Below are 217,281 nucleotides of genomic sequence, written 5' to 3'. Positions count from 1 at the left end.
AATACTGTGTTGTTACATGAATGATCCACAGCTGTATTTTTTTGTCTTGTTAGACAAAACTGCCTGCTGTTCTTCACAAAAATCCTTCAGGTCCCACAGATTCTTTGTTTTTTCAACATCTTTGTGCATTTATACCCTTTCCAACAATGACTGTATGATTTTGAGATCCATCTTTTCACACTGAGGACAACTGAGGGACTCATATGCAACTATTACAGAAGATTCACACACTCACTGATGCTGCAGAAGGAAACATGATGCATTAAAGGAGAAATCCACATCCAAAACAAAGATTCACATATGATGTACTCACCCCCTTGTCATCCAAGACGTTCATGTCTTTCTTTCTTCAGTCGTAAAGAAATAGTTTTTTTGAGGAAAACATTTTAGCATTTTTCTCCATATAATGGACTGATATGGTGCCCCGATTTTGAACTTCCAAAATGCAGTTTAAATGAGGTTGTAAACGATCCCAAATGCGGTTGTAAACGATCCCAGCTGAGAAAGAAGGATCTTATCTAGCATAACAATAGGTTATTTTCACAAAAATAATACAATTAATATACTTTTTAATGTCAAATGCTTGTCTTGTCTTACTCTGCCTGGACTGTTTTTTTCCGGTTCATGACAGTTAGGGTATGTCGAAACACTCCCATCTCATGTTCTCCCTCAACTTCAAAATCATCCTATATCGCTGTTTTACATTTTTTTTGTTAAGGGTGTTTGATCTTCTTTGCATGTTCACTTTGCAAGGACTGTGTCGGTACTTCTGCAGCAATGTAGGATGATCTTGAAATGATTTTTGAAGCTGAGGGAGAAAATACCATTCAAGTTTTTCGACATACCCTAACTGTCTTGAGCCAGAATACACAGGGTTCAGGGAGAGCAAGGCAAGACAAGCATTTGAGAATAAAAAGTATTTAAATTGCATTTTTTTTAATGAAAATAACCGATCGTTTTGCTAGATAAGACCGTTCTTCCTCGGCTGGGATCGTTTACAACCGCATTTGGGATCATTTGAAGCCGCATTTAAACTGCATTTTGGAAGTTCAAAATCGGGGCACCATATCAGTCCATTATATGGAGAAAAATCCTGAAATGTTTTCCTCAAAAAACATAATTTCTTTATGACTGAAGAAAGAAAGACACGGACATTTTGGATGACAAGGGGGTGAGTACATTATATGCAAAACTTTGTTTTGGAAGTAAACTTCTCCTTTAAGAGCCCGGGGTGTAAACTTTTGAACAGAATGAAGATGTGTACATTTTTCTTATTTTGCCAAAATATCAAACTTTTTCATTTAGTACTGCCCTTCAGAAGCTACAGAAGATACTTACATGTTTCCCAGAAGACAAAATAAGTTAAATTTACCCTGATCTTTTAAAAACATCTGTAAACTAGGCAGAACTTCTACTGATTTAGCCACTCCCCCTTTTTCAGCAAACCCCCCACTTTAGCGTATTTTTACCTGTTCGCGAAGCTTCGCAGGCTTTAAACGTCCCTCCAGCGATGAAAAGTTGTTATCGATGTTCACTCTCGTCTTGCGTCTTTGTTTGGTTCTGTGAGTTTTAGTTTGTTCATGTTATCCCAATCCTTTTTAGGACGTTTTGCTTTTGCAAACTCACGAAAAACTATTCCAAGTTTATCTAAAGGCTCAGCTTCCAGCTTACCATATATGGACTTCCCTCTGAGAACGTGCAAAATGATTGACGTGCAGAAAGCGCTTTGTGATTGGCTAAGAATGATATCTCAGGACAGTTATGTTCACAGTATAATAATTTTTTATTTATTTATTTTTCGCGGAGTGGGGTACTTTTATGCATATCATTCTATAAAAAATATATTTATCTCTATTCTATCAAACCTTTAAAACAACACTGAAATAAGAGCGTTCGGCTTTCCATCAAACAGATGTGTTTGAAAACGTTCGAAAAAATTTGGATTTTATTTAAAATAAAAAATAATATAAATATTTTACTGAGCAAAGAAAGGGTAATTTAGCAGTGTAGCTGCTGTATAAAATTAACCACAAAGAAAACAAAATTATTAACATGTAAGGAACAGTTCTGCAAGTACATGTGGGTCTGCTCTTTTCAGAGGAAGAATGTGACTCTTCAAGCCCCTGCACACCTGCACATCAGATCCGGCTCTACTGAGAAGAATTTTATGCTTGATAGACCAGAATGGGCCATTGTCAAAGGGACAATAAGGAGTCTATTCTGTCTCCAGGTAGAGACGTAAGTTGCTTCCTTAGAAGTAAGAAGTAAATCAAGTTTGAGAAAAAGCCAACAAGGTCAAGACATTAGAAACTTAACTTTTAAAAAAACTGAAAGGTGATTTTTATTTAATTTTTTAAGCTTACATAAAACATGGACCTTCTTTTCAAAAAGAAAAAAAGCATGCTGTTTTATTTCGTTCTTAAATGCATAGCTTTGCCCCCTAGTGTTCATTATATAGTCAAGCTCCTTTTAAAGCAGGTCAGAGGTCATCTAACTTAGTGTGCAAACATAGGAGGGTCTCAGTTTCATTCAAGAAACAGTTGTTTTCATGGAAACTCTGGCCAAACAGACGTCTCCTTCAGGCAAAAACCTGTAAAGTTTTAACACAGGTTTGTGAGGTTTAGAGTGAGACCCTTAATGGGAAGAAACATTAACTTTAATAATTAAAGCTAAAAAAAAAAAAGCTTTAATAGTACCAAGGAAATATATATATATGGGCCATTCTACAGAATTAGTGCAAACTGCTGTCCCACAACCAAAAAACACATTTAAAAAGCATTTAAGAATTCAAATATTAGATGTTTACTAAGATCCTTTTATTATCTATTGGAACCCACAATAATATTTAAAATATCAGTAAGCTTAATATATATATAAAATCATCATTTAGTGGGTACTTGCAATTGGGAGATGGCCATTGTTGTTTTTAAAAATATCTTTTTTGATTTTTTTTTTAAGTGAAGTTAAAAAAAGTTTTTCTTTTCTTCTTTTTCTTTGTAAATTATGAAACTTTATGTAATAAAAAAAGAGTGTCGCATTTTCATGTTACTATCAAAACAGTGTATGTTTTAGTCCATTGGCTGAGACTGATTTTAAGGTAAATGTGTTCAAAAGTATGAAAAATCTGTGTAACTTTAAAAAATGTCACTACCAAACACCATTTTTCTATAATTAAACACTTTTTAGGGACTTTTTTTTTTTTTTAATATTTAGTTTTTATGTGTGTACAACTGTTTTGATTAACCATGTGCTGATTAGCATCTTTGAGCTAGGTTCAAAAATATCTCAAATTGTCAAATTATGTTTTGGTAGTAAAAAATTTGGGGAGAGGACACATATTCCAAAACTTTCTGAAAATACAATATGAGAATTAGCTGCACAATTACTACAAATGTGTACCTTGGATATTATACAATTTGAATACGTACAAAATTTGACATTTTTTTTTTCCCAAGAAGTTTCTGATTTATATATAGCACCATTGTGTCAGTTTGAGTGCTTACAGCTTCCCAGTGAACTGAGGTTTCCCTCTTGTGGGAGTAAAGGGTCAACATCTCATGTAAACTATTTTGCTTACTATTGTTTTCAGTAGTTTCAGTACTGATGGATTTTTTATGTCAACATAATTTCAAAACAGCAAAGATGATGTTCTAAATCATTTACAATTTACAACACAATACCATTCAAAAGTTTGCGGTTGGTAAGATTTTTATTTTTTTGAAAGAAGTCTCTTATGTTCACCAAGACTTAATTTGATCAAAAATAATGTAAAAAAAGGAAATATTGTGAAATAGTATTAGAATTTAAAATAAAGTTGAAGTCAAAAGTTTACATACACCTTGCAGAATCTGCAAAAAGAGGGAATTAAAATGAGGGATCATACAAAATGCAAATCGTTTTCCTTCTCGAGCATCAGTGAGCATTTGAACCTTTTGTAATAGTTGCATATGTGTCCCTCAGTTGTGTGAAAAAATGGATCTCAAAATCATACAGTCACTGTTGGAAAGGGTTCAAATACACAAAAATGCTGAAAACCCAAAGAATCTGTGGGACCTGAAGGAGATTTCTGAAGAACAGCAGACAGTTTAACTGTTCAAGGCAAACAAGGGACTCATAAACAACTATCACTAAACGAAAAAACACAGTTGTGGATCATTCAGGTAACAACACAGTATTAAGAATCAAGAGTATGTAAACTTTTGAACAGGGTCATTTTTTATAAATTCAGCTATTATTTTCTCTTGTGGACTATATGTAAATGTATTTTATGTGAAATATCTTACTCAGGTCAGTACTAAATTAAAAAATAACATGTCTTTTAAATGATTTCTCTTATTTTGGTAATATAATTAACATTGTGCAGATTCTACAAGGTGTATGTAAACTTTTGACTTCAACTCGGTTTTCAATCCATATACTTTAAAATGTAATTTTTTTCCAGTGATTCATAGCTGACTTTTCAGCAAAAGTTACTCCAGTTTTTAGCGTTTATTATTATCAGTACTGTAAAAGCAGATAATACAGATAAACAGGAAAATAACAGCATATATTTAAAATAGCAATCTTTTGTAAAAATAAATAAATAAATAAATAATTAACATCTTTACTGTCATCTTTGGAAGCACTGAAACTGCATGCATAATATTGCATGGTAGAAAATATTTTGAGGTACTTCACTTCACACCATTTTCAACACTTTTAAACTCTAAAAACACATTTAAAAACACCTTTTGTAGAGAGAATTGGGTGTGTAGAGGCAGAAATCAAACTCAAAAGTTGAGTATAAATCTTTTTATTATTCAGATGCAAGTATAATAAACATATTGTACTGTTAGAAGATAAATATTTACAATAGTTGCCTTGCAGTCGTTAGTAGAGAAAGCAGAGTCATTACTCAATCACTGAATGAAAACTAAAACAAAAAAGCACGTCCTTAAACTCATGTTATAACTCACAGTACTCTGCTTTGATCTTACAAATTTCCGGGAGGTAATAAATGATTGTCTACTAAAAGAAAAAACAGACAACGTTTATTATCAGCACATGTCAGTGGCCGCACAGCACTCCTACACACCTCTTGATGGCTGAAGAAGACAGCTTTTGCCTTGAGCAAAAAATAAAAGAAAAATCAGACATCATTCGCTAAAGAACATAGCTGTGCTGGTACATGCCCGACCTTCGAGAATGTCAAAGAACACTGGTAAAGGTTTTCTCTCTCTGGGTCTCAGGTCTGGATCACATCTGTCAGAAAAGCTTGTGGCGGGAGTTTCATTTTCATTCAATCACTGCAAAAGGGCAATTTACAAACCACACATTCCGCTTCGGCATGCACATTTCGAGATATCAATTCCTAAATTGGAACGGAACAATTAGCAGTTACATCGTGTTAAAGCCAGGGAGAACATCCTGAGGGATAAAAGATTATTCCAACGTCTCCCTTCACCTATACAGACATAAACAGAGTGAGCTTTACAATAAAGGATTATGGGAAACACCTGGAAACTCTCATCTTGATGGGGAACATTAAAACACAGTCAGTCTACCATCAACTGTACATTAATGGGCATATAGTTTCAGTACATTACGCTGGCAAAGGTTGAACCGCTAATGCAACTGTCTGCAGAGGACGCATTTCTCCAAATCAACGCGTAGACCCGTTTTGATTATGTAAGCGGAGAAGCCTGGAGCTGCTACAGCAAAATCCAGTCAACTCTGTGATAAAACAATTTGTGTGCATTTAAATACATTACATATGTAATTATACTAATGAAAAGTTATACCATCACAAATCACTGCTGTATATTAATTCAACTTTTTTTTTAAAAGTACACAGAGAAAGACGCATGGCTTGGACAAAGAGGTTTTCTCAGACATCAGACCGGCGCGAGGAACAAGACCACAATCTGCACAAACAAATCCTCCGATTTTGGATGAATATTCACACTGATGCATTAATCAAAACGCCATTCGTTCCAATTCAACCTTTATTATATTGGAAAGAGAGACGTGATTCATTTCTAACCAACAGGCACCCGTCCACCAGTCTTTAATATACATACTGAAAAGCCATTTCTATCATGTACACGTGCAAAGAATCCCGGTTCGTCTATTTAAATGTGATCTCAAAACTGTGGATATATTCTTGCAAGAAGTCACCCACACAGATGCATCACACCCATTCGCTTAATAAAAGTCACAAAGAAAGAAAAAGAGAGGCGTTATACCATGGAAACTTAAAAATACTCTGCAATTAAAACAAATGGAGAGGAAGTGAAACGCGCACACACAGACGTACTCGTAAAAGCCCGTTTATACTAGGCTGTGTTAACAAATGAATGATCCGCAGAGATCGTTTTCCTCGTTAGGTACACTTACTGACTCGGGTTCTACAGGTATGTTGCCGTGGCCACCGGCCTCTGTAAACTAAAAGCTTTGGAGAGGGAGGTGGCGTTGCGGGGGAGAAGCCGCCACAGGAGGCTTGTCATGCCTGTGAATGAGGATCATTCAAAAAGCGGCTCCAAGAGGCCTTCGACACGACATTCAGCTGCGCTCCAACAAAAGACATCAGAAGAAGATCTGTTTGGCATCTGAGGGATTCTGCTCCATTGGACAATATGGGCATTTAAGCCTGAGGAGAGAGAGTTTAAAACACTGTAAGCAGAGAATGTCAGCATCGATACTGGATAAAAGATTCATTTTCATAAATGTATTTTGGTAAAGTATGCATAATTGCAAGTAACCCTAAAACAAGCCCCAACCCTAAAGGAAACACATGTAGTTAAAGGAATAGTTAATGCAAAAATGAAAATTCTGTCATTAATTACTCACCCTCTTGTTGTTTGAAACCAGTAAAATCTTTGTTCATCTTCAGAACACAAATTAAGATATTTCTGATGAAATCTGAGAGCTTTCTGACCCTGAATAGACAGCAACGCAACTAACACGTTCAAGGCCCGGAACCAGGGCCATTTTGTCGCCCTAGGCAAGATTTTACCTGGTGCCCCTTGCCTCACAGCCCATTCCACTAGGGGTGTAAGAAAATATCGATACACGTGTGTATTGCGATATTTTGTTTGGCGATAATGTATAGATTCTTAAAAACGGAATATCGATATTTAAAAAAAAAAAAAAATTCATACAAGATTCGTGACAGTTGCTTCGTTTTGAGCTTATATCCTGACTGCTAGACTGCAGTCTTCTTATCTCTGAACTTAAACAGTGACAGGAAATACTAGCATATGGGCACGCCACTAATGTTAGTGTTAACTGAGGATGAAAGAATAGTTCCTGCTCCCGCCTCAGTGTAAAGTGTGGCGTCATTTCAAATTTTGAGGACGTAGCAAGCAGCGCCCCGCACCGTGGTTCCGCTGCTTGCCACATCCCGCGAAAGGGTCTTTGTGCCGAGCACGGTGGGGTAGCCGCGCGACTGCTAGCCGCTTTCTCTTGTGGTGGAGCGGTTTTGTGCATTTGAGGCGATCGCGTCGCGGTCTCTGCGATTCCACACAGAGCATAATAACAAACTGAAAAACTTGCGAAATTCTCAGAACAAAAAGGTTCTTAGAATGTCCAATATCTGTATTTATTTTATTGTTTTACAATTCTTTTGTTTTCTTTAGGAATCCTGTAAGAACTTTATTTTTTATAGATATTAAGCAGATGTAATTTTTAAGTTCAGACCAAAATGATCTGACATGGTTACAATTGTAAACTTTAATTGTGAAGCAGGTCTGTTTATAAAAGCTTACATTTTATACATTTAATAACTAAAGAATTTTGCAAGCACTTTTCCCCCCTTTACTCGTACTGCACAAAAAGTGATTCAATAACACTGAATGGTTTGCATATGGTGGTGTGTTCTTAATTACAGCTTTCCTAAAATTATGTCCTATTCATAAAATAAGAAATATCCCAATATATCGCCTTGTTTACAGTATCGCAATGTATCGCAACACATCATATCGCAACCCCTGCATCGTGATGCGTATTGTCCTGCCAGATTTTTGGCACAGCCCTACATTCCACCAATAATCATTTTGTTCAAACATTCACACAGACACGGCATAGCTAGATATTTCAAAAGTGCATCTGAAGAGCAAAAAGTAGGAGTATGTGTGACTACTGGGTGTTACATTTTGTTATTTTAAAAAAAAGCTGAAACGGTAACACTTACAATAAGGTATGTATTTGCTAACTAAATGCACATTTAAAACAGGTATATAATTTAATTTCAGTTACATGTGTTTCATAAACACACAATTCTTTCTGGATTACAATTCACCATCAAAATGATAAATTTAATTATTCCAGCTGCTGTGAGAAATGGCTATAAACGATCCGGAACCTGCGGCATCCTCGCATGTGATATAGCCTACTAGCCTCGGACGCCGGCTGTATGTTTACAGACTTTACGTAATGACACGGCAGCATGCTAAAACTTCCAATGAATTCCTACCAGTACCACTCAAATTATAAAACATTATTACAAGCTTACCGTTATGAATCGGGCTAAAGTAAGGATACAGTTCTGAACACTTGCTGGCTATGTACTTGCTCAAGAATTGATTTTGGATCATTTTTAACCAAAAAAGTTACAGATGGCTTTAATGACAGAATTTTCATTATTGGGTAAACTATCCCTCTAATTAATATAACTCAGTACTTGTTTGTGTAATTGTGTATGAAACCATCAATTGTGTTTGTGTATGAAACCATCAAATTGTCTCTGTACATTAAACTGACACTTTTTTAAGATTTATATTTGGAGTTTTACGCCTTTATTTGTTAGGACAGCAAGTTGACAGGAAGCGAAGTGGGAAAGAGAGACAGGGATAGGATCGGGAAAGGTCCACGAACAATTTTTACCTCCAGTGGAATTCTGCCAGTGTCAGAAGTTTTGAGGTTTTCTCATATGATGACCATGAAATCAAGACCCATAAGGAGCAAAGCATGTGATGATGCAATTAGTGCGACAACAAACCACCAACTGCTCCACACACCGTCTTCGTTGTATTTTTCCTTTCAAGATAAGCCATGACCAAAGTTGACAGTAGAGATTGTTTTTGTTTGCTAGCGCCAATTTTAATTATGCATGTGAATGTGGCTCAATGTCACCGACAGTGTCATAGATTGGTGACGTAAAACTTTGGCTCTTGCTTATGTAAGTTTTTACATACATTGACATTAATGACAGATCTCAGTGTGACATGGCATATAGCCGGGATAAGGTTGTGAACAACTATTCCAAGTCATATGGTCGATGGCGCCAATAGCCTTGTGGACAGCGTGACGACATATAGCGCCACTGTCCCAGCTCGCTGACCTTTCCTGATCCCTTTCCCTCTCACTCCCACTTAACTTCCTGTCTCATATACTGTCCTGTCCTAACAAAAAGGCAAAAATGGCTAAATAAATCTTTAAAAAATATATCATACAGTGTGTACCTGTCTTAAGAATGAATCAAGTTAAAAAAAATATTCAGTCAACTATTGCTAGTACTGCTACTGCTGGTAGCAACAACTGCAGACTGCACTTTAATCCTTGTTAAATAATCACCACTCATCAAGTCTGGGGGTCTGTTTGCCATCACTGATTAAACTTTAAACATGATGTAGAATGTGTTGCATATGTCAGAGTCTTACTTTCCAGCATTGGTGAGTTTGTTAAGCGCGTCTCTGGATATGACATGGCCACAGATGAGCTTCATAGGTGGATTGCTCTCTGATGTCTGCTGCCTCAGGATAGGACAGGCAAACACAGAGTGATACCAGCACTTCTTCCCCAGATCTATTTCAATCTAAACACACACACAGAGCAGGGATGAACAGATAAAGCATTAATGTGTTTGAAATGACCACAGTTATTCATTAATAACTATAAGTAGTTTTATCCGCCAGTTCTTGGCCAATAAAATTAAGTATCTTGCACCTATCAGACACAGAGCAATTATTCAAACCAGCTATAATCAAAATCTTGATTGATTTGTTTTTCAGTGTTCTCTTTATAATAATTGGGAATAGTCTGAAGAGTGAGATAAACAGAAAGAGTAATATATCATTTCTAATTTTGGTTATCCATTGGTTTAAATTTGTCTGTCATTGACAAATGAAAGGCACTTTATTTTCCATATCTTAGATGGTCTTGAATTTTAATGAAAACATGTTATAGATATACTTCAGCTTATTTTGTTGTGTAATTAAATATTTGCATTCCATAGTTGTGACCCTGGACCACAAAACCAGTCGCACGTAGCACTGGTATATTTGTAGCAATAGCCAACAATACACTGTATGAGTCAAAATTATCAATTTTTCTTTTACGCCAAAAATCATTAGCTTATTAAGCAAAGATCACGTTCAAAGATATTTTGTAAATTTCCTACAGTAAATAAATAAAAACTTAATTTTTGGTTAGTAATATGTATTGCTAAGACCTTAATTTGAACAACTTTAAAGGTGATTTTCTCAATATTTCGATTTTTTGCACCCTCAGATTTTCAAATAGGTGTATTTCAGCCTAACAAACCATACATCAGTGGAAAGCTTATTTATTTCAAAAATATTTCTACAAATTGACCCTCATGACTGGTTTTGTGGTCCAGGGTCACAATTAATTACCAGAGTTTAAAGCTCTAGTAAGTATTTGGTGCATCCCTTAATATAATGCACATGTAAAAACAATTCATGTAAGTAACAGATTTCAACAAAACCTTTTAGACTTTTGAAACCTTCAGAAAAAAGGAATATCACTGTATAAATGCATTAAAGGAAAAGAGAGAGACCTACTGGCAGCTCATCCTTATGTGTCCAAACACCACTGCACTGTCTCTGTTCAATAACCTGTTTGATGTTCATAAGCACAGGCAACGCCATACAACCAGACGCAAAACTGATGGAGAGTCAAAGAATCAAAACAGGATTTAGTAATAAAACATGAATCATTCATGCCATGTTTTAACAGCACATTATGCAGATGAGTAAAGCACTGAATAGGCATTACAAAAAAGTGGCATTTCATGTTAAAACTTTAAAACATTAATAAATTCAGCAGTTCCTAAAATAGAGCTGACATTTATTTAATTATTAGTTAGGGACCAAATTCTACAGGATGAGTAGAAATTTTAGGACTTGTAAAAGCAGACTGACTATTTTTTCTTCTGACCTGACACTTAGTGGGGACTCCACAGAGAGTCCAAGCAGGGCGCAAGCATCCCGTGTGAAGATGTTACAGATCTCTGCCCACTGATCCGTCTCCAGCAGACTGCGGTACGGAGAGTTTTCGATCCCATGGCGCAGGTACACTAGACTACCCATTAAGATCTGAATATCTAGAAAGCACACACAAACAAGGCTCAGATGCCATTTTAGACTTTGATCCTAACACTGACTCAGGCAGTGTAATACAGAACTAAATAATTGCATCAGTGACGTTATTGGTAGAACAGCCTCAATGGTTCTTCAGTTCCACCCATGTGTTTACAAAACTAAAGCCTAATGGTGGTTCAAGAGTGTTTTTTTCCATGAATTCTGGACTGAACCTTTCCTCACCTCTCTGATGTTGTGAGGCAAACGGTTGGAAATGCCGTGCGTACTGTAAAGCTTCCTGCTGTTTGCTGATGCCCCCATTGAGCAGGCTGATAAAATAGAGTCTGTGAAGCTTGAACTCAAGAGTGCTGTTCAGATCCAGCAGCCGCTGACGGTTTGTCACCGCCCACCTACCACAGCAATCATACAACCAAACGAACAATTACTAGTAATCTTAAATCTGCAGTCCACCTATTCAAGCCACACCCAATCCAATTCATTGTTCTAAAAGAATCCAGGGTATGTTTAAAGACTGAGAGGATAGATACACTACCATCCAAAGATTTAGGGTCAGTATGATTTTTAATGTTTATGAATAAAGTCTATTATGTTCACCAAGGCTGTATTTATTTGAAATATTTTGTTTTGGAGTAAATAATGAAGGCAGTGAAGGCAGGAATAAATTATTGAATTTTCAGTAGCCATTACTCTAGTCTTCAGTGGCGCATGATCCTTTATAAATTATTCTAATTTACTGATTTGGAGCTCAAGAACCATTTCTTTTTATCAATGTTGAAAACAGTTATGCTGATTATTATTATTATTATTATTATTATTATTATTATTATTATTATTACAGAAATATTTTGTAACATTACAAATGCAGTTATACACTACCAGTCAAAAATGTTTTAATGTTTTTCAAAGAAGTCTCTACTGCTCACCAAGCCTGCATTTATTTGATTCAAATTACAGAAAAAACAGTAAAATATTGTGATATTTTTACTATTTAAAATAATTGTTTTCTATTTGAATATATTTTAAAATGTAATTTATTTCTGTGATTTCAAAGCTGAATTTTTTTGCATCATTACTCCAGTCACATGATCCTTCATGATCCTCATTCTAATATTCTGATTTGCTTTATCATCACTTTTGATCAATTTAAAGCATCCTTGCTAAATAAAAGCATAAAAATAAATAAATAAAAAAAAAACTTTTACTGACCCCACACTTTCGAAAGGCAGTGTACATGAGGACAAATATAAAAAATAATAGTGGGAAGTAGAAAGCAGAAGGATGCGACACATACTCTAAAGCTGGTCTGAGATCTTGCGTTCTTAAAGCCTCTAAAATGCGGTTGAGCTCCAGAAACGGCTGTTTCATGCTCATGTCGATTACTACACCAGACTCCTGTAAGGTCAGATTAAAACACTAAATGTCAGTGCTGGGATCAAATTGTCAGCAAAATACAAGAGCTGAAAAAGTTTAACATAGACGTAAAAAAAAAAATAACATAAATGTAAATTACAGCAATGTTTACAGAAATGCACACTCATTTTTACAGTATTTAATAATAATACAAAAGAAAACCGTACCTGGCAGAGGTCCTCTGCAACACTCAACATGCCTTGTCGATACAGATGTTCTACGATGGTTTCACTGAGGTATTTCTGCCTCTCTGGAGAGTCCCAGACATTCTCAGCTACAACTGCACTCACCTCTGCATCAAAATTCTGCATAAGAGAAGAGCATTTAAAAGAAACATATTAAACCACATAACACAACACTTGTTACTTATAGACAGTTGAAGTCAAAAGTTTACATACACCTTGAAGAATCTGAACAAAGTTAATTTTACCAAAATAAAAGGGATCATACAAAATGCATGTTATTTATTATTTAGTACTGACCTGAATAAGATATTTCACATAGAAGACATCTACATATAGTCCACAAGAGAAAATAATAGCTGAATTTATAAAAATGACCCTGTTCAAAAGTTTACATACACTTGATTCTTTATACTGTGTTGTTCCCTGAATGATCCACAGCTGTGTGTGTGTTTTTTTTTTGTTTGTTTGGTGATAGTTGTTCATGAGTCCCATGTTTTTCCTGGACAGTTAAACTGCCCGCTGTTTCTCAGAAAAATTCTTCAGGTCCCACAAATTCTTTGGGTTTTCAGCATATCTGTGTATTTGAACCCTTTCCAAGAATGACTGTATGGTTTTGAGATCCATCTTTTCACACTGAGGACAACTGAGGGACTCATATGCAACTATTACAGAAGCTTCAAACGCTCACTGATGCTCCAGAAGGAAAAAACATGTATGGAGAGCCAGAGGGTGACTATATGTAGACGTGTTTTATGTGAAATATCTTATTTAGATCAGTATTTAAAAAAAAAAAACATGCATTTTGTATGATCCCTCTTATTTTGGTCAAATATTTAACATTTTCCACCTTTGATAAAACTACAAATCCAATTTTATCATTAAATAGGTATAGATTTTTCATTTTTAACAGACAGAAAATGTAGAAAGCAAACATAAACTACTGGGAAAAGAGAGGAAGAACAAGATTGGGAATGCCACCAGTAATTATTTGTGAGGGTCGACTGCAATATATATTATATACCATAATATATTTTTCTTTAGTATTTATTTGTATTTTGCAATTCCATAATTTAAATATTTATTAATTTCATAAACAACTCCCAGTTTGGGAGACCCTGGACTGAGATAAAATGTTGTTAAATTTAATGTCCATTTAATATTTGAGTAAAATAAATTGAACAACAGCATATACAATTAAGACTGCAAATTCTTACTCGGTCAATTGCTTTCCCCACTTTCGACACACTGCCATGGATGTCTTTGTGCCTTGAGGCAAGCATCTGCACAGTTTCTTTGATTTCCTTGCAGCACTGGGCCATTGTTTGATGGAGCACTGACAAATCTGCATCTTGAACACCTAGAGTTAAAACGGAGTATGATGAAACATAACTCACTGAACTTTGATCTAAACAGACATATGCTACTGTGACTCATCTCTGTAACAGAGTTCTGCTTATATAACCATCTACAAATCTACCGTGTGGGCTAGAGGTTATACAGCTAAATGCAGTTTTTCCTGTGTTTTTGTATGTTTGTTTGCACTGCAGGCTATTATTTATGCAGGCATCTAAAGTACACCTATTGTTCATGATTAATGTCACTGAATTGGCTTTTTTCAAAGCTGTAAAAGCACTTCCTCATCCTCCTCCTCATTAGACTTGTTTTCATGTACAAGCACTGACATATGAATCACTCTCTCTCATAAGTTGATAATTTTTTTTTAATGCAACTTTCCATCTCAGAATTCTGACTTGCAAGTACAGTTCTGAGAAGAAATGTCTGAACTGAGACATAAACTCAGAACTGAAAGAAAAAAAGTCAAAATTGTGAGATAAAAACAATTCATATTATCTAGTGCCTTTATTCAAATATTCTGCCATACGTGTCATTCAAATAAATCACCAAACCTTCGTTTCATCAGTTACCCATGGCTGTTTTATTGCCTTTATCGGTACAGAAACTGAACTACCAGATATTCATATTGTACCAAAGCGGATTCTGAGCTCACCATAGGCAACCAGTCGACTCCTGAGTTCACAGACGTTCCTCAAGAGTTCATCCAGCCTTTCTTCTGACTGATGTCCATATGTGACAAACCTATGTAGCACCTTCTCAAGCTCCCGTTCCACACATGCACACTGCTCCATCAGCACAGCGTTACAGCTTACACAAACACACGTCCTGTAAAATATTTAAAAAATAAAAATCATATACAGATTACAAAACTACTAAATTATAAAGCCTGCATAGACCTTATGATTTTCAGTTTGAAAAAAAAAAATAAAAAAAAAATTAAATGTGTCAAATCATGCAAATGTTGTCATTTTGGTATGGTTTGGTGAATCATGACACTAATTAATTGCAAAAGAACAATAGTTTAATTATGTTATTATAAATGGCTAGATTTGATCAAACTCTTCAGAAAGCACAACTGTCAAATTGATTTGTTAATGACATATGTTTAAATCATTTCTAAATAGTCTTCACAGCTACTTGCAACTTGTTTGCACGCCTGAGTGCTGATTAAATCAAGCCAATGGGTCAGTAAATGCTTTCCAGGGAAACCAAGATCTGACCAAAAATCTGGGCCAAAAGTCAAACCCAAACACTGGCTCAAAAAAATAAAGAGTTCACACAATTTAGTTTAGGATTCCTAGATTTTAGACGTACAATACCCATGAATATATCATTTTAAAGAAAGCAGATCACTTTGGATATAATTCCAAAGGATTTAGGTTAACAGGCCTGTTGTCATAAAAATAAACAGCCTAAAAATACTGAAATGCTTTGTACCCAACCAACCTTAACTGGAATGAAATGTCACTCTAAAAAGCAATACTGTATAAACGCATAATTAATTAGTCATAAAGAAGTCTGAATGAAAATAAACATAAATAAACATCTTTGAATTTTTCAGATTAAAACAAATATATAAAAAGCCTCTGCCAGGGTCAAAGCTATGCAGCCCAAACAGAGCAAAATTATGAGCTAAAATAGTCAACAGCTCTTATTCTCAATTTGTTTCAACTGTTTAAATAATATACAGTAATGACATTCATGTCTGATTAAAGAAAATAGTAAAAATAACTAAAATTCTGCGTTGAAATGAGAAACTGTGTGATCAAAACAATCAGTTAGCTTGTTAGCATAACCGGGAATACATCTAGCTATAAGAACGAGTCCAAAACTCGCAAATTCAATACGTACTTTGACACTAACGGTGCTATTAAAGTCATGTCAGTCTAGTATTGACATCGAACGAATTTAAGAAGGTTATATGAAACGCGTAAATTAAATAATACATGATGTTCTTGCCTGTTTTGACACCACTTCACCAGCAGACGTCCCTGAAGCGATGCAGTGAATCTGTTCTTCTGGAGTGACGTGTGTGTTTTGACGCTCTACTGCCACTTGCGGGGGGGAGGTGTAAATGGTTTTACCTCAATGATAAGGTAAACAAAGCACAAACACTTAAGATTCCTAAGTACAAATGACACGTGGGCCAGTTTTAATGCTCTTAGCTGGTTTCAAGTCTCTATAAAACCAGTCAACAGGCTGTGAACCAGCAAACTAGACGAGTTGTAGATATATAAACACAGGGGAACGAACTAGTATAGAGGTTTATGCAGGATTCACAGCAAAATATTGAACCGTATAAACGTTTTTAAAACTATGTAACACGTTTTAAGGTGGTTTCCAAAAACATGTCACGATGAAAACTATGGAAATGACTAAGATAGCACTCATACACAAATATTTAATGCTCTAATTTTTTTGGTTAAAGAAACATTAAAGGTATAGTTCACCAAAAATGGAAAATTCCGTCATTAATTGCTCACCCTCCTATCGTTCCAGACCTTGTTCATCTTCAAAACACAAATTAAGATATTTTTGATAAAATCCAAAAGCTTTTTGACCCTACAGAGACAGCAACACAACTACCACATTCAAGGCCCAGAAAATAAGTAAGGATATTATTATAATAGTCCATGTTACAGCAACGGTTCGACTGTCATGTTATGAAGATACAGGAATACTTTTTGTGTGCAAAGAAAACCAAAATAATGACTTTATTTAACAATTTCTTCTCTTCCGTGTCAGTTTTTGACGTGCGTTCATGAGAGCCTGTCATGATTACCTTTCTGGGCCTTAAATGTGTCAGTTGCGTTGCTGTCTATGGAGGATCAGAAAGCTCTCAGATTTCATCAAATATATCTTTGTGTTCTGAAGATTAATTGGAATGACATGAGGCTGAGTAATTAATGATAGAATTTTTATTTTTGGGGTGAACTAACCCTTTGTCAGCTATTGTTGTGCATTTTAAATTACAAAAGCTCAGCATTTATTAACTAGATCTGGTTTGATTCACATATACCTCATAAGGACAGCTGATTAAAAAAAATAAAATAAAAACAGAAGACTGCTGTCTATTGTAAAATTTTACTTAGAATATTTATTATGCACAAGGTACAGTACAAAATCATGTCTCTAACATGGCAGCAAACTTTTTGCCCAAATGTCCTCAGGAAACTGTCATCTGCATTTCGTCCTGTTCATGGTGTCATGGGGCCATAGCGCTGAAACACAGCAGCAGATTTAACAAACATACAAGAAACAGGGAACACAAAAACGAGTGAAAAAGATTATACAATGACCATAAATACAAAGAGACAAAAAGCATGACTTTTAAAGAAACAGAGAGCTAAGAAAAGAAAGTACAAAGGTTGATGATGATAAAGAAAAAAAAAGCTTTTTAAAAAAGCATCAGTGTGATAAGGTTGCAAAGAGTTACAGAACCAGAAATAATGGGTGTAAGGCCTAAAGGCATTGAAAACATTGTACAATATCAGTGATGGAAAACAGGTTCTGTGAATATGAACGTTACTTCATTACATGAGGCAGTTTTTCAGTCAGGGATTGTACCTGGTGCACAATGATGTTGCAAAACAAAAGGTGCTTTCATAAGTGACGGTGAGAGAAATTTTAATATAGAATCGTAAGTCATAATGTTGCTAAATTAAGCCACAATATGACTACTGGAAACAAAAATGTACTCCAGTATGATATTTGTAGCGAAAATACAAATCATTCAGGGCAAGACCGCATTTGTTCAAATATGCATTTTTAAGGGGTCATAAATGCAAATATGATTGCTTGAATCTTAATGGTGGTTGACAAAGCATCCACAATGAACTGCCATAGGTTTTATCAGGCAGTATGTTAAATAAACAGTTTGGAATCATGAATATAAAAGACGCTTTGAAATTTCTCCTGATCTCTGAAAGAGTGCAAAACATTCAGAGGCACCTTTTTAAGTTAACCTGCTCATAAACATACAGACAGAGATAGCAGGAAAACATAACCCGCAGATTTATAGAGGGAGAACTTCTCTGACATTCCGAATAGTTATTGCAATGAGGCATCTGGAAATTTCTGAACAATATTTTGAGACGGGAATTTAAGTAACTATCGAAAAGTACAAACAGGCCTTATCTAAGAAGCACAAACTCATCTTTCCTAAAAGACTCAAAGGCCACAAAGCATGGACAATAAAAGATGATACAATCACTCCTCTAGACTTTACAAAAACTTAACCACTAAGTTTCTGTGTCTCGACACACTGTGTTTGCTGAGAAGTGGCGTAAAATGACAAAGACAAATGCAACACAAAGTGCATGTTTGAAATCAAGCAGGATGATGCTGGGAATGTCATACTTCCTTAACTTTTTTTTGACAGTAGCACTCTTTTTTTATTCACAAATCATCTGAAAAGGTATACCAGGACTCCTATTATTCATTCTCATGTAGCCACTCTTTGATACTAACAGACATACCTGAAGAAATCATTTCAAGTACCGTGACCCGTGGAGCTTAAAGCCATTTTTGGCCTAATGTTGAGGCTATGTCATTGTAATAACCCGGTGAAGGGACTAAACATTAGTTATCTGCTGCTTTGTTGCTTTCTCTTTTCTCTATCAGTGTATTTGTTAGCAAAATCTATGTAGATTTTGTAAGTAAGACACAACTGTATGGTTTGTGGTGCCCCATTTCAACCCTCCGTGAGGTCATCCTTCTGTTCAGATCAGAGAATGTAAACAAGTTGAGGAGGAGAATGTAAAAAAAAAGCACAAAAGAGCACCAGACACTAATTATATACCAACAAAAGGACTGAAAGAAAAAAAATAATCACAGTCCTACAGCACCAGGTCCAACCCTCTTTATGGACTTTTCCAAGAGGACTTGGGTTGAGAAGGCAAGCTGATTCCGACATCAACTTAAGAGTGTTGCACATGTTCATCATTCTCAACAGCTGCTTTGCATTCAGCTGGGCACTGACCGGAAAAAACGGCAGTTGACTTTACCTACAGGTCACCTGCTGTACCCATTAGAGAGAGAATTTGTGTGCGAGAGAGCTCACTTTTCTCCTTCGACAAACTCATCCCATGATGATTCCTGGTCATCCCCCTCCACTTCCCCTAAGTCCTCAGGGTCTTCGAAGTCGTCATCTTCTCCCCAGTCCTCCTCAGACTCGCCTCGGTCCACCTTTTCCTCATCCTCGTCTTCGAATCCTATCCCTTCGCAGTCCATTTCATCATCATCATCATCCACAACCTCGAGACCTTCGTCTTCCCCTTCATCTTCCCCTTCATCTCCAATCACCCCTTCAAACACCTCACCTTCATCGCTCATATCTTCCTCCTTGATGTCCTTAGAAGGAGAAGAGGGTGGCAAAACCACGTTGTCCACCACCTCGTCTGCATATGGGTCTCTTTGGGCTTGGAACGCGGGTCTGTTAGGGGCAGGAATGAAGAGCGGAGCGGCAGGCGGTAGGGCAGGCAGGGGTATCCTGCCTGACACTGCCATATTGGGCGGAGGGGGTAGGATAGGCGTACCGGGCACATACTCTCGAATTTCTCCCGGTTCTAGAGGATCGGGGCCGCACGGGTCGTGATCGCTGCAGGACAGCTTGCCGTCAAGTTTGGATATAAACAGCATTCCCTCGCGGTGCTGTTTGCAGTAGGAGTTGGGACACATCTCGCAGTAGGACGCCGCCTCCCTACTACACACATTACACTGATGCCACGGACACTCCCAGCGGCCTGAAAAACACATGCAAGGTAGACTGAGTCATGATTCAGCTTGAATAAATTCCTGAGTTGACCAAACAGCCAATAGTGGGAAGGTTTTTCTATTATTTAACATTACAAAAGCAAGAAAAGTGCTGAAATCGGAATATTTTAAGAGAAGAAATTGTTGAATAAATTTATTTTTGTTTTCTTTCCACACAAAAAGCATTCATAATGAATGAAAAGTGAACCACTGATGTCACATGGACTATTTTAACAATGTCCTTACTACCTTTCTGGGCCTTGTCAGTTGTGTTGCCGTCTATGTAGGGTCAGAAAGCTCTTGGATTTAATCAAAAATATCTTAATTTGTGTTTTAAAGATGAACGAAAGTCTTACGGGTTTGGAACAGCATTAGGGTGAGTAATTATTGAGAGAATTTTTATTTTGGGGTGAACTAACGCTTTAACGTTTCAATATATATCAATATATTTTAGTAAAGTTTTATATTACCGTTTAATGTTGCCTTCTATAAACAGACCAGAAATCAGTAGATAAATTGTGATGGTCCTCTATTGATAGCCATAGTTTTAACCAGAAAGAAAAATAACAAATATGCATAATATTTCCTGTCACTGGTAATAGCAAGTTTTGAAGTCATTAAGAAATTTTTACTTCTATTCAGCAAAATATTTGTTAAAATGTATCTTACATAAGATTCTGTTTCAAACAAATGTTGTTCATTTGAACTTTCTTTTGAACTTTCTATTTCCATAAAAATATTAAGCAAAACAACACTGATGGTAATAACAATAAATGTTTCATCATCACCAAATCAGCATATTAGAATGATTTCTAAAAGATCGTGTGACTGGAGTAATGGCTTTTGAAAATTCAACTTTGTCATCACAGGAATAAATAAATCTTGAAAAAATGAAAAAATATTTTAAACAGTTTTAAATTGTAACAGTGCTTTACAATTTTTATAACTAGGTACTAACCCTGAACTACCCCTAAACTTAACCCTACCACCCCATGTAGTTACCTTATATTACAGAACTTTCTTAGATAGGTACACTCTAAGTACACTGTAAGTACATGTACTGTAACATAAAGTGCAACCTAAATGCTTAAACATTATTGTAAACTAAACGTTTTTATCTTTTCTTTTTTCTTTCTGTTTTTAAAAAAAGTACAGCTCAACTTCCTGTTTTAATACAAAATACATAAACAAAATTAACAAAATAGATTATTATAGAATAGAATATTATTATTAGTAATAGAATATTAATTAACGAACAACAACAAGAAAAAAAAATGAACAATACATTTACTACACTATTTATTAGGGCTGCCCCATAATAGTCGACTAACCGTTAACGAGAAGAGGCTTGGTCGACCAAAATTGTATTAGTCGCTTAGTTGCAGAAAAAAATCTGCAGGAAGCGGCAACGTCACACACTCCGTTACTGGCTGATCATTAACGGCTAGTCTATGTGGTAATACAGTACATCAGGCCGGACATGCATACGCTCACCTATCATTCATCGACCTCAAATATGGCTTTTCACCTGAAATATGTAAGTAGTAGCAACTTTACATGCCATTTAAGTGTCTGTGGAAGTTTACTGCATGGCAGATGGAGGCTCCGGTGCGTTTTTTTGCTCATACATTTAAAAGTAATACATATTTCGAATCTGTAAAGACTCTACGTTCAATTGTGTGCACTTAGAATAACAACAAAAAGTTGCGCTTTTGTAAAATTCTCAGTCTCTTGAGGGCAAAACTCTGTGTAAACTTGCCTTACAGGTATGAAAAATCTGTAGATATCTATAGTGAGCAAATAGCTCTATCTACAGAGAGTGAAATGTCTACTTTTAAATTAACCAATTCAAATAGAAAACAAATATTCACAGATTATGGCATCCGTATGAAACACGCATACAGGCGCATCACTACTGCGGAGATAACGAGTCAGTGTTTCCAACTTCATCTCTTAAGATGAAAACAAAGAAAGCACTAGTTTACCAATAAATTATTAAAATGTTATTGCAGCCTCCTTACTGTTTTTCCCTGACACATACATAATCATTACTTCAGCCAGTGCCCTGTGGCAAGCTTTTTTTGTACGCCTGTGTGCTTGTGTAGGCAATTAAAGGCTCATTATTATGATTTACATGGTTTATTAGTAAACGTGCGACTAATAGTCGACTAATGCTTAAAATACACAACTATTAGTCGACCAGAAAAATCTTTAGTCAAGGGCAGCCCTAATATTTAACAATCTTTGTTAAATTAATTAAAAATACAGTCGTTCCTTGTTTGTTCATGTTAGTTCACAGTGCATTAACTAATGTTAACAAACACGACTTGTGATTTTAATAATGCATTAGTAAATGCTGACCATTACATTAATAAATGCAGTAGTTCATATTAGCTAATGTCATTAATTAATGTTAACTAATGAACCTTACTGTAAAGTACTACCAAAAGCATCATAATCAAATTTCAGCGCAAGTTAAAATAGCTTAAGACAATGAAACATGTTAAAACAAATCAGATACAAGAGACACGTTCTTGAGTCACTCACCTGCAGGTCTCTTAGACAGATTCAGACAGTCAGCATGGTAGACCTTGGGGCAGCCAGGCTTCTTACAAGACACAATCTGCCCTCCATCACCACAGAAGAAACATTCATCCTCCCGCTCCTTGGTGACCTCCAACTGGCTCTTACGCTTCCCCGCAACCTTTTTCTTCAGTTTCCGCACCTTGTCGTCAGATGAGGGCTGATTCTAAAGAAAAAGTTTTGTCATGTATAACAACATATAACAACTCTAAACATTCCTTTAAAAACAACTCATGCCATACCTTTGGTCTGACACCAAGGAATCCACTGCAGTTGGACGCTCCACATTTACACACCGTCTTCCCATTACCAAGACACTCCAAGTTATAGTTAAAAGTGAGTTCAACACCTGAGAACAGCCAACAAAACTATTAAACAAACATTCACCAGCTTTCTAGTAGCATATCATCTGGTTCAGAGACAAACTCACCTGTAGGAATGTCTTCTAACGCAAACAGCCCAACTCTGGTGTCTCCATTCACCGTCCACTTCTGTGTCTCACAGTTTGGCTGGCAGCTGTGGTTCATAAAACGTGATTGGTTTCCCTTCGGCCCGGCATCTATAATCCGATCCTGCACATACACCGAAAACAGAGCCCAGTGTCAAGGTAAGTGGAGAACATACTATGAGGATAATCTGGATTGAGAATCGCATCAGGTAACTGACCTTATCCAGTGTGAGCATGTAGAAGTTACAGATGTTGTTTTCCTGTGCATGTTTGATCCTGGCTCGACACTCCTCTTCGTCAATGACCTCTCCAACGTACTCGTTGACAAAAGCTCCCTATGGTGGAGTAATGTAATGTAATTATATGGGAAAGAGAGACGTAATATGTCTAATATGTGTGTATGTTATACCTCTCCAATAAATCATCAACCCACCTTCTTGATGTCAGAAATACTGCGTAAACCCCAACCCCGTGACAGCGTCCTGAAGATCTCCACCTCGGTGTACTGGCGTTTGGTGAAGGATTGGTTCTGACAGCTGTCCCCTGCTGGACACACTTGAGGATGACACTCGTACATTAGCATGCGGTTGATGCACTCCGAGTCAATGCCGCACGGGTTCTCGTCTGTCTTTTTGCAATTGCAGCGTGGGATCTCAGACAGATCTGCTGTGATGATTTGCACCTTTCCTATCGGTTTGTTCACCTGAGTGAAAATCGATCAGTGTACATGAGTGATATCAACATTAGATCAGCATCACTATCTGAGAAGCAAGCATTAGGTCAGTTTTAAGAATGGGAGATAAATCAACACAACACTGAAGCTTTGTGATGATAAAAAGTGTTGAGTAATATAATGAGGATTTTTTTTTAAGGAAAAGAGTGGCATCAAGGTCCATCAAAAGTTTGATTTTGTATTCCAATGACAATATTAAAATGACATACGAGTAAATAATCAAATATTGCAAATCTTTTGGTATTATTACTTTAATGTGTTTGTATGGCGGAGGTTTCTTGTCATTCTTCCGGTCTTCTTGAAGCTGTCTCATCTCCTTCTCTGCCTGCAGTTCCCTGAATCTTTCAGCTGCTTCATTTAAAGCTGAGAAAAAGAAAAATTATTCCTTAAAACAATTTGCTCTCAATATTGAAAGAATCCACACCATTTAAAAGTTTGGGATCAGTAAGATTTTTAATATTTTGTATGCTTTAAACTTTCTTATGCTCAACAAGGCTGTTTTTATTTGATTAAAAATACAGAAAAAACCCTGTAATTTTGTAACATATTATTGCAATTTAAAATATAATTTATTCCTGTAGAACAAAGCTGAATTTTCACCAGCCATTACTCCAGTCTTAAGTGTCACATGATCCTTCAAAAATCATTCTAATATGCATTTTTTTTAAATCAGTGTTGGAAACAATTGCGCTGCTTCATATGTTTTTGGAACCTGTGATACTTTTTTCAAGATTCTTTTATGAATTAAAAATTGAAAAAGAAATGCATTTATACAAAATTAAAATCTTGTTACAATATACACTACAGTTAAAAAGTTTGGGCTCAGTACTTTTTTTTTTTTAAAGAATGAATATTTTTATTCAGCAAGGATGTGTTAAATAGATAAAAAGTGATACTAAATACTTGTATTGTTAGAAAAGATGTCTATTTTAAATAAATGCTGTTCTTTTAAACTTTTGATTCAAAGAATCCTGAAAAAAAAAAAGAATCACAGGTTCCAAAAAAAAAATATTAAGCAGCCCAACTGTTTCCAACATTGATAACAAAAGTAATAAAGCAGCAAATTAAAATGATTTCTGAAGGATCATGTGACACTGAAGACTGGCGTAATGGCTGATAAAATTTCAGCTTTGCATCACAGAAATAAATTATATTTTAAAGTATAATAAACCAGAAAACCAATATTAGAATTTAAAATAATATTTCACAATATTACTGTTTTTTTCTGTATTTTTGATCAAATAAATGCAGCCTTGAAGAGCATAAGAGACTCCATTAAAAAAAAAAAAAAAAAACATTAAAAATGTTACTAATTCCAAACTTTTGATCAATATACATCTATTAATACCTCACAAGTTTTAGGTAAAAAAAAATCTTTTATTTTCTAATACACCAGATTAATCAGATTCCTCAATGTTAAAAAGCCCATGTCAAGTTTGTCCAAATCATCTTCAAAATTTCATATATGATTTATTTGTCCTAAATCCCACTCCACATAGCTATTTTTTAGATAGCAAATATGTTTTGATATTCAGTGTGAATAGACAAATCGCTTGTTAGTATATTTGTTTTGAATTGTGGTCATTAACTATTTTAAATAACTGCTAGGATGTAATACTACCTTTCTTATAGACGGCATCTGCACCCTTTCCCATTTTTTCCTTATTGTTGGCATCCCCTTCCATGTAGGGAAAACAGCGAGCCTGATATGTCCACACGTAGTCTTTGGAGCCAAAGAAGTGCACAGGAAACTCTCCCACCTCATGCCTCATGCGGTAGATGTTCTCAGGAACGTTTTTTGGTTGAGTCACTTCAGCGGGCCACCACCTGCCACAAAAGGTCAGTGGAAATGCATCAGTAAACATCAACAATATTGCACTGTAATTTTCAGGAGAAAACGGTATTAGCGAAACAACACACAAACCTGTAGCGGCCCACTTTGACCCACAGGATGTCCTTGTAGTGGGGTTTCTTTCCCGCTCGACAGTCGTTACAGAACCAGCTTCCCTGGGGCATGTCAATGTTCAGACACTCACGGTGAAAGGCAGCAGGGCAAGATTCACAGCAGAGCAGACTTCCTCCTATAGGGAGAGACAGAAAACAAATGTAATTTGTAATAAACAACCACAGTAAAATGTTTACTACGTTCTCACTACAATTACAGTTACTACATAACTAAATACCTTCCGAACACACAAAACACCAGCTGACGTTGATGTGCTCATGGTTTTTGCAACCTTTGCGTGGCGTGAAGTGGTTGGGGCACAGAAAGCTGTTATTGGCCAATGGGACGCTGCCGGCAGCCATACAGTAGTCATTGGCGTGGTAGGCCACAGGGCAACGGACACAGCGGGTCAAACGGCCTGTGAGGTCAACAAGTTGCGATTACAAACAAAAAATCATGCTTTTTAATACGTTGAAACAACCGATTCGCAAATGTAATATTTCATCACCTTTGGAGATACCAGGGTTGGCGGGGTTGGTGATGAAGCAGGCCAGACAGACGTGGAGGGAGCAGCGGAAGCCACGATTCTGAGCGACGGTGGGGGAATGTTTCAGTATGCACTCCATGTGATAAAACTTCCCACAAACAGGGATCATACACCTCCTGACCTCCTTGTCAGGCTTTTTACACACAAAACATGTATGTACACCTATAGGAAGGAAGAACAGGAAACACACACAAATAAATTAAAGTGTTCACTTGTGTATCTTGGACTATACAGTTAAAGTGAAAAGTTTATATACATAGTCAAAAGTTTATATATATAGTCCACAAGAGAAAATAATAATTGAATTTATAAAAATAACCCAGTTCGAAATTTTACATACACATGATTGTAAATAATGTGTTGTTACCTGAATAATCCACAGCTGTGTTTTTTTTTTTTTTTTTTTGTTTAGTTTTGTTTAGTTCATGTATTTGAACCCTTTCCAAAAATGACTGTTTGATTTTGAGACCCATCTTTTTACACTGAGGACAACTGAGGAACTCATATGCAACTATTACAGAAGGTTCAAACGCTCACTGATGCTCCAGAAGGAAACATGACGCATTAAGGGGGGTGAAAACTTTTTGAATTTGATGATCAGGGTAAATTGAACTTATTTTGTCTTCTGGGGAATATGTAAGTATCTTCTGTAGCTTCTGAAGGGCAGTACTAAATGAAAAAAAAAATATGATATTTAGGCAAAATAACAAAAATGTACACATCTTCATTCTGTTCAAAAGTTTTCACCCCTGGCTCTTAATGGATCGTTTTTCCTTCTGGAGCATCAGTGAGCGTTTGAACTTTCTGTAATAGTCGCATATGAGTCTGTGGGACCTAAATGATTTTTCTGAAGATCAGCGAGCAGTTTAGCACTTCAGGACAAAGTCATAAACAACTATAACTAAAACAAAAAAATACATAAAACACAGCTGTGGATCATTCAGGTAACAACACAGAAACAAGTGTAAGTAAACTTTTGAACAGTAATTTTTATAAATTCAACTATTATTTACTCTTGTGGACTATATGTAAATGTCTTATGTGAAATATCTTATTCAGGCCAGTACTAAATAAAAAAATAACATGCATTTTGTATGATCCCTCTTATTTTGATAAAATAATTCACATTTTGCAGATTCCACAAGGTGTTCTTCAGCTGTATATACTTAGAATCACAATTAAGAATAAAATGAACAAATTGCTAAAATGAAATTAGTTTTTATTTACACAAACTTCAGTAGAATATTCTAAAAACAGAAAACTATTTTAATCACTTGCATTGCCGTCAGCAGTTTTTCTGTTACTGTTATCAACCAATCCTGACAGTTTCAAAATGGCCAAATATGGGCCAATTAACCAGCCTGGCTGATATACTGGTTATGGACTGGTTACTCACCTGTCTTACACTCTTGGCAGATAAACCGGCCTTTAGGGGTCTCAGTGAGGCCGATGCACTGCAGATGGAAGGCACCACAGCACTGCCCCTCACAGAGGAGCAGTTCACCTGTTTTCTCACACACCTACAACACATAATCCCAAAACAGTTATACACTGAACACTATGATAATTTTCAGGACTAACACTATCATCCAAAAGTTCAGGGTTGGTAAGATTTTTTTAATTCAGCATCATTACTCCAGTCTTCATAATAATAATAAACGTTTTTGAGCAGCAAATCAGAATATTAGAATAATTTCTGAAAGATCATGTGACTGGAGTAATGATGCTAAAAATTCTGCTTTGAAATCACAGGAATAAATTACATTTTAAAATATATTCAAATACAAAACAGTTATTTTAAATAGTAAAATATTTCAAAATCGTACAGTTTTTGCTATACTTCAGATCGAATAAATGCTGGCTTGGTGAGTAAAAGAGACTTCCTGTTAAAAAAGATTTTTACCTGGCAAACATTCTCCTTCAACGACGCACCTCCACCTTTTTCCCCTGATTTTCTATTGGTTGAGAGTCCTGATAAGTCACCTGATAAAGAATCTCTGCTTGAAAAAGCACTGTCATTGAGTCCTGCACCAAAAACCTGAAAATTAAACACAAAAAACAGTTATACAACATAAACAGCGATATATTAGCATGATGAATCAATGAATCACAACACTCAAGAAGTTATATCTTAGGGTCTGAATCACGAGGGTGAGTCAGTGATGTCGTCATATTAATTTTAGGCTGATGAAAAATGTGCAGCTAATAATAATGACCTCAGAGATCAGAGAGTCCTCGCCATTTGCGTCTGACTCCTTTGCCTCAGGCTTTGACGGGCTACCCTGTTCTCCTTCAAGCTGGATCTGGCAGACGCTGGGTGTGTCCTGGTGGATTGGGGATGATGTTCTTATTTCATCCTCACTTTGTGCTGCTGCTATGGATGATAGAAATAAATATCATTGTAAATTTTTGGAGGTGGATCGATTTCAATATTCTCAATGAAATACAACAAAAACATAATATAATGACAAGAGTCACACGTGAGAAAACAAACCTGATGGAGCACATGGGCTTGAAGGCTTAGGTTCAGGCTCTTCCTGTTTCTGGTTAAAATAAACAAAAAAAAGATATATAAATTACTGTATACTTATTATAAAGTGTTACCGATTTATTAAATTACTAAAAATAAATTTAATATAAAACACACCCCAAAACATTACCTGCAAATCTTTGACATCTGATTCATCTGGACTGTTTTCTTGTTTACTCTCCTGATTCTCTTGTTTACTCTGCTGCTTTAACAGAGGTAAAAAGAAAACAAACCAGTAAAAACAAATATAAAAGACCCCAAAACACTTTATAATTTTTTAGAAATCATATGAAGACAAATTCAACACTAACCTCTTTCTTCGGGATCTTCGCAGAATCCCCCTCGGTGGTGCCGTCTAGAATTTTATGCACAGTCTTACGTAGTCTCTTTCTATCTGAGGGTGCTGCAACAGCAATACAAAAAATATTTATACCAACGGCTGACATTTACAAGCAAAGTAAAGTGCTTTCAACTACACATTCTTACCGGATTTCTTCTCGCATGACTCTTTGTTTGGCGATGGGTCTCCACAGGATGGTGATAACGGTGTTGAAGTGTTTTGTGATCCGAGACCATCTGCTGGTTCTTTCTGCTCCTCTGGTGTGGCCTGCTCAGAGGGTTTTTCAGGTGAAGAGCTTAAAGCATCAGGTACGATTTGTTCAGGTGCCGGCCGGTCAGCGTTAGTGTTGGCTATCAGAGAAGCCTCCAGGAAAGGCATGAAATAACATTATTCACATATAGCAATACAGTTTGCACAAGTTATGAATACCTCGCTGAATTATGACATCATTTGTGACCCTGGACCACAAAACCAGTCTTAAGTAGCAGGGGTATATTTGTAGCAATAGCCAAAAATACATTGTATGGGTCAAATTTATAATTTTTTCTTTTATGCCAAAAATCATTAGGATATGAAGTCATTTTGTAAATTTTTGTAAAAAAAAAATATATATATATATATATCAAAACTTTATTTTTGATTAGTAATATGGACTGCTAAGAACTCAATTTGGACAACTTTAAAGGAGATTTTCTCAAAATTTTTATTTTTTTGCACCCTCAGATTACAGATTTTCAAATAGTTGTATCTCATTATGCCAAATATTGTCTTTATTTATACAGCTTTCAGATTATGTATAAATCTCATTTTTAAAAAATGGACCCTTATGACTGGTTTTGTGGTCCAGGGTCACATTTTAGTACTTTTTTGTAAGGAAAATTGCACCCTTAGACTATGGCCAATACTCTCAAATCTCATTTGTATATTCAAATATGGCACTTCATGTTGTATGTTATGCCACAAGTCAATGTCAGTGACACCAAACATCATTGGTTCTTGCATGCATTTTAATGTTTTGAATCAAATGCAAGCATAAATGAGACTACGAAAGAAACTGCAACTTATATAGGGTTTTTTAGTAAATATTTGGTAAATGGCAAATAGACCAATTCAGTGTTTGCAAACAGTGATGCTTTTTTTTATTTTTTTATTTTTTTTTTTTGGGGGGCTTTTTATGCCTTTTATTGTGATAAGACAGTAGAGAGATGACAAGAAAGAGCTGGGAGGAGAGAGGGGAGCGGGATCGGCAAAGGACCTCGAGACGGGAATCGAACTTGGGTCACTGTGAGTGCAGCTGCACCATATGTCGACGCACTAACCATGAGGCTATTGGCGCTGACATGAAGTTTTTTTTGTGGCAGAAAACAACAGTTCTCATGTAGCAGTCTATAAAAGCCATGGAATAAAAGAACCAAAAGGAAAAATTGAGTTTATATTTAAAAATTCTGACTTTATTCTCACAATTCCAAGGTTATATGTCACAATTCTGATAAGAAAAATCAACTCGTCATTCTCTCTTTTCCCCTCAGCTCAGAATCAATAGTTTATATCCCACATTTTTTTTTTCCCCTCAGAATTGGCAAACTTGCTATTGTTGAGATAAATCAAGTCATAAAGTCTGAAATACGATATATAAACTTGCATTTGCACAAAAAAATTCAGAATTGTAACATAAAATAGGTAAATGTAAAATGTTATAGGTTTAAATAGCATTTCATGCTGTAACTACATAAATGTAACAAATTATTATTATAATTATTATTATGAACTGCATATGTGAATATTACGCAGACCTAATGTTTAAATCAAATCACCATTAATTTGTCTATTTAAATGTCTACATTTAGCTTCAAATGCGTCTTTGGCAACAGTATTCTATAAAAATGTTTTGCATTCCAATTCTGACATCCAAAGGCACAATAATACATTTTTTTCTTTTATTCCACGGATTTTACCCGTTTTCCTCCACTTGTTTATTTTGCCACCACAATGCGCACACAGCTGCAAGTACTGAAACTGTCACGTCTACTTTAAACTGGTCTAAAGTATCCACTTTGTTGTATGGAAAAGAGCAAAATATTATAATAACTAAAAATCTGCTTGTGTCTATGGAAGAAAGTAAAATGCTTTAACTGACATGAGGGTAAGTATAATGAAGAACGTTTATTTTTCTGTGAAGAACTGAACATTAATTAATTACTAAAAAAAAATACATTTCTGTAGGTTAAAGTCCATTGGTTCAACAGAAACAGTGTAAATTGTTGCAGAATTAGCTTACTGTTTTACAGGACTCAGGAGTTTTCTTTGTTTTCTTCTTGATGGAGAATATTTGCTCATATTCTTCACTGCATTCAATCAGCCTCTTGCTTGGTTTTCTGAGCCTTTTGTTTTCTGAGAACAGATCATTCAAAATTCAATGAATTTAGCACAAAACATTTATGAGGTTTTTAACTTTTGAGACTTAAAGGGATAGTACACTCAAAAATGAAAATTCTGTCACTCTCTCTCATCACCATGTTGTTCCAAACCCGTAAGACCTTCGTTCATCTTCGGAAAAAAGCTATTTTTGATCAAATCCGAGAGCTTTCTGACCCTGCATAGACAGCAACAAAACTGACATGTTCAAGGCTCAGAATGGTAGTAAGGACATCATAAAATAGTCCAAGTGACAGCAGTGGTTCAACCTTAATTTTATGAAGCTACGAGAAAACTTTCTGAAAAAATAACTGCTTTATTTAATCATTTCTTCTCTTTCGTGTCAGCCTTCGACGCACATTCACGACAGTACCACAGCCTGCATGCATCATGAATCTTTATTTTAGTTTTCTTTGCACACAAAAAGTATTCTCATAGCTTCATAAAATTACGCTTGAACCACTGCTGTCACTATGACTATTTTAATGATGTTTTTACTACCTTTCTGGGTTTTGAATGTGTCAGTTGTGTTCTGAAGATGAATAAAGGTCTCACGGGTTTGAAATGACATGAGGGTGATTAATCAATGACAGAAGTGTAAATTTTGGGTGAACTATCTCTTTAATTGAACATTTCCTGAAGTTACCTGAAGCATCTTTTTTATCGGGGATGTCCGAAGGAGCCGTTTCTTCAAGACTGTCTTTGAATACTCCATTTAGCTCTGTGGACTCCTTCGCTACATCTTGATTCAAACCAACCGGATCGCTCTTTGGCTTGGTGCTTTTCCCAATGCCAGACTGAAATGTTTGCCATCGCTTTTTAGGAGCAACCTTGGAGATGGTGCCTTTGCTACAGACATCAGGAACAGGATCATGGTGAGAGTTGGAAAGTTCCCCTAACAAAGGCAAACTCTTTTCAAGTGCATCCAAACCTTCTGATGAGTTCTGGTTTTTCAGTGGTGAAGCTAAATTGTTCCCACCATCGTGTTTTTGCGTCTCCTTTTTCACCGATGATTTTGGCTTGGCCTTGCTCTGTTTTGAGCTGTTTGGCGTTGATGTTTTTCCCTGCCGACTGTTCTGATCCGCAACTGCCTTCCAGTCCTTTTCGCAAAGCACCTCATTTGTCATTTCTTCTCCAGGTGGGATAAGAGAAGGTTCTTCCCTGATGAGAGAGGATGGAGATGTGGGAGGAAGGGTTAATGGCTTTCCTTCCTTCTCCCGGCTGTCGTGCAGATCCTTCAGGAGCATTAGGAAAGTGCTGAATTTGTAGTTTGAATCTGCACGGAGCGAAGGTTCTCCTGAGCTGCATTCCTCTTTGACAAGAGACCTGAAAGAAAGCTCCTTCACATCCTGGAAAGCATCCATGGGAGAGATCGAGGGAGACGGGAAGGACGAAGACGAAGCGTCTGAGATCATGCTCTCGTTTTTGTTTTTAACGGAATTGAGGGAGGATTCAGTCACATCTGACTTGGAACCTTTATGTCGAGGTCCATTATGAACGCCATTTTTTTCATTTCGGACTCTTGTGAACTTAAGAGTTGGGTTTGGGGGTGTGTGGGAGATAGAGGCATCTGTAGACTCTTCACTGGCCTCTGTTTTTACCTGCCATTGTTGTTTTGACAACTCCGAACGCTCTGTGGGGGATGAGGACTTCTTGTAAAACTCTGAGTGTTCATCGCCAGCACATGGTGAGGGAGATTTTGGCTCCTGACTTGAATCTTTCTCCTTGGTTTCTTCTCTGGCGGCAAGGGCTCTTGACATTAAGCCACTGCTGGCAGGCAAATAGAAAGAGTGCATGGCAAAAGACCCATCAGAGGACCCTGGGGAACTGCTTTCCTTCTGTCTGGAGTTCGTAGCCCTAAGTGTTTTTTCTTTGGGCGTTGACTTTTTTAGCTTACTGTTTGTTGTGCATTTTGAACCAGCCTCCGTTTTCTTCACTGGCTTATCCACGTTGGCTTTTTTAACCTTTTTACTTGGCTGTACTTTCTTAGGTTTAGTGCTCAATTCTTTTGCCGCCTCCAACTGCGGCAAGTCCCCTGAACGTTTGGGGCACAGTATCCTCGGGACAGAGTCAATATCTGAATACGGACTATCTAGGGGGTCTGGTTTGTGTTTTTCAGGTGCTGTGGAAGATTTGTAGCTGTCTGATGAAGGGTTTGATGAAGGTTTAGATGATAAAGAGTTTTCAGTTAGTTTCACAGGACATTTTACAGTTGAGCCGTTCTTCTTAGTTGCCTTCTTTTTGCTTCCAGTGGCAGGTTTTCCTTTGTTCTTAATGGACGCATCAAGTCCATTGGACAAAAGTGAGCTTGATGATGTGGACTGTGTAGTAGATGTTGGGCAAGCAGGACTTTTTGGTGCCTTTACTTCTGTAATAGGCATGTGCACATCCCGAATTAACGTCAATGGAGGTTCGCTGTTTAACCGTTTGGTCAGTGCTGCCTCTGCCTCCAAGACACTAGCTTTCCATGATGGCATTAGTCGCTTAGGAACCTGAAGAACGAACAAAACTCGTTAACTTTCTCTTAAAGGCATTAAAGGAGAAGTTCACTTCCAGAACAAAAAATTACAGATAATGTACTCACTGTTGTCATCTAAGATGTTCATGCCTTTCTTTCTTCAGTCCTAAAGAAATTATGTTTTTTGAGGAAAACATTTAAGGATTTCTTTCCATATAGTGGACTTCAGTGGCGTACCGCGTCCTTGCAAAATGCAGTTTAAATGCAGCTTCTACGTGCTCTAAATGATCCTAGCCAAGAAATAAGAGTTTTATCTAGCAAAACGATTGGTCATTTTCTAAAAAAATTAAAAATGTATACATTTTTTAACCCCAAATGCTCGCCTTGTCTAGCTCTGCCATGTGCATGCACTCTGTGCATTCCGGGTCAATACAGTTAGGGTATGTCAAAAAACTCCCATCTCATTTTCTCCTCCAACTTTAAAATCATCCTACATTGCTGCAAAAGTACCGACCCAATGTTCACAAAGTGAACATCCAGAGAAGGTCAAACGCCCTTTACAAAAAAGGAATGTAGGACAATTTTAAAGTTGGAGGAGAAAATGAGCTAGGAGTTTTTCAACATACCCTAACTGTATTGACCCGGATTACACAGAGTGCGTATGTGGATTGCAGAGCTAGATAATGTGAGCATTTAAGGTTAAAAAGTATATGAATAAAAAAAGTATAGAAATTTCTTATAAATAAGAAAATTACAGATAGTTTCGCTAGATAAGACCCTTATTCCTCGGCTGGGATTGTTTAAAGCTATTTGAAGCTGCATTTTGGACGTTTAAACTTGTGGCCACCACACAAGCACACTATATGGATTTAGTATTTAGGAGATAATTCCTGAAATGTTTTCCTTAAAAAATATAATTTCATTACGACTGCAAAGAGAAAGGCATGAACAAGATGGCAAGGGGGCGAGTACATTATCTGTACATTTTTGTTCTGAAAGTGAACTTCTCCTTTAAAGTCATTTGATTATAAGCATTTATTTTTAAAAATACAATAACAAAGCAGTTGCAAGTTAGCATTACCGTGTATTTGTAATCTTTGTCTTTCTGTCTTCCTCTCCGTCTAAGTACAGGCAGTTTTTCAAACTGATGACCTCCTTCAAAAGGAAACGTGGCTTTAGCCGGGACCCAAGCTTGGTCTAGGATCTCCCCAAACATCCTGACAAAATAGAGACGGCACGGCCGACGACTGGGATCTGGAAGAAAATGTTACAATATGGCACCAATGGTTTTTAATAAAAGGTTTTACCTCATGAAGTGGTTTCTGTCATACAAAAGGTGACCAAAACAAAAGATATCACCTTTCATTTTGGTGTGGACTTCAATCTGTGGGTCAGTGGTTATATGACAGGGCCACCAGGGTCTGCGGTTGAATTTGGCCCACACGACATCTTCAACAGAGTACTTTATACCTGGGAGCTGCTTTTTCTTTGGGCTGTTGGACTTTGGGGTTAAAATAAAAAGTCAGTTTAATCATCATTCATTAAACATCAATAACATGAGTCAAGACAACTTGTGTTGTTTAGGCTACTCTTTTCAAATACATTTCAGATACTCTCACCTTGCCAAAAGCCATTTGTGGGTAACAATCTAACTACAACCCACCATACTACGGTCCTTACGGTGACAAAGATCGTGGTCAGCTAAGTTTTACAATAAAAGTATTAACCAGCAAGCACTTAGCATACACCTCTGCTCCACTACTTGAAAAAAAAAAACGAAGTCAAGCTCCTGCTCAACGAAGAGGTGTTCAGCTTGAGGGAGGGTAATACAAATGACTTTGCCTATGACAACTTGTAATTTAAAAACTGGGCAACACCAACTATAAATAAACATAACTCAGCCTACAAGTAACAAATATGTTGTTGAAGTCAAGTAGTTAGTAAAGTGTGTAATTTCTACACCACAAATGTCCCATATTGAATTGCAGTGACAGTTTTCAAACCAATTACCCAGACACCCCCCATGCGCTACTTGTCCAAAAAAAATACTGGTTAAGCCAACATTGTTGTGGCAAAGCTATATTTTGATGGTGTCAGTGTTTACATTTTTTAACCAAATCAACTTATGAATGGATCAAGTTTCTGCATATTAATTACACACCTTTAACTAAGGAACCATGCAATTACTATGTTGTCATATAAATACTGTGCTACTTATTAGCACATACGTCAAATACAATGCATATTTTTGCTGCACTGTTTATCGAACTGGTCTTTTACAGTGATAAACCAACATTTCATTTTGATATTATCTACATTAGCCAGTCACTGTGGTCAACTGAGTGACTTATGTCACTCAAGTGATTCTTATGTCAGTTAGCTGCTTGATTTTAAAGTTTTTCTCAGTTGCTTTGGTGCATTTTCAGATGAGAAATGAAATTCTCAACTACTTGTTCAATCTCCACATCAGAAAAGACAACATCTAATCACTTGCGCACATTGTAATAAGTTTCTCATTCTTTTGAACAAGTTATGATTGCTTTAGTACATTCATGCAATTGATTATGTACATTCGTACATCAGTTGCTAATGTCATGTTGCTCAAAATGTATTATATAGTTCTCTGTGCAATTAGTTCATCGTATAAGTCATTAAATGCAAAATGGCTGATCTAGTTGTCAAACTGTCAAGTTTTTTTTTTACACATTTCTATTAGCCTTTTTGTAAATTCGCTAAATTCGGTGAATCTTGACTTTCACTAATATTTCTTAATTTCTGTGTAAAATAAACATGCACTTAAATATTTAAATGAATAATACATACAGTGGGGTCCAAAATTCTGTTAGTGAAAATGCTTATATTTAGCATTTTTCTGATTGCATTTTTTTCCCCAATACAAAACAACTTTACCTTGCTTTAATCAATGAAGCACTTGAGCTGCTCCTTATATGCGTAAAACCTGATCATTCAGTTATCCAGCATAATTTGAAAAGTCCCAAAGAGCACCTTGTGCTTCAGTGGAAACAAAAACGAGTTCACATGATCAACGTCACAAATTTGGTTACCAGATTAGTGACTTAGAAATTGTTCATTCGTAACATTTCTTTCAACTTAACTAAGTTTATTATAAGGTTTGAATCACATATTTTCAATGTGTTTTGAATCTTTGGACCCCGCTGTGTGCGCGCGCGCGCAATTAATACATATACAGTGGTGGACAAAATTATTAGAACACTAGTATTTTCACCAGCTAAACATGGTTTTAAGTCAGTCATTTCTATATTTTGCTGTAGTGTGTCAGTAGGAAATATCAGTTTATATTCTCAAAACATTCATTTTGCCATTAATTGTAGTAATCCAGTGAGGTTTTTGTTTGCTCCACACAGAGATCTGATCTCATTATCCAGTCTGTCTGAAATGACATGAAGAAACAGAACAAACTGAGACAGACTAAATACAGAAGAACTATGGCAATATCTCCAAGATGCTTCAAGAGACAGCTAAAGTACCGTTAAAAGTCTTAGGCCATTGTGTAAAAATACTGTAAAAAGAGGATGCGGTCAAAAATAGATTATATCTATGAACTCAAATCAACATTTGGTGTGACCATCCTTTGCGATTAAAGCTGCCTTTTGCCCTAGGTGCGTTTGCATCATTGGAGATATTGCCACAGTTTTTCTGGATGTAGTCTGTGTCGGTTTGTTGTGTTTTTTCATGTTATTCCAGACAGACTGAATAATGATGAGATCAGATCTCTGTGTGGAGCACTGGCTGTTGTCAGACTCTATGTGCAAACAAAAATATCACTGGACAATTACAATTAATGGCAAAATAAATGTTTGGAAATGTAAACTGATATTTTCTACTGACACACTACAGCAAAAGATAGAAAAAACTGACTTAAAACCATTTTTAGCTGGTGAAAATACGAGCATTCTAATAATTCTGGCCACCACTGTATATGCAGTGTATATGTATAGACCAACTTTAAGTTTGTAAACATTCGGGATGCACGTGCATCATGGTTGCAGTAAACCTCGGAGAGATAGCCTTTACAGCTAGAGAATTACACGGATACGGTACAAAATAGTTCAATTTAAAAAGATTATAGATTATATTGATTAAATGTCATTTTCAAAATGTTCTCTGCATATTACAAAAGCTTGTCATCCAGCGATAAGCACTGTTATTCAACAAAATTGACGTTAGACACTGGGATAGTCTTACAGATCCGAAACGGGGATGACTTTTTTGTGGGCGGAGCCTATCTGGTGGCAGAAAATGACGGTTTTCCAGTGGCAGTCTATGGAGCCATAAAATAAAAGATTTAACCTCACTATTCACTCACTATTTTTGAGTTAAATCGAGTTATAAAGTCCGAATTAGGAGATATAAACTTGCATTTGCGAGAAAAAAGTCAGAATTGTGAAATAAAATAAATGTTGTGTAAAAATGTTAATAGTAACAGGTTTAAATAATATTTCATGCTGTAACTGTAGGGCTAATACAATACTTCCTCTATGAAAAGCGTATGTAAATATTATGTAGACCTATTGTTCAAATCAAATTTATGCTTTAAAAGTAATCATAGCAGTTATCATCCATAGTATGTACGTTTAAATGTATGCGTTTAGCTTTAAATGGCGTCTGATGACAGTATTCCATAAAAATGATTTGCATTTCGATTTTGATATTAGAAGGCGCAAAAATTGTTTTTTCTCTTATTCCATGGATTTCACCCGTTTACCTCCACTTGTTACCAGTTTTCCACAACGGCTATGCGCGTGCAGCTGCAAGTGACGTAACTGTGACGTCTACTCCAAATTGGTCTATATGTACTTTATGTACTATATGTATAGATTTATATACTGCATATAAAAAATAATGGATTTTCCGTCCTGGACAACAGTGCGTTCTTAGGTGGAAACGCTTTAACAATAACTCGTACACCTGTTTGGGGAAAAAACACAACGAAGACAACAAATTATAAATCTAATGAACATAAAAGCCTCTTACAGGATTCGAATGGGAGTCACTGGGTGAATTTGGTCTTTTTGAGAGACCAGCGTTGAATAGTGAAGCACTGTTTTCAGTGCTGGGCAGATCACAGTCACTGTCTGAATAATCATCCATACTGTCAAAATCCTCCATCATGACCTCGACGGGCAAATGTGAGGGACTAGCAGAAGGGTCAGACTTCACTGTATTTTTAGAAACAAGGTTACTACTTCCATGTTTGTTTGTACTTAGGTCCAGCCTGTGGCTGCTAGGAGCCTTTGCATTTGCCAGATTTCGTTTCTGGCATTTCTTTGACGCGTCTTTAAACGGTGGCACCGCATCATGCTCCTCCTCGTCATTATCCTTGCTGTCCCCACTATCAAACAGCGTTGACTCAAAATGCAAAAATCTACTTGGGATGGGTGGAAAATGTTCCAAGCTATCAGAGCTTACTGGTGAGAAGCCATTTTTGTCCAGATCCTGAATAGTAGTCCTGTCAGTGTTTCCTTGCGAACTGGACTGAACTGTGTGATACAGGCTTATTCCGAACTCACTTCCGCCAATGGGATTGTGCATGAGCAATTTACTTCGCCCGTGAAAGTCCTTGTCCTGCAAACTCATGTCGGCATGGTTCACCATAGTGGTCAGGTCCTGAAGCCTCCTCAGCGGGCTGTAGTTGGAGGTGGATTCTCTCTGATTGTACGCGTACGACGATGCGGGGAGTTTGTAGCCAGAGTTTAAGAAATGCATGGCAGACCCCTGGTCCCCCTGTCGCTTTGTGCTCTGGTGTCCACAGGAGCTGATGCGGCTATTAAGCGCCTTGGTCTCCTGTGGATCACCACGATACTCCGAGCCATCCCTGCCAGCCACTTTGTAGGACTGATTCATGTTGTCCTGGCTCCATCCTGCGACAAAATACAGGGAAATGCTTTTAGATTATGTCCTTTCAAGAAGACCTATGGAATTACAACTCTAAAACTAAGGGGTTTGCTGCACAAAACACTAATGAGTTGTGCATCAAACCAAACATTGCAATCTAATTCAAAACAATTATGCAGCAGACAAGATGATTCCACATTAGCATGACATTTTAACAGCAAAACACCAGCATGCACATGCAACATCCATGCTGAAAGCACAGATTAAACCGCTAGCTGGTTTCTGACTGGTGCGAGTTGGATGACCATCTTTGACCAGCTAACCAGATGCCAGCTTAAGGTGGTCATAATGTTTGGAGCATGGAAACCGGTCGACCAGCTAATGACCATCGTAAACCGGCTAGAAACCAGCTACCAGGTTCCAAAACATAGCTAGCATCTTAAACTGGCTTTTGTAACAGGGTGGCTACTCGGGTTTAAGTCGCAACCCTCGTAGGCCGTCTTGTCAAGAATCCATCAAGACAAAGATAAGAGAGCTTGAAAAAGTCAACATGAATCGCTATGTCAAAGACACTTTGATATGCCCCTACTGGACTGTTCAAAGATGACCTCTGCCGCGATTTCAGTGTGAAAACGCTGGTAAAGTATGTTACATTATCATCATGTGCATCAACAGTTCTCATACAGTCGTACAGCAGTAAAGTCAACCACGACGGTGAGATAAAAAAACGCACCAAATACAAAAGGTACAGGAGAGAAATCGCCGGTTTCTTACCATTTACGACTCGGTCACGACAAAACCACCGGAAAGCCCTTCAAATTCGAGCATGTAGCGTTACTTTTTGTCAATTTGTGAAAGCGGATCTGCAAAATCCCAGCAGCATTTGCACCAGTAGGCCCGGCCTCGGCACTCATTTCTCTCTCCAACATCAAAAATGGAGATTAATAAATAAACGAGAATGAAACTGAGCGCCTGTCACTTTCCCCCGAAGCACCACGTCAATGCATCGAAACCACGTTTTTCAGCGGCCACGATTTCTATTGAAATACATGATTGTTTGCCCCGCTTGCCGAGTACCCCTGGTTCTATGTGTGTGTGTGTGTGTGTGTGTGTGTGTGTGTTAAAACAAGCCCTGACTGACTGTCTGTGTGTGTGTGTGCGCTGGTGAGAGCGACCAATCGGCACAGCACACCCAACCCCCAGTCAGTGTAACATTCACATCCACTTAACCCGATTCACTATTTGCCAGGTACATCTCTCACTTGCGCTAAATGCATGTGGACAATGTGCAAGCAAATGCAAGTTTAACTTGTCCCAAACGCGTCGTGCATACAGTCACAGTCGGCGCGTTGGGCGCATGGAACCACTCTATAGTGAGCCTCTGCTTTAAAACCTCACGCCATTTGTTTCCTTGTCCTAACAAAGGCGTAACTTCCTCCATTTTAGAGAGACCGCTCGTGCTTTGCAAGGTAGCCGACCACAGTAACTCATATGGGCAGAAAACACAATTTATTGGTCTCGATCAGCAGACACATGCTCCGGCATGCTTTATTTTCTAAGTTTTCTTTGCGCATTTTGTGAGTGGTTGAAAATTAGGCCATGCCAAGCATAAGTGTAATATGTCAGACAGTTATGGCAAGCTTGTTTAACATTTATACCTTACTTGGAGCTAACTGATATCTTTTATGTTACTACTCACAGTTACTGGTGTTCAACACTAGGTTGTACTCCGGTTGTTACCATTTTTATTCTTACTAGTAAGATTTTTAATTCCTATAAATTCATACCTGTCAACCCTCTGGGATTGTGGCATTTTGCCATCCCGCTATCCTGTTTAAATATTTCCAGTATATCACATATTCTTAATCTTTTATTAAAAAAAATCCAACTGGGCGTATTTAATTACCATACTCTAAGCCAGAGGGCGCACTCATGCAGCAAGTCTAAAACAGTCATAATTTATGACCTACCAAGAAATCTCTAATATGGACAAAGACATCCAGTTATTGCTATTGCTTAAGCTTAATAAATAAAAAAGTGAAGTTTTCAAGTCATCTCCAGGTAATGAACTATCTGGATGATGCAGCACTCACACGGCATTTAATACAGTAGCCTACAGAAATGATCAAATATATAAATGTTAAATAAAATGTGTAGTATATAAAGAAATAATAATATTGCCATGAGGAATATAGGAAATATAGAGTAAAAAATTGCCCAAAATTATTGCAGGGTTTGTATAAATTATGCTTGATGTGACAATTAAAAAGCAACAGTAAGATAAGACATATTACAATTTTGATGGAAACTAGTGTCTCCTAAAAAGGTACTAGTATGTAATAATTAAGTTTATTAATTTTTAAAACTAGAATGGATACCAACAAAATTGTCACTATTGGCGTAGTAGCGGAAAAATAAATGCTAATATCCAGTGGCTAAGTATTATTAACATTAAAATTAAAATAAACCGATTTAAAACGTATAAATAAAAAATAAACAAATACGATATGAATCATTATTGGAATAGTCATTAAAAACCTACTGTGTGTTAATGACAGAAACAGATGGCCGTAAGGTTAAATGTTAAAATGGCTTGCCACAGCCATGCGTCAACGTCCATTGTGTCAAGGGATAAAATGTAACTTGTTTATCGGCCTATCTTAAGACTTCCCGTACGAAATAAATATAGAAGCGGCAATACGTTTGCAATAAAAGCTATTCTAGTCTGTCAACTTTCCTTTTTTGAGAATTGAGTCATGTTATAGCTTAACCGCGTACATTGTTTGTGTATAGAAACTAATTTAAGATAACAACAAAGACAGTATGAGCGGAACTATGAATTGCCCGCTGTTTCTATTAAAATCTTAGTACTTTTGAACCATTCTTTTTTGAAAAGAATGTAAAAATTCTAAATTCTAAAAACTGTAAGTCACATTATTATATTGAATTATGCTTAATAGAGCGCTTTATGTTGCGTTTTATGTGGTTAACGTTCATAGCGCCATGTCTTAATAGATTTTGTTTTAAAATATTGACATATTTACAACATGAAATATAGTATTTCCTATTCAGCCCATGCAAATTAAGTTATTTTAAATATTTTTGGTTTTAAATATTTTTACTAAATGCATTCTATATATTACTACTTCATAATAAAGGTATTTTTATAGCAACATAATGGGAACTAGAATTTTTTTTTATAAATAATTTGTACAAAAAATCATTTCAACAGTTTTTCCACACAACTTACTTTTCTGGAGTGATAACTGTTTATTTTTGTATCAGATCAGGTGTATTCAATTACACAAAACTGAGACTTCTTTTAGTCCAGTGGTTAAAAACAAAAAAAGTAACATGGTATTTTAGAGTGGATCGTCGATCAGCAAAACAATTTTAGGTTGAACAGAACACGCTGGCTGATATAAACTCACAGTTATATTTACAAGAGCATGTGTAAAGATTACACAATTGCTGAAATCTGTGACTTGATGTTTTATCAAAAATGCACATCATCCTGTGTCTGAAAAGGGCACCAGATAATTCATAAATACATCAACAACAAAAAGATAAACATATCATTGGACATTACAAACAGAGCACTTTCACATACACATCAGTGGAACAGAGGAGTTATTACTAGTGATCAGCTTTTTCAAGTCAAATGCAATGTCCTAAAATCTAAACTGTGTGTGATGAAGACAGTTCCCAGCAGTAACTTTACATCAAAAAGTATTAAGTAAAAGGTAAAGGTAAATGTAAAACAACACAACTGCAGTTCTCTCTACATTTCTAAGGGACTGAAAAGATTAATAAGTGTTCAATACTGTAACTTTATTTCACAATACTACCGTCATGCACATCTGTACAATAGATTAACATACGTCATAGAGAGAAAGGTAATGCTAATGGTCTTTGGAAAAAGATACACAAAAGGATAACACTGGCACATACACGTGAGTTGAAGTATCAAAATCCATCTTTTTTTTCCTCCTTGCAAGAGTTTGACATCTCAAACACAATTCACTGTGACTTTGGACATGCACCCACATCCCGAGTCCCCCCTTTGCAATAAATAAAAAACGGTTTTCACTCGGTAGTAGTGTCTTTTTCTTTCACAGTGGCTTCGCACAAGGCCCTCTTCTGCATCATGGTGTAAGGGAACGGTGCACCGTTGCAGGTGCCAAAGTCTAGTTTGTTAAGCCTTGCCAGAGTTTTGATGCTGCCTGGAGGCCTACCTGGGCTTACCTTGTAGCCTGCAGCTTTGGTGGTGCCCAGTGGCCGTCCTGGGCTGGTTTTAAAACCTGCCGCTCTGGTGGTGCCGGGCGGTCGTCCCGTACTTGTCCTGTAGCCTGCAGACTTAGTGGTACCCGAGGGCCTGCCTCGGCGTCCGGACTTTCCGAGGCCCTTCTTTTTCTTGGAGCCCTCTGGAGCATCTGCCGCCCTCATTCGAACGGTTTGCGAGTGAAATTCATTCTGGGAGTCCTGCATCTGGCAGGACATGGGCTTGATCATGCTCTGTGGCAAGGGGGGCAAGTTTGGGAGTGGCAGTTGTAGCGAGGGAGGTGGGGCGGTGGGGTAAAATTTGTTGGATGGTGAACTGCACAACTCAAAGTGACTGGCAGGGTGTTGCCCATCATCCCCAATGCTACCCAGACCATAGTCGTTGCTGTTGCTGGCTACTTGGTGCATCATTTTCTGTTAAAATGAAATAGATTTTAATACATTTGCTGTGTTATAACATAAAGTGGTTAATAAAAAGTACATCGGTATTGTGAAATAACAACTGGAGTGAGACATTGCAATACTTTTCCAACATCGACCGCGTCCATTGAAAGTGATTGATTGACGACGTCAATCAAAAAGAAAACAACAGGCCTGTGCAATTAACCTCTGAAAGTTAATGCAGAAGAAGTCGTAGCTATACAAACTATGGGAATATTCACACTTCAAGTATGTCGCGTCACTTTACAGTTAGATAAACACAATGTCTGGTCACAAAATGTACAACGGCTGCTTGATATCGCTTATGCAAGTCCATCGTTGTCCTGTCATTCTGTATCTTTTTTTCCTGCGCTATTCGATCGTTAATATGGATTATTCTTTTAATTCCTGCAAATCAAATTTAATTTAATATCAAAAGAGATGTAGTTTGGCGTTAAATAATGCAATAAAGAAAGTACTTTACCTCATCTGGAACGCGGATCACGGAATGTAATGGGTTAAATATGAAACAGATCTATCTTCCATTCTTGAAAGCAAAAGCATAATGTTATTTACGCAGGAATATGGACATTCCTATAGCGCAAGATGGTTTCTCCCTAAACGATCGTGCTAATTCTGGTTTATGGGATGGATATTTTTTTCCCGTGAACAGCTGAGCTTTAAAGCTGAAAGGCAGCCATTTTCACTAGAAAAAATAATAAAATAGTAAGAATAGCTAATACGCATGCGTCAGCTGCTGGTGGGAATTTATACTATTCTTTAGCAAATACCAGAAGGCCCTTGTGTCGGCTCACACGCCACTTTTGTCCTCGATATTTATTCTTTTATATTTTTTTATTTGTTGCTGACATTTGAAAATGTCACCATGTCACTGTGTCTATACTCAGTGTGTATTGTTGGGATGTTTTTTATGATTATTAACTTTTCTCTTTATTTAAGTCATATTTCCGAGGAGAGTGTTTAATAAAAGATTACGATGTGTAATGAAGATTATGAGAGCTCACAGGGAAAAATCACTGACATGTTCCCCGTCACCTAGATAAAATAAAGAATAAACTATATGATATTATATATGAACATAAAAACAATGTATGGATAAAAAATATTTAATGTGATATTTATTATTATTATTATTATTATTATTATATATAACATTATTAATATTATTATAATTATTATTTCCCCTGTTTTTTAACATAATAATAATAATAATAATACTTTTATTTTTATTATATATGATTATTAATATTATTATAATTATTATTTCCCCTGTGTTTCTTTAACATAATAATAATAATGATACTTTTATTATTATTATTATTATTATTATTATTATATAACATTGTTATTATTTCCCCTGTGTTTCTTTAACACAATAATAATAATAATAATAACAATTATTATTATTATTATTATTATTATTACTACTATTACTATTATTATGTTTAAGTACTTTACTGTCCAGCTCTGTTACTGGAAGCTTTTCATCGAACACTGTCCCCAAAAATATGACTCTTAATAAATATTAATTGTTATAAAAATATTTAAAATATTTAAAGTATATAAATAATGTTAAATAATGTTAAAGGCCATATGAATGCTGCTCCTTCACATAAGATACACAGAAACACAGGGGAAATAATAATAATAATAATAATAATGAATAATGAATAATAAAAAATATAATTAAATACCAACTCAGGTACCAACTTATTATTAATAATAAAGAACATTATTATTATTATTATTATATACACAGAAACACAGGGGAAATAACAACAACAACAACAACAACAATAATAATAATAATAAATATGCTAATATTATTATTAGTATTATTAAATAACATTATTGTTGTTGTTTTATCATTGTACTTTTACCGTCCAGCTCTGTTGCTGGAAGCTTTTCATTAAAACTCTCCTTGGAAATATGACTTATAGAGAAAAAATAAATAAATAAATAAAAACTTTCCCAACAATAGACACTGAGTACAATGATATAAAGTAGTAACAAAGTAGTAATAGTAATTATCATAATATCATTATTATTATTATTACCTTTTTTTTTTTTGTTTATTAAAACCGAAAAATGTAACGGTTCTCAAATTAAAAGTTATTCCCCTTGTTCATCAGTGGGCGGCGCTAAACGCACAGGAGACAAAGCAATATATCTGCGACAACTGCTACTATGGCGAAGACTTGACTGGTAAATATTAATAAGGTCGTGCTGACGTTCATTGACAGCTGTCCTATTGCGAACGCCTGGCTTCTAAATATTAATTAGATCATAAAGATTCAGTATAGTAATCCACCAATGGAAAAAGCCTGGCTCCTGAATATTAAGAATGACGCCTTCGCAGTAGTAGGATTCGTTATTTTGAATGCGGATTAGGTGACCGTCAACCTACATGAGCGGATTCTTCGTCGGTGCTGCGCATCATAACCAGACTCTGACCGAAATCAAAGGAGCTTTGGGCTGTAGTTTTAATCGTTTACTGCTTACAAAAAACAGCAATTCATCGATTTATTCGTGAGGGAGTATGAACTAACAGCGTTTCGGGTCATTTTGCGGCCTTTAAGTATTTCAAGTTAATCTAGGACTCAACAGCTTTATTTTAAACTGGGATTGATTACGTTGACGCATGACGCCAAACCCAAATAAAGCACTCTGAGTCATTTTACCTTGTTTTTAACAGTACTTGAATGATTTAAGGAATTGTCGAGAATGGACGAGAAGGTTTTCACGAAAGAACTGGACCAATGGATCGAGCAACTGAACGAGTGCAAGCAACTGTCGGAAAACCAAGTGAAAATTTTATGCGAGAAGGTAAGATCCGCATGACCCGTGTCAGTGTTGCATTGTATGTTAAAACACGTGTTATGTCAGGCGGCCCGTGGGCGCAGCAGCAGCAGACTGTCTAAATTTGTTATCGGCTCAGATACAGTTGCAGTGCGCCGTTCCCACTGGCCGCTTATCCGAAGATGGCGGTGCCGAATTATTCTATTATTGGCCGTCTGTGCGCAATGAATCTGACTATTGGTTGATGGCTGTGCAGCGCAGTTAGCAACCAGGTTATGCCCACTTTACTGTTATTAGTTGTCAGGCAGAGTTTTGGCTTTGCCTTTTGCTTACGGGACTGTAAATGTTCAGAACCACCAGCATCTGTTTAAAAACCCTTGAACAACCCAATTTTTAGCGTTATGTATAATCTATGTTCGTTCAATGTGTCAAAAAGGTATTTTTTTTTTATGTAAATCGCTTAGGAATATTAAAACTACCCAGATTAATTCAAGTGGCGCATGCAGAATTAGTCCACCTGCATTAATCACTATGACCTTATTCTGTTAAACCGAAAATATTCAATGTCCTATAACTTTAGCTTCACAATGTAAAAGTGAAAATGTTCTGTTCTTGCCTTAAAATAGTTGACCTAAAAATGAAAATTCTGTCATCATGTACTCACCCACATGTTGTTCCAAACCTGCATGCATGAGCCTGAGTTTGTATTAGGAAAGCTATACATCATTTATAAATAATATAAAAATAATAATTATTATTGTTAATTTATTTTTATTTTATTATGACAGATGTTACCACGTTTTTAGGTAATCTGACACATTTTTTACAAAACATTTCCATTTCCAAGAACAAAGACCCAACTCCTCATGAAATCAGAATTTAAGTTTTTTGGATTTTAGTATGAATATAAACTAGTTAGCTCCAAAACAATGGCTGCATCCGAAAGCTCTAAAATGCTGCCTTCGGAGGCAGCATTCCAAGGCAGGAAGGCATCAAGGCATGTCCGAAAACAAATTTGGTTTCACTTCCTGTCTTCGGAGGTACCTTCTTCTGATCGAATTCTGAAGGCAGCATAGATGTATGCTGCCTTTGATATCCCAAAATGCTGTGCGTTCCATTCCGGGACAGTTAAACTAAAAAAAAGTTTCATGAGGTGCCTTCGTGCAAAAACTCTGCCTGCAAAGGCATTGACTGATTGACAATATTCGCATTTACAAAATATAAGCATTCAAAACTTACAGTCTCTAACTTCCAATATGGATCAATGATTTTGATGACATCACCCTGCACTTCAGCTTCTCATCAAGCTTTCTGTCCAATCAAATGCTCTCTAAAATTCAAAAAGTCCCACCCCCACACTATAAATAGACGCTGAAGCTGCGGTTGAAATCATCACTTGTTTACAGAATTAGTATTGTCTGTACAGAATGAATGGCTTGTAGTGCAGTATATAGTGGATAGGGAACGATTCAGACAGTGTAAATATACTTTCCATTGGGGTGAAAGAAGTCTGGTGTCTTGCAAACCGCCAGAGCACGAGCGGATCATAATTTCACATTGAATTCTACATCAAAAGGTATATTTTATAGCGATATGGATGAGATTGTGGCTGCCATACGCTGTCAAATGCGGCTTAATGGCTCTGCCCAAACTGTTATATAAACTAAACACTATTGGCTATTTAAAAAAAGGAAGTGGGACTGTTTGATTGTGCATCAACACATAGAATAACGCTGTGTGTTTAAAAGCACTTCAGTGGACCTTTAAGCATATGCCATTATAGCAATTTTAAATGCAATTTAGGTTAATAGTAGTTGAGACCATCGTTTGTGTGCTTTTGTTGTCTAACCTGCCTGTTTTATTTATTGTAGGCTAAAGAAATTTTATCGAAAGAGTCAAACGTTCAGGAGGTGCGTTGCCCGGTCACAGTATGCGGAGATGTACATGGCCAATTTCACGATCTTATGGAACTGTTTAAGATCGGGGGTAAATCACCGGATACTAATTACCTATTCATGGGAGACTATGTGGATAGAGGTTACTATTCAGTAGAGACAGTCACACTACTGGTGTCTTTAAAGGTATGCGAATAGATACAGCTTTAATATTTAAGTTGTTAATATGAGAAAATGTTTATTTGCATTGTTAACAGCTTGTTTTGTCCTTGTCTAGGTTCGATATCGAGAGAGAATCACCATCCTTCGTGGAAATCACGAAAGTAGACAGATCACACAAGTTTATGGCTTTTATGACGAGTGCCTGAGAAAATACGGAAATGCGAACGTTTGGAAATATTTCACAGACCTCTTTGACTACCTTCCTCTTACAGCCCTTGTAGACACACAGGTAAACTGTTTTGTGCCTGACAGCATTTTATCTGTCGTAACTGTTCTCGATTCGTTGCATAGTAATTTGAGTGCACGTACAGCTTAAGCTTTGTTCTGTCTGGACAGATTTTCTGTCTCCATGGAGGATTGTCACCTTCAATTGACACGCTGGATCACATTCGCGCGTTGGACCGCATTCAAGAAGTTCCCCATGAGGTATAAACTCCACCTGTGAATATCAGAACGATGTATAGTGTTACTATAATCAAAATCATTAAGAATCTCAGCTGTGAATATTACTCACAGGACCTTATGAAATCTTATTGGCAGGGTCCCATGTGTGATTTGCTGTGGTCAGATCCAGATGACCGCGGAGGCTGGGGGATTTCCCCAAGGGGGGCTGGGTACACATTTGGTCAGGACATCTCAGAAACATTTAACCATGCCAACTGCTTGACTCTGGTCTCACGAGCTCACCAGTTAGTGATGGAGGTAAAAGAAAATGATCATTTATAAATATACGGTTACCATTATAAATATTTATTAATGAGGGATTGTTGGACACATGAATGTTTTTAGATTTTTAGAGTAAAAGTAGGTTTCATTTTTAAAAATAAAAAGCTAAAATTAGCCCCTTGGGGTAAGATGGGCTCCTCAGAATTGGCACAGAAGGCCCCAAGTGCCATGTTGTTATTAGTGATATTACACATTTCACAATATATATTGATAATACTTATTGTAATTAACAGGGTTATTATTATTCCATGAATTAGATCTTTACTTTTCTTTAAAAGCTGTAGGATAAATGAGTAAAATCATTAAAGTTGCATTCATAGTGTTGTTATTATATGACATATCTTCAATTGCAGTAGGGGTAATTAATATGTATACATTCATATGCCTGTATATAAAAGTCATAAATCTCTTTTACTGAGTTTGTCTTGCATTGTTTTCAAGTAGAATAGTTGATTTAGTATTTCACAATAATAATTTAAAGAATATAAAAATATTAGGACTGTCAAGTAATTAATCGTGATTAATCACATACAAAATAACTCAAACTTTTATTTAGTATGCGATTAATTGTTTGACAGCCCTAAAAAATATTAATACAAATTTTTGAATTAAACTTTGAATGAATACATTCGACGTCATTAATTACATAAAAATTGTATTTTGACAGTTTAGTTGAATAATTGTAACTGATGACATTGAATTTACTCATGTAACAAACAACGTTTAATATCTGCAACAAAAATGATATACACGACCAGTCAAAAGTTTTTGAACAGTAAAATTTTTGTAATGTTTTTAAAAGAATTCTCTTCTACTCAGCCTGCTTTAATTTGATCCAAAATACAGCAAAAAAAAATAGTAACACTATGAAATAGTTTTACTATTTAAAATAACTGTTCTCTATTTGAATATATTTTGAAATGTAATTTATTCCTGTGATCAAAACAAAATTTTCAGCATCATTACTCCAGTTATTAGTGTCACATGATCCTTTAGAAATCATTCTAATATGCTGATTTGCTGTTCAAGAAACATTTATTATTATTATTATCATCAGTATTTAAAACAGTCGAGTACATTTTTTCAGGATAGAAATAGAAAGATCCAAAGATCAGCATTTATCTGAAATAAAAAGCTTTTGTAATATTATACGCTATACCATTCAAAAGCTTGATAAATGCTGTTTTTCTGAACTTTCTATTCATCAAAGAAACCTGAAAAAATTGTACTCAGCTGTTTTCAACATAATAATAATAATAAATGTTTTTTGAGAGGCAAATCAGCATATTACAATAATTTCTGAAGGATCGTGTGACTGGAGTAATAGTGCTAAAAATTCTGCTTTGAAATCACTGGAATAAACGGCATTTTCAAAATATATTCAGATAGAAAACAGTTATTTATAAAATATTAAATAGTAAAACTATTTAAAAATTTTACTGTTTTTGCTGTACTTTGGATCAAATAAATGCAGACTTGGTGAGCAGAAGACACTTCTTCAAAAAAACATTGAAAATATTTTGACTGGTAGTGTATATCATTTTTGTTGCAGATATTAAATGTTATTTGTTACATGAGTAAATTCAACTGTAACATGAAAAAAATGCAGCATATTTTAAATAAAAAATTTAACAGAAATATGAAACTGTACAAATTTCTACAAATATTCAAATAACTTTTTTGTTTTGAATTTGTAGCATGTGGATAATAATACACCTACTGACTGGTGATTACTGACTAATATATTTTTAAAACACTCCTACAGGGTTACAACTGGTGTCATGAACGTAATGTTGTAACGATCTTCAGTGCACCTAATTATTGCTACCGATGTGGTAACCAGGCGGCGATCATGGAACTCGATGACACGCTCAAGTACTCCTTGTACGTATATGACATTAAGCGTTGATATTTTCCCTTTCCCTGTGTTATATATTAGTATTTTTTTTGCTGTTGTGAATATTAACAAAATGACTTTTTAGTTTACAGTTTGACCCTGCCCCACGCAGAGGAGAGCCTCACGTCACTCGTCGCACTCCAGATTATTTCCTGTAAGATGGGGAATCTATTTTTTTGTAATTACAGCATTGCAGCACGATCTGGCCAGTGGACAATTATTATTCATAGGAGACATGCTCATCTGTTCAAATTTTCCAACGCAAACCCTTGTCCTTGGACCAAAACATGTGCCATATCTATACTGCAATAAGATAGATGCAGTCAACAAACACACAAATGTAACAGTACTCTCTCATCTGCATCATGTACTTTTCTCTCATCTGTATTGAAAAAGCTGTTGTGTTTTTGATCAGAATAAGGGTTTTTTCCAACTACTGGGTTTATGTGCATTCTTCTGAAACGCTGTGTTTTGGAATATCATTTTGAATATACACTCTAATGCTTATGACTGGATAATGTACAAGTTGTGATGAGCTTAAAATAGTGCTGTGTATTATAGCTGCATTTTCATGCTGCATGGCCTCGGGTACACAATGAGCTGTCATCTGGCAAATTTCCGACTGCTGTTTTAAACGATTGCCTACTGCAGTGTTTGTTACAGGTGGGTATGAGACACTTTAGTTTGAATCCCTTTTTGATGTCTTTTAAGCACTTTTTCAATGCAGTATTTGTTATTGTTCTTAGTTTAAAGAGCAGTGGTTTTGTTTGTTTTCGCTTTTGTATGTTACTGCGTTATTTCCCAATGATTTGTAAATCAGAGCACAATTAAATAGGGATTTGAACGGCAATAAAGACTCATGCTATTTATCTATGTAAAGTCTGTTTCTTTTTAGACAGCAGCTGTACTTCCTCTGCTGTAGGATGCTGCAGAATGTTAGCAGTGTTGCTGATTGATTTTAACTGTCAAATTGGGTCATTGTTGTTATGCAGTAAAATGTCCTGAGCCACTGTAACTAGAAAAACTAAATATGCCTTTATTGGAATTTAAGGAATTATTTCTTAATAGTTACAGTACAGCAGACTTACGGTTTGAAAAATATGATCGGTCAAGTTCAGGCAACTATTTACACTATATATATTAATAGTATATTAATCATTATGCTATTTTCTTTCATTTTATCTAACAATGAAAAGATAATAAAATCCAACGCTTGCTCATGACGTAATGTTTTGTTTTACATTTTTGAATTAGGGAAATAAAATGAAAAGAGGAAATATTTAAAAAAGTTATTTTATTAAAAATATTCCTTAGCAAATGTTAAGGAAACATGTCCAACAACCATTTAAAGGATTTCAGTTCACTGCCAGAATTAAAAAAAAAAAATCTTGATAATTTACTCACCCCCATGTCATCCAAGATGTTCATGTCTTTCTTCAGTTGTAAAGAAATTAAGGTTTTTGAGGAAAACATTCCAGGATTTTTCTCCACATAGTGGACTTCAATGGTGGCCAATGGGTTGAAGGTCCAAATTGCAGTCTCAGTGTAGCCACAAAAGGCTCTACACGATCCTAATTGACGAATAAGGGTCTTGTCTAGCAAAATGATCAATCATTTTCTAAAAAAAAAAAAAAAAATTAAAGAGTATACACTTTTTAAGCACAAATGCTCATCTTGCACTAGCTCTGCGATGCATTAAGTAATCACATTGAAAAAGTCAAACGTGCTTAGTACATCTGTGTACGTCGGTTCAAAAAGGTAGGGTAGGGCTAAAAAACATCATCTCATTTTCTCCTCCAACTTCAAACTTCTGACATCGTTGTTTTACCTTTTTTTGTAAAGAGGACTGACTTTCTTTGCATGTTCACTTGGTAAACACTGGGTCAATACTTTTGCCTACGTCGCACATGCGTGATTACGTAATGTGTGAGGTCGAGCTAGTGCAAGAGTTGCATTTGTTGCATTTGTGTTTTTTTATTTAGAAAATGACCACTTGTTTTGATAGATAAAACCCTTATTTCTCGGCTGGGATCATGTAGAGCCCTTGAAGCTGAATTGAAACGGCAGTCTGAACCTTCAATTCATTGATCCCCACTATATGGAATAAAAAATCCTGAAAGGTTTTTCTCAAAAACCTGAATTTCTGTTCGACTGAAGAAAGAAAGACATGAACATCTCAGATGACATAGGGGTGAGTACATTAACAGGAAATTTTAATTCTGGAACTCATAAGTGTCACTTAAAATTCACTCCTATGTTCACTTGTGATATTAAGTAAAATATGATTGTCATTTTTGGCGAATTATGAGAATATTTTACACATACAAGTGCGGACATAATGTAATGCATAACAGGAATCAGTTGGTCGGTGTTTAAAATATCCACTAGATGGAGCTTTTTGCTTAGACCAGTTACCTAACTGTAATTAATTGTACTTTTGAATACATTTTTAAGCAGCTCTGTGGATGAATCTATCATTAACCCGCTTCAAGTATAAGTTTACTTAGCTTTAAGAAATAGCTATAATAACTATAATATAATATAATAATAACTATAATTATCATAATTAGCAACAACTATAATTAGTATATTCATCTCTTTCTGTAGAGACAAATTAAAATAAAAAAGGTTCACTGCGGATCCTTCTGGCATACAAATGACATTTAAGTTAAGAAAGAAAAAACTCACACAATAAAAAATCACAAAGTTTAAAGCTTCACGTTTCAGGTAGACAATCAACAGTTAAAAATGAATGCCATAAAAACTGACGACTTGGAACGGATTTGCATCTTTAAAGCTCATTAAATTTCATAATCAAAATATTTGCATTCTTTCGATTTCATAATAAAAGTCTTTTGGTTGGTTAGCTAATCTATTTGATCTTACTCGCTGAGCGTACGCAATTAAAATTCGGTTGCTACCTGTTTATAGTTTTTCCAGTATCATTTTCGCAATATAAATCTATTGTTACCATGTTACAAATATTCCTCAAGATATTGAAAACTTTTATTTTGAATTATCAACAGCGTCTCTGGTTGGTTGGGCCAGAGGGTGGGGTTTACTGCAGCTCACTTCACATTCATTCGTAAATACCAAATTAGCCTCAGTGTCCGAGACTGATATCTGCTGCGGAGTGCTGTGATTTGGTCTGACGGCGAGCTTTGCACTGTTGCACTGTAAGTAACGTGACCTATCTTCATAGATTTTCACGGATGCCATTGTCAAGATATGTTCTTTTATACTGGCTGCATTAGAGTGTAAAACCTTATGTTGCCAGTGAGTGGATTTGTGATGTGGCATCCAGAGGTTGATAAAGCGGTGCACAGCTGGAGTTGTACAGATGGTTTTAAAAATTAAAACTAACATTGATTATGATGTTTATCATTTGGAGCATCCCTCCAGTATTTATTTAACATGATATTTAAGCATTATATAATTCATATCTGGATTTATGACATATTGAAAAGCCCAATGGAAGCCACCTAACCGGTACTGACTGGTTTTGAACCATTCTTTGCCATTGGGCTACAATGATGAAATTCTAACAAATGATTTCAAGGAGACACCACATAATTAATGTCATTTATCATACATTCTTTTGCTTTGTGAAAAGCATCGTTTTAACACACAAAATACAGCCTATGAATTAATATGTGTGCATGCATATTGAAGAATACAGATTAATATATATATAGTCATGAATGCATACTATTGGGCAAGAAATGGGCTGTTTGGGGAAAGTGTCATGAACACACGGCGTCTCTGTTCAAAGTTCAGTTCTGATCAAAAGGCCCGTGCATCGGTCAGTATCTTATCACTGCAATCCATACTGTGTAAGCGCTCTTCTAGTGTTTTCATTGTTGGACAACGTAATGTGTAGTTGCTTTGTTGCGATGTCCGAATCGTGAATCAGTTGTTCTTTTGAGTCGGATCTTTGTTTGGCGAACCGGTTGAGCCTTTGCACACATTTTTGTCAGACAGAATCAACAATTGACTCATTAAACCGAGAATCATCTCGTCAAATAAAGCGAAATTAAACTTATTGGCAAATAGAAGAACATGTTACATAATTTTTGTACGTATGCATATAAAGTTGAGTTGATTTTACGGAATTGCTTGTTATAAAAACATTCTGCGATATTTAAATGTATTTAATGTAAATATAAATTGTAAGTTTTAATCATTTTTGGGGTTATGGCTGATCTGGGCACATTAAATTACATAAAGGCCATTATTAATAAAACACAGTCGAAAAGCAATGCCTATATATTGAAACGTTTGTAAGCATTTAATATGATATGCCACAGTGCAGTGTATGAATCCCTGAATTCTTTTCGAACCGGTTCTTTTGAATCGAACTGTTCGAAAGAATCGATCGGACGTCCCATCGCGATTGAAACGTGTTAAAAACGGGACACGATAATAAAGTTGGCTCAGCCAAGGCAAAAAGATACCCCAAAATAATAACCTCATATCATTTTAAAACCCACTTACGTGGAAAAGCAAAATTTGGAGTCTGGTATGATCTTTAGTAATCTTGACTTTCACTGCATGAAAATGATGCAAGGAAAGTGAATGTTGACTAAGACATTCAGTCCTTCATATTCTGTCTAATATCTTTTGTCTTTCACAGAAGAAAGATGAGAATAAATGAGAATGAATAAGTGATAACACACCTACACACTGAAACGTTTCCAAGCATTTAATATGCCACACTGGGATGTATGACTGAATCTCTGAATTCTTTCCGAACCGGTTCTTTGAATCGAACTGTTTGAACGAATCGTTTGGCGCAAGTGTGCCGGATTGAAACGCATTCCAAACAGGATGCAGCTCAAGCTAAAGCATCAAGTGATCTCGTGCAAAACACATGAACATGATTAGATTTAAACAGACAGGGCCCACTTTTGTAGCTGTCAGCAGTGAAACACTTGAATTATTGCTCTCCCTTTAGCCGTCTCGGGTGCATTGTGAGGATAAAATTCCACATTTAAAAGCATGAATGATTTTATTTCTTTAATTCTGCCATTGAGAATGCAAATAAATGGTGTTTATTCTTAAAAGTTTTATCTGAACTCAACCTTGAAAACATTTGATAATGACATTGGCTCACCCATGGCGTGGCTCACCCAAAAATAGTAACCACATATAATTTAAAACCCACACGGCTTTCTTTCTTCAGTGGAAAACAACTCCATAACCTTGACTTTCACTGCATGCGAAATGGTGCAATGAATGTGAATGCTGACTTTAAGTCTGTCACATTTTGAGTAATATCTGTAGTCATCTTTTACAAAGGAAAGACGAGAATTAATGAGAACGAGTGAATGAACCGATGACATTTTTTTGAGATAACTGTCCTCTTAATCAACCCCCCACCCTGAGACTCAATTTCTAATCTGGTGCTTTTCCTGGTTTTATATCCACATTTTTCTTCCTGTAAGAGCATATGAGCGGGCATGGCCATTTGTAAATTTTATGGGTTTGGCTTTTGGTCTCATCCACGTCCAGCTATTTTTAGCTGTACAAAACAGCTTGCTTTGCTGCATAATATTGCAAATTGGTGTGTCCTACCATATTATTTTAATGTACTATTTTCATTATGAGCACACTGGTTTGTAGTGCAACCAGTTTTACCATTTACTGCACATTGTTATCCTTCTTCTTATTTCCCTATAGCTGCTAATGAATAATGCATTAAAAAAAGATGGATAGAAAAACAGATGATGTATACAGAGACACTGCTTTATATGGGAACTAACAGCACCTAATGTCGTTTTCAGTGTGACTGATGTTCAAGCCTTTCTTTGGTTGGCTGGTCAACTGTGTCTTTAGCAGCTACATGCTGATTCAGCGGTGGCTTAATCAGGAGAGGAATGTCATGTGCAAGCATTATTTGGTTTGGTTTCTAGGAATTTTTTTAAAAAAGGATTCACTAGATGATATTTTTACTACATTGTTTTCTCCATAAAGGAAATCTAGTAAAACCTACTGTTCTGTAAAGATAAGGTGTTTTTAACAGTGTAATATTTTCACAGTGTACCATGGCAGCTGAGCTCTCCACCTCCATAAACATTAAAGAGCCACGCTGGGATCAGGGAACATTTGTGGGTCGAGCAAAGCATTTCTTCACTGTCACAGACCCGAGAAACATCCTCCTGTCAAATGAACAATTAGAAAAAGCACGTCAGATTATTCTGGATTACAAGTAAGATTCTACTCTGCATTTACAGTTGAGGTCAAAGGTTTACATACACCTTGCAGAATCTGCAAAATGTTAATTATTTTGCCAAAATAAGAGGGATAATATAAAATGCATGTTATTTTTATTATTTAGAACTGATCTGAATAAAATATTTCACAAGTGTTAACATATTGTCCACAAGAGAAAATAATATCTGAAATGCAACTATTACAGAAGGTTCAGGGGTGTAAACTTTTGAACAGAATGAAGATGAGTACATTTTTCCTCATTTTTCCTATAGATCTTATTTTTTTCATTTAGTATTGCCCTTCAGAAGCTACAGAGGATACTTACATGTTTCCCAGAAGACAAAATAAGTTAAATTTACCCTCATCTTAAAATTCAAAGTTTTCACCCCCGGCTCATAATGCATTGTGTTTCCTTCTGAAGCATTCAATTTGTGGGACCTGAAAGATTTTTCTGAACAGCAGGCAGTTTCTATTCAGAAACTATTCAGGACAAACAAGAGACACAAGAACAACAATCACAAAAAAAAAAAAATCACAGCTATGGATCATTCAGCTAACAACACAGTATTAGGAATCAAGCATAGGTAAACTTTTTCTAGTTCAGGAAGTTGCAATGAAGTGGAAATCAGATACTGTTATCCCCATAAGTCTATGGTTAACGGAGGTTAATAACTGTGTACCCCTGGAAAAATTAACATGCTGGTTAAGAAATAAAAGTAATGTATTTCATAAAATTTGGCAACCCCTTTTCCGTCATACGGAAGAAACCTTAATTAGACCGGATATAGACCGGATGGACTCTCTTTTCGAGTAAGGTTTTGCACTGTAATAACTATGAAATCCTGTATCATTCCATTCTTTTTTTCTTTTTTTTCTTGTATTGTCTTGTCTTGTGTAACAAGTTATGTAAGATTTGTGTTTTGTAATTCTTGTTTATGTTATAGTTCAAAAGCAAAATAAAATATATATAAAAAAAGCATATGTAAACTTGTAAAATGGGTAATTTTTATAAATTCAACTATTATTTTCTCTTGTGGACTGTATGTAAACGTCTTTTATGTGAAATATCTTATTCAGGTCAGTAGTAAATAAAAAATAACATGAATTTAGTTTGATCCCTCTTATTTTGGTAAAATAATTAACATTTTTAATGATTCTGCAAGGTGTATGATAAATTTTGACCTCAACTGTATTTATGTACTTTTGCATTGCATTTCATTCTACGAATGCTTCATAGTTTTTTAGATAACGATTACAGTATCATCAACTTCCATTTTTTTCTCCCTCAAGAAAAGGGGTGGTAACACCAGGTCTGACAGAAGATGAGCTATGGAGGGCAAAATATGTTTTTGACTCAGCATTCCATCCAGACACAGGCGAGAAAATGCTCCTGATTGGTCGCATGTCTGCTCAGGTCCCCATGAACATGACCATCACTGGATGCATGATGACGTTCTACAGGTGAATCACGCTGGTTTATGCTGTTTAATCTTTTTTGTATTGTAGCTGTAGGACTTGGTGGATATTTCTGGATGATGAATACGTACATACAATGCTGAATATTTATATTCTTTCTTGCTTTGTAGAACAACTCCAGCAGTTCTGTTCTGGCAGTGGATCAATCAGTCTTTTAATGCAATAGTCAATTATACCAACAGGAGCGGAGACGCTCCCATCACAGTAAAGTGAGAGGACTTTAGATCATGCATATGAACATTAGTTTCACTTTTTGCATTTAATGGTGTTCTGTTTATATCTCTAAACTCTTGATGTGTGTTCTTGCAGCCAGCTTGGTACAGCATATGTATCTGCCACCACAGGAGCCGTGGCTACTGCTTTAGGATTAAATGCATTAGCAAAGGTAATGGTCTTGCTTTTTTATGTTTAAGGGCTATAACTCTTTCACCGCAAAGTAATAAATATTAGTTTTTACTGCTTAGTGCTCACTCTTTGTGTTTATGTATTAATCAATATTTATGTTTAACTAAAAATGAATTAATTTTACTGTCTTCCAGCATGTGTCTCCACTCATAGGACGCTTTGTTCCTTTCGCTGCTGTAGCTGCTGCTAACTGTATTAATATTCCACTCATGAGACAACGGTAAATAATTATCTAAAACAAGTCTTTTGCATAAAGAGCGTTAAACTAATTGTACTAGGGTTTCTCAGAATTGGTTGTTCGGTACTCATGAAATACTGGAATCACAAACACGGTCTCTCAATGCATTTTATACATACAGGTCAAAAGTTTGGGGTTGGTAAGATTTTTTTTAAAGAAATCTGTTCACCAAGGCTGCATTTATTTGATCAAAAAAACAGTACAACATAATATTGTGAAATATTACTATAATTTAAATAATTATTTTTATTTCAAATACATATTTTAATATAGCTACAAGCAGCAATTATCAAGGTTAAAGTGCTTTTAAAGCCTGTAAATTTAGTGAGGATGTAACCACTTGGATCATAGATAGACAGGACCGTTTACAGCCAATACAGGCTTTGGGCTTTTGGCCCACCAATCTGCCTATGTTAACCTTGTCTAACAGGTGCTCAAAATTCAGTGGCCGATGGCGGCCATATTTTTTTATATACGCAAATGTCCTTACAGGCACTTGCAGCACTTTGGACAACGACACGGCATACCAGGTCAATTGAACTGATGGGCACATAGTTATAGCCATTTTTGTTTTTTATTATTATAAATATTTTTTCCGTTACAGCACCACCAAGTGGCCAATCTCCATGATTTCTTTCTGTGACCTCAGATTGAGCTCTTACATGCATGATCAGAATTTGGGAGAAACTAACCTTTTCGAAACTTCGAATTAATTAAACCAATTGCTTCACAAAAAGATTTACTGTTTCGAAGCGCTCAACACCACAAGCTAGTGATGCCCGCTGGACAAAAACGTGTAAATGCAACAAAAACTCAAGCTAAAACATGCATAATGTTTTACTGCAAATGTTTTATTGAAACTATAATACATTAAATGCAATTAAAATAACAAAATACCACTAAATGTTAAGTGTCTGTATAATATGTTGTTTTTTTAAATATTTTAAATTAATTTGCAGAGCTTGCCTTTTGTTTTATGGACAGCTTCTGTATAAAGGCCAGTAACTATTAACTACTTCTAATTCTTTAATTACACAAATGTCTCCATTAAAAATGTCTACAAATAAGAAACTGATCCGAGATCAGGTAAAAACCATAGACACTGGTTCAATGGTTCGCTGCTGGGAGGCGATCCAAATGAACTCACCGGTTTACAGAGATTGCCCCCCCCAAAGGCAAAGCCTCATTTACTGAAATCACGTGACTTTGGTAGTTTAATACGGGCACCAAACCACTGTTACGAAACAGTTGATTCACAAAAGTTTTGAAGCTTCATGAAGCAGTGCTTCGAAAGCACCCATCACTAGTTTGGCAAAGATATCTCATTCCGTTTAGGAGTTATAGGCATTATAGTATAAGCTGCACTGCCCCTTACAAATGTTTTGGTGACCTGTTGCAACAGTGAGTTGAAAGTTCAACTTTTTTTTTTGATCATTTTTGATATTCACTCTCCACAGAATCTTTCTGTACTGGTTTGGTTCCAATCAGGTGAAAAACCTAGGACTAGTTTGCAAAAGTAGTTATCTAAAAAAAATCCAAAACACCCGAAAATTTTGAGACAATCAAATCCGATTAAACTTTTGGTTTGTTGTAAGGCCAAGGAATCCAGTGATATAAGACACTTGAGCCTGTGACTGATAAATGGTTCAGGAGTTATGAGTGATTTCGTACTTTTGATTGCTGCAGCGCCCGTCAGGCCAACTGGGGTGAGCCTTTGCAATGTTGTAGACCCGGGTAAAGCTGCGTTCACACTAGCAGCGACTTCTGTCGCTGCATGTCGCCAGTGGCTGACGATGAGGTTGCTAGTGGGCGTTCTTACTACTTGTTGCCTTGGCAGCGAATCAGGTTTCTTGCCACTAAATACAAACATTTTGGAGGCAAAAGACTAAATATAATATAAATATAAATTAAATCTGTACATACAAACAAAAACGAATGAGAAGCAGAGCCTACTTTTTTTCTTTGAGTATGTTTATCTATGGCTGAGAGAGGAGAACGATCACATGAGCTCTACAGTCTTCATTCCTATTGGCTGTCGCTCCCGAAAGTCGCTCTTCATTTGCATAAAGTTGAGGGATTCTGAACTTGGTCGCGTCGCTGGACACGCCCCATCCGGTCGCCAACGGTCGCTGTAGCTCGATGTCGCGCTTGTTGCCGGAAATCGCCTGGTCTCCATTGAAATGAATGGGATCGCGTCGCTTTGTTGCTGCGTGTCGCTTGTAGTGTGAACGGGGCTTAAGTCGAACGTACTGTTTTCCTTTTGTTTGGAGTGTTCAGCGAGTTCCGTCACGAAATGTATGTCATTCAACCCGACCAGTCAGGTTGTGAACGTATCACTATGACTTTACGTTCGGTATCTTTAGGCTCGCTGTCAAAAATGCCAGTGTGAATGCTAAGCAGACCCAGACCAAATGTATTATTTTCCTTTTTGGTCCGGACCAAATGAACCAAACAAACCAAACTGCAAGTGTGAACGCACCCTAAGAGAGATGAATGTTCTACATCAGAACGCCGAATTCTGTGTCAACAGAACATTGGTCCTGGAGTGCCAATATCCTGCAGAGTTTCACTCAAACCCTAATCAAACACACCTGAACAATCTAATCAGTGTCTTCAGAATAACTAGGGCTACAGGCAGGTGAGGGTTTTTTTGGAGCTAAACTCTGCAGGACAGTGGCACTCTAGGACCGACGTTGCCTATCCCTGTTGTAAATGGTGTGAGTACTACCATCCCTCCAAGTTTCAAGTCTCTACAACTTACAGTTTGGTCTGAATGATTAGTTTTAGCTGGAGAATGCTGATCCTAGGACACTCTAACAATGACTAGTTTCTTAAACCCATAAAAATGTAAGTTATACTTAAATGGGAAAAAAAAAATCTAAAAAAAAATCTACTGATCCCAAACATTTGACCGCTAGTGTATTTAGTGTGTCGCTGTTCATTTAACAACATGAAGTGATGTGAACTATGTCGCTCCTTTTGTGTTTCAATCAGGGAGCTCAAACACGGCATTCCAATAACAGATGAGAACGACAATCGGTTAGGAGAATCTTCAAGGGCAGCTCAACAGGCCATCACACAAGTGGTGGTTTCCAGAATCCTCATGGCCTCTCCGGGAATGGGTTTGTTTACTCTAAATCTAAATCTAAAGTCTTTTATTAAGCTGATTATATAGAATGAACTTTGCAACTGCGTTTATACAAGTATGCACATACGATGACGTCCAAAACGTCTTAGAGCACACTGAAAATCTGGAATCTTATTTAACCTACAAATCTTAAATCTTCCTATAGCCATCCCTCCATTTTTAATGAACTCTTTGGAAAAGAAGGCCTTTCTCAAGGTAATTTCAAAGTTACATTTTGTCTACATGACTGAAAATCTTAATGAAAACTGTTTAGCACTAGCAGAGCACGTACACACGTACCCTACTACAGTGTCCGGTGTGCTTGAATGCATTAGCCCTTAAAATGGCCCCATAGAATCATGGGCTTTGTCACAAGGTTGATTTTCTCCCCCCCTGTATTTTTTCAGAGGTTTCCATGGATGAGTGCACCCATTCAAGTTGGCTTGGTTGGGTTCTGGTGAGTTGCCAAAGATAGATTGATGGTCTAATAAATGGTTATTTCCTGAAAGGCATTCACAAATTTGTGACCCATTCTTCTTCTTAGCCTCGTGTTTGCAACCCCATTGTGCTGTGCGCTGTTCCCACAGAAGAGGTAAGAATGTTTTCAAAATGTTTTGGATTTACCGATTTTGTAATCTTTTGAATCTTTTTGTTTTATGAATCATTCTACTTTGTCTAATTAAAATCATGCAGCTCTATGGCAGTGAGCCGTTTGGAACCAGAGCTGCAGGAGAAGATTCGAGCCAGTCATCCTGGAGTAGAAACTGTCTACTTTAACAAAGGACTGTAAAGACAAACGTTGGTGAATCTGCTCTCTACTGTAATGGTTTCACGTACCATCTCAAACATCTCTTTGTGTGCCAAAGTTCACCCGTTCCTCTCCAGGACATCCTGACTCAGTCATTTTGTAAGATGTTTTTACATTTTAATTGATTATAAGCTCAATCCTCATTGTCTTTGCTGATCTTTGCCAAACTTTTGTCTGGGATGTGTATGACGGTGCATACTACTCTATTTACATGTAGTATTTTTTTTTTATTTTAATGTCTAAAATTACTTTGTTTGCTGCCAGATTATTCCATGTGCCATTCAATGTCGTTAAGGATCAAACATGGCTGGTGTTGACCTTGTTTTTCTTTTCCGTTGATCTGTATTGCATTGTTGTTGTCAGTGTTTTGTTTTTATCTCTTCATGACGATTGCAGTTTATACGTTACTGCCAAATTTCATTTCAAGACAAATCAAGGGACCTCTTAATGACAATAGTGCAATCCGTTGAAAAAGTTGCCAAATACAAACCTCTGCTGCACATTTCCTTAGATGCAGGTTTAATAAACCGATAAAATACAGCATGGGTTTTAAAAAGAGTTTTATCTATTTTACTATTCTCAGTATTTGAGTTTAACTAGAACGTTGTACAAGAATAGCGCACATGTTCATATAATTTGCCTGTCGACAGTGCATGAACAAACTTTTTTGTAAATGAAATAGTGTGAGTTAAAGTTCAACGTGTTCTCATTGACTGTTCCAAAGTTCAGTCCTCTAGCAGTTCAAGGTAACACATACTGTTTTTCACTACAAACTTATCAAACCTGCATCTGTTTTCTATTTAATGAAAACTCATTTACTTCAGTCCATCACAAAAACTATTTTCATGTGCCATATTTTGTTCCTTTTTAAGGTAACACACAGCGGTCTACAACATTAGACATACCAGAATATCTAGATCTAACAATATAGAGGTTAATGACTAATGGAAGCTAATGTGTCACTTTCTGTATCTTTTAAAGAAAAGACACAGTCCAAATAGTATTTTTTTTATTATAAAATAGTGTGACTTTTCCTTTTATGAAGTGCAACATTGCCTTTTCCCGTTTGCCATCGACACTACATGGCCAAAGTACATGGACAGTTTCTTTGAATTAACAGGTTTGGCTATTTCAGTCGTTTATGATGACAAGTATTAATGCAACTGCATAAAGAGAAAAAAAAACAAAAAAAAACAACAATAATCCATAAGCAATTCACACAACTCCAGTCCATCAATTATTATCTTGTGAAGTGAAAAGCTGTATGTTTGTAAGTAACAAATCCATCTTCAGACAGGACTTTTTCAATGCAATATTATGGATAAAGACATGGAATAACAGCTATTACAAACAGGTTTTTTCTTCACAAGACTGGACTGGAGTCGTGTGGATTACTTGTGAATTATTGTGATGTTTTTATCAGCTGTTTGAACTCTCATTCTGACGGCACCCATTCACTGCAAAGGATTCACTGGTGATCAAGTGAAATAATGCTAAATTTCTCCAAATCTGTACACTGTAAAAAACAATTTGTTGAGTCAACTTAAAATAATTTGTAACCTGGCTGCCTTAAAATTTTAAGTTCAGTCAACTCAAAAAAAGTTTATTCAACTTGAAATGTTAAAATATACAAAGTGACAACTTAGATATCTGAGTTGAATCAACTTAAAATTTTAAGGCAGCTGGGTTACTTACTCATCTGTTAAGTTTAGCAAACACAAATATCTAAGTTGTTACTTAGTACAACTTAACATTTCAAGTTGACTAAACTTATTTTAGTTGACTGAACTTAAAATTTTAAGGCAGCAGGGTAACAAATTATTTTAAGCTGAGTCAACAAAATGTGTTTTTTATTTTTTACAGTGTACTGATGAAAAAACAAAGGTGCCCAAATTTCATTTGAGTGAACTATTCCTTTAATGCAACTGCATATAATGACACTCTATAGAACTGTATGTTAAACTTAATGCCCAAGATCCACAAAGAACTGACTTACCACCTTTTTGAAATGAGATGACTGGTTTACACAAAGCCCTGTCCTTTAGGATGAATTGTAATGCAGACTGTGAACCAGTTCCCATCACTGCAACACTTGTGGAAAGCCTTCCTAGAAGAGTTTGGAGCAAATGAATCAATTAATGCTTACTGTTTCAAATTAGGAGTTCAAAATGAGAACAGTGTTTGGGTGTCCATGTATTTTTGGCTATGTTATGTATTTTTAAATTTAATGATGTTAATCTTGACTAAGTCTCCATGTGTTGAGGTACTTTAGTATGTTTAATGTTTAATATGTAATCTACTAAGAGAGCAAGATAGTTCTCAGTTGTGTGGTGAGCGCTCTGATCTTTGTTGTTGTGAGATGTGCCACATGTATTCAGTTTCTGAATGTAGTGTTGGCAGTAATGAAATCAAACTGAGAGCATGTACATTTCTGTGGATATACTGCTGGTTATGTTGGTAGCCACCCTTTGTTTTTGTTTTAATTGTGATGAAAGCACAACAGTTCTTGTTCTTCAAGATTCCCTGAAGGTTTCTAGCATTATGCATCATGTATCTCTGAAAGATGATGGGTAGGGACTTTTTGGTGTTTATAATTTGTTTAATATTATTTTGTGGCTAGATCAGGGTCGCCAGCGTCACTAATATTCACAGGGCCCGGGACAAAATGTTCAAAATTTATTTTCTTCGTCCCCCCTCAGTGATGGCCCTAGGTGCTCAGATATTTTCTATTCCATTTGAAATATAAATGAAATGAATTCATAACTGCTGCAACCTAACAGCTGCTGGATTGTTCAGGAGAATCACAACAGCATTGTAGCCATGAGGATGTTTCGACAGGAATTTACAGTACACCTGTTCTTTTTGACCTTAACTGTAACTGTATGCTAAGTGAAACGCAGTGTTTTCCTGGACAAGAATACATTCCCTTGTGCACTGTTTGTTTCCTGATCCCATATTATGTATTCAATAACTCAAGACATCTGCATACTTGGAACAAAATGGGAATACTCTGAGGTGACTGGTGTGACTCAATGGTCTGCTCTTAAAATGAACAAGCCGCTCTGATTCGTACAATAATTTGTTTACAGTTAATGAGATGGGAGTACGATTTTCAAGATGAATATTTTAAAAGTGTTTCTTATTTTACAGTAAATGGGGATATTGTACTGTGTAGATTACACTGTACTGTGTGGATTACCTAAATGAAATAAAGAGTATTGAGCAATGGATCGATTTTGTGGCCTGTCCTCTGTTTTTAGTGCACCACAGTAGATTTTAGGGCTGTGCACTTTAATTGAGTTCTTCAGCATGAATGAGCAGAAATTTGTTCAGCATACACTGAATTTGTAATGGTTTTACTGGTTACAGTGGAAACTGTAATGGTCCCTGTTGGTCTAATTTGTCACTTTGTTACTAAATCAGAATGGAATATGTCCCAAAACACCACAGGAAACCATTTTTAATAGTTTTAATGATTAATAGTTGATGGTTTGTAATGTTTGTAATGATATTTGTAGTGGAAACCACTGGAATTCCTGATGGTTTTTATTGTTTTTCTCAGCAGGGTTCACTTACCTTCAAATCGATGTTGTGCTATTCATCAGTATTGTTAAATGAGGGAAACCGACCGCGCCTCTTCTTATTCTCAGACATTTCTGTGAAAAAAACTTAGTTCTGCGAACAGCTATAAAACCATTTATCTGAAGGTGTCTGAAGGAGTCATAATTGTGCCCCAAGTGTCTAAATATGTCTTCTGTTGCTGACTGTAGATAAGGGGTGTAAATAAAACGGGTAAAGGGCGACACATACTGGACATCTCAGTGCGGAACTCAGCATTAGCCTACTGGCGGTTTACTGTAGACACATTACACAATAATACAGAATCTGATCATCTGTAGATAATCATTTTTTGATAAGATTATTTTGTGGCCAGATCAGGGCCGCCATCGTCACTAATATTTACAGGGGCCAGGACAAATTAAAAAAAAAAAAAAAAAAAAAATCCCCCTGATGGCTCTAGGTGTTCAGATCTTTGATATTTCTTATTCCATTTTAAATCTGATACTTAAAAATAAATAAATAACTAAATGAAGAATCACAACAGCATTGTAGCCATGAGGATGTTTCGACAGGAATTTGCAGCATTATTAATTGTATACTAATTGTATTTTAATATTAGTAAATAATTGTATACTAAAGGAAATGCACTGTTTTCCTAGACAAGAATACATTCCCTTGTGCATTAAACACAGCATGTTGTTCATATTATGTAATCAATAACATACATTTTGAAACAGTAAGACAAGAGGTTATATAATAAATAATTACACCAGTTAAAAGAAGTTTTTGAACAGTAAGATTTTTTTTTAAAGAAGATTTTTTTTGTCTCTTTTTAAAGAAGTCTCTTCTGCTCACCAAGCCTGCATTTATTTGATTAAAAAAACTGTGAAATTTTTCACTGTTTAAAATAACTGCTTTCTATTTGAATAGATTTTAAAATGTAATTTATTCCGGTGATCAAAACTAAATTTTCAACATAATTACTTCAGTCTTCAGTGTCACATGATCCTTCAGAAATCATTCTAATATGCTGATTTGCTGTTCAAGAAACATTTATTATTATTATTATTATTATTACTATTATTATCAGTATTTAAAACAGCTAAGTACATTTTTTTAGGATTCTTTGATGAATAGAAAGATCCAAAGATCAGCATTTATCTTAAATAAAAAGCTTTCAGTATATATATACACTACTGTTCAAAAGTTTGGGGTCAGTAAGACTTGTAATAGTGTTTAAAGAAGTCTCTTATGCTCATCAAGGCTGCATTTATTTGATTAAAAATATAGAAAAAAAACAGTAATATTGCAAAATGTTTTTACAATATAAAATAATGTTTTTTATTTTAACACACTTTAAAATAGAATTTATTCCTGTGATGAAAAGCTGAATTTTTATCAGCTGTTACTCCAGTCTTAAGTGTCACATGATCCTTCAGAAATCATTCTAATATGCGGATTTATTATTAGAATGATCAATGTTGGATAATATCAACAGTTGTGCTGCCAAATATTTTTTTTTTTTCAGGATTCTTTCATGAATAACAAGCTTAAAAAGTACAGTGTTTATTCAAAATATAAATATTTTATAACAATGTAAATTATTTATTATTAACTTTTAATAAACTTTTAATTATTAACTTAATACATCCTTGGTGAATAAAAGTATTAATTTCTTAAAAAAAAAAAAAAAAAAGAAACAATAAAAATGTACTGACCACAAACTTTTGAATGGTAGTGTATATATATATATATATATATATATATATATATTTTAACTTTCTATTCATCAAAGAAACCTGAAAAAATCAGAATCAGAATATTAGAATTATTTCTGAAGAATCATGTCACTGAAGTAATGATGCTAAAAATTCAACATTTAAATCACAGGAATAAATTACATTTTAAAATATACTCAAATAGAAAACAATTATTTTAAATACTACATTATTTATTTGACTGTTTTTATTGTACTTTGGATTAAAGAAAGAGACTTTTCTGTTCAAAAACTTTGACTGGTAGTGTATATAATATTTGTGTATTAAAATGAAGAAGCTGTTAGTTTAGTTAACTATATCTGCTGAGAATCTTACCCAGCACTGAGACGTACTTGATTTGACACTACTTGCTTGAGAAAGACACTCAAACCAAATAAACAAGTCTTCTCCAAAACAAGTGCGTCTGTAAGTGCAGTAGGAGGAGTGACCGTGGGCAGCACGGACAGAATTTTAATTCAGCCAGAGGGTGTTTCCATCAAGTGGCCATATTAGAATGGTAGAGAGAGAGAGAGAGAGAGAGAGAGAGAGCGTCAGCGCAATAAATGAAAGCATACTGTCAGTGCTAACGCATTTATCTGCATGGCTGCCACAGATGTAAACATATATCCTGTAAGTTATTTGCCTTTTATATTTACTGCACAATATTAAGTATGCATATTCTTGATAAAGTTGCAATGTGTGCAGCGAGAGTTATCTGGAGTAGTTAAAGATGGTTTAAACTTTTTCATATTTCAAACTTTTCCTGTATTTATGTGCTAATATGTGCAACTAATTTGTTGGTTGCAATGGAGGGAAAAACATTTAGTGTGCTTGACTTTAATTCAAGCAACAAAAGAGTTTAATTTAAGCATTTTATTTAGCTCTGCTGTATATCACTGTTAGTAATGCTTCATAGAAACAATTTCTAGATGTGCTTGTAGTTTATATTTATAGTTTAACATCGGAGTCTTTCTCTGGTTAAATCCACTGTCAAAGTCATTTCAAGCTGATTAGTTCTTGTAAGTAGATCAGCTTTGGTTCTTCTGGTTGCAGCTTCAGCCAACGTGCATTTCAAGTCTGTAACGTTTTTACATTGGTGCAGCAGTATCATCCTAAGTCTGTTCATTTATGATTCTAAAACGCCCTTTAATTTGTTACACTTGAAGGATGTTTCTTAGGGCAAAAGCAGTTACTGAGAAACACAGGCTGCATAAAGAGTCCTTTGTGCCCCAGTGTGTGTGTTAAGAATACTGGGGCAGTGGAACAGATGAAGGCTGTGTGAAACACTTCCTTGTGTTTGTACAGAGTGAGGAGCTCTGAAAACCTCAGCATGCTGCTTTTCTCTGTGATCGAGACTCAAACCCGGGTTCATGCATACCAATATGCTCAGTTACTTACAAACTGACATGGGTCATCTTCTGCGCTTTGATCTCCCATATATGAATAGATACGTTAGGGTGGACTATATATTTGTGATAATATTTTAAAATATTATGACAATTTAAAACAACTGTTTTCATTTCGATGTATTTTAAAATGTAATTTATTTCTGGCATGCAATGCTGAATTTTCCGAAGCCTTTACACCACTCTTTAGTATCACATGATCCTTCAGAAATCATTCTAATATGCTGATTTGATGCTCAGGAAAGGAAACAAAATGACACTATCAAACTGTAATTTCTGTGATGCTGTAATTTCTCAGAGTGAGGAGATGAGGACTCTTTCTCTCAGCGGTCATGTCGGTTTTGACAGTCTTCCTGATCAGCTGGTCAGCAAATCAGTGAGCCAAGGGTTCAGCTTCAACATTCTCTGTGTAGGTGAGGAAGAAGCGCTTTTAAGTGCAGACCTACTATGTAAATAGTACAACTGTTGCAAAAGATTGCACGAATGTGCCCTCTTTTACAGGGGAAACCGGCATAGGCAAATCTACATTAATGAACACACTATTCAACACAACGTTTGAGAATGAAGAGGCCAGCCACTTTCAAAACGGGGTGCATTTACGCCCCAGAACGTACAGCCTGCAAGAAAGCAACGTGGATTTACAACTAACCATTGTAGACACCGTGGGATTCGGCGACCAGGTTAATAAGGAAGAGAGGTAATGCTTAAGACATCTATTACAGTTCAGTGACACTGATAATGACGTACGAAGGTCGAAATTAGGGCTGTCAATGATTAATTGCGATTAATCGCATACAAAATAAAAGTTTAAGTTTGCCTAATATATGTGTGTGTACTGTGTGCAATTATTATGTATATATAAATACACACAAATTAATGTGTATATATGTGAGAAATATGTTATTAATATACAAAATGATTTTATTTATATATAATATAAATTATATAAAAATTATAATAAATACATATGCTTGTAAATATTTTTTAAATATATACATGAATGTGTTTGTATTTATATATACATAATAATTATACACATTATACACACATATATTAGGCAAACTCAAACTTTTATTTTGTATGCGATTAATCGCGATTAATCGTTGACAGCCCTAGTCGAAATCTTAAACTTTTTCTTGTTTCTTTGCAGTTATAAACCTATTGTGGACTACATTGATGCCCAGTTTGAAAACTTCCTTGAGGAAGAGCTTAAAATTAAACGTTCCCTTTACGACTATCACGATTCACGCATCCACATCTGCCTCTATTTTATTGCTCCCACCGGTCACTCGCTGAAATCTCTGGACTTAGTCACTATGAAGAAACTGGACAGCAAGGTGCAGTGTTTACAAAGTGTTTGTTATAGATATATATATTCTAAAATTCTGTCATTAATTACTCACCCTCATGTTGTTCCAAACCTGCAAGATTTTGTTCATCTTCAGAACAGAAATTAAGATATTTCTGATGAAATCTGAGCGCTTTCTGACCCGGCATGGACAGCAATGCAACTACCAAGCTCAAGACCCAGAAAGATAGTAAGGACATCAATAAAATAATACTTTCTGCTTGCAAAGAAAACAAAAATAACAGCTTTATTTAACAATTTCGTGGTACTCTCATGAACGTGTGTCAAAAATTGACACTAAAGAGAAGAAATTGTTGAATAAAGTCATTATTTTCATTTTCTTTGCGCACAAAAATGTATTCTTGTAGCTTCATAAAATTACGGTTGAACCACTGATGTCACCTGGACTATTTTAACAATGTGGTAGTTGCGTTGCTGTCTATGCAAGGTCAGAAAGCTCTCGGATTTTATCAAAAATATCTTCATTTGTGTTCTGAAGATAAATGAACGTCTTATGTGTTTGGAACGTCATGAGGGTGAGTATTTAATGACATAAGTTTCATTTTTGAATAACCTACCCCTTTAATTTATATACACAGACTTGTCAAATTAATGTATATCAATATTTTTTCATCCCAACCAGGTCAACATTATTCCCATCATTGCGAAGGCAGACACTATATCCAAAAGTGAGCTTCAAAAATTTAAGATCAAGATCATGAGTGAACTGGTCAGCAATGGCGTTCAGATCTACCAGTTCCCAACAGATGATGAAGCTGTGGCTGAAATAAACTCTTCTATGAATGTAAGAGACGCTCGAGTAAAAATATATGATATCATGATATCAGATATGATGTTTTATAACAATTCTGCTATTGGTCAGAACAGACACACAACATTTAATGAGGGCTTGTGGCAAAAATACCACCAAAATGAACAGAAATCAATCAGAGGCGCTTAGATTAGTCACATGTCGGAGCTGTTGTTGAGTGCCTGCATTTGCGAAAACCCCCTTATCATAAACAATACAGTGCAGGTACGACGTAAATAAAAAATATTAATTTCGTAGCTTCAGTTATTATAACTTGTGCATAACTTGTGCTAGACTAGACTAACATCATGGACCGTCATGTTTGTTTGTTAAGCCAAAATGTGACGTGCTCAAAAAGAAACAAAAATGTTTAATATGGTTTTCTTTATCGATATTAATAATCATTACTACAATATAAACAGCAGTAATCTACAATAATGATTTTGTCATAATAATGCAGTCCTATGAGCTCCTGTTTTTTTTTTTTACATGTGTAATTTAGATACAATTTTAAACAGTCTAACAGTTAAAATATTGATTGAAGTAATTGGGTAAAGTATTTGGCAACATAGTATGGTATTTATAATAAAAAGGTGATTATAAATTGCCTTTAAGAATGTAAATGTGCACATTTTTATTGCCCCTTAATGGAAAAGTTCATTTCTGACCCTGATACACACTATATGATCCTATTTGGGCATCTTTAATGTTGAGCCAGTGACTTGTGTTGCAGGCACATCTCCCTTTCGCTGTGATTGGAAGCAGCGAAGAGGTTAAAATTGGGAACAAAATGGTGCGAGCCAGACAGTACCCATGGGGAGTGGTACAGGGTAGGTATTGCTGCTAATAGTACATTGTTTTACTTCAAATTAGACAAAAAGGCGTCATAAGGACTACACCAGATTATTAGTGAAGTTATGACATCCGGGCTTTGTCCTCAGTGGAGAACGAGAGTCACTGTGACTTTGTAAAGCTGAGAGAGATGCTAATTCGTGTCAACATGTTGGACCTGAGGGAACAGACCCACGCCAGACACTATGAGCTGTACCGCCGCTGCAAACTGGAGGAGATGGGCTTCAAAGACACCGACCCTGACAGCGAACCCTTCAGGTACTGCAATACACTTCCTTGCTGCTATTCTTCTCAGGAAGATCATGTAACAAAAGAGGCAGTAGAATAATTTTAAATTGTATAATTGTCATAATCATGGTGTCAAGTGAACTGAAGCATATGTCCTCACATACAGTCTGCAGGAAACATATGTGGCCAAGAGGAGAGAATTTATTGGTGAGTTACAACTCAAGGAGGAACAGATGAGACAGATGTTTGTCAACAAGGTGAAGGAGACAGAAGCAGAATTAAAAGAGAAGGAGAGAGAGGTAAGAACCACTGTTTTTCGGCCAGAAATGACAGAATTTCAAGCCATTATATTTGGCATTAACTCAAGATAATGTTATATTTGCACAAGCTTTACTTTAATGTAAGTGGTCATGTAAAACTACATTATAACTGCTTGTAGTGCAGACATGGCTTTAGAGTAAAATAATAATAATAGAAGAAAAAAAAATCTTAAATAACAATTAAATAATAAAAAATAAATACCTGTCACTTTTTGTTAAAAAATAAAATATTTAAATACTTGTCAATTAAAAAAAAAAATATATATATATATATATATATATATTTAAATACTTGTAATTTTTTATTAAAAATTTTAAATAAAAACACTAACACAAAACATACTTTTTCATTAAATAAAATATAAACTTTAAATGCTTGTCACATTTTATTTAAAAATAAATATTTAAATACTTGTCATTTTTATAAAAGAAAATTAAATATGCGTTCTTTTTTTATTAAAAACACTAACAAACAAAACATACTTTTTTCATTAAATAAAACAAAAACTTTAAATGCTGGTCACGTTTTATTAAAAAAATTAAATATTTAAACACTTGTAATTTTTTCCATAAAAAATGTAAATACTTGTCATTTTTATTAGAAAAAAAAAAACACTAACAAACATACTTTTTTAATAAAATAAAATAAAAAGTTTAAATGCTTGTCACATTTTATTTAAAACATAAAATATTTAAATACCTGTTATTTTTATTAAAAAATAACATTTAAATACTTGTCATGTTTATTAAAATTATTATTTAAAAAACACTAACATACAAAACATACTTTTTTAGTAAATAAAATAAAAACTTTAAATGCTTATCACCTTTTATTAAATAATAACAAAATCTTTAAATATGTGTAATTTGTTATTAAATAATAAAACAGAGTAAAATCGTAAATAATTGTTCATTAACTTAAAATTAAAATACAATTTTTATTAAATATGAAATGTTTAATTAAAAATAAATATTTTTATAAAAAAATATTTAAATACTTTTCGCATTTTAGTAAATAAATTCTAAACTAAATTTTCACAATTTTTTAAAATAAGCTAAAAATATGCAACTCTTCTCAATTAAAGTGAATACATTACAATTGCAAGTATTTCAACACTATAAACTGGAGCGTTAATGGGTTAAAGAATTACATAATTTAAATAAATTAATAAAATTAAATTAAATACATGTAAATTAAATGATCAAATTAAATACAATACAATTGCAAATATTTTAGCACTATAAAATGGGGTATTAATTGGTTAAATAATAACGGAACTCAAATAAAATTAAATTAAATGAAAGCGAATACAACTGCAAGTATTTCAGCACTATAAACTGGGGTTTTAATTGGTTAAATAACATTGGAATTAAATTAATAAAATAATAAAATGAAATAAAAATAATTTGTTCCATTAAATTATTAAATTAAATTAAATTAATTTTCAGTAAAATGAGCTCTTGTTCTGTATTCCCAGCTGCATGAGAGATTTGAGATGCTGAAACGTACACATCAGGAGGAGAAGAGGAACCTGGAGGAGAAGCGTAGAGATTTAGAGGAGGAGATGAACACCTTCAACAGGAGGAAAGTGGCTGCTGAAACCCTACAGTCTCTTCAAGGCAAAAAAGACAAAGAGAAGAAAACGTAAGCCTCCTCCTCCCTTTCTTTCCCATTTCAACCTCTGAGACTATCTGTTCCCGTCTCTGGTAGTCACCGTCTGTGAATGAGACTGATCTGTGTCTGCATTCACAAGCGTCTGAGGTCTTTTTGTTTGTCTGAGTTGGCTGACCGTCTTTGCTTCTTCTGGGCTCTGATGCCAGGGCAGAGGATACTGGGATAGAAGAGCTTCAACGCTGTAATATTAGAGCACACTGGCAGACAGGATCTTGGCATGTTTAAGGATAAAGTGATAGATGATGACACTAGTTGCCTGGTACTGCCAGCTGCCAGATCAGCATGCGTTTTACACCCCCTGATGAAGTGTGTTTGCCACTTTTTACACTCACTTTGAATAAAACGAGTGTTAGATTGCTTAAAATATGTGATTGGTTGATGGTGGTTTGATAACAGTATTTTTTTTTAAATCTAGCTGATTTTATTTATGCCTGTTAAACATTTGCTTTTCAGTTAATTTGGGACCCAAGGAAGCATCAGCATTAGTAACTACTCAGCAATTTTACGCTTGTCACACTTTCAGGTGATGATTATATGCAAAACCATCTCCTGCCTACCACACAATTCAGCTTGTAATGCAGTACATATCAGACGTGACACTGGACTGTGATGATCCACTGACGTGTACTTGATTCTCCTGGATTTACATTTTTATTAAAGGGATAGTTCACCCAAAAATTAAAATTACCACGATTTACTCACCCTCAAGCCATTCTAGGTGTATATGACTTTCTTCTTTCAAACCAATACAATCAGAGTTATATTAAAAAATGTCCTGGTCTTCCAAGCTTTATAAAGGCAGTGAATGGGTGTTATGATTTTGAAGCAAAATAAAGTGTGCCCATCCATCATAAATGTACTACACACGACTCTGGGGGGTTAATAAAGGCCTTCTGAAGCAAATTAATGTGTTTGTGTAAGCAAAATATACGTATTTAAAACTCTATAAACCGTAATCTCTAGTTTCCGGTTTTCCTTCAGAGTGGCGTTCCAGCGGATGACGTAGGATGTAGGCGAACATTGTGATGAACGTGAAAGTGCAGAGGAGAAAGCAAAACAAACATTGGTCAACAATTCAAAGTACAAAAAGATTTGTAAAGAAAAATTAGGAGGATTTCAGTATAAGCCAAGCCTTTGCTGTAAACAAAACTTGGTTCTTGGGAGAGTAGCATATTCTTTTTTTTTTTTTTAAGATTTATTTTTGGTCTTTTTTATGCCTTTATTTGGACAGGACAGTGTAGATAAGACAGGAAAGCATTGGGTGAAGAGAGAGGGCAAAGGACCGCGAGCCGGGATTCGAACTCGGGTCACCGTACTAACCGCAAGGCTATTGGCGCCGACGTGAGAGTAGCATATTCTCACCGGAGCTCACGCTACGCCTACGTCCTCTGTCATCCTCTGGAACGCCACTCTCTTGTGAACGTGCGTATTACAGTTAACAAAAGCTAACTTCAATGCATTTGTGTAAGAAAAATACCCATATTTAAAACTTTATATACTGTAATATCCACAGTTTACAAAGTTTTAAATATGGGTATTTTTCTTACACAAATGCGTTAAATTGATAAGGAAGGCTTTTATTAATCCTTCAGAGTGGTGTGGAGTACTTTTTATCATGGATGGATGGATGCACTCTATTGGACTTCAAAATCTCAACACCCATTCACTGCCATTATAAAGCTTGGAAGAGCCAGGACATTTTTTTAATATAACTCTGACTGTATTCGTCTGAAAGACGAAAGTCATATACACCTTGGATGGCTTGAGGGTGAGTAAATCATGGTGTAATTTTCATTTTCAGGCGAACTATTCCTTTAAATCCTGTCAGAATTTATTCACCCTCATGTTGTTCCAAACTCGCATTACCTTCTTTGTTTTGGGGAACATAAGATAAGACTGTCCCAAAATAAAGGTTTAAAATGACATGTGGGTGAATAAATTATGACAGCATTTTCATCTTTGGGTGAATTGTCTCTTTAAGTAAACATGAAGTTCTGTTTAATGTTGTATTGGTTTGATTAAAACTAGTTAATTTTGTCATTATCTTGTATTAATACAGAACTTGACTGTGATAACTGGACTGTTAACATATAATTTAGATTTTTGGACATGAATATATATTTCTTCTAAACAGTTTTACCAGACTGAAAAGTACTGTACAAAATGAATTGTTTTATATTAACCAGAATAATTATATTTGTAAATGTTAAATACCTCTGCTACACAAATACAACTGTACATTTTTCAGTTTAAAATAAAAAATACTTTTCCAGTTTATTTTGTTCTTTGTATTACTCATTTTCTCTAAGTATGGAGATTGAATGCATAATTTAATAAAAGTAAATAATCAAAAATACAGTTGAGGTCAAAAGTTTTTGCAAAATGTTAATTATTTTACCAAAATAACAGGGATCATACAAAATGCATGTTATTTTTTTATTTAGTACTCACCTGAAAAAATGTTTACATATAATCCACACAAGAAAATAATAGCTGTATTTATAAAAATGACCCCGTTCAAAAGTTTACGCTTGAAATACTGTGTTGTTTCCTGAATGATCCACATTGATTTTTTGTTTAGTGATAGTTGAACAGAATGAAGATGTGTACTTTTTTCTTATTTTGCCTAAATAGCATATATTTGTTTTATTTATTATTTCCCCTTCAGAAGCTACAGAAGATACTTACATTACTTACATGTTTCCCAGAAGACAAAATAAGTTCAATTTACACTGATCTTCAAATTAAAAAAGTTTTCAACCCCTGGAGAACTTAAAGGAGAAGTCCACTTCCAGAACAACTATTTACAAATAATTTACTCACCCCCTTGTCATCCAAGATGTTCATGTCTTTCTGTCTTCAGTCGTAAAGAAATTATGTATAATTTTGAGGAAAACATTTCAGGATTTTTCTCCATATAATGGACTTCATTGGTAGTTTATGGACTTTAAATGTAGTTTAAATGCAGCTTCAAAGGGCTCTAATCAATCCCAGCCGAGGAAGAAGGGTCTTATCTAGCGAAACAATCTTATTTTTTTCGAAAAATAAAAATTTCCATACTTTTTAAGCACAAAAGCTCTTGTAGCACAGGCTCTGGGATGCGCGTCCATGATGCTACGAATTAGTAATGGGTCGTTCTTGAACGATTCTTTCATTTTAAACGAATGTTCAATGTGACTCGGGAAGAACGAGTCGTTTCGGGGGAGTGATTCGTTCAGTCGCGCATGCGCAACATCCTGTTAGGTTCTGTACTGGAATTAGTTCACCTGTTTCGAGTCTTCGGGTTTTTCGATCCTGTATGGCGAAAAACTCCATCTTATTTTCTCCTACAACTTGAGAGAAGGACATCACTGTACCTTTTTTTTGTAAACAGTTTGTTTGCACTTTCTTAGTCTTTGCGCGTTCGCTTTGTAAACACTGGGTCTGTAGTTTCGCCTATGTTCGGAATGACCTTTCGTCGTGATTCAATAGTACGTAGCGTCGTGAACGTGCATCCCAGAGCCTGTGCTACACAAGCTTTTGTGCTTAAAAAGTGTATAAAAAAAATTATTTTCTGAAAAAAATGATTGTTTTGTTAGATAAGACCCTTCTTCCTCAGCTGGGATCGTTTAGAGCCCTTTAAAGCTGCATTTAAACTACATTTTGGAAGTTCAAAATTGGGGCATCAATGATGTCCATTCTGTGGAGAAAAATCCTGAAATGCTTTCCTCAAATACCATAATTTCTTCACGACTGAAGACAAAAAGACATGAACATCTTGGATGACAAAGGGGTGAATTGTTGTTCTGGAAGTGGACTTTTCCTTTAATGCTTCGCTTTTCCTTCTGAAGCATCAGTGAGCGTTTGAACCTTCTTTAATAGTTGCATATGAGTCCCTCAGTAGGAAAGGGTTCAAATACACAAAAATGCTGAAAAAACATAGAATTTTGGGACCTGGAGGATTTTTCTGAAGAACAGCGGACAGTTTAACTGCTCAGGAAAAACAAGTGACTCGTGAACTAAACAATAAACAATAAATTAAGTGTACGTAAACTTTTGAACAGGGTCATTTTTATAAATCTATTATTTACTATTGTGGACTATATATAAACATCTTTTATGTGAAATATCTTTTTCAGGTCAGTTCTAAATAAACAGTAAAATGCATTTTGTATAATCCTTTTTATTTTGGTAAAATAATTAACAATTAAAAAATCATTTTGACTTCAACTGTACAAGAACCACTCGATAATGAATGGCAAAATGTTTTATTTTATTCACAACCAATTCAGTTAAGAGCATACTACAAGAATTTGCTTTGAGAGAAAAATAATTCCTGTTGAAACCAATGCCTGCTGCCACCTCAAAGTTTGGCTTTAATTTATTTTGTAGCTTCTTGAAGCTTCCATCTGCATATTCCTTGACCTCAGAAAGGTACTGAACTAGAAGATTTGTATCAGCCTTAGTGGCTTTTGCCAAAGGATTACCACATGTACTTAACCAAATCCAAAAAGCACTTAAACCACAAGTTGCTGCTGAACTCTCCTTAACAAGACCGTTTGCAGATGGCGCTTGTTATTAGTGATGTAATGTCTTTTTAAAGAAATACTTAATTTACACTTAAACCAGCCGCTGATTATCAGACACGTATAAAACGAGGAAACTGAGCATGTGTTCATTCTGTTGTTTATTGTTCTGTTGAAAATGTGTTGCTCATGTGACTCAGAGTCAGCGGCATTAAAGGAATACAGAAGGGTTAAACAAGTCTGCATTCTCACCCAAAACTCAACACAACAATCCCCAACAATCTGTCATCTCTCAGAGCCAATTACGCAGACTGAAATACCCTTGATAACAGTTAAAAAGGCATCATAAGGCCATGGTGGAAATGACAAAAGATTAAAAAAACCTCACATGTGTCTCTGCATAAGCGGTTTATATCTTAGTCTGACCGGTCGCTGGTCCACAGACCTCAAAAAGCTGACAAAAGACGTGAACGACCTCTGATCTGAACCGAAAGGAGAGTTGGAATGTGCTCTTGTACAACAGTCAGGTAAAAAAAAATCTAATTTCACACTCATTCTTTCACATAAACGAATACAATCAAACTTATATATCTATGAGGAGATAATCACTGTACTCCGGCTGTTCAACCAATGTCCAGTTTAAAAAACAAGTTAAAATAACATAAAATAATGAGTTTTAAAATCAACGTCCCCATCTATACGATGGTGCATCCAGCATGTACTTGCACTGGCCTCCTCTGGCTAAATAAATAAACTCTCTTGTGATTGGCTGACCATGCGTCAAAAGAGTATAGCTCTCGATTGGTGCACACGCCGACACAAAGTTACATTTTGCATACGATATCTTCAGTACTTAACGTAAATAATCTTTCGCTTAATATTTTGTGCTCTAGTAACTTGTGTGTCTTTAGATACATTCACTCCTATTTGCCGAGTGTGCTATCCGTCAAACAGACCGAGTCTCTTTGGCTGAGGATTTCAATCTGGCTGATGCAGCCGTATAAATCTAACAAACACCATCCAACCGAAAACAAACAATCATACATCATATATGCCTGCATCTTAATATAATCTTCTTTATCAAACTTAATACTTAGAATATACATCTGTACCTGTATAAAATAATAATATTAATGAAAAAAAATAGTTCACCCAAAAATGACAGTTCTGTGATCAGCCATCAGCATTTTTTTTTACCTTTTTTGATTTCAAAGCCCCCATTGTTCACTACATTTCAACGAAAATCAGTCATATGGGTTTGGAATGACAGAATTTTCATTTTTGGTGAACTGTCTCTTTAAGGGGTTGAAACAGAGCGCTGTGGAATAGCAAGACTGAACAGTGATTTACGCCGTCAATGTCTCAAACGCTTATTGACTGACTGCTGAGAGGCTTGTGGTTTCTGTTGACGTCATTCTGAATGAGGCATCAGTGTGTCTCACATGGTCCCGCCTACTAAGGCTGAATGTCCATTGATCATTGGACAGTCTTGCATACAAATCGGTAGGTAATACACTTAAGTACCAAATGATTTGTTAAATAACTAAGAAAGTCTGTGGGATCTGTGTACCATACTGATATTCGGAAAACCAAACGCTGTAGATTTGTCTTCACTTGTCCATGTTCTCATTGTACGTCCTCCACAAGACTGGGAAACACTTATGATTTTTCTTTGTAGTCTTGTATGCTTTTTTTGCATGTGTGGTTGAGCAGCTTTACATCCATCTGACTGAAAAACTGCGGAGTGAATCCTGATTCTTTTGCGTCAGTCATACTGAAATCTCATAGGTTGTTCCTCCAACACCAGTCACTTTCTTCACCCCTCCTGCAGGTTTGTGTGAGTGGGTGTTATGATTGGCCACGTTTTGTTTAATAGTCGAGCTGAATGGTTGGTGGACAAAAAAAAAAAAGAAAGAGAGAGAGAGAAATCAGTTAGCCTAAAAAGGATGCATGTGAAAAAAGGTAGTAATTTAACCCAAAACTTTTTGGATGCTATGTAAGTGTTGTAGGCATATGTGTATTAAATGTAACGGAGACAACGCAAGCAAGACATTCGCAAACTAGGTTTGAAGTCAACATGAATCGACATTCACAAGCCACTTTATTCCCGTAATATTATTAAATGATTTTTTGCACATTTTTGGAAATGTAAAATCAGTTTCACTGTTTAAGGAGAAGTTTATTTCCACAACAAAAATTTACAGATCATTTATTCACCCACTTGTCATCCAAGATGTTCATGTCTTACTTTCTTCTCAATAAGATTTTTTGTTTTTCAGGATTTCTCTCCGTATAATGGACTTCAATGGTGCCCATGAGTTTGAACTTCCAAAATGCAGTTTAAATGCAGCTTCAAAGGGCTCTAAATGATCCCAGTCGAAGAAAAAGGGTCTTATATAGCATCATTTTCTAAACAAATTGACAATTTATATACTTTTTAACCTCAAATACTTGTCTTGTCTAGTTTGCGTAAACTCTATTTATTCCAGGTCAAAACAGTTAGGGTATGTCAAAAAACTCCCATCTAATTTTCTCCTCCAACTTCAAAATCGTCCTACATCGCTGCAGAAGTATCGACCCAGTGTTTACAAAGTGAATGTGCAAAGAAATAAAAAAAATAGAGATGTAGGACGATTTTGAAGTTGGGGAAGAAAATAAGATGGGAGTTTTTTTTACCTACCCTAACTGTCTTAAACCAGAATACACATATCGATTTGTCCGATTTAACCAATCGTTTGGCTAGATAAGACCCTTCTTCCTAGACTGGGATTGTTTAGAGTCCTTTGAAGCTGCATTTAAACTGCATTTTGAAAGTTCAAACTCACAGGCACCAAAAGAGTCTATTATATGGAGATAATTCCTGAAATGTTTTCCTTAAAAAGTAAAATTTATTTACGACTGACACAAGAAAGGCATGAACATCTTGAATGACAAGGGGGTGAGTAAATTATGTGTAAATTTATGTTCTGGAAGTGAAATTCTCCTTTAAGAGCATTTTGGCATACTGTATTCTGTTTCAAATATACAATTTTCTATTATTTTTGCAACCTTTTTTTAATAAAAATCATTAGTTAGTAAAGTCAGTTACAGAGGTTGTCAGGGACATTAAATGTCATCACACTGAATAGGCAAACTCATTTTTACACTTGTTTCGGTTTATAGACTTGTGTCTGCAAACTATTCTAAAGGCTGGAATACACTACACAACGTTTAAAATTTGAACAGATTTTTAAAACACTAGGCATCATACACTTACTGACTTTGTAAATAGTGAAAAAGGAAAACTAGCTGTCATACACTACATGACTGAGGATCATACGCTACCAGACCTTAAAATTGTTCCGATCACAACAAATTTATGCAGAAACATGCGCCTTGTTGCTATGAGACATTTGACAAATTAAAACAATATGTCACCCAGGACCACAAAGCCATAAATCATTAAGTCACATAATCAGAAATCTGAATAAATAAGCTTTCCATTGATGTATTGTTTGTTAGGATATGACAATATTTGGCTGAGATATAACTATTTAAAAATCTGGAATCTGAATGTGCAAAAAAAAACAAAAAAAAATCTAAATATTGAGAAGATTGCTTTTAAAGTTGTCCAAATGAAGTTCTTAGCAATGCATATTACTAATAAAAAATTAAGTTTTGATATATTTACGGTGGGAAATGTACAAAATATCTTCATGGAACATGATCTTTACTTAATATCCTAATGATTTTTGGCATAAAAGAAAAATTGATCATTTTGACCTATACAGTGTATTGTTGGCTATTGCTACAAATATACCTGTGCTACTTATGACTGGTTTTGTGGTCCAGGGTCACATATGGGCCGATTTTATCAAAAAAGGGCACAAGAGCGCAATTCCAAAACAGCACCAATGGGAGGGGAAATTTCTGCGGGTGATTTATTAACAATGCTTAAGTTAAAGAACACAGACGCAACATCTCATTTACATATCAACTAACGCAATATACCGAGCGCAGCACAAAATAGCCACAGTACGTTGAAAAGAACTGGAGGCCAAAAAATGAAGGTTTGCTATAAGTTTTGATAGACCTGCTATTGCGTGACTCCTAGTTGAGGGTTCCAAGTTGTCTTTTATTTCCAAATTAAAAATAACATGGCTTAGTAAACGATATGTTCGGATAATATGTTCTTGTGGGATTCCAAATAAATTAATATATGTGGAAAAAATCCTCTCCCTTCTACCACGGGCTCTCTGTTCTCTGCGGTGCCTCCTCCTAACAATAATAATAATAATTACAGCCATTTCAAGCTCAAAATAGTTTGAGACATTCTTTTTTGGGGCGTTAAATAATGGCACAAATGCCAGTAATCTGACAAGCACAAACGTTAGTAAATGCGTTGCATGATTCATTTTAATACTCTCCTCCCACAAATTTTGCGTCTGAAAGGGAAACTCCTACAAATGTATATTTAATAAGGTCAGGCGCAAAAATAACTTTCCACACCTTTTCAACGCTAATTCATCACTGGGCCTTTTTAGCAAAACCTGACAGTATAATTTTAACGCCAGAAGACGGTTTGCACTGACGCAAGCTGTTTGTAAAAATGGCCCTAAGTGTTCTAAAATCGGTTTGATGTTTGATATCCTCTGACTACCCTCCTAAAAATAAAGGTGCTTTAAAAGGTTCTTCACAGCTATGACACAGAAGAACTATTTTTGGTTCCATAAAGAACCATTCAGTGAAAAGTTCTTTAAAGAACCATCTCTCTCTTACCTTTTTATAATCTGAAGAACCTTCTTTCATCACAAAGAACCTTTTGTGAAACAGAAAGGTTCTTCAGATGTTAAAGGTTCTTTATGGAACCATTTAGACAAAAAAGGTTCTTCGTTAAACAGCTTTATTTTTAAGAGTGTAGGTGGAATTAGAGAGGAAAAAAAATCAAAAGAAGTGTTGTGTATTCCAGACTTAACTCAAACTTTCAGGGATTTTTTTTTTTTAAATGAACGCTGAAACAGCTGTCGAATTTGAAGTCATGTGGCCATTTAGCTACATTTAGCTTTTTTTCATTACTGCAGCACTCTATATTAACTACAATACCACATTAAGATTTTAGAAAGGCATTATGAACTATAACAGTAGCCTAAATGGCTAAATAGTTATTATAATAAATAATCAATGGCAAATGGAAATGGTTTCAGAGCTTTTTTTTTGTTACAGAATTTTTTTGTCTTATTAGTTTAGTCACGTGCACCAATGTAAAACTAGCAATGCAATGAAAATGTATATTTTAGTTTCATGTTGACTTTTAAGACATCAAAAATTACAAAAACAAAATGAGACGAACCTTAGCACAGAGACAGAGTCATCCTTATGGCCACAAGGCAGGAGGAGGGGAGGGCAGAAGAGAGCAGACGAACGTAAAGAAAGAGAACAGAGAAGGAAAAAGGACAGAGAAAGATGGAGGGTGTGTACAGAAATTCAAGGGACAGTAGAGTGGCCATGGGTTGCAGGAAGAAAGAGACAGTGTTACTGAACAAAGAGAAGAAGAGAGACCAAACCAAATGAATACAAACACGAACACTGGACCTCAATGCTCTACTTGACCATCACACACACACAGGCGTGCAGGTTTTTTCTGAGGGGGGAAAGAGAGAGACGGCTAAAATCTGCAGGCGTTACTCACTTCGGCATCGGAGTCCCGCCCCCTGAGCTAGAGGGGCGGTGCTGTAATTCGGCGCCACCTCCATAGGACAGTGATTTGCCCAGAGGTGTATGGCCAGGGGCGGGGCCAGGAGGAGGGGAGCCCAATGAACGAGCGCGAGGAGAAAGGGGCGGAGCCCGAGAAGGGGGTGAGCTCGTTGGGCGCAGGAAAGCTCTGTTGGGGGAGGGTCTTAGGGGGGCAGGGCAGGCCTGGAGAGAGCCCTCCCTCTGCTGAGCAGACAGGAAAGGGGACGTGTACCCCAAAATAGGCGGGGGCCCCGGTGCTGTGCTAAGAGAGTGCGGAGGGTGCGGTCTGGGCGGGGACAGCTCGTGAGCAGCAGACTCAAACTCCGGGCTTTCGGAGGGCGTCAGCAGACTTTCATACGACAAGCTGCCGTTGCGTGTCTGATTGGCTAAACTCTTATAGCTAGTGGAGGTCGTACCCTCAGAGATGAGGGGCCCGAGGGCGTTGTGGGCCGTATGGGCCGAGCGAAGGCTTGAGGAGCAAGAGGCTGCTGCTGATTGGAGTAGGGTGTCGGTAAAAGAAGGGTAAGATCGCCCACCGAACGCAGAGGCCCCGCCCAGGCCCCCCGAGCCTGCTCTACCTCCCTCCCCTCCCCCACGGCACCCTGCACCCCCTCGGCTTGACAAACTGGGGTCTGAGCGGTAGCTGGGCTGCCCAGTGGTGACGGGGACAGAGGGAGACTCGGTCATACTGTTCCCTCGACTCATCTGAGAGGAAAAAAGAAAGACAGAAAAGGTACACCAAACGTTCCCAGCAGCTGACGCATCGCCAAAGAGATGAAAGATGGCACACAACTGAAAGTTTGAGCAAACCACACCGTATAAAGGGACGTACAGAGTTCCTAAGGGGACATGGGGATGGACAAAATATGAGATTGGAAGACAAATTACACTACCAGTCAAAAGTTTTTGAATAGTAAAAATGTTTAAATGTTTTAAAATAAGTCTCTTTTGCTCATTTTGAAATATTTTACTATTTAAAATAACTCATTTTAAAATGTAATTTATTCCTGTAATTTCAAAGCTGAATTTTTAGCATCATTACTCCAGTCACATGATCCTTCAGAAATCATTCTAATATTCTAATTTGCTATTAAAAAACATTTACTATTATTATTATGTTGAAAACACCTGAGTATAATTTTTTCAGGTTTCTCTGATGAATAGAAAGTTCAGACGAACAGCATTTATCTGAAATAGAAATTTTATTGTAGCATTATAAATGTCTTTATCATCATGTATCATCATGTTGATCAATTTAAAGCATCTTTGCTTAATAGAAGTATTAATTTATATAATTTCTTTGAATGGGATAGTGTATAATGTTACAAAAGTGTTTATTTCAGATAAATGCTGATCTTTGGATCTTTTCATTCATCAAAGAATTCTAAAAAATGTGCTCAACTGTTTTAAATATTGATAATAATAAAAACTGTTTATTGAACATAAAATAAGCATATTATAATGATTTCTGAAGGATCATGTGACACTGAAGACTGGAGAAAGTATGCTGAAAATTTAGCTTCGATCACAGGAACATTTTAAAAACATTTTAAAATGTAATTTTGGTGCTTTTGCTGTATTTTGTATCAATAAATGCATGCTTGGTGAGCAGAAAAAAACATGAAAAATCTTACTGTTCAAAAACTTTTGACTGGTAGTGTAATTTCAAAGCTTTTGCACACATTTAAACACTAAAAATAGTTGATATTGTTTGTAAAAATAAATAAATAAATATCAATAATTATTATAATATTTATTTTGTGAGTGGACATAACGTTTCTTAGAGGAACGCAAAACATTTGTGTGCAAAAGTTTGGAAAGCAAAATTTTTCCAAGTGAACGCATTAACACTGAAATGTAATTTTTCCTACTATTTACATTTTTTTTCTGACATTTAAAAAAAATATTTTATTATAGTTTGCAAAAAATCAATATCAGTCATACTTTTTTTTTTTCGAACGTTTTGCGAACAAATGCAACAGTTTTGTGAGGGAACACGTTTCTTAGGGGAATGCAAAAGCTTTGCAGGTGAGTGTAAAGTTTCTCACTGGAGTGCAAAAACTTTATGAGAAAACGCAAACACTTTGCAATTAAATTCAAGAGTTTCATCAATGAATGCAAAAGCTTTGAAACAATATTTCTTTCCATCTCACATTTTTTACATCACCATGTCCCTTTAGGGGCCCTGTAGGAACGTATGAATGCACAAGAATTATGTTTAAAACATCAAGGAGGATTTGACACTAAAATCATGCCATTTTTACAGAATGGATGAAGGAAAGGAAAGGATTCAAGTTATGCTTCAGAACGAGAGGAAAACAGCAACAGGAGAGAGTCCAGCTTGAATCAAACGCAACAATTGCAGAGTCAAAATGACGAAACACAAGAGCAAGGTGCAAAACACACCATAACAACGGACAGCTCACATCTAAACTTACTCGCTCACTGACTGCCAGTGATTTCAGATATTCAAGAAAAATAATAAAAGAAAGGATTCGATGTATTAACAAAAACAAAAAAGAAAAAAATGCAATGCAAACCACAAGTGCAGCAGATCATGGTTGTCTCAAACAAACAAAAAAACACATTTTACAAAGTTTCAGTACCTGAACTTGCCTGTATTTGTGTGTACTGCATTTAGGCTTACCTTGCTGGAATGTGTTGAGGCTGTGTGGTTTTTTCCTGGACTGCTATAGGCCGGCCTGTATTTATACAATGAAGGTGTGGGTGGAGCTTCAGTCAGCAGGCTGCACTCTGATTGAAAGAAAAGATATTAAAAGATATTCTGTTTATCTTTTCTTGATCCCATTAAAAATGTCATGGCTCATGTAGAGTTAACAGGAAACACTGGTTTATCCTGAAAAACAGGTTCTTATTCCATTTAAGAAATAGATATAATAATCAAAACAATGCTGTAGTGATGCTTTAAATGATCTGATGGTTATGATACACCTGTGTGTGCACTAACCTTCATTTTGTGTGTGAGGCAGCCCAGGGTATCTGTGCTCTGGTTTAGGTGGTGGAGGGGGATCGGCATCAGTGGACTGACTCTCCATTATCTCCAAACTACTTTTAGACTGAAGTACACACACACAGAGCAACTCTTAACAAAAATAGCCTACTCATCTAAAGGGATTTTATGAACCTACTCTTATCTGAGATCTTTCACATGTATGTTAATTGCTTTTAAAAGAAAGTTAACTAATATCAGCTCTCTATATAGACAAAAGAACATGAAAAATATTAGTGTAAAGTTTTTGAATTAAAGGGATAGTTCACCCAAAAATTAAAATTACCCCATGATTTACTCACCCTCAAGCCATCCTAGGTGTATATGACTTTTTTTCTTTCAGACAAATATAATCAGAGTTATGTTTAAAAATGTCCTGGCTCTTCCGAACTTTATAATGGCAGTGAATGGGCGTTGAGATTTTGAAGTCCAATAAAGTGCATCCATGCATCATAAAAAAGTTTTGCTCTCCCCTCTGTACTTCCGCGCTTGTCACTTCTCACCGGAGCTTACGTTAAGCCTACATCCTATGTCATCTGCTGGAACGCCACTTACTTGTACACGCATACAACGGTTACCGGAAGCTAGAGATTGTGGTTTATAAAATTTTAAAAATGGATATTTTCTAACAAAAACACATTGACTTTTCCATATAAAATTTGGAAAAGCCAGGACATTTTTTAACCCTCTGGTTGTGTTCTGGTCAAATTGACCTGGAGAAGATTTTCTTTTTCCTGAAAATACTAGTTAACGTTATTGCAATGAACTCACGCTTACTGAGTTTGTTCACACAGGGTATAAGTACTTCTCAGAATTTGTTTTCTAATTTTCAGCATTTTTTGTTATTTATTAAAAGCATTTAAAACTTCCTGATTAATTATTAAAGCACACTAGTGTGAGAAACAGTGCAAATTTTCATAATTTTTTTATCTCATATTGTGAAAAGTATTCATAAAAACGAGGTGCCTACTTTCGAAAAAATTAGACCTACAATTAATCAGATGCAAATAGATACACAAAACTAGTCCTAAATGAAAGAAAACAAGTTGACAGAAAGACTGAATGCAATATTTGGTGATAATTTAGCATGAGAGATTTATAAGCACTTGTTTGGAGTCCAGTCATTTTTAACCAGGAACACCACAAGTGTGACAGGAATCCGAACACAACCAGAGGGTTAATATAACTCTGACTCTATTTATCTTTAAGAAGAAAGTCATATACACCTAGGATGGCTTGAGGGTGAGTAAACCATGGGGTAATTTTCATTTATGGGTGAACTGTCCCTTTAAGAATGGAAAAGATTGACTGATACTGAGTTTTACAACCAATGTGTATATTTTTTGTTTAGATGTCAAAAAAAAGCAGAACCAATATTAGAATAAAAAAAACAAAAAACAGTGTATGATATTGTTTTTGTACCTGTTGGATACCATTATCCAGGACTTTAGCAGCTAGTTGGGCTTCAGATAGAGGCGGCCGGAGAAATGGTGGCTGGACCTGAACAGATTGAGGCTTTCGCAAGCGACCAAGATACCTGTACAAAAACCATGCACATAAAATTAGAACTTTAAATCCAGCACAATCTGCAAAACACATCTTAATTTGTTAGAAAATAAGATTTGTGAACCTGGGAGCTTGTGAACTACACAGCACGTGTGCAATGTTTTTTTAAGCACCCGTGTGTGAAGGGGTTAACGCCGCCTCTGAACTTCCCAGTCACCTGAGGGTAAAACGAGGACATTTGAGAACACACCCTTAGAAATCAGGCAGAAAAATAACATCATTCTATTTGACCAAACACATACAATATGGACAAGGGACACACCCGAACACAAACACACCTGTTCGTTGGTTGTTCTCCCTCTGGCAACAAGGACAACATGGAACCCAGTGAGTCCCGCAACCGGGACGAAAAACAAACCTGCTACGCACATCACCGCCATACTGAGTAGCATGTTAAGGATACCAAAAAACACTAAAGAGGTTGATGTGTATTTATGAGATTACGTTATGTGCACAACGCACATGCGTGTTATGTGTAAAGGATACGTGACTCCAGTGTGGACCTGGTCCAGTTGTTTAGTGTGATGGAGGATGTATAGCAGACTGAAGCCAAACACATCCATAATGTGAGTAGTGAGCGAGAGCAGGAACAAAAAGAAATAACGATAATTCCGCCTCCCAATGCAGTTGTTCACCCATGGGCAGTGATGGTCAAACTCCTAAACACAGACACACAAACATACATGCGTTTAGACAATAAAAATCCAAAGAAAAAAGGTAAGACTGAAACACTTAAAGGGACAGTTCACCCAAAAATTTAAATCCTGTCATTAGTTATTCACCCTCAAGTTGTTTCAACCCTTCTGATGAACACAAAAGAAGATATTTTGGGTGGGAAAAAAAAAAGAAGAAAAGAAGTTGATGGTCCCCATTTACTTCCATAGTGTTTTTGTCCATTCTATGGAGTTCAGTGGGGACCATCAACTGTTTGGTTACCCATATTGTTCAAAATACCTTCTTTTGTGTTCAACAGAAAAAAAACAAACTCATATAGGTTTGGAATAACCTGAGAGTGAGTAAAGGATGATAGAATTTTCATTTTTGGGTGAACTATCACTGTAAGACTTTGTTTAGCGTGAAACTGTGATGAATGTGCATGTACCTCCACACAGTTGTCACACACGGAGCAGTGTGAACAGCGCGGCGGTCTGTAAAAACGACACGTGGAGCACCACTTCATCCGCACCTGAATGCCCCTCACCTCCACTGTCTTATAAAGTGGAGCCCGGAAATCATCCTCTTTATCTTCATCTTCTTCAGCTGCAAAACATACAATCTCATAAGAACTGTTGCTTTCAGTGTCTAGGTCATACTTCACAAAATCCAAACAAAAATATAAGAAAAATATATTTTGCATTAAAAAAGGTAAGCCTAATTTAAAGACCACTAAGGTTTCTTTTATATTAGTCTTATGACACATGAAAAAAAATTATGAATATTTTTACATATGCAAAAAAAAAAATTTGTAAAATACATTACTGATCAAAAGTTTGGGGTCAGTAAAATTTAAAAGTCTCTTACGCTCATCAAGAATGCATTTATTTGATCAAAAATACAGTAAAACGTTACTGTTTAAATGTTATTACAATTTTGTAACGTTGTTTCTTTATGTAATGCATTTATGTTATGGAAAAACTGAATTTCTCAGTGTCACATGATCCTTCAGAAATCAATATGCTGATTTGTAGCTCGGTAAAGATTTTGGTAACTCTTTACAATAAGGTGTCATTTGTAAGCATTAGGTAATGTATTAACTAACATGAATGAACAATGAACAATACATTTATTAATGTTAGTTAATAAAAATACTGTCATTCATTGTTAGTTCATGTTATTTTATAGGGTATTAACTACTGTTAACAAACTCAACTTGTGATTTTAATAAGGCATTAGTAAATGTTTAAATTAACATTAAGATTAATAAATGCTGTAGAAGTATTGTCCATTCTTAGTTCATGTTAACTAAAGTAGTTTACTTTAAAAAAAATTGCCTGACTCTAAACTTTTGAACAGTAGTGTACATTTGTAAGTATCCATCATATTTGTTTTACTGAAGTACAAGAAAACACTTTTGGTATGGTAATACTGTGGTAACTGTTATTAGTATATTTGATAAGGTAACTATAATAATAAGATGTATCAATAGAAAAATAATAACACTACCAGTCAAAAGTTTTTTTTTATGTTTTTTTTTTTCTTAATAAGTCTCTTCATCACACCACATAAGACTGCATTTATTTGATCCAAAATCAGTAATATTGTGAAATATTTTTACTATTTAAAATAACTGCTTTCTATGTGAATATGTTTTTAAAATGTAATTTATTCCTGTGATCTCAAAGCTGAATTTTTAGCATCATTACAGTCACATGATCCTTCAGAAATCATCCTAATATTCTGATTTGCTGCTCAAAACACATTCATTATTATTATTATTATGCTGAAAACAGCTTTTAAGGTTTCTTCAATGAATAGACAGTTTTGTAATATTATAAATGTCTCTATCATCACTTCTGATCAATTTAAAGCATCCTTGCTAAATAATTTCTATCATTTCCTTAATAAAAAATGTGTGTTACAATGTGTTACAAAAGCTTTTTATTTCAGATAAATGCTGATTTTTGGATCTTTCTATTCATCAAAGAATCCTGAAAAAAAAATTTACTCAGCTGTTTTAAATATTAATATTAATAATAATAATAATAATGTTTCTTGAACAGCAAATCAGCATACTAGAATGATTCCTAAAGGATGTGACTGGTGTAATGATGCTGAAAATTTGCTACATTAACTACATTTTAAATTATAATTTTAAATATTTAATTAGTAAAATATTTTACAGCTTTACTGCTTTTGCTGTATTTTGGACCAAATAAATGCAGGCTTGGTGAGCAGAAAATAATTCTCTAAAAAACATCAAAAAACATCAAAATTTACTGTTCAAAAACTTTTGACTGGTAGTGTATCATTAAAATAATTTCATAAATCTGGGCTGAAAACTCCCCAAGTCGTTCATAATAATTGGGGTGAAAAATATCTCAGACATTTCTCTAATTGTGACATTGGATTGTGTAGAATTTACTCACATTTTCCCCATGTAAATTGCGTAAAAACATAAGTGTGTACCTCGAGGAAAGATGCCAGGGTCCATGAATGTGGCCATACAGAAATTGGCCAGTGTGAAGAGGAAGACCACAGCATTATAGAGCGGAATGGAAGAGGAGAACTGCTCTGACAGCCACGGACATCTGCATAGAGATGCCTCACGTTACACTTACAGCAATGCTGATACATTCAATTTCTATATTCATGGATTTAGATTCTACTCACGTGAAACAGAGAAACAGCGTCGTGGCCCCCACAAGGAAGGCGGTTGCTGCGGACACAGGCACATAGCGACTGGGCCGGAATGGGCGGGATGGGGAGGGGTCTCCGAGAGCCCCGCCCACACTGAGACCCACAGGCATTTGGAGGCGTCAAAAAAACTGAGGAACAGGGGGAGACGTCAGAGAGTGAAGGAATCTCGTCTCCCACCTGAGTGAGGATGGTGTGCGGCCATGGCCGTAACAATAAATTTAGTGAAACAGATTATGTTCTCATAAATCAAGGTGCATTTCTTTCTAAAAAGAAAACAAACGGTAACATAAAATAGTGCAGATGTCTTTTTGTATACGTCTGTGTTGATACATAAAAAAATAGACTAAATTCATATACACGGAATATGCGATACTATGACTTTCCTGTAATACAAAAATAGCTCTAGTTTCATCAAAAATAAGTTCTTATGGCTTGAATGTAACAAGATTTGGTCAATAAAAGGAAAATCAAGTGACAGCAAAGCTCTTTTAGTGCAAATCTCTGGTAAGCCCCATGTTACACCAAAAAGAGCTCAAAGGAAGCAGCAACTTGAGTTCAGGCATTCATACAGTACTCGCTCTGAGACCAATCTCATATCTCTTAAAGCATCACAGCAGATGAGTGCATGTGAGCATGACGTCAGACTACAACAAGAAAAAAAAAAACTGTTTTGGATAGAGGTATACAGTGAAACTAAAAGTATGAGAAAAAAAGAAACTATGAGACAAATATGACTTTTTTTTCTACAATCTCAATGGAGTCTGGATTCCCTCCGGAACAGTCCGTCTAAGAAAAGACCGTAATTACGAGTACAAAATATGAAACAGAGCTCTTGATGTCTTGTGCCCTAAATGAGAGCTCATTCTTCACTCTGAGGTGATCTATGCTCACGCTCCGATGAGAGACAAACTGGTCGAAAAGTGAGCAGAGAAACACGGTTTGCCAGGTCACATGAATCTTGCAAGTGCAGATATCCACATGATAAGCTGTTTTTCAGAGGTCCACATGCAAAAAACGTATGCCCACACCAGAGTGCACGTCCACCATCGCAACTGCACACGATTCGTATGCGTCCAGTGTTGAAATCTCCAGGTTGTAGTAAAACATGAGCGTGCAAAACCATTTTAACCCTGCATAGCGTCCCATGAGGCCCTTCTTCCTCAAAAAGATGAGTCTAAAATGCCGTCCTCCTCCTTTCTGAATCCTTAACAGGCCTGAGCAGTATCTATAAGAAGAGAAGATAATTAAACACGTGGGTATGAACTTGTGACATCACCTTACACATTCTTGAAGTTCTCAATACCGGTTTCGAGCAGCCCATATCATACAAATGATCACATGTACTGGACGAAACATAAAGCAATGAATTGTGAAACCTACATCTGTGTACACACATCGTGTTGAAACCTGATCACGCTTTTGCTGCCCTGTGTCACAACTTCTGACTCACCAGGAAAGGGTGTGCCTCGTTTTTTTTCCTGTATTCTTCATCAGGTTTTTTGTATACAATTCACCCCCATCCCCCATTTACAATCCCCTTTTTCTCCTTCGGTTTGCTGTCACACTGACCACGCAGTGACCTTGAGTCTAGCATACACAAGCCTTATTACACCACTCATAATCTTCTTTTCTTGCAGCTACTCCTGCTCTCTTCATTCACAGTACCACTTGAAAACCGATTCACTTCACATGGGAATTATATATTGAGTTGATTACTTCATAAACATGTTAAATCATATCTGACCATCAACTTTTTAATCAATAATGAACTGGATGATGGGTGTCAGATGATATCTGTTCGGACTGCATAATCAATAACAAACTGGAAAACTGTCTTAGGATGTTACTGACCCACAATGGTCATTTTAACAATTTAACAGTCTTATAAAAGTCACTTCATTGTTTTTTTTTTAAATGAGAAAGTCTAAAAGTCAAAACCAGTTTACTATAGATGGCTGCAGTGCAGAATAATAATAAATCTATATTTAAAAGCCTTGTGAGCTGCCTATCTACATATAAAGCATTTTAAGGCATTGCACATATTTGAAAAGAACCATAATGCCCAAAAATGCTGTCTAGGTAGGTAACTCATTAGGTGACACAGTCATTCACTACAGTAAAACACAAAACAAATGGGTTAACTGAGTCCAGATGTTAATAAAATATCAAAGTACAAACAATTTCAGAGCAAAAAAGCAAAATCTGAATCAAAAACACAACGTTTGCGTCCCGGTTTGGTTAGCTTAACGTTACCATCTCAGCTAATAACATCGTCCTCCAAAATACTACCTTGTACATTAAAACAAGACAGTTTGGATTACAAAACACATGTAGAATTCATATACATTAAATAGTAGCACATTTAACTTATAAACCACACCAAAATACGACAATTTAACTTTTCGCTTCGTGTTTTGCGTTCCGCTTAACTAGGCCGGAAAGTGAAGCCTCGGACTCGAGTTGTTAAAGGCATCATGAAGGAAGCTCGAACGCGGCGATATCGATTCGATGTCGAAGCGGAGCAAATACAAACAGTGACCTGCCTAAACGCTTTTAAACAACAAAACATCTATTACGAATGTCTTCCACTTACATACTCACTCAGTCGCGGATATCCCCACTGTTTACGTACTTTAAATGCCTGGCGTTTATTCACACATCCTGCGATTTGGAGACTTGGTTTCTCTTCTGCATCCCGGCCCGGGGCAGCGGTATTATCTGATGGTAGAGGAGCTTCAGCTCTCTCTATCCTCTCTCTCCCTTAATCTCCGAGTCTTTCTACGGCCTGGGAAACGGCTTTTGATCTGTGTACGCCCGGGGCTGAAAACTCCCCAAGTCGTTTATCCGATACAGAGTCTAATAAGCCAAAAATAAAACCCTTAACAAGGCATCATCATCATCATCATCATCATCATCATCATCTTCGGCCCCAGCATCATTTAAGGACACCGGTATAGGACATGTGGGAAAAGATCCGGAAGAGATTCTAGTCTACACAATAAATAGCATGTCAAATAAATAATTGCTCAATTTGTTTGCTCAAGGGTGTAATTTAATTTTAGAAAAAAAATAGCAGAATAAGATGTAGTCAGACAGGTTATGGTTTTATTGTTTGTTTAGAAGGACAGATGAAACTGGAGTTGAATTTATTTGATAAAAACACAGCTGCCTTATGTACAAAATTATTAAAATTTAATTTTCGGAAATTAAACACAGCTATAAATATTTTTGTAGGAACTTAACAGATGTGGTAACAGCGTCCCTTTTGAAAACAGATCTCTGTTAGACTTAAATGCTTCTACTTAAGGTCGATGAAACGAATGTCCATGATGAGCAGAGTGTGTCGCGGCAGCGGTCTGGGCGCTGGTGAGAGTACCGTCATAACCTGAGCTTGTGTGTCCACCGCTGTCACAACTATGAAGCCACACACGGGACTCTCTAAAATCCCTCTGCTCTGTCCCGCACCCACCTCTGCATCATCATCCACCGAACTCACACTTAGCACATGGTGGGTTAAATCCCTGCCAGGGCTGACAGGGACGAGTTTGAGCTGGGTGTCGTCCTGGGACATACCCAGAGGGAGACAGGAGTCTGGAATCGAGGGCGCACCGATCTTGTAAATGCGCACATCTGAAAAGCGCACATCAAAAGCATGAGGGTAAAAAGAAGTCCCGCGGAAGCCGTAGAAGTATTCCCGGATCTTTTCGTCCCGGGACTCTCGGCGGCAGTCTTTGGAGCGCTCCACCACGCCGCCAGACTTTGGCAGAAGGACGACACGTACAAAGTGTGGCAGGTCACGTTTGAGCTCATTGTAGAGACGCTCCTGGTCCAGGACTAGGACAACATCCACCTGGAAAGCTGAAGCGCAGTGGACCAGAGCCTGGTAGCCTGAACCTTTGACCCAGCCACAGGTGTTGATTATACAGCCTCCCACACTAGCCCTGCGGTTCACCTCACAGCGCTGGGAAAACACTTCTGCAAGGCTTGAAGTCAGCTACACATATAAAGAGAGAGAGAGAAAGAAAAAAAGATTCATTATAACACATTTTATTAATATGTCTGGATGATGCATACTGAATCAACATGAAACTCCATTTACAACCCATATTACTTCTGACATAAACCACCATTAAAAAGTTTGAAATGAATGTCTCTTATGCATATTTGTTTAAAAAACGCAGTAAAAACAGAAATATAGTATAATATTAATACAAATTACTACTGATCAAATATTTATTCATGTGATGGCATGAGCTGATTTTAGCAGCCATTATGACAGACTTCAGTGTCACAATGTTTCAGAAATGATTTGAATATGATAATTAGTGCTCAAGACACATTTATTATTATTATCAATGTTAAACAGTTGTGCTGCTTAATATATATATTTCTTGAAACAGTAAGTCAGTAAGTCTTTAGTGTCAGTTTTGATCAACTTAATGCATCCTTGCTGAATAAAAGTATTAATTTCATTTTTTTTTTTAAATGTACTGAATGGTAGTGTATTACAATCTACAAAAATGTAGGAAAGGACCATCTTTTCTTTAAGTGAGATAAAGTACTGCAGATTTGACCACAAACCAAAAAACAAAACAAAACAAAAACACATAATAGAAATAGTAACATTACAATCATTTAAATTTGTATGATTTTTAGTGTTTTTTAAAGAATTCTCTTCTGCTCATCAAGCCTGCATTTATCTGATCAAATATATTTTTACTATTTAAAATAACTGCTTTCTATTTGAATATATTTTAAAATGTAATTTATTCATGTGATCAAATGTAAATTTTTACTCCTGTCTTTAGTGTCACATTCTTCAAAAATCATTCAAATAATGCTGATTTGCTGTTCAAGAAACATTTATTATTATTATTAATATTTAAAACAGTTGAGTGAATTTTTTTTAGGATTCTTTGATTTATAGAAAGACCCAAATATCAGCATTTATCTGAAATAGAAAGCTTTTGTAACATTATACGCTATATCATTCAAAAGCTTGGAGCCAATTTTTTTTTGGCAAAGAAATTATAGAAATTAATACTTTCATTTAGCAAGGATGCTTTGAAAAAGCATTTAAATTTATCAAAAGTGATGAAAAAAAAAAATCATAATAATAATAATAATAAATGTTTTTGAGCAGCAAATCAGAATATTAGAATGATTTCTGAAGGATCATGTGACTGGAGTAATGATGCTAAATATTCAGCTTTGAATTGTATTTTGCTGTATTTTGGATCAAATAAGCATTTATTTATTTATTTATTTATTGGTTTGGTGAGCAAAAGAGACTTCTTTAAAAAACAAAAAAATCTTACTGTTCAAAACCCTTTGACTGGTAGTGTACATGAAGTAAATGTGTAGAAAACACTTTTATACTAGTAATACTAATATTGATATACAAAATGCAAAAGATGATTCATCATCATCATGTCATCATGCAACTGGTGACTACTGCTACAGAAATGAGCTTTATTGTTTTTGTATCACCAATTCCAGAAGAACAAGACTTTATAGTTGCATTAAGAGAAAGATTAATACATCTTCTCCTTGTTATTATTGATTAAACAGTGTCAGGATAGTTTGCCACTTTCTGTTTGTGGCCAAGCTCACTCTGTTCCAATAATTTATAGGCCAAAGCTCAGTATATCACTGTAAAGTGTAAGCACAACACTCCCTTAAGTGTAATTTTGTCATTACCTTGTTGTAAAGTTTGATGTTTGTTCCCGGTGTGGTAGAGCCAAAGTGAAAGACAAGCGGAGCCTGCACAGAGAAACCTTCTTCTACATCAGCGGGACGCTCAATGCACAGAGCTGACATAGTTCCAGGCACAGAGACCTGAAGACAAGAACAATTAAACATGCATGCATGCATATAATTGCTTCATTTTTACAGATGTTGCATTGATCGTTCAGGCATCATTTACTTACGCTGCTCTGGCCGACATCCAGCTCCACTAGCGTAGGTCTTCGTCCCAGTCGCACAGCATAGTTCAGTAACACTCGACATACTGTTGACTTTCCCACATCGGTTGGTCCGACAACCATTACCTGATAACCGAAAAGATGTCAAAAACAGTTTTTATGTTAAATATACACTACTATGTAAACGTTCATAAGGGGTTGGTAAGATTTTTTTATGTTTAAGAAAGTATCTTACATTCATCATGGCTGCATTTATCTTTATAGTAAAATATAAGGATGATTTAAAGTAATTGTTTCTATTATTCTTGTTATGGCAAAGCTGCATTTTTACCACCTATTACTCCAGTCTTCAGTGTCACATTATTCTTCAGAAATAATTCTAATATGATGATTTGTTGGTCAAGAAAAAAAATCTTTATTATCAATGTAGAAAACAGCGGTGCTGGATAATATTTTTGTGGAAAGCAAGACACATTTTTTCAGGATTCTTTGATGAATAGAACGTTCAAAAGAACCGCATTTGAACTAGAAATGTTTTGTAACTTTATAAATGCCTTTTCTGTCATTTTTTTTTATCAATTTAATGCATCCATGCTGAGTAAAAGCATTCATTTCTTTTTCAAAAAAAATCTTACCGACCCCAAATTTTAGAAAAAAATGGTTTGTGATGTCTGTTTACATACCCGAGGGCCTCTCTCATTCTCCTTCTCTGCCTGACGTCTCATCTGCTCTAGAGCTGCATGGGTGTTGAGATACAGCAGCATGGGTGTATCTTTGGAGATATAAGCCACCTGTATTTATGGAAGACAGATATGTTTGAATTGATTTAGTCAATAAAGACATCCACTCACATCCTTTTAACCTCTCTCACCTCCGTTTTGCCTGAAAGCGACACACTGCAGCCTTGCCAGGTGAACACGGCAATCTTAGAGCCTGGCCCGAAAGTGTACTTCTTATTACGGTTCAGTTCGGACCCAAACACCTCTGCCAGACCGGACAACAGCTCGAGCTGGGCTCGTTCTCCTGCTTCGACCTCAAAACGCAGTTCTGTCTCTTTCTCCAGGTCGAATCGCGTACCTGAAGTCCCAGCGCTGCCCGACGAACTCAGGCCCTCCTCCGCTGACTTTTCTGAGGGTTCTGCAGTCATGGCTGTGATAGAGAACCAGGATGTTCAAAAACTGCTATATAGCTAGGTACTTGTTTTATAAGATGAGAAAATAAAACATTTTTGTGACATACCTCTTTGAACTCCTCCCCTCTGTGATTTATCTCGTGTTTTATTTACAGTAATTATCTCAAAGAAGTTATTAATTAGTATTAGCTTGTTAACGTTAGCCAGGTGAATATAATTCAATTGACAGGTTAGGCTTTTGAGAATAAAATTATTTAATACGTAACATGTCTAACTTACACTCTTCCAAACATTCACCGTTTCAGCTAACGTTACGCCTTATTATTTGGAAATTATCCCTTCTTTCTTCACAGCAGCGAGGATTGCTGGTAAACCACCACAGCACAGTGATGATGTCGTGTCGCGTTTAGATGATGTCATGCAGTGGTTGACCAATGATCCTCTCAACATCCACAGACAGGGTTGTTTACTCCTAGTTTTTTTTTTTTTTTTTTACAGTAAAAACACTTTTATTGTTCTAAAAACACAGATTTGTCATCATTATCGGACTTTTTTTTCTTTATTTAGTAACAATTTACACAACGTGTAAAAATATAACAAAGATAGTAACAATATTAATAAGTTTACTCCTAGTTGTATCTGTGAATTTTTGAACTGTGTAACTGTGTTTACTAAATCTAATGTACATAAATAATCTAAAAATCTGGCATGTGTTCACGTTTATATTACTGACTTTTTCCCGTCTGTATTTATTATTATTATTATAATTTTTTATTTTTATTTTTTGTGTGTGTGTGAGTTTGTAACCCTATTCCTTATTGTACAACAGTACCTTTGAGTACTGTTTAAAAAAAAAAAACAAAAAAAAAAAAAACATGGGTTTTCTTGTCAAAGGAATGTTTTTCAATGCCACTGTAAAAAATACACTTTTATATTTAACCACGTTCTCTTGACATGTCAACATATGTGTTTTCTTATTTAAGATATAAAAACGGTCATTCTTATTAATTTTGCTGTAGCATATCATAGTGCATGTTTACAGTGAATAACATGATTTTGAGATGAAAGTGCTTGAATGTATAAAACTAGTGTTTTTTCTCACTATTTATAACATTTTGTTGGAGTGGATGAACATGTTTGTGATGATGCACTGAAAAGAAATTTAAGGAATTAGGTTTTCTGTTTTGTTAATAAATGGCGGAAATATTCATTAGAAATATGCCTAGTGTCAACCTCAAATTCACTCACTTAAGAATTAACATATCAAAATAATAAAAATGTCAAAAATAAACCTTAAAATTAAAACAAAACAAAACAGGAAGAAACAAGGAAGACGGAAAGTCTGTTAAGATGTGTTCCAGTGTAATGTTGGTTTGTTTGTTTTATTATATTTAATATGCATTTATATTTTTGTATTGTGCAGTTAATATTATACACTACCAGTCAAAAGTTTTTAAACAGTAAGATTTGTAATGTTTTTAGTCTCTTCTGCTCACCAAGCCTGCATTTATTTGATCCAAAGTAGAGCAAAAATAGTACAATTTTGAAATACTTTTGCTATTTAAAATAACTGCTTTCTATTTTAATATATTTTAAAATGTAATTTATTCCTGTGATCAAATCTAAATTTCCAGCATCATTACTCCAGTCTTCAGTGTCACATGATCCTTTAGAAATCATTATAATATTCTGATTCTGATTATTATTATTATCATCAATATTTAAGACGGTTGAGTATTTTTTAGGATCTTTTGATGAATAGAAAGATCCAATTACTGACATTCAAAAGCTTGGAGTCTATTGTGAAAATTCTATTTGCGCTCCAGCTCCATTATGACGTGCCAGAGAATGGCGCTCAAAACAGAACCACCGCGCGTACTACAGTAAAATACTTGCAGCTACGTTTCTCCCAAACGACAACATTTGTGATTCTTTTCACTTATTACTTTTCTTTAGTTTGTTGTTACTTTATCTGTAATTATATATACATATTAATTTACGTCGATTCGGGATCATTCAACAACTGGACTTGAAGATTTACCTCAGTAGGATATTTGCAGGTACGAAATCACACACCTCCCAACTTAGATAATGAATTCACGATTTAGCAATTTGTTAATATCTAGCAAACAAACGGTAAATTAATTAAAATGAATTTTGAATCTTTGAAGTGTGATATTTTACTGAATTGTAAGCGAAAAGTTGATTAATTCTCAGACCATTAGTGGGGCGGTAATGACCTCTGGTGGTGATCTTATGTAACTATTAAAACATAAACATTACATTTAGAGTTTCTTAAAAAGGGGAAACTAATGCTTAAAATGTATATTAACATTGACATAGTGGATGGTTTCTTTCAAAAAACGAATAATGATCAAAGTTGACAAACTAGAGCAGCAATAATAGAAATTTGTGACAGTTTATTTAAAGTGTTCTATTGTCAAATCTGACATTTTACAGGATGTTTATCTGTTTGTCCTTCATTACAGTACTGATGGTCTGCAAGGATGGCACTGGATCATCAGTGCGTGAGTGATCAGGTATGTATGATTTCAATTAAAATATACATTTATTAATAGTAGTTTCTGTCTGTGCTTTATTACAGGACTGATGGCCTAGTCATATCAGAGCTTTTGGCTGACGGGGACTCAGGTTCGAATCCGGCCTGAGTCACTTCCCGACCCCATTCCCCCTCTTTCCCCCATTTTCCTGTCTGTCTCTACTGTCCTATCCAAAACCAAAGGCCAAAAAACAAGGCCACAAAAAAAAAAAAAAAAAAAAAAAAAGGGAAACAGGTGAGTTGATCAGGTAAGTATAATTTTAGCATTACAAATAAAACAAACATTTATTAATTGTGTTGTCTCTTTCTGCTTTATTAAAGGACTGATGAAATAATCATATCAGAGCTGTCGGCTGATGAGGACAGAAGTAAAAAATGATCAGGTAAGTATAATTTTAAAATATACACTTATTATTTGTAGTTTCTGTTTGTGCTTTATTACAGGAGTGATGGCCTAATCACATCAGAGCTGTTGTCTGAAGGGGGCTGAGGTCACAAATGATCAGGTAAGTATAATTTTAGCCTTCCAATTAAAATATACATTTATTAATTGTAGTTTCTGTTTGTGCTTTATTACAGGAATGATGGCTTAATATCAGAGCTGTTGTCTGACGGGGATTGGGTTAAAAAATGATCAGGTAAGTATAATTTTAGCCTTCCAATTAAAATATACATTTATTAATTGTAGCTTCTATTTGTGCTTTATTGCAGAGCTGATGGCTTAATCATATCAGAGCTGGTGGCTGATGAGGACCGAGGTCAAAAATGATCAGGTAAGTATAATTTTAAAATATAAATGTATTATTTGTAGTTTCTGCTTGTGCTTTATTACAGGACTGATGGCCTAGTCATATCAGAGCTTTTGGCTGACGGGGACTCAGGTTCGAATCCGGCCTGAGTCACTTCCTGACCCCATTCCCCCTCTTTCCCCCATTTTCCTGTCTGTCTCTACTGTCCTATCCAAAACCAAGGCCAAAAAACAAGGCCACCAAAAAAAAAAAAAAAAAATAAAAAAAGGTAAACAGGTGAGGTGAGTTGATCAGGTAAGTATAATTTTAGCATTCCAAATAAAACATACATTTATTAATTGTGTTGTCTCTTTGTGTTTTATTAAAGGACTGATGAAATAATCATATCAGAGCTGTCAGCTGATGAGGACAGAAGTCAAAAATGATGAGGTAAGTATAATTTTAAAATATACACTTATTATTTGTAGTTTCTGTTTGTGCTTTATTACAGGAGTGATGGCCTAATCATATCAGAGCTGGGGACTGACGGGGACAGAGTTAAAAAATGATCAGGTAGGTATAATTTTAGCCTTCCAATTAAAATATACATTTATTATTTGTAGTTTCTGTTTGTGCTTTATTACAGGACTGATGGCCTAATCATATCAGAGCTGTTGTCTGATGGGGACTGAGTTAAAAAATTATCAGGTAAGTATAATTTTAAAATATGCATTTATTATTTGTAGTTTCTGTTTATGCTTTATTACAGGAATGATGGCCTAATCATATCAGAGCTGTTGTCTGATGGGGACTGAGTTAAAAATGATCAGGTAAGTATCATTTTAGCCTTCTAATTAAAATATACATTTATTAATTGTAGTTTCTGTTTGTGCTTTATTACAGGAGTGATGGCTTAATCATATCAGAGCTGTTGTCTGATGGGGATTAAGTTCAAAAATGATCAGGTAAGTATAATTTTAAAACATACTCTTATTATGTGTAGTTTGTGTTTGTGCTTTATTACAGGAGTGATGACTTAATCATATCAGAGCTTTTGGCTGACGGGGACTCAGGTTCGAATCCGGCCTGAGTCACTTCCCGACCCCATTCCCCCTCTTTCCCCCATTTTCCTGTCTGTCTCTACTGTCCTATCCAAAACCAAGGCCAAAAAACAAGGCCACCAAAAAAAAAAAAAAAAAAAAAAAAAAAAAAAAAAAAAAAAAAAAGGTAAACAGGTGAGGTGAGTTGATCAGGTAAGTATAATTTTAGCATTCCAAATAAAACATACATTTATTAATTGTGTTGTCTCTTTGTGTTTTATTAAAGGACTGATGAAATAATCATATCAGAGCTGTCAGCTGATGAGGACAGAAGTCAAAAATGATCAGGTAAGTATAATTTTAAAATATACACTTATTATTTGTAGTTTGTGTTTGTGCTTTATTACAGGACTGATGGCTTAATCATATCAGAGCTTTTGGCTGACGGGGACTCAGGTTCGAATCCGGCCTGAGTCACTTCCCGACCCCATTCCCCCTCTTTCCCCCATTTTCCTGTCTGTCTCTACTGTCCTATCCAAAACCAAGGCCAAAAAACAAGGCCACCAAAAAAAACAAAAAAAAAAAAAACAAACAAAAGGTAAACAGGTGAGGTGAGTTGATCAGGTAAGTATAATTTTAGCATTCCAAATAAAACATACATTTATTAATTGTGTTGTCTCTTTGTGTTTTATTAAAGGACTGATGAAATAATCATATCAGAGCTGTCAGCTGATGAGGACAGAAGTCAAAAATGATCAGGTAAGTATAATTTTAAAATATACACTTATTATTTGTAGTTTCTGTTTGTGTTTTATTGCAGGAGTGATGGCCTAATCAAATCAGAGCTGATGGTTGAGGACTGAATTAAAAAATGATCAGGTATGTATAATTTTAGTCTTCCAATTAAAATATACTTTTATTAATTGTAGTTTCTGTTTGTGCTTTATTACAGGACTGATGGCCTAATAATATCAGAGCTGTTGTCTGACGGGGACTGAAGTAAAAAATGATCAGGTATGTATAATTTTAGTCTTCCAATTAAAATATACATTTATTAATTGTGCTGTCTTTTGTGCTTTATTACAGGAATGATGGCCTAATCATATCAGAGCTGTCGGCTGACCGGGATTCGGGTTCGAATCTGGGCTGCGTCATTTCCCGACCCCTCTGCTGTCCTATGCTGTGCGGCATCAAGCATTTAGAATTGTATTGTACTTGTATACTGTGTACTGTATTGTTACCACAAATTAAAAGTTGAAACACATTTTCTTTCTTGTTTTCATTTCTTTTTTTCTGTACAGTATGTATTCTAAATAGAGATAATATATAAAAGAAAAATATACAGGAAAGCCATTGCTAGTTTTATAATTTTCAGTTTTCTGTTTTATTCATATTATAATAAATATTCTTATGCATTAGAAATAAGTTTCATTTGTTTTCTTCCAGTTTTGTTATAGGCTATGTCTAGTTGGTGTAACTCTTCTCATTATCTATCATATTTAAATAAATATAATCCATGATATCCGGTATAAATGTTTTCGATATTTTACACGCCAACTTCAAAAATAGCTTTTGTGAGATTCTGCAAAGATAACGCTTCATATAATAGACAAGAAACTTTCCACACCAAAAGGTGGCACTGTCCCTCTCCCTTACTTTTTTTTAACATAACCCGCCAAACTCTCTGCACGTCTTATGTATTGTAGCAATGGCGACTCGAGCCAAATCAGGTGCGTAACACGTTTTGATACTTATATGTTGTATTAGTTGATAACGTAATGAGTTAACCAGTTATGCAATATCCTTAGTAGCCTTTTATATATATGTTGCATTATGAGTTTTCGTATTTGTCACGTTATGTTGTTTTCAGTGGGAGTTAAACTGCTTGTGTAACGCCACGCCTTACAATCTCAGTGATTTTGCATTTCACTTTAAGCTGTATCTTTTACAAAATTCCTCAAATGCAACAACAACCACCAAATAAATAAAACCCCGAACTACAAATACAGGGTACGCTTAAGTGATACTACTGGGGCCTGATATGGGTGCCCCCTCTCCCCTCTGTATATATGCAAAACTAAAACTCTGATACACTTTAATATGCAGGTCGTGGACGGAAGCGTAAAACTGACGCTGATGCACAAACAGCTGCAGTGGAGGAGAAGAAAGAAAAGCTTGATGGAGTTGACAAGAAAGATGAAGAAACAGGACAAAGAGTTGTCATTGAGCATTGGTGAGGACACATGGCTGTTGAAAATGTGATTTATAGATGCTTTTTTGCTATTTTAATTTGATAACAATATTAAAACGTACAAAAAGTTAATTTAAATGCATGTGAGACTATTATATTTGAGTTATGTTCATGTTCTGACTGTTTTGCAGCAAAAGCTGACGGGTCTACGGGCGGAATGCTGAAGGTGTGCGTGAGGCACTTGCAGCTTCGCACCCTGAAATTTGTGTGGTGCTCAATCCTCAGAAACCTCGGCGGAACAGCTTTGAGGTCACGCTGATGGAGGGAGACAAAGGTTAGACTGCCATGGAAGCCCAGACAATTTCAGACGCCTGCACTGAGTAACAAGATTGCATTTAATGGCTGTCCAAAGAATTGTTTACACATGCTGCCTCTGTATTTCTTTCTTCTGAGTAGAGGTTGTTTTGTGGACTGGCATTAAGAAGGGTCCTCCACGCAAACTGAAGTTTCCTGATCCTGCTGAAGTGGTTTCTGCTCTCAAGGAAGCGTTGAAGAGCTAGTAGAAGTTATAAGGAGACGGGTGAGTTTGCTGCTCTTCTCTTTTACCGAATTATGGCTTTGTAAATGCCAATAAAATGAATTTTCCTCATTTATTTTCTCCCCCTAGTCAGTCATCTTTGTTCCTGGACACTGGATGCATAATGATGTAAATGGACTAATGGGAAAATCTCCCCGTCTGTTTTCTGATGATCGGCTCTGTTGTTCCGGACCTGATAATTGACCTTGCCTTGTTTCTTCTGTTAAACTCTCAAAGATTGATTCTCAAACCTTGTTTATGTTCTGTTTTGACATGACAAGTTTTAGATTGCTATTACCTGTACTCAGTGGTAATGTTTTGTCAATCACTTTTTTTTTTTTTTTTTAACTATTTGAATGATACAAATAAAGCTACTGATCTACCTTTAATCTGCATTATTATTATGATAATTCTTGGTCACCATTAGTCTAGAGTATAGTCTCATGTTGTGGTTAAAATATTTTAAACCCTCATCACATCAGAGATGTGTGGACTCACTGCTGATAGATAGATAGATAGATAGGCAGGCCATTTGACAGAATTGGTTCAAAGTCAGAGTTGGAAATGTCTTAAAAAAATTATTCCACAAATTTTGTATGTATACAAATTGTATAACTTTCAAGGTACACATTTCTAGTAATTGTGCAGTTAATTCTCATATTTTCAGAAAAATTTGAAATATTTGTCCGCTCCCCAAATTTCTCACTAATGAAACACAGTGATATACTGTTTAATAAGAAGGGTTATATTGACTTATTAAGACTTTTTCATTAAAATGTTTTCAGAGGTAAATCAATAACAATTACAATTTTAACTATTTAAAGTGTGATTTATAAGATCTGTTGTACTCTGAATCCAATTTTTCTTTGTAAAAGGCAAAAGGTTGATCATACTGATTTCAGAAAGTTTTTTAAAAATAATTTGAATATAATTAATTTGAATATGTTGAACCAAACATTATCATAACATCTTAGTTAATAATTCAGTATACTTTATTTTTGACAAAACATCCCATCCCATGTGTTACTAAAAAACAAACAAATTGCATAACTGTATTAAAATTTTATTTTCTCCAAATAAAGGATTATGTGCTCCTTTTACATACACTTGATTCTTAATACTGTGTTACCTGAATGATCCACGTTTTTTTGTTTAGTGATAGTTGTTCTGTATGATTTTCAGATACGTCTTTTCACACTGAGGATCTCAAATGCAAAAATTACAGAAGGTTCAAATGCTCACTAATGCTTAAGAAGAAAACATAATGCATTAAGAACTTTAACTTATTTTGTCTTCTGGGAAACATGTAAGGATCTTCTGTAGCTTCTGAAGGGCAGTACTAAATGAAAAAAAAAAAGATATTTAGGTAAAATAAGAAAAAATTTACGCATCTTCATTCTGTTCAAAAGTTTACACCCTTAATACTCTTAATTCATTGTGTTTCCTTCTGAAGCATCAGAGGGTTTGAACCTTTGGCAATAGTTGTATATGAGTCCCTCAGTTGTCCTCAGTGTGAAAAGATTCAGTCATTTTTGGAAAGGGTTCAGATACACAAACATGCTAAAAACCAAAGAATTTGTGGGACCTGACGGATTTTTCTGAAGAACAGCGGGCAGTTTAACTGTTCAGGACAAACAAGGGACTCATGAACACTAAACAAAAAAACACAGCTGTGGATCATTCAGGTAACAACACAGTATTAAGAATCAAGTGTATGTAAACTTTTAAACAGGGTCATTTTTATAAATTTAACTATTATTTTCTTGCGGACTATATGAAAATGTCTTTTATGTAAAATATCATATTCAGGTCAGTACTAAATAAAAAAACATGCATTTTGTATGATCCCTCTTACTTTCGTAAAATAATTAACATTTTGCAGATTTTGCAAGTTGTATGTAAACTTTTGACCTTAACTGTAGATATATATATATATAAAAAAAAATGTGCCACTATGCCTTTTGTAATCATTCTTTCGAAGCATGCATTTCCTCTCTGTGCTGATTCTCAAACAGATGGTTTTGCTAGGCTAGTTATGAAATCGAAGTACAGAAACAGTTCAGTATTGCACCTTGTTATGACTTAACAGACAAATTTAGACTCGAATACTGAGATATGGCTAAAACAAGATTTAAAAATTCTGCAAATTCACCTCAGTAGGTTGAGTCTAATGCTGGACCACTTGTTTTCTTTTTAGATATTTATGTGTTAATATCTAATATTTAATTTTACAGACCAAAACCAATTCAATATTTTGTCAAAATTACGATTTCCTAAACATTTGTGCTTTAAAGAGGCATGTACAACAAAAACACAACACCTCAGTACAGTTTAAAGAAAGCTTTATTGTCAAAGCAAAACATTGTCTGCTGTAAGCAGTAAGTGCTGTGTGTTAAGACCTAATCGACTGATAGCATTATGCTCCCAACAGCTTTTCTCAGAGCAGAGCTGGAATAGAAACCGCCGCTTTATATCAGGCTGTAAATCCATACGCTTTATCCAAAGGTGGTGCTGTTCCAAGCCACATTGGCTGCATCCATATCAACAAAGTTTATATAGATCCTGAAAAACATACAAAATGACCCATAACATGAAGAGTGCATGAATATTAGCAACTGAAATTAATTAAGTTGAAACTGAATTTGTGGAAAATATTTCCAAATGCAAAAGACGGCCAGCTGCAATGTATGGATTTACCTGTCAGGTGAAATGCCAAGGTGTTTGTTGAGCATGCCCATAAGAAGTTTGGAGTATTGCTTATTTTGCGCGCCCCCAATCTTTCCGATGCTGGTGAGAGAGCAGAGCGCGCACGGATCTCCTTTGCCTCCGAACATCATCATCTGATCCGGGATGATGTGTATGGCGATGTACTGTAACAGGAATGCAAACAGAGACACACAAGGGTAAATAGTTAATAATGCAGTTCCTTTAAACAGGATTTCTTTTCTTTAAGAAGATTTAATCTGACTGAGTCGTTCTGACTCAATTTTTACAATAAAACTATTTGAGTATGATATAATGCAAATACAAATTTAGTTTATTATTAGCTTCCAAATGACTTTTTATGTTTTTATGACTTCATACATGGCTTGAAAACACTAAACTGAAATACACAAAAATGTAATACTTTAATACTTAGTAACAGCAAAATGTGCTTGCATGTGGATTTTTTTGTAATGTTTTAAATTGAAGGTGTGTAATGTGGGATAACGCGGTCACGTAATTGCGTCATGACGTTAAAGCATCACTGAATCGTTTTTCGAACTGGTTCTTTGAAAAGATGTGTTCGAAAGCATGACTCACGGAAATGTGTCTGACTTCCCACCACTACTTAAGTTTAAATCGAGACAAATAATAATAATGATAATGCATATATTCTGCCTAGAGCTCTTTAAGGTTAAGACAATTAAAAATGCAGCATGTCTTTAGCTAACGTTACAGCTAAAAGGATAACTGCTGAGTAAGTCTCTAATATGTTTCATTGTCTCGAGATTTACCCAGAGTTACAGTTCATCATTCTATGCAGGCTAATATAAAAAGTTATACGATTTATAGGAAATAAGAAAAATGCACCTGTGCGGGTTTTCCCATCGCTTTGGCGAGCTCCTGCGTGGCCTCCGACAGCAGCTCAGCAGGAACCGCGTCCTTTGCAACGTTTGTGTTCACCACGAACATCGGCATGATTGCAACGGAGAGAGAGCTCTTACTGTAAAATAGTGCACGGTGGAAGGATCAAACACCTAAGGGAATGTGTCCAGATGTGAGCCCGGGTTGAATAAGGTAAGAAACCGCGATGCCAGTACTTCTTCTAGTCTACCGTAAAACCCATATGACCCAAATAAAAAATTTGACAGTGCAGACCCGTTAGCATACCGCAGTTGCTCGGCTGGCGCATGCAGTCCTAGAAGTGCATGATGCAGAAGTCTGGTGCACACCCGAAAACAGTTACCTCAGCCATAAATTGCATGTGAATAATTATTTTAAAATAATAAAAAAAAATTCTAATTATTGTTTATTTATTACTTTATTTTTATTTGTTGTTTTTTACGATTATTTTATTTAGTAAACAGTAATATTCAATAAAGTACGATATTAATACAATAAACAATATTATACAAAAACAATAAGTAAATAAAAACCAAGAGAAAAAAAACAAGGCTGTAATACTGTAGACTTAAGACTGATTTTGAAATATTTTTGCTATTTAAAATAAGTTTTCTATCTGAATATATTTTAAATTGTAATTTATTCCTGTGATTTCAAAGCTGAATTTTTAGCATCATTACTCCTTTCACATGATCCTTCAGAAATCATTCTGATTTGCTGCTCAAAAACATTATTTTTATGAGTAGAATTTTTTCACGTTTCTTTGATGAATAGAAAGTTTAGAAGAACAGCATTTATCTGAAATAGAAATCTTTTGCAACATTATAAATGTCTTTAACATCATATATGATCATTTTAAAGCATCCTTGCTAAATAAAAGTATTAATGTCTATCATTTCTGTCAAGGTTTTAAATGGTATGGTGTATAATGTTACAAAAGCTTTTTATTTCAGATAAATGCTGATCTTTGGATCTTTATTATTCTTTAAAGAATCCTGAAAAAAATTTACTCATTGTTTTAAATATTTATAATAATATTAATAATAAAAAAAAAATGTTTTTTGAACAGCAAATCAACATATTAGAATGATTTCTGAAGGATCATGAGACAATGAAGACTGAAAATTTAGTTTTGATTACAGGAATAAATTAAATTTTAAAATACATTCAGATATAAAGTAGTTGTTTTAAATAGTAAAATTATTTCACAATATTACTGTACTCTGGATCAAATAAATGCAGGCTTGGTGAGTAGAAGAGAATTCTTTTAAAAACATCAAAACTCCTACTGTTCAAAAACTTTTGACTGGTTGTGAACATAAAAAAATTAATACAGTAATAAAAGACAACTTAGTAATACTTTAGAAAAATCATAAAAAATATTTAGCAAGCTGGCTTTATTCTCTTGGTAAGGTGTTTCATAGATTTGGGACATAATTTGACAAAGGCTGCATATTGATAAAATAATTTTTATTTATATTTCTTTATATATTGATATTTCTTGCAAAAACATTGGTTTTCTTCAGAATTTTCTTCAGTAACCATCAATGGAGGTTAATGTATTTTTTGCCTCTGTATCTTCCAACAAGCTAAAGAGTTTATTCTTATTTTTCTTATTTTCTAACAGGTTGTACTTATTTAATTGTGCATATACAATTATTCAACAATACTACCGGCAGGGTAGCTAAAGCTAACTAGCCAAACTTTTAAATGATCTCCTTTTTCGGGTAATTACGGTAGCTCTGCGCATGCGCACAACGCGACATCCGGAAATAATATTGTAGGCGAGAATTAAAACCTCTTGAGTTGAGAGGGGTGGTCGCGACTCGGCGAAACTGTGCCGCTGATAGCGCATAAACACTCATAAAACATGAACACGGATGTTTTTTAGTCGTCGACTACATTTGTGCAGTCATCTAAACTGGAATTTCATCTTTTAAGGGTTTGCTTTGTGTGGTCGCGATCTTAAAGATAGCAAATAGAGAAAGAGGGTTCATTCCATTGGCTGTGTACAAAGTTGGGTTACTTCGGGTGACAGCCGTTGCCATAGTTGATGTCAGATTAGTATTATTTTTTCCATATCCGCAATTAAATTTGAGGTTGTTGTTGCAAAGCGGATGCTTAAAACATGTAGAATAACTGGTGTTGATATATGGCGTAACATAGTTTTGTTGGACGCAACTTACTTTATTATTTGTGTGACTGAAAACTAGTAAAACCATGGCGGAATCGGTCAAGACCTTTCAAGCGCACCTGACTGCTGTCATGGACAGTTTGGTCCGCGCATCAGTGTGCGAGATCACCAAACTCTTCCAGGATACGGTGAACGACTACCTGGTGGAAATCTCGCTGAACAGAAAAGAGAACGAAGCGTTGAAACTGAGACTGAGGCTGACTGAGAATAAACTGAGGAACGAACGCAAATATGGCATGGGCTGGGCGGCCAGTCGGCGCGCAGCTGGTCTGCTTGGCGCGGACGACACCGTGCGCAAAGCGCGCAGAACGGATCTCCAAAGTAAGCGCACTGACCAACTCGGCTTCATTGTGTGATGCTGTTGTTATGTCGTGCATTTTTCGTGCCTTTGAGTGGGAAACCATAATGGCGACCTGCTCCTCAGTTCTCAGGTTTCTTTCTCCTTCCTCTCCTCCTCTTTTGCATTCCTCCCTCCCCCTCCTGTTCTCCTCTCTCCTCTCTCCCCCTCCCATCTTTCTCTCTCAGGAGGCAAGCAGGGGAAGGAGTGGAGTGCTGATGCGTGGGAGGAGGGGACTGGAGGAGTGAGGGATGAGAGGAGGGACGTGTTCCGTGTCCATCTGCCAACTGGAGGAGGTGGTGGAGGGGAAGAGGAGGAGGAAAGGATATGCCTCTCTGGGGAGAGGAAGGAGGTGGCCAGCATTAAAGAGGAGGTGAGTAGCCAATCGGATGTGAGGAAACAGCTGCAGGGAGTGGAGGGGAGAGAGGAGATGCAGAGGGCTACGGACAGGAGAAAGACTTGAATAAAAAAAAAAATCCTTTCTGCAAATGCAAACTGATTTAAAAGTATATTTCGGTCAGTATTGCAAATGCAAAAAGTGCACACAACAATTACAGCTACTGTAATTCACAGTCTTTCCTTCTATACTGATTTATGTTATTTAAAGTGATTCTTCACCCAAAAATACAAATTCTGTCATCATTTACTCACCCTTAAGTTCTTCCGAACTGTTGTGAGTTTCTTTCTTCCGCTTAACACTGAAGACAATATTTGATAGAACGTAGGTGACGGTAGCCATTGACATCTGTAGTATGGAAAAAAATACAATGGAAGTCAATGGATCAACTCTTTGGCTACCTACATTCTTTAAAATATCTTTAACTACAACTTGAGGGTGAATAACTGATGACAGCTGAATTTTATATTTGAGTCAAGTATATTTGTAAGAGGTTATATTTCCAACAATATGCATGTCCTCGTTGACTTTCAAAGGGTTAGTTCACCCAAAAATGAAAATTCTGGCATTAGTTTACACACCCTCATGTTGTCCTCATAAGACCTTCGTTCAACACAAATTAAGATATTTTTGATGAAATCCGAGAGCTTTCTGACCCTCCATACACAGCAAGGGTACTACCATGGTCAAGGCACAGAAACGTAGCAAGGACATCTTTAAAATAGTCCATGTGACATCAGTGGTTCAACCGTAATTTTACAAAGCTACATCCTTACAGCATTTCTGTGCCTTGACTGTGGTAGGACCCTGAGGCTGTCTAGGGCCAGAAAGCTTATGTCAGGTAAGTAATAATGACAGAATTTTCCTTTTTGGGTGAACTATCACTTTAATACTCTGAGACTACATTTACATCTGATTTTGACATCTGTATGGTGATCAGATCAGAAGTAGACAGTGTTCACTACCAGTGTAAACAATGTCAATGCATTTTATTATTTAGTTGCTTATCACAAGTAGTCAGATACACACATGATACACACATAATCACATTACTAAAGGGCTGCCTACTTACCTGTCAATCAAAATAAAACCCTTTTATTGCACCAAAACAAGTTTACATGTTAAAATAACATCACATACAGACCATAAGATTACTGTCGCCTCAGGTCTGGCTGAAATGTTTATTATCTGTTTTAAAATAAATAAACAGTGCTTAATAAAACAATGTTTTATTGTTAGCAAAGTGAGGTTATTTTACACCGTATGTGTTCTTTCTGTTTCTGTGGGATGATGGATAAAGGTGGAAGGCTACAGATCAGACTCCCTGAGGCTGTTGCAAGAGGCTCTACAGATGAACCAAACTGAAACCAACCCTTCCTCCCCCAGTCCCACCCACGGTGAGTGCTGCAGTGCTTTGTTTGGGAAAACGGCTAATAATTTCTTTGTGATTGTGAGCATGAACAGTTAAAGGAATAGTTCGCTTGAAGAACACAATTCTGTCATTAGTTACTCACCAGTGTGTTGTTTTTTTTTTTCAGTGACACACAAGGAGAAATTTAGGGATCTGTACACATTTTTTTTCATGCATTAACAGTAGGGATGTAATTATATTATTAATATCATGATATTCTGATCTCGATATTATCGTGGTCACATGATGATATGAAACGATAGGTCTTCCTGGCAAAAAGTGTCGTTTTTAAAATTATTTAAACTTCTTATTCTAACATAAAAGGTCTTTAAAGTTGTGTTTTGGGGCATTATGCTTTGGCACAGTATCTGTCAAACAAACTAAAACTGAAAGCACAATGTGGCTTCAAGTCTTCATCAAGTCTCACTGCGCATTTCAAATTGAATTGCACAGTTCATTCAGGCCATCAGCTCGTGATCCAGTGTTTTCCATGCCTCTGAACGACTCAGTTCACAGTGAATGCACTGAACTTGTTTATTGCATGCGCTGTGAGTTTAGCTCGCATTTTGGAATGCAACGGCCACCAGTTAGGCGGCAGATGATCACAGGATTTCACTAGATATTTGTAACCATATTTTTACTGATGCTGGAGTTTCCCATCAAAATAAAAGCTCTACTGCACTTTCCGTCAAAATAAAAGCTTAAAAGTGCAGTATGAATTGCTGACAGCTACCGGATTAAATGGGAAACGTTACTGCAGTCAAAATTCAAAATATCACTTTCAAGAAGTATTGTAATTTCCCTACTATAGTGTAAAGCAAAAATAATGTACCCATGAAATATTCAGTTTCATTTATTTCACAGTGCAGTTGTTTTACAATATATGGCTATTACTGTTATTGTTGTTATTATTATATTCTAATTTGTTTGGCTTCCTAAAACATCAGTGTGAATGTAAGTTAGACTGAGACAGTATATCACAAAGAAAAAAGGGTTGAGTCCCCTTTAAATTTCAGGTACAAGTCAATTCACTGACTTTTATCTGACTTAAGTTTTCTTAGTTAAGAACATGGGTTGAAGCTCTTAATTTTGAACTCTCAAAGTCCATTCGATAGAATAATTTAACTTTAAAATGTACAAATTTTTTTTTTTTTTAATATCGCAATAAATATCATATCATATCATAAAGTGGACTTCATATTGCAATATTATCGTATCGTGAGATTTTGATATTGTTACATCCCTGATTAACTGTATATTTGGTCCATGACTGTTAAGTTCCAGAAAAGGTGACTAGTTCACTAGGGCCCCATGATTTCCGTGATGCGGAAAACGCGAACAGAATCACGGAATCCAATCATAAAAACAGAGTTTACTGAATAACGCGGAATGTCACGGACTTTGTCAAAGTTTGTATTAATTAATCAAAAATAGGTCATTACACTTAAATCAAACGGCAATATGGACTAGTATATCTAAATATTACGCTGCAAAAATACCATTTAAATGTGAATCCTGCATGTTCTGCGTGACGCTTGCGGTTATTTCAGCGTCAGCGTCGTGTCACTAAATGAGGACATAATTACATGAACAGTATCTGCTGAGAGTCACTTCATGAGCATTTGAAATGTAAAGGTAGACACAGCCACCCATCAAAATAAAAGTCCAGTTTAACTTGAAGACCTTGTGCCAGATACATATTGCTACTATTACTACTACTACTGCTAAAATGAAACAAACATTATTTTTTAGGGTATAATCATACAACATTTCTTCCATGTTTTAATTTTAAAAGGAATCCAGAAAAATTAAAATAGAAAAAACGGAATTTGAGAAAAAATAAAACGGATTTCATAGGGCCCTAGTTCACACAAAAATGAAACTTCTGTTATCATTTACTCACATTTACTCCGTCACGTCGTTCCAACCCTGTATGACTTTGTTTTAATTTGTTGAACATGAAAGAACATATTGTGTAGAATGTTATTAACAAAACAGTTTTGAATCCCATTAACTTAAATGAAAACAGTCAGAACTGAAACTGTTTGGTTACCAACATTCTTCAAAATATTTTCTACGTTCTGCATAGAAAACTGTAACAGGTTTAGAAAGGTGACAGAATTTTTCTTTTTGGGTGTACTGTCCCTTTAATATCTTACATTTTCATTTTGCACACAAAGCCATTGTACTGATACTTTTATGGTTTTAAATGTGCATGTGTGGTTTTTGGAGCTTGATAGCTGTGGCCTGTTAATCAATCACCCTCATGTCGTTCCAAACCCATAAGACCTTCATTCATCTTCGGAACACAACTTAACATATTTTTGATAAAATCTGAGAGCTTTCTGACCCTGCATAGACAGCATTGCAGCATCCGTCTCTCTTAGTTCATCGTCTGTATATTTTGGTTCAAATAAGTAAGGCTGGGCAAAAACATTGCAAGTCATCCTCTCTGTCAAAATCTTCAGACATGTTTATGAAAACTGTTTTATGTACAGTGGGTGTCATCATCTGCTTGTAAACAAGGCGCAGCGCATCTGGGTTTTACGTCAGAACGCCGGCTCTTGTGTCATGAACGTGCGATGAAGACTAACACAGAGGAGAAGAAATTGTTGAATAAAGTCGTTATTTTTTTTTCTTTGTGTACAAGAAGTGTTCTCGTAGCTTCATAAAATTACGGTTGAACCACTGATGTCACATGGACTGTTTTAACAATGTCCTTACTACTTTTCTGGGCCTTGAACGTGTCAGTTGCGTCTCTGTCTTTGCAGGGTCAGAAAGCTCGGATTTCATCAAAAAATATCTTAATTTGTGTTCTAAAGATTAATGAAGGTCTTATAGGTTTGGAATGACATGAGGGTGAGTAATTAATGACAGCATTTTCATTTTTGGGTGAACTGTCCCTTTAACGTGTTTAATTTCTGTCTGCAGGAGAAATGGGCCCTGCTTCTGCTGGTGCTGATTCCTCTGCTGCTGAAGTGTGGGAGGAGCAGCCGGCCTTGTCAGAGGAACCAATGACTGGTGGAGACGAGCTCAGCGGACTTGAGACGGCCCTCAAGGCGGAGCGCGAACGTGAGGAGGCGGAATCCGGCCTGGGTAGCCCGTCTCAAGAGACGTGTGGATCCGAAGGTGTGGCGTTCATCGGACTAGACGGTTTATGTAGCTCTCAGCAGGCAATGTCATCCTCATCACACAGAGCAGACCCTTCTGAACTACAACTCCCATCAGCCCCTACCAACAAGGAAGAAGAAGAGGAATCAGGAGGAGAGAGTGGGGACATGCTGCATTTTTGCGCACGGTGCGGCAGTGGCTTCAGTTCCTCGTCTGACCTCATGAAGCACTCGTGCCCCGCAGCCGAGGAGCGGCCCTATCAGTGCTCCGTGTGTGGGAGAGCATTCGGCCATGCCTGGAGTCTTAAGAGCCACGAATGCGTCCAGGCGGGAGAGCAGCCGCACCACTGCGAACTCTGCGGCAAACGCTTCACGCACTCGCGGTCCCTCGAGCGGCATCAGCTGGTTCACACAGGTGAGCGGCCTCACAGGTGCCCGCAGTGCGGCCGCAGCTTCAGTCGTCTCGGGAACCTGGAGAGGCACCAGCGCATCCACACGGGTGAAAGACCGTATGAGTGCGGGACGTGTGGGAAACGTTTCAGTCGAGTGGAATACCTAAAACGGCATCAGCACACCCACATTAGCGATGTAATGGTGAAACTCCCACCGCTGCGAAACTCCCACCACTGCTCTCAGTGCAACCAAACATTCAGTGATACTGAGCAGTTCAAGCAGCATCAATGTCCGTACAACACATAATGTTATTCAGTGTTCATGAGAATTTACTACACCTAGAAATCCACATCTCTTCATAATTCTTCTAATTTTTTTATATCTTCTATTAGCATCTTATCACATGCTTCTACCTTAATGACCACAAAATGTGATTTCTTCAGTGACTTGCACCCACAACCTCAAACCACATTTAACCTAGTGCAATTTTAAAGTGAAATTTCCTATTTATTGTTATTTAGAAACTGTCTACTTATTATTTACAGTGACTATACAGCAACATATTAAGCACCCCGTTTCAATTCCATCAGTCTAAAAATGCAGATAACTCTATTTTTGTTATGTCAGGCTCCTTATAACAGGCTGTGAAATATTTTTTGTGAACAAAGACATTTATAGAAGCTTGTTGTTTCTTATTAATAACAAATAGAATGCTTATTCATGCATTCCTAAGAATCTTTTTCCTCGTATAAGACCTATGTGTTGTTTTCACTCCTTTTTTATACTCAAAACTGAAAAAATGAAATACTTGTTGTGATGAGAATTGCTTAAGGTCTTGTAACTGAGTTTCTTTTTTTGTCATGTATTCTATTTGCTCAACAATTTCATACTGTATTGAACAATACGGGAAATGTTAATAAATCCCTTCCAAATGTATACACTGCTATAGCTTGTTTTCATACCTTGTATGCAGTGTTGGGGAGTAACAAGTTGCATGTAATGGAATTACATAATTACAAAATAAATGTAATTGTAATTAGTTACAGTTAAATCTTAATGATTACAAAGGGGGGTTACATCTGAATTTTTTCACACACAAACACATACAGATTTATTTGACTTCTTTCATAAATTGCATTGACTGTTCTAAAATGAGACATCAATGTTCAGGAGTTTAGGACACAGAATAAGACACATTCAGTAACTTTTATTTCCAATTCGGGTTTATGCATATACTTTATTTTTTAAGATTAATTGTTTTTTCCAAGGCATTGTTAGATGCCAGTGTTTCCTGTCACAACTATGCAAACATTTGATTTCAAAACCGGTCTCATAGCTATTAAACTATTTTTTTGTTATGATTTCAAATTTGTATATAATCTCAGAATGATCTCAAAGTAAATAAGTCTGTTAAAGTGTGGTTAAGTCTGAATTTGTGGTGGCTGTGCTTTAAATTCAAATTATTACACGGCTCTGTGGAAAGCTTCATTCTGACTGGTCAGTTGTGACATTCCAAGGTATGTTATTCCTTGATAACAACTGGTTAAAGCTAATAACAGACTCAACTGGGCTTTGCCTTTGGTTAGATAATAAAATATTAAAATGCAATATTAAAATTCAATGTTATGTGTACAGTTTCTTAATTCTGTCATTCTGGTATCGTGGACTTGCTCTATTGTTTCATCCAAAAGCAGCTGCTGACATTATTTTTGTAAACTGTAATGGATTATAAGATAACTAACAAACTAGTACTGTAAGTGATTTCTTCATGGAAACTTTGCTTTCAGATATTTCAGCTCAGATCAGTGTTTCATGTCTAATTATTTACTTTCGTGGCAAGCAGCTGTGTAATAACTGGGATGATGTGCATCCAGCCAGTTGTTATCGCAAAATAAAGATGAATATTATTCTTTACTTATAACCTTAATTCAAGTGATAAAGGATTTTTAAAGTCTGACAGGAATAAGTGTTGAGTGCTACTGTAAGGTTTACTCTGCCTGGTTTAAATGTTTCAAAATGATTAACAGATGAAAATATTAGAAATTTAGTAAAGTAATCAAAAAGTAATCAAATGTAATAAGTTACATTACTTCACTAAAGTTGAAATCGAAAAGTTACATGACTTATTACATTTTAAATAGTAACTTGTAATCTGTAACCTATTAAATTTCCAAAGTAACCTTCCCAACATTGCTTGTATGTTTGTTTAAAATTACTTTCACTTCTGGTAATTATCATAATTTAGACTGAATTCTAAACAAAACTGCACCCAGCAAGTAAAAATATGCTGTACCCACCTTTTTCTTCCCGTAAGAGTGGGCGTGGCCATTTGTAAATTGTATGGGTCTGGCTTCCTGTCTCATCTGCTTCCAGATATTTTTAGCTGTACAAAACAGCTAGTTCTGCTGCTTGACATGGCAAATTGTTGTGTCTTACCGTATTATATTAACATATTATCTTAATTATGAGCACACAGTGCAAACAGTTTAACCGTTTACCGCACGTTGTTATTCTTCTCGTTATTCTCGGATAAAGAACCGGAAGTCTCACCCATAGGCTTACTTCCGCCAGAAGAAAAATGTGGTGGATAGTCATGTAAAGAGAATAAATGAGGTAAAATACATAGTGCTGCTCTCACAAATTAACGCTGAAAAGACGTTTGTAAATACTTGTTGATATTTAGTTGATTTTGACCATTTCGTCAGATGTAAACATACTGGTCCCGATACACTTCCTGTTTCTTTTTTTTTTAAACTTTACACAAACATCACAAAAAAATACATCCAACATAACATTTGACTGGATGAAACATTTGACATTAGCACCTTTAAGATGTATTTGTATATGTGAAATAAAAAAAAAGGCAGGAAGTGCTTCGGGACCAGTGTTGTTTACATCTAGCGAAATGGTCTAATAATTAACTACCTATACATTATAAAAACAAAGTATTGATGTCGATTCGACGAGTCCGATCATTTCATTTAATCAATTGAACCGACGCACAACAGTTTTGGGGCTGCGTTTCCTAAAAAACATTGATTTGTTCACTTTTTGTATTAAATCAGTCAATTAAATCATTTAAAAATTACAATACAATAAATGAAACGAAAAACTAAATGAGTAAATACAAAACAAATAAATCGACCAATTTCATAGCAAATTGAATCTTTTACTGAGATCATATTTTTAGTAATTCAAGTAAACTTTGCATTTGTGAATGTAAAATTAGCTTTGGAATAAAATTAAACGTATAACAAAACAAACGGCTCTTTTGTGGGATCTAAAGGGTTAACACGTAATCCGTGACGTCAGACTCCTGACTTCCCTGTGGTAGTGTGGGATCTCTTCTGCCGGTTTAATATCACATTACAAAGGTTTGGATGTCATTTACGTAATCTATTTTTATTTTGTGGATTCACATGTGTATGCTTTTAAGCGAACGACATGAACTGTGCTTCAGACAGGACTGTAATGGACAGTGTATTGGTTTGTTTACCTCATCAGCTGTGTGGCAGCTAACGGTATCGTTAGCTAAACTGAGCAGCAGCTGTTTTACGACAAGATATGAAACTGTTTTGCGCTTTATTTTGCTATATTTGGCCACCTACAAAATTACGTAATACTATTTACGTTACATAAGCTGTACAACCACAGTGCAGTAAAACTGTTTCAATGCGCATGCTATTTAGTCTATTATGTAGCGCCTAGCATTGCAGCATCAATGAATAAGACTCCACACATTATGGCTGAAAGCCTCTTTGCAAACTCCCGGTCTGTGTTTTTACAGTGTCCATCAGGCCTTGCGCTCATCCCGAGGTGTGTCCACTTGAGTCGCAGCCCTGCATTTCAAAACAGAAGACGAGTGTTTCGCCATGAACTCTGACATGGATGGTGAGAGACACATCAGCACTCTTTAGTTTTTTGCTTTAGAGTACATCATACAGCAGTAGATTGTTAAATGTTTTTGTTATGATTTTCTTATTAGTGTTATATTTAAAGGTTATCAAGTTGAAATTGACAGTACAGACTGATTAAAAAATACATTATTTAACATACTAAATAACATTTGGGGGGAAACATCTTCCTTTGCCTTTCAAAATCAAGCTTTAGATGCATAATATTTTGGAATGTATAGCATTACATTGTAAAGAATGTCTCCATAAATGTTTAACAAATTTCAATAACCCAACATATACAGACAATATACATGCTGTACATATTCATACACATACATAGTCTACAAATATGCATACATACTATAAATACACACGTACATATTTAAGGTTCATATATAAATTATATAATAAACTGCTAAAATTATATATAAACTGCGTTTGAGGTCAGTAAGATTTTTACTGTTTTTAAAGGCGTTTCTTATGTTCATAAAGGCTGAATTTATTTTATCAATAATACAGAAAAAACAGTAATATTGTGAAATATTTTTACACTTTAAATAACGGTTTTCTATTTTAATATATTGTAAAGTATAGTTTATTAAAGTTATGCAAAGCTGAATTTTCAACATCCATTACTCCAGTTTTCAGTGTAACATTAACAGTATGCTGATTTATTAACAGTTGTGCTGCCAAATATTTTTTGGAACCTGTGATTATTTTTTTTTTCAGGATTCTTTGATGAAAAAAGTTAAAAGGAACAGCATTTTTTCAAAATATAATCTTTTCTAGCAATATAAGAATTTACTATCACTTTTTATTAATTTAACACATACTTGCTGAAATGGGTTTTTTTTTTTTTTAATTTCATTAAAAAAAAAAATCCTGACCCAAACATTTGAACAGTAGTGTATGTTATTATAAAAGATTTCTTCTTCTTCTTTAAATAAATGCATTTTTTTTACTTTTTTATTCATCAAAGAATCCTGAAAAAAGTATCACAGGTTCCAATAAAATATTAAGCAGCAAAAACGATTTCCAACATTAATAATAAATCAGCATATCAGGATGATTTCTGAAGGATCATGTGACACTGGAGTAATGATGCTGAAAATTCAGCTTTGCATCACAGGAATAAATTATGTTTTAAAGTATATTAAAATAGTAAACCATTCTTTAAATTGCAATAATATTTAATAACATTACTGTTTTTTCTGTATTTTTGAACAAATAAATGCAACTTTGATGAGAGACTTCTTTAAAAAAAACTCTTGAACAGTAGTATATTCAGTAAATTATAGTTTATTTTAGAAAATATATGGAATTATATATTTTGTCATATATATACTAAATCAATTATTTACTTAAGTAAATAAAAAAAATCATCTTTTTTAACATTTTTCTTTTACCATTTCAACCCTTGACAGTTTTTTTGTAATAAATAATGTTTAAAATATCTTTTAATGCCAAGTATGTTCATTTTGCTATGTTCAGTCAACAGGCAACAACCAAAATGCAGTACCAAAATAAATGCTTAATGTTTTTCGCCTCTTCTAAACATAAGCCTTGTCAGACTTTATTAATTTATTTATTACCTTTTTTATTAATAATAAGCGTTAAGGACTTTTTCAGTGACTCCAAGTTTGCAAAGTGTATAATTCTTTCTTCATCTTCCAGGTGACATAGAAAATCAGGTGGAGTTGGAGGAGAAGACCAGACTTATAAACCAGGTCCTTGAGTTGCAGAACACCCTTGAGGGTAAATAACCCGCACTGCATGGGTTGTCACATAATATTAACTAACGTTGGTTTCTTAAACCTTTTATTATATTACACAACAAGAATTAAGTTCTGTCTTTCTCTTCTTGTTCTCAGATCTCTCAGCTCGGGTGGACGCAGTTAAAGAAGAAAATTTGAAGCTAAAATCAGAGAACCAGGTTCTTGGGCAGTACATTGAGAACCTAATGTCGGCATCTAGCGTGTTTCAGACTACTGACTCTAAGAGCAAACGGAAGTAAGAGAGCATCCTCTTTCCCAGCATCCCTTGTGTAGACGACACCCCCATGCAGAGAAACCCTTGCCATATCAGCGCATTTAAAATTCCTTTGCCACTAAAATCGTAAATGTTTACATTTCTTTTATCAGTATTGATGTTTCATCTTCAACAACTTTGTTATACATATTACACTAAAATCATTTTATAAGATATTAAGATGTTAAACTAAGACTTTATATGTTATTTTGTAGTTTTTTTTTTATTTAATATTATTTGTAATGTTGTTTAAAACCGTAATATGTATTTTATGTAATTTTTGCTTTGTAGACAAGGGTACAGCTGTGATGCCGTGACAGTTGCTCTCTCCCGCTGAGCTGTTTGTCTGTATCAGCACTGACTATACTCAAGCTGAGAGAAAACATTTCAGGTCATTCTGATCAGGGAATGAAATTTCAACCCTTTCCTTGGTGCTATCAACAGAAGGGAGTTCTCTGGCATGCGTCACATCTGTGCCTCTGACTGTCTTAATGTATTTGTTGTGTTTGGATGTGTAGAATCTAACTATATGGTGTGGCATTGCAAATGCCTGTTTTAATTAAAACAAATATCATTTGCTGTGCTGTGAGCGAGTCTTTAGGCCCCTGTGGTGGTTTGCTTCTCGTTCAGTCGCCTCACTTCATCTGGGATTCAAGTCTACACATATTCCACCCGAGTTTGAGGATTATATCAGAATCTCTGCTCTCATCAGAGGAGTGAGGAACTGAGTCTCATAGAGTAGCGTTGCCTTCCTCTCCTCAACCCTTGCTTTAAATTTTGAATCTTCATCTGAATGTATCTCCCTCTTTCACAGGGTTACCAAAGGTGTTCGGAAGGACAAATCAACTAGTGCTTAAATATGCAGTAACCAATATGTTGGAGTGAGCAAATCCAAGATTAAAGCTTCTGATTCTAGCTGAATTAATTTTTAGGTTGATGTTCTTAAAATTAAAATTGGTTACGTTCACACTGTCAGTTTTTGAGATTGACAACCGCATTTACTTACAGGTGTGAGTCTCGAAATATCCCGTTCACACAGCAGCTTACAGTTGCTTTTCGAATACTGTTTGTGTGAACATGCAAAAGGTCAAGCCCGTATTCCTTGAGAGTAACCATAGCAACAATGACCAAAGTAATATCAAAGATGGTGACGTCCGTAAAACTAAAAGTCTTATCGCCTTCTGACACGACAAGAGTTCAATGGACCCGCAAGTTCATCCATCAAATCATCATTAACCGACAGAAGATTTTAAATTGGAGTGGAGTGCAGAGCATTTGAGCCGTGTGCAGAACACAAAACTCACGGGAGGGAACGGCTTCGGTGGGGACTGGATATAAAACGTTAAGATGACACGCAGCTCATTTCTCCGTCACTGTACGTTTCAACATTTTCACCACACATCAAAGCACGTTTGTGCGGCAGATTCCGAAAATTTTGTAATCGATTCCCATTCTTGGTTCTGGAATCCATGAAATTCGATTCCAAGAATCGATTCCTCACTGTTGTTTTCAATTCTTGTTTTTTTTTTTTTTTTTTTTAGAGTGGAGGATATAAAGGTCGTAGAAAGTAGCTTTATCACAATTGAAAAATCTATATATATTTTTGTATTTAAATTGTAGTTTTGTCTGCATTGCACATGAAATTAGTCAGCCCACAGAGCAGCAGTTGACATGCGTTTATTGCATGAATGGAACAAGGCATTGACAACCGTATTCTGCTGCTGTGTGAACGTGGCCTAAATGTGTGAAAATTAAAGTGTAATCAAGTCTAATATGGTAGCACTGAGCAGGACTATCTGTGTGTGTGACCAAAGGAAGACGTGGAGGGTTAATTGGTTTTTGTTTTATTACTAAATGAATAGTTCACCCAAAAAAGAAAATTCTGTCATTAATTGCTCATGCTCATGTCGTTCCAACCCTGTAAGACCTTTGTTCATCTTCAGAACACAAATTAAGATATTTATGATGAATTCCAAGAGCTTTCTGACCCTGCATAGGCAGCAATGCAACTGCAATGTTCCCAGGCCCAGAAAGGTAATAAGGACGTTATTAAAATACGACTTTAGGGTGAATAATTAATTACAGAATTTTCATTTTTGGGTGAACTATCACTTTAAAATTAATTTAGCAATTCCACTTTGTGATGCTAGTAATGAAGAAACAAAAAAAATACAATATGAGCAAAAAAAGAACACAACAATGTCATGACAAGTTGTAAACAGTTTGTATTATTGCCATGTACTGACCTTTTGACAAGAAGTCAAATATTTTCAGTAATTCGGTATAATATAAAACATGATCAAATGCTGTAAGTGTGGTCCCTTCGAGTTAGTTTTGCAACACAAAATAATTTAAATAAAATAATTTAGACTAAATTAATAAATCACACAAAACCTTCATGGGCCACGATGTAAACATTTTTGTTTGCTCACACTGATGAGGGAAACATCCTGTAATTCAGTATTCTGCTGCACCTCAAGATGGCACACCGCAATGACAGTCGTTATCCCAGCAATAGAGAAGTTCCTTTCCAGGCCAGCAGTATGCACTGTTGTCCACAGCGGGAGGTATTACATGTAACCATAAGGATCGAATTTCTCCTCTCTCCACAGCTCATCAAACTTTAATAAAGATCTGTCAAAGAAAGAGACGTGACTTTTAAGCAAATCTTAGATACTGTGTCACAGCAGCAAACAAGGCTATTGAAAACTATCAATGGGTTACATGATGCACAGACTTCCTCAAAAAGCACCTTTCAAATATAGACAAACTAGACAGTCACCGATAGCCACTACAATGGAGAACATTGTGAGGGCAATTTCAAGCCATCTGCTACACTACAGTGAATGAATTACCAGGAATTTTACAAAGTATATTCAAATCAGATATCTCTGATGACAGATAGTTCCCATAAAAGGTAGAGGTGTGACGAGACACTTATCCCACGGGACGAGACAAGACACGAGACTGGGTTCACGAGAACCATGAGATGAGATTATTAAACTTTTCTTAAGAAATCCTTAATGATGAAACACATAGGGGAAACAGTCATTTATTCAACTGAAAAAGACAAAATGCAAAAATATGTAGGTGCATTTTGAACTTTGAAATTAAACGTCCATTTTAATGAATTATATGCAGTAATAAACAACATTTAAACAAGAGCTTCACGATTCTGGATAAATTGAGAATCCCAGTTGTTTTTAATAAATTGGAGACCATGATTCTCTCACGATTCTGAAGAAAAAAGATTAGAAAACGAAACAAAATAACGTAATTTACTTATGGTTCTGACAAACTGTTAATTGCTGTTCAAGTCTTTTAAAAACATATATTCATTTAAACAAAAAACAAACAAACAAAAAAGCATTCAGTGAAGGAGTCAGTGTCTCACTTCATTAAGACTTTGACTATTGAAATTAGGGGTGGGAATCTTCAGGCACTTCACGGTCCGATCCGATTCCGATTCTGGGAGTCACGATCCGATTCTAAAACGATTCTTGATCTACATTTTTCACCAATTAAGTCTTGCAAATACATCTTTACAACCATACATTTTAACCAAAATTGCAGTTTCTTTGCTTTTTTTGTTTATAGTTGGAATCTCTGTGTCAGTACTACCATCTTAAAAGTAGTGGTGTGAATCTTCACTGGTTTCAGATTCAATTCAGTCACAGTTTTCATTATCAACTCATTATCACTATGCATCACATTCTCAGTTTTCAATATTACTGCGCATGCCTACATTTTCATATACATTTTATAGCAAATTTATTTTGTGGAAACTTAATTTTTTATTAGTGTTTTTTAAGTATCCAAAAGTTTTCAGACAATAGTTATGGGTTTTCTTTTTTCCTCACCATTATTGCCGTTTTATTATTACTGATGAGATCATAGACAGTGGAAGCTTTAACCGACTGTATTCACACGAATACACAAATCTATTTCGATATATCAGATGTTTTGTCCTGCTCTGAAAACATAGCTGTCTGTGTGAACATCAATTTCGTATAAAAGTATTCGAAAATGGAAGTGCATTTAACCGCAGCCGCAATCCATCTTCAAGACAAAAAAGTCAGTCGTCGGTGCACGAGTTCTGCATTCCAAGCGGCATTAATGAAAGCATATCTAAAGTAAAACACGGCGGGTGGAAACACACACTGTTAAGCAATGCACACGTGTCTAGTTTTATACCCAAACTATAAACTTTTATGCCAGTACTTCTATTACTTAAATTTCTGTAACACAGAAATAATAATTATAATGTGGTTGATAAGACTGTTTGTGTTGCTTTTTCTGCGTTCACATTTACCCCGACTCTCTGATTCATTAACATGGGCAGCGACAAAACGTGCTTCCCACACTAGTTTAATTTATAAAAATGACCCCGTTCAGAAGTTTACATACACTTGATACTGTGATCCTTAATACTGTGTCGTTCCCTGAATGATCCACAGCTGTGTTTGTTTGTTAAGTCATAGTTGTTCATGAGTCCCTTGTTCAACAGTAAAACTGCCCGCTGCTCTTCAGAAAAATCTTCCAGGTCCCACAAATTCTTTAGTTTTTCAGCATTTTTGTGTATTTGAACCCTTTCCAACAATGACTGTATGATTTTGAGATCCATCCATTTTTCACACTGAGGACAACTGAGGGACTCATATGCAACTATTACATAAGGTTCAAACACTCACTGATCCTCCAGAAGGAAAAACAATGCATTAAGGAGCCAGGGGGTGAAAACTTTTTAACTTATTTTGTCTTCTGGGAAAAAGTATCTTCTGTAGCTTTTAAAGGGCAGTACTAAATGAAAAAAATATGATATTTAGACAAAATAAGACAAACGTGCACATCTTCATTCTGTTCAAAAGTTTACACCCCCGGCTCTTAATGCATCGTGTTTCCTTCTGAAGTATCAGTGAGTGTTTAAACCTTCAGTCTCTCAGTTGTCCTCAGTGTGAAAAGATGAATCTCAAAATCATACAGTCATTGTTGGAAAGGATTCAAATACACAAAATACTGAAAAACCTAAAAAAAAATTGTGGGACCTGAAGGATTTTTGTGAAGAACAGCAGGCAGTTTAACTACTGAAGGACAAACAAGGGATTTATGAACAACTATCACTAAAAAAAAAATACAGCTGTGGATCATTCAGGTAAAAACACGTATTAATAATCAAGTGTATGTAAACTTTTGAACAGGGTCATTTTTATAAATTCAACTATTATTTTTTCTTGTGGACTACATTTAAACGTCTTTTATGTGAAATATCTTATTTAGGTCAGTACCAAATAAAAAGTAACATGCATTTCTTATATTTTGGTAAAATAATTAACGTTTTTACAGGTGTATGTAAACTTTTGATGTAAACTTTTGAAGTTTCTGAATGAATGGACAAAAAAATCCTATAATAAAGACAAGAAATGTTTTGAGGCCATTTCTAATGATAATTTACCCAAACATAAACCAATCTGTCAAGCAATAAAAGTGATTTATAATGATATGAAAATTTTCACATGAAGTAAAATACCTGAAGTGGCAAGCTGGTGAATGCTAAACTAGCTTAGCATTACGTTTTAATGAAAGCCCCAATAAACCACCCTAACAAGCCCTACGTGTGCTTTACTGGTTTTGCTTTTCTTATTGTCTTACAGAGGCCTTATGACCTCTTCCTTACATTCATTTGATTTACTATAAGAGTGAAACACCTCACATATGTGCTAGTTTCTGTATTTCCCTGAAGAAATGTCAACAAAACTAGGCAGGATCTGTTTATTTAGTTGTTGTTGTCTTTTTTTAAAAAATCTACATTGCATTTCTGTGTGTTACACCTTACGCATGTTAGCGTGGCTTTCATTGAATTAAGTGACTGTCAACTCAAGCCCTTCCCAATTAGGTGAGGCTTGTTTCTAAAAGTTATTTATAGATATGGCTGTGGTCTACCTCACTGAGAAGAACCCAGACATCAGAATCAGAGTGAACCAGGAGTCGCATGGCCGCTATTTCTCCTAATGCTCCATCCACTTCTCCCTCAGCCACTCCATTTTTGAAAGAACCTGAGAACAGAAATTTATGACATATCCCATCACAAATTAAAGACAAACCACCTGACCTCTGGTTTTCACACATCCTGGTTTTAAACAATGAGCAAGTACTCTCACAAATTAGTCATAGCCCACAGAGCAGCAGATGACATGCGTTTTTTGCATGAATGGAACAAGGCACATTTCAGCTGAATGATGTGTACTTCAACGCCGGTAGCCTATGCTTTGCGCAAAATTACCAAACTGTACACTGAAACAAAACAGATATAAGATATAAGAGCTAGTGGTTTATCTGTCAAATCAGATGCATTGCCACTGATCTGTGCTCTCTGCGCCCTGGTGAAAATACCAGCATATGCTGGTAGGTATGCTGGTTAGGTATGTTTTGATGCTAATTTAAGCTGGTCCTTAGCTGGTTTATGCTGGTCCTTTAACCACTTTTGAGCTTACATTTCTTACTATGGTTTGTCCAAAGGAATGACAACAAAACAAGGGTGTGTATTATAGACATGCAAATGCATACTTACTAATGGTTCTGATCAGATAGTGTCTGATTACCTTGTCTGATCATTAACATCGTGAAATACAATCCAATAACAATATCCTTACTACCTTTCTGGGCCTTGAATGTATCAGTTGTGTTGCTGTCTATGCAGGGTCAGAAAGCTTTCGGATTTCATCAAAAATATCTTAATTTGTGTTCTGAAGATGAACAAAGGTCTTACAGATTTGGATGACATGAGGGTGAATAATTAATGACAGAATTTTTATTTTTGGATGAACTATCTGTTTAAGCAAATGAGAGAAATGTTAGAACCAATGTGATCAGTTGAATAAAAAAATGCAAGCACGTCAGCTAAAAAAAACATTTTCTCAAGAAAAAACCTTTCATAATTTCACTACAATTAGTGCGCTACGCTAGTGAAAAAAAGGCAACCATTCAAGAACTGCTAATGAAACCGTATGTCACCAATGCTGGTCTTAATGGAAAAAAGTCAACCAGTTCTGACTAAGAACCGGTTTTTGATACCCAAACCTATAACTTGTGTTTACAGACATGCGTTCACAAGCCTCACTAGCGCTCTCTCTCTATAGTTTTCTGTAATTATCATGATTATCACAACTAGCGTTACAACGACTCATATCTGACTGGTATAATCACATTATTATCACTTAGAGTACTGGACATTCTTAGTTCACTGACAAACAAATGACTGCACTTCATCTATATGTATTTATGCAAAACCTTACAAATGAGTGACAGAAATGAAAAGAAGCAGGATTTCGATGATGCTTGAGTACCTATTTGAACAAAGCCATCGGATGAGGGTTTACAGCAGGCTAATTCTCCTCGCGTCACCTTCTCTTTTACGGAGTTCTGTAAAACACAGACATTTACCCGTCAGCACTTTATACTTCAATGCAAATAAAACCAGACATACCAGGAAGTATGCACAAAAATCCTTGTCTAACAGGTTTGAGGTAAAGTTTAAAATTTGGTTTTGGGTGTCAGTTTTCTGTTTTCTTAGAAGTGTTTACTTGGCTAGCAAGCACAGAAACAAGGCCTCACCACAACAAGCAAATGAATACAAATGTATACTCAGGGAAAAGGGTGTAGTCACACATGTTCTTATATACAATGCAATGTCTAAAGCTATGACAATACCAACATATTTTACACAAATATTCGGGCAGCTTTGCTTCTGGAAGTATTTAAGATATTTAAAGTACTATAGGGGTTTAAAAAAAAAGGATTGAACAAAGAGTCATGAAGCAAACCGACCAGTTCAAGGATGAATGACCACAAAGATTGTGTGCTTATCATCTTTTATGAGTGAATGAATTACAGTTCCATAAATCATAACAAATGATGTAAAAGATGTCAACAATATAAAACTTTTAGGGCGTGTACTAGTAGGGAAGACTCCATTACATCATTTACAATGTTTCATAGCAGAGGGCGGTTGGTCACTGCTAAACTCATTCAACCTGATTTGTTGATTTGTTGTGATTCTCTGATTGGTGGATCGTTCTTATCAGGTTTCATGGCTAATATAGTCCTTCACGTGGAATGCCTGACTGTTAATAATTACTCGTGATTAGTTTAACTGATGCTTCAACAGAACCGCATGGTCTATTTTGAAAGGTTTACACTACCATTCAGTACAGAAGATCTAACAGATTGATCAAAAGTCATTGCACACACATCTCTGTCAAATAAATGTTGTTTTGAACTTTTTATATATCAAAGAATCCAAAACAACAAAAAAATCGGTTTCCACAAAAACTATTTTGAACACTGATAATAATATGCTATGAAATGTTTGAGCAGCAAAACAATTTCTGAAGGGTCATGCAACACTGAAGACTGGAGCAATGATGCTGAAAATGTAGCTTTGATCACAGGAATAAATTACATTTTGTAATATATTAAAGGGGTCACGACATGACAAATCAAATTTGCCTTGCTCTTTTGGCATATAAGAGATCTTTGTGCCATTAAAACATCCTGCAAGTTTTATAGCTTAAATGTCATCCTCATTATAAACAAAGCATTTATTTAATCAAGCTCCAAAAACGTCTTGTTTGGATCTAAGGTGCAAGGTGACATGATCCAACATTTGCATAAACATCACCTCCAGAGCAAGGCATCGACGAATCATCATCTTTCTCCATAGGCCCCGCCCACTGGCTTTAAGTCGCTTAAGGGCACAATATGTAAGTTTTCACCGCCAGAGGGCGCATATTGAAAACAAACAAAGAACTGGGAGTTGTTGTCTTCATCCCCACTGCTGATGCAATCCGTTGGGACTCTGGCAGAAATCATGTTCATGGATGAGTTAATGTATTTAAGACTTAATAAAGTCACTGTAGTATGAAGCATGGTGGGGCTGAAAGTCGTGGAAGCGAAATGAGGATGCTGGAGCGATTGCTAATGAAGGACGAGAGCGATACACAGCTCGAAAGCAGCGGAACCTTTCTGCTCCTTCCGGTCATGCGTATGTAGGAAAAAGTAGCGCTGTTTTATCATACTAGATACATTTAAGTGTATTGAAAACTGAAAGCAAACAGAAATTACAATCACTGCCACTATCTTGTCTCCATCTGATAAAGTATACAGCTGTAGGTTTGCTTTCTGTCAGTAAATGTGCTTGAGTCTGTTGTCAATACGACAAATGAAGTGAAAGAACGTTTGCTTTCATGTGTTTGGTTTAAACAGCTCATTTGTGTGTACAGATAACAGAAGGATCTCAGCGTAATGAACGAGTGGATAGTTTTATTTAATGGCATCCCGGACCGTGTCTGAGAATTGATCAGAGCATTTTGTTTTGTAAACGAGGCACAGTGTCATGGAGAGTTCACAAAAACATTTGTTGAAGGTTAAAGTGGTACTAGGTCTGAATGCAGCTGCATCACAAATGATACGTAAATGATTTCATAACGTTCTGCCTGGAAATTACCGTATTATTTTGATCATGTTGTCAAAACACTAACATGCAATAGTGAGGGGGCATAGATACTGTTTGCTATGCAGTGACATTAGCCTGTCATAACAGTGGAGGATTACTTAGAAGCCTTAAAGGACACACCCTTAAAAACAGGCTGTTTAAGACAGAGGGTCAGAATGAGGGTTGAAAATAATCCACGTATTTATGTGTTTTTTTGTGCAAAAAATCCATGCCACAATGCCTTTAAAGTAGAAAATACTTACATTGTTAGGGAGCACCTCCACAGTTGTGTGGTAAAACCTGTCACCATTTGTCTCAATATTGCCAGATCGAAAAAAATACCTAGAAGTGAGTGAAACAAAAAAAATAAAAAAAACATTAAGAATCAGTCAATGCCTGCTGAAAACCCCCCAAAGGAAACCATCACAGATTAATGGTTTTACTGGTTATAATGGGAATTGTACTGGTTTTAATGGAAACTGTAATGGTGCCTATTGGTGTCTACTGGTCTTTATTGGTCTTCTACTGGTTAACTTCTATTGGTGGCTTGTTAAAACCACTAAATCCTGATGGACTCGGTCCCAAAACACACTACAAGAAACATTTTTAATCGTTTTAATGGTTAAAAGTTAATGGATTGTAACGTTTGTAATGGTACTTTTAGTGCTGTTTTTTCATAAAGTTTCACTGTATGTCCATTTGTGTGAACACACTGTTTTTGTTATCCGAGTTGAAATGTTTCTCATTCCACGTATGCTTTGATAAGAGTTTAACTTACACATACAAAATGAATAGGTGGTTTTGTGAATTATGCATGTAGCTTAAACAATACCTTGTTTCTCTGCCATCAGTGGAATTTGTTTAAAGGGGTCATCGGATGCCCATTTTCCGCAAGTTGATATGATTCTTCAGGGTCTTAATGAAAAATCTATAATATATTTTGGTTAAAAATTCTCAATGGTAGTGTAAAACAACACCTTTTTTACCATGTCAAAATCAGCTCTGCAAAAATCAACTCATTCTGATGGATTGTTCATTTAAATGCAAATAAGCTCTGCTCGCCCCGCCCCTCTCTTCTTTCTGTGGAGTGACGAGCCTGTTTACTTTAGCCACATTTAGCTGCGAAACTTGCTAACTAGCACGTTATTAGGAAAGGTGATTGCAGAGATTCATAAAAAACCTTTATACTCACTTCTGCTGTAAGTGAAGCTGGATCACGAATGATTTGCATGAACACAGACACATTTATGTAGATCGGGAGATGCATTCCCTTCACAAACAAACGTAATCCACTGCATCTTCAGCGGCTCAGATGTCGGGAGTAAATGACGACCACTATGTTCATTATTACATCCAGCAACACAACATCTCAATCGCTCAATCGGAGATATTCTTGTCTAACTTATATCCCTGCTCCGGCATCGAAACAATGGAGGTCGGACTGTTACAGCTGATTTAGGATGGGTCTGAGGTAAGACGCTCATGTCAATCAACTATCGTGGTAGCGGGAGCCATCTGAGAATGGCTTGATTTGAAAAAGGGGATATTATTTCTACAGATTAAAAACCACTGCATGGATTTTTATCATTATAGGGTAGATTTGTACATAAACTGCCAACACACATTAATGTTCAAACAACATGTAAAAATGAACTTTGCATCTGATGACCCCTTTAACAAGTCAAAGAGACTTACTCCCGACATCTGAGCCCTGAAGTTGCAGTGGATTACGTTTGTTTGTGAAGGGAATGCGCCTCCCGATCAACATATTTCCGTCTATGTTCGTGCGAATTATTCATGATCCCGCTTCACTTACAGCAGAAGTGAGTATAAGGGGGTTTTTTTATGAATCTTTGCGATCGCCTTTCCTAATAAAGTGCTAGTTAGCAAGTTTAGCGGCTAATGTAAACAGGCGCGTCTATCCACAGAGAGAAGAGAGGGGTGGGGTGAGCAGAGCTCATTTGCATTTAAAGCAGCCTCGACCAGAATGAGATGATTTTTGTAGAGCTGATTTTGGCAAGGTAAAAAGGGTGTTGTTTTACACAACCATTGAGAATTTTAAACCAAAGTATAGTATAGACTTTACATTAAGAGCCTAAAGAATCATATCAACTTGTGGAAAATGGGCATCGGATGACCCCTTTAAGGGGAATTTTAAAAGATAGCTCCTGAACAAACATTTCCAGTATAGAATATCCAGCTCAGAGGAGCTGAAACAGAAGCCAGTGGTTCACATTCTTTCAACAGGGCAAACTCACTTCTATACAAGCAGACAGCTGGGTACATTTACACTGCCACTGGGTTTTTACTTCTATTTATATGTCTACGTAAAGAGATATTTACAATGTAAACTATCAACCATGACTCCCCCAAGCTTACCGAGTCATATTAAGTCTTTCGGGATAGTTTATTCAAAAATGTACCTGTATGACTTACTTTCTTCTGCAGAACACAAAAGAACAACACTGGACTTCACTGATGTCACTGTATGGTCAAAAACATGTTAATATTTTCTGTGTTCTGCAACAGAAATAAAGTCACACAGTTTTGGACCGACATAAAATGATGACCGAATTTTTGTTTTCTGTTGATACACAAACTGGATATACAAGCTGGAACTTTATTAAGATTGCCTATTTCTGTACACTTTATATACTCAATCAAATTAATGTCCTGGTGTCTCACCCTTTGACGGTTTGAGCCGTGTTAAATGTAATGACGATGTAATCTCCTCTTTTAGGTGTGAGGCCCCAAAAGAAATCCTCTCCATTGTAAGCTCTCTCCAAAGTGTGAGACTGATAGTTCTCCAGACTGCTCTTGAGCTCTGCTGGCGGATTACTGTGGCCTTTGTACAGCACTTGATTCCCAAAGTCTTTATCCTGTACACCACATAAAAACACAGACATATACATAAGCTTATAAGCCAATACAGCATCCTAACTGACACAGTATAACTGAACAATTTACATAAGTATTGTGTGAAGCACACAAGAAAACTGTAAGAGTCCTGTCGCTTTGGTTGGTCCTGCTGTTGATTTGGTAACAGGTTCCTGACTCTGCTGTGTTGTATTGTCCTCTCTTGTCCTTGTGTGAGCATGCAAGTTCAGGGATTGTTTTCTGTGCCCTGCATTGTTTTGTATATGTGTATTGTGTTTGGGACTTGGCGTCTGGATCCTGACAATCCTGTCTACTTTGGTTTCGGGTCTTGGGATCCTGACATTCAGGCCCTAGGCAGTTTTGTCTGCCTTGTGTCTTTTTTCTTGTAGAGCACACAGCTTATGTTTATATTAATTTGCTGTGTGCTCTTGTGTTTTTGTGTTGAGTTTTAATGTTTTTGTTAATAAAGACCTTTTGAGTACATCTCGGATGTTCTGCATTTTGGTTCTGTTGCAGTTCCTGACAAAAACTAGCTAGCTTGTACTGTTTTTTTTTTTGTTTTTTTTCTGGACACATTGGGAACGTTGCACTTTTAATGAGCCTGTTTTTTAAAGGAGAATTGTGTAATTATCTTTGAAGTTAAAATTCTTCCTCATAGCCCAGTTTATTTTTCAGAGAGAACTACTGGTTCCTACTGGTTGGATGACCTCCCTAAATAGATAATAATGTGATTCCTATTGGTGCCCTTAGCACACCAGAAATGACACACTTCACCTTTAAGATGAATTACATGAGTTGTGCCATTATAGAAACAGAATGTGCTAATATAAATAATGTAAATGACCTGTTTGCAATGTAGATAAGCTGTTGTCTACCCCTACAGATGCATAGTACTGTTGGTGAATTTAGTAGGTTGCCATCATTCTAATAAATAATAAAACTAATAAAACTTACACTACCAGTCAAAAGTTTTTGAACAGTAAGATTTTGTAATGTTGTTTCAAGAAGTCTCTTCTGCTCACCAAGCCTGCATTTATTTGATCCAAAGTACAGCAAAAACAATAACATTTTGAAATATTTACTATTTAAAAAAACTGTTTTCTATTTGAATAGATTTTAAAATATAAATATAATATAAATATAAATATAGAAACTAATACTTTTATTTAGCAAGGATTTTTTTTTAATTGATCAAAAGTGATAATAAAGATATTTATAATGTTACCACAGAATTCTATGTCAGATAAATGCTCTCCTTCTGAACTTTCTATTCATCAAAGAAACCTGAAAAAAATGTACTCAGCTGTTAAAAATTAATAACAATAATAAATGTTTTTTGAACAGCAAATCAGAATATTAGAATGATTTCTGAAGGGTCGTGTGACTGGAGTAATGATGCTAAAAATTCAGTAAAGTTAAATTTTTACTAAAAATACTAGTAAAAATAAAGTTTTAGTAAGTTTGTTGTGTGTTTTTGTCATTTTTTAAAATTTATTTTTTTTTTTAAAAAAAGGATCTGAACTTTATTATTTGAAAGGCAAATATGTGAATTCTAGCAGAATTTGTGTTTGTTTAACAAAGAGGGTTCATATTTCCTCCCTTTCTATTTCTGACCCTTTTGTCAATGACTAATGAAAGATATCTTATCGCTACTGTAAATTAAAAAGACCATAAATTTGCATTTACAGCTGCAAGACTAACAACTATTTTTTTAGTGAGTCACTGGTCCACGTGTACAAATAACAAAACAGCACAAATGAAACAACTCATCAAACAAAGAGGAGAATGGGAGAAGTTAGACATTAAGACAAGATATTAATGAGGAGATTACACTGACCAATGAATTGAAATCACAAGAATAAATTACATTTTAAAATATATTCAAATAGAAAACAGTTATTTTAAATAGTAAAAATATTTAAAATTTTTACTGTTGTTGCTGTACTTTGGATCAAACAAATGCAGGCTTGGTGAGCAGAAGAGACTTCTTTAAAAAAACATTAAAAAAATCTTACTGTTCTAGCTAAAGTTTTAGTAAGTTTGTTGTGTGTTTTCGTCATTTTTTAAAATTAAATTTTTTTTTTTTACATTTAGTTTTTATGAATGCATATTTTAGTATTAGTTTTTTTTTAGTTCATCAAGTTAAACTAAATGAAAATGAGAAATTTTGCCTTGGCAACTAACTTAAATAAAATAAGTGTTTTTTATTTCAGTTAATGTTTTTTATTCCAAGTAACATTGTTTTTGTGGTTTCAGTTTTACTTTGCATTATCTAAAACCAAACCTTAGCATATATACATATAAAATTCTTCAGAGTCTGAATTACCTTTAGGTTTTGAATTTTACCAGCCAGCGAGGAATGCAAACCGACATGCTGAAACAGCGAGGGTTTGTAAGTTCTCTTCAGTCGGGCCTTCTCATCATTGCAGTGTTTCTAAGTGCAATAAATTCTATCAATGTCTTACGTAAGTCTCACAAACAAATAACAATCAAACAAACAAAAAGAATAAATATATTCAAACTTACTAAGTCTTTCTCAGGGTTACACACTTTAACCCACAGGATGTGATCGAGCAGCCAGTCGATTGGCTTGTCTTTGTGGAACATCAGGAAGAACTCTACAATCAATGGCAGATCTGATGTACGGAAAAGCTTTCCTAGAATATGAAAAATGAGTAATATATATTTAATTTCATGCCGGGACACAAATAGCATCATAGATTTGGTCATGATAAACAATATTTATAGGGAGCTGTAAAACACTAGCAATGAAATCTAATGCTACTGTGAGAAAACCTAGTTGATTTAAGAGATGATTCAAATAATCAAGAGGATCTGAAGTTAATTATTTGAAAGGCAAATATGTAAATTCTAGCAGAATTTGTGTTTGTTTAACAAAGATGGTTCATATTTCCTCCCTTTCTAATGAAAGATATCTTAAATTAAAAAGACCATAAAATTTGCATTTACAGCTGCAAGACTAACAACTATTTTTTTTAGTGAGCCACTGGTCCACGTGCACAAATAACAAAACAGCACAAATGAAACAACTGATCAAACAGAAAAGGTGGGAAAGAGAAGAATGATAGAAGTTAGACATTAAGACAATATATTAATGAGAAGATTACACTGACCAATGAATCCCAGCTGGGAAAATTCCAGGAAAAGCCATTCCTCGGAAAGCACCTGCTCTATATATTTTTTCATGGACTCAAAGAATCCTTGCTTTGCTACAATATCATCCTCAAGCTGAAACACATACACACAGACTCAGACTGATGACAATGAAACATAGAGCACACAATGAGTTGTATGACGGTGTCTTTGGCATTACCTGGACATAGTATGTGCCCTTAGGCTGTGCATAGAGCATGAGGAAACTGTAGTCAAGGTTCTGCTTGGTCCTCCATCTATGATCAGTAAAACATGTTTCATAATTAACTTACTATAATTAACTTATTATTATTAAGAATTAACACAATTCTTATTTCTGTGCCCCTGGGAGTACGGTCCCACATATGGGATTCAGTGACGTCACGCAACTGCCAAATTCAAACTGCGTTTTCGCGCGTTGGCTGACGCTCAGCCAAAGAGAGACGCGCGCTGCGCTTGTCAAACGTTTATTTTAGGTTTCAGACATTTAAATACACATAAGTACTAGTTAAACAATACATTTAGACTTTGTAAAATACACACGGATGTCTATGGAAGCAGCATTAACAATCCATTCAAGTATAATTTGCAAACGTGTTTTATTCATATCAGTTACACACAGTGTAAATAACGATATAATTCACTCCAATCCTTTCCCAGTTCACCAGTCACGCACTTGCATGTATTTTAGGGAGAAGCTGGTGAATTTACGGCGCCCATCTCACGTTAATGATCACGATCCAGATCATTTATAAAGGTTTTAAAACGGCAAAAATCACTTACACGTATTCGTGAATCGGAATATATAGTTGAAGACATGGTAAGCAAGTGTGTTAATATTTTAAATAAAAAAAGGAAAAACGAAATAAAAGCGATACGTCTGTCATACAGCGCTATAGTGGCTGCGGATTGTCACGTGACAATCATGACGCGTCGCCATGGAAATAAAAAATTTAACGTTCTAAAATAACGGTCGCCTAACAAAAGCTCACTCTGGGGGGTCAGACAGAATATTTTAAGTGAACATTTCATGAAAATCGGACTTTCTCCATGTTTAAGTGCTATAATCGGGTCCCCAGTGCATCTAACAACCCAGAAAATGTGAAAAATGACAACCTAGTAACCAGTGTTGGGAACGTTACTTTGGAAATGTAATAGGTTACAGATTACAAGTTACTTGATTTAAAATGTAATAAGTAGTGTACTTTTTCAATTACTTTATTAAAGTAATGTAACTTATTACATTTAATTACTTTTTGATTACTTTTCTAAATTTCTAATATTTTCAACTGTTAATCATTTTGAAACATTTAAACCAGGCAGAGTTAACCTTACAGTAGCACTCGACACTGATTACTGTCAGACTTTCAAAATCCTTTCAAAACACTTGAATTAAGATTATAAGTAAGGGATAACATACATCTTTATTTTGCGATAACAACTGGCTGGATGTACATTATCTCACTTATTACACAGCTGCTTCACAGATTATTTCGATGTTTCATGTCAAAATAATTAGATCAATGATTAGAACACAAAGCTTCCATGAAGAAATCAGTTGCTAGCAAATGGCAAGTTCAAACTAGACATTTTAGGGATACAGTGCAGTCATACCACTTTTCTTACACAACATTTCACCACATAAATAATTAAGTAGTAGTACTAGTTTGTTAGTTATCTTATTTTCCATTACAGTGTACAAAAAAATAAATTTAAAAAATGGCAGCAGCTGCGTTTGTATGAAGTGAGTCCACGATACCAGGATGACAGAATTAAGAAATTGTCCACATAATATTGAATTAAGCTTTAATACTTTATTAGCTAACCAAATGCAAAGCTTCCGCCAATAAAAAACTATGAAGAATATAGCACTGACTTAAGTTGCTCACCAGTTGCTTTTACCAGTTGTTATCAGGCACAGCCACACAAATTCAGACTTTTTTTTTTTTTTTGCCTTTTATTGTGATATGACAGTAGAGAGATGACAGGAAAGAGCTGGGAGGAGAGAGGGGAGCGGGATCAGCAAATGGGCCTTGAGACGGGAATCAAACTCAGGTCACCGTGAGCGCAGTTGCGCAATATGTCGGCACTAACCACAAGGCTATTGGCACCGATGCCACAAATTCAGACTTAAGAGCTCTTATTTACTTAGAGATCATTGTGAGGTTAAATACAAATTTGAAAATAACAAGAAATAGTTTAATAGCTATGATACTGGGTTTGAAATCAAATGTTTGCATTGTTATGACAGAAAACACTAGCATCTAACAATGGAAAAAAATAGGAAATAAAACAGTTATCGAATAAGCATGTGTCCTATTCTGTGTCCTAAACTCCTGAAACATTGGTGTCTCATTTTAGAGCAGTCAATGCAATTCATGAAAGAAGTCAATTAAATCTGTAAGTGGGGGTGGGTGTGTGAAAAAATTCAGATATAATCCCCTTTGTAATCACTGGCATTTTTCAAAAGTAACTGTAATTTAATTACACATTTTTTCTCAGTACCTGTAACTAATTACAATTACATTTATTTTGCACATTTCCACCCACGGCGCTGCCATTGTGTTTTCGCAAGCGACAAGGCTGTGCCAGTTCTAACGCCATGGCAAAAGTTTGGGCAAAGCATACTAAATGTTCTGTCGTTGGCTGCACAGATGAGCACAAAACAATATTTAGAGTCCCAGCCTCAGAGGAGACAAGAGAGCAGTGGATTTATTGATTTACTTACTGTATATTACGCTGCTGCCACACACATCTAATATAAACGTGCCATTTCTTTCCCAGCTGTTTATCTTCACACACATAACTGACTGTTTTTGTAACTCCTGTGTTTTTAACATAAACGTGTGTGTATTTGACAGTTTAAGTGCAATAAGACATGAAAGAGAACTTAGTTTAGTACTCACACGCCTTGTGACAGCGCTTTCTGTGCGTGTGCTTTGGATGTGAGTGTTCAGAAAACTGTAGAATTTTAAACTATTGTGGTTTAAAACGCATGTTTTCAGCGCGATAGACATGATAATTAAAACCAAGCAGATTTTTTTGGCAGAGTATCTGAGGCAGGCGCTTTAAAGGCAAAGCTCTATTCTGTAAAAAGGGGTGGGGAGCAGCAGCTCATTTGCATTTAAAGAGACATGCACAAAAACAGCGGATTTCTGCTTCCAGTGAAAATTGGCATTTTCAAAATGATATTATAAATGATCTCTGGAGTATTTAGAGCTGAAATTTCACAGACACATTCTTCGGACTAACATATTGTAAAAAGGGGATAATAGGTCTCCTTTAAGACACCATCTATTGCCAGTTATTAACATCTGCACAAAAGTCGAATCTCTAACCTGACTCGCTCCTTGGGGTCTCCAAAAGTTTCCTTCAGGTTATTTAAGTCTGGGTAATAGTGAGGAGACGGAGAGATCACCTCTATCATGCCAGAACTGACGGCATCTGGGAGGCTACACAGAGTCAAAAACACAGTTACTTGCAAAGTGAGCTTAAAGAAACATGAAATCATCCCTATTATAAGTAATCTAAGTGACAAAACACTCACTTGGTCCGAACACTCTGTACAACAGCATTCACAAATGTTGCATTTGTCTAAGAGAAGAATGAAAATACATATCAGTAAAAAATAAAAATAGTACACTACTGATTTTTTTTCCAGCAAGAATGCATTAAATTGATCACAAGTGACGGTAAAGACATTTATAATGTTGCAAAAGATTTCTATTTCAAATATTTATGTACTTTCTATTCATAAAAAAAAAAATATTACAATTTTCACAAAAATATTAAGCATCACAAAAAATTCTTAAGCAGCAAATGAGCATATTAGAATGATTTCTGAAGGATCATGTGACACTGAAGACTGGAGTAATGATGCTGAAAATCATAGAAATAAATTACTTTTTTTAAAAAAAAATCATAGTGATTCCAAACTTTTATAATTCTTGGGTACACTGAAGTAAATAAAGTAATTTTATGCATTTTGTGACATTTTTGCTACAAGCTTTTTTAGTTTTTATTACTTTTTTTTGTAAACAATTTCTGTGTATACAACACCAAAATCCTTGGTTAAAAATCAGACTAACAACTCGTAAACGTAAAGTGGCTTGACAAGAATGAATTGAAAGAAATGAACTGATATAACACCATAAAGTTTAATGCAACTTTACTAGAGTAATAAAACCGATAAAGCAAGGCGATATAAGAGAACAAAGAGCAAAAGTAAATGGTTACCTCGGCAACAAAGACCACAATGACAATATCTTTCCTCTCGGCAAGTGAAAGGTCAAATAGCAGAGACTGGAGTGTGTTCACTAGATAACTTTGTTTTTGCCTGTACACGGTGGGCACTCCTAACACCAGAGACACTGCGGAAACAGTTAAAAGAAACATGAAGACAGCATATGTTCAAAAATTAAATAAAACATCATAATATATATAAAATATTTTGTATGCAAAGAGATATATATATAAAAAAAGGCCAATCAGAATTCAGTATGCAAATATCACAACTATATTTTTGCTTGTGGTTACATTTTGTGGATGGGAGATTTAGATCTTAGCCTTTTATATATAATACACTTGATCTTTTTTCCCTTTTAACACATTAAGACAATACTACTTCAAATCAAATTAAATTGCTAAGTTGCAAGCACAATCAAAAAAAAACAGACCTCCAGTGCGCCGCTGCCCCAGGTGAACGATGGGTTTCAGACTGTCCTCATGCTCCTTCAGGTGAGGCAAGTAGATGTGGGCATTAGGCTGCGAAGGCAACAAGTGCCGAAGGACCCTCGCTTCTAATATAGCTAAAAAGGCAGATAAAATACTGAAAAACTGTACATACATAAATATTACTCTAAGAAATGTCATTGGACTTACCTGAGGAGTTGCTGATGGTAAGATTCGATGCAGCAATGCTGCGGTTTTGAAGTTGACCAAGCACTTTAAGCAGCTCTTGTGATAAGACCTCCCCTCGTTGCTCTGCCCGCAGTAGCCTTTCATAAACTGCATGCAGCTTCACTGGCAAGTTATCTGAAACACAGAACGCCAGTAATCACCTGAGGTGAATTAAAGAGATGTTTTGGGCTGAAAACAAGTTATTTTATTAAGCATTGCATCAGCATTTGTGGCATAATGTTGATCACCACACAAAATAATTAGTTTAAAAAAGGGATAATCATAGTTCATAGAGGAACTTACAATGGAAATGTGCATATGATGTGCATATGAGCCTTTCTGCAAACTACAGTTCTTCCAAACACATGCTATGCCATTTAACTTTAAGGAAGTTTGAAGTGTTGAATAGAATCTGGTATTAGTGTTGCGGAAAGTTACTTTTAAAAGTGATGCATTACAATGTTGAGCTACTCTCTAAAAAAGTAACTAATTATGTTCGTTTTCTCAGGCTTTGAGAAAAATAAATTCACGTCTGTAATGTCAACTTTTCAGCAATAAAAAAAAAACAAATGTTAGATTATCTTGATTAATTTTTGCTTATTAGTATGGTTGAATTGGATCATCGCAGGTCGGCAGCAAAGACATCGGTTAATAAAATAAGATTAAATGCATAAAGGATATCTGTATTATTTAACATATTTAATCTTTGCAGGTTTGCGTCATATTCTTAGTTGAATTTCACTGATTTTATTCATTTTGAGAAATACTGAATCTGTTTTTGTGAGTGAGATGACATAATGCATGTTCACATTTATTGTAGAACTAACATCTTACTCCAGACGTCCCGATAAATGGGGGGAAAAGTAACTGGCATACTTATTTGAAAAAGTAACTCAGATATTTTCTTGTCAGTTAAAATGTAATGTGTTACTTTACTATTTACTTGGAAAAAGTAACAATATTACATATCTCACCTTACTTGTAATGCATTACCCCCAACACTGGATGGTATATATATATATATATATATATATATCGTTGTTTGGCATATAATTTAATCTCATTCCTACACTGAAGTGCGGGGCTTGTCAATCATGTTACCTTCTGTAATATAATATTAAGGCAAATCCAGCGTTATGGATGTGACATATAAATGCTTAGAGAATGTATGTGTTACCAATATACGGAAATATCTGTTTATATTTTAATAAACCCTTGTTGATAGAGAAACATCAATATCAGTCTATGCACAAGTTTTCTATGTTAAAAAATGGAAATAATCATGCGTTACGGATGTGACTATGAGAGACAATATACTTTGTAGGATTTCTGCGAATTAAAATGCACAAACCAGATGCAATAACACCCAACAAACAAGAGCCGATGGCTCTTCACAGAACATATAATCACTGCTTTAGTTTTAATTTTGATTTATGAGGAATATGTACTGTTATGGACGTGACAAGCCTGGAAATAGCACTTGGCTATGGACTATGGAAAATCAAGCACTAAAAATAAAGCTTTAAAAACTTTAAGAGAGATCTCACATGGGTATTTGAACCACCAAATGTTGACATCTGTGCTATCAGTATAGTAAAAGCTTAGGTAAAAAATTATTTTTTTATGATAAGGTTGACATTTGCATGGAATTACCCATTAAATTTAACTTGAGATGTCACATTGTAATTTATCAATATTTTATTGTTTTATTAAAAACATTACTGCTCTGACAAATTGTTGACAATATTTCAAAAACATTTAATTAAAATATTCTTTCAACATTTGTATTACTTCCATTATTCTATGTCGTCAGATGACTCACATAAAAAAAAATCTAACTAAAAAGAGTTCCTGTAATGCACGTTTGGCTGGTATACAGGAAGCTGACGTTGCAACTCGTCTGACAGGTTGACAGTTGATTGAGAGCAAGTTAAATAAAAATTTTAGTCAAATCAAAAATTCTCAATTATGGCATCTTTGGCATAATTAAAAGTCCCAAAATGTCAGTACAGAAATTGTCATACAACCAAACAAATCAAGAAAACTGTCAGCAAATGCAAATTCCGAATAACCAATCCGAATATTTCACACAGACACATTACAGGTTAATCACACTCACCTGACTTTGATGATGTCTGCCAGGAGGTCAACATCAACACAAATACGAAACTAGCGATGAAGAAAAGTTTGCTATACCAGGACCTCATCTCATCTCATTCCACAGAAATACCAGAAGGCTACTCGTACACTCTTGGGACGAATGCAAGAACCCTCGAGATATAACAAGCAAGAAAAGGTTAGTTGCTGCTTCTTCCCCGCGACGTCTGGATGAGCTAGAAAATTTTCACAGTTTGACGAAAAACATTTTAAAATGCATCCTACTTTCTCAGATCAGGCCAGCTACACGAACTGTCACGAAGCGTGTTGTCAGCTGATGCATTGTCACCACACGAGGAACTTTAAAAAATAATATATAATCCGCTCACACCTCCAAACCGCAGCTGTTCCATCCTCCACCTGTCCAGTTCATGAATATTCATCCAGTCCATGCATATTTACGACGACGCTGCTAATATTAGTGTAGTGTTTGTTTTTACACGTTGCGTTTAAACGTCTGTCAGATTGTTTTATTTCTAATCTATTTGATGCAGATTTTAATATGGGAATATTATGTGTATCTGCTTTAATATAAAGTAGTTTATAACTATCCCGTGAACTGTAATGTGCAATTACCTAAATAAAAACACATTTTACGTTAGGATAAAAACATTATTATGTTTGATGTGTTAAGAGAACAAGACAGGAGAACTTTATGATTCAGTTCTCTGTAATAATTGAACTATATACCGGTCACAGACATTGGTTTTAACTGGTTTAAACTGTTTACCAGTCTGTTCTCCAGGTGGTCAAACGGGTCTCCCTGACCTATCTGTAAAATGCATTGTAAGGCTAAAGGTGACTGTTCATTTATAAGAATGATCTGGAGCTTTCTGACTCCTTAAGGATTGTACGTGGAAAAAGTGACATCTAGAGGTGTAGTCTCTAACAGCACTGAAAACGTGAACCTCTAGTTTTGCATCATGCAATATCTTACTACTTTTTCATTAGTACTCGTTGGGGAGTAACTAATTACATGTAATGGAATTACGTAATTTAATTGCAAAAGACATGCAATTGTAATCTAACCTGTAGTTAAAATTCAGTTACTAAATGTTAACTATTACAAAGGGGGTTACATCTGAATATTTTCACACACATACAGATTTGACTGATTTCATTTTCTAGAGAAGTGCTCTAAAATATGAGAAATGTTTAGTAGTGTAATAGGACACATGCTTATTTGATAACTGCTTTATTTCTATTTAGGATTATGTATGTGCTTTATTTTTTTAAGATTAACAGTTTATTTTTTTTTAAGCAAAGCATTGTTAGATGCCAGTGTTTCCTGTCATGGCATTGCCAAGATTTGATTTCAAAAACAGTGTCATAGTTATAAAACTATATCTTATGATTTTACATATGTATTTAACCTTAGAACGATCTCAGAGTAAGGTGTTAAAGTCTTAAAATTAATTTATAATCTTAACTGAAGTGATGAAGGATTCTGAGAGGTCTGACAGTATAGTGTCAGTTCATACTGTACGGTTAACCCTGTCTGGTTTAAATAATTCAAAATGATTAAAAGTTGCAAACATTTGTTAGAAATGTAGAAAAGTAATCAAATGTAATCAGTTACATTAATAAAGTAATCGAAATCATTACACTACTTATTACTTTTTAAACAGGGTAAACTGTAATTTGTAACCTATTACATTTCCAGAGTAACTTTTCCAACACTGGTATATTTGGTAGTCATGCATTATGAATGGAGTTCAGTGTTGGGGGTAAAGCATTACAAGTAACGTGAGTTACGTAATAATATTACTACAGGTAACTAGTAAAGTAAAGCATTACTTTTGAATTTCTAAGAAAATATCTGAGTTACTTTTTCAAATAAATAACGCCAGTTACTTTTCAACCATTTATTGATTGACGAGTCTCCTGTCTGGAAATTTGGAGTAAACATGATGTTACTGTATAGACTAAATGTGAACATGAATTGTCATCTCACTCAAAAAACAGATTCAGTATTCCTCAAAATGAATAAAAACAGTGAAATGCAAACTTGGAATATGACGCAACCTTGCAATAATTAAATATGTTAAATAAAACAAATATCCTTTATGTATTTAATCCCATTTAATTAACCAATTCAGTCATACTAATAAACAAAAATTACTTTAGATAAAAATGCTTCTTTTTTTTTTTTTTTATAGCTGAAGAGTGATGTACTTCAGTCATTATAAATCCTGCATAAATGTACTTCAGCCAATTTTTTAAAAACAAAGAAGCAAGCCCTGCCCAATTTAAAAAGTAATGCAAAAGTAACGTAACACATTACTTTCCATAAAAAGTAACTAAGTAACGTAATTAGTTACTTTTTCAGGGAGTAACGCAAAATTGTAATGCATTATTTTTAAAAGCAACTTTCCCCATCGGCGTGATAGCCTTGTGGGCAGCATGCCAACATATGGCGCAGTTGTGCTTTGGGTGTCCCAAGTTCAAATCCCCCTCGTGGACCTTTCCCAATCCCGCCCTCCTCTCTCTCCCCCACTCGCTTTCTGTCCTAGCTCTACTGTCCTATCAAAGAAAAACTGCAAAATGAAAAAAAGTAACTTTCCCCTACACTGATGGAGTTCCTCTTTATATTTGTTTTAATGTTGATAAAAGCATAACAGCCTTTCTTTCTTTCTTTCTTTCTTTCTTTCTTTCTCTTAATTTCATTTTAAACGTCCAATGTCCAAAAGTTGAAATCCCCAAAATACTCATTATAAAAGTTAAGGAAGAAGTATTATGCTGTCTAGATCAAGTAGTTTAAATAGTCCGGTCCTTTAGTACTTATTCATTCTCTCTCTCTCTCTCTCTCTCTCTCTCTCTCTCTCTCTCTCTCTCTCTCTCTCTCTCTCTCTCTCTCTAAATAACATTTATTTATTTATTAACTTTTTCTGATGACATTTTATGGGTTTAAATGTGAATTTTTTTTTTATCACCTTATTAGGGATGAATAACAATTGTTTAATTCAATTTTTTAAATTCAATATTCAATTTAAGTTTTTCCACACATTGTTTTTCTGTCGTTAGAGATAGTTGTTCATAAGTCCTTTATTTTCCACCAAACAAAGGACTTATGAACAACTATCTCTAAAAAAACCACACCTGTGGATCATTCAAGTAACAACACAGTATTAAATCAAGTGTATGTAAACTTTTGAACAGGGTCATTTTTTATAAATTTAACTATCATTTTCTCTTGTAGACTATATATAAATACTTTTATGTGAAATATCTTATTCAGGTCAGTAATAAATAACAAATAACATGCATTTTGTATGATCCCTCCTATTTTGGTAAAATAATGGACTTTTTGCATATTCTGCAAGGTGTGTGTAAACATTTGACTTGAACTGTATAAACTCCTGTAGTGTTATTTCACAGTATTCAGATTATTAGATTATTCACAGATTACACAGATTTCAGATTATTATGCTGCCAGTACCTTAAATAGACCAGGTACATAGTGTTTTTTTCCCCTGAAGTGATGCAACAGGTTCTGTGAATTTTAGTTTATTCAAATGAACTGAGTGGGCAAAACTGGGACAACTGGGAAACCCCCTTGTTAGAATGACCTTGAGTATTTAGAAACCAGGACAATCCCAAAAAACATATCCACACAGTCACATTCATAGACAATTATTTTCTGACAATATTTAAAGCGATTTAAAGCATGCACACACACACAATGAATAACAAAGATTCTTTATTCGATTTCAAACATTGTTTTTCTTGTCATGTTGGTTCTTACAAATTTGATTGCAAAAAGATGTCATGCATGCATGTATTATTGCTCTGATTTGTCCAAACTTGGCTTCTGGTCAGATGAGCTGTCCTTGACCACATGACAGAGTTCTGCAATAAAAAAAAAAAAAATTCCTTAATGTGCATTGTTTTTGCACTTAATTTAGTATCACTTAATTTGTCCTAGGTTTTTTAACCCATTTTTTTTCTTTGGAGAATGAATATCAATAATTACCAAAAAAACGAACAAAAGAAAAACCTTTTAATTCACCGTCACAAAGGGATGCCAAAATGCTTGAAGGGGGCAGGGACACTTTTAGTAAAATGCCTATAACTGCTGAACGGAATGAGATATTTTCACCAAACTCAGAACACTTATGTAAGAGTTCAAGCTGAGGTCACAGGAAAAAAAAAATTGTGGAGATTGGCCACTTGGTAGCACTATAAGAAGGATAAAACATAAAAATGGCTATAACTAGGCAAACATTGGTCCTATCAACATGAAAATCGCCGTGCACAGTCTTGGTCCAAAGTGCCACAAGTGTTTATGGAAACATTTGCGTTTCTAAAAAAAACATGACTGTCATTGGCCGATGATGTTTGAGCACCAGTTAGGCAAGGTTAACGGAGGCAGATCAGAACGAAACTCGGGTGGGCCTGTTTCACTTACAGCCCCAAAAATCTGTGAGAAATTTGAAGGAAATCAGTGACTGGAGAGCGGTATCGCATTTTTTGAGGGTGTAAACGATTGTACATTGCGTGGTTTTCCACACAAACGTGATAATTGTATCGTATGATAGACCTCCTCGTTCCAAACAACTTTGCCTCTGGAACCACTGCTGTCAATCAAACTGTTTTTTTTAAATGATTGAGAAGATGTGAAAAACCTACTTTTGCAAACTAGTCCTAGGTATTTGCTCAGTCTGGAAAAAAAAACACAGCAGTGCAATTCTCTAGACTCTGTAGGTCAATAATTATCAAAAACTTGTTGAAAATCACTCTTTGGGAAGCTATAACGGGGGTCCTTTAAAAAACGGGCCTGTCCAAATATACCTAAAAGCCTACATGAAAACTCAAAACTTCACAAAACCCACTGAGCACATGTGACGGGTATGTGACCAATTCGTAACAAACATGTAAAGTTTCAGGGAGATCGGACCACAGCTGGTGCTATAACAGTCATAAATGTTATAAAATCATATTTCTATGGTAAATCACCTGGATTTGACAAAAATGTTTTTTTTAAATAATTGATTTAGGTGGTTACAGCCTTGCTAAATGATTGTCTTTTTCCTTATGTGCTTAAATACCTAAGCGGTAATCAGTGATTATTTCTGATTTCTTTTTATTTGGTTTAAATGTTCTTGACATCTTTTGTGAGATTCACCTGTAACTTCTGTTTTATGCATATTTATAATTGATATTGAATCTCACATGACCAGGAGCTGTTTTCTCTACATCAGAACTAATAGCTGTGGCTTTTAATGAAAACTACAAGCACTTGAAACCCAAACTGACCTGTTACTCCATCATAGGAGTATTGGGTTTCTCTTTTGAATCCAAGACACTCAGCTTGCTTCCAGTACGTGTCCATGTCAGACTCTGTTCGGCTGCTGTCTCTTTCTGCAGGAACAAAGAAGAATCACATTTATGCTACACCACAGTTGGTAATGGAATATATCATTTTAACATGATGTAACGTGTCTACATGTGCGCTTATGGATTTTGTGACTTACTGAAAAAGTACAGAGTCTGTATGGTCTTATTTTTGAATTGGCTGATGAAGCTCATGGTGACACAGTCAGGACAGGATGGCAAGAACTTGGCCTCTGATATTATATCATTCTCTGCAGCATAACATTGATTAGTACTCAGAACTCATGAGTTTTAACTGAAATAAATAAGCTTTTTTTTTTGCTTACCTTTGGCATTTAAAGTGCTGTCCTTAAGAGTTGTGTTGATGGTGGAAAATTCACACTTTCCTTTTCTAAGGAGAGAGATTTCAAATTAAGAATGTGGGTCAGCATAATGATGAAATTAATAACTTTAGTTTAGCAAAACATGTTATAAACAGGACCGTCTTACAGCATGTTTCCTTGATTGAGGGTTAAAGTGTTTGCAAGAGTGCTTGGGCCAAACTCCACCCATGAACTGTTCGTAATTTTCAAGACATCTGTAAATAAGTGGTCATCGGCTACGCCTTCAAGGAAGATCCATTTACCCATGATCTATTTGGAAGAGAAAAGCTCCTTTTATAATCTCACATGGTGTTAATTTACTATAAAAGAACACTTGCTGTAAAATATATTAATAATGCACTTACACTTTTATTGTCATCCTCCAGGGTTAGCGGTGTTATGAGCTCCTTACAGTCCGGCAGAGATGCCTGACTCAAACTAAACAGGCCCAGAAGAGCAGTCAAGACCACAGAAGTAGACATTGTAGAACTTCAGAAGAGGATTTCAGAAGATTGTGCTGCATAACCTGGAGAACAAGTACTTTATATAGCACAGCTTATCACACTGGCATCTGGATGTTCTGAAGTGATGCAACAGTTTGATTTTTTTTTTTTTTTTTTTTTTTTTTTTTTTTGGATGCCAGTGTCAGTAAATTAAAATGAATTAAATAGGTAAAATTGTGGACTTTAGGGATCAGGAAATTCCTGAGTTGACACAACATGCATGTACTTGTGGAATGAAATAACGTTCTTATTTTTCTTTTATTGGTACAGTCTTGGTACATGTTTAAAAAAGAATAAAGAAAGCTGACAAAGAAAAATAATATTGACAAAATATATTAATAAAATAATAATAGTATCCATAAAATATATTAAATCAAATTTACATTGCATTTTTATTGTTGTTTTATTATAATAGAGTTTGTTCTGTAAATGACACTTTACTGATCTGTCGTTATTTGACCATCCTTCCATCCGGCTAGTAGTACGTTATTTGAAAACATTGGTATTTCCATTATGTTGGTAAAATTATGTTGGTACATTGGTATTTCCCACGTGTGTAAGCACATCTTGTCATTTTTCAGTGCACTTTATGATGAACCTTCTCAAACTATTTTAATAAGGGAACCTATGAATAAATGGCATTTTGATACCCAGTGGATCATTTTAACTCATTTTATGACATTTGCTCTCTGCATCTTCATAATCAAAATACTGTATGTCTACTTTTTAAACACAATATTATTTGCTATCTTTAGTGAGTTGACAGACTCTGTGGACTGTAAATCATTAACATCAGGACATTTGTTTATGTTTGTTTTATACTGCATGAGGTTTGATGCGAAGGATTGCCAACCTAACAGGAGTTTTAGCAACTAAAACAGGAATTACCGGGGAATTACAATCAATTATTAGGTAAAACTGCATGTAACAACACTATAAAGTTTTTGTCAGTATTGGGGGTAACGCATTACAAGTAACGCACGTTACGTAATCAGATTACTTTTCAAGTAACTAGTAATGCATTACTTTTTAATTTACAAGAAAATATCTGAGTTACTTTTTCAAATAAGCAAAGTCAATTACTGTTTTATTGACTGACAAGTCTCCTGTCCCCATGTTGAGATTAATCGTAAGTACAGAGGCATTGCGTGCGCTGTGTAAACTTACTGTGTTTCTAGACTAAATGTGAGCATGCATTAATTCATCTCAAAGTCAGTGTTCATCAAAATGAATTTAAACAGTGAAATGCAAACTCGGAATATGACGCAAACCTGCAATAATTAAATGTTAAATAACACAAATGTATTTAATCCCATTTTATTAACAAATGTCTTTGCTGTTGACCTTTGATCCAGTTCAATCATACCAATAAGCATAAAGGACTTTAAATAAACTAACACGTGCTTCATTGTTTTGTTTTTTTTATTGCCGAAGAGTGTTGAATTGTACTCTTCCTTCACCCTGAGGCTTGTTCCTTTCACTTTTTGGCACTTTTTGGTGTGAAGGGACTTTTACATTTGCTAAAAACAGAAATTTTGTATTAAAAACGCACAAGCAAGTCTTGCCCAGATTGAACAAGAAATGTGAGAGTGTAACACAAAAATAACGCAATGCAAAATAACTAAGTAATGTACATAGTTGGCCTGTTTTTGGCTTTATTATGATAGGACAGATCATAGCTGACAGGAAACGAAGTGGGAGAGAGAGAAGGGGGCGGGATGGGGAAAGGTCCTCGAGCCGGGATTCGAACTTGGGACGCCTGTATGTCGGATGGCTTCCCACAAGGTATCAGCACCGACAAGTAATGTATTTGGTTACTTTTTTTTGGGAGTATGCAATACTGTAATGCATTACTTTTAAAAGTAACCTTCCCCAACACTGACTGTTGTATGTAAATTAACAAAATTTAATGTCAGTTTAATGGTTGTTTGAAAGCTTACCAACTATTTTAGTCACTTCCTTTGGCCATAGATTTAAAGGTTAGACTTTAAGTTAGTTAAAGTCAAGGAAAATGTTCTTTTGGCTCTGACTGTGTAAACTTGGATGTTGGAAAAAAAATGAGGTGATGGATAACAAGTCCCAGTAATCAGAAATAAAGTGGATATAATAAAGGAGTAAAATAGCTGATAAAATGAGGTTGATCTCTTTCAGTTTTGTCTTTGTGATATATGTACTGATCAGGCATAACATTATGACCACTGACAGGTGAAGTAAATAACACTGAATATCTCTTAATCACAGCCTTTTTGGTTGTTGGGATATATTAGGCAGCAAGTGAACATTTCATCATTAAAGTTGATGTGTCAGAAGCAGGGAATTGGGCAAGCTTAAGGATTTGAGCAAGTTTGACAAGGGCCAGTCAGTTTTCAGTATCTATCAAAAGTGGTCCAAGGAAGGACCAGTGGTGAACTGGTGACAGGGTCATGGGCCACCTAGGCTCAAATATTGTCCTACTCTTACAAACCATACATCAATGGAAAGATTATTTATCTTTCAGGTCATGTATAAATCTTAGTTTCAAAAAGTCAGTTTTGTGGTGGTGACAAATAATTTACCTGTTAATAGTGTGTTGACAGTCTTTGTAGTTGGATTGCTGAGCTCCAGAAAATAATTAAGTACTTTAACAGTTACAGATGTGAAAAACAAAAAGGCGGGAATGAAGAACCCTAAACTCTTACACAAAGAAACATTTCAGCATAAAAGGGTTCTTCAGGATGCTGCGGTTCTAAATGGATCCATTACTACATGTAAAGAACCTTTAAAGAACCATTTTTTTTTTTACAGTGTAAATATATATATTTTTTTCCCTGAGGTGATGCAACAGGTTCTGTGAATTCTAGTTCACTGGAATGAATTGAGTGGGTGAAGAATGTCAGAATGACCTTGAGCCTTTAAAAATGAGGACAATCCCAAAAGATACCGATCTTACTCACACAGTCACATTTATAAAAAATGTGTTTTCTGATAATATTTAAAATGTGTAACAGGTATGAATATGAATTTATTTATTTATTTATTTTTTTTTGTTATCACTATTTATTGAAACACACACACAGACAGTGATGAATAACAAAGATTCTTTATTTAATTTCAATTTCAAACATTGTTTTTGTCATGGTGGTTCTTACAGATTTGATGGTAAAAAAGATTTCATGCATTTGATTTGTCCAAACTTGGCTTCTGATCGGATGAGCCTTCTTTGACCACATGACACAGTTCTGCAATGACAAGACAAGATGATCAAAACTTCAGTTTTCTTAATGTGCATTGTTTTAATAGCTGTGGCTTTTTATGAAAACTACTCAAACTAACCTGTTACTCCATCATAGGAGTACTGGGTTTCTCTTTTGAATCCGAGGCACTCTGCTTGCTTCCAGTACGTGTCCGTGTCAGACTCTGTTCGTTTGCTCTCTCTCTCTGCAGGAACAATGAAGAATTAAGTGAATGCTTTGTCTACATCACAATTGGTCATGGAATATATCATTTTAACATGATGTGATGTGCCTTCATTTGTGCCTATGGATTTTGTGACTTACTGAATAAGTACAGAGAATGAATGGTCTCATTTTTGAATTGGCTGATGATGTTCATGGTGAGACAGTCAGGACAGGATGGCAAAAACTTGCCCTCTACTACTGTGTCATTTACTGTGGATCAAAAACACCAGCGTTACATTCATTAGTGCTCACACCCCATGAGTTTTAAATAAGCCTTTGTTAGCTTACCACTGGCATAAAAAGTACTATCCTTAACAGTTGCGTTGATGGTGGAAAATTCACACTTTTCTTTTCTAAGAAGGAGAGAGATATCTGATTGAGAATGCTTGTCATCATTCTGATGAAATTAATTCAGTTTAGCAAATGTTATAAACAGGACAGTCTTACAGCATGTTCCCTTGACTGAAGGTTACAGTGTTTGCAAGAGTGCTTTGGCCAAACTCCATCCATGAGCTGTTCACAGTTTTCAGGATGTTCGTATATAACAGGTGATCAGCGACTCCTTCAAGGAAGATCCATTTACCCATGATCTATTTGGAAGAGAAAAGCTCCTTTTATAATCTCACATGGTGTTAATTTACTATAAAAGAACACTTGCTGTAAAATATATTAATAATGCACTTACACTTTTATTGTCATCCTCCAGGGTTAGCGGTGTTATGAGCTCCTTACAGTCCGGCAGAGATGCCTGACTCAAACTAAACAGGCCCAGAAGAGCAGTCAAGACCACAGAAGTAGACATTGTAGAACTTCAGAAGAGGATTTCAGATGATTGTGCTGCATAACCTGGAGAACAAGTACTTTATATAGCACAGCTTATCACATTGGCTTCTGGATGTTCTGAAGTGATGCAACAGTTTGATTTTTTTGTGATGCCAGTGTCAGTAAACTGAAATGAATTAAACAGGTAAAACTGTGGACTTTAGGGATCAGGAAAATCCTTGAGCTGACACAACATGCAAGTACTTGTGGAATGAAATAACGTTCTTATTTTTCTTTTTATTGGTACAGTCTTGGTACATGTTTAAAAAAGAATAAAGAAAATTGACAAAGAAAAATAACGTTTATAAAATAAATTAATAATAATAATAGTAGTATCCATAAAATATATTAAATCAAATTTACAATGCATTTTTGTTTTATTGTAATAGAGTTTGTCCTGTAAATGACACTCGTTATTTGACCATCCTTCCATCCGGCTAGTAGTACGTTATTTGTAAAAAGTACATTGGTATTTCCCAGGTGTGTAAGCACAGTCATTTTTCAGTGCACTTTATGATTAATCTAAATTCTCAAATTATTTTAATAATGGGAACCTATGTATAAATGGCATTTTTGAACCCAGTGGATCATTTTAAGTCATTTATGACATTTGCATCTTCATAATCAAAATACTGTATGTATATATCATACTTTTAAACACTAGCACAATATTATTTGCCTTCTTTAGTGAGCTGACAGACTCTGTGCGCTGTAAATCATTAATGTCAGGTCTACATGAGGTTTGATATGAAGGATAGCCAACCTAGCTAAAACAGGAATTGACAGAGAAATAAAGTCAGTTATTAGTAAAACTGCATGTAACATCACCATGGAAGTTGTATGTAAAACAACAGAATTTAATCTCAGTTTAATGGTTGTTAGAAATCACTTTACCAACTGTTTTAATCACTTCCTTTGGTAAGAGATTGTAAGTCGAGGAAAAAATTGTTTGGAGTATGACTGTGTAAACTTTGATGTGGAAAAAATTAAAGTGTTGGACAAGTCCAAGTAATCAGAAATAAAGTAGGGAGTAGTAAAATGGCTTCACTTAGAGTCACTGCACTGTTTAGACATGGACAGTCCCATTTATCTCTTTCGGTTTTGTCTTTGTGCCTGATCTGGTCGATTATTCTTTGTCCTTTCTGCTCACGAAGCTCCTGCTGACCATAGTGGGAGATCAAAGAGATGTCGTCGGGGCTGTAAGAGGAAGGCTGAGGGCAGTCCAACCAATCAGTGGCCAGAAGCCGAGGGTATCCTTCTTCAGGGGCGGAGCCTGGGTGAGTAAATTTCCAATAGGAATTGCCTTTGAAAACGTAGGTTGAACCTGATCGATATAGAGAATTAAAATATCAGTAGTGCTCTAAAACACAATCACATACATGCAATGCAGTATTATACACACCCTTAAAGTCTCCAGTTCTTTCTCTCTCGTTGTCATTCTCAATGATGATTCCATTCACTCCTTCTTCAATGAGCTCTCTCCAGACTTTGCTTTCCTCTCCTTTCTCTCCATCCTCTCTCACAGACCCCCACACCACACCCTGCTTTGGATCCCAGTGCAGTCCTTGCCACCCTCCTTCTGAGTCCTCAGGAACCAGAGTAGACAGAGGCTGAGGGAAACCCTCTTGGAGTGACAGATCCTTAAACAGCCAAATCTGGGAACCTGCACATGTTTAGTAGTTTACTTAGTACAGTGAAGTCAAGTCACTGGTGTAACTGATGAAAATTAACACACATAAATCTAGCAAGGGTGTAGAAATAATGTGAAATGTGTTTTTTCTTGTTGTCTATTTACACTAGCTATGCCCACTAGACAGTATAACAAAAGAAACCGATCTGGAAATAGGAATAGTGGTGTGGAGAGTAAGAATAGTGGATTGACTTGAGTTTTTGAATCTGCCTTTTACTGATCCCGTTCTTATCTCTTTCCCATCACATATCTCAGATCGGAAACTTGTGCTGATCGAACAGACTGGCACATCAACTGAACAGTATGTGCTGGCAACTCATATTGTTACCAAGCTCAACTGTAACCATTAAATAAAATTACTAAAACATTAAAAAGATTTAAATAAAAATAAAATAAAATACAATATAAATATTAGATGTAAAAAAAGTTACAAATTAAATTAAAAATAAGTAAAATATTGCCTAGGAATCTAACTGAAACAAATTAAAGCACTAAAATCACTAAAATGAAGTAAATAAAAACTAAAACAAAATTGGTAACACTGTTAACTAATGAACAACTAATGAACCTTATTGTAAAGTGTTACCATAAAATTAAAATTATACCTAAATAGAAAAATTTTACGAAAAACACATAACAAAATTGCAAAAATGTATCTATTTAACCCTTTAACTGTCACTCCCATTTTTGAACACAGACATAAAAATGCACTATCCAGACTTAAATTTTTATAATTCATGAATGAAAACATTTTGTAATATGATTTTGAGATGAATTTTGAGATTTTAAGTTTTGAACTGATATATAGTTTCTTATGAGTCTTTTGTGACAAAGGTCAGAACTCATGTTATGATTTTTTTAAGTTGCACTCTTGACATATATTAATCTATCACTTTTCCTACATAATTTGTAACACAAAAATATGGTAAAATTTCTATTTAGGAGTCTTAGACCTTTCCTACAATGTATAGTTAGTCATGATTAGATTAGGATTTATTTGTAATATAGTGAAGTAAACTTAGGCGTCCCACAAGTTTTGATATCTTTACGGTAGGAAATTAACAAAATATCTTTGTGGAACATGATCCTTACTTAATATCCTAATGATTTTTGGCATAAAAGAAAAATTGATCATTTTGGCCCATACAATGTATTGTTGGCTGTTGCCAATACATTTAATACATATATACCCATGCTACTTATGACTGGTTTTGTGGTCCAGGGTCACATTTACACTTTGCAGTTTTCTACTCTTTACCTAATTTGCACTTAGTCTTTGCCACATTTTTATTCTCTGCATAAATTGCATAAATCACATAAATTGGAATTCAGCACAATTGGAATTGGAGCATGAAAACAGCACAAAAATGTGGGTTTGTGATGTGATTGTGCTGGGAGACTGACCACTGATAAAGATGATGGCATGATCCGTGTGTCTTTCCAGAACTGCTTGCAGTGGAGGCAGTGAAGAAGGAAGAGCCGACCAAAGTCTCTGTACAGGAACAGCCCTGACTGACACCAGGCCGCCTCTGCTCACTCTCCACATGTTCTGCCCTGAAAAATGCATGAGGAAAGGTAAGAGAGACCTAAAAACTAGGAGGAATATAAAAAAATAATTAGAGTGTTGTAGACCAATACCAAGAGGACTAATATGAAAAAGCTCCCCTTCAAGTATCTACCTTTGAAGAAGAAGATCTCTCCTCGAATCTTGGCAACTGCATCAAAACTGGTGTTACAGCGATCCACAGAACTTGAGACAGAGAGACATTTCAAATTATTTCTCTTTTTATTAAAATGCATTTAAGAAACATGACTAACAGCATTTAAGAACAAACCAAACAGTTGCTGGTAGCCATTGACTTTTGTCAATATTTAAAAAAATTAAATATTATGGCTATCGGGAACTGTTTGGTAGCCACCATTCTTCAAATGACTGATTTTCATTTTTGGGTGAACTATCCCTTTAAAAATCTTTTGCCTTTAAAGCCAGCATGAAACAGTTTTCAGACTTTACTATGTTTACTATACTGTGTGTACTATTTACTATGTTACTTTGTTACTATTTATACATATTTCCTCATATTTGCAGTCTAAAGTCAATACTTATAATACTTGTAGCTAGTCTCCAGATTTCAAATATCAAACGTTTTTTATCCCATATTAGAACGCATATTGAATTTTCACATATTGAACTGAATGAGGTTCATGTTTCTGTGTGAAAGTCTGGTAGTGTGTGATCCTCTGTCATTTAGTATATGATGTCCCGTTTTTCTCCCATTATTCCCATGTTTTAAAATCTGTCCAGATTTGTATGTGTATTCCAGCATTTGTCACAGCAAAGAACATGCATTAGTACACAAGTTCAATTTTGATTTGATGTTCAGTTCAAAAGGTTTAATTGATCCTTTTTTACCTGCCCAAATGGTTGTGAGCGTGTCTGTACATATGTGTGAGTCTGTGTATTCCTCCATGTCTGTGATGCAATTGAGCCTCCGTCACAAGAAGAGGTCTGTCGGTTGGAGCATGGTTACCCCTCTTACCTGAATTCATAAACAGATGCAGAACACATGCACAATAGATACTTCAAGTAATAACCAAACAGATTCCAAACATGGCGTTTAATGACAGTTACCATAAAGGGCTGTGATGTGTTGAAGGTCGTGATGTCCCAGGCTAAAGTGTAGTGGGTCTCCTAGGGGCCCCTGGTAGTATGGACGCATTACAGATTGGCGTGCTGATGAATGGGACAGTCCAAGGGCATGACCAAGCTCATGCACCAGTACTGTGAATAGATCTGTGCCCTCCGTTGCTGTGTATAAATGTTCACATGTTAAAATATTTTACTAAAATAAGAGGGATCATACAAAATGCATGCTATTTTTTATTTAGTACTGACCTGAATAGGATATTTTACATAAAAGATGTTTACATATAGTCCACAAGAGAAAATAATAGTTAAGTTTATAAAAATGACCCCATTCAAAAGTTTACATAAACTTGATTCTTAATACTGTGTTGTTACCTGAATGATCCACAGCTGTGTTTTTATTTTTTAGTGATAGTTGTTCATGAGTCCCATGTTTATCCTGAACAGTTAAACTGCCTGCTGTTCTTCAGGAAAATCCTTCAGGTCCCACAAATTCTTTGGTTTTTCAGCATTTTTGTGTATTTGAACCCTTTCCAACAATGACTGTATGATTTTGAGATCTATCTTTTCACATTTTACTTCGGCTTTGTGCGTTATTCCTTACCTTTAATTGTTCTGCAGAATTACCTGGTTGTCTGAAGGCCCATTCCTCCTCTGCATCCAAGTGAACTCCACCTGCCCTGTCTGGATCTGACGGAAAGAAGGCATGGCCAACAGATCCACCTGCTCCATCAAAGGGATATCCATCTCCATGGGGACCGTGCAAGAAATCTATCTGGAGATCTGCCCCTTCTGGTCCTCGCACCTATTTGAATTAGTTCAACATATAGCCTGTGAATTTACATGAACACATATGTATTCAGAAACACTAGGTTTTAAAAGGTAACCACAACCTCATGGAATTCAAGTAATGTTGGATCGGCCCACACTCTGAGTGCATAGTACACAAGGGAGCGAATCATTTCACGGGACAGTTTAGAGGATGCCGGGTAAGAACGCAGCCTGAGAAAAAACAAAGAATAAAGAAAATAAGAGGCATTTGCAGAGGTGTTTTTACTTTGCTGTGATACTGTGTACTAACTATCATGTAGGTCAAAGCAGGATGGAAAAATGCAGGAAGAAAAACACAACTGGTAAAGTAATCAGGCTAACCTCCAGTTGATATTTCTTCTTGTCCAGGTAGAAACTTCTCTTTTCATCCTTTGATTTGGCATATCACTGTGTAGTGCTGACGTCTGAATGGTTTGGTCATCATCGTCCGGGAGTGAACACCGGGGTGTCTGCATCAGTTGAACAGTTTGTTCGTCTGTGACAGGAAGGCGAGAGTAAAGCACCACACACTGTAAAAAACAAATTGTTGAGTCAACTTAAAATAATTTGTAACCTGGCTGCCTTAAAATTTTAAGTTCAGTCAACTCAAAAAAAGTTTATTCAACTTGAAATGTTAAATTATACTAAGTGACAACTTAGATATTTGAGTTGAATCAACTTAAAATTTTAAGGCAGCTGGGTTACTTACCAGTTGTTAAGTTTAGCAAACACAAATATCTAAGTTGTTACTTAGTACAACTTAACATTTCAAGTTGACTAAACTTATTTTAGTTGACTGAACATACAATTTTAAGGCAGCAGGGTAATAAATTATTTTAAGGTGACTCAACAAATTGTTTTTTATGTTTTACAGTGTAGAAGAGTTATGAAATAAGACTGAGATTTAAAAAGATGTTTTTTTTCGTGAGGATTTTTCATACCTAACACTCCAGTGTCATCCAAACCAGCAAACCTCTGCATTTTCTTCACTGCTTGAGTGACCGCTGTCCATGCCTGTAACTGCCCTGTAGAGGGATCAGGGGGTGGGAGGTATCCATACTTTGTGAGCCAATCCTGCCAAACAGAACAACATGAAACCATAAAATTATATTTAACTACACTACCAATTAATACTTAATTCATCAAGGATGCAATCGATTGATCAAAAGTAACAGTAAAAACAAATAAATTCTTTTTTTTTTTTTTTTGATTTTGTCAACTTTCTATTCATTAAAGACTCCTGGAAAAAAATATATGACCATTTCCACAATAATATTAAACAGCACAACTGTTCAACTTTCCAGCACTGATAATAATAATATTTTTTTTAGCACCAAATTAGCATATTCAGCTGTACCATCAGAATAATAAATTACATTTTAAGTCCTAAAATGTAAGCCCTATTCAAACAGGACTAGTTTTCCAGGGGGGGTCGTTAGAGAAATTTGTGTTTTGCAGACATACTTTCAATTTAAATTCCATGCGAATCTGCTAAGCCTATGTTTTCTCTCACACAACCTTCATAAAAAATTCTTGAGTAAACTATACTGTTGTTCACCAAACTCCCGTCTGAATGTGAATGTCTGTGATTGCTGATATTGTTTTATTCCGACGCTTCACCTAATGTGTTTTTTGGCCTTCCTGAACTACCATCTGCGCACCAAACTTACACATGCTGCCATATTTCACTATATGTATCTGACAGACAAAAATAAAAAAATAAAAAATAAGGAGAGCCAAATCGCGGAAATCAGCGTCAGGTAAAATACTCATGATTTCTCGCCGGTTTTTAAGTAAAGCTGTATTTAAATAATGTTTTAATAGTAAATTAAAATGATATCAATATGAATATTAGCGGCACTAAATGTAAACAATGCCACTGAACCTAATGAAACTCGCATATTTTGCTAATTATTGCTCCTGAAAATGGTCAATTATTGTCATGTTTTGGGCTGTACTAATTGTTTGACCAGAGGATATTACATTTGGAGTACTATACACTGCCAAAAGTTATAACAAATCAAAGAGAAGAGTGTGAAAACTGTCTGAGGAACAAAAAGGCTTGTGGTTTGTAGTTGGCCAAACTAAACCAGGACCCTTGACAACATTTGTGTTTGTTCTTATCATTTCCAGTCAGGTGGGTGAAATATTAGGCTAATATCTTAACTAATACTGCTCGTTCATATATATCATAAAATTGTGCCCTTTCAAGCTTACTTAGTCCTTCTCTATTTGATTTTGCAGCTTCCACGCATTTTTCCCATGGTTTAGCATAACTTAGCAGAACAATGTATTCAGTAGTACATTAACTGTGCATCCATGCTGTTGCTTACATCTGAGTATCGCCAATATGGCCGCACATCCAGGTAACTGACCAAACCGTGACATAATTTTAAATACTCTCTGCACGCTATATATATATATATATACACTACCGTTTAAAAGTTTGGGGTCAGTAAGACTTGTAATAGTCTTTAAAGAAGTCTCTTATGCTCATCAAGGCTGCATTTATTTGATTAAGAATATAGAAAAAAAACAGTAATATTGCAAAATGTTTTTACAATATAAAATAATGTTTTTTTATTTTAACACACTTTAAAATAGAATTTATTCCTGTAATGAAAAGCTGAATTTTTATCAGCTGTTACTCCAGTCTTAAGTGTCACATGATCCTTCAGAAATCATTCTAATATGCGGATTTATTATTAGAATGATCAATGTTGGATAATATCAACAGTTGTGCTGCCAAATATTTTTTGGAACCTGTGATTTTTTTTTTCAGGATTCTTTCATGAATAACAAGTTTAAAAAGTACAGTGTTTATTCAAAATATAAATATTTTATAACAATGTAAATTATTTATTATTAACTTTTAATAAACTTTTAATTATTAACTTAATACATCCTTGGTGAATAAAAGTATTAATTTCTTAAAAAAAAAAAAAGAAAAGAAAAGAAACAATAAAAATGTACTGACCCCCAACTTTTGAACGGTAGTGTGTATATATATATATATATATATATATATATATTTTACATACATATGTGACCCAGGACCACAAAACCAGTCATAAGGGTCAGTTTTTCAAAATTGAGCTGAATAAACAAGCTTTCCATTGATGTATGGTTTGTTAGGATAGGACAATATTTGGTCGAGGTACAACTATTTGAATATATGGAATCTGAGGGTGCAAAAAAATCAAAATATTGAGAAAATCACCTTTTAAGCTGTCCAAATGAAGCTCTTACTAATGCATATTACTAATCAAAAATCAAGTTTTGATATGTTTACAGTAGGAATTTTACTAAATATTTTCATGGAACATGATCTTTACTTAATTTCCTAATGATTTTTGGCATAAAAGAAAAATCAATAATTTTGACCCATACAATGTATTTTTGCCTATTGCTACAAATATACCCCGACTGGTTTTGTGGTCCAGGGTCACATATATATGATGCACGCAACCAAACCCAATGTTGTCAAATCCACAATTTTTCCATAGAATTGGGCTATTTTTATACTGCTTTTGCGGAATGTTTTTAGTCTGTGAGTTGAACCAAAATCCCCCATCCTTGGAGGGGAATCTCCTGGAAGCAAGTTTTTGACCCCATGGTCTGCTATGCAATTTTGTTGTGCGATTTTGACAGCCATTTTCCCCCAGAATCCCCAGAATTGGGATGCTTTTGAGTAGCAATTGGACTGGTTTTGTTGCACAGACCTGGCAACTCTGTATATCACTTCTAGAAAATACACCCATCTCTGTAATTAACACAGAAATGTTAGTCCCATCCCAATTGGTACTTGAAAATTGCAGACGTTGGGTGATAAAATTGAAAGTCAAACGTAGTTTAGAAAAATAGTCCCGTCCAGCTATCCTTATTCTTTATTGTGGAAGTAAGCCTATGGGCGAGACTTATAGTTCCCGTAAAACACTACAACACTGAAAAATATTTTCCAACTGCAGGTGAATCATGTAATTCCAAAAACATCTCACCACAAGTTTGCTGCTCTCATCTTCTGTGGGTAAGACAGTGGGCAAAGCAGTAGACGTAACCTTACTTTCCAAAGTGGTTGGCAGTGCATCTTTATCAGCCATTCCATAAACCTCCACTGTACGTCCACACATGTAGAAGACGACTGCTGTCCAAAACATCGCCATCATACTGAGAGTGTAAACATCATGTGCTTGAAATAGTAGAACTATGAAACCAGCACTGTTGATAGAGATATGCAAATCTCAGTCCTCCTAGTCAAGTGATTTCAATGACGTCATCTTTGCTGAATCAGAGACGGTGGCCTCTCTTGTGTTGAAGAATTGTAGGATTGATGCCAACACTGTAAATGCACAATCTGGGGGTTATTTAATGATGATTATATAAGATTGTCTTGTATAGTATTCTAAACAATGACAACAATCTGTAGTGCAGTCTCAAAGGTGAGGACTTCTTTCAGTCCTAAAATAATTTACTTCACTGCCGACTGCTTTGGTTGTAAAACGGCATGATTGAATTGCAGATGGCTAGTATCAAAGAGAAAAGGATGAAGAGGCTACAGAGGTTTTATGTGTTTCGTTTTAAAGGAAAAGGGGACAAGCACAACGGATGTGAGGGTTTAATCAAATTAGCAGGTGCAATTTCATTAAAGAAATGAGACAATGTGGGAGCCGGCGGGTTGAAAGAGTAGAGGAGGGATGGGGGAATGAGGCATGGAAAAGAAGAGTTATGGAATAATGGAATTAAAGGAAAACACTGCCAGTCTTAGAGGACAAACACAGAGGACAGTATACAAAAGGGAGGGAGACTGACGGGAAAAAGGGGAAGAGATGTGTAAATATGTATGGATTCATTAGCGTCTAAGAGATGAGACACTGACCCAATCACAGAAAAAACAGTAGGGGAGAACCTGCATAAATGTGGCGCTCAATAAATGCAATAACGTAATGCATTGGCATGCCATTTATGATATGCAATTCAATCTGTCAACCTTAACCTCCCCAAATATCTGACAGTTCCAGATGTGTGGAATTTATGTCAAACACACAACAAATGTAATTAAAAACGATTATTTTAAAACAATAAAATTAAGAATTATAATAAAGTATAAAGTATAATAAATTATTTTAGTAGTAGTTGTAATAATAGCAATATATTAAATTAACCGTTTTGAGTGTAAAAATGTAAGTAAGTGTTTTTTACTGTCATCATTTCATTTAGTTTCATATGTATTTTCAACATCAACTTATTTTGATAAGTCTTGCGCTGTGTTTACATGTGATCTGAAGCCATGTACTCGAACCTGTATTTAAGAATGTTGTAAAACTATATGGGCCTTTCTACAATTTTTTTCCACAAATTTTGTATGCAAATTGTATAATCACATTTCAATTGTGCAGTTAATCATCATATTGCATTTTCAGAAAGTTTTTCAATATTTGTCCCCAAATTTGTCACTACCGAAACGGTAATATATAATTTAATAAGAAGGGTTATGTTGACCTATTAAGATTTGTTTATGTCTTCCTTGTAGGTATATATTTTTGCTATTTTATTAAAATGTTTTCAGAGGTAAAAACAATTTTAACAATATTTAAATTGTGATGTATGAGATTTGTTGTGTTTTTAAACCAAATTTAATTTGTAAAAGGGAAAAAGGTAAAATCATACTGATTTCAAACTTAAGGATTCATTAGTTTGATTATACGTTGAACCAGACAGTCATCTTAGTTGATAATTCAATATACTTTATTTTTGACATCCCATGTTTCTGTAGTGACAGTAATGTTTTGGTAGTGACCACATCACATTACAGAATTTTAACCCACATACTAAAACACTACTAAAACATACTAAAATACTAAAAATTTGCATAACTGTACTAAAATTTTGTTTATTTCCCTCAAATAAACTATTATGTTTTTCCTATTTGTCACTACTGAAACAATAATGACAATTATGACAATTTTATGGGACAACAACCAAAAAAAACTCAAAAATGTCACTATCGAAACTTCACCAAATGTTTTGGTCGTGACTGTTTTGGTAGTGACAATTTTAGATACTTTTGAACCTAGCTCAAAGATGCTAATGATCACATGGTTAGCTAGTGCAGTTCTGAACAGTTGTACACTGTAAAAAACAATTTGTTGAGTCAACTTAAAATAATTTGTAACCTGGCTGCCTTAAAATTTTAAGTTCAGTCAACTCAAAAAAGTTTATTCAACTTGAAATGTTAAATTATACTAAGTGACAACTTAGATATTTGAGTTGAATCAACTTCAAATTTTAAGGCAGCTGAGTTACTTACCCATCTGTTAAGTTTAGCAACACACAAATATCTAAGTTGTTACTTAGTACAACTTAACATTTCAAGTTGACTAAACTTATTTTAGTTGACTGAACTTAAAATTTTTACAGTGTACACATATAAAAACTAAATGTTATAACTCTCAAAATAGTGTTTATTTATAGAAAAATGGTGTTTGGTAGTGACAAAAGTTACACAGAGATTTTTCATACTTTTGAACACATTTACCTCAAAATGATGGGGCCTATCTACTCACCATGTTGCTATGAGAGAGATTGACACATAAATATCTCCTGATCATAAATATAGGGATGTAGTTAAAATCAGTCTCAGCCAATGGACTAAAACACTGTTTCGGCAGTGACATGAAAAGGCGAGACACATTTTTAATATAAAGTTTCATAATTTAAAAAGAAAAAATAAGTATATATATATTTTTAACTTAACGTTTTTACAAAAATCAAAAAGATTTTTAAAAAACAACAATGGAATAATGCAACAATTACTTCAATATCATTTTCATAAGTTGAAATTTAGGGGTTAGTGTTCGGGGCAGCCAGCTCCCAATTGCAAGTACCCAGTAAATAACGATTATATATATATTAAGCTTACTGATATTTGAAATATCATTGTGGGTTTATAGATAATAGATAATAAAAGGATCTTAGTAAACATCTAAGATTTGAATACTTAAATGCTTTTTAAATGTTTTTTTTTTGGTTGTGGGACAGCAGTTTGCACCAGTGTAGAATGGCCCATATAGGTATAAATTATATAGTATAAAGCTTTACTGTTTACTGTTATCATTTACAATTATCACATCATGTTACTATAATACAGACTGAGTGTCAAAATAGAAATAAACATCAGTCTTTGTAATTCTAGTTGAACGGTTTCAGACTTACGTTTTAAATTTAATTGACGCAGGTAATGACCTTAACATGTCAAAGATGTCTAAGGCTAAATTTCAAAGCATTCAGCTAAACATTTTTCAAAAACATGAACAAAACCAAAAGTGTTACACTTTAAACCTATAATTTACACCACATAGGAAAAAAATCAAGACAATTTATAAGACATAGCAAATGATCTAGAATAATTTTAATCTCCTCCCATAAGCTTAAGATAGACAACAAGAAAGAAAACCTACAAAAAGTTACAGTTTTATGCAAAGACGAAGTCAATGCAATTTAAAACAGAAAGAAATGGGACACACTTACCTTCCCCACAACTTCTTTCCTCTTTTGCGCTCGCCTGCTCTGTCCCGCTTGCCCTCCTTCTCTGTTCCTGAACAGATGTGTTCCTCTCATCTCCTCAACACCCCCCCACATCCACACCCTCCCTCTCCTTCTGCCTCTGCACTCGCACAATGGACTCCTAATACCCCTCAATAACGTACTCACCCACCCCTGCTAAGTGCATCGGGCATTTGCTCACTCTCTCTCTCTGCTTGCAAGATACCAGTGTGAAAAAGCCTCTTTATATCCAGCGAGGAGATTTAGAGACATGCTTAGTTGCACACGTCCATCTACTCTGTCAAATTTCCTATACTTCAAATGTTTCATAGATTTCATCACCTGCTATTAAATAATGGATGAACACTAAAGTGCATCAGAACACAGTATAAGAACATTTACATATTTATATATGGATCCTTTAATGTGAGATCTAAGTAATCTTCCGGATTAGGGTTTCACTTTATCTTTGAGCTTGTGTGTAGTTGTGGATATGTTGGGATTAAATCCTCTTAACGAGAGGATTAAAAAAATTAAAAACTAAGATTTGAACAGATCTAGCTAAATGCATTGTTGCGGACTGGTGTACTATGACATATCAGATTGAGATACACAACGTCTTTGTGACAATTTTTGTATTTAAAAAAAATAAAATGTTTGCTGGCACATATAAAAGTAATTAAATCCTGGGATTTCTGTGTAGGGGTTAACTTGTTCATACTTGTATCATGGCAGACAGCATGAGAGAAAGCACATTTCCAGATGGGCTATCTGTCTTTTTTGTTGGATAATACTGTGGGGAGTCCCAAGGGAATAGCTGGATTGGAAAAGCATACATACAAGGGCAACTGAGGCGTGTGCTGAATGTTTATAGTGTAACGTGACCTCCTGATCTGGTAAACGTCTCAGAGTATAATAACCTGTCAAAGAGAACTGCAACTGGCCAAAAAACCCTTATCACCTCAGTGCTCCATCTTTTTGAGATATTACAGCTTTTAATAGCCTTAACATTGCTTACTGGACGTTTTAGTTATTTAACAAAGACTTTCCAGTGAGAGAGAAAGAGTGAGCAAAGGATGCATTATTGCCTTGTTGTCCTGCTGATGAGTTTGACCTGCAGGTCAAAGTGTGTGGCCTGGAGGGGCAGATGTGTTCACTGTATTTTTGGAAAGATGCACAAGGCAGGAAGTTTATCTGTGAATGGATGCGAGTGTTCAAAAAGACAGCGATCAAGAGCCACAAAAGACCTAGTGAACTTTCTTGTCTCCAAGACAACTGAGATGCCTTTCGAGGAACTCCACAATACAGATATTCATTGTGCACCCAGGACATGGGCCTCAACTTCACTCTCGCAAGGGACGGCGCTGGAATTTCTTACTATGGTCACCTTTGACTAATACCACAAAATATAGACTCCAAGTGAGTCACTCATCCCTCTGTTTAGAGAAAAGCATTGTTTAAAAGTTTGGGATAAGTAAGAATTGTTTTTAAAAAAAATCAATAGTGCACGGACACATTTACTTTTACTTGTAAGCACATGCTGTTCTTTTGAACTTTCTATTTATCAAAGAAAAAAAGCACTACTGTTTTCAAGATTTACAACAATAAAAAGTTTATTGAGCATCTGTGTATTAGAATACTTTCTGAAGACTGGAGTGATGAAAAATAAGCTGAAAATTCAGACCTTAAAGAAACGAATTATCTTTTAAAATATAGTAAAATAAATACAATTAATTCGTAATATTTCACAGTATTGTAATAATATTTGCATTTAATTTTTAAAATATTTATAGTATTTTTGAACAAATAAATGCAGCCTGTAAACTTTGCAGTGCCTTGCGAAAGTATTCATACCCCCTTTTTTTTTTTTTGCAACATTTTATGTTGCATCCTTGTTAAACTGCTTTAAATTACTTTCTTTTCCACATCAATCTGCAGTCTGCTGTTTTGTGACAACTTTGGAAATGTATTAAAAATAAAACACTGAAACATGCATCTTGCATAAGTATTCATACTCTTAACTCAGTATACCTTTACAGCCTCAAGTCTTTTTGGGTATGATGCGACAAGTTTTGCACATCTGCATTTGCCAATTATCTGCCTTTCTTCACCTCACCTCTTCACCTCACGAGTTCTGTCAGCTTGGATGGTGCCTGGCAGACATTTTCAGGTTTCTCCAGAAATATTTGATTGCGTTCAAGCCAAGGCTCTGTCTGGGCCACTCAAAGACATTCACAGAGTTGTCTATAAGCCACTCTTGCTGTATGCTTAGGGTCATTGTCTTGTTGGAAGGTGAACCTTCTGCCCAGTCTGAGGTTCTGAATGCTCTGGACTAGGTTTTAAGGCTATCTCAATATTTTGCTGTGTTGAGCTTTCCTTCTACTCTGACAAGTCCCTCAGTCCCTGCCCCACAGCATTAGGCTGCTACCAGCACACTTTACTTTCGGGATGGTACTCTGCAGGTGATCAGCAGTGCCAGTTTCCTCCATACATGATGCTTGGAATTTATGTTTATCAGACCAAAGAATCTTGTCTCTCACAGTTCTCAAAGAGTTCTTTGTTGCAAGTTTTAAGTGGGTTTTTACACATCTTCACTGAGGAGAGAATTGAGTTTGGCCACACTGCCATAAAGACTGGATTGGTGGAGTCTTATGTTTGTCCTTCTTTAAGTTTCTCCTATCTGCATATATGATCATGGAGCTCAACTACAGTGACCAACAGCTTCCTGATCACCAGTCTAAACAAGGCCCTTCTCCATCAACTGTTCAGTTTGGCCAGGAGGCCAGCTCTGTTCCTGATTTCAAGTGTCCCAGAAAAGGGTATGAATACTTATGCAATGGTATCATTTCCGTTTTTTTATTTCTAATAAATTTGCAAAGTTGTTACAAACCTGTTTGTGCTTTGTCATTATGGTGTATGGAGTGTATATTGATGTTAAAAAAATTTTTCATGAAAGAATCCTGAAAAAAAAAAATCACAGGTTCCAAAAAATATTTGGCAGCACAACTGTTGATACTATCCAACATTGATCATTCTAATAATAAATCCGCATATTAGAATGATTTCTATATATATATATAGAATTAGAATGATTTCTATATATATACATATATATATATATATATATATATATATATATATATATATTTTTTTTTTGGTAAACCGTTTTATAAATGGATAAACATGTTAAACTTAATCGACGGAATTATATTGAAATCTGTGTCATTTCCGACAACAGTCTGTGTTATTCTAGAAACAATCTGTACAATGTGTAAATGTAAAAAAAACTGGAGATGCCGGGGATTGAACCCGGGGCCTCATACATGCAAAGCATGCGCTCTACCACTGAGCTACATCCCCATATGCTTACCATATCAGATAAAAGCCATATATCGCTCAGACCTATATACTATAAAGTTTAAAGCCCATAAACAGATGTAATGTTGACTAACGGCTCTCTATGGCTACGAATACCATAACTAAAAGCATTTTGACGCAGACAAGACATAAACGAATTGCTATGGACCGTAAATCGACTATTTTAAAACACTTCCGCATAAACCGACAACATTTCACTTGCGGAAGTTCCTTTTCGTCAAATCCTACGATAGTGAAACCATAACATTTCCAGCTATGTGACACCAGTATTGACATTTACCTACGTGATTATTTGTTTTAGTCGATGTTTGTTTGAAAGCACTAGCTAACAACAGTAACTTAACGAGATTAATGTTTTCTCCTGCGCGATCTATTTGTGTTGTTCAAGACAGTGCTCTGTCAGCGCAAACATGACTAATGGGACAGGGTAAGGCGGGATTATGGAGGATATTATTTGTGTCAGCTCGGGCAGCGAAGACGACTCTGATTTAGAGGTTATAAGCAGTTATAATGAAGACAAAGAAGACGCAATTCCGTTCATTCGAGCACAATGGCTCCCAGTCACACCTGTAAGTTCATCCAACTATTTTCAAGCAGTTTGTCTGTATCAGACTCTCAATGTTTTGCTTAGTTTTAGCCGCGTGTACTTATATCAATTTCTATGCAGAACATGAGAACCTTCCTCTTGTTTACATATGCAAAAAAGCGTATTTGTTTAGAGTGTGCGTAAACTTGCACTTGTTTCCAATCGCACGTGGTTTTTGCTTTATATACATAGCGCGCGGACTAGCAGCAACAGACGTTGGCACGCGCACAGATGACGTTACCTCGAAATATTAAAAGTGAGATTAGATATTTTTATCGGTTTGCAAAGCACGACAACCTTCCAGATCAAAATTTGAAATTAAATTAATTTTAATATTTAAATAAAAGTAGATAATTTCTATTATATGTTAGCTAGTATTTTAGAAGTAATTTTCATTATTGTGATATCAAGGCTATGCTAATCGATAAATTGACTGATGCGCGGTTGGACGATTACCATGAAGCCCAACACTCTATTCTGTTAGAAATAAATACCAATATTTTTAAGTGAATTTAGAGTATTTTGAGTTTCATTTGCTATTAGTCAGTATCACAGGCTAAATGTATTTTATTTCGCGGCTCTCTCGAATAAGGATTCTGATTGGCCAGTCGGTTTAATTGACCGCTCATCCGGGAAACCTGTTTTTCTCAGCTGTGCTCGTGTTCGGTCTCTTCGTGGTCTCTGGAAGTAAGCTAATACAATTGTTTCAATTTTAATTAATATTTAGCATTTACATATTTATTTATTTGCATACAAATCAGTGTAGTAAGTGGGATAATGTGCATTGTTTCAAAATCCTTTAGGGAAAACCTAGTCAGTGTTATTATATTTAAAGGGATCGTTCACCCCATAATTAAAATTCTGTCATTAATTAATCATCCTCATGTCGTTTCAAACCTGTAAGGCCTTCGTTAAACTTCAGAACACAAAATAAGATGTTTTTTATGAAATCTGAGAGCTTCTTGACCCTCCATAGACAGCCCCTCCCACGTTCAAGATCCAGAAAAGTAGTAAGGACATCATTAAAGTAGTCCATGTGACATCAGTGGTTCAACCGTAATGTTATGAAGCTATGTGAATATGTTTGTCAAAAACTTTATTTAACAATTCTTCTCCTTTATATTCTCATAGTTCCATAAAACGGTTGAACCACTGATGTCACATGGACTATTTTAACAATGTCCTTACTACCTTCCTGGGCCTTGAACGTGGTAGTTGCATTGCTGTCTATGCAGGGTCAGAAGGCTCTGGGATTTCAAAAAAAACCTTAATTTGTGTTCCAAAAAAACAAAGGTCTTAAGGTTTGGAACGACATGAGGGTGAATCATTAATGACAGAATTTTCACTTTTGGGTGAACTATGCCTTTAACAAAGATCTTTTGTCTATAAGATATCCATTACATATTGGGCATCAGTCACCTCATCTGTCGTTATCAATATTGGCATAAGGCATAGAAAAGTCCACATTGATCTTTTGCTACATTTCTTTTGGTTTCTCCTGCTTTCGTCATTATTTGTTTGTCTCAGGTCCTCATCATTATCACAAGGCGCAACTTCTATATTTTAATGTTCTTTTTTTTCAATGTTCTGTATTTTACTTCAGTCATATTTATTTAATATTTTTAAGAGATATTTTGGTACTAAATACTATTTGTGCAATATTATGCACTTAAACTATTTTTTTTCTAATATTTCTTTTACTTATATTACTATTAGTGTAGTGTTTAAAATTAAAATAGAGAAAAAGGGTTTCAAATTCTAATGCAAATAGGCACATTTGAGTCATTTTGTGGTCAGAAAAAAGCATATTCATTTGTAATGCCATGGTTTACCCACTAGGTACCTGTATGGCTCTTTAATAAATACATGTATTTACTAGTCTAGTTTCTCAAAAGAGTAATGCAGGTCATTTGAATAAATGTTTAGACATGATCAAACACTAGATTTTTTAAATGTGAAGTGTACAAAAGTTAATAAACTTTTTTTTTAAATGATACTCATATAACTTAGTATCATGCTTTTTTCTTTGTTTGTTTGTGTCAGGTCCTCATCGATATCACGGGCCACAGCTTCACCCCTGCAAGGCGAAGATGCTCAAGAAGAGATACGTGTTCCTCCCTAGAAGTTATAGATTTAAGTGAAGACGATCCTCCTGATGATGTTAACGTGCAGAAACCATCGCCGACTTTGCCGTCAGTAGAAAGCAGAGACAAGAAAGCGCATGCAACACCGACATCTTTAGGAAAACCCCAAGAATCACAATCTCAAACCAGCATTGGCAAAGATGTAGCTAATTCAGGGTGCTTTGTAGGAAGCGGTGTGCAGTTTGGTGCCTGTAAGTCACTCAGTCAGGAGAACACTCCCACAGATGTGCTCCAAAGAACGGAAGATTATTTGCATCCGGACACAAATTGTAATTCAAGCTTGCCGTCTGAGCAGCTGAGCTGGGATAAGTCTTTGGAACACTGCAGGTCCAATGATAAAAGTCAAAATCCGTTCAAAAATGAATCTGAAGTATTAAAAAACTCTAGTGCAGATGTATCGCAGAACACTAAAGACACACAGCTTAGTGCACCAGCTGTCTGCAGCACAGAAGCAGACCAAGAAGACAATCTCGACTCATCGCAGAAATGGGAAGACAGTATTCTCTCTCCTTACAATCTTGACAGTCCGTATTACTGTCCGAGTGAGGTAGATGCTTATATATTCTCTGATTCATCCAATAAGTCTGAAGACGATGATCATCCGTGTACAACATACGACAGTCAACAGTCAACCTCTAAGCTTCCTTCTGCTACTCATACTGCATCAGTATCCAATGCACTTTCATTAAAAGAGGAGGGTGAAGCGATGAATATCTGCAGAAATGAGGACCTACATACTCAGGTTCATCCCAAGTCTTTGTCTCCCTCCATACCTACCTCATCTAGGGTATCGCCCCCTTGGAGCCCTGAACTTTCGTCTAGACAGAGTAAACCCAACAGTCCCACATCCACAGAGATTCTTGCCAGCGACACAGCAGCACATTCCCCCAATCTGTCTACACTGAGCTCAACAAGTAGCCCCCTCAGCCTCCTCATTTCGCAGCCCTCCTCGCCAAGTTTTCCAGAGAGTACAGAGCAAAAGAGAAATTATTTAGACGCAGGATCTCCAGAAAGCCCTCCCATCAGGGTTTGGGAGACGAGCAGGGATGGCGACAATAAAAATGTGCTGGATAACTTGGAGTCAGATCTCTCTGAAAACAACTCGGAAGATAGACAGCATATCTGTCTGACTCAGTACAAGAAATTAAGTCAGTGCATGAGTGGAACGGTTCCACAAATGGTAAGAAATTTTAATATGCACTTTGGCTTTTTAATAGATAGATTTCAAGGGATACCACAAAATTCTTTCATTATGCAAAAGCACAGAGGACTGTGTTTCTTGTGTTTTGCAACGTACATGCATCAGTTCTTACACAAACCTGTTGTTTCGCTTGAGATGACTGAGGTTGTGTGGATTAACGTTGCGTTTACTTTGTGTGGTTTTTGCTGTGTTAAAGTTGCAGAAGTTCAACTTCCAGAATGAGAATTTCCTGATAATTTACTCACCCCCATGTCATCCAAGATGTTCATGTCTAGTGGTGAAAAAAAAAAAGATTTTTGAGGAAAAAATTCCAGGATTTTTCTCCATATAAGGGACTTCAGTGGTGACCAACGAGGTTGAAGATCCAAATTGTCAAGTCTAGTCAAGTCACCTTTATTTATATAGTGCTTTTAACAATAAAGATTGTGCCAAAGCAGCTTTACTTTATTAAATAGGAAAAATAATGTGTAATAATGCAAAAATAGTGTGTAATAATACAAAATTTCAGTTTCAATGCAGCTTCAAAGGGCTCTACATGATCCCAGCTGAGCAATAAGGGCCTTATCTAGTGAAATGATCAGTCATTTTCTTGATACTTTTCAACCATAAACGCTCGTCTTGCACTGGCTCTGCGATGAGCGTCTTCACGCATTGCGTGATCATGTTGGAAAAGTCATGCGTGGTTAGTTCTTCATCTGTGTACTTCAGTTAAGGTAGGGTAGGGTGAAAAACTCCATCTTATTTTGTCCTCCAACTTCAAAATTGTCCGACATTGTTGGTTTATCTTTTTTTGTAAAGGGTGTTTGACTTGCTTTGCACATTTGTATTTGTAAACTTTGTAAACACTGGGCTGGTACTTTCAACTATCTAGTGCACACGCCTAGTGCAAGACGAGCATTTGTGGTTAAAAAGTATATACTTTTGTATTTTTCTTAGAAAGTGATGATCGTTTTTGCTAGAAAAGACCCTTATTCCTTGGCTGGGATTGTGTAGACCCTTTGAAGCTGCACTGAAACTGCAGTTTGTACCTTCAACACGTTGGCCAACTTTGGAAAAATCCTGGAATGTTTTCCTTAAAAACCTTAATTTCTTTTCGACTGAGGAAAAAAAAAAAAACATGAATCTTAAATGACATGGGGGTGAGTAAATTGTCATGAAATTTTCATTTTGTAAGTGAGCTTCTTCTTTACCTTTGGGAGTCCCGTACACTTGCATTATATGGTTTTATTACTTTTTTCTAAAAATATTGTTCATCAACATCTGAAGGAAGAAAGTCATATACTTCCAAAATGGCATTGGGCATTTCATGATACTGATATTTGGTTGTCTTCATATTGTTACTCTGTGTGCACATAATTTTAACATGAATCATACAGTCTTTTTTGTTTACCGCAGCCCTTTGCAGCAAGACACGCCCTTGAATCTTACCCTGAATATGCCAGAACATAAATGAATATCCTACAGTATCCATAGTGAAATTGATTCCATTCGGTCATTTTTTGTTTTTTAACAGGATGAAGATGAGGAAGATAAACACTATGGTCCCGCTGAGCCTCTATGCCGTCAGAGCCTTAGCTTGGTCTACAGCACTATTGAGGAGAATTACCCAGAAGGCACTCTTCAGCTGCTCTCTGACTTCATTCAGCCTCGCTATTACCCACCGGTGGATATTACGACACATCTGCTCAAGGGGATTCTCTTAAACCCACAAAGCCCTGATGTTTTTGTCATAGAGGCCTATAACCTATTGATGAAGACTCAGAGGTGAGTGAAGACTCTCAGCTGCAGCTACTTGGTTTAAAACTGTTTGGGAGTATGAACAATTTAAGTTTTAATGATGTCAAGAGTACACTACCAGTCAAAATTTTTTGAACAGTAGGATTTTTATTGTTTTAAGAAGTCTCTTCTGCTCACCAAACCTGCATTTATTTGATTCAAAATACAGCAAAAGCAGTAATATTGTGAAATATGTTACTATTTACAAAAACTGATTTCTATTTGAATATATTTTAAAACGTAATTTATTCCTGTGATCAAGTATCATTATTCCAGTCTTCAGTGTCACATGATCCTTCAGAAATCATTCTTATATGCTGGTTTGCTGTTCAAAAAAACAGTTATTATTATTGTTAGTAGTATTATCAATATTTAAAACAGTTGCGTACATTTTTGGGGAAAGAAATTATTGAAATTAATACTTGTATTTAGCAAGGATGCTTTAAATTGATCAAAAGTAATGATAAAGACATTTATAATGTTACAAAAGATTTTTATTTCAGACAAATGCTGTCCTTCTGAACTTTCTATACATCAAAGAAACCTGAAGAAATTGTACTCAGCTGTTTTTAACATAATAATAATAATAATATTAATAATAATAAATATTTTTTGAGCACAAAATCAGAATATTAGAATGATTTCTGAAGAATCATCTGACTGGAGTAATGATGCTAAAATTCAGCTTTAAAATCACAGGAATAAATTACATTTTAAAATATATTCAAATAGAAATCAGTTATTTTAAATAGTAAATATATTTCAATTTTTTTTATTTTACTGTTTTTTGTTGTACTGCAGAACAGACTTCTTTAAAAAAACATTAAAAATTATACTGTTCAAAGTAGTGGAAATCAGAGGTGGAAATCAGATCTGGTAATGTAAATCAGAGATGTAGCCTGGCAGGTTGAGCATGTGCTCTGGCACATGATCCCACCTGCCTTTCCTATTCAATGAAAAATGGAAATATCCACCTGCTTCCCAACTCCCTAAAAGAATAAATGTGTACAACTTACTATTTATGTTTATTTGATAAGTTGTTTGTTTTGTATGTTAAGATACCACCCTGTGGATGCTTCTACAGTCCCGTGGGATTGGGAACTGATGAAGTCAGTTATGAAGAAACAGGTAGATACATTTAGCACTTTTTTTTTGTGAAAAAGCATTAAGTAATATTAAAAATTATGCTTTTATTTATTCAACGTTCCACATTTCATTATTCCTGTCTTAAGGATGACACTAGCAGGTTGCGGACGGAGGTCCAGTACATGTTCCTGCAATATGCGTTGCAGGTTTTAGAAGATGATTTTCATTTTAAACTCAGTACTCAGAGTCTTCATCAATCTATTGCAAAGAAGATGCTTGGAAGTGGAACAACTGGGCAATTCAAGTGAGTTGCGTTCTCTATTGCTGGAGCTGTTTTTATTTAAAGGAGACCTATTACAATATGTTTTTACAATATGTAATATAAGTCTCAGGTGTCTCCAGAATGTGTCTGTGAAGTTTCAGCTCAAAATACCTCAGATCATTTATTTTATCATTTTGAAAATACCTGTTTTAAGTGGAAGCAGAAACACACTGTTTTTGTGCATGTCTTTTTAAATGCAAATGAGCTGCTGCTCCCCGCCACGCTTTTCCAGAGTAGAGCTCTGCTTTTACAGCTCATACCTCAGACTGATAAAAAAAACAACTGTTTGGTTTTGATTATGGTGTCTGACGCGCTGAAATCGTGTTTTAAAGCCGTATCAGTTTGAACTTCTGATATGCGTTTTTCTGAGCTCACATATCCAAAGAGCGCGCACAGAAAGCAGCTGTCACACGGCGTGTGAGTACTAAACTAAGTTCTCTTTCATGTCTTATTGCGTTTAAACTGTCAAATACACACAAGTTTATGTTAAAAACACACAAGTTACAAAAACAGTCTGATATGTCTGTAAAGGTAAATAGCTGGGAAATTGCATGTTTATATTAGATCTGTGTGGCAGCAGCGTAACATACAGTGAATAAATCAATAAATTCACTGCTCTCTCTCTTGTAAAAATTCCGCCATAATGTATTATTACCCGTCATTTTAATTTTCATATTTGAATTAGAATAATACATTTAATTGCTTTTTTGTTCACATTTTATTTTAATCATGAACAGGATGACAGCACAGTGTTTAAAAACAACAAATTACGTTAGGGCTGGGTAAAAAAAAAAAAAAAAATCAATTTTTTATTTTTTATTTTAATAGATTCATTTTAATGAACCAATATTGATTCTTAAATCACAATCAATCTCTTGGCCTATGCTGTTTTCAGTTGATGAATGGACAGTACATAGTGCATCTTCATTCCAATAAATAGCAATAGGCTAGACTTTGTGTTACTTTTGATATGAAACAAAGGAAATTCAAGCAATACCACTTTGCTGCTCTTTAATGTGGCGTGATAGATCGATGTAGCTTCTGTGTACTCGCCTGTGCGTAATCAAATGCATAGGAAAACATTTGTGACAGTTTCGACGACTGGAACACACTCACCACCAACTGGACAGGGATGGAAATTACAGCCAAAATTTACAATAGATCACCCTCAGTATAATCTGTCAAAGTGACGGACGGCCAGATTTTTCCGTCACAGATAAAAAAAAGTTCCATCAACGACGGAGAATTTTCGGTTACCGCGACTTCTGATCTGACCTTTATTTAAGCCCCAAAATTGCAGTTGGTTTGACTTGCCATTATATTATTTATGTAATTATTTCATATATGTAATTATTATTGTGATTCTTGTTCTTAGGAACATAGTAAGTTGGTTGATGAATGCTGCTAAGGAGTCACTGAACCACTCAAAAGATGAGGAGCATCCAAAGAAAGAGGACAACTATCTTAAGTATGTGAAGTAAAGTTTTAAGTTTTTGTTATTATTATACACTACCGTTCAAAAGTTTGTAGTCAGTAATATTTAAAAAAACAAAACAAAACAAAAAAAAAACTGTTATTTAGTGTTACAAAAGATTTCTATTGCAAATAGATGGTGTTCTTTATATAAATCAAACAATCCTAAAAAACAATAGATGATCATATTAGCGCATAAATATTAAGCAGCAAAAATACTTTCATGATTGATAGTATTTAAGAAATGTTTCTTGTTCAGCAAATCAGGATATTAGAATGATTTCAATTTAGATGTCATTCAATCATGTGACACTGAAGACTGGTGTAATGATGCTGAAAATTCAGTGTTGCCATCACAAGAATTAATTACATTTTAAAATATATTCAAATAGAAAACAATTATTTTTTGTAGTAATATTTTACACTCTTCCTGTTTTTATTGTATTTTTGTTCAAATAAATGCAAACCTGATTAGTATGGAAAAAATGTACCGACCCCAAACACTGAACGGTGGTACAACATACATTTCTAACAGTGATATATTTTTGTTCTTTCTTTCTTTGCTAAATAGAGACATTTACTTTCTTTGTTACAGGATTGTATTATCTCTTCAGAGAATGTTAACATTGGCTGTGGAGGTGGACATCAACCCCGACTACAAATCAGAAAGAATTTCATTAGAGCTCCTCAGTTGTCTTAATGAAATGCATTCTTGCAGGCAGATAAGGTAAAAAAAAAAAAAGAGAGAGAGAGAACCAGCATAATCAGTGCTTGCACTGTTTTGCATTGGAGCTTTATTGAATGTTCTCTAAATGAAGAGTGTTTACTGCTGTTTGTATCATAACAGTGCATTTATGTACATTTCTTAATATGCTTTCTTCCTTGTGTGTGTTAGACTCTTATTGTTAAGGACTCTGGATAGCAAGCTGCTGACATGCACGTTGTTGAATCTGCTTCTGGGTGAGGCTTGTTCTCTGGAAACTCGCCCATGGGGAAACTCGCCCATGTCTCTAAAACTGCTGCTACACTACCTCAAGAGCTCCACACTGGCCTCAGACCCCTCTGTAAAAGTTCATTGCACTATTTGTGACAAATTAACATTTTCTATTATTATTCTACGTAACAGCTGAACTCACATGATCTCCTTACATGGTGTGCTAGGATGCAGCAGAAAAGTGGAGAAAATGGGATGAGCTACTTCAGCTTCTGTGGATGCTGATGCTCAGTTATGAAGAAGTTGTGACAGGTAGCAAACTAGTGCTAACATAGCCTTTTCACCTACTAAATAAGACATTTATAAATAAGCTAACAAAGACGACAAGTAATCAAAGATTTTTTCATTACTTTTTTCATGACCTTACTTGCGACTTTTGTTTCCCAGGTCATCTACATCGCCCCATCACAAACCGTTCTGATAAAAGACATGCTCTGATCTGGACACAGAATGATCGGATGACACGTTCCGAAGTGCAAAAGGCAACAGCCACCTTCCAATCACGAGCAGCGGATGACATCGGCCATCCTCTTCCCATGGAAATGCAGAATTTACTATCTCAACTACAAGAACACATAACTGACATGCCCAGTGTTGTTTCAAGTCGTTAAATCTTTTATAATAACTTTATTTTGACAGTTTTTTAAAATAAATTTATTTTTTATACAATATTTGTGTTTACTACAAACACTAATCAAGATCTATTATTATTATTATTATTATTATTATTATTATTATTAAGTAGTAGTACAGTAGCAGTAATAGTAGTATGCTCTCCCCATGTAAATCCAGGATTTACAGTTTCATCTACAGGTACACATAACTAATGTGTCTGGTGTTACTTTAAATTATTAAACCTTTAATAATAATAATGAATGAATGAGGCATTTATGTAGCGCTTACATTGTGTATTGCCATACACCCAAAGCGCTTTACAATCATATGGGGGATCTCTCCTCAACCTCCACCAATAATAGTCTAGTCTATAACAGTCTAACAAAAATAAAAACCCAGACACTTCTAGAGCCAGCAAATTATATTTTAATGTGACATTTTGGTGATGCAACCTTCATTAGAAATTTCTTTTATTAAACATTGCCTTAAAACATGATTTGCAAACTATAGCAGTGTGTGGGATTTCTAATTGCTTGTATTTCTTCCTGTGCACCTGTTCAAGCTTTTGAACAGTATGATTTTTAATGTTTTTTGAAGAATTTTTTTCTGCTCACCAAGCGTGCATTTATTTGAACCAAAGAACAACAAAAGCAGTACAATTATGAAATATTTTTACTATTTAAAACAACTGTTTTCTATTTGAGTATATTTTAAAATGTAATTTATTCCTGTGATTTAAAAGCTGAATTTTTAGCATCATTACTCCAGTCACACGATCGTTCAGAAATCATTCTAATATTCTGATTTGCTGCTCAAAAAATGTATTATTATTATGTTGAAAACAGCTTCAGGTTTCTTTGATGAATAGAAAGTCTTTATGATCACTTTTAGCAATTTTTAGCATCCTTGCTAAATAAAATTATTAATTTCTATATTTTTTTTGTCCAAAAAAAAAAAAAAAAAAAAAAAAAACTGGCTCCAAGCTTTTGAATGTTACAATGTGTACATGTATAGTGTACAGTGTTATAAGATTACAGTGTTACAAACTGTACTCAACTGTTTTAAATATTTATAATAATAATGATAATAAAAAATGTTTCTTGAACAGCAAATCAGCATATGAGAATGATTTCTGAAAGATCATGTGACACTAAAGACTGGAGTAATGATGCTGAAAATTTAGCTTTGATCACAGGAATTTTTTTAAAATATATTAAAATAGAAAAGAGTTATTTTAAATAGTAAAATATTTCAAAACTGTACTGTTTTCGCTGTTCTTTGGATCAAATAAATGCAGGCTTGGTGAGCAGAAGATACTTTTTTTGTCAAAAACGTTAAAATAGTTTTGACTGGTAGTGTATATTTAGACATAAAATAATAAAAGCTTTATATGGCTTTGTGTACAGAAAAAGATTAGAATTAAAATTCTGGGTACCCAAATCATTTATTTCATCCCTTAACAGTAAGAAAATTATGATTTTTTTAATTTTATTTTTTAAAATATTAAATCAAATGCAAAATAATAGCTCAAAGCTGCATCACAACCTGGTAATCCCAGAACAGTAATTTCCTGCACATTCACTACAAACATGAAAGCAAATATAAAATGGAAAAATAACATGCTACATTTGGTTTAGTTTCCAAAATTATTAGACAACATTAGGAATGAAATGGTAGGATAAGAATGACTGCGTCTCAAATCCTAAAGAGCTGCATGCCTAGACAACACGGTGCATTCTGTGTAGGCAGCTCACTAGGTGTTGAGACATGAACAGCATAATATGGGCACATGGACCCTTGTTTTGGAGAGCAGCACAACAGCTGCACAAAAACCCTCCGCCATGATGCTGCGCTGCTTCCCGTAGCTGCACAGCCGACACGACCAAATGAATTAACGCCGAAGTGAGACACAGCTGACTTCAGGAGTTGTTATGCTATTTAAGGTAATTCTGAAATATTTTTTCTAAAGGTTTGGAGTTGATATGAGTCCTCGTTTGTGTTTGTTTTCAAGTTAGCTGTAGCTACACTAGTTAGCCTCTTTTTGTTAATAAGCAGCGAATATTATATGAAATTGGTATTAGTTTTAAAACATGGGCACAGTGTTTTCTACATCGATTTATTTAACACATATTCACGGGTTAATTGAGATGTCAATCTTTTAGACTGCAGCACCTTCAGTAGCCTGTGGCTAAAGCTGATAACTTAGCAGGTTAGCTGTTCGAAAATATTAGCTTTTCAGTAAACAGATGCATTAGATGATTATTACTTCAAAAAGTTTATGATTAACACGGTATTTCATGTTATGCCACCTTGTGGAGGCCGCGTTTTATAATATTGACGAGTTTAATTAGGTCATTAGCATAGCAGAGAGCTAGTTGTTTATTAGCTTGCGTGCTTATTTGCACTTCTACTTTCAGTTTGTTTTGACATGTACAAATCGTATAAATATGCTGATTAAATATTATTATACATGTTTGTAGTCCAATTAGCGTTGCAGTGTGTGTGTAACAGGTGTGTTTTGGTCTTGTAAGGAGCTAGTAGTTATTAAGTTACGTTTGTTTTGACAGTTCCAGTTTGCGAGGTTATTTAGCTGACTGTTTGTTTTGACTTTTATGTTACTTATATGCTTGTACATACAGTAACACATTTGGGAAAGCATTTTTACATTTTAAACGTTTAAATGGTAATGTATCAGAGTTCTCACTAAAATATTTACCTGCAAAAACTTTTCAACATTATGATAATAATAAGAAATGCTTTTCAATTAGCATATTAGAATGATTCATAGATTTATAGTACTTATTTTGCTGGCAAATCAGCAGCAACAATTACAACACAATATCCAGCAGACACTATATAGGCCTTGTATTCGCCTGTGCACATTATACATGCTACACTTCTCAGAAAACTAACAGAGGTAAATTATGTTCTTGTTTGGTCTGTAAACAGGCTGAATCATGTCATGCAAATATTTTTGTCTTGTTTTATAAATCTGATTATGTGTTTGTCCCTCACAGTGGTCTAGGGATGCCCAAAGAGAAATATGACCCGCCTGATTCCAGGCGGATGTACACTATCATGTCCAGTGAGGAGGCAAACAGTGGGAAAAAATCCATCTGGGATGGGCTTGAAATAATTGGTATGTCTCAGTAAACCCTCTGATGAATATCTAAACTTTAAGATCACTTCTGCAATGAAAGTGAAACATATTAAAGAAACATTTATTTTGTTTATGTCCCAGGTAATGTTCGGAGTCTCAGCTCGGGCCTTTGGTCGCTCACGCACCTCACTGCTCTGCACCTCAGTGACAACTCTCTGTCACGCATCCCACCTGAAATTGCCAAGCTGCACAACCTTGTGTTCTTGGACCTGTCGTCCAATAAGATCAGGAGCCTGCCAGCAGAGCTTGGCAACATGGTGTCTCTCAGGTGAGCTACTTGGAGCAAAAGCCATATTATTCTTTCCATGGATCATTGGTTCCATTTAATGTGTTTGCAGTACAGGAGGGAAAAGATGGGAAAAGGTCCTTAACGTTGTTATTAGCGCACTTGATGAAACTAGATCACTCCCGTCAGGCTTACCACGGTTGTGGAAAGTCAGGGAATTTTAAAGTTTTTGAACAGTAAGATTTTTTTTTTTTTAATGTTTTTTACAGAAGTCTCTTCTGCCCACCAAGCCTGCATTTATTTGATCCAAGGTACAGCAAAAACAGTGCAGTTCTGAAATATTTGTACTATTTAAAATAACTGCATTCTATTTGAATATATTTTAAAATGCAGTTAATTCCTGTGATTTCAAAGCTGAATTTTTAGCATTGTTACCCCTTCAGTCTTCAGTGTCACATGATTCTTCAGAAATCATTCTTATATTCTGATTTGCTGCTCGAAAACATTTATTATTATTATGTTGGAGTCAGCTGAGTAGAGTTTTTTCAGGTTTCTGAGTAGAAAGTTTAGAAGAACAGCATTTATCTGAAATAAATGTCTTTATCATCACGTTTGATCAATTTTAAAGCATCCTTGCTAAATAAAAAAAAAAATAATCATGAAAGGATCATGAACAAAAATGTACTTAACTGTTTTAAATATTGATGATGATAAAAATAACAAAAATATTTACTGAACAGCAAATCAGCATATTAGAATGATTTCTGATCCTGTGACACTGAAGACTGAAGTAATGATGCTGAAAATTCAGCTTTAATCACAGCAATAAATGTTAAAATATATTCAAATAGAAAACAGTTATTTTAAATAGTTAATATTTCAGAATTTTACTGTTTTTGCTGTACTTTGGATCAAATAAATGCAGGCTTGAGCAAAAGAGAATTCTATTAAAAAAAAAACATAAAAAATCTTACTGTTCACAAACTTTTGACTCATAGTGTATTTGTGATGTTTATTTATTTTTTTTTATCTTTATTTTTCCCTTCTATTATTGTCTTACTATATTCTGTAGTCTGTAGTAAAAAAGTGCTTTTTAAATATATTTCAGTTTTACTTTAACTACATTAGTTAATATGAACAGTACTTTTACAACATTTATTGATTTTTAGTTCATTTCAAACATTTTTTAACATGTTTTTAAAATCAGAAGTGTTGTTAAATGTATCCAATGTATTGAAGTTTTATTGTTTTTTTTTTTTTTTTGTTTTTTCCTTTCTTGTTTCTTTTTTTAGTTTAGCATCAAGTACTCTGCTGACTGGTGTGTTGTTAGTTAACATTTGTTTCATGGTTTCCAACAGGGAACTGCTTTTAAATAACAACCAGTTGCGGGTTCTGCCATTCGAATTGGGGAAATTGTTTCAGTTACAAACACTGGGGTTGAAAGGTGAGTCATCATTTGTTTTGGTAATTGAGCTCCTCACTGGGTAGAGAATGTTTTCTACTGACTTTTTTGGTGTGTCTCCACAGGCAATCCACTCACTCAAGAAATTATGAGCCTCTACCAGGAGCCAGATGGTACCCGGCGACTGCTGAACTACCTTTTGGACAATCTTGCTGGTGCTATCAAGCGCAGTAAGTGTCATTGGCCAAGTAACTGTTTAGGACTTGTCCATGTCTGTTTTTTGCTGTAGTATCATGGACTGTTGTCCAAGGTTATTAATAGTGCTGAGCGATCTATCAAAAATTCACAGTATATGGAAGATTTTTTTTGTTGTTGTTGTTGTTGATTTAATGCAAAATTTAAAGTACTGTCATTTGATGATTATGTGTAAAAAAATGTTGGCCTTTGTTACAATTATTATTATTATTTTTTTATTATTATTATTATTATTATTATTATTATTATTTATTTATTTTTTTTTATTTAAGTTTTGTTAATATGCATCTTATGCTCACCAAGACTGCATTTATTGTTATTATTTATTGGTAAAAAAACATAAATATTGTAAAATATTATTTCAATTTAAAACAAATGTTTTCTATTTTAATACCTTTTAAAATGTAGTTTATTTCTGTGATGGAAAGCTGACTTTTCAGCAGTCATTACCACCGTCTTTAGTGCCACATGATCCTTCAGAAATCATTTGTTTTTATAGTAGTAATTATTATATACCATATTATATAATCATTACACTTTATTATAATTATCAATGTTGAAAACAGGATTATTTCATGACTAAGAAGTTCAAAAGAACAGCATTTATTTGGCATTTTTTTGTAACATTATAAATGTTATTACTGTCATGTTTGATCAAATGAATGCCTGCGTGCTGAATAATAGTATTAATTTTAATAATAGTATTATTTTAAATAGTATTATTTTATTTTTTTAGAATCTGGGTGTGACTTTTTTTTTTTCTTCCTATAAAATGTTTTAGCTTTGCACAGCAGTATTTTGTTTTTAGCCTGTTTAGATTCACAATCAATTCTAAATTCACGCTTATTTCAACCTTCTTTTTAAATATCTATTAAGAAATGCACAGCTGATTCAAATTATCCTGAAATACATATGCTTTGCCTTGTCAGTCCCAACAGAGCCACCTCCGTCCAGGTCCTGGATTGTGCTGCAGGAGCCTGAAAGGACAAGACCAACAGGTGGATGTTCTTTAAAAATAGTGGAACGTAATTCAAAATCTTAGGATACTTTGCCTGATCCTTCTTTATCTTCTTTGCATCACCAGCCCTGTTAACTGTAATGTGCTACAACGTGCTGTGTGATAAGTATGCCACACGCCAGCTCTACGGCTACTGCCCATCCTGGGCCCTTAACTGGAGCTACAGGAAAAAGTCCATTATGCAGGAGATCCTCAGCTGCAATGCAGATATTATTAGCTTACAGGTAAAAAAAACTTACCTTAACCTTAAATTACTAATGCAGTCCTAATTTGCTTTTGTGTTTGCTTTTTAGTTTTACAGCAAAATGTGCAATATCTCAGATCACTCAAAAATGATAACTGTAATATGTTATATATATATATAATTTTTTTATTTTTTTTTTCTAATTGTGTTTCACATTGTAAGCCACTGATAACCTTTTGGTGTGTTTGAGTATGCGTGTCGTATTAGATTAAGTGCTTTCCTTGTGTTTTGTTTATTTAAAGGTCACTTTTTTTTTTTTTTTTTTTTTTTTTTTTTTAAGTTTAGTGATGCACAACAGGTAGCTCTGAATAGTCAATGCATGTATACCCCTACAGCTCTGTTTGTCAGATTTATTTAGTGTGCTGTGTCATGTGCAGGAAGTGGAGACAGAGCAGTATTACAACTACTTCCTTGTGGAGCTGAGTAAACAGGGATACGATGGATTCTTCAGCCCAAAATCCCGGGCCAGAACCATGTCTGAATCAGACAGGAAACATGTGGATGGATGTGCAATATTCTACAAGACTGAAAAGTGAGTACAATCACACATTAATAGGTTGAGAAGTGTGGTGTCAGACTCTGTCTGAGAGGTTTATTTTAGTGTTGTTTTGAATGAACACATGGAACCAGATTTTTTTTTGCTGTTAGGTTCAGCATGGTGCAGAAACACACAGTAGAGTTTAACCAGCTGGCTATGGCCAATTCAGAGGGTTCAGAAGTGATGCTGAATCGGGTCATGACCAAGGACAACATTGGGGTGGCTGTGTTGCTGGAGCTAAAGAATGAGTTAATGGAGTTGTCATGTGAGTATCTGCACAATTACATATATATATATATATTTTTTTTTTTTTTTTTTCCCCCATTGTGACATTACTTTTGTGAGAGTTAAGCATCCTCTTGCTCTTAGTCACTTTACCATAATGCAAAAAGAAATCTTATATTAATGGATTTTTAAAACATTGCCATTAATTTGTACTGCAATATAGTAAAAAAGGTTATACGATAATTTACAGTTGTGTTTGGGGTCAGTATGATGTTTTTGTTTTTTAATTAATAAATTAACTACTTGAATAAACTAATACTTTTAATTAGCAAGGGCACATTCAATTGATAAAATGTGACATTAAAAATGTTTACTTCGAAAAAAAAAAAAAAAAAATTAAATATTAAAAAAATAATCCTCTTTCCAAAATCAGCTTTGCAATCACAGGGAAAAAAATTACATAAAAATAAATGTAATATTTCACAATATTACTGTTTGGTAAAGGTTATACAGTCTTGGTGAGTATAAGAGATTTTTAAAAACATAGTTCTGTTAATTTAGTGAAATTTACTGCAGTATTTCTAAAGTATTTCTGCATTACTGCATGTCTGTGTGTATCACAAATATAATGCTACAAGACAAAAATGACAAAAGGCAATCTAATTTCTGCGTAAGATGTGTAATTTATTGTAATATTCATAGTTTATACTGTATTTCACTACCCTAAGTGAAGGCTGCATTATGCTCGTCTAGTCAGGTTTTAATTGAAAATGTCTTTATAAAACAGTTTTTTTTACCTATCTGCCTACAGCAGGTAAGTCTATCCATGGTATGGAGAAACAGCTCCTACTAGTGGCTAATGCTCACATGCACTGGGACCCAGAATATTCTGACGTGAAGCTGGTGCAGACCATGATGTTCCTGTCAGAGGTGAAGAATATCATAGACAAAGCCTCCCGCAGTCTGAAGCTTTCCTCTGTGTCTGGAGAAACCAACAGCATCCCTTTAGTGCTTTGTGCCGACCTCAACTCACTTCCTGACTCGGGTAAGCCTTCTTAAAGCTACAGACATACAACATGTTTTCTGTTTTGTGTTGATACGGGTGTTTTTTGAGTCTTGAAACAGATGATTGACTGTTGTGAGTAACAGAAAGAACTACTTTCTTGCACATTGTGACATGCTCTTGGTTACCTCAGCAAAGTGTAGTCATGAAATTCAGTCATAAAAATGGAATTTACAGTGTAATGCTGAATGTGGCAAATTTTTAGATGAATTAAACGTAGGGCTGTAGAGTTAAGCAAATTTAAATAAGTTTTTTTTTTTTTTTAAATGTTTTATGAATTTGATTCATTGGTATGCTGACCAGAAAAAAATTGTTTTAAATTTTAATAAATTGTTTTAGAAATTGTGTAAATTTATTAGACATACTTCTTGATTACTAAAGTTTAATTTAATAATTTAAACAGAATTCAGAAAAAATAAAATGGAAAAAAATAAAACAGACTTCATTGGGCCCTAATCAGCAGCAGAAAATTACTTCTAGAGACAGGATTTTTGTAAAATTTGCTTTTTTTTTTTTTTTTTTTTTTTTTTTTTTTTTGATCAAGCACTGATGAAACAAAATAAGGCCAACTACATTTATTAAAGGATTAGTTTTAAAGTAATTCAGGTTGATTTTTGATTTATTGTTGTCTTTGAATCATCTTTTCAATAGTATCCTCTCAGCTGCAGTAGATACAGGTATATGGGTCAGATGTGTTTAATGTTTTAAATCTGACTGTAGGTGTAGTGGAGTACCTGAGCACAGGTGGGGTGGACTGCACACACAAAGACTTCAAGGAGCTGCTCTACAGTGACAGCCTAACCAACTTCAACTGCAATGGCAAAAACGGCACATCTAATGGGAGGATCACACATGGTTTCAGGCTGAAGAGTGCCTACGAGAATGTGCTCATGCCTTACACCAATTACACTTTTGACTTCAAGGTACATACATGGAGCTCAAAGTGACAGCAATTGTTTACAGTTTACAAGTAGCCATGTCAAATACTTTTAATAATCTACATTGTCAATGTCATTGCCTATTTTTGTTCCTAAATCTCTAAGTCTGCTATTGCACTTATACACTCTAAAAATGCTGGGTTAAAAACAACCCAACTTAGGTTATTAGTCAACCTAGTGCTAGGTAAATATTAGACAGAACACATGCTGGGTTATTTTGACTGAGCTGGTTGGGTTAAATGTTTTTACCCAACATGCTGGGTTGTTTTATTTAGGTCAGCTATTGTTTAAAAAATTATTATATTGCTGGCTTAAAATGGGCTGGAAATTAAAAATCACACAGAATTATAGAGGCAACTGTTTCGTTGGAGACAGGCTCAACCCAGTATTTAATAACTCATCAAAAATGACCCAGCAGGCTAAACCCAGCATTTGGGTTAAACAAAATAACCCAACTTATTTAAAGAGCAGAAAAACTACCAGGCACCTGGGTAAAAATATTAAAAACAACCCAAGTAAAGGACCCAGCAGGCTAAACCCAGCATTTGGGTTAAAAAAAAACAACAACAACAAAGCATTTTTTAGAGTGCAGAAAAACTACCCGGCACTTGGGTAAGAATATTTAAAAACAACACAATTAAAGGAACCAGCAGGCTAAACCCAGCATTTGGGTTAAAAAAAATAACCCAGCATTCTTTAGAATGCAGAAAAACTACCCAGCACCTGGGTAAAAATATTAATAACAACCCAATTTAAGGACCCAGCAGGGTGAACCCAACATTTGGATAAAAAATAAGCCAGCATTTTTTAGTGAAGTTATGACACAAAAATGACATTGCAAACATGTCACATTGTACTATTTCTTGGTCTGATGTCTACCGTAACCATAGCAAAAAGAATAAAAAAAGCTCTTGTTGTGTGATTCCCCGATGTATGCTCTTAACTCCCTTTTTTTTTTTTTTTAAACCCAATTTAGGGTGTCATTGACTACATCTTCTACTCCAGACCACAACTGAACGTGCTGGGCGTCCTCGGGCCTTTGGATACAAACTGGCTCCTGGAGAACAATATCAGTGGTTGCCCACACCCTCACATCCCCTCAGATCACTTCTCCCTGTTTGCACAACTGGAGTTGGTCCTGCCTTATCCTCCCCTTCTCAATGGAGTCCACTTAGCTGGACACAGGTAGTGAGCCCTCCTGGCCACTGGTGGCGCTGCAGAGTCAGTTCGTATAAATTTTTCTGAAAACGATAAAACCTCTAAGCAATTTAATATATGTATTGCTTAATATATATATAATCATTTTTTTCCCTTCTATCTTTATTAATTTTTAGGGTCCAACATGTTCCTTTTTGTCAGGGAGTTTTTTTCTATTTGTTATGCTGTAGATTTTATTTTTGTTGAATCATTCCCTGCCATAGGCTGATGTATTATCATACTTTTTTTTTTTTTTTTTTTTTTTTTTTTTTTTTTTTTTTTTTGTTGGGCATAGCTTGTGTGCATGAAGAGTCCAAACTGTAAGAGGAGGGCAACTCACTTGGTCACGCACTCAAAGAAATGACAGACAGTTTTAATTCTTTATAGTCAGACCTTAATACTAAAAACCAGCCATTGCTGCAAATTCTGATCCAGCAAATAAGCATCAATTTGAACATGTTCACTCGGACTTGTACATGAATTTAATTTCACACACACTTACATAACTCAACTTTGGATGTGTGACCAAAGTGTTTTACACGCCAAACGTATTACGTAAAATCAGTCTCCGAGAGCTTTTCCACTTGTGCGGTGCTGAAACTCGCTTTACATCGGTGCTTCATCTCCTGATGTTTTAATTCTCCCATCAATGGTGCAATATTCAGAACGTTTCAAACGTTCTAAGCGAGGGCACTGTTACAGAATGTTTTTAAACGAGCTTCGACAAACATTAAAAAAAGCACTTATTTGTCTCCTCCCTCAGGTGGGAGTTGGAAATGTGCGAGCTTAATCGTGCTAAATGTAAACCAAATTATTTTAAATGTCTCGATTCAGCGGCACTGCTTTTTGCACACTATTGTTTTAACCCGCTCTATGGCAGGCTCTCTTTGTTTCTTTGTACGACAGGCTATGTGAATAATTTAAACTGCGCTTGATCTCACTGTGGTTCTAAACGGGAGGTTTTTATTAGAAAGGGAGGTTTTATATGAGAAGACTAACCAGGGAGTCTTTTAACCAGCGATTTCTCACTGTATCGGATTGAAAAGGATTTCCCATACCTTTTCATCCTCTCATTACACACGTACACACATCCTGGAAAGATCTGTAGCACTGTTCTTAAGGCTAGTAATGTTCTGACCACCTTCTATATTGTATCCTCCCAGGTCTTTGTATAAAATGTAATCAAATATCTGTAAATTGACAGATTTAGGCTTGACCTGATTGTATATGAGCCACATGCAAGAATACCTTTTTTAAAAAAATGTTTTCTTTTTGTACTAAGAATAAATTATGATCCAAATTCAGAAAATTTAAGATTGTATCGTAAGCTACATTTTTATCAAAACTAATCAAATCTTACCAGCTTGTATAAAAGACAAAGAGGTTGTTCCTGGTTCTCGCTGCCATACTTTTGCACTCATCGCTCATTTTGCACTCTTTTTTTACTATAGTAATTTATTTCTTTTGTAAATTTCAGAATACGTGCTTTTCTTGTCCATCCAATCATTCATCTCAAGCTATTTTCCAGCGCGTCTCGCTGTCGTATACGTAAAGGGAGGGGAATCGCGAAGCTCCGTAACATGCCATCTGTCTATATGAAGTCAAATCATTAACACTCCTGCCATTCCTATATATTGTGGAGAGAAAAAAAGATGGAAATTCAGTAGTTTCTTATTAGATTGCATTGTGCATCTTCATCTTTAAGCTCGAAGAGTCTTAAGAAATCAGGTATTAAGAATGTTCTCTGCATTTTATTCCAAATTTTTAAACATTTATAATTTTTGCACTACAACACCAAACAGTCCAGACTGTGTACAATCCGATATACTTTAATTTTTGATATTCATATTATATGGCCATAATCTTCCATGTGTAGTGCCAGTTTGATGTGTTCTTCTGAAGCCAATTGTAAATTGATCTCCATAACCTTTAGTTCAGAGCCTTTGGACCAAATTACATCTCTGAGGCTTGTAAATGATGTCTGGCAGTGGTCTGTTAGTAGTTAGGTGTTTAGCACTTAATGCATTTTGGTTGAGTAAACTGATGTCAGCATGACCATCACACGTTCGACATGTCACAAATCGGTTTCTATCAACTATGCAGCAGTATCGCTTTTATGTCTTGCTTTGTTTTTAGCAGTAAGAACCAGAGCAGTCTTTTGTTATTCGGGGCCTCTTCACTATTTTCTTCTGCGTTTTCTTTTGTCTTAAGTGACTATGAATTGTTAATGGTATTCTAGTTGAAATGAGATTAGTTTTTGTAAAGTGTGAATAAAATGTGTATTGGATATTTCCTTTCTACAAAACAAACAAACTGTGTTTTGTGTGTGTGTATATAATGAATTCTCCAGCATTATTGGTGATTCTGTTTTTGGGTTAACGATCCGTTTCACAATTATTTGTCCTATAACATATTTGCTTCTCTGACTGAATGGTAGAAAGATGTGAAGTTGGTGGCCACAGACTGATAATGTTAAAGCGTTCCTTTTGTTAGTAGACTAGTTTGTGATGTTTCATGTCGTGATGGAGAGCTGTTTGATACCAGGTGTTGGAGATGGTGGTGTCTTGCTTAAATTGAGCCGTATGGTGAAGTATATGACTTGATACCAGTGCTCAGTGATAAGTGCTCGAAAAAGAAATATTGGAAATGGAAACTAAATTCAGAGACCTTTGTATTTAAAGGAGAAGTCCACTTCCAGAACAATAATTTACGAATAATGTACTCACCCCTTGTCATCCAAGATGTTTGTGACTTTCTTTCTTTCTTCAATTGTAAATAAATAGTTTTTTGAGTTAACATTTCAGGATTTTTCTTCATATAATGGAATGCTATGGTCCCCCGAGTTCGAACTTCCAAAATGCAGTTTAAATGCGTCTTCAAACGATCCCAAATGCAGTTGTAAACTAATCCCAGCCGAGGAAGAAGGGTCTTATACAGCGAAACGATCAGTTATTTTCATTAAACAAAATAAAATTTAAATAATTTTTAATCTCAAATGCTCGTCTTGTCTTTCTCTCCCTGAACTCTGTGTATTCTGGCTCAAGACAGTTAGGGTATGTCGAAAAACTCCAATCGCATTTTCTCCCTCAACTTTCAAAATCATTTCAAAATCATCCTACATTGCTGCAGAAGTACCGACCCAGTCTTGGGTCGTGACCATGCAAAGAAGGTCAAACACCCTTAACAAAAAAGGCAAAAGGTAAAATATAGAACGAAAGTTGAGGGAGAAGATGAAATGGGAGTTTTTCGACATACCCTAACTGTCATGAACCGGAAAAAGAGTTCAGGCAGAGTAAGACAAGATGAGCATTTGACATTAAAAGTATATAAATTGTATTATTTGTATGGTAATAACCAATCGTTTCGCTAGATAAGACCCTTCTTCCTCAGCTGGGATCGTTTGCAACCGCATTTAAACTGCATTTTGGAAGTTCAAACTCGGGGCACCATTGAAGTCCACTATATGGAGGAAAATGCTGAAATGTTTTCCTCCAAAAACAATTTCTTCACGACTGAAGAAAGAAATGACATGAACATCTTGGATGACAAGGGGGTACATTATCTGTATTTTTTATTTTTTATTTTTTTTCTTCTAGAAGTGAACTTATCTTTAAACTGTTTCAAATTCATCCTTCCCAAACATTAAATGAAGAAATCCTATTTTTTTTTTTTTTTTTTTTTTGGTACTACACATTGAACATTCATGCTTAAACTATTGAGAAACTGCAATTAATGGATCAAGTGTTTCTGTCCTTCCATCTTTTATTATTTTTTATTACCTCTTGCTTTCTTTCTGCTTTACCCTTTATATTCTAAACTTTTCCAGCCTTTGTTTTTTAATACTGAATACCTGCTGCAATAAAATTGATAGATTAGCTGGACCTTTTTGATTTTTACCTCAGAACACTTATGTTTCGTAGAGGCCAATGACCTTTTGTAGTAGTTTCTCTGTGACTAACACTGTACATACTGTCATGAGCCATCATGTAGTACATGGGATCAACTCTTGTTTACCATTCAAGATAAAGCCAGCAGAGATATACATCCATAATTTAAAAAAAGAAAAGAAAAAGGTTTTTGCGATATTCAATGAATGTTCTAATAAAATCCAAAAAAGGCAGCTCTTAAAAAAAACAAATCTCTGGAAAAGAATGGTAAACAACTATTTTCTGTCTGTTCTCTGTATTCTTAGTTCTAGAGATCTGTACATAGAGGTTCCTTTACACTAATGTATTTTCCTATCTATGGTTGATAATAAATTCTTTCTGCTTCATGACCTGTTGTACGTTCTTTTAATCTGCAGGAAAGTCTTTGTGGAATTACAAAATGCAGTATGCTACTTATAGGTCAGGCTGCTTTCATATACTTAAAGGTTTAATAGTGTTTTGCAGCACTTTCATATGTGTTCTTCTTATGAGGTTTAATGAGATGTTATCCACAAGGTGGTGCCATGTGAACAGAAGGACCTCAGCAGGCCTCTACCACACATTCAAGAGTTACAAATATGAGCTGAGAACACAAAACGGACCACTAAATGGCTCTAAGCAGCACTCATGCTTGAATGTAGTCAATGTTCCATCATGTCGTATACATTTCTTTTAGTCAAATGAGAATTTTTTTTTTTATGGCTGTTTTAGTTAAAATGTGCAAAATAACGTTGGACTGTAAAAGACTAAATGAAATGTGTGTAAATGCGTATATACAGTTGTGCTCATACGTTTACATACGACTTTCAGAATATGCAACATTTAGCAAAATGCGAGGGATCATGAAAATTGCATATTATTTTGTATTTATTACTGTGCTGTACAAGCTATTTGAAATTTGAAATATGTGAAATACAAAATAACATGCAACTTTCATGATCACTGGTGTTTTGTTAAAATGATTAACATTTTGCATATTCTGCAAGTGGTATGAAAACTCACAAGCATAACTGTATATAACAATTTATTAATTTACACATTACTGAACATTTTTAGCATAGACAAAACACAGCATTCCTTGTGAAAACCAGGCTCCTGAAAAAAAGCTTATGAGCATATTAAAGCAGCACCTATTTAGTGAAAGTACTGTGTGAATTACTTTGAGGCTTTACATTTTTTTCTGTTTTAGAGATTGTTTACGTTACTGCAGTTGCATTACATGAATTGTGATGATATAAAAATGCAATTCAGAGAAAAAAAGTCACAATTGTGAGATATAAACTTGTAATTCTGAGGAAAAGCATGAGGAAAAGCAAGGAAAAAGGCAGAATTGTAAGATATAAACTTGCAATTCTGAGAAAAAGTCACAATTGCAAGGAAAAAAGTCAGAATTGTGAGATATAAACTTGCAATTCAGAGAAAAGTCAATTGTGATCAAGTTTGAATTGTTAGATATAAACGCAATTCTGAGAAATAAGTGACAATTGCAAGAAAAAGGTCAGAATTGTAAGATATAAACTTGCAATTCTGAGAAAAAGTCACAATTGCAAGGAAAAAAGTCAGAATTGTGAGATATAAATTCGCAATTCCAAGAGAAGTCAATTGTGATCAAGTTTGAATTGTGAGATATAAACATGCAATTCTGAGAAAAAAGTCACAATTGCAAGAAAACAATCAAAATTTAGAGATATAAACCTGCAATTCTGAGGAAAAAACGTGACAGTTGCAAGGAAAAAAGACAGATGCAAAACCAGCTAAATCCATCTGACGTCTTTCTTTTAAAAATGCATTTTTATCAGGCTCAAATGTATAGGTTTCTATGTAAGTACCGGTACTTCTGATTGGGCTGAGGCTGGTATTTTAGCGAGTTTGAAGAAAAAGTATTTGATGGACGTGTAATATGTGTCGAGAGCATTCACTCAGTATCATCTCATTTTTGACTGAAATGGCTTTTAGCTGGTTTTGCATCTGAACAAAAAAAATTGACTCTTCATATATAAACTTGCAATTCCGAGAAAACTTAATTGTGATAAATTTTGAATTGTGAGATGTAAACTTGCAATACTGAGAAAAAAGTGAGAATTGCAAGCAAAAAGTCAAAATTTAGAGATATAAACTTGCAATTCTAAGGGGTAAAAAATGACTGTTGTAAGATATAAACTTGCAATTCTGAGGAAAACCATGACAACTGCAAGAAAAAAGTCAGAATTGTAAGATATACACTTGCAGTTCTGAGAAAAAAGTCATAAATGTGTGATATAAACAATTCTGAGAAAAAAAGTCATAATTGTAAGATATAAACATGCAATTATATATATAAAAAAAAATGCATGAGGAAAAAAGTCACAATTGAGAGAAAAGTCAATTGTGAGATAAAACCTCACAATTCTGAGGAAAAAAGGTCATAATTGCAAGATATAAACTCATTCTGAAGAAAAAAAGAGACAATTGCAAGAAAAAAGTCAATTGTGAGATATAAAGGCAATTCTGAGAGAAGTCACAATTGAAAGGAAAAGAAGGGTGCTCTGCATTTAACCCATCCAAGTGCACACACACACACACACACACCGTGAACACACACAGTGGGCAGAAACTCGAAATTCTGAGGTTAAAAAGTCACAATTGCAAGATAGAAACTCACAATCGTGAGATATAAACACGCACTTCTGAAAGTCATAATTGCAAGAAAAAGTCTGATTGTGAGATATAAACTTGTAATTCTGAGGAAAAAATCACAATTGTGAGATATAAATGCAATTCTGAGGAAAAAGTCACAATTGTGAAATATAAACAATTTGGAGGAAAAAAGTCACAATTACGAGATTCTGAAGGAAAGTCAGCGAGAAAAGTCAGAATTGTGAGATAAAAAGTCACAATTACCTTTTTTTTTTTTAATTCAGTGGTGGAAACGGGCTTCCATAGTGCACACATGCATATATCTAAAATATATATAAATAAAAAATGAATAAAGTGAAAAAAGTGTGTTTGTATTGTAAATATAGTTTACACTGTGGCAAGTGTGTGCATATGTTCCTATGCCTACATTTTTTTTTTCTTAGAAGTTGGTTTCTTTGTCAGTATCTAAAAGAGCATTTTGTCTTGTTTTAAATCATTATGAGATGTTGTTTGCGTGTTGATACATTTAAAATTTTTCTTGGTCTTGGATGTTTTTGTCAGGAATTAAGTTGTGAAGATTTACACCGGCCTAGAGCGGCAGTGATTTTAGCAATCTTTTCAGACACTTTTTTTATTACTCATCCGTGGAGGTTTCACAGCATCCAAAATGAACTGTGGCATATCTTTTTCCGAGCAGCTTTCAGCGCTATTCTTCTCTCGCTTTGGCAGTGATATGTCTGCACAAAAAAAGAAGTCGCTCGCTTTACCTGCTTAAAACCAGTGCATTAAATTAGTTAAATCACAAAATCAAATGCACTGATCTGACCCACAGCATCTAGTGCCTGAGGAGCATAAAATAACCCTGAATTACACACAATTAAATTGCCCTGACAGCAGTTTAATAATCATGAAGGTTAAAAAGAAAATCAGACATCATATCTAGCAAAGTATATGATGAGCACTAAGTTCTCATGGGAAATCACTTAAAATTGACTGCAATTAAACTCTGCAAATGAAGCTCAGTGCTGTTGTAATTTTCATGATTGTTGGAGCCAAGCTAAATCCACTCTCTTTATTAATGGTCAAGTAAAGGCACGTGATAGTTGATGCTTTCATTTCGTCTTTCCCAGTTTTTTTCATCTCACAGCAGTAGGCCTGTATAGATGGCTGGAGAGTCCAGTGTTTGGGCCTGCTGGTTATTGCACTGACGTGGCAGAGTTCAAAATCTTGCTAAGTGTTAGCAGATGTGTCACGCTCGTTAGCATCCTTTCTCTTTCCTCGGATTACGACAACGCCGTTGCACCTGACCACAGTTCACTCAAAGGCCTGTGGAAAACATGACTGACTCGCTTTGTGTGATTTACTGGTCTCAAAGAGCTGCTGCAGACATAAAGCAAACAGCAAACAAGGCCAGGAGCAATGAGAAGCCAAAACTAACTTAGCTTTGATGTGTCTTAGAAACTACTGGCTATTTCACACTACTGTTCAAACTTTATATTGAGTATTTTTTTTTTAAAGAAATTAATAATACTTTTAGTCAGCAAGGATGCATTACAATGAACAATAATGACAGTAAAGACATTCATAATGAGGAGTATTTTTTTTTAAATGTCTAAAAATCCTTGTCTCTTGTTTAAGAAATCAGAATATTAGAATAATTTCTGAATCATGTGAATGATGCTGAAAATTCAGCTTTGCCATATTTTAAAATATATTAAAATAGAAAAACATTATTTTAAATGGTAATATTTCACAATATTACTGTTTTTACTGTAGTTTTAAACCAAATAAAGGCAAACTAAGTAAGTTTGGGAATTTTGTTTTTAATTAAACCTTACTGAACTTTTACATTTTTAATTTGTTGTTTTAGATATTATATTTTAATTGTCGTTTCAAATATTCTGATCAAATATCTATTGAAATTGTTTTATTTTCTAGTCTTCCTATTATTTTATTTTATTTTATTTTCTTTGACTAAATTTCTTTTGAATTTTTTTTTTTGCCCTAGCCTTCCTGTTTAATTTTTTTTGTCTCTGATCAAATATTTTTTGAAAGTGTTTTTTTTTCTAGTCTTCATATTTTTATTTATTTTATTTTTTTTGGTCAAATATCTTTTAAATTTGTTTTCTGTTTTTTTTCCCCTAGCCTTCTTATTTAATTTATTTTATTTTATTTTATTTTATTTTATTTTATTTTATTTTATTTTCTGCTCAAATATCTTTTGAAATTGTTTTCTTTTTTTCTAGTCTTCCTATTTTTATTTTATTTTATTAATTTTATTTTATTTTCTCCGATCAAATATCTTTTGAAATGTTCTTGTTTTTTTCCTAGTCTTCCTATGTTTAATTTAATTTAATTTAATTATATTAATTTAATTTAATTTATTTTTATTTAATTTTTTTCTGATCAAATATCTTTTGAAATTGTTTTCTGTTTTTTTTTTCAAGTCTTCCTATTTTATTTTATTTTCTCTGATCAAATATCTTGATTTTTTTTCTATAATTTATTTTTTTCTGATCAAATATCTTTTGAAATTGTTTTCTGTTTTTTTTTTCAAGTCTTCCAATTCATTTTATTTTATTAATTTTATTTCATTTTATTTTCTATGATCAAATATCTTGAAATTATTTTCTGTTCTTTTTCTAGTGTTCCAATGTTCTTATTTTATTTTGTATTATTTTATTTTTCTGATCAGACATCTTTTGAAATTTAGTCTTTTTCCCCCTAGCCTTCCTATTCATTTTATTTTCTTTGATAAAATATCTGTTTTTTCTAGTCTTTTTATTTTATTTTTTATTTTTTCAAATTGTCTGTATATATCCAGGGAACCAGATGATACAATGCTTGCAGATTTATAATTGTACAAATACTTGTACAAAAGTTTTTTCCTCCAAACAATATTTAAGAAATTGTATTAATATTATACAAAGTGTCTAAAATTCCTACTGAACAACTACCTGAAATGAACTCCAACTGCAATATTGTAATGAGTATCTCTAGGGTCACAAATGGCATTTGTCAGTGATGCTAATAAATGTTAGGCAGACGAAAAGGTCTTATTTTTAATTATCAGCGTTGAGGATGCTGCCTTTCTCATGATGGCTCTGGTATGCCGTTGTCTTGGTAAGGAGGGCCACCTGAACTTTCAGGGATTAGCCGTTGTCAAGGGTGAGCCAGGCAGACTTGCTCTCCACGGCAACCATGAAATTAGATGTGAAATACAAGGGTTTAGGTAGCCTTGACGACCACAAACAACAGCTGAGGCTTTAAGGGGCTTCCAGTGGCGCGACGCCTTTCCTCCGAGTGCTTAAATGTCTCATCTTCACAATGAGCCCCCTTCCATTTCTTCGTTATGACAGATAAGAGGCCCAGTGGTGGTCTTCAAGCTAACCTACCGTTAATTCATCTTTTTTGACTCATCACCGTGTCATTTTTTCTGCCCATCCTCCATAAAGGAATAGTTCATCCAAAAATGAAAATTCTGAAATCTCACCCATAGGCTTACTTCCGCATTGAAGAATAAGGTGGATATGTCAAAAACCTAAGTTTGATCTGTTAATCCAATCAGGTCTCATCAGAAAATTTCAAGTAAACCACTCAATTCATATGGATTAGTTTTACGATCTCTTAATGAACATTTTAAAGTGTCCAAAGTGGTAATTGCATTGAGGGACAGAAATCTTTCAGATTTCATTAAATATATCCTCATTTCTGTGAACATGAACAAAAGATGAACAAAAGTACGGGTTTGGATTGACATGAGGGTGAGTAACTAATTTTAAAATTTACATTTTTAACCCATAAATGCATTGATGTTTCTCCAATCATTATTACATATTCGGGTATTTAGCGACCTGGACCTATATGTCAAACACGGGTGGATCTCTAACTACTGCGATAGTATAAAACCCTTCTGATATTTTAAAAGAGAAGTCAACTTCCAGAACAACAATTTACAAAAAATTTACTCACCCTCTTTTCATTCAAGATGTTCATGTCTTTCTTCAGTCGTAAAGAAATTATGTTTTTTGAGGAAAACATTTCAGCATTTTTCTTCATATAATGGACGGATATGGTGCCCCGATTTTGAACTTCCAAAATGCAGTTTAAATGCGGCTTCAAACAATCCCAAATGCGGTTGTAAACAATCCCAGCCGAGAAAGAAGAACGATTGGTTATTTTAATAAAAATAATATAATTTATATACTTTTTAATGTCAAACGCTCATCTTATCTTACTCTGCCTGGACTGTTTTTGTTCCGGTTCATGACAGTTAGGGTATGTCAAAAAACTCCCATCTCATGTTCTCCCTCAACTTCGAAATTGTCCTATATCGCTGGTTTACCATTTTGTTAAGGGTGTTTGATCTTCTTTGCATGTTCACTTTGCAAAGACAGGGTCGGTACTTCTGCAGCGACATAGGATGATTTTGAAATGATTTTTGAAGTTGAGGGAGAAAATACGATTGGAGTTTTTTGACATATCCTAACTGTCTTGAACCAGAATACACAGAGTTCAGGGAGAGAAAGGCAAGATGAGCGTTTGAGATTAAAAAGTATTTAAATTGTATTTTTTTTAATGAAAATAACCAATCATTTTGCTAGATAAGACCCTTCTTTCTGCTGAATCTTTGAGCTGCTGCCGGGAGGTAAACATATCAAAAGTGCGTGCGGTATGAGTGTCTACGGTAGTTTGCGTTGGCCAAAACACACAAGAAAACATGTTGGGGAAAATATATTGTCGGCAATCACAGACATTCACATTTGGACTGGATTAGTTTTCTCAGATGATCACTAAGTTTGCCCAAAAACAGTAGGCAATTTGCACTGGAATTATTACAGAGGATGTTTAAAAAACACAGACGTGGCAGATTCGGACGGGATTAAAATCACAAAGTATGTCTGTGAAACACAAATTTCTCTAACGCCCCACTGTAAAACTAGTCACGTCCAAATAGGGCTTTACTTTAGACTTCTGATATAGGGTTTTCTGAGTGCACACATCCAAAGCATGTGCACAGAAAGTGGCTGTAAGGGAAGAATGGTCTTATCTAGTGAAACGATTGGTTATTTTAATTAAATAAATACAATTTAAATACTTTTTATTTTGGCAAAAATACGTGTATTTTGGCTCAAGACAGTTAGGATATGTTGAAAAATTCCAATCGTATTTTCTCCCTCAACTTCAAAAATCAATTTCAAAATCATCCTACGTCGCTGCAGAAGTACCGACCCAGTGCAAAGTGAACATGCAAAGAAGATCAAACAGCCTTAACAAAAAAGGTAAAACAGCAATATAGGACGATTTTAAAGTTGAGGGAGAACATGAGATAGGAGTGTTTCGACATACCCTAACTGTCATGAACCGGAACAAAAACAGTCCAGGCAGAGTAAGACAAGACGAGCATTTGACATTAAAAAGTATATAAATTGTAGTATTTTTATGAAAATAACCGATCGTTACGCTAGATAAGACCCTTCTTTCTCGGCTAGGATCGTTTACAACTGCATTTGGGATCATTTGAAGCCGCAATTAAACTGCATTTTGGAAGTTCAAAATCAGGGCACCTTATCAGTCCATTATATGGAGAAAAATGCTGAAATGTTTTCCTCAAAAAACATAATTTCTTTACGACTGAAGAAAGAAAGACATGAACATCTTGGACATTATATGTGAATCTTTGTTTTGGAAGTGGACTTCTTCTTTACATTCCCCTTAAGAAGTGAAATCAGATGCTCAGAAGGCTTACCAAAGCACAGTTACTGGGTTGTCCTTTTACACGTTTTCTGGGTTGGTAGATGCACCAGGACCTGATTATAGCACTTAAATTTGAAAAAGTCAGATTTTCATGATATTTTCATGATATTGTGGGTACTAGAAAAAAAATACTTATGCTGTTACATACCTCAGGCCGTTAGTGCGGTTTTCTTGTTATACTGTTTGTAATGACTAAATTGAGGAATACTATGAAAGTTTATGTACCTTTAAAAAATGAAAGAGGGAGAGGGTCGTGAATGATGTCCTGGGGCCACTAAAGACCCAAGGTATGCATTTAAAGGTAAACTCTCCTTTTAAAATCCCATTTCTGAATCCCTTGTGCATCTAGTTTCAAGTGATACAGGTGTGGACCGACGTGAGGGAGAATAAATAATGACAGCATGTTGATTTTTGGGTGAACTCTCCCTTTAATGGTCATTATTGAATTTCATGCAGTACATGTTGTTCTCATATGTATCGATCAGTGGAGTAGGCTTCATTTGATCTTTGGAAGGAACACACTGTTCTTCAGTCGTACCACAAGACTTCTCAGACGCTTATAGCTTTATACTACACATTAACATCAAGGTGGCAAACCACCCACCCACCCAAAACTATGCCTATGATATTGATCACCGGATTTGGCAGCAAATAGCACACAAATGGAGTTTGTTGGAGGATTTGATGTAGTTTCTATGGTTACCTAATGAGGGTCCTTTTAGGACACTGGAATTTGATTGGTTAAGTTCTATCCAGCCAAACCAAAAGAAGTGCTTGACTGTGATGTTTAGCCAGTGTGCAAACTGGACTGTTTTGGATAGCTGGCTACATTACAGTTCAAAAAATTTCTCAAAAAATGTTTTAATCTAGAAAAATGCAGTAATATTGTGATATATTACAAAAAACCCCAACATTTATACATTTATTGTCAACTGAAATGTTATTTCTAAAGTAAAACCAATGAATATGACATGACAAAATATTTAGATTTATGGGCCCTGATTAAAGCTTTAAAAAAATATATTCTCTGAGTATTCCAGATATTATAAAGAATGAGGTGATCAAGTTGTGTGCCAAAGTCTAACATGAGTCTAACGTATCTGCCAGATTTAATCACCCTAGTCACGACAGTCTGGAGGAAATTTTTTGAGTTATTGGACTATTTGGATCCAGTGTGAGACCAAATTTGGAAAGTGGGTTTTGCATAGTAGTTGGATACAGATTTTGACACCACCTATAAATAATGTGGTTTTCATTCACAGATTGCATGCAAAATTTCAGTGGATTTAAAGGCAGAATGCACTAACAAACTGATGTGAAAATATCTGAAAGCAGGTTTTCTCGTTCTGTATTAGAGACTACAGATGACTGTTTAGCATTCAGTCAGAGAGGCAAACAGCCACAAACCTCTGACACTTTCTACTGATTTCCAAGTTTCAGGGTCAGCTGTGTTTTCTAAACACTGGCCCACCATGTTTCAGTTACAGCTCTGGCTGCGCGTCTCCAGTCTGTTGTCTGTGTTCTTTGAGCCTGTCACTATTTTTTCAAGCATTAATGTGGGACAGATGTCATTGTTTTGGGTCCTTGCTCATCGCTGAAGCATTGTGCAGAAAGTTTTATTTGTTATTCAGATCCAAGGCCAGCTTTTTAACCCTGCCTTTGAAGAGAACGTTGTTTTCTCTCATGAATTTCGAACTATTATTAATTAAAACTCAACCATATAGGATATTTAGATGGAGAGCTTACACAAGTTTGTACACACTTGACTGAAACTGTCCGAACCTTAAAGGAGAAGTCCAACAATTCACAAATAATTTACTCACCCCCTTGTCATCCAGGATGTTCATGTCTTTCTGTCTTCACTTGTAAAGAAATTATGTTTTTTGAGGAAAGCATTTCAGGATTTTTCTTCATATAATGGACTTCAATTGTGCCCCCGATTTTGAACTTCCAAAATGAAGTTTAAATGCAGCTTCAAAGGGCTCTAAACGATACCAGCCGAGGAAGAAGGGTCTTATCTAGTGAATTGATCGGTAATTTATTTTGGAAATTTTAGTAATATTTTTTAAATATTTTTACTTTTTTAAAACAACTGCTTTCTATTTGAATATTTTTTAAAATCTAATTTATTCCTGTGATCAAAGCTAAATTTTCAGCACCATTATTCCAGTCTTTAGTGTTACATGATCAAATCATTCTAATATGCTAACAGTTCAGTAACTTCTTTTCATGACTCTTTGATGAATAGAAAGAATCTGAAATAAAAAGCTTTTGCAACATTATACACTATTCAAACCATTCAAAAGCTTGGAGTCAGTATAATTTACTGTTCTTTTGAACTTTCTATCATCAAAGAAACCTTAAAAAATTCTACTCAGCTGTTTTCAACATAATAATAATAATAATAGATGTTTTTGAGCAGCAAATCAGAATATTATAATGATTTCTGAAGGATCATGCGACTGGAGTGATGATGCTAAAAATTCAGCTTTGAAAATCGCAGGAAAATGTAGCTTTGATCACAAACATAAAAATATATTCAAATAGAAAACAATTATTTTAAATAGTAAATATTTCAAAATTGTACATTTTTTGTGCTTTGGATCAATTAAATGTAGGCTTGGTGAGCAAAAGAGACTTCTTTAAAAAATGAAAAATCTTACTGTTCAAAACTTTTGACTGGTAGTGTATAATAGAACTATAGCATTTTTTTTACATGATTTTTCAACATTCTTATAATTTATGAATAATAAGGAGAATATGTATAATAAATATTCAAATGAACTCTATAATATACTGAAAATTTACATTTTATTTTTAATTTTTAAGGTAAGATGGCGTTACTTTTAACATTTTTAGTTACTGTTTAATTCATTTACTTTTAATGACTTTACTAAAATGTGAAAAATATTGAAAGAATAATCATCTTTTTTTAATTTTAAAGTGTATCTGTATGTATAATACAGAAAGTACAGGCAACTGCCCCGCCTGTAGATAGCCAACAACAGCACAGCGCCAAACAAAAGGTCATGCACTGCTTTACATGATGAAAGAGACAGTTGAAAATGTCTGTTGCGTAATGCTAAACTCTTTGAACTGATTCCTGAGCAAAATTCTCCAAACAACAACAACAAACCCCAACTTGAGGTCACTTACAGGGCTATGTTCAATTAAGTTGAGCGACCATGATAGACATGTGCAGCCTGAACTCATGTTGCAGTTTTCTGAGCGCTGAAGAGATTGGCACTAGTGCACAAAATGTCAGTGAACATTGTAATCACATCTTCACATGTCCACGTCTATCATTATATCCCTGAAAAATACAGAGCCCTAACATGGATTGAATTCTTCGCTTAAGTGTAATATGAGCAGAAGATTCCTTGTTGTTTGTCTTAACTCTGAGAGCTTTTTAATGCATATATGTTTCTTTTTTCATCCTTGGTGTTTGGTAACCAATATGTTTGATAAAGTTACATTAGTGTAAGTATGATAGATGTTTCATTTTTGTGTATGATTAGAGTTTTTGACTAACTATCTTAAGAGTTTTGTTCATGAAATGAACCCATTTCTTTTTTTCTTTTTTAAAGAGAGCAACTCTCTTTTAATACTTGAAGCAGTTAAGTAGAAATGTGTTTTATCTCTGTATTCCAGAGTGAAGACAGGTACAGAAGAAACTTGAAAGCTATGAGGAGTAGTGGTCCAATTAAAGCAAACACTGTTAGAAAACATGAAATATAAACACTACTACCCCAGAGGCTAGTATCTCTTTTTGAAACGTTTGGATCCTGTGTAGAGAAAATGATCTGGCTTTTGCTGTATCCTTTCGAATACACCTTTCAAAAGACCAATCTTTTATAACCATTTCAAAGTAATGTGATATTTCATACTAAAGTGATATTAGCATTGGCATTTTTGGGCATATGAGTATTTTTGACCCCTAAAGATTGATGTATTATGTAAAAATAAATTCAGTTTTATACTGGAAGACATGTGTAATTAAACATTAGTCATTAACTGTACTTACCATGTGTGATCCAGCAGTGCATAATGATTGTTTCAGTGTCATCAATTCTTGATGAAAGCGTGCCTGTCATTGAAACTTCAGAAAATCAGATGTGAGATGAGTGGCTGAGCAGGATTTAAATATTCAGTAAGGTGCCAAAGCTTTCTTACCTGCTGTTATCACACACCTAGGCCTACCCCACTTGTTTCTATGGAAACGCCTGAGGAAAGACAAGAAGATTCAAGGACAGGTATGTTTGTAAACTAGAACATCAGGTCACCTTTGTGTACACAAGCGCACATACGCACACACACAAGCAAAGCATTCATCCTAGTCAAGGTCAGTGTGTTGGTACAGCAATAGTCAATCAAGGAAATTTATCATATATGATCTTTATTTCATCTCCTAAGTATTTCAATCTATTTTTTTTTCTGTTGTTGTTGTTTTAAATAATTAATGCATTAATTTTCACTTAAGACCACAGCTGTAGTGTTCTACTGCAGACAAAAAAGTGTGTGTGTGTGTGTGTGTGTGTGTGTATATATATATATATATATATATATATGGAGAGAGAGAGAGAGAGAGCTCTGTTTGTGTCAAAAGTCATGTTTCATAAATGCATGTTTTCTCTAGCAGTGGTTTGTCGGTTTCAAACACATAATTAAAACCCTCTTAAATTGTTTTTAATTTTATGCTTCTAAAATGACAGCATTACCATGTTTTGTAATAGTTCTTGTGTGAAAAAGAGCATAATGAAACATATTATGGCATTCAAACACTGCATTCAGCAAGAATGCATTGAATTAATCTAAAGTGACAGTAAAGACATTGTTACTAATTAGGTTTTCAAATAAATGCTGTTCTTTTGCACTTTCTTTTCATTAAATGATCCTGGTAAAAAAGCTTCCACAAAAAATATTAAGCATCACCTGTGTTTTCAACTGATAATAATAAGAAATGTTTCTTGAGCAAACAATCATTATATTAGAATGATATCTGAAGGATCATGTGACACTGGAGTAATTTTAACTTTTGCATAAATAATCCAATTTATGCAATTACATAACATATGGATTATACTACTTAATATTTGTAATTATAAAATACTAATGTATTTGTAATCACTTATTTTAAGGTCCAATTTATATTAATTTAATATTAATAAACCATTAACTATGACTTTTGTCTCAATGAACTCCTAAGTTATTGCTTATTAACAATTAGTAAGGTAGTTGTTAAGTTTAGGTATTAGGTAAGATTAGGGATGTAGAATGTTTACGCAAAATAAGTGCTTTTTAAGTTCTAATAAACAGCCAATATGTTAATAATAAGCATGCTAATAAGCAACTAGTTAATAGTTAGAACTGTTCCCTATACTAAAGTGAAACCATATTTTTTGTTAAAAAATGTATTTTGCTGTTCTTCCTGCTTCATTGTTATACTGTCATCCACCTTTTTCCTGAATGGGGAAGTCTCGCCTGCTGAAACGGTGCTTTACATTTCGGGTCTCTAGTGTTTCTAGTCAAAATAATGTATTTTCCGAGCTGATAATATAACGTTAACCTATGAAAATGGTTTAAAAAGCACATGGTGCCATAGTTTCGTCACTTTACAGTGTCGCAATGACTATCTTTTTGCAGTAGCCCATTTCACCTGTCATAGTTTAATGCAGGGGTGCTCAACCCTGTTCCTGGAGATCTACCTTCCTGCAGAGTTCAGCTCCAACCCTGAACAAAACACACCCAAACCAACTAATTAGGATCCTAAGGAGCACTTGATAATTACAGACAGGTGTGTTTAATCAGGGTTGGAACTAAGCTCTGTAGATCTGTAGAAGTTAGAAGTACCAGGATCATTTAATGAAAAGAAAGTGCAAAAGAACAGCATTTATTTGAAAACCTATTTAGTAGAAGGTAGATCTCCAGGAACAGGGTTGGACACCCCTGATTTAATGAGTGGGAAGATGATATGAAGTGACGCGAGGTTAGTTGCACTGAAAACAGATTAGGGCACATGTATCTAGCTCCTGATGGGGCGCGAAGTTCGCGGGATTTTGTCGACGAAATGATAAGAGCACACATCATTTAATTATTTCACACACGTTAGCTTATCCGCTTTGCCCCATGCTCCTTTTATTTTGTTTATGCAAAGCATAAACGGACAGATTTGCTGTTACTGTGTGCTGTTACTGCAACCAACAAGAGCATAGCTTAACCCTGCGCACATTTTTATACTTAGTTATATAGTTTGTTTAATTAAGGTGATATTTTTGTTTACTGTTTCAAAATTTGTATGGATTTGTATGGAGACCGGGAGACGACAGCACCCTAACAGAAGTTAGAATCCATCATCAAGCTCATCGGTTACTCAGGTAAAACGTGCTCTGTTGTTAAGGGCATTTTTTTATATTATGCTAGTCATGCTTAAGAAAAATATACTTGTTGAAACATAGTATCGCAGCATTCCAGACAAGGTCCCACTTCCAACATATTTCTGTCAATTATGGTAAAAACGGAAAAAAAAAAACAAAAAAAACAAAATGCTGCCTTTCTTTTTGAAAACAGGTGATGAAAAGCTAAATTTAAGGTATCATTTCATAAACTTAATGTGTAATGTTTGAAATAAGGTAACTCCACACTATGTTCGTTGGAAGTAGTGACGCCAAATGTTGTGTCCTGTTGAGGTCAGGGTAGATCGATCTGCTCCGAGTTTATTGGCTATCTGACTTCAAGCGACGTTCCAGATATTACTTCCAAGCAGGAGGTGGGAAAAATCCTAATTTCGAGTTGTCTAGAATGCAGCGCAACTATAGAGGGTTTGCAATTACTTCATGATTTAGCTAGTTACCCGGATGCACGGCCATACTGGCGATACTCAGATGTAAACAACAGCATGGATTGCACGGTTAATGTACTGCGGAATATGTTGTTCTACTAATTTAGGCTGTCTAAACCACGGAAGCTGCTAAATCATATAGAGAAGGACTTAGTAAGCAGGAAAGGATGCAATATTTTGACAAACTAAAGTTAATAGGTGGTAAATATACAAATGAGTAATATTAATTAAGATATTAGCCTAATATTTCACCTACCTAACCAGAAATGATAAGAACAAACATGAATGTTGTCAAGGTTCTTGCCCTGGAAATCCTGGTACAGTTTGGCCAACACTGTTCCTCAGTCAGTTTTTTGCACTCTTCTCCTTGATTTGCTATAACTTTGGGCAGTCTATAGTACTCCAAATGTTTTTACCGGTCCGACCGATTAGTACAGCCCAAAACATGAGAATAATTGATTATTTTCAGCAACAATAATCAGCAAAATATACAAGTTTTGTTCGGTTCAGTAGCATTGTTTATGTTTAGTGCCGCCAATATAGTGATTGATAATGCGTTGTGAAAATAGTCTGTATTCATATTTACCTTTCTGTATATGTTTATAAACTAAATTTGCTCTTTTTAGGACTTTTTGTTTTCTTGTACAGTGTGCCGTCCACATTTTGAATGAATGTAGACGAGCAATGCAAGCTTACGTATGTCAAGAGGTCAGGGTTTGGCTGTTAGCATGAACCAGTTAGTTATTGCTAGGGTGTTAAAAATTGATTTTTCTGGTCCCTCTTCTGTCTTTCTCCTTGCCTTTTTGTACAGATGCCACCTCCCTCTTGATCGTGATCTTTAGGAGACATCGCTTATTAAAAGCATACTAGCGTGTGTGTGTGTGTGTGTGTGTGCACGCTGGGCCCCGTCTCCAATGTTCGGTGTCTGTGTGACTGATGAGACGAGTTCATTATCAAAATGTCAGCTGGGTTCTGGCTGGATTCTGAGTCCAGTCTGCCTCCCCACCTTCCAGCACTCTGGTTCTGTGTTTCTTTTGCTCATAAACTATATTCAGCCACACACATTCACATCTTGAGAATTTATTGAGCTTGAAATGACAGGCGGGAAAGATGAAGTGGGGTTATGCTGGGTAACCTAGTCAGCTAATGTGTCAACATCAGGGCTAAGACCAGGAGATAATTCTGCTCACACCTCCTCCGTATTTCTTTTTATGGGAGAACATTATGAAACTCCTATGTAAGAACAGCCGAGACAATTTGGTTATGTTTAAATACACTTTTAATTCGATCAAATGGCATGTTAAATTCATTAGCGCATTGCTATTACATAAACAAGCGAATCTGATTGTGCTGTGTGACTTTGTAATGGATTTTATATGAGTTGATTTAAATGTAATTTCACACTTAGTAATGTGAAATGTTCTGCTTTGACACAGGGTTAACAAGCAGTGACTGAACCCTCTATGTTTTATTATTAAGCAACAAGGCACCAGATGTCATGCTTTTCCGAGAATATTATCATTGCTAAAGGGAGTTGCAATGCTTTTAGACATTTTTGTTAAGCAAATTCATATATCAGATCAGATTGTGCTGCTAAACAACAAAACTTACTCGGTTGTAGGTGATATGCACTAATATGATAACACGGTAAAGCTACTACTTTACCATGAATTTTAACACTCAATAGCCAGGACTAGAACTATCAGTTGTATCAGTAACTCTGCTCATCAAGGCTGTTTATTTGATTAAAAATATAGAAAAAACAGTAATATTGTAAAATATTATTGCTATTTAATATAGTGGATTTTATTTTTATATACAGTACTGTGCAAACGTTTTAGGCCACTAGTATTTTCACCAGCTAAAAATGGTTTAAAGTAAGTTATTTCTATCTTTTGCTGTAGTGTGTCAGTAAAAAATAGCGGTTTACATTTCCAAACATTCTGTTTGCCATTAATTGTAATAATCAAGTGAGATTTTTGTTTGCACAGGGAGTCTGACAACAGCCAGTGCTCCACACTGATCTAATCTCATCGTCATCCAGTCTTCCTGGAATGACATGAAGACACAGAACAAACTGAAACTGAGTAAATCCAGAAGAACTGTAGCAACGTCTCCAAAATGCTTCAAGAGACCTACCTGCAAAGCTACCTGAAAAATTTTGTGCAAGTGCATCTAGGGCAAAAGCTGCTGTAAATGCAAAGAATGGTCGCACCAAATGTTGATTTCATTTAGTTAATAGAAGGTAATTGATAAAGAAAATCTATTTATGACAGCATCCTCATTTTACAGCATTTTTACACAAGTGCCTAAAACTTTTAACAGTGCTGCAGCTTTGCAGGTAGGTTTCCATCATCCATCATCCAGGCTGGATGATGATGAGATCAGATCTCTGTGCAGAGCACTCGTTGTTGTCAGACTCCTTGTGCAAACAAAAATCTCACTGGATTATTACGATTAATGGCAAAATGAATGTTTGGAAATGTAATCTGATATTTCCTACTGACACACTACAGCA

At 35.3% G+C, this 217,281-nt stretch overlaps 18 protein-coding genes, 1 long non-coding RNA gene and 1 other non-coding gene across 32 annotated transcripts; 9 read left to right on the top strand and 11 right to left on the bottom strand.

Moving 5' to 3' along the window:
* Positions 1-4,776: 4,776 nt before the first annotated feature.
* rmnd5b (required for meiotic nuclear division 5 homolog B) lies at positions 4,777-16,345 on the bottom strand. 2 transcript variants are annotated; one of them, XM_051127860.1, is made up of 10 exons: positions 16,232-16,345; positions 14,925-15,097; positions 14,131-14,273; positions 12,899-13,036; positions 12,613-12,713; positions 11,544-11,710; positions 11,158-11,323; positions 10,782-10,884; positions 9,639-9,793; positions 4,777-6,628 (listed from the first exon to the last, which is right to left on the bottom strand). In XM_051127860.1, the coding sequence occupies exons 2-10, from the start codon at positions 15,061-15,063 to the stop codon at positions 6,565-6,567; spliced, it is 1,176 nt and encodes a 391-aa protein (XP_050983817.1). In that variant the 5' UTR covers positions 15,064-15,097; positions 16,232-16,345; the 3' UTR covers positions 4,777-6,564. The 2 variants fall into 2 exon arrangements, with proteins under 2 accessions (XP_050983817.1, XP_050983815.1); XM_051127858.1 differs by lacking the exon at positions 16,232-16,345 and adding an exon at positions 16,124-16,220.
* A 995-nt stretch (positions 16,346-17,340) lies between these two features.
* nsd1a (nuclear receptor binding SET domain protein 1a) lies at positions 17,341-41,017 on the bottom strand. Of its 4 annotated transcripts, none has more exons than XM_051127658.1 (24): positions 40,677-41,017; positions 39,042-39,928; positions 35,385-35,526; positions 35,107-35,279; positions 32,214-34,059; positions 31,431-31,543; positions 29,299-29,515; positions 29,124-29,215; positions 28,943-29,017; positions 28,777-28,825; positions 28,499-28,656; positions 28,186-28,320; positions 27,679-27,802; positions 26,244-26,444; positions 25,974-26,153; positions 25,715-25,871; positions 25,412-25,617; positions 24,041-24,153; positions 23,491-23,760; positions 23,276-23,392; positions 23,040-23,181; positions 22,852-22,958; positions 22,574-22,775; positions 17,341-20,016 (listed from the first exon to the last, which is right to left on the bottom strand). In XM_051127658.1, exons 2-24 carry the CDS (start codon positions 39,909-39,911, stop codon positions 19,331-19,333), a joined length of 6,375 nt encoding a protein of 2,124 aa, XP_050983615.1. In that variant the 5' UTR covers positions 39,912-39,928; positions 40,677-41,017; the 3' UTR covers positions 17,341-19,330. The 4 variants fall into 4 exon arrangements, with proteins under 4 accessions (XP_050983615.1, XP_050983617.1, XP_050983616.1 ...); XM_051127660.1 differs by having other exon boundaries at positions 28,499-28,653; XM_051127659.1 differs by having other exon boundaries at positions 28,943-29,014.
* A 2,131-nt stretch (positions 41,018-43,148) lies between these two features.
* On the bottom strand, positions 43,149-45,321 carry si:ch1073-44g3.1 (uncharacterized protein LOC797133 homolog). The gene is made up of 2 exons (XM_051127020.1): positions 45,088-45,321; positions 43,149-44,597 (listed from the first exon to the last, which is right to left on the bottom strand). Exon 2 carries the CDS (start codon positions 44,592-44,594, stop codon positions 43,989-43,991), a length of 606 nt encoding a protein of 201 aa, XP_050982977.1. The 5' UTR covers positions 44,595-44,597; positions 45,088-45,321; the 3' UTR covers positions 43,149-43,988.
* Positions 45,322-46,995: 1,674 nt separating this feature from the next.
* ppp2caa (protein phosphatase 2 catalytic subunit alpha a) lies at positions 46,996-53,036 on the top strand. Its single transcript, XM_051128021.1, has 7 exons — positions 46,996-47,450; positions 49,295-49,504; positions 49,596-49,769; positions 49,877-49,966; positions 50,081-50,242; positions 52,032-52,150; positions 52,249-53,036. The coding sequence occupies exons 1-7, from the start codon at positions 47,349-47,351 to the stop codon at positions 52,319-52,321; spliced, it is 930 nt and encodes a 309-aa protein (XP_050983978.1). The 5' UTR covers positions 46,996-47,348; the 3' UTR covers positions 52,322-53,036.
* A 2,199-nt stretch (positions 53,037-55,235) lies between these two features.
* On the top strand, positions 55,236-67,660 carry sfxn1 (sideroflexin 1). 2 transcript variants are annotated; one of them, XM_051127806.1, is made up of 11 exons: positions 55,236-55,339; positions 58,202-58,371; positions 59,667-59,837; positions 59,963-60,061; positions 60,162-60,237; positions 60,392-60,477; positions 63,490-63,617; positions 63,789-63,838; positions 64,030-64,079; positions 64,167-64,214; positions 64,316-67,660. In XM_051127806.1, exons 2-11 carry the CDS (start codon positions 58,208-58,210, stop codon positions 64,410-64,412), a joined length of 969 nt encoding a protein of 322 aa, XP_050983763.1. In that variant the 5' UTR covers positions 55,236-55,339; positions 58,202-58,207; the 3' UTR covers positions 64,413-67,660. The 2 variants fall into 2 exon arrangements, with proteins under 2 accessions (XP_050983763.1, XP_050983764.1); XM_051127807.1 differs by lacking the exon at positions 63,789-63,838.
* Positions 67,661-70,286: 2,626 nt separating this feature from the next.
* septin8b (septin 8b) lies at positions 70,287-88,996 on the top strand. 3 transcript variants are annotated; one of them, XM_051127405.1, is made up of 10 exons: positions 70,287-70,378; positions 71,453-71,567; positions 71,656-71,851; positions 72,305-72,491; positions 73,146-73,307; positions 74,047-74,143; positions 74,255-74,423; positions 74,560-74,692; positions 76,192-76,358; positions 88,872-88,995. In XM_051127405.1, exons 1-10 carry the CDS (start codon positions 70,349-70,351, stop codon positions 88,948-88,950), a joined length of 1,335 nt encoding a protein of 444 aa, XP_050983362.1. In that variant the 5' UTR covers positions 70,287-70,348; the 3' UTR covers positions 88,951-88,995. The 3 variants fall into 3 exon arrangements, with proteins under 3 accessions (XP_050983362.1, XP_050983363.1, XP_050983364.1); XM_051127406.1 differs by lacking the exon at positions 88,872-88,995 and adding an exon at positions 76,842-78,665; XM_051127407.1 differs by having other exon boundaries at positions 70,364-70,378; positions 71,453-71,563; positions 88,872-88,996.
* zdhhc5b (zinc finger DHHC-type palmitoyltransferase 5b) lies at positions 81,037-97,503 on the bottom strand. Its single transcript, XM_051127404.1, is given in 14 exon segments — positions 81,037-82,774; positions 86,223-86,407; positions 86,562-87,310; positions 89,253-89,359; positions 89,574-89,682; positions 91,038-91,152; positions 91,246-91,286; positions 91,288-91,338; positions 91,460-91,562; positions 91,668-91,840; positions 92,284-92,441; positions 94,308-94,429; positions 94,512-95,763; positions 97,132-97,503. Coding segments are annotated over 12 exon segments (2,049 nt in total). The 5' UTR covers positions 94,649-95,763; positions 97,132-97,503; the 3' UTR covers positions 81,037-82,774; position 86,223.
* A 120-nt stretch (positions 97,504-97,623) lies between these two features.
* clp1 (cleavage factor polyribonucleotide kinase subunit 1) lies at positions 97,624-101,998 on the bottom strand. Of its 2 annotated transcripts, XM_051127035.1 has the most exons (7): positions 101,874-101,998; positions 101,702-101,720; positions 101,334-101,611; positions 101,146-101,253; positions 100,469-100,588; positions 100,239-100,376; positions 97,624-98,532 (listed from the first exon to the last, which is right to left on the bottom strand). In XM_051127035.1, exons 3-7 carry the CDS (start codon positions 101,607-101,609, stop codon positions 97,837-97,839), a joined length of 1,338 nt encoding a protein of 445 aa, XP_050982992.1. In that variant the 5' UTR covers positions 101,610-101,611; positions 101,702-101,720; positions 101,874-101,998; the 3' UTR covers positions 97,624-97,836. The 2 variants fall into 2 exon arrangements, with proteins under 2 accessions (XP_050982992.1, XP_050982991.1); XM_051127034.1 differs by having other exon boundaries at positions 101,702-101,998.
* A 5,561-nt stretch (positions 101,999-107,559) lies between these two features.
* selenoh (selenoprotein H) lies at positions 107,560-109,079 on the top strand. Its single transcript, XM_051127100.1, has 5 exons — positions 107,560-107,652; positions 108,029-108,155; positions 108,305-108,447; positions 108,570-108,693; positions 108,781-109,079. The coding sequence occupies exons 1-4, from the start codon at positions 107,631-107,633 to the stop codon at positions 108,671-108,673; spliced, it is 396 nt and encodes a 131-aa protein (XP_050983057.1). The 5' UTR covers positions 107,560-107,630; the 3' UTR covers positions 108,674-108,693; positions 108,781-109,079.
* Positions 109,080-111,015: 1,936 nt separating this feature from the next.
* mif (macrophage migration inhibitory factor) lies at positions 111,016-112,529 on the bottom strand. The gene is made up of 3 exons (XM_051127132.1): positions 112,264-112,529; positions 111,388-111,560; positions 111,016-111,252 (listed from the first exon to the last, which is right to left on the bottom strand). The coding sequence occupies exons 1-3, from the start codon at positions 112,369-112,371 to the stop codon at positions 111,186-111,188; spliced, it is 348 nt and encodes a 115-aa protein (XP_050983089.1). The 5' UTR covers positions 112,372-112,529; the 3' UTR covers positions 111,016-111,185.
* A 1,558-nt stretch (positions 112,530-114,087) lies between these two features.
* Positions 114,088-121,703, top strand: si:dkeyp-121d2.7 (zinc finger protein 154). The gene is made up of 4 exons (XM_051127050.1): positions 114,088-114,811; positions 115,016-115,200; positions 116,525-116,621; positions 119,567-121,703. The coding sequence occupies exons 1-4, from the start codon at positions 114,517-114,519 to the stop codon at positions 120,442-120,444; spliced, it is 1,455 nt and encodes a 484-aa protein (XP_050983007.1). The 5' UTR covers positions 114,088-114,516; the 3' UTR covers positions 120,445-121,703.
* A 1,722-nt stretch (positions 121,704-123,425) lies between these two features.
* On the top strand, positions 123,426-126,983 carry scocb (short coiled-coil protein b). Its single transcript, XM_051128312.1, has 4 exons — positions 123,426-123,512; positions 123,926-124,029; positions 125,709-125,789; positions 125,906-126,983. The coding sequence occupies exons 2-4, from the start codon at positions 124,011-124,013 to the stop codon at positions 126,046-126,048; spliced, it is 243 nt and encodes an 80-aa protein (XP_050984269.1). The 5' UTR covers positions 123,426-123,512; positions 123,926-124,010; the 3' UTR covers positions 126,049-126,983.
* A 592-nt stretch (positions 126,984-127,575) lies between these two features.
* zgc:154054 (Alpha-1,3-mannosyl-glycoprotein 4-beta-N-acetylglucosaminyltransferase B-like) lies at positions 127,576-149,008 on the bottom strand. Of its 2 annotated transcripts, XM_051128309.1 has the most exons (16): positions 148,864-149,008; positions 148,601-148,752; positions 146,464-146,616; positions 146,259-146,390; positions 145,819-145,952; positions 145,130-145,176; positions 144,921-145,034; positions 141,764-141,839; positions 141,564-141,678; positions 140,956-141,086; positions 140,756-140,863; positions 138,238-138,431; positions 135,816-135,894; positions 133,406-133,481; positions 132,003-132,115; positions 127,576-128,696 (listed from the first exon to the last, which is right to left on the bottom strand). In XM_051128309.1, exons 2-16 carry the CDS (start codon positions 148,686-148,688, stop codon positions 128,679-128,681), a joined length of 1,578 nt encoding a protein of 525 aa, XP_050984266.1. In that variant the 5' UTR covers positions 148,689-148,752; positions 148,864-149,008; the 3' UTR covers positions 127,576-128,678. The 2 variants fall into 2 exon arrangements, with proteins under 2 accessions (XP_050984266.1, XP_050984267.1); XM_051128310.1 differs by lacking the exon at positions 148,864-149,008 and having other exon boundaries at positions 148,601-148,856.
* Positions 149,009-152,321: 3,313 nt separating this feature from the next.
* Positions 152,322-154,873, bottom strand: LOC127176545 (saxitoxin and tetrodotoxin-binding protein 1-like). Its single transcript, XM_051128297.1, has 6 exons — positions 154,700-154,873; positions 154,462-154,604; positions 154,299-154,363; positions 154,113-154,223; positions 153,895-153,999; positions 152,322-152,487 (listed from the first exon to the last, which is right to left on the bottom strand). Exons 1-6 carry the CDS (start codon positions 154,814-154,816, stop codon positions 152,420-152,422), a joined length of 609 nt encoding a protein of 202 aa, XP_050984254.1. The 5' UTR covers positions 154,817-154,873; the 3' UTR covers positions 152,322-152,419.
* Positions 154,874-157,900: 3,027 nt separating this feature from the next.
* Positions 157,901-159,131, bottom strand: LOC127176546 (saxitoxin and tetrodotoxin-binding protein 1-like). The gene is made up of 6 exons (XM_051128298.1): positions 158,960-159,131; positions 158,722-158,864; positions 158,563-158,627; positions 158,374-158,484; positions 158,150-158,254; positions 157,901-158,055 (listed from the first exon to the last, which is right to left on the bottom strand). Exons 1-6 carry the CDS (start codon positions 159,074-159,076, stop codon positions 157,988-157,990), a joined length of 609 nt encoding a protein of 202 aa, XP_050984255.1. The 5' UTR covers positions 159,077-159,131; the 3' UTR covers positions 157,901-157,987.
* Positions 159,043-164,178, top strand: LOC127176553 (uncharacterized). The gene is made up of 4 exons (XR_007829119.1): positions 159,043-159,131; positions 160,251-160,373; positions 162,231-162,361; positions 164,055-164,178. It is a non-coding gene; the product is annotated as an uncharacterized LOC127176553 (long non-coding RNA).
* Positions 159,312-171,838, bottom strand: mmp17b (matrix metallopeptidase 17b). Of its 3 annotated transcripts, none has more exons than XM_051128275.1 (12): positions 171,771-171,838; positions 168,242-168,582; positions 165,185-165,317; positions 164,586-164,739; positions 164,327-164,435; positions 164,061-164,238; positions 163,419-163,595; positions 163,200-163,326; positions 162,466-162,536; positions 162,191-162,340; positions 160,499-160,759; positions 159,312-160,420 (listed from the first exon to the last, which is right to left on the bottom strand). In XM_051128275.1, exons 2-12 carry the CDS (start codon positions 168,407-168,409, stop codon positions 160,083-160,085), a joined length of 1,866 nt encoding a protein of 621 aa, XP_050984232.1. In that variant the 5' UTR covers positions 168,410-168,582; positions 171,771-171,838; the 3' UTR covers positions 159,312-160,082. The 3 variants fall into 3 exon arrangements, with proteins under 3 accessions (XP_050984232.1, XP_050984233.1, XP_050984234.1); XM_051128276.1 differs by having other exon boundaries at positions 168,242-168,597; positions 171,771-171,788; XM_051128277.1 differs by lacking the exons at positions 168,242-168,582; positions 171,771-171,838 and having other exon boundaries at positions 164,586-164,773; positions 165,185-165,294.
* Positions 171,839-175,073: 3,235 nt separating this feature from the next.
* Positions 175,074-175,145, bottom strand: trnaa-ugc (transfer RNA alanine (anticodon UGC)). The gene has a single exon. It is a non-coding gene; the product is annotated as a tRNA-Ala (tRNA).
* A 234-nt stretch (positions 175,146-175,379) lies between these two features.
* simc1 (SUMO interacting motifs containing 1) lies at positions 175,380-186,047 on the top strand. The gene is made up of 10 exons (XM_051128269.1): positions 175,380-175,732; positions 177,793-179,073; positions 180,608-180,858; positions 181,929-181,998; positions 182,103-182,260; positions 183,654-183,746; positions 184,347-184,478; positions 184,647-184,815; positions 184,913-184,997; positions 185,133-186,047. The coding sequence occupies exons 1-10, from the start codon at positions 175,604-175,606 to the stop codon at positions 185,354-185,356; spliced, it is 2,592 nt and encodes an 863-aa protein (XP_050984226.1). The 5' UTR covers positions 175,380-175,603; the 3' UTR covers positions 185,357-186,047.
* Positions 186,048-187,127: 1,080 nt separating this feature from the next.
* On the top strand, positions 187,128-199,902 carry cnot6b (CCR4-NOT transcription complex, subunit 6b). Of its 2 annotated transcripts, none has more exons than XM_051128282.1 (12): positions 187,128-187,303; positions 188,378-188,499; positions 188,602-188,788; positions 190,105-190,190; positions 190,274-190,378; positions 191,333-191,401; positions 191,488-191,645; positions 192,043-192,197; positions 192,314-192,468; positions 193,243-193,473; positions 194,212-194,414; positions 195,406-199,902. In XM_051128282.1, the coding sequence occupies exons 2-12, from the start codon at positions 188,388-188,390 to the stop codon at positions 195,616-195,618; spliced, it is 1,674 nt and encodes a 557-aa protein (XP_050984239.1). In that variant the 5' UTR covers positions 187,128-187,303; positions 188,378-188,387; the 3' UTR covers positions 195,619-199,902. The 2 variants fall into 2 exon arrangements, with proteins under 2 accessions (XP_050984239.1, XP_050984238.1); XM_051128281.1 differs by having other exon boundaries at positions 187,131-187,303; positions 193,240-193,473.
* Positions 199,903-217,281: the final 17,379 nt, after the last annotated feature.

The sequence above is a fragment of the Labeo rohita genome, chromosome 14, assembly GCF_022985175.1.
Source record: "Labeo rohita strain BAU-BD-2019 chromosome 14, IGBB_LRoh.1.0, whole genome shotgun sequence".
Classification (NCBI taxonomy): Eukaryota; Metazoa; Chordata; class Actinopteri; order Cypriniformes; family Cyprinidae; genus Labeo; species Labeo rohita.
Note: the sequence above shows the minus strand (reverse complement) of the source record. Positions and strands in the feature narration are given on the sequence as shown.

Coding starts and splice junctions, on each gene's coding strand:
- mif (XM_051127132.1), bottom strand. CDS start 112,371: ATGCCGATGTTCGTGGTGAACACAAACGTTGCAAAGGACGCGGTTCCT. Junction 111,561..112,263: donor CGATGGGAAAACCCGCACAG/GTGCATTTTTCT, acceptor TTCCTGTTACAG/TACATCGCCATACACATCAT. Junction 111,253..111,387: donor CTTGGCATTTCACCTGACAG/GTAAATCCATAC, acceptor TATGTTTTTCAG/GATCTATATAAACTTTGTTG.
- mmp17b (XM_051128275.1), bottom strand. CDS start 168,409: ATGATGGCGATGTTTTGGACAGCAGTCGTCTTCTACATGTGTGGACGT. Junction 164,740..165,184: donor GGATGACACTGGAGTGTTAG/GTATGAAAAATC, acceptor TTCCTGTCACAG/ACGAACAAACTGTTCAACTG. Junction 162,537..163,199: donor GCTCACAACCATTTGGGCAG/GTAAAAAAGGAT, acceptor CTCTGTCTCAAG/TTCTGTGGATCGCTGTAACA.
- ppp2caa (XM_051128021.1), top strand. CDS start 47,349: ATGGACGAGAAGGTTTTCACGAAAGAACTGGACCAATGGATCGAGCAA. Junction 50,243..52,031: donor CTCACCAGTTAGTGATGGAG/GTAAAAGAAAAT, acceptor ACACTCCTACAG/GGTTACAACTGGTGTCATGA. Junction 52,151..52,248: donor GACACGCTCAAGTACTCCTT/GTACGTATATGA, acceptor ATGACTTTTTAG/TTTACAGTTTGACCCTGCCC.
- cnot6b (XM_051128281.1), top strand. CDS start 188,388: ATGCCCAAAGAGAAATATGACCCGCCTGATTCCAGGCGGATGTACACT. Junction 190,191..190,273: donor ACAAACACTGGGGTTGAAAG/GTGAGTCATCAT, acceptor GTGTCTCCACAG/GCAATCCACTCACTCAAGAA. Junction 190,379..191,332: donor TGCTGGTGCTATCAAGCGCA/GTAAGTGTCATT, acceptor TTGCCTTGTCAG/TCCCAACAGAGCCACCTCCG.
- septin8b (XM_051127405.1), top strand. CDS start 70,349: ATGGCTGCCACAGATGTAAACATATATCCT. Junction 71,852..72,304: donor CAGGTTAATAAGGAAGAGAG/GTAATGCTTAAG, acceptor GTTTCTTTGCAG/TTATAAACCTATTGTGGACT. Junction 72,492..73,145: donor TGAAGAAACTGGACAGCAAG/GTGCAGTGTTTA, acceptor CATCCCAACCAG/GTCAACATTATTCCCATCAT.
- LOC127176545 (XM_051128297.1), bottom strand. CDS start 154,816: ATGTCTACTTCTGTGGTCTTGACTGCTCTTCTGGGCCTGTTTAGTTTG. Junction 154,605..154,699: donor TGGAGGATGACAATAAAAGT/GTAAGTGCATTA, acceptor TCTTCCAAATAG/ATCATGGGTAAATGGATCTT. Junction 154,224..154,298: donor CAGCACTTTAAATGCCAAAG/GTAAGCAAAAAA, acceptor GTTATGCTGCAG/AGAATGATATAATATCAGAG.
- zgc:154054 (XM_051128309.1), bottom strand. CDS start 148,688: ATGAGGTCCTGGTATAGCAAACTTTTCTTCATCGCTAGTTTCGTATTT. Junction 135,895..138,237: donor ACGGCTCAAACCGTCAAAGG/GTGAGACACCAG, acceptor ACTCACTTCTAG/GTATTTTTTTCGATCTGGCA. Junction 133,482..135,815: donor TGGAGGTGCTCCCTAACAAT/GTAAGTATTTTC, acceptor TGTGTTTTACAG/AACTCCGTAAAAGAGAAGGT.
- scocb (XM_051128312.1), top strand. Junction 125,790..125,905: donor GTTGCAGAACACCCTTGAGG/GTAAATAACCCG, acceptor TCTTGTTCTCAG/ATCTCTCAGCTCGGGTGGAC.
- clp1 (XM_051127034.1), bottom strand. CDS start 101,609: ATGACTGCAGAACCCTCAGAAAAGTCAGCGGAGGAGGGCCTGAGTTCG. Junction 101,254..101,333: donor CGCTTTCAGGCAAAACGGAG/GTGAGAGAGGTT, acceptor CCATAAATACAG/GTGGCTTATATCTCCAAAGA. Junction 100,377..100,468: donor TGGATGTCGGCCAGAGCAGC/GTAAGTAAATGA, acceptor TCTTGTCTTCAG/GTCTCTGTGCCTGGAACTAT.
- simc1 (XM_051128269.1), top strand. CDS start 175,604: ATGGAGGATATTATTTGTGTCAGCTCGGGCAGCGAAGACGACTCTGAT. Junction 179,074..180,607: donor GTGGAACGGTTCCACAAATG/GTAAGAAATTTT, acceptor GTTTTTTAACAG/GATGAAGATGAGGAAGATAA. Junction 181,999..182,102: donor AGTCAGTTATGAAGAAACAG/GTAGATACATTT, acceptor TCCTGTCTTAAG/GATGACACTAGCAGGTTGCG.
- rmnd5b (XM_051127858.1), bottom strand. CDS start 16,152: ATGACTTTAATAGCACCGTTAGTGTCAAA. Junction 15,098..16,123: donor ATAGCACCGTTAGTGTCAAA/GTACGTATTGAA, acceptor AATATTTTACAG/GACGTGTGTTTGTGTAAGCT. Junction 13,037..14,130: donor TGGGGAAAGCAATTGACCGA/GTAAGAATTTGC, acceptor TCTCTTATGCAG/AATTTTGATGCAGAGGTGAG.
- nsd1a (XM_051127658.1), bottom strand. CDS start 39,911: ATGAATCAGTCCTACAAAGTGGCTGGCAGGGATGGCTCGGAGTATCGT. Junction 29,018..29,123: donor CGAAGATCCCGAAGAAAGAG/GTTAGTGTTGAA, acceptor CCTCTGTTAAAG/CAGCAGAGTAAACAAGAGAA. Junction 26,154..26,243: donor CAACCCTGGTATCTCCAAAG/GTGATGAAATAT, acceptor TTGACCTCACAG/GCCGTTTGACCCGCTGTGTC.
- sfxn1 (XM_051127806.1), top strand. CDS start 58,208: ATGGCAGCTGAGCTCTCCACCTCCATAAACATTAAAGAGCCACGCTGG. Junction 58,372..59,666: donor CAGATTATTCTGGATTACAA/GTAAGATTCTAC, acceptor TTCTCCCTCAAG/AAAAGGGGTGGTAACACCAG. Junction 60,478..63,489: donor ATTCCACTCATGAGACAACG/GTAAATAATTAT, acceptor TGTTTCAATCAG/GGAGCTCAAACACGGCATTC.
- si:dkeyp-121d2.7 (XM_051127050.1), top strand. CDS start 114,517: ATGGCGGAATCGGTCAAGACCTTTCAAGCGCACCTGACTGCTGTCATG. Junction 114,812..115,015: donor GCGCAGAACGGATCTCCAAA/GTAAGCGCACTG, acceptor TTTCTCTCTCAG/GAGGCAAGCAGGGGAAGGAG. Junction 116,622..119,566: donor CTCCCCCAGTCCCACCCACG/GTGAGTGCTGCA, acceptor TTCTGTCTGCAG/GAGAAATGGGCCCTGCTTCT.
- si:ch1073-44g3.1 (XM_051127020.1), bottom strand. CDS start 44,594: ATGATGCACCAAGTAGCCAGCAACAGCAACGACTATGGTCTGGGTAGC.
- LOC127176546 (XM_051128298.1), bottom strand. CDS start 159,076: ATGTCTACTTCTGTGGTCTTGACTGCTCTTCTGGGCCTGTTTAGTTTG. Junction 158,485..158,562: donor TAGTACTTTTTATGCCAGTG/GTAAGCTAACAA, acceptor TTTGATCCACAG/TAAATGACACAGTAGTAGAG. Junction 158,056..158,149: donor CTCCTATGATGGAGTAACAG/GTTAGTTTGAGT, acceptor TTGTCATTGCAG/AACTGTGTCATGTGGTCAAA.